Below are 212,375 nucleotides of genomic sequence, written 5' to 3' on the forward strand. Positions count from 1 at the left end.
GAAGGAAATGTTTTGTTGAACCACGTCTCCTCAACATCTTCCTACTTCCTTTTTAGGAATCCATATAGCCTTATTGTTATTTTTAACATTGTATCTTAATTTGTTATCAGCACAGTAAACATTTCTTTGCTGTGTGTGTTGAGAAGAAGCTCCGGGTTTCATACCAAGTCAAGAATTTGAAATGGGCTCCGAACCATTCACAGGCTATTATAATTTCTCAGAATCAAGCACACTGGATTGTATTATTTATATAACATGTAGTACTCTGTATTTCATCACTGGGTTTTATTGCGATAAGGATGTCTGGATGTCACCTTTTAGGGCATGTATGCAGATACCAGTTAATTGCAAAGTAAATATTTTTTTAAGTAATGTACATAGTCATAGTTTGTAATGGCTCAGCCTAAACTCAACGACATGAACTGATAAAATCTTAAAGCCAGACAGACTAATTATAAATGCTGTCTCATGGTCCATCTTACAGCCATTTTTGGCACTGTGTGGAAAAAAGGGTATACAAACGAATCAAAAATCTATTGACATGAACAGTAGCAATTCATTAAGTACATATACATGAAAACATGCAAGCAGGCTTTGTTTATCAGCACACGACAAGTGATTTAAAATGTTAGTTGGTTATAGATATATATATATATATATGCGTATATATATTAAGTTTCTTGTACGTGTTACTCTTATGTTTCATATTTAACATTATGACTGAGGTGCTAGTAATAAGTTACATTCAGCATAAGTAAAATAATTCCTCCATTTGGTAGCAATTTAGAAAATAAAATAGATATCTCTGTTTATCCCAGGGCAACTGTGTTTTGAGGATCGTACGAGCGGACACTTTTCATTAATACCTGTGAAGAAAACACAGAGTAATTATATATTATATCACAGTGAAACGTGTCGATGGATCATTTAAGACACACAATTATTGCAAGACCTACCTGTAATAATTTGGTTTGAAGGGGCCATTTTTATTGAGGCCCATGTACTTGGCCTGCTCGTCAGTCAGCTCTGTCAGGTGGGCGTCAAAGTTTGGCAGGTGCAAACTTGCCACATACTCATCTGACAGAGAGAGAGAGAGATTGCAGTCCATATTTTCATAAATAGCTTTGCTAAAATTGTGTAATTCTAAGGTCAAGTCACAAGGTGGCCACAACGAGCATAATACAGGTGACTTGCCTTCATCTTGAACCTATTTAAATCAATCAGATCTTACCCATCTTCTTGGGCAGGAGATACACATCCTGTTTGTAACGACCCTCTGGAGCATTGAATAACTCAATCAGGGCCAGAGCCTACAGAGAGCACACACACACACACACACACTGTAACGCCTGGATATTAGAACTACATTTTACTTCAGAACAGATGGAAAACTGTCCTAAACTACCCGTAAAAGCAGGGTCAGATAGAGGATCTACAGCGGTGACAAATCTACTGACCTGAGTTGTGGCAGTGATGGACAACACAAACGTCGGCACTGTGGAGCAGCTCAAATTTAAAAGCCGACCCTGAGGTGAGAAAAAAAAGAAATACAAGCATAAAAAAATGACACTGTACAAAATTAACATTTAAGATGATGGTAAAATAATGCAGCACAGAGTGTACGGTCACTGTTGCACGAGTCCTTTTAATACTTTGATGTTTACTGAGGTTAAAGTGCTCCAAGCGAGAAATCTTAATATCAGGATTTTACCTGGAGTAAAATGTTCTAACACCACAAATTTCCACGATAGTAAAATATAATAAAAACATTTTTATCCAATACAGCACAATACAACTTTATCAATAAAGCACTTTAAAAACAACACAGTTGGCCAAAGTGCTGTACACAGCAAACAATAAAAGAGAGCAAAACAATATAAAACAGTAAAACCCAACGTCTTAAGCTGAGTTTAAATGCCAAAGAGAAAAAATGTGTTGTAAGAGAGGACTTAAAAACAGGAAGTGAGTCTTCCTGTTCGTGATGAGCAAAGGCAACCCCAGTCCACAGTTTCCACTGAACATGCACGGTCACCTCTGAGTTTCCTCTTAGTCTTAGGGACGACTAACAGTGACTGATCTGCCGACCTGAGCGAGCGTGAGGGAGCGTACGACTGAAGCAGGTCAGGCAGATACTGTGGGGGAAAGACCATGAAGACATTTAGTGTTGGTGGTGTTACTATATTTGGTCTTAGTGAACCTAAGCATCTTAGTAATGCTGCATCCTGGATGTGAAACACACACACCAATTAGTGACAGTGAATTTAACCTCTCCATTTACCCCATCCTTATTAAACACCAGTAGTAAACCCACACATGCCATGACAGCGGAGTTCACTGATACAAACACTTAGTGGGTGCTTCTTAGCGTTTTCAGTCATACTCCAAACTGTTTACAGCTGTCTCACTTCACCAGTACACTGTCGCTCTGTCTGTCTTGACATAAAATGAATTATGTAGTGACGAATCAGTCCAAACTCCAGGCAGACTTAATCGCCACTCCTACATGATCAGCAAACCCCATGCAGCTGCACTTACAGAGACTCAGCCACTCCCATACGCCATCACCATACCAAATACAATGACGTGATAATCAGAATTAATGATCAGAATGGCTCCTACCAATAATTTCCTGTGTGCAGCATGGGAATGTCGCCGGGTGACTGGTCTAAAAACAGCGTCACGTGGAGATGATAGTATTAATTAGAGTAAAGGTACAGTACCTCTGCCAACAAGACAACCCTCTTTCCATCAGGCCAGATGATGTGGTCAACCTGAGAGCGAACCCTCTCCCAGGTCAGTTCAGGGCTGCGCAGACTCGCCTGCAGACAAAAACAGTCAGTCCTACACTTTGAATGTGAGAGGAGTGACTTTGTTCAACAGAGGTGGTCATATATGTCCATTCAAAAACAATGACAAAGCATAAAGTGATATTAAGATGAACGGCATGACTCTCTCGATCTATAGTAGCAGCACATTTCAGTTTATTCATTTGAATAAAGGGATCACCCTTAGTAAATTGCCATGGGAATAATGTTGTCGAGTCAAAGTTATGATTCGTTTTTTAGTAGTGATATAAAGTAGCTGTGCAGAAGTCACAAAATAGACCTTTTCTTTTTGCTCATAAAAACGAGCCAAGCGAACTTTAAACTAAGTATTTCCAAATGTCACAAATTCAATCCGATTTTAAACATTTTGAGTGCTTTTTGCTCATATGTGTTTATATAATCGGTGAAAATGACATTTTTTTTATCAGATTGTCTAGGTTGTGCTGAAAAAAAGGATATAAGACACTCTTACAGCCTGTATATGCTGTACGTTTAAACATAGTAATGCAAAAAGCAGCCTAAATGCTCTGAGTTCTAAGGGTTAATTAAGAGAATGTTAAATAAAAGAATATGTCAATTGAAAGGCTTTATGATTTTTTCTGATACTGGTCTGCTCCTCAGCTGCAGAATTTAATAAAGCATTTCCATGTGCACATACTGCATATCTAAAATGCTCACACGTATACAGTTACATAGATTTATTACCACATCAATCTCAGTATTGGAATGTCCCATATTGCAGACAATGCAGCCATTCTTCATTCGGTCAAGTTGTTCTCTGGTAACAACATTCTTGTTGCCTGTATTTGGAAGGAAAAAAAAAGAAAAGAAATGCTGAGTCACTGAAGAGGGAGAAATCCAGAGCATAAAAATCATCTCTGTTACAACAAAGAATGAAAAGTTAGGCTGTGAGCCTGAGTGCTCAAATGGGCAACTTAAATGAGATGTGCATATGCATGCTGGAAGAAATTGCAATGGTCACAGCAGAAGTAATAGCAGTCACTGCAAGGTGCAGCATACCAGTGCAAGTTATCACCACGTCCATCTGCCGAATGACCTCACTAAGCTTGACCACTCTGAAGCCGTCCATGCTGTGTGGACACACAAGAAAAAAAGCCTTTTTTGTTTTAGTTGCACCAGCACAAACAAAGTGTAAACACATGGTTTTGGTCACCTACAACGCAGCTTATCGAACGCACAGCACAGTGACAGACATGCAACAGTGATGGAGTCGTGTCAGGTTATGGTTAGTGACTCACCAGGCCTGCAGGGCACAGATGGGGTCAATTTCAGTGATGCACACAATGGCTCCAAGGGCTTTTAGAGCAGTGCAGCAGCCCTTCCCAACCTACAGCAAACACAATGACACAGTCGTTGTTAACATAATACACACACACAAAAAAAAGAGACAATACAATCAATTTATTTAAAGTATTATATCAAACAATTCTTCACCTCTCCATAACCACAAACAACGACTTGCTTGCCTCCAAACATTATATCTGTGGTCCTCTTCAAGCTGACAGACACAAGCAAAATGACTCTTTAATTAAATACAAATCAAATACATACTGAATATATAAACAAATGCAGTATGATTGCAAAATGGCCTCGCTCTTTGCTCACCCATCCAGGATGGATTCGCGGCAGCAGTAAAGGTTGTCAAATTTCTGCTTGGTGACTGAGTCGTTCACATTCATGGCAGGGACACACAGCTTTCCTGCCTTTGACAATTGGTACAACCTGGGAGGACACACCGGGAAACATGTTCAGGCAGATATGCACGCACACATAACACCCAGACGTCCACACACAGACTTGTGTGTGATCTTTCCAGAGCGCCTGGTTAATTGATTCCACCGAGAGCTGAACATGCACCGCTGCTGTGAGCTGTGGTCCAGCTCTGTCATGTTTCTCAAATAGTCTCCAGCCAAATCAGGCCAGTGACCTTTTTAATATGTAGAGTCGGAGAGTGTATTCATACTAACGTGATTCAAACAACTGCCTTTGATACATATTGTGCTCACACAGTATTTATTTTTCCTTGGAAACTGCTTTGTTGCTGCTCGGGTCTATTTAGAGGATAGAATAATGCAAACACTTCAAAAGCGTTGGTATTTATTTTTTATAAGAAGCTGCTTTCATTGGGAACGGTGTTGCTTGATGCTCAAGTCTATTTAGAGGACAACAAAAAATGCAAACAATTCAAAAGCATTGTAAAAGCACCTTAGTGTTTCAAGAGTGTGCTTTTGCTGAGGATAAAAATAAAAGCTGCAAAAATGTTAATATGTCAAGTGGAAAAATAGAAACACTATGTAAACAAACTGCAAAATGATGTAAAACCTAATGTAATGATGGAAGAGTTGCATTATTTTGGCCATGTTATGTAGTTGAATTAAATTATTCCCACAGCACAAAATGACTATCATTAAATTAAGGGGTTTGATCAATACTACTAAATTATGATGAAATACTGCTACAATCTATATATTACTGTCCATTATTGCTACCACAAGCTTTGGCACAAAAGGGAAAATAATGAATGCAGCATCCGAACTTTAATAAAGTACTAGTGGCCAAAAATCCTTCCTTCCCTCCTTCAAAACCCCCAGACTCATCAAATTTAAGCACCGTCTCACCTGTGCACCCCGGTGACACTCTCCTCTACTATGCCTCGCACTTTCTTGAAGACGCTGGGATACTTCTTGTACACCCAGTGGGTTAAGTCTCCGCCATCGTCCAGGATCTACGTGAAGTGAAATAAAAATGATCATCAGTTACAGCTTAAAATGTGCAAACCTTCACAACTGAACACTCGCTCTGTGAGGAAAAGAAGAGAAAGATTTGCAAATCACGGCATTAACAGAATGTTACCATATTGGCCTGCCAGCCCTCAGTGTTGACACAACGATCGATGCACCACCAGAAGTCGTCCTCTGACTCACCCTTCCATGCAAACACAGGAACTCCTGTGAGGAACAAAACACACACCTAATGGATAAGATGGGCAGCAGAGAGGAAGACTGGCACAGTGGAAATTGGTTGCCGTTTAGTCTTAAATTGCATTAGGTTCCAAAAATCTAAAATACATGCAAAAACACATTCTTTATGACACTGTAGACAGACATTATTACGGCTGAAGTATTGAACATGAAAATGCTCATTTTTTTAGATTAGATTAAAGATTACACAGGACTGTCAGAAATATTTTTCTAATAATCTGATTCAGAAATACAATATGTATTTTATAATCATTATTATTATAATAATAATAATAATAAGAAGAAGAAGAAGAATGATGTATAATCCACAAACAAATGACAAAAACATAATCATACTTGATAGTGGTTATTTCAGCGTTTCGGACAAAAAAACAGTCAAACTAAATCACAGGGAAATTCCAAACCTTACCAATTTCTGCAAGAGCAGCAGCCACCTCGTTCTGAGTGGAGTAGATGTTACAGGCAGTCCAGCGACACTGGGCCCCGAGGGCCACCAGGGTTTCAAGCAGGACCTACAAGGGAACCACAGAATATACTCTCCTTATACACTTATATACAAAGTCACAGTGGGGACACAGAGAACCGTTTAGAACAGGAGAAGAGGACTTACTGCTGTCTGAGCAGTGATATGGGTACAGCCTACTATCTTTGCACCAGCTAGTGGCTTCTCTCCCTGGGCTCGCTTCCTCAATGAGATCAGGGCAGACATATCTGGGGAGGAAGACATTTAAGCACAAGTTAGGGGAAGTTGAAAGAACATAAAGGTCACCATTTGTTTTGGCAGAGAGAGAGAACAGAGTGAGGGACCACCTCTGAAAACAAAAAACCCAAACACCTAGACGGAAGATGATACATTAAGAGGAGTAAATAAGTAACAAGGGATGAATAGAGGTGAGACAAAGAACTCCGATCATGTTTCCCAAATAATACTGTTCCAGCATGGGGTCATAAACTGCTATGAAATCAGGATGCACAGACCTTTTATCAAATAGTGTCTGAGCAGCAAAATAGATGCGATATGTGATACATATAAGTCAAAGTCAGTGCTGATGGCACACAGCTCTCTGTATAGAAAAAGTGACTCCCCGAGAGACTACACTTGGCTCCATTAAAAGCCCACTGTGATCAAAGTGACCGGATCGTCAACGGCTCCCTTCCATTTCAATTCAGAGAAATGGAGAATTCTTTGCAATATCCAAGAATTCTACTACGCACCACAGAGTCCAGATATACCTTGTTCTGCTATCTCTATTTCCCGGCGGCCAAATTCAGCCTGCTTAATGTTCTTCACACAGAAGTCACTGCTGCCCAGAGTGTTGACCTGGGCTTTGTCCCGGGGGGAGGTCTCATCGTCGGAGCTGTCAGTGTAGGATGCAGCTGGGGAAGGGAGAACACAAGAGGTCACTATGGTGGAGAGGCATACAGAACAGCTCGTTATGAAATGTATACTTCAAAATCACGATATCTCGTATCAACCTGTATGCATGTTTTTGCACACAGTGTGTGTTAATTGTGCAATTGTGTACACGTGTACAGTATGTGCCGCATTTCTGAACCTGTGTACATACTTCATTTTCGGAGGTACTTTCAGGTGTGCAGTACCTGAGCTATAGCTGTCTGTGGAGGACTGTGACATGGACCGTGAGAGCGAGCGGCGGCCTGCCTTGGTGGGGTACTTGCTGAATTCCTGTTTGTCCTCTGCATTTGCAAACTGGATCTAGAGACAAACAGAAGAAAAGTGGTGCACAATGTAATATAATATGATTTGGGGGGTGAATAAGATGCACTACTGATACAAGTTTTAAACCTACTATAAAAACAGAGTTTTTAAATTGTTTTATAATTATATTGAGTGTTTTATTGCAGTTGGCATCCACAGTGTTGAATTACTGTCTTTCTTACGCCTCTTTTTCCCCCCTCTTCCTCCTAGTTCTCTACTTGTTCTGTGGCAGTTCTCTCGTGTGAACACGGAGCATTCATGTTGCTGCCTTTATTGTGCACACGCCAGATCCAAGGCAGATGAGATTACCCTCCCTGGTTGCCGTGGTTACTTGTATAGATCAAAGGTTAGTGGTTGTTAGTGGTGGTTTTAAATGGCAAATCCGACATCAAAACATGTGGTTCAACCAGGGATTGTGTGCTGTGACGTCTCGTGTAACCATGGCAAAGAAAACATACCTATAGGAATGAATAGGGAGCACAAAACAAAGGCACGTGAAATTCCCTGCTATGATTGACACTAGAGAGGAACAATTCATTTGAAAATCAGAATCACAAAAACTCCAATTTGCTAATACACTATATGTTGTGCCCCAGTGCACAAAGCAAGGACTAGACATGGTTTGACAAGTTTATTGTGAAAGAACTCGAATGGCCTGCACAGAGGCCTGACCTCAACCCCGTCGAGCACCTTTGGTGTGAACTGGAACACAGATTGTGAGCCAGGCCTTCTCATCCAACATCAGTGCCTGACCTCATAAATGCTCTACAGGATAAATGAGCACAAATGAACATAGATTACCTTTGTCCATGTAGTGGAGCAAAGGCTGGCATTTATTTTATTTTTGACTCTTCTATGCAAATTTCAAAAATGGAGCTCATTACTCTGAAAACAGTTCTTATCTTTCTCATCCTTGCAAGTAAGAGCACATGGTTAATTAAGGCCAGTTCTGCTATTTATTTTTATTATCATATCAGAATGTAGTTGTTATGGGTTGGGACAGGTGCAATATACTGCAATATTCCATTTCTTTTTGCTATGTGCTCTTGTTGTTTTTTGTACTGTATGTCCTTATGTGCTGTTGTTTTTTGCTGTCTTGTATTCTGAGCAGCTGTTGTAGCACTTTTGTCCCTTTGGGGACAATAAAGTATATTTGATTTGATCTGACTGACTTGAATAGAATACACAATAGTCAATGTTACAATGGCCACATGTGTTAATGGTCTATCACATCCCAAAATTGAACTGTACCTGTAATTGTACTGTAATTATTATATTTTCCCCGATATGCTCAAATCCTAGTTGCCACGGTGAGGACGGCATCTGCTCCATCGTTTAAAATTTGATGAAAAAGTGTTTTGACAACTTGATGTAAACCTCTTGTCCTCTTTTACCAGGTAACACAACATGAATATCAAGGCAGATCAATACAGGTAAAGGTCTCAACATGAAGACTTCGTCAACACCATTGTTACGCAAGTACAGATACAAGAAGGAGCCACTAATGATAAAATGTAATATTTAGGTATATTACCCGAGTCACTTACAGTCAATCACATGTTGTTTAGGGGGGAAAAAAAGCAGAGGAGCTATTTTTAGATGGCTGATGCTCTGTGATTAACGCTTTGTGTAAATACACAGGCTTCAGGTGGTGGTGGAGTGGTTCATCATGTCAACTTACCACTTCAAAGAACCCAAGACAAAAAAAAGTAAACATGGCTTGACTATTGTCAGGACAACTAAGATGAAAAAGATAAAAGAATTGGGATCCAGAAGGACGGAGTGCTGCAGAATTACAGGATCTAACGTCCAAGGTTAACTCTCTATAACTCCTCTACTGACTCATGTCACAACCACAAGTCGTGTTATTCAGATGCTGAATAAAGGGCAGGGAAACTTGGGATCATCTGACACAGCCACGGAGGATAGTTTGAACACCCTGTAGTAAACCAAGTGCTCCTGCAATAGACGGCAGTCAAGTGTAGTGGAGCAGTGTTTCAACATCTGCAAATGTAGAGAAGTCAGAAACACTCAGATTTCGGTTACACCTGCCCATGTGAATAAGTGGGACTATGAGAAAGTGACTTTACTGAGAATTTTGGATGAGGTTATCAGGTCTGAAATTTATGATGCCCATAACATTTAATGTGGAACCTTGGTGTTGCAAAAAAAAAAAAAAGGCCTAATGTGATTAAGATGTTGAACAGAGGTCTCCCTCTCTCCGTCTGCTTTTTCATGAAAACATGTGGGTGTTGGCGACTTAGTGGCAAATGTGCTGGATCAAATACAAACTCAATTTGATATTGTGTCTCTTTCTCACAACAGTGTGTCATGTCACAACACAGTAAGTCACGAAAGCACGAGTGGTGAACTTTCAAAGTGCTTCTAGTTCATGTGGGAAGAATATGACCCATGTTCCTCTCTTCATCTGCACCTTTGCTCCTCATCACAGCCGCGATGTGATGTTTTACATTATATTATTGGTGTTTAGATTTTGTAATTCTCAACAATTGGACTTACTTAGTGTGGTACACACAACTCTCTGCAGTAAGGAAGTGTGTAATCCTTAAATTTCAACAGTGATTGTTTACCTGATTAAAACACTGACACCCTTTCAGATGTCTTCATTCATTGTGACATTGACACGGGATTTCCTCATTCTCTTATTTTAGATGTCCATACGATGTGTTTGCAGTAATAACTAATGTGCAGGACAGCAGAGTTGACACAACACACAGATGATAAACCCAGGGAAAACACGATTGCCAGACTTAGAGTGTAATTGTATATGCACTGTCAGGGCAGATGTCGGCCTAATGATTATAATACTAAAGAGTAATGACACATATTACATTTATAGATGATTTCCATGGCCAAATGTGCTTAGAAGATATATTCTGGGTGCAGGGTTACAGCAACGCATCCTTTAGTTACCTGGTATTCATCACACACGACAACAGAAGCTGAAACAAATTTAATGTGTGGAGTTACACCCAACACAAAGATGATCTCTTCTCCGTCACATTAGCCATAGTCACATTTTTTATAGTTATAGTTTTCAGGCATAGTCGGCTGCAATGCCATAACCACAGTAACTTTTTCAGTAACTATTATTCAGTATTCGTACCCTGATTCCCTCTCTCCATGAGCAGTGACACCTGGGCTTCAACAATCTACTTACAGTCAGTCAAAAGAAACTCAAGAAGCTTGTGAGATAGTGTGAACTGAGGAGATCTCCACATGTCTCTGTTTTCACAATGTGCAGTGTCTTCTAGCTCATGCACTTGCAAAATAGTACTTTTATGTTTACTTTGCATCAGTTTGGACTCCAGAGGATTCAGCAGAGGTTCGGCACAATCCTTTCTGCATTGTTTCTACACCAGAGACTTTTTTCAAGGTAAGAGAAAGATGAATCTCCTTATTCAGACTGCATTCAGTTTGTGCTACTCGTAAACACAATAAACCCACAATCAGGCGAGCTGTGTGACCAAACCTGATATGAGATCTTCACAATAAGAAATTTCAGTGGCTGTGTTTTGTTATAATGCAAAGAAACAGTCTTTATTTAACCATCTACAATCTAAAAGAAACTTGTGTCATATACCAACGGTAACTCCAACGAAACACAGTGTGTGTGAGATATATAGCAGGTATCTTTTAAAAATAAGTGTGTTGGATGAGCTCCCAGTGGTGCATTAGACGAGAGGCGACTCACCCGGTCTCTCCCGTGCCCATGTTTGTGTGCCATAGCTGCCTGGTCTCTGCAGTTTTCCAGCCTACTTCCCTGTGCCTGTGTCCTCTGTGTGATGGTACTAGGTGTCTCTGATGCTATTATCCCAGAACACTCCCACCTATTATCTAGGTTTGTAATGGCCGGCCGGGAGAGAGAGAGTGAAAGACACCAAAACTCTCTTGCTCTCTCTGTCTCTCACACACACACACCACTCACTCACTCACTCTCTCTCTCTCTCACACACACACCACTCTCTCTCTCTAGCTCGCGCAGACACTCTGATTCTGCCCTTGACAACCAGCTGCTAAAGTCTATGTGTTTTAAACACAACTAGATCTATTCATTTATTCAACATAAAATAAATACATGTATTTAAGTGCTGAGAGAGCAAATTGCCAACACCAACTAAAAAGGGAAGTGACAGGAGGAATTAAACCCTGCTTCCATTAGCCTCCTGCTGCATCAATAAGCGGCCATCAAGTCCCATCTTACTGCTAAAAATATCCTTTCTCTCTTAGTTAGCGGGCCAGGTCACAGACTTAAGCTGCGGAGTGTTGGTCAGCCAGCAGTGTTAAAGGGCTCAAAGGGGACCTGGCAACAAGACAACACTGATTACTTACCAGAAACCACTGGAGCTCAACAGCGCCACCTTGCATCCAACATATTGGTGTCATATTGATATTGGTCACATTCAACAAGTCAAAGACAGAAACGGAAAAATTATCTAAAATATATTTGGATACTAATTCAATAATGAAAAGGTCAAAAAGCCAATGTGATACACAGGCCTGGCTCTGTTATCATTTTACTTCCTGTGGTTTGCAAAGGATCAGCACAAACGTGCCAGCTTTAGGTGTTGTGACAGAAAACACACATTGTGCTAATCCATTGCCCAGAGCCACTGTACATGACCTTTAACAGAATATATACATTCTACATATTATCACAAAGCAAAACCATAGCTGAGAGTAAAACACACAGGTATACGACCTGTCTATCTACGGTATCAGCATTAATATCATTTAAGGTAAATATTAAGGTCAGAATGCCAATAACAAACACACCATACTCAAACTACGCTCATCCTTTTTAAATACCACATTGGCACAACTCAAAGAAACAGCTGCAAAATGATCCTACTAGTCAGTGTGGATGTGTTATATTTCACAGTCTATGGTGACTTTACCCCCAAGTTAATATGGGTCATACCGTGAGGCAAACACACTACTCCGATTGTGTGTAGACTATGTTCAGACTTTAATAAACACGATAAAGAGTCATTTCTAAAAGGAGAGCATAAAAACCCACAGAAAAACACTGCATCGCGATTATTTTGTCCACATAGTTTTGAAAATATGTTGAATCAACATTTAAATGAACTAGAAATACTAGATCTTGATTCTGTTTGGAAAATGATACTCAGCTTCTCCAGGTCAGAGAATACGAGGAGTCACCAAGGTCACACATCCCCATACCCTACACATACTTTGGTAAAGGCTATGATTTACAAGGAAGACGTTCTTATCGTATAAGCTTGCAAACCTTTATCTAAATTTGTCATGAAGTTCTGCCACAATATGAACAAACAAAATGAGATAAAGATGAAAATAAGGACGGAGTAGATTCAATGTAAAGAGGCCAGTGGGATCAAATAAAAAAAAAGATGAATGCATGAACACTTTGCTGTGTGTGAGTCTCACTCGCAGGGGGCGTGTTGTGTAACCGCTGGATGGGTTCAAAGAGAGAGGAGGCTTAGTAGTTGTGTTCTTCGACTCAGTCGCCCACACACACATTTAATATTCACATTTCATTTTGTTGCATTGATTGCTTTTGCTCCCCACACCTCTGCACTGATTATGTGACAATGCAGTGTCCCCCAGACGCCCAGCTCTAAATTTTCATGTATGAACAGTTCAGTTAAATCTTTAATTTGCAAGTGTTTTTGTTTTACTCATTAATGTCCTTCATGCAAACAGGTGGCTCAGCTTGACACCGGGCTCTCACATTTATTCATAACATACTGCTTTGTTTTCATACACACAGTGAAAAATCCTACCTTCCAATACGTTTTCAATCAGGCTCCCTGCGGCTGCTCACAGGCCGCACATTATTGCCTTGGCAGACAGGGGGTCTGAGATAATGTTCTCAAGACCGTGAGCCCTGCTGCTGGGAAAATAAATATTTCTGTTATCCTCAATATTCTGTCTCGTTCTTTTGGACATACCTTTGTATTAAAAAACAACAACTTTGCAGCAATATCAAAGCTGGCTACCTGGGGACACAGACATATGACTGTGTCTTACATAATTACATATGACTAAAACAGACCACACAGATAAACGTAGGTGCATTTACTGAAGCATATTTTCAGCCTCTGTAGTTGTGTTACTCATCGGTCACAGAAATAGTGTGTGTGCTGGTGATTCATTATCTTCTTTTCACAACTCTTTTGACCAAAACTTCATACAACTATTGTGATTCACAGTGGGCAGCTGTGTCCTTAGATTAGCAGGTGTATCAGTGCAGTATTTACTGCAGCATAAACTATGAACCCAACTGATACTGAAATAGTGGATCTGGTTTAAAGATTACATCAGTAGTACATTTAATAAAATGATAAAATATCTATAATTTTAAGACGCAACACATTGAAGGTCCAGTGCATAAGAATTAGTGACATCTAATGGTGAAACTGCAGAATGCAACGGGCTGAGGACTCTTCTGCTCACCCTTCCTTTTCATAAACACTATGATGGCCTCATATTCCGAAAGTATCGTGTAAACATCCTTCCACAACTCTCACCACTCTCTCTGACATTTCCAACAATTCATATCTGTTCAGGCTGCTGTAGAAACATGGCAGTGGTCCTTATAAACCAAAGCCCTCACAGAGCGTACATATAAAAAGTTTATTCTAACAAACATACTTAGGGGTAGTATATTCAAGTTCTACCACTAAACCCTCATAAATGCAAGACACTGGAAAAAATCATGATGACATGTGGTGAACACAGACAAAGTGCATCTTGAGGGTTACCTTACCTAAATTTGACATAAAACTTGAAAATCATCACCTCTATAACTGTCTTCACCATGAGATTAAAAGAATTCAGATGAGGCAGAACGATAAAGACAAATGAAAGTGACGTTTTCCTTCAGCACCTGAGCACATTAGTTCTGCGGAATAAAGAAACCTTTGACTAACCGTCTGCATCGGACAGCACGTTCCCAGCTGTTACACACAGTGTTGGAGCTGTAATGATATGAGCAGCCATCTCAAGGGAGTCTTTCAGTTGGATGATAGATCTCTGCTGTTGTTGAACAGCCAAGAAATGTGTCTGTTAAACCTTTCTACTCCAGGTGCACCTTGGGCTGCCAAAATGTTTCTCATGCTGTTCGTATTAGTAACAATAATGATGGCCACACACACAGTCGTGAACAGATTAATAAGTGACATCATGAAAACAACCGTAAGACCACTCGCTGCTGGCATGGTTAAGTGTTACAGATTACATTTCCACAACTAAAATATCCTCAAAGAATTTGTAGCTTTGACAGCAATTGAAATTCTTCAGACGGCAAACACATAATTAAATACTTAGTGTGCAGTCCTGATCCTAAGCTCGGGGTTGTTAGTCCATTAATGTCACCACTTTGCAGAGATCTTGATCCAAAGTTTTAAGAGCTCAACACGACTCTCTGTTAGGACTTGCCTACAGAATGTTGGCATGAAATAGATGTACTGATTAATTTAGCCAATTTAATGATCACATTGACTGATAGTTATGTAACTAATTGGCCATTTATTACTTATTGGCACATGTTGTGTCTCAGAAACATGATAAAGGCTTTTAAGTGCACAAAGACTTTTTTTTTGTTCATTTTATTTGACAATGTTAGAGAGACAGACCACTCATGTCATCCCTGCTCCTCTTGTTGGGGTCCCTGCTCAAAAATGATATGCCCAACATAAATGTGAGTATATCTGTGCAATTACAAGCTCAATGTGAATTATCTTGGTATCTAAAGAAAGACAACACTTGTGAGATTCCATCAGAAGAGTAAGCATCACTGTAGACGCCACAGTAAACGCAGAAGGAACAACATGTGGACATTAACTATGCAAAGATTGATGCTGCTGAAGCGAAATTACAGAAGTTTTAGAGATGCCTAGGGCGTTCTCCAATTTGTGGCACTGTTCGGCACCATCTGTGCCATTTGAGATTTTTTAGGTGCCAAAGCAATTCTGTGTATCATTTGTTGCAATTAAAAAAAGAAAACTGGACAAATAAATAAATTGTCATCATATGTCGGCCATGGATAGCCTTGATTTCAAAGATCAGGATCAGCCATAGATGAACCCATATCTGTAACGCTCTACTATGAAGTATGCATTATGACTTAATAAGGATCACGGCCATGAATCACAAAATAAAAGCTATGATTCAAATATCACATGGTGTTAGTCTTCTAACTCGACAGAGTATTTGACTGACACAGCACATATATGGTTTTACACTTAGCAGCTTGGTTTAGGATGGAATGAACCCTCAGCAGGATGCCTGTAATACAGTAATAGACACACTGCAGCATCTCATCACACAACAGTGTGCACTACAGCTCTCATGTGTGTTCCTGCTTTAACCTTGGGCTGGATGAAACAGTGGTCCTTATGAATATGTGATTACTAAACACTGCATACCAGCATGGATTTGTCCTCATCACATGTGGCTGCCCACACACACACACACACACACACACACACGTCACCTCTCTCTATACTTGTGAGGACACTGATAGATGTGACGTATCCCCTAGTGGCTGGGGAATGAATTACGTATAAGAATGTCCTACAAGTAAGAGGACGGGGGCCTAGCTCCTACGTCTAACTATAACCATCACAACTAAATGCCCAACTCCAACCCTATAACCAAGTCCTGACCCTCAAAAAGCTCCTAAAATGTCCTCACAACGTGAAGACAAACTTAAAATTGTGTTTTTTCAGCCAAATAAACAAACATTAAGGTTCTCACAACTATTCTTGTTATGACTCTGCACTGACTTCTATTCGTTTGGACAGCATTAACCAAAACCAGTTAATGTCTAACCCTAACCTCAACCTAACCACACGTCACATGTTACCACTAACCTTCACCTCAGAATTAGGTTCATCACCTTATTGGGAGGCGTTCGCCCACTTGTCATGATATATAGTGTTTAGAATGGGAAAATGTCCCATAGAGTGTATACACACACACACACACACGCAGAGGCCGAGTGATGGCTGGCATCACCATGGTTCTTACCTTCTTGACGGTTTTCAGAGTGGGCACTGCGGTGAACGCTGCGGAAGGCATTTCCCCGACGTTCATATTTACATCGCTGCTGTTTTTGCTCACTGTCAACGCGGAATATTTCTCCGCGACGTTTTCTGTCTCTTTGACATATTTGGTGGCTTGTTTAACCTCCGTCTTGCCGTCCACAACCGAGTCGGTCATTGCATCCAGGTGATGATGCCTGTACAGTCGCCGAGCCGAGCCGCCGGTTGCGAGTGGACTTCACACTAGCTTGTTTCAGTCACCTTCGCGACTTAAAACGACGACACGGCACTTCCGCTCGATCTTGAAGTGGGGGGCACAAAAATGAGCCGCTATCCACAGAGATGGAGGTGTGTTGGTGTCCTCGTCCTCACTGTCAGAAGAGCAGTTAGAGCACTTGTTTCGATGCTCCGGCTCTTCTGTCATCCACAGCCAGCAACATCCACAGGAGGCGGAGCGATCACTTGACGCTGTCACCTGAAAAGTGTGCGGGGGGGGCGGCCACTGATCGTCCACTCAGAGCCGGTGGTGGAGAGGAAAACAGACAACGAGTCATTTTACTTGTTGTTTAATATTGCAAACGTGTATTACTTGCTTACTTACTGTTTTGTCAGAGAACTAACTTGGACCTGTCGTTTTAACTGTTGTCCTTGTTCACAGTAACCTCCTCGCAGGCTGCGTTTAAGTCCCGCCTTCTTCGCTGTGAGTGGCTGATCTGTGCACGGACGTCAGAATCCGCAGCGTCTGATTGGTGGAACTTGCTGGGACAGTATTTAAGCTGGGGGAGGTTATATTCAAAGCAAAGGCTCCATTTTGTCCTAGAGCATAAACAAAATTAAGTTAATTCATTATTATATATATGTACACATATACGAATATATGTATATGTACATGTATATATACACATATGTATATGTAGAGTAACTACACCTGTTGGACATGATGAAGTCCAAGACCTTGGCTTGAGGAAATTTTCTATATCTGGACTTCTGGGGATTTTAATTTACTATATCCTCACCGACCACCTGTTCCACTGCTTGTTTACAAAAAAAATATTGAATCATTATGGGGTGGAGGCATAGTCATCAGATGTGAAGTGATTTTAATTGTTTGAACTCAGACAGGCTGATCTGAGTTGCAGACACTGCTGATCTACAAGCACAACCATATCAAGGGTTTACAGTGAAAAGTATCCAGAGCCAGTTCTAAGCAAAAATGCCTGGTTGATTCCATAGGTAAGAAGAGAATAGCCTCAGAATGCACAATGCATCCAAACATATGTCTCTTCTGCTGGAATAATGACCTTTTCATAAAGTTTAAATTGTTTTCAAATGAATGTGGATGAAATGCTTTAAGAATGCTAGTAAAATAGTGATTTCTTCAACGAAATAAAACGGTCTGAGTTGAACAAAACTATAAATGACCACAAATCTTGAGTGAAATGATCAAATTTAATTGACATAGGATTCACGAATTGTGTCCACTCTTTTTTTCATTATATAAAAAAATTCCAAGACTGCCCTGATGGGTAAAAAATCTATTATCTACAATGAAAAAAACCACTGGTGGACTTACCAATGAAGGAGTAACTTGGATGTATATGTAATGTGATGCAACACAGCAATCTTTTTCCCAACAAACAAATCTGACTACATGTATAAACTGCATCCACATAATTGAGCAAATTAGTAAGTACATCCAAAACACAATTTGGAAGAGGGGAATTCCTGTACATCAATTTTTACATTAGTATCACATTTCAGTTTTTGCTCAGCAGACACATGTTGCCATTAAGATGCCAAGTCCATACCCCACAGAACATGGGTTGGAAAAAAACAAAAAGAAATGTCAAAAATATGAGGCATCACATAAAAGTGGAAGGACACCAACATCTGTACCATTTACAAAAAAATAATATTTTAACAAAAATGTACTTAATACAAATACAAATACTTTTACCAGACCAGAGTCTACCAGAGTATGGCATTACAGCTTTCCTTTTTCCTCTATGCAACAGACACTGGTTACCCACAACTTAATGTTTCTTGACTGTCCAAACAAATGCAAATTAAAATAAGCTGGTCGCAAGTGCTTGACCAGTAAAGCTGAGCACGGAAGCGTCCTCCATTTCAGGAAACAAGACCAGTTCAAAGGCTCAGCGGCTCACGGTCAGCTCCCTGGAAGACCAGTGAAGAGGTGGAGAGAAAAATAGAGAAACCCAGTGGAGGAGCTGGTTTATTATCACTGGGCAGGAGGGGTAAACATTGAGAGGCGGAGGTGCAGCAGATGTTTGTGCTACGAGACTCGTATCATCTGAGCCACAGTCTCATCTGCTGCTGCCTGGGCTGCTTCCTGCTGTTGCTGCACAAGAGGAGCAGAAAAGAATAAATGAGGAAGCAGTTTAAAGTGCTAAGTTGACCATTTACAATAAAAAAAAATGCTTGAATCAGTGAATCTTCTTCTATTACTGAGTGATTATACAGCTTCTTGTCACACCTGTGCCAGGGCCAATGCCATTTCCTCCTTTTCCTTGGGGGAGAAGAAACGTCCTCCGTCTCCTCGTTTACGCTGCATGGCATGGCGGTGGCGAGACTCGTGTAGGTATTTCTGTCCAAGAGAAAGTGGGTATATAAGATCACATGCTTATTTTGTTACCTCTGTACCAGCTGTGGCTGAAATAAAAAAAAAAAACACTTCACGTATCCCTTCTATGTGTATAGCCATGCAAATACATTTAACAGGTATTAGGGTATCAAAAGGTAACATTAAATTCAATAAACTATTAAGTAACCACTAAACAAAATGTCTGACCCCAAAAGAAGATATACAGAAACAAGAGGTAAATATGAGAAAGTAACTTCCAAACGTGCCCATGTTTATGCATCTTACAGAAATGAAGAAAAAAGCTTTACCCTTCTCTCTTTGGGGATCTTGCCCTCAGCCTCCAGCTTGGCCCGGGCCTGTCGTCGTTTCAGAATTCGATGGTACTGTTTGGCGTTGACATAGAGAGGCTCCTCCTCAAGCATCTCAGCCCCTGGCAGGGGGATACGTTGCATTGTGGGAACTCCACCACCTCCAGGGACCATCTGATTGGAAGTAAACAGGCACAGCGTGATTAGAACCATTAACATGGGAAATATATAACAGAACATATGGACACACACACACAAGTGCATACTGTGCAAATGGTAAAATAAATCACGTAATACGGCCTTTATTCCAAGCTGCTGTTTAGTACAACGCTGTAGCACATTTATAGACTAATGTTACAGGCCCTACAAACAATAGGCTTCTTTACCAGGTGATATGTTGAGGACAACAGGCCAACAAATGATCTAATAGAATTCACAGACAGCCAAATTGTCATAATTTTATCGGTACAATTAATTGTAAATGAGTAAGGGAGATCTTACAGAGCCAAAACAAAGTTCAGAACAGACAATGTTGATAGCTATTGTGATGAATTTCAGATAATTACAGATTGACATTTGCTCCATGGACACAGATCAACATACGTTTTTAAAAAAGCATTTCGCAAATCTAGGGTAAAATATTAAAAACATTATCTGTTATACCTCAACCATGTTTGTGCAGTGCACAAACAATACATTGATTCATTATATTGCTAGTTAAAAAATACTGCTATAATTTGTTTGGATTGAATTAAACAATAATTATATAGCAGCCCTATGTTAAATAAATAAAAAGTCTGTACATGCTTACTTGGCTGCAGAGGTCTACTCAAACAAAATGAAAACACATGTAGATGGTTATTACTATTATTATTATTACTATTACTATTGTTATTGGCAGTAGTAGTCGTACTAAGGATTTAAAAAAAATATTCACTACATTTAGCTTCCATTTAGTTTCAAATAGCGTTACAAAAAAATGTATAATCAAATCATCAAATTTTCAATGTTTCATTGTTCAGTGTTTACACTTTCATATTATGCAGAAAATGGCAGCTATGACAAGAAAAAATAAAAACAGATATAGTAGTATCTGGATTATTAAAGACATTCAAATGTTCTGTGACGTTCACCACACCGCACACCCTCTTGTGAGTCTAGATTTTAAAAAATAAAAAAGGAAATAAGATGTTGAGTACCTCTGCACAGGGTCTTACCATGACCATTCCACCTGCATTGACCATGTTGCCAGAAACGGGCAGGGTGACGGTCACAGTGCCTTGGCCGCTGTTAGTGGTGTTGGTATTGGCACCCCCTGCCTGAACAATCTGGGCACCTGCCAAGCTGGCAGCTGGAATCGTGATCATACCTGTGAAGAGAACATCATCTCGATTCATATGCAAAAGGACAACTCAGCAGTGTAGCTGTTTATAGAATATCACAAGGCAAACACGAGAGAAAGGAGAAAACAATTTACCCTGCTGCAGGACAGTGCCCTCTGCATTGACAGGCTGGTAGACGATGGTCTGCCCATCAGCCGTCTGTGCCACCTGCTGACCCTGCACACTGATCTGCTGCCCCTGTGAAGCCACAAGTAAGACGATAAGTAGTCTGTAGTGTTTTTATATTATTATCATTATTATTATTATTATTTGGATTTGCTGTTCTACTGGTCAGAATTCAGCACCTGGTTCTGTCCAGCAGTGAGTGCTGCCTGTGGCTGCTGGATGATGATCTGCTGGGGTTGACCCTGCTGGCCCTGAAGCTGGAGAGTCTGGCCGCCTTGCAACTGGATCTGACCTGGCTGGACCAGCTGGATCTGCAGACACAATTAGATCCAAAGATTGGAACTGTAGTCTTTTAAGACTGTAACGCTGTTCTATCATTCATATTTACCAGTGCTACTTTACAAAGAATATTATTTTCCTGTGCACAATAATGTGAGGAATCTTGAATACATATTTTAATGAATGAACCCTTACCTGCTGTAGGCCCTGAGCTCCAGATACTGGGACCTGCATTATAGTTTGTCCCTGACCCCCTGACATGGCCTGTACCATGATAGGTTGCCCTGACGATGTGATGAGCTGCCCGCCGCTCACCTGCACCATGAGAGGTTGCCCCTGGACCTACAGGGAGATACACAAGACTGTTACACAGCAGCACTGACAGTGTTTGTTTGCATGTGTCATTTATAGGACGAGCAAGCAATGTGAACTCAAACATCCAGGATACCAAACCATGGACAAAAGGGTTGTTGTCACTCATTCTGTTTTAGGGTACACCAACATGAATCAATCCAACTCCATAGTGGGCCCAAATTGCAGCCTACTGTATGTCAAAGGAGGATCCGTTACAACAACAGACAAAACCTCTGCGTTCAGTGGTTTTGTATCAACTGGATTTTTGCTGCTGAATAAAGTGGTTACATGGAGTTCATCTCAGTCTACTTTGATTAAAAACAAACCAAAAGACTGGGTGGAATGCTGCCACCACATTGATTTGCATTCACATTCACTGAAAAGCACTGATGGCTCAACTAACATCCATAAATGAGTGAGTGACCACAATGAACAATTGAATGCGTGCAGCGTTTGTGCCACAGAGAAATGCTGGGGAAAAGAAACCGAAGGCCATTCAATAAGAAAAATACATTCAAATGAGAAGTGACAGTCTGTGATGATTTGACAATGCTAAACGTTGAAAAGTTAATCTGCTTAGTGCAGACACATACTTGTGACTGATTTAATTAAGGAAGTCAGGAAAAATATCTGACTTGTACATTTTACAAACAATAAACAAACACAATACAAACAACAGCTCGTTTGTTTTGTTGTTTGTTAACATTGACAAGATCAGAGAAAACCTGATGCTGACACACAACACACTGTGCTGAGGTACATGCAGTTCAGGCAGCTGTAGGACATGCTAGAACGGAAAGGGGAGATGAACTAAACAGCACAAAGACGAGTCTTAATAGACAGCCCTGGTTGTAGCATGCAGACTAGCAGGCTGCAACATGGTCATGACACTGACACAGGGCGGCGGTGACACCACTACCTGGAGTGTATGCACCTGCTGGCCCGAGGCCGTCACCACTGGCGCCTCTGTTTGCAGCTGCACAGCGGTCACTGTGCCCTGTGTCTGCAGACAAGGCAGGACATTATAATCTCAGACAAGTGATTATCAGGAAAAGAGACTGGACCTGAAACCCACTGCAACGCAGAGCTCACTGCTGGTACCTGTGACTTCTGGTCCTGCAGCAAAGGGTCTAATTGTTGATTAGGGGTGTCTTGATATCATCACAATATCACAACCGTGAGCAGCTAGTGATACTAGTCCCATGCAGTAGTTTATATCTGTTAAAACTTCTAAGCTGTCAGTAACACATCAGTGCTAATACACCAATGACCTAGTCATAGCAAGTCATTTTGGAAACACAATTTTTTGAAAAGGTCAAGACATTGTGCACCTCTCACTTACATACATTACATTTATCTTAAGAGTTTATATCATTATGGGATTTACCATTTTTCTTTTTTGACTCTGATCAGTATCAGTATCTGACCAATACAGACACTGGGCATTGTACCTGCATTCTATTGTTACTGATCAGGAAAACCTTCTGTCATAAGCACATTTATTAAACTTTTCGACAAGCTCACCTGCTGCTGGATCTGTCCATTGGTAGTCTGCACAACTATCTGTTCCCCAGTGGTAGTGGTGGCAGTGGTGTACTGCTCCATGGCTTATTATTGTCACAATCCTCTTCCCTTGAGACAGAAAACAACACACGGTTAACTTTTACATGTAGAACTAGAATCAAATGTATTTTACACAACAAAACACTTGATTCTATTTTCCGTCCTTGACATGAGGTCAAATCATTATTAACATTTGAAATGATTACCTCCGCCAAGAAAGTATGTCTTGTAAGTTTGTCTTTTGAATCTTTGTATAAGTATTGTGTTGATTTTCTACTTGTTATTTTCTGTACTCAAGTCCATCATAAAGATAACATACACCAGCCACTATTAGGCATGCCTGTTTTACAGCTTGTTAATGGAAACATATTCAGCAAACCACACATTGAGGCATATAGATGGTTAAGACGACCCTCTTAGCTTCAAGCTCAGGTGATTTAAGTGATGGAACCAGTGGAATGAAGCATTTATATGGTTGTTGGTGGCAGAGAGATTGGTCTGAGTATTTCAGAAACGGTTGAAACTGATTTTCACTCACAACCACCTCTAGGGTTAACCCAAAACAAGATAACCTATCCAGCCATCCCTGAGCAGCAGTTTTTAGAAAATGTGTTGTTGATGAAAATGGTCACAGAACGGTCAGAAATTCAAATATATAGATGCAACAATAACAAGCAAGGCGTGGAGAAGACCATCTAAAAAAACTAAAATCGTCAAGCCTTGAGGAAGTTCGGTTACAGCTGCAGAAAACCCCACCAGGTACAACTGCTGCCACTCAGTGAAGTGTATTTTGTACCTAATGAAATGATCAATGGGTGTACATCTAGTATTTGAATACGGACACACAGGCAGCCTACATAATTAAACTAAATGAGCGTCCACACACCATGTTGAGTGGTATTTAGTGTCTTAAATAAAGGAGTAACGAACCTCATATTGGGGTGAAGACCGCTAGTGTTGATATTCTCGCAGGATATATGCATGAGAGCTAACACGGATAGCGCCAATTAGCTGCGTAAAAGCGAGGTGAAATAAGGAACGGCACTGGAAAGCAGAGAAGTGGGGATAGTGAAGAAACAAAACGTTAACACCAAACCCGTGAGTGGGTTGTTGCTCATGATACTGTGCTTTACTGGCGAGTGCCCGCTGACATTACCAACAACCCCTTTGTTTCAGGTTAAGCTAACAAGCTAACATTAGCCGAGGCTTGCGGACCAACACGCATCATGTTTCCTCACATTAACGGACACACACCGGGGACAAGAAGACATTTGAAGCCCGAGACACCGCGGTCGAAATCAAGCTGCCATTACGCTTCTTGTCTTTTTTGCATTTAGCAGGGTTAGTCATTTGGTTGGTCCATGACAAACCAATCCGTGCTGACAACTACCAATGCCTTCAATCGGGTTTCCCTTACCGTATCTTCACTGTCCGGTTTCCCTCTGATTGGCTCCAGTACAGCTCGCTAAAGCCCAATCAACAAAGTGAGCGGACAAAATGGCGCAAATGAAACAACGGCGCCGAGGGAGGAGGAGGTGCGCAGCTGCGTGACACATGAGCACGGGGAGAGAGAGGGGGGGAGAGAGAGAGTAGAGAGAGCAGACTGAGCAGAATGCAGTAACTAATGATGACCACCAGATGTCATCGTTTTACCATTATATTATCATTGCTGCTGTTAATTATTCCAATACTCTAATGGTGGCTGGCTAAAACATATTACCAAAGTAAGATCGTTGCAAATGTTTTGTATTGTGTGCTTTATTTATTTATTTATTTGTATTATTGAATTATGATGTTTATAATATCTCTTTCTGTGAATGGTACCGTTCTTGTCTGCTTAACACAACCCCTCCCCTTGGTGTAGTATTCTCTTTCTTTCTTTTACCCCCAGGCGAGTGTATACCACATTTAGGTGGTTGGGTTAGTGTACACCTATATGTTTACACCTAGTTTGGTTTTTATCTGCTTGACACGAATTCAAGCTAAACATTTAAACAATAAGCATGACCTTTCACCTCCGCACCGGTAGGTGGCAGTGTTGCGCCTCGATCACGTTGCAGTGTTTGCGGAAGTAAATACACGCTGTTCTCTAACGTGCTTGCGGTATTGTTGATAAAGGTCCGCACTGTTTTGTATTGATATATTGATCACGATTTGCGTTACTCCGGTCAGTCATTATTCGGTCCAAACCACGTCTCTTAAGGACAGTTTGGCTGCTAATGTTGTCCTGTAGCTTAACTCCTCAGAGAAAGCACCTGGTTCTGGCTCCAGGAAGCAGGACACACAGTCTGTGAACATGTCCCGACCTCTGCGGGTCCTCTCACTCCTGTTCTCCAGGCCCGGTGCTCTGTCTTTTGCTCCCATAAACAGCTGTCGTTCTGTAAGCAGGGATGGCAGACAGTGGATGGGACAGAACCGTGTGCACGGAGACCGAAACAGAGACAGATTATCACACAGAGCTTCAGGACACAGCGACGACGTGTGTGATGAGGACATTGAGGACGTAGAGGATGTAGAAGACAAGCTCCAAGCCTTGGTTGGGTAAGAGTCAACAGTAGTTTTTGATTTAAATTGCACAATATAAAAACACAAACAAATAAAAAAAAACATATATAGAAAGAGAGCATTGCATTGACCATTTTAGTCAGGAAAAAAATGCAATATGTAATATAATATATTGAGATAAAAAAAAGTGTGTTCGACTGGGTGATATAGCCAAAAATGCTATTGCAATCGATAATTTGAAACCTGTATGGACAGAAAACAACAAACATTTCACACATCAGAGGTAAAAACATTTAAAAGCAACTTTGTCTCAAAATGTGCATAAGCATATCTATAAAATCATATCAAATATTTGGCCCAGACCTGTGAAGGTGTAAAATGTATGTATTTGTGTACACAGTAATGTATTTGAAAATGAGTTTATTTTCTTTAAAATAACACATGAGCTACTAGGAATATCCTGAGTGGCTCATGTGTTGTTAAAACAAAACTTTATTTATAAGCTCATTTATTGTGTCTGCTGTCTGTGCACTGTGTGAAACCACATCTATTGTATTTTTCAGTGAAGAGAGGAAGAAGTCGAATACCCTGAAATATCACATACTTAAGAGGAAGATGACTCCATCAGGAGCTCCACAGAGGAAACTAACCTGGGATGCTATGGAGCAGATCAGGTGAGGATCAATCCAGCCACTTAATCAGAGAGTAACATTTACTCACAGGCCTGGTTTGTAACAGTTATTGGCAAACATTGAACATACTACCCCTTATTATGTTTGTATAAGAGTGTTATATTTTTTTTTATTTGAAAAATATTGGTTTTCATAGCCCTAGAAGCATTTTATGAACTTCAGGTTAGAGCCTTTCTTTATAGAGGCCACCACCTGGTGACACTATGTATCTACAGCAGCCTGAACAGACAAACCAGAGCATGTATTTTGCATTTTTTGAAGCTGAAGCTTACTACACAAACAAAGAACAACAACATCCTTTCTGCTATGCAAAGGCCACCATAGTTCCCTCATGTACATGGGAAAGGGAAGTCCCTCGTCTGATAAAATCTGCAGTTTCATCATTAGGCAAGGCAAGGCAAGTTTATTTGTATAGCGCCATTCTTACACAAGGCAATTCATAGTGCTTTACAGAAGCAAGTAAATACATTGGAAATGAAAACAAAATCAATTTTAAAAACAGTTTAAAACAATAACAAATTTTAATTCAAGCAGACAAGAATTTTTCATCTGTTCTGTGTTTGCCCTCTCTTATTTGTCCTCGATGTGAAAATGAAATAAGTCACAGGGCTTGCACTCCCACTTAGCTCAAGTCTCCCTAAGACTCGACAAGTGCTCTTTACCTGTTCTTCCCATTTCATCTAATCAGTCCCCCTTTAACTAAAGAAACACCGAACAGACAAATCATCTGTTAACTTAAAATTAATAAAACTTTGGAATGTAATTTAAACATTAAACATCATTAAACAAGCAGATGTGAAAGTTAAAGTGGTTAAAATTGGCAGTATCAGAAAGCTGCAGTAAACAATAATGTTTTCAACCCTGATTTAAACAAGCTGATAGTTTGTGCACACCTCAGCTGTTCAGGGAGCTTGTTCCACAGGTGAGGACCATAGAAGCTAAATGCAGCTTCGCCCTGCTTGGTTCTGACCCTGGGGACGCTGAGTAAAAATTAGATGAGATAATGGCGATAATTTGACATAGGACTGTCACATAGAACTGGTCTGTTAAATATCATTCATGCTTTACATCATTATTTACTGGAAATCCCATTAAAGAGAAATTCTGGGTTTTTTTTCAACCTGGTTCTTTATTTATAATGTTATGTTTTTATTTAACCATGCAGGACAGATTAAGGACAAATTCTTATTTACAACTGTGCCCTGGCATATAGGTGTGTGAGTAATACTCACAAACATTTTTAAAACTGGTCCATTAGGTATGCAAACATCTTCAAAAAAATACTGCACCCATTACATTTGATATTCTTCCACCTCGTCAAGTAGCCTCTATGTTAATTGTTCAAACACAGCTAGCTAGCTAGCCCATAGAGGTATGCCACAGAGCTAATGCTAATGCAGAGAAGGCAGCTCCATTCTTTAATAGTTTTCAGCCCAGCATAAAAACATTCTTCTCCAGTCAGCAAGTGGGAGACTCAAGTTGCCTTGTACAGAAAATGAACCCAAAATGAACAAGCTGGGACTGAGGGATATATATACATATATGCCAATCAATCAATTTTACAATGCTGCTATGTATAGAAGACCAAAACCTTTGCACAGCTCCAGAGAATATGTGCCAAACAGCCACGTCTGTCATGACACTTCCAGGACTTTTACACATTAGTTTCAGTGATGAAAATGTTTTCATTTTTTTAGATATCTGAAGCAAGAGCAACCAGAGGAGTGGACAGTAGAGCGTCTGGCTGAGGGTTTCTCTGTCACCCCTGATGTCATCCTGAGAGTCCTCAGAAGCAAGTTTGTCTCCTCTCCCAAAAGAAAATCCAAGCAGGATGCTAAAGTAATGGCTGGACTAAGCCAACAAGTGCTGCTTTCAGGTGTCAGAGCCAGCCAGGATAGACTGAAGCTACCTGGGAACAACACAGAAGCAACACTGCTACCTGGAGGTAGACAAGGGGCTTTAATCTCTGCAGCTGACCAGGCTCTGATGAGCCAAGGAGAACCCTCAGGGTCACTGGACAAGAGTCCTGTCCCTGTTACTGTCCTGCCCACACATTTCACAACTGGTATTAGTAAAGACGCAACAGTGACACAGTCGACTGAAGAAAATAATCCCACCAAAACAAATTCAGAGGACAACCATGAGGATGAGGACTGGGATGGACAGGTGTTTACTGAAGAACAAATTGAAGAGTATTTGCAAAAAGAGAAACCTGCCCCTGTGGTACAAGTTGGGAATGAGTTCTTTGATGCAGATGGAAACTTCATGTATAGAATCTAACATGTCTGCTGACTTACGTATGTATGTACATATATATATATATATATATATATATATATATATAAAAATTAAAAAGGCTGAAGTGAATTCTCAGTTTATGATTTTGCTCATTTTCCAAATAACTACTCTTGAAAATCAAGGTTAATACATGAGAGGGTGAGTGGAATTCATTTTATTTATATTGTACGGGTCTTTGGCTGAGAAACAATTGAGAAAATGAGAACTGTGCTATTGCTTTTTTTTTTATTGCTAGCTATTTGGATTCTTGGGATTTCATTATTATTTTATATTAAATAAGACAGGGAATTACTTTAGAAGCCACACATAGGCAAAACAAGTATAACAAAGTAAGAATATTCTATTTGTAGCAATCAAACCTGTAGAAATTGTAAGTTTTTTACTTAAAAAACAAGTTATTTGTGTGTTTATACCCAAGGAATAGTGGCTGCAGCCATTCTACAAAACAAAATGTTTTAGTTACTGATTCTTTTGTAAACCTTATAAATGTCAATTGACCATAGGCTAAAACCACTGTTAGTTGTCAGTTTCAGAAAGTGCTCATAGCTCCTTTTCTACACTATTTATTTTTCTACACTGCTGTCAGCATTAAATAAGAACGGGCCTACAAAGACAGAGCAACATAAGAATTTAATGGCAAACCCAAACATAATTGCCTCAAATATAAAGAGAAAATCATAGCAGATACAAAGATGTAACCTCTTCTATTTACAGAAACATCACAATGACTTGCTGTACAGTCGTTCTTACTGTAACAAAAATGTCATACCCTCCATTAATGCAATCCACCCTTATTTAAGAACTGGGTAAGTCTCTCCCAGCGTATAGCAGCTGAATAGTAATGCTGTATTCATTCTGTTTTATTTGGACTGACTCAAAAGTATCACAGTCAGAATATAGTCTCACACCAAGTGAAGTAGGAGAATATCCAGGTTACTGTGGCTACTTTCTTTTACAGAGCTCAGGAAATATAAATAATATTAAGAATTAACATGCAGTTCAAGGAAAACACTAGGATTCATCTTGGAAACAAGTGCAGTCTAGGGTTGACACTAACATACTGGAGTGGATCCAAATTGTTACACATTAGTCATTATAAATATTTATCAGTAAACAGATGCTGGCCACATATTGGGGAGGGCCTCACATCATATCCTCACACCAGGCACTTGCATAACCACATCCATTTTACTGCATTCTCAACTTGCTAGTCACAAATAAATAAAATCAGCTTAAACGATACATTTAGAACAAGACAAATGATTGTGCAAGGAAAAAAAAATAAATCATCCTAAAAGATGTGACACGTTAAGACGGGTCCGTTTGGTCAATCAATCATGTTAAGCATAAAAAAACCCAGTGTCATGCTGATTTAAAAAAAAAACAGATCTTAAACAATCTTCCAATATCCCTGTTAGATTTGAGAGCGTTTCACATCAGATGCAAAAATAAAAGAAACCAACTCTTGTGGTGTTACAGCTTATACAACTATGTCTGATAATGAGTTCACTACAGTGTTTATTATGCTGTACAGTGTAAATAACTGAACCGTTTCCCCTTCACACTCACACATTTCTTCTGTTTGTCACCAAATTATAGCCACGTGTTGCATCATCCGAATGCGTCGTAAAAATATTTGTTAATGTACTATCAAACTAGAAATATTTTTCCTTTATGGTTTCAACATCTTTTGTCATTTGCCATGCAAATTCAAAAGTTAGTACAAAAACTGCTGAGTGATTATAAACATACTATTATTACAGTATTATCACATTAGGTCACATTTAAGAAAAAATGGTCAACTACAAACTCTTATAATATAAAGGACCTTGTGCTTTGGGCAGCTAAAACTGCATTATTATTATTATTATTATTATTGTTATTAAATCCTGTCTTGAAACAGACACACATTACCACCCTATACACTGATGCAAAAATGTCTCCATTCAATTAATGAAGCAACTGGAAACCTTTATAGAGATATTGTACCAATGGGATTACAGAATGTGCACAGAGAGTAAACTGGACTTATCATGTTATTGCTAGCAAATATAATGCAAAAGGAAGTTCCCACTTGCCTCTTTTTACTTTAACCATGGATCTCAGTGTCACAGCGTACCAAAAGTGTTCAGGCTTGTATTCCAAGTACAGACTGTGACAAGAGATTTTACAAATTATTGCCAAAAATGTATATACTTTGAGCTGTCCAGGGCATGCTTTGACCAACAAATACTTCATCAAAATTAGTGTCTTGAGAGGGAGTGTGTTTTGTTTTACCTTCTTCCACCAGGGATCTTTTTTAACACCTTTAAGTCGATACCACATCAAAAATGGCAAAAAAAACAAAAAAACAAAGGTTTATATACAAGTGCATGAAGAAAAAGGATACAGGTCTTTAGCAGTAGTGAAAAGTATGATTTCCAGGGAGCACTCCCAGGTGATGAGGAGGCACTACCCATAATGCAACTGTGGTGGATTTCTACAACTATGTTTCAAAACTGGCTGTCGGCAGTTCAGATTACTGCGTGACTCCTTCATTTGACCTGTAGACTCAAACCCAATCATTAGAATTAAAACCAAAGCACAACACTACAAGGTCTCCTTAGTTCTCAACTGAGCATTAGTCCCACGGTGCCTCTGTACGTTCATTAACCTTCACAGATGTGTGTCACAGACCTTTCCTCTGGTAGCTGAGGCCAATGTCCATACTAGAAGCTAAAAGGAAGAAGTATCTGGAGACGAAAAGAGAGACAGGAACAGCAGCCAGCCACAAGGTGGCTTGGAAACCTGTCACATCAGGACTGGTTGTGCCTGCTATTCAAGCAGGTCCTGTGCAAAGAGAGGAAACAACATACCAATGAAGTCAGAAACAACACACACGAGCAAACAAAAACCATTATTGCCATGTGTGCACACACCTAACTCAGGTGACCTAGTCATGAGGCATTTTATGTCAACACTAGAACACTGTATCTCCAAGCACAATTCAAGTATTGGCTTATAAGCCAGCTGGCAAAAAAATGCCAAGCTATAGTATGTTTGAGGTCATTTAAAATTCATTTAACCTGCTTGAACCTGTTTTATTATCTGTATGTGTATCAGAGAAAGAAAAGAATAAGCACTCTACCTCATCGGAGTCATCATGAAACTCTATCTTGCCATTTTGAACGTGGTTGGTCTCCAGCGGTTCGTCTATCTCCTCAGCACCGTTGTCCTCAACATGCTGCTGCAGCACAGAGTATCTGTGAACCAAGAACCTGAAGGGCACATTGCAAACACATTCAGGACACAGCCAATACACAAAACAAGCTCGGTTAAAAACTAAGATGCACTAACCTGCCACCACAGACATATTTCTTCACAAAAAGGACTCCCGCTGCAATGCTCAGCAGAAGGACGATGACAACTGTTATCACAATGGGGACAGACCTGGAGGAGTGACCGTCTGCCTGTGAAAACAAACGCAGACAAACACGAGTGAAATAATGTAAAACCACGAACTACACTGTATGCCAACACATAACATGAATACATCTGAATCATCAAGAAGCAGAGGAACTAACCAGAAGTTCACGGCTGACCAGGTCACTCACACACCTCTGACTGAGGTCAATCTCTTTTCTCTCGGGCATCTTTCCTCCCACACACTTGTCTCCAGGGATCTTCCTGTAGCTGAGAGCACAATGGTCATATTAATATTTCTCAGTCAAGCATTCACAATTCTGTAAGGTGAACACAAACTGTTTGTTTGTTTAAAAAAAATAAATAAATAAAAATATTAGGGTTTTTTAACAAAGAAATTCTACAGATGTTCTGTTTTTCTGACCTGAAACAGCATTTTATTACACTCTGAGAGACACTCACTCTGAGCCTGTGGCTCCTCTGACTGCTCGCAGCATGACAGATACTTCCTACTTCCTCATCGATTGTCAACATGGAAGTGCTCGTCCAAAATATACACTTACGTTTCTTTCGTAAATGCATCTGTTCCAATATTGTACATAAATAAATGTATAGCAAAGAATAAAAAACTATCAATACTGTTAAGCAAAATCAACATTTTACTGTTCAAATGAGAGATAATTAGCAAGCAAACAAAGTTCAAATAAGTCACTGATATATGGTGGTATTATTTGATAACCAACAATAAACCAGTAAAAGTAACACAGTAAAGACATATTGGAGACAATAGGAGCTGAAGCTTGAACCTTACCCACTCGTCAGCAGTTGCTCCTCTTTGCCGTGCAGACAGAACTCCAGCACTTTTCCTGTCAAGTCTGGTTGCTCCACGCATTCTGAGCTGTTCTCCTTACGATAGTATCCAAAGTCACTGCAGCGAGCAAAAATAGAATGGCCATTTACACTTGTACTTCAAGATGTGTTTGAAGACACACTGCTACCTTTGCGTCCACCTCATCCAGTAAGAGAGTTTGACACACTAATGAATTGTGTTCAGTTATTCTGTAGTTAATAGCAACTTGTACTTCTACTGCAGGTCAAAGCCTTACCACAGGAAGTCATCCAAGGTGCACGGACACGGGGTTGGCTGGGTGTTGACCACATAATCTCGTCCGTTCCAACAAAGGGAGTCCTTTCTGAGACGCAGGAACTTCTCTTTGTATCCCAGCATGCAACCATCTTTGGGGTCGCTGATGTCGTCCGAGTGAGCCAACCACGGCACATAGTCCTTGTCTGTGCCTAAAAACATCAGCATTTGGGACTCTGTTAACAGATCATCTTTAAAATGTCGCTGTTTCGTTTTTTTTTAAATCATGTCACTCACAGTCTCTGGTGAGAAGATCCCTAAAGTCAATGGTGATGGAAATCCAGTACTGGCTGATGAAGGTGTCTCTGTAGCCCCAGATACTGACATTCATAGAACGAGCTCCCGGCTCTGATGCCAGACCAGTAAAGTAGATGGGGTCATCCGTGAAGTTGTACACACCCCAACACTGTCCTTCATCGGTAGAAAACCTATCAAGACATTAAAAAATGGTCATAAAGCATCATCTCCATGGGAATTGTGTTTATTTAAACAGGTATTCTAAATAAATATGGAGGATTAAGGTTTTTCCTACTGTCTGATTTCTTTGCAAAAGTGAGCTACACTGTAATTGAAAAGTAACACTTTCACTGACCATCCTCTCAGACTCATCTGGAGACACAGCATCACTAATGCCCTCATTGCCCTGTGTTACACTTTACAAGAAGGCAACTAGTCTTCATCTTCTTATATGGATAGGCTGTAATTGTGAGGTTTTATTTCTTTGTCATTGATTGGAAAGTCCCTGATCTCTGATGACCAGTCCACGTGTGTCTTCCTGCCAGTCAAGTGAAATGAATGGTTTCTGTGATCAGCTTCAGGACAAATTGGGAGCGGTCAGGCTTGTGTTTAGTGCAATCTGCCTGTGACTGAATCCCTCAGGACAGATGTTAATGCTGTATGTAATTTGCCTCTCTCTCTCTCCCCCTCTCTCTCCTCTGTCAAACAATAACAATGACCTAGTTTGATGACACCAGAGAACAGTGTGGGATCATGTTTGATTCCTCCTGATCCTCTCTTGTCTTTTTCCCAAAATTGCTTTGCATATTAGTTTTTTTTTTTTACGCCGCATACACCACTCTTTCTAACCATGCTTCACCTCAGCTGTGACTGCTCTGAACAGCTCATCAACGCCTTTATTTGTCACATGTTTCACTAACACAACACACCCTGTTACTGTACTGGTTTCAGAGCAAAAGCAAAAGCACAGAGGAGCATTTAAAATTATAATCATCTGTAAAACATTGCAGCAGCTGTTCTGCAAAGCCGTTGACGCCATAAATGAAGCAATAAATGAAGTAATAAATGAAAGGATCTACCATCAATAGCAATACAGATTTCTCTGTTTTTGTTCAATGGACTGGAGTGTGGGAAATATTTTGGCAAATGTAAGTACACTACTCAAAAATATAGAACTGCCACTGCAGAAATGCTAACATATAAATCTTTAATACAGGTCAAAACCTGTGACTCACTTGACCGTGTTGATAGGTTGCTTGGGGTTGTGCTCTACAGCCACCAGGAGCCCTCCAGAGTCCAAAATGGCGTAGTGATGAGGTCCATTGAGGGCCTTCATCCAAGTGTACCCTCCATCATCAGACACGTACACATCAGGGTTAATCACTGAGATGGCGTCACCAACACTCCCTGATGAAACACGTTTATAAATATGAATGAGTCCAGAAGGTCGCGGGCAAAACCTACATTCATATTGGTACAAACTTATTTGTTTACCATGAGCTAAGACAAGACCAACAGCATTCGGTTCACTCAGAGGCAGCACAGGGACGTTCAGCTTCATCGCAACACTGTAGGCTGCATGGATGTGGAGACTGCACTGTAAGGAAACAACACAATCAGCTTTTGTCACCTGCGTGCTTTTAGTACCAAAACAGTCAATCAACAAGATCTTTTACAGTAATTAAAGCTGCAGTGGCTAACTCTTAGTGATTTTTGTTGCTGTTTAGTGTTTGTGAACAGAAACAATGGAACATTTCGACCCCCTTTACACCTGGCATTAGAATGTGTTTTGAGTAACTTTAAATTTTTTTGTCGTTTTCTCTTTTTTTTTTATCTTACCTTCTCTGGATCTTTGGCAGTAGCACTACACTTGGTGTTGGCAGGTTTCCTCAAGGGAACCCACTCCCCTCCCTGATCAAAGGAAATCACAGACTGCACAGAGTCACCTGGAACAACAAGACAGGCACACTGAAATGAACATATACATATACACACACACACACACATACATATATATATATGAACATATAGTTCATATATAGAGATATAGATATAGATAGTAAATCATGTCAAAATAAAGTAAGCAATTCAAACCCATACTATCCATGCAAAAACCATGTATGACCATGTAGAAGAGTGGAAATTATGAGCAGGAATAACAGCAAACAGGAAGGCGTTAAGATGTAGCAGATGACGGCAGATATTTCTGCTCAAGTGTCACCCAGCTGCTTCAATCACATCTAACACTGAACAGCTAATTAAATATTTACCAAACACCCTCACTCCACTGTGTAATGGAGAACTCATATGTGTGTGTTTCTAGGGGAATCTGAGTGCCCACACGTGCTGCTATTCCTTTAACCAAGCACACACACTGAGGTACCTTCAGCCAGGACACTGGTGACGAAAACCCCTCGCAGTGAGGTGATGTTGGTGAAGTCGGTATCGCCGCCTTTGGTGGTGTAAAGGTGCCGCTCCAGTGACTTGGAGTACACAGTGCCCCTGTCATCGGATACGTAAATGGTACCAAAGCCTGTATCTGTACACAGATTTACAGAAGGAACAAACACATTCATCAAATCAAAGATTCATTCAAATTTAAGGTCAGCTGGTGACGGGAAAATAAGCAGGAACTTCAGTCTATTTGGTACACGTAGCCAAAAATATGTGGACATGCAAGCAAAATACACATGACAAATGAATATGTCATTACAAAATCGTGAACATCAGTATGTTGCTGTGACAGCCTCCACTGCTGCAGGCTGCAGGGATATATCTCTCTCTCTCTCTCTCTCTCTCTCTCTCTCTCTCTCTCTCTCTCTCTCTCTCTCTCTCTCTCTCTCTCTCTCTCTCTCTCTCTCTCTCTCTCTCTCTCTCTCTCTCTCTGCTGAAGTTAACGAGGCTGACCATTAATGATGGACAACAGGATCTGGCTCACAGTCACTGCCCTAGTTCTTTATTGGTAAAGAGTGGCCTTGTCACGACACGGCTCTTTCTGTGTTTGTGGGTGTGTGTGTGTGTGTGTGTGTGTGTGTGTGTGTGTGTGTGTGTGTGTGTGTGTGTGTGTGTGTTTGGACTGGGTTATTCTCAAACTTTCTTAATTCTTAATAAAAATATTTTACATTTCACAGATTCACAGCCCTGGTAAAGTGCAGGTCACAAATTCATGATTTATGTTCTTATTAAAATGCCTGTGTTTAATGTAAGATTATTACATTTTATGAGAATTAGGACTATTATTGTTGAAATAAATATGTTGTTACAGACATGCAATTACAATTTTTTTGGAACTACTTGTCTCCTACTCCGTAAACATTATCACTCCTTGTGATACAAGAGATGAACTGACCTCCTGGCTCGTCAACATGCATGAAAACCATTTCATCGTTGGCCGCCAGAATGGAGTAAAACTGCTCGTGACCGACAGGAGGCAGCTGGGCCATGTTCCAAGTCTCACCCTGGTCCACTGATACATGGATCATCCTCAGTGAGCCCTGCAGACAGCGATGGTAAATTAAGAGAACGACGGACACCAGGGAAACAGAAACAGTTTGGAGTGATATTAATTCATACAAATAAATTTACAAAAATTATCTATACTGGGTGTAACAGTACATTTAACAAACCCCTTAGAAGAATTGCAGTGCATATGGTCACTTTAAAGGAGAAGTATGAATACAAATTTATTTCCGTTCTGTTATGACTTCTGTTATCAGTTGTAATGTGTAATGCCTTTTCTTTCAAACAACACATAGAGAAGGAAAAATTACAAATATCAGACACTTTTCTGACAAACACAAACTTTACACTTCAAACAATAAATACTTTGCATTTGAAAACATGAACTTGTGTTTACTGTGGTTTGGTGTTTACTGTGGTTTATACTGACCTTCCCTGTCATCACAGACGCAAAGAGGAAGCGTCCACCCAGGCCAAAAGAGAAGATCTTACTGGCGACAGTCTTGATGGTTTTGCCATAGTCTGTTGTCCTCTTAAGTTCCAGCATTCCCCATTCATCTGACGAAATAAAATACGAAACACAGAAATGAAGGTCTGGGTTCAAGTGTCTGGTGGTCATTTTTAATCACAGGTCATATTTCTTCATTTAAGAAGGGATTACTTACTGCAGGATCCATTATGGCTGGCTGTAAAAAATATGCTATTTTTCCTTCCCCTATAATCAGAGTGGAAAAAACAGAAGATTTCAGTTGAGCAGGTGAACATTTGAGTCCATGGAGTCAAAAATAAACAAGCAAATATGAAAGTCAAAGTTTGATTACATCTCAATAAACAAAAAAAAGTCTGGCAGGGAAATGCTGAGGAACATTCCTGAAATCTGGTCTAAAGCAGGACATCACACATTCTTCATCTACTCCCATAATGAGTGTTGCTTTGTTATGAAAGTAAGAAGCACACGGCATGCGTTATTAAATATAACCACTATACAAATATGACCTTCTCTACTGTGTGCTTTCTTATGAGAATTATGTTTTGACATCAGAAAACTCCTGTCAATATTTTTCTAAAGCCTCGTCAGATTAGCCTCATTTGAGATAGCGATAAAGGGTTTTCAGGAAGTCTGCTTTGTACATACAGTTTTCACAGACACTGTGACTTTGCAAGTTCAGCTTTAAAAATGAAACCAACAAGATAGTTTGAGCTCTCAAGTTTAGTGGGCGATAAATACAAGGAAGTGCCACCAAAGGGGCTTGGCTTTAAGTGCAATAAAGTTTTATAGTATAATTAACATTTCATTTTTGCAGGTGTAGTGAGAATAAAATTCTTGTACGTAACACTGTAAACATTTCTTTAATAAATAAATAAATTAGTAGAGGGAACACAAACTGGGAAGAATTGTATCCAGATCAAGAGACTTGTAGATTCAATGTCAGGGTTCACTGAACCTGATGCTGGTTTTATTTTAATTTGTCACCAGTCTGTGGCTTATTGAAGGAATTTCAACAGATAGAATATCAATATAGTGACCTCTTTGTTGCCTAACCCCAATGACTTCTCTGTTTATGGACTACGGTTCTTACCATTTCATCAGACACACCGCGTCATGAACCTTTTTCCAGTTGCTTCCAAAATCTTCAGACAGCCACATCTCATTCTGAGGATGAAAGAAACACAGTCTTAAGTGATAAATCCACAGTTCACCTGCAGTGACATTGTTTACACAGGTTTGTCAGACCTTGATATACTCTGCCTGGTGGTCATAAACACCACAGCCATGTTAATAAATGTACAATGTGTAAACAGATACAAAGAATGACTGACCAATAGTAGTCCCTTTGCTACAGGTAAGCGAGTTGGTGGACCTTTGTTCCAGGGTTTTTATAACTGGCCATGAAAGTTTTTCTATTAAATTAAAGACCACAACTAATGGCAACTTTGGGCTGGGGTACCTTGCAACCCTTGCACTGCTCAGGGGCTGCTCACTGCTCCTAATTCTAGGAAAGTTTCTCCTAGAGGGTGGGTTAAATGCAGAGAAAGAATTTCCCCTGTTGGACTGATATAAAGGACTAATCTTTTATTTATTAACCTGACCCCCACAAAGAACTGACGATTCTAATGCTCATCTTTCTGCAAAGTTAACTGATATCCAAACAGGATACCCTACGAACGACACACAGTGCTTACATCATTCACCACTTACATTGGTGCTGTGAACCAGCAGCACGTTGGAATTTTCAGGGTTGTACATGATCTGCATTTGGGGCATAAAGGGCAGATCCCTGCGGATGAAACTTTTTCCAAAGTCATCAGAGACAAAGATTTCAGACTCGTGACTTCCAGACGTGTCGCCCATCAGGATCACCTTTAAAACAGAGACCAGAGTTTAGACTGATGAAGATGATAAAATGTTAAAGCTTCTTCCCAGTAGGCGGACATTATCACCTCACCATATTTGTGAAAACTCTAATGATAATGTGTCATTAGAGGACGTGACTCACTTTGCCTGAGTTCTCAGGGCCGATAGCAATTCCAAACTCTGATCTGATGAAGGTGTCGTTGATGAGATTGGTGACATCCTGGAATGACTTCCCATAGTTCTCACTGGCAGAATAATGGTTGCAGGCAAATGAAATGCAAATAAACACTAATTAAACACATACAATATGCCTTTAAAAAAAAGAAAAAGAGGTGAGGACATATGACTTACCTTCGATACAGTTTGGACTGCCCAAATTTCAACATGAACAGGGGCACCTGAAAGGTTGTTAGTGCCAGAATGACCTGCAAAGAAAGAAAGTTCAGCTTGAGAAAAAAGGAGCATCGATCATGTATTGGGTGCATGAAACTATTCTTAATGTCAATGTCATCAAGTTCACTTATACACCTGTTTGCCACACTAATGTCTCAATGGAACAACACTCACCCCTGTGCCATCTCCAACCCAGGCCAGGGACACTGAACCACTGAGGTCATTGAAAGTATACTGTGGAAACATGAAAATGTGAAAAATAAACATGTTAATAATCACAGCAACCACTGAGGAGTGCGAATAATACACTACATTGCAATAACAGCTGAAAAAAAGAGGACAACCTGACCTAAAAGTGAAGCACCATGTAATGGCACTTATGGACACAACAACTACCGTAATATTGTGCATCAACTTGATTTAAATGGTTTATATAGCACTTTTCTGGTCTTGATGACCACTCAAAGCTCACTCATACCCATTCACCCATTCACTCATACAAATATACAGCACAACCATTCACACGCTGCCTGCACAGCAGTCAGGAGCAATGTGCACAAGGACACATCGGCATGTAGACTAGCTGAACCGGAACTCGAACCCACAACCTTCAAGTTGAAGCTACCGTCGCCCCCATTTAGTGGATTTAGCCCTGTAGCTCTATAAGGTGGTTGACCTTTGTATCAGTGTCTGAGAAAGTCTTGCTGCCTGAAATAAAACATCTGGACTCACATTAGGACTCATAAAGACTACGATGCAAAGTTGATCACATGGCAGCAAGGAGCTAGGCAAATTAACAGCAGAGGCTTTCTATTTGTTTGAAAGGAGAGCTGGGCATCATTGCTTTCTCTTCCTGGTCATATTATGAGATAACTGTGATCACACCTGACCAGGATTACAGTGCAAATAAAAACGAATTACAGCTGTATCATTTCCTGATAGATGTGCTTTTTACAAACTGCCTTCCCAAGCCATGCAAACACGGCTCTAATTTACAAAATAACTACCACGCAGCCAGTCACATGGATTCCCCTGAGTCAATTTTCCTGTAAACACTCGGGCACATTCAGTCTCTGTCAAGCAGAGAAAGGTGCGAGTTCCATGTCTGACAAGAAATAGATATAGGTCAAAGTTACAGAGCGAGGTTAGGGAGTGACCATGTCCTTCAGTAGAGCCTAAACTGGTCCATAAGTATGAGGAAACAAGGCATTGTAGAGTTTCACTTCACTGTAGGATCTGTTTTTGCATCAAATATTAAAGAACAACAATCTGGGCAGTCATAACCCTGAGAAAGATGTGAATGGATCTGAGCTTAGAGAAAAGAGTAGGACATTACACCAACATGCAAAGGACAATATAACAAAGGTTAGCTGTTTATTAACCTTTGTGCAAACAATTGCTATGAAAGTTTACCTCAAATGTGTGAAATGCTTTTCTGACTGACAAGTGTTTATCATTGTGTCCACAAAAAATACCTACTTTAGTGGTTTCTTTAACTTTTTTGTCTGACATTTATTGTTTATCGGTATCGATTTGAGAATTATGTATGAATCGTTTTATACCGTCCCTATAAAAACATAACACTTGTGAGTATTTTACTGCATTTTCATATTATATGCACATAAATCTATTGACAAAAGCTGGGAAATAACCTCAAAGACCTAACTCAGTGGTTCCTGACACAGTCTCCAGGAGTGACTGACCTACATGATGTTTAAAACATGATAGTATGCAGCAATAATTCTGTAGCAGTTATCCTGAGGCTTACAGTTGAAATCAGTAGTCTGGCCCCTGATGAGGCCTACAGTACTGTATTTGTGCACCTGGTTCACACCTGCGCATAATCTGCATTCACTGTCAGACGTGCTAAGTGAAACAGGACCTGGTGCCGGTGACTTACACGGTGGGTGTTGGCTGCCAACTTGGCGTCATGTCCTTGGAGAGCTTTACAGGAGTCGCCGTCCTCTGTGCTTCTTCGTCTAATCTTGTGGTCTGGTGATGCAGCGGCAGCAGCCAGCCATGTCAGCAGAGACCTCTTCGCGATTCTCGCAGCTTGCACCTCGGTGTTTGAACGCCTCACGAACGCTGGCTGTCGGTTACCTTTGGGTCCCAACTGAAAGTCTAAACCGGCTATTAAAGTGGAAACCGATAACAGGAGCAGGGCACAGTGCAGCAAAAGTCCCATCCTCGTTGCTCGTGCTACCAGCGAAGGAAACAAACAAAGCAAGGACCCGAGTCTATATTTATTTGCCTAGAAATTGAAGGAGGCTACAGCTCTGCCGCGAATGACATCAACAAAACAGCGTAGTCCTCTCCTGACACCGACTGTTTCTGCCTTTGAAAACACGCAGCGCCCTCGAGGCTCCCACCGTCCACGCGCGCAGGAGCGAGAAATATCCAAATGGTGAAAAGAAAATGTCAATTTAGCAAATGTACCGAGGTGCTCGATGCCGATTTATCGCGCTCTAACTCCGTTGCCAACATGATATATTCTAACGATCAACTCAAATTGTCTGCGGATCAGTAATGCTCTATGCAGACAGGGGGCGCTGTGATTGGCTGGCCTCAATTGTGGTCCACCTATCAGCTTTTCTGATTGGTTCAACTCTGAAAGGGCGGGACCAAAACAGAGGGACCTGCATAATTAGCTGTCAGTGCCTGTCAGGATAGGTTGAGTAATACTATTATTTTCCTTTATGAACACACAGGCATTTAAAATAGTATTTATTCATGTATATATGTAAGAAATGACAAATAATTTAACAATTTACAATATAAATTGTGACAAAAGCAAATAGTATAATGGCATAGTATAATGATTCTGATTATTATTGCTGCCACTTATTATTGTTTTGAATAGGTCAGTTAGACATTTCTGAGAGATATATTTTGTTAAACGAATCACAACATTATTTCAAGCATGTATTATTTAATAAATCTTTAGGAAAAAAGGCTAGTAAATATATACAAATGTATTAATCCATAGAATTTCCTCTGTGACCCATGTATGGATCTTTTTGTTTGAGGTCTTCGTAGTAGTTCATCCTCAATTCTCAGTGTCTGCTGTTGTAAAAAGCTGGGCAAGTGATAGCTCTGTGAGCTAGAAGAAAGGGGTCAAACAGGAAACGAGCCTTTCTCTCATGTGATTTTCTATAAATTAATTACAGGGGATGTTTTTGTACAGCCCCACTGCATTCTTAAAATGATTTTGTTGCAGTGAATCATCATATTGTATTCATTATGTGATGCTAATAACAAACTCATGACTACTCAGAAAAGAAAAATCTTACACCCAGTGCTGCTACAGGTCTGACTAAACTGATTCAAACCAAACAACACAGATCATGTAGCTTTAGATTTCTATCAAAAATCCCCCTGTTGAGCAGGGTGGGATTGTTGCTGTAATTACAGGCCAATTGAAAGAGTTGGTAAAAGATGAGAGGATGAGATCAGAAAGTCAAACAACCTTATTAGTCTCTTGTTTAGCCTTCGGGCAGAGCGAAACCTGTCTGACAGGTTTGAAAGAGTGCAACGATAAATTAGGTGTCATGTCAACGCAGCCAAAAATGAAAGCCTGTTGGCCAAGTTTCTCCCGTTTCAACAACCCTGAGTCTTGTATTTGAATGCACCCTTCACACAACTTTGCTATGCCCATGTCTTCATTGAGACACAGAGTGTATGCTGTGTGTGTGTGTGTGTTGCTTTAGTATTTCTTGCAGATGCACTCAGAAAGCCGAACAATCTGATCTGTAGAGCAGCAATCCTTCACAAAGGGACTGTACAATTGAGCGGCAGCCCCTCCCCCACAGCAGTCCAGTGCACGATTAAAAGGTGGGGAACAAGGCCACTTTTATTCCTTCGAGATGTGCCCTCTTAGAATAAGAGCTGCTCCACAAAGAAAATTCTTAGCTGAACAAGTGTTCTGGGGAAAGATAGATAAATTACAATTACAAAATGGACGTTTACTCAAATTTCCCTGCCCACAGAGCCAAAAAGATATTTTAATTTATAAAAACCAAACAACTAAACCAAACTGGAAGACTGTCGGAGTGCTAATTAGTTCAGCAAATGCTGATGGGAGTCATGGGTATCACATGGCTGTCTTTGGATGCATATATCAGTTTCATGATACCCAATTATTTCTTTGTATAAATGGTGACCTCTAGTGAAAAGTAATTATCATTGCTATATGCGCTACTCTGCAAACATAGGCCCATGTTGTGTCTTACAATTCTATTTAGTTAGTGATCTATGTACAGATGTATTCAACCCATTCAACCTTTGCTGACATTAAAGTTTCTATATGTAAGATATTTATTATATTAAGATATGAAATGACCATGATGTGTCATCAGAGAGAAACATGTTAAACAAATGCTGGTTTGGTGCTGGTAGAATTCTCACAAAATACATTTTAATTTATAATATGGAAGGATATTAAACCGGAAAAAGCCTCAATACCCCTCACTAAGAATGTTTAAAAAAACGGGGTCTGCAGTAAGAATAGGACGATACCACTTTTATACCCTGATAGTCATTTTAGACCATTTATGAACTATACGAAGCTGTTAACAACACATTTGTGCTGAGTCATTTCAAAGACACAATTCTCCAACTGTGTAACAAATATTGCTCTCCCAAAAAGAAGAAATAAACAGCCCAAACATGACTCAGCCAAAATGCTTTTTCCTGATTTTTATTTACATTTTTACAGTCTGTGCATAGTGAAGTGTGCAATGTATAGGATTTCTAGACTGATTTTGACCAGTATCAGACCAATACAGATACTGACTGACAATGATTCTCATCCCTCGTCTGCAGTGGAGTTACGTTAAATATATACTGTATAGGCAGCTGAAAGTGGCGAGGAGGTTGATGACAGACATGCCATGCGTGGATGCTTTTTTCTCAGAGGTTAGCTGAGATCCTCCTTCTCTCTTTCAATTAGTCAGTGGATATTTAAACAATATAATGTTTTTACTGTGCACTATTATCACCTTTTCTCCTCTCATCATGTGGTAATTCTCTGCCGCTGCTCTAAAGCAGATGCACTTCAATCTCTGCCTCCTCCTGGAATGTTAAAATTAACCAATTCAGTTTCAGTCATGAGGAAACTGGTCTGACTGAGGGCCTTTCTTTTTGGAGTTTGCATGTTCTCTCCCAATGTGAGCGTGGATTCCTCCCACAGTTCAAAAACATGCAGGTTAGTTGGACACTCTAAATTGGCTGTAGGTGTGAATGGTTGTTCGCATAATTTTTTATCCCCAAAAATCAACTCTTCTGTTAAAAGCCTTGGCGTCCATTTTGCGTTTGTATTTGATAAGCAAATCTCTGCAGTTGTTAAGGCCAACTTCTTTCAACTAAGGCTCCTTGACAAGGTGAAGGCCTAGCTCCCTCTCAAAGTTTTGGAGACACTGATCCATGCTTTTATAACATCTCAGCTGGATTATTGTAATTCTCTGTATGAGGGCTCCCAGTCATCTATCCAATGACTGCAGCTCAAAAAAAGAAAGAGACCCTATCATGGAAAAATAACATTTTTTCTAACACTGCTTAATTTACTTATTCTGATGATCCTGACTTACTTTCTGTTTGATACTTGGACTTCTCTGGGCCCCACTGATTTACTCCCTGTTTGGAACCTGGACTTTTCAAGGCCCCATGTCTCTGCCTCCCTAGAAAACAATGTGCTCTGTTTACTTGGTACCTGCTCTTCTAAGATAAGCAATGAGGTGCTGTTCATTCTGACTGTCTCTTTGCAAAGAATTTCCTTGGTCAGCCCTCCCAATCTCTGAATCAGCGAGGCTGGAGGTTGAGATGAATTTGGTCTTAACCATCCTTTCCGTCTCAGACGATATCTCTAGGGATCCCACTGCTGAAGTTGTTGTTTGATGGTTGATGAAGAAATAAAGCTTGAATGGCAAATGTTTATTCTTTGCAAAGAGAGAGTCTGAGGCACCAAGAAAGTTGCATATAGTGTATATAGCACATTGCTTATCTTAATAAAAAGAAGGTGCCATGTAAACAGAGCACACAGAGCACATTGTTTTCTTGAGAGGCAGAGACATGAGGGCAAATCAATTATGCCCAGAGAAATCAAAGTATCAAACAGAAAGTCAGGATCATGAGAATAAGTAAATGGAGCAGTGTTAGAATAAATGTTGTTTTTCCATTACAGACCACATCACACCTGTGTTGTGCTCCCTGCACTTGCTTCCTATTTGTTTTAGGATTAATTAAAAAATATAATTCATGGTTTGGCACCATCTTTCCTCTCTGAACTCCTCCATCTTCACACCCCATCCCGAGCTCTGAGGTCTAATAACAGGTTGCTTTTAGATTTGCCTAAAACCCATTGTAATCAAATCTTTCCCCACAATTGAACATTTTTAGTCACTTTGAATGAGGAGAGATGAGAGAGTTGACTTCTTGTCTCATACTGGAAAGACTGACTTATACAACCAGAAGAAGAGCAGTCGAGTTTGGAAAGCTGTGGAAATGTCTTCTGGATTTTCTTAAAGGTCAGGATGTACAGTCACATCTCAAGTGTTGAGGTCGGATATAAAGTAAAGCTATGCTGCTGGGATGCTGTGCTGTGTGAGTGTGTGTATAGGTCTTTATTTATTTAGAGAAAAAAGTATTTTTGATGTGTAATGTGTATTTTTATTGTTGTTTGTGATGTTTTGTCCTTTTTGGTTTATGTATACATATTTGTAAAAAAAAAAGCTTTAATAAACAAATTGTTTTAACCTAAGTCTAAAAACTACATCTTGACATCATATTTGCAGTGACTTTGATGACACAGTAAATCTGAGGTTTTGGGGACCTGTGTGTGATTGTGGCCCCAATGCTCTTTCTGCTTTGCCCATGTGGTAATCCATCCCTGTATAGTTTGCTGTAATCATGGATTATGATATTAAAATAATCCAATATGTGTTATAGGCGCTGTGTATCATCTTATTCATACAGGTTATTGAAATAATCTGAATCTAAATTAAATGTATGGGCAAATGCTTTATACAAATATAGATGTACATTTCTGTGGCACAAAAATGAATTAAAGTTACATTATAGTGTCTGTATTATAGTGGTATGTATATATACAGTGCTTTATAAATTAAACCACCTGCTGTAAAAACAAGAAAACATTTAGAAATCTTTCAAAAAGTTATTTAACACTAAAATGTTATTGTTATTTATTTGGCAAATAAAAAACTGAATTCACTTTTTTATACACACATTTGGCTCGGTTAACTTCTCTGAGAAGTCAGAAATGAATCAAGCATAACATTCGACCACTATAACTAATTGTTCTGTTTAGGAATGTGAGTACATATCTATAATTTGACAACTTAATCAAGAAATGGTAGTGTAATAGCTTTCACCACATGACCATTATTATCACTTTTTTACAACATGTTGTAAAAGGCAGTCTGTGGATAATAGTTGAATAAACACAATCAGCCATAAAAAAAACAACATTAACTACAAACATGTTCCATCAGAATCACACTGTCTGTCTTCCTTACGTTCCTTCCTTGTGTTACACTCTGTCCAGTAGCGCCCCCTTTGGTGCCTTCACGTAAATGGTCACGTGTTTCCTACTACGATTCGTTGAAGTTGGTGAAAGTTTGACAAGCCCGAGGAGCCTCATTGCCGAGCTGCACAAGATTGAGGAGAAGACGGAAACATAACGGGGCTAACGTTCATTCAGACTAACGGTCTTTATCTCCATAGAAACCATGGAATCTGTCGCCCAGGTAACGGAGCAGACAGTAATAATGAGTTAGAGTGATGTTGCAAATACCTCCCGGTTCGTTTGGGACAGCTTGAGCAGAGAACGGTGTCTTTTTTTTCTTCCAACTCGATGTCTGTTTTTATCTCTCACCCAGAAAGTGCTCACTTCCGGATTCACTCTGGATTTTGGACCTCTGAGAGAACCACTGGCGTTTATCCGTTTGTTAGAATGGGTAAGATTTGTTTTTCTTTACCAGAACTTTGGTTTTTCCTCATGTCTTCTGAACATATGGCCTGTGGTCAGGGTGTGTTTGACGTGGCGAAACAACACAAATTAATTATGTTGGTTGTCTTGTGACCGACTGCACGCCCAGGCACGGAACTTATGCACATCATCATGTTTTAGCGGCAATTAAGTGTTTCAGAGGGGTTTTGGCTTCTTTATATCAGACCTGGTTATGGATCAAATCTGTTCATAAGAGATCCGTTTATATCAGAAATTGGGTTGATATGATCAGAACGATGGTTAATGGTGTTTACATCACAGAATAAATGACCAAATAAGCTACTACTACTACTCATAATAATAAGAAGAATGTAGACGATGAAATAACAAATAGACAATTAAAAAAATAGATAAATACGAGATAAAAGGTAATGCATGTAAGTTCAAATGCAATATAATGCAAGTACAATATACATATGCATTCATTTAGTCATTTCTGGTTGTATCCCACTAAATGTCTTCTCCACATACATGTTTTTGTTTTTTACACGTAGGCTATCACTACAGTGACATTAATAAAAGCTCGGCCAAGTTCATGTCAGTCACATAGAGTCAACAAACACCCTGAAACTCCACAAACAGGCTAATGGCAGTCAGACATGACTGATTTGATTATTCACACGGTCTGTGTGACCTGTTTTAAAATGTCTGCTCTGGATAAATGTCCCACCGTCAGGACTGTAGTCTCAGCTGCTTCTGTGTGGTTTTAAAGGTTATGTGTCACACTCGCACCAGGATCTTAGACCAGGATCCTAGACCAGGATCGGCAACACCTTCCCACTGTGTTCACGTTGTCAGCAACATGTTGCCAGTATGTAAAGTCTGTGGGTGATGCAAATGGACACAATGGAAATAAATACCCAGCCCAGAAGATAAGTGAAGAAAAGAGTGTAGGTGGTCTACCAAGGTTAGTATAGATGCACTGGTGTTTTGCCCCTCCTGGGCAAGGGCATAAATCCCAGGGGGGGACAGGGGGGCATCCCCTCCCTCCCAAAAATAACATTCAAATCAATAATTTAAATAATTTTAAATGGTATAGACATCACAGCATTTTTATGCCCCCGGGAGTTACTCTCAGAGATTTGACTGTTTATTGCCCCCAAAAACAATGAAATAGGATTTTTCACCCCTGCTCCTGTGTGTAGCTCATACACTGCATACAAATGAAGCATAAGTATTTGGGTTTATTAACAGAAGGAGTGTGAGTTCATTCTTTGCCCAGTGTACCATTGGGGCAACAGTGCTAGCTGTTGACTAGACACATTTTGGCTTAAGCTTCTTGTTGTTAAAATGTTTTGCACAGTATAATGACAACAGAGAATCAGCACAGTTATTCACTTGGCTGCCAGGCTGCGATTCTTCCAGAAACACTGTGTTAAATCTGTGTTTGTCCATTATCAAACATGTGAAAACAGAGTAGCATAAGTGCCTCTACCTGCATATGTTGGTCCCTGCTGCATCTTTGCAGCAGGGACCAACAGGGACTGCTTCTTAATTAATATTAAGTTTTTCCCATTTACACACTCTATTTCAAACTGTGCACTGGGCTTTTACTGTGATGCACCCTGTGGACCCCTCAAACGTGTGTTGTGTAAAAAAAATTAAAGGAAGTGTGTGTTTGTGACTAATAACTTTCAGTCCAGAACATCCTCTTATGGTAGAGTGTCGAATATATTTTTGTCTTCTAGCTGTTCTCCATATTTGCATTTGCTACAATTGGAGGTTACAGTGGCACAACCAGCGTAAACATCCAGTGCCACGGGAGCGCCATTCAAGAAATACATGCCGACTTTAACTACCCTTTCAGGTCAGTGTGTGATTAGCCTTTGGTAAGGGGAGGGACTGACTTACTGTAAAGTATTCCTTTTTATATCTATTATATTTGTGTGTACACAGGTTGATGCAGCATCCCTATAATGTTCCTGAGTGTAAAATCAATCAGACGACCACCACTGAGAGCTACCTGACAGGAGACCACGCTTCCTCGGCACAGTTTTTTGTCTGTATTGGAGTGTTCGCCTTTCTTTACAGCACTGCCACTCTGGTTCTCTACCTGGGCTACCACCATTTGTATCGGGAATCTAGTCGTGGTCCTCTCGTGGTATGATTTCTCCATATCTCTGTTGTTTTTGGGGAAATGTTTGTGTTTAGTCAGACCCTCGAGTTGTGTGATTCACACGGTTGTATTATTGTGTGCAGGAAAGTATTTTCTAAATGGACAGAGTTTAGTTTTTATCAAAGCAGGCTATGTTTGTATTGTGGTCCTTATGTGTAAGAATCTGGCATGAGCTGCTGGATTTCAAGGATTCTACTTCATGCTGGATTGCGACAGGAGGTCAGAGAAAGTGCATTCCACAGAGCTGTGTAAATGAAACAGGGTGTGGTGTCCATCTGAGAATACTCCTTGAGTTAAGATCCTTGCCGTTTCCTCTGAGATCTCAAAAAAGCCTGATATTTATATCTGATATTTATCAGGACCTGTTGGTGACTGCAGCCTTTGCCTTCCTGTGGCTGGCATCGTCCTCTGCTTGGGCTAAAGGCTTGTCAGATGTGAAGTTTGCCACCAGTCCTTCAACCATTGTCACTCTCCTTGATGTTTGCAAAGATACCAACAACAAGTGCACTCCAGGTGCGGTGCCTCACATGGGCAGACTCAACAGCTCAGTGGTGAGTTTTTTTCCACCCCACACACACACACACAAATGAGCTTAAAGTTGTGCATAAACCTAAAGCCTTTTGACTCGTGTGTTTTCTTTGGCAGATTTTTGGTTTCCTTAAACTCGTCCTGTGGGGAGGCAACTGCTGGTTCATTTATAAGGAAACAGATTTCCACAAAACGGCCAACCAGCCTGCAGGTGTGGAGGGGGGCGCTAGGCCAACGTAACTGCTGTGGATCCTCATCTCATAAGTCTCAAAAGTAGTGTTCTTGAATCTTGAGTCATTTTGGTACTAATTGTTAATAATAATTGAAAAACTTTGGAATACATGGTACACATTTCTAAAAAAAATTACTACTCATATGAACTACTCATTTTTGTACGTAAGTATTATGTCATATTTACAGACAAATGGCCACAGTAACTTGAAGTATATTATGTGTACATGGTTTTGAATCATTTATAGCAAATGGTCCTTGTTTCATATGGTAATACAGATTTGTCTGAACGATGTGTTGCATCACATTTCTGTTACTTCTTTCTTTAACAAAAAAGACAAAAAAACAACCTCAGGGTTATTCAGTGTCAGATCTAATGAATGTGAATTAATGTAAGTGAGATTACTCTTAATACAAACGTTAGTATAATCCTTACATATAAAATAGGCGTAAATAATTAAAGTTGTCTTTATATTAAAAAATAAATCCTGTTGCCGATATGAGATTTTTTGTAATGGGTCAAGGTAGTTAATTTTTTTTCTTAAGTCATTATAGTAAAGTGGTAAAGTAATGAGATTACCTTGAACAGCTGAGTGCTTATGTTGATTGTCATATATCCCTTTAGAGCATGTGTGCTCTTTTTTTTATTTTTACATTTAAAATTGTTACACTTACTAGGTACAATGTGTGACTCTTTTTTTTGTTTAAAGAAAAAAATGCATAAGAAACGTTACTTGTAGCTTTTCCTTAATAAATTAGTTGGGTACCATTAGCAGATTAACTGCCTGTTTTCTTAATCTTTAACTTGCCTGGCTCCTGCTTCTACATTGTTACAAGGGAAGGAAAGCTGTTTTTCATTGTGACTGTCATATTGTATTTTTATCTTTGATACAGCCTTGTTGCAGTTTTTGCTCCTTGCCCTTTTGTTATAATATTAAAAAATAAATGAGACAGAAGTTTGTATCAAAATCAGTGAATCTACTGTGTGGACATATAGCAAGAACTGGATTTATTGTTTTGTGTCTATTTTGGTTTTTACCAGATTGCCAGATGTTTCTCTGGTATCACACACACACTCATACACACTGGAGCCAACAGCTCTCCATATATCAGCCATACACTCTGTGCTAAATATTTACAAAGTGGATTTGTTTTTTTTTTCACATTGAAGACCTGATGTACTGTAAAAGGTTCATTATGTGTGCCATGGCTTTCAGATAGCAAGGTCAGGTCAAATGCAATGCTGTTGGACTCTCACTAGATGGCACACATTGCACCTCTGCCTGATATTAGCTGCATATATGAAAACCACAAACCATCATTTCGATTTCTTTTGAGAGTGACACAAATAATCTATTGACCTTGTTCTGAATATGACATCATTTTAGTTATTTATAACTCATGTCGGCTTCACATCCACTGCTGTGAAAACCCCAATAGGACATGACTATCTGACTAAGGTGTATACATGTCTACATAAGATTATAATCCTCCTTGTCTTAATGTATTTATTCATCATCACACCAACTGGCTCCCCCATAAGAGAACCACATATATACAAAACATATTAAGGGCCTAATTTTGTCAAACAAGTCAAGCCACTGGTCGATAAATGCAAGAACATAAAAATAAACCCACATACACAGCTTTTCATATGCAAATCTACTGCACATATTCATTTCTTATCTTAAATAAGGTTCCATCAACATGTAAAAATGCAGCTGTTGTTTTCTCTGTCGCTGATGTTGAGGGGGATTCTATATGTTGAAAAGTATTGCCAATGATGTCTCCAACAATCAAATGATATAATTATATACATTAATAAGTAAAAGTGAATATACAATAACATATAAAATATGTTTGACTATCAAATATACAGTGCACATACATACACACGTTGTGTTGTATGCAGCCTCCATGTGCGGCCTATGGTCCAGGGATGTGTGTGCACAACACCGCCACCACGCGGCCGCGAGCTTCCTGGCACGAGGGAGTGCTGCGCGTGAACTGAGGCCGTGTCCTCGTGAACGCGGCAGAGGAGCAATGGCCGCGTTGAATCGGCGAAATCCCAATCTCGACGATTTTGTCGGATTAAACTGGAGTTGTTGGATTGAACGGGTGGACATTCTACCATCTGAAGGTGAGAGTCACTCCCTCCCCGCTGCTGTAACGTACATCATGTCTTTATGTCCGTGTCCCGCGGTTTATTTGTCATTAGACGGACATCGAGAGCGACTTAAAGCGTAACCCAAACAAAAGACCCGCTGGGTCCTAGCGCAGGGTGGCTTGTCCAACTGTCCACACTGTCACTAAAGTTAACTTAACACACGTTTAAGTTATTGTTTCTTTGACATGTTTTATTATGTTAGTGTTGGTAAAACATTAGCTAGGCAAATACGTCGGTGGCGGCTCACATGTGTTCAGTAATTCATCTTTAGCATCTTTAACCCTCAGCTACTGTCAGGGACACAAAACACTTTGGTCAGGGGAGGAATTGTTCACCGTTCCACAAAACCTAAATAATAGACTGAACCTGGATTTGTCCACTTGTCCTGGCTGATTTAAGTCCAGACTCAGTTGCTGATATGTATATGTATTCTGTGGAGTTGTACTTTGGTTTAATCTTTCTAGAAGATATCTCAGAAAGAGGAAAATCAGCAAATCACATTACCTCCTTTAATGTCTCCAAATGACAGTAACTCCTTGATGATGAAGGGATATAGCATTATGTTCTGATATTAAAAGCTGTGTTTGAATTGCTTTAATATGACTTGACCAAATTGAACCTCCTAATCCAGGCTTGGTTTGTGTGGAATAGAAAACCAGGATGAACTAATCTCAAAAGGTCATTTTGGTAATCCTGGATTTTCTAATTTTAACAAGATGCCCCATCTTTACATCTAATACTGATGGGTTTTGTCTTACATGCAGCTGGGTCTGATCCTGAAGACGGCAGCAAATATGGGAAGAGCCTATGTGAGACCATGGCCCTCAGGAAAGAAGGTGAACACGTCATCATTTTGTTGTTTTCAATATTTTTCTGTAGATTCACAAAGCTCAAACCTATATTTATTTTCTGTTTTTCTCTACAGATATGCACATATACGGCCACTGTCCTGCACAGGATGATATTTATTTGGTGGTGTGCAGTCACTGTGGCCAGGTGGTGAAGCCAGAAGCCTTTGAGAAACACTGTGAGCGGCGACATGGTCCGCTCATAAAGATGTGCAGCCAGCAACCGACCGTGGCTCCTCAGCAGCGACCTCGTCCTGGTCAGCCTCCTTCGAATGTTTCCCTCCCGAGAGAAAGGCAGAAGGACGGCAGACATCATGAGGATGGTGCTACATCCACAGCAACAGCATCTGTCCACCAGCACAGGCCTAGTAAGGCCCAGAGGTACTGTTTAAGATTGTTCACAACATAGCAACATGGGAACCATGAAGTATGATTAATGCAATGCTGAATTTGATCTCTGATTTGTGTGTTTTGGTATTCTGTGCAATCTCTTCCAAGTTAAACAGTTTTACTTCACACCTGAATTTAATTGCTTACTGTTATGAGACTCTTAAAGGTAAAGTATGTGCAGTGGTGACCTTTTGGGTCTTTCTTGGTTACTGCAATCCCAGTTCAAAATACTACAGCAGTGTGTTATTCCATTACATAAACAAATTGATATTTATTTCATGAATGTACTGGCTGCACAATTATTATCAATTAACTTGTTTCCTTAATCTCTGATGACACATCATTGTCATTTTATGTCTTATATGATACATGTATATATATAACGCCTTTAACAGTTGATATGTGTGGACTAGAACTCAGTAAGTATGCTGTCCAGTCTCATCCAAGTTAAAAGTTATGTTTTTATGCTTACTGCATCTCGTCTCTTAAGTCAATTCTGGTTCTCCAACCACCTCTTCAGTTTGCCTTCAGAGGAGAAGTTCCCCCAGGAGAAACCTCCCCTCCTACAACACTCTGCATCGATGCCTCATCCCAGAGTTCCTGCATGTCACTCAGGACAGACAAATGAGTCTCACACTCCTCCTTGTGGAACAAGAACCTATAGCCGAACACATAAAAACACAGAAAGTAAGTTTTTAGTTTATACCTCCTCTATTGTATTTCTCCCCTTGCTTGTTTTTTGCCAAGCTTCTTATCAATTTCAGTTCATAGCAGTATTTTCATAGAGTGTATTATTACTGTAGATAGCAGAATCATTGCCTTTGTTGGGGAAAAATAGGTCTATTCAGCTCTATAACCTCTCTACTATCATGGATCATGTTGACTGACTTTGTTCTGCTGTTACCCGCTGACTACTGTGTTTGCTTTCTTCCCATAGAGAAAGAATGTGACCTGAATAAACACAGCACAATTCTGAATCCAAAAAGGAAGCCCAGCAGCCGAGGCCTCCTATGCAATGTAAACTGTTATTATTTTATTTACTTTTATTACTGCTGTTACCAGTGTCTTGCTCCATTTTAACAGCGATATCATAATTAAGCGTATATTTTTCTTCTATTTCATGCACTAACATGGAAGGTTTAATCATTTGGGATGTTCTTTCTAAACAGACTGATGCCATCCACCAGCAACAGAAAACACTGGGAACGAATAAGACTCTTAATCACTTGGCAGTGGAGCAGAGAATAGCCTCCGTGGGTCAAGATGTGAACCTCTTTGACAATTTAGAAGACAAAGAGAAACATTTGGAAGCTTTTGAAGAGAACGTAACTCAGCACACTAGATACAACTGCCACATTATTGGGTAACAAGAACAATTTTAACAAAGTTAATGTTATTTACCTCATGAGGGGAAGTTTTCATTGTTTCTATTGTTTTATTTTAAAGCACGTCAAGAGATCCAGCTGAAAACCTTCCAGAAGAGGAAGGTGACAGCACTGTGAAAGTGGAAATACAGCCTCCCTATCCCTTCAACCAGAGCCTACTGTCAAGTGAAGAAAGTGAAAATGATGAGCAAGAGGAAACCACAGACCTGCCTACCTCACCCTGGCACCCTAAACCTCTCGGGGTGAGTGGAGAAGCATACGGAGCATACAGAAGCATAAAAGCAACCTTTAGACTGACATCATTAGCCAAATAAAAAAATCTGTTTGTCCTGGAGTGTGTGTGTACTCAACAAAATGTCTCTGTTGTGCAGGTGTGCACTTTCGGATGTCGTACACTGGGTTGCAGCATCGTCACCTTTGACCGCCGCTTGCATCACCTCCGGTTTGCCCTCAGTACTATGTTGGAGCACCATCTCAACACACACTTGTGGAAGTTAGTATCATCACTTAATAACCTGTAGATCTGGCACCTGTTTGTATTTGGCAAGCTGAATGTTTAGAAAATGCGTCAAATAATGTTTTTTCACCTTCTCAGTGGTGAATTGTGTGATCAGAAATTAAATATCAGTGTTTTTTTTGCTAGGTGCTGTCTATGCCTGTGGTAAAATATGGAAATATGCTGCTTTGTGATTCCTCGCCTTTATTAATTGGTTTTAGTTATCTGTTGATAAAGAATGGCCAGACTTGATCTCACCCTTAAAGAATAAAGCCATTTGAAATAGTAAGGATTGATTGCATTGCCAAATAAAAGTGTATTTAATTGGGCTGCATGCACAAAATAATGTGGCTACAGCAGATCTATGATGATTCCTTATTTCTTAAATATGAAATACTAGAATGTACTAATCCTTTTATTAATTTTCAGGAAAATGCCTCAAGCTTCATCCGGTCTCAGGTCTTGTCATGTCACACCACCAACTGTCAGAAAGTCAGCGAGACCCTTCCAGTCCGTTGGCTACCTCATGTGTGAGTCTACCTCACTGGGGCCTCAACTGGAAACCAAAAACAGTAAGCACAACTCTCAGTCTATCAAACCACCTTCCACCTCCTCTTCAAGCCTTAAGCATGGTCGATGTCGCAACAACATCAGACGACCCAGCAAAGCTCAGCTGAAGGAGGTAGTTGTTATGCAAGATCAAAGTGCCACCAAGCTTCCACTCAACGCTGAGGAGAAATCCTCCAGATTCATCAGGGATTCCCCTCTTCATGAGAAGGGACAACAACAAACCCCCTCCTGTCAAGGACCAGCCAGTGGTGCATTCTCACGCAGCAAGAAGCCATGTCCTCCTCTGCCACTTCAGCCTTCAGAGAGACGCCTGTCACTTTTGGAGAAGCGTTCCCCTTCACATGCAATAAAGGAACACTCCTCCTGCCCGAGAGTGAGGTCCCGTCCTCAAAAGCACAAAGGAAGCAACGAGTCTCTGGCTGTCAGCACCTCATTACCCAGAACCTCCAAGTGTAAGCGCTTGTCTTCTCCATCTCGCCCCAGCCTCCACACCTAGAAGGGAGAAAATACTGGACATGTGCTTTCTTGGGATCTGGACCAAGGTTCCATTTCCTAAAGAGTGAATGTACTCACTTGCGTTTACCAGTCCAGTAGTATTATAATGGTATTTGTTCAGTTCTTGTCCTTTTAAGCCTGAAAAGTTTTTGAATGTGTGGAAGTGTATCAATCTGTTTGTCCACGTTTATTTATGTCTTCACATTTGAATGCACAGATATCAGGGAGTGTTGTTCTGAATATTACACTGTTTCATTTTGCAGGATCATTTTCTATGTGACAATACAGTATGCCTCAGTTAATTGTCTGTGTAAGATGTCAGTCATCCAGGTCGTAGTATCTGTTGGGGATTAGCTATAAACAACCCCCTAATTACACACAATGCAACCCAATTCAATTAAAGCATGTCTTTTTGCCTATAGCTAACCCCCGCAGATATGTTTAAGAGCATAAAATACCTCAAAATATGCTGCTAAAATAGAATTTCTTAAAGCCTCATGGTCCCGTCTTCTGTCATTGTGCTGTGGTTTTGTTGAGTTTACTAACCACTCATACCCAAACTGTAAAACTTAGATCTGCTACTAAATGTAAATTTTTAATTAAAACAACAAACATTTCAGGGATTTTTTTTTTTTGTTAAATTCTTGACAGTTTGAGCAGATTTATTTTTATTTTGATGTGCCAAGTTCTTCCATTTGTTTTAAAATGTAATAAAATGTGTTTCAAATTTAGATTTCTACAGAAGTTTCATTTAGGCTTTTAAAGAAAAACAAACCTTGCTGGAAAACTTCAGTTTACACTTCTAAATGATTCACACTAACCGGTTTTAGTCACACGTGACATGGTCTGTACAAAAAAGGAGTGCACTACATCATTTTGACCAGTAGATGGTGTTGAGTCACCAGTGTTAGCAGCATACTAAACCTGAAGCCTTTTCCACCATGTTACATGAGCACTATGCAAAAGTCACCATTGGATTTGTTGTTTTAGGAATGCTAAAATGTTTATGTCTCAATCACTTTAGTGGAACGCATCCATCCATGAAGTTTCAGACATCTGTAAGACCTCAGGAACAACAGGAATATTTGAATTATTATTTCCTGGAAGGTGTGAAACAGCAGCAAAAATTAAGGCAACACAAAGTTCAAATCTTGATCGTTTATTGAGCCAACTGAAATGTCATTATTCTTACATTTCTACTAGGTTGCACCTATTCTGAATTCAGAGAAGCTCTTAAATGTACCATGCAAAGCCATTCCATTAGCTGTGAGGCCTTTCAAGATTTAATGGCGGTGACCAACCAGCTCATCCCCGAAGCAGTGGTCAATAAACTCCATGCTTTTAATGGTGTTAAAAGCTCCGTTCTCATCCCATGGACATTTGTAGTAGCACGTTGTGAAGGCAGAGAGCTTTTAGCTCTGCTATCTTAAGGATGTTCCTGTAATTGCTACTACATATGTGGATGAATGGAGATCGATGTGTGTCGGGCAGTGAGGGGCCACTCCCTTCTCTCACTGACAATAAAGTGCTATAACTGCAAATATGATCTGCACTGATGTCCATTATCAAACATTATTGTTGCTGCAAATATGAAAACGTTTAGAATTTTTATATTTGAACTTTAAAATGAGATAGTCCTGAGAAGATTTATTCACCCTCGAAATCCATGTTTCAAGACTTCATCCTTGTGCGTTGGCAGATCTCTTAATCCTTATTATATGTTTTTTTTTTTTATTTATCTAATAATTTGTTGTTACAGAAAAAACGTATCCGCTAGAATAGAAGTATGTCCACCTGAAAACTCGTATCATGTCTCTACATCAGGCGCTCTCCTTGAATTTGTTATGGCTTTTACAACCTAAGTCAAACACTGACTGAACATCCCACGGCCTCATACTCACTGCCCATTGGGACGGACCACGACCACTGATTTCACAACCGGCAACCGTCAAATGCATTTTCAGACCAACCTTATTCTTCAGCTGAGTTAAGTGTAAAATAATCCTCTTTCGTTAAAAAACTAAACCCCACCCTACATAAAAAATAAACATTTATGTCAAGACTTGAATGTTGAAACAGCGAACAGTAGCAGACAAAAATGCAAAGTGATCAACAACATCAGATTACACAAGAATACAGTCAGTACACTGGTAGAACATAGCAGTACACGGGTAATCAATACTGAGCACAGAAAAGTGAGTCTTAATACATATATACTGTATATATAGAGAGATAAATAGGTAGGCAGAATTGTTTTGGAGGGAACAAACCACTCTTTTTCCTTCTCTATCGTCAACAGCAGTAGCTCTGTTTTTCTCTGTACATAAATGCAACTTGTAATTTCACTGACAATCCACAGAAGACCACCTATTACCCATGGCAAATTTAACTGGATTGACACTGGGTTACTTTGGGGCAAACACATGATATGATGGTCTGGCGGTTGAATGTGTGCTATTCAGCAGCCATAATATCTGTATACACGTTTGGCTTCAAGCTCAGATTCTGCGAATTGAACATTTACCAGCTTCTAAGGCCCTGAAATCAAGAGCAAACTGATCCCACTGAACAACGACAGGGCACAGAGGCTTGTTCAAATCCAGAAGAGCATAACATGGAGCCTGGTTCATTTAAAATGGGGCACGCCGGTCCGCAGTGTAGTGCTAAACCTCTCTCACTCCGTCTGTCTCTGTGTGTTTTAAGTGCATCCTGTGGTATTTTTTGCTGCTCTATATTTCTCCACCTGGTATTCCTGTGTGTGAGCGAGTGGAATGATTCACACACACACACCGAGTGTGACTTCCTTTTCTCACCCACACAGGAGACGCTGTGGTGCACACTGCAACCGTAAATATTCCGCCAAATTTCATCCATTGCTCCAAAAGAACATTTACATCCCTCACCATTTCAGAGCTTAATTGTTATTTCTGTGCAACGTGTGTGTGTGTGTGTGTGGTTTACACACTTGCAGTATATTGTGGTTTCTGGAAAACTAATTTGACACTTTCCAACCATACGATTTGATGGGAGAGCAAATGCTGAATGGGAGCACCAGGTGTTTCCCCCCCGATAAACAAAAACTACGTACTTCTTAAATGGCATCACATTCATTGCCGAGGTGAATGTTTGCTTTTGAACTTACATAAGGGCAGCCCCATAATGAGAAAGGTACACAAACACAGCAAACATGACTGAGCACAGGGAGCCAGAGAGAATGGCTTTGAGTTGCTGCGACTCGCGATAACACACCTATCCTCTAATGCTCAAAGAGACAAAGACATAGAAATAAGAGGGAAGCCGCCGCCCATCTAAGGATGCAATTAGCATTTACATGGGGGCTTGCCTTGTTGTACTCTGACACAAACGCCAAACATTTAAATCCAAACACTCGCTCTTGTATACGCCAAAACACAGGCTCCTTTTGAAAAAAGCGTGTTAATGAAATATGCACAGCATACAACACAATAGATATATTCATAACCATTAAGAGGAAGGAATCTCTGAGGAGAGTCTCCTGTGATGCAGAAGGTTTCCTGCAGTCGGCTACAAACTGTCAAATTATTGTTGCTTCTGAAGCTTCCTCCTCAAAAGGAACCCCACTGGTTTTATTAAATGGCTCTAATGTTGCCTGCTAATACTACAAACATCATTTCCTACCAACCACGCTACATTTGAAATCAGTGTAAATTGTTCATTTCAGCAAAACGCAATCAAATCTACAACATAATCCATTTGACATAATGATTGAATACACAGAGGCTCATGTTTTTTTTAGTTTTTTCTTTAGCAATGTACATTAAAACAAATCAGGATATTATATAAGGTGCATAATTTACACCAAGAAAAGTATTAAATGAACTAAGGCTGGCAGCGTTTAGCGTGGGCTTGGTTTTTAACTTGCTAATGTGACAGAGAGACATAAATGCTATAACTTGGGACTAAGAGGAGGAGTCTGTCTGTCCTTGTAAGGACCATGGAACCTGTGTGTATGCAGAATTGAAACAATGTGCTATGTGAGGCTTCAGTAGTTCGTTCGGGATTATATCATAGATATTCAGTCACTAAGAGGCTATTATTATGATTACACAGTTATTTTTATAAACAATGATCTATCTCAAGCCGGTTAATGATTTTATACTATTCATACATATAAACAAATTCTTAATATAGCGATGGAAAAGTATATTCCTCTATCAATTTCCATATGAATACTAATAAGGATCAGTCTGGATTAAGATGACAATGACCTCTTAATATAGTTGTGTCATCGCTTCTTCAATAGATTAAATGTTGAATACTGATGTCCTAGATCTCACTCATGGTCTGATCGTCTCATATACAGTTGGTTTATGACATGCTGTTTCTATGTAGATGTCCCAAGGTTAATTACGCGTGTAACCATAGCCCAGTGACAGCACTTTGTCTGTCAAAGGCCCGGGTCATACTTTCTGTGTCCACATGTGTGCAAAGGTCATCCTCCTATTCCTGCGTTGGCCCTTTCGAACCCTACGCGGATGAATCCATGTACACCTCCAGTTGAATTCTGCACGGTAGAACACGGTAAGTATGACCTGGAAGTGTCTCCCTGTGTTGATAGAGAAATGTTTACATAAGATGTGGTCTCTTCTTCAACAGTACTTCCTGTTTAAACTATAACTATGAGCCAGCCATGGTTTCAATTTCTATTTTATGTGAGTGATTTTGTTTATTCAAATCAATCTGTGCATGTGTCATATGCCCCCCCCCCCTTTGTTATGTAATCTATCACTTCCTGAGTGCTAATATCAACAATATACTGTATCCATCCTCCGTCCTTAAGACTTCAGTAGTTTCTGTGTCCGTGCACACTGCCATTCATTCACAGTATGTTAAGTGCTACAGATTGAACTGCTGGAAAAAAGTCTGGCTTATTGTCAACATCAATAAGTCAGTTTTTTATTTTTTACTCCCTTTGAGATCCTTATTTTTCTTTTGCCAGCAACTGCAGGCGAACATCCTTTGTCCGTGTTGTCCCACAAGGTCACTCACAGTTTACATTAACTAAAACATGGCTCACATTGTACCAGTGTGCATCCAGTCTTGTGATATCCATTGTATCATCTCAGACCACCATGGGAGTGTCTGAAAAGACTGAGCTAATGGACTCTGCTACTGACTTCTTCCTCTTCCCCTTCATTAGAGAGCCAGCCTCTGCATCCAGATCATCGTCATCATTCTCGTTCCCGTTGGGGTTCAGCTTTCCATTTTGGCCCTGCAAGTCCTTTGAATCTATGAATGCCACATGCTTGTTCAGCTCAGCTTTGAGTGCTGGGTCCTCATGGGTTGGGGTCACACTGAGCATAGAGGAGTGGATGCTGTCCTCTCCACGAGTCTTACCCTTGCTGGGGCAGCAGAAACAGCGGCATGGTGTCAAGTAAAGGTACATTAACACCAGCACTACGCTGGCCAGGCAGCCAACTAAGGTGGTGTATGCCGTGTTCAAGGTCTCGCCGCTCCCATGCATGGTGAGGTTGTGAACCTTCAGAACCACATAGATCGTCTCATTTATGGCCTCGCTCATCGCAAAGCAAGTGTAAGTCCCAGAGTCGTCAGACCTCACTGAACTTATCTGCAAACTTCCGTCCGGCAGGACTTTGGCAGTCTGGTTGCTTCCAGGTATCACTGGCACATTGCCAGGCAGGGTCCAGGTCTTTGACATGTCTCTGTGTTTGGTGTCACAGCTCAGTGTAAGTATTTGCTCCAGAAAAGCCTCTTCACCTGCCTCCTTGAATGTGCTGCAGTTCATCGTTTCACCACTGAGATCAAAAACAGCTACTTGTTTTTTTTGCAGACCAGGCAGAATACATGTGTAGTCATCTTTGAAGTCCACCGCAGAGTTGAGTTTTCGAAGGTACCAGTGGGCTAAGAGCGTGTAGAGATCACAGTGACAGGGCAGAGGGTTATTGTGGAAGTAGAGGCCATTTTTTAACCAAGCAGGCAGTGCCTTAAGCTCCTCAATGGGCAACAACTTGATCTTGTTGGAGGACACATCCAGGAGGCTAAGTCTCTCCAGACGGGACTTTTCCTTAACCAGCTCCAGTGGAAATCGAGAGATTTGGTTCTGACTAAGGTAGAGCTTCTGGAGGTTGATCACGCCAACAAAGGCTGAGCGGTCAATCTGTGAAATTAGGTTGTTGTAGAGCAGGAGAACCTCCAGGTTGGCCAAAGGCTCAAAGATGAACTCATCCAACTGCCGCAAGCTGTTGGAGGACAGGTCCAAGTAGCGTAGGTTCTTCACCTTTATGAATGCCTCTGAAGACAAGAAGAAGAGACCATTGTGACTGAGGAGGAGATTATGGAGCTTTGGGAGAACAATCGGGGTCCACTCAGACAGCAGCTTTGTTATCTCATTATAGCTGAGATCCAGCACGCCAGTGTAGTTCGGTATGAGAGTGGGGACAGTGGTCAGGTTCATCTTTGAGCAGCTCACTATGTTTGAGGCGCAGATGCATGTCTTATGGCAGTTTAAGGTAGTTGCTGCTGCCCCTGGAAGACAGAGGACAGCTACGCACACGGTGAGGAAGAGGACCCATTTCGGATGCTTACTCTGGTGAGGTAATGTTTCCAACAGGCAGTCACCTGTTCTGGTGGAAGGCTGCAACATGCTAGCAGTTTATCTAAATCCTTCAGAGGTTTACTACAGCTCCATTCTCAGAAAACAGCATTGAAGAGTAACCGGTGGCCTCCTAGGCATTGCTCATTGAAAGCTAGAAAAAAAGCAGAGACAAGAGAGGTAAGGACAATTATAATTGCTACATAACAAAATGGAAGAAAATGCATTGAATGCAGATGCTCACAAAAGAGCTGCCTTACAACCACAATCAGAAGTACTTTGAGATCCAGATTCTGAGCCCTGAGACTCTGAAACTCCCTGCCAGTAAAAATACAACAGGTGGAGTCAGTTCACTCTGCATTTCCAGATTTGACCCAACTTTAGTTCTTATTTGTTTATGGTTTATTGTGCTCATGTTGTTTTTGTTGTTATCATCTTATTAAATTGTCACCATGTCTATATATATTGTTTTTATTTTAGGTCTTTTAACTTGTGTTTTTATCTGGGAAGCACTAAGCAACTCTGATTTGAGAAGTATAAAGATTATTATCCTATTTAAATACATGAGCAACACTTCATGCTGATAGCTTGCACAAATACAGTAGAGTCGATATGAGTTAGTTTTTTACTAAGAATACTTGTTCATAGTGAATAATGTTCTCATTCATGGACTATGACTGTTCATATCAGACAAAGCACTTGTATTGTGCATCCAGGACAGTACTCTCGCTCTCTCTCTCACTCTCACCTCTGCACCCATGAGAACATGCAGCATCACACACTTCCTTACATTTATACTGTAGGCACATACTCCTCTGCTGCTTGGCACCATGCGCATCATCCTATAAAGCACATACGCATGCACACAACTCATGTGCATCATTCTCACGCCTGGAAAGCACGCATTGATTCTCCTCTTTCTCTTTCTCTTTCTCTGACACACACACACACGCACACACACTCAGATTCAAATGGATGAACACAACGACAAAAAAAAAAAAAAAAACAACAACAAAAAAACACGGACCATATCATTCAAAGCGTGAAACCATGAAAACATATCCTGTCCTGTCCCCCTTCTGACATGTCCTTGTCCATTTGTGGAAGAGCTGAGCAAACGCTGTTGCACTGCACCATTCTGCTGGAGAACAAACGTGCACGAGGTGGAAGCGTGATCCGAGACATGGAGAGACACAAACCACCTACCTTCCACTGCGTCTTTTAAAAAAAACAACAACCCAAAAACAGTCCCTCGTCTGTTTACAGTGTTGCTGTATACAGATGGTGTCCGTCTGACCGAGTGTGTCTGCTGCTGCTGATGATGACGAGGAAGAGGAGGACAACAACAACAGCAGCAGCAGCAGGGTGGAGGGAGCGCACTGGAGAGATCCTCGTCAAATCCAACACCCGGTGCAAATAATAATACACACCAAATCACACGTATTAACTAGCGAGAACGTCTATTTTAAGCAGCTCTGTCGGATTTCATGTTGCTCTGTATACAGACGAACAGGCGTCCGATTTTTGCAGATAATATTTGGCGCATTCTGAGCATCTTCAGCTCCTGCCGGATCTCATCAGCAGCCATGGAGATAATTAAGAATGAGGCAGTCGGTGGCTGGAGGCCTGCTGCTGTCTTCGTGCTGTGCTGCTGATGCTTAAGATGATGATGATGCTGCTGCTGCTGCTGTAGCGCGTGTCGTTTTAGGAAGCGTTACTGCGCTCTGATCCAGAAGGCGGTGTTTTGCCGAGAACAGCCGCAGCAAAGATGCGCAGCGGAGACGCACTGAAAAGCCATGAGCGGGATGAACTGTTGTAGTGAAATATTATTCCAGCTTTACACCATTTTACATCATTATTATTCTGTAATCAACTCACACTGGGGAAACAAAGACCTTAGAAATGAAGTCTGACTTTTCCCTGGGTAACATCATTACTGTAGGTCAAATTACAAATCCTCATCCACCCTCACACACACAACATTTTTTGTGTGCACCTGCTTCAAATCTAAAAGCTGCATCTTCTTTTACCTTCTGCTCACATGTTTTTTTTTTTACAGTCTCACAGCATTTATGGATGTTGTGTGCTTCTCTCTTAAAATAAGTCTAAACGAAGGACATAACAAATTAGTTATTGAAATCTTTTTTGTGTCCGATACCGATACCGCAAACCTGAGGATCTACTGGTACCGATATTAGTCCGATACAGTCATTTAGACCATTTATGAATTATGAAGCAACACATTTGTGCTGAGTCATTTCAAAGACGTAATCCTCCAACCGTGTAACAAATATCTCCCAAAAAGAAGAAATAAAAAGCCCAAACATGACTCAGCTAAAATGTTTTACCTTATTAACTGCACATGCAAGTAATGGTGACAAAATATAATAATGTCACATCAGTCTTCCCTCATCACTTAACACATGACAGCTGAGGGTGTTAAGTGCCAACTCAGTCAAGAGTCAAGATAATATTATTATCAAAACCCATGTGCACTGGTTAAAATGGTACAAAACAACTACTAATTATTATAAAAACAGATAAAACAAATATAAATAACATCTCACACACACTAAATAAATGAGATATATATAAAAAATATAATAAAATAATTGCACATAATGTTCATTAAATTATTGCATGTGTTATGAGCTGTGTTCTTAGTATGTAGAGTTCAGTGTGTGGATGGCTTTGATGTATATTGTGCCTTTAAAAAAAAAAGCCAACCAGCAAATTTAAGAATACATGAAATTGGAAACGGTGATTATTTTGGTTCAACAAAATACAATGTTTCCTACCATGCCTCATTGCTGCAGTAACATCTCTGAGCCATGAGTCATCGTGTTGTCTGTGTACGTCCAACTGTCTCATCTCAGCAGTGATTGGCTGCTGGGTTGTCATTTAAAAGGTGAAGAGACATAAATGTGTCTGTAAATTGCATCGTTACTCACTGATTAGCTCTTGTTGTCATGTCCAGGTTTTAATATTTACATCAAGGCATTATTTTTTTGTGGATGAGTGCTTCAGTCTGGCGGCTGCCAAACTGTGCTGCTCTCCAACAATTCTTCCCTCTCATATCGCCGTCTTTGCTCACTGGGCAGACTCTTGTTTATGATTTTGAATAGGTCTCTCTGCGAGTACCCACTGAGCAGGGAAAACCTTGTCCTTTTTTTCCACTCATGTGAATCCACCCACATGGTTTGAAAAATGTTCAAGTTTTCCTCTAATCACAGATCTGCGAGCCCTTTGGCAAAGCTGTGAGAGGCTGTGCACTGCCAGTAACACGCTCCACCACTAAAGCCAAACGTCCCACTCAGAATCATTTATTATCAGAGAGCATGACACGGAATCATTTCAAATTGCAAATGGAGAACAAAGCACTTTACAATAGGAGTCACATTTACCCATTCACACATACAGTATTTATACAGTGACTCTACATTGCATGTGTCAAACTCTAGGCCTGTGGGGCCACATCCGGCCCGCTAGATAATATGTCTTTCCTGACACACATCTTAGTACCACACATCAAGTTACCTCACCTGTATGAGAAATAAATACATTAAATGTGCTTCCTCCCTATCTTTTAGCTTTTAACGTGTAGTGAAACGCATTGAGTACAGCAAATTATTGGCTAAGATGTACATGTGACTTCAGGCCTGCATGAGCTCTTCTAAATGCGGCAGAGGAAAACAGGTACGACGGATGGAAATTGCATGAAATTGTTGATTTCAGTGGGGGAATCGTTCATAAATGTCAACAATATTTATGCCCAATGGCAAAAAAAAGTCTTTTAATACCACTAATATTTTAATCATACACGTGGCTTCTTCTTCTTTAATCTGGACTATCTGATTATAGTGCCTACAATGAATAACAAGACACATCTTTCATTTCGAATTTGATCCCTGATTTCTTTCTTTCTTTTAATCTATAAGCTTGCTTTGTTCTGAATGTTATATTATTTGCGCTCATCGACCCTCAACCAGTTTTTAATTTCAAACCCCTCTGTCATTGAGTAAGACACCCCTGCTCTACATTTATCTGTTCCCATAGTCATTTATTTAATCACACTGAGACTAAAATCTATTTTAAAATTGAGACTGATAGGGTCAGTTAGCATTATCATACATGCAAGTGCACAGTAGACACTAGAATACAAAATAGATGAAGAACAAAGCACAAGGCAGCATTAATTTGGTATTCATTTATCGGTTAATTAAAGTAGCTGCATCATAGTATTTTCTATGTACGTCTTACTTCACACTCTGTGGAGAAAACTCCAAATGATTATCTCCATCCTGAAACTAAAAGTATTACATTATTGGTGCAACACTGGTAAGTTCAACTGTAGTCAGTCAAGTCCGAAAAAGCAAAGCCAGCGTGGAAACTATAGCCTTTGTTGACTTACTGCTCGCTGAGAGTTTACCCATTTAGCAGACACTGGGCATGACAAGCATGGCAGAGTATTAACTCAGTTGGAGCTGGAGTTGTTTTGAAAAGACGTGCTTGGACTGGCAAAACACATAATTGAAACAGAATGAACAGCAGGCAAAAATCCCTCAAAATCAGCTACATACAGCTGAAGTTTTTTTTTTTGTAAGCACAAGTCCTTTGAAATACATTAACCAAGCCAAATGAAGTGGCTTCGACTAAAAAAAACAACTCGTCATACACAGTACTGCAGTAGCTCAGACATAGCATGTAACAGGGGACAAAAAATGACACATAATATGACATTAATTCTCAGAAATGTGTTCCTTGAAACACATGCATGCACCTGGAGATGTTTCTGTCTAACTAGGCCATGAGTCAAATCCCAGGATATCAAGGTATGAATCAGTGTGACTGAACATCGTGTGAAACCTCTGTCTGACCAGAGCATTGTGGCACATTGACTCTTGTGGGATTGAGCTGAAAGTGATTTATGTGCTATTTGACTCCACTTCCTGCTGTGATAGGGATAGCGTTGCCTGGCAACTGCCTGCGGCCTTTCGTTGACTGTTTTGTCTACGTGGTAAATGTGAGGTGGCCTTGCCATCTCTTCTTATCCATGCACCTGATAAGAAGGGGGTTTCTAGATTGATGTCTCTGGGTAAAAAAAGAATGTTTACATAACCTAAAATATTTATTTGTTAAACGTGACAGAACCTTTTTTTTCCAGTCAAAAGCAGACATAAATCCTGACACCCTGACCGTGATCATGTTTTTTCACAAATGACAACGTATAGAGTTACAACACACTCAGCACTTTGAAAGCCACTAACCTCAGCTTATAAACACTATCAGTCAGATCTGCAGTGACGTCTTTATGGTGCCCAATCACAACAAATGTAAATGATGTTTACATACAGACACACTCTCTCTTTGCTCCACCTGGCGTCTCTGTTGGCACAGTAAACACACTTTTCTCTAGGCTGACTGGTTTGCACAACATACACAGGTTTGTTTTTGCCTGATTATTCTTAACAGTTTTTGTTTCATCCTGAAATGATTGTTCGGCCAAACAGTGGTTCATTTACATGTCGAGTAGTTCAGGGACATCATTAACATTCACCTGCAGCTAGAGCCATGTCTGTGTCCACCAATTCCAATATCCACTCTGAAGACTCTGAACAACGAGCTGAAACTCACTTTTAAACTCTTAATGCAGCTTGATAGACATCAGTATAGTTCATATATTGTTTATAGGCAACTCCAGTTGTTTTTCTACACACGCCTAGATATATTCATCAAAGCTTTCCTCATGTAAATGGACTCCACGGAGTGTGTATGCGTGTGTGTGTGTTTTACATCTTATCATGCAGATAAACATCAGGACAGCTTACACAACACATCTGACAGCATGTCTGACACAAGTAACCACAAGTTAGTGAGTCAAGTTTCTGCTCTCACAGTGTCACTTGCCCCTGGCTTGAAAAAAAAAACAAAAACAAAACCTGGAGACATGCAGTAGCAATCTCAAGAGAAAAGAAGACAAAAAAAAAAATCCATAAACCATAATCTTTGTTTAGCCCATGTCTGGACTATTCTTGGTTTCCATGGCAACACATTTGGTTGTGTGTGTGATTTGAAGTGTGGGGATGAAACGAGGTCACGGAGCTTAAATAATCTCGTGGCAAAATGCCCACACGGCTGGCACATGCCTCGATAATCTGGAAACGTCTTGTTCATCCATCACCGAGCAACAGGCCGCGCTTCAGCCATGTGCCCCGTGATGACAGAGACCACTGCTCTAAATCATGGGTAAAGGGCTGCAGGTGTCAGCCCACACTGAGGCACGGAGAGCGTTAACAATGGATGTAATCAGGAGGCTGAGCACACATTGTTTTCTCTCACTAATTAAAGCTGTCACTAATGCACTTACAAGCTTTGCTGGAATAAATGGGCATAATTAACCCTGTCAGGTGAAACTGCCAAGACAAGGACCCATTACTGATGTTTACAAAGCGTCACCTAGGAAATATGAAATCTGCAAACAAATGTACCACACACACACACACACATGAAGGATATAGTTTGGTGTTGTTGTTATTGATAGAGAGAATGAGAGAGGGAGACAATATGCCAATGGAAGACGAGGCATTTTCCACTCAGTACCAGTAATTCCTTTTAATCCACTCCTTAGGGTAAAGATGCATTGTGGTTGTTGACAAGGGGAAGAGATGATGCTCGACTAATTAACTATGTGGGAAAACAACGATAATCCCCTGTCTTTTCAGTAAGAGCTGTGCTCCTGCACAAGGTGAGGTCACCTAGAGAAGGCAGAGGAGAAAAACACCAAACTGTCACTGCCTTTAAAATGTTTGGCTTCCTCTGTCAGACAACATTAAAACATGCCTCGTTGGACATGAGGATTCACGCGCTGCTGCTGAGAAATTACAGCTGCAGTTTTAGCCCAAAGTGCATCGTGCTTATCAGCTGCCAGCCCACATGTGCATCTGTGTTTTCTCCGCATGTGCAATTTTCACTCAGTGTCTCTCATAAGTCCCTGAAAGAGGTGCAGCAGGTGAGGCAGCAGCAGTCAGCCCATTACGTGGCAAAGAGGACTTCCTTTCTATGCACAACTTGGACTCCGTCCTGTTATTATTGCTAAGAGCCCATCGAGCCAAAGCGGGCAGCTTAAAGTACTGACCTGCAGGGCGTGTGTCCTGAGAAGCTCACTTTTCACTTTTAAGTGCCTTTGTCTGTGGCCAGTGTCACAAGGTCATCTCCACAACTCTCCAGTCAAATGGCAGTGATTGTGCCCCAGAGGGAAAAAAATTAAAAGGAATCAGCATTTTTGGATGTGGTGTACTGCAATGAGCCTGAGAGAAAAGCATGCAGAGAAGAATATATATATTTAGTTCATTTAAAAACTACCTCAGCAGACCAAAGTGCTGACAAACAATACAATACATATAAAAAGCGGTTAAATCAGAAAAAAAATATATGCTGAAATCAAAACATTGAGATACGTGATTTTAAAATAAGCCACACAATAAGGCATGAAAAAGAACACACAGAGCAATAACAACATGGCAACAGTGTGGTAATCATTTTGTAAAACAAAGTGATATTATGGTAATATCATTGTATTAATTATTAATCCACCTACATGTTGTTCTGCTGTGGCCTTTTTTAAAATTGGCCCGTTAACTAGTTCAAGATGCTCAAAGTATTCAAACTTGAAAGTGTTGAGCTCAATTTGAGATTATTGCTTGTATTTTTCTTTTATTCTGGGTTTTAAATGAATTGAAAACCTATTCAAAGACACAAATGTTCTACTACTTACTGGTTTCCACATACGTCAACACAGAAACTTCATCAAACGTCAACACGTTCATAAAAAGTGAAAGTTTCATCACTCAATTCGGCTCTTTAATGACCTTTGCAGATTGTTCACACTTACATGGACATTTCAGCCTATTCCAGAATTTTACATTGGAGTGTACTGTGGATGATTCACTTTTAGAGTGGATGACATGACACCCTAGAGTGGAGAGTTTGTTCAACTCTTTATAAAGTGTCTCTTCAACTTGCTCTCCATTTGTCTACGTTCATTAAATGTGACTGCAAAAGCACACTGGCTTACAGAAATTGAAGTGCATCTCCCCGAGTGAGAGGAGAACCATCCAACCTCTCCAGAGCAACATATAAACGGACTTCTCCTACTCTTGGGCAAAAACACAAAGGTCCCCAATTTGAACAACAATTTCTTAGCCATTTTTGACTCTATTTTTGACTCTAAACCTGCACCAGGGTCCTCAGGCCAAGCTTTGTGACTCACACTGAAGACATTTCACTCCGGTCTTTGGTTTACAATGAGTAGTTTGGAAGCTGTGTCAGTGGTGCTCTCTGAGTAGTTTTTAATGGACCTGCTTTATTATATTTATTACATTATGGACGTTAGGCCTGTCATGGTAATGGATCTTTCACTGCGGTAAATCGAAGTGGCTTAACACTGCCGCATTCAAAAATAATATGATACTACCAAAATAATCAACCTATTACAAAAGTATTATACTATTTACTCAAGTGTTAGCAAAAAAATTATTCATTCCTAAAAGATACAGCACTACACAACACTACAACAGCAGCAGCAAGAAAATTGTGCCTAACGTGCAATCATTTTTCTTCAAAAACTATGAGGAGCTAAATATAGAAACATAGCATTACACTGGGCTGAGGGCTATGTATATATATATATATATACATATATATATATATATACATATATACACAGGAGAGGGCAGTAATTGAGAGAGTGAGTGGCTATTTCTCAGAGAGACGGAGGAACCTGAACAGACAAATCTGCTGCACCTTCACATAAAATGCTAATGAAATGTCCTCCAAACCATAAAGTAGGCAAACTGAATCATGAGCAGGGGGCAGAGAAAGAGAGGAGACGCAGAGCTGAAAGGGGAGATCAGTGATTGTAGGAGAAGGGGAGGGTGGCACAGTGAGTGTGAGAGAGAGTTGGGCAGAGTGTCCTCCTTTAAGACAAGTGTCTAGTTGCATCATTAGATCAGCGGTGTTTACTCTCCGTGTCTTTATTTATTCAGTCTTAGGCTGTGAATAATGGAGTGGAGGATTCCTACTAACAGCAGGTGAAAACACAGTCTATTTCTCCACAAGTGCAGTGTGTTTGGGACGGATGGTATACACCTATATGCCTCTAAAGATTGACCTTTTACTGCAAATTCAAGCGTTGCTATTTTCAATTGCTGAACTCTGGGCCTTCACCGCGGCAGCCAAAACAAAACGTGACTGGTTGCATAAGGCGCACACCACACATATGAATGCACTGCAGTGACTCCAGTATTAGTGAGATAATAAATCCTCATTCTCACGCTGTCAGCATGTTGTTTGCACCATAGAATGATGCACTGCAGACAAAAAAAAAATCCACTGCAACAGCAGCTCCAGACTCGGACGGTGTTTGTGGTCATTATATAACGGCTGTTGATGCGGATGGCAGAGATGAACGAGCGTGTTTCTTTGGTGCTGGAAGATTCATCTATTATTCAGGAGCGGGTATGTGGGCTGCTCTGCTGCAGGACTCTCACCTCTGTGCACTGGACACTGCACTGAGATATAATCTGGGGTTGAGCACACGAAGAGAGAGAGAGAGCGTGTCAGCTTCAATGATTCAAACAACATAGCAACTCTCAACCGTCAAAAGATTCTGGCCAAATTGTGGTCAGGATGTCATTTGCTTGACATCCAACAATTACATCCAAACGTGTTTTGGCTGCGCATCAAATACTAAAGACACCAACAACTGAACAGCTGGCCAATCACCGTGTGAAGTGGGTGTGAGTGTCTGTCAGTTTCACAACATTCCAGGAATAACACTAATACTACGTTGTTGAGGCTAGTAGCTGCTGCTTTATTCCACCAGACTGGTCAGAGTAAACATTTTTACCAAGCAGTCGCTTATGTACACATCCAGCTAAACTAAAGCAACACTTCTTGGGAAACATGATTTCTACAGTACAAATAAAGTCTGTATGTATGTATGTATACCTGGACTCTCAGATACTCACATTTCTCAAACTGTCACTAAGTCACCACAGAGTTGAGCAACACAACAGTATAAAAACTGTAATATTATAAGTTTTGAATACAGGACTTCAATGTTGCTTCCTTTACTTGCATCTACATATCTAACTGCAGTACTTATTCCACCGCTTACAGTACTATTATTTTCTCCACTTATTAAATTCACTTTGCTTTCATGTTGTGATTCACTGGATGACTCACACACAAAGCCACACTGCTGCTGCTACTGGTGACATTACATTTCGTGCCCGTCCCTCTGTGTCATTAAAATGGCTGTGCATGGTCCAGGGGGAGTCCCACACACGACAACCAAAAAAAACCCCAGAATGAAGAGAAAGCGCCTGGTATCATCAGTGGATCATGGGAGGGAGAGGAGAGGAGAGTGCTGCTGTAAATTAAACAGATTTGTTTGGTGTCTGTAATAATCTGCCGCTTTGGGGAAAAGCCTTGTGTCGAGCTTGTGTCGGGATTTAAATGGCTCTGCTTCTCTTGCCGTTGTCTCTATTAATCACAGCCCTCTGCGGTGTCTAGTGAGCGGACATTTTCTGCGAAACTGGCTTTAATGCCAGGTCATTAAGATGATTCCATCGTGTTTCGGTGTCACAGTGGTGTGTGCAGCAAACACACTTCGCTTATGCTGTCAGAAGTAGATGTGTATTTTTCCCTTCTCAATAATGTGCACAATGTTACTTTACGGCTTCCAAATATTGTAGAACCGTTGCTTCATTTGTTCATTGTAATTTGTACAGACTTTAATCCCATTTGACAGGCTTTGTGTTGAGGTTCCTTTAATACGCCAGTGGATATTTTTGCAATGGAGACACATGCATGAATGATTACTGTCAAATGTGAAGAAAACAGTAATTCTCATTGTGGTGATTGACAAGGGCGATGACTGTTTTCCTAATTATTAAGTTATTATTGGAATTATTATGTCTGTAGAATAAAAGAGGGCAGATGAGTGTGAGTATAATTGTGCACACACATCTGTGACATTCTGGCATTCTGGAGTTTGATGAGAAAATTAATATCACACTGATATTTTCATGACATTCATTTTACAATCCATTTTAAAATCCTGCTTTTTATGTACAAAGCCATCAATGGTCTTACCCGATCTTACCTCAGTGATCTTTGACATGCATATTAACCGTCACAATCACTGAGGTCTGCAGGAAAATCCCTTCTTGTGGTACCTGGATTTACCTGTTTTATATTTTTATTGTTCTCTGTGTTTCATATTCTGTTTTTATTGTTGTATTGCTTTTATCCTGTCTATTTTATGTATTTTTGCAACATGCAGCACTTTGGTCAACTCTGTTTTTAAATGTGCTATGGAAATACATTTGGGTTGGACTGGAACAGACATCAGAGGAGCATTGATTGAACATTTTGAAAGAAAGCTGTCAAAGTAAATTTAAAGGTTTCTAGGTCACTAACCCACTCACTAAGTAAACTGGCGCATGTGCTGCTGTGGCATAACTTAAAACAAGTTTTAGTTTGTTGAAGTGTGGTTTTTGAGTGAGCTTGAAGGATAACTTGGCTGATTCAGGAGAGTTTTGTCACTCACCTGAATGCTGACAGCTGCTTTACATTATTAACTGAACAGCATCTGTCTTGATTTCACAACGTCCCCCGCTCCTCTGCTCTCTTTGGCTATAATGAGGACAGAAGATGTGCACGTGGAGAGAAAGCACAGAGGTAAGGGTTAGAAGCAAAAAAGGAATGACTATATTTCTGCCAGCAGCAGCACTTTGTGTCCTGAGCCTCTGACAGAATCACATTTGAATCTTGTGCCTGAACGAGAAACAGACAAACTGCAATAAAAAAAAGGAAAGTTGCTGCATCAATATTTCACTTTACCAGACCTCTGGCATTTGTAATGTTCTCATGAATATGTATGCCATGACTACTTCTGTCACCCCGTGTTCATTTGGGCAGTTACAGTGAGTAATGTCCTTTCGCCAGCTGTCAAACCACAGAGAACTACGTGGCCTTTTATATATTTTAACGGCCTTGTATGTAAAGAAGTCACACCATTTTTTTTTTAAACAATTGTTTTTAAATCAAAAGAAGTGGAAATTAGGTTAATTCAAGTTGTTCACAGATGTGTACGAGGAAAAGTAGTTGAAAGGAAACATTAATGTGTTGAAGTTCCTTTTTGGGCCATAATCATGAGAATCACAAGCTCATTGATGCACAGACAAAAATGAAAATATCTGTTTGTGAATTCATGATAAAGCTGTAGTTATATTATTTTAGAAGTAACATGACATATTCTGCAGTTCATTACATTATATTACATGTCATTTAGCAGACGCTTTTATCCAAAGCGACTTACAAAAGTGCATTTAAACATTTGGGTACAAAGTTCAGGCAGACAGGTGGAGGTGCTGGACACTCACAAATAACGTGCTCACTTCACAGCAGCATATATTCAGTCCACACAGGATTCTCTGAGGTTAATTTAAGATGGAGGTTCGAGAGTTGTCATCGGTCACGAGTAACCACGCCCAGCTGTGATGTCACACGAACAGGTCATCACTGACACTTTCCACTGGAGGTCAGCAGAAACAAGATTTTAAGGGGACGTAAAGTTTGGGATCTTTCCTCTGCTTTGACGCTGCCGTTTGGAAATGCTACGGTAACCCTGCGATGCAACTGCTGCTGGTTTACTAAACATGTAGAAAATGTGAGCTCTGCTGCCTTTAAGGCCTCATGTTTGAAAAACACTACGATCTCTGCAGGCTGAGCCTTAACAAGGTCAGAGTCCAGACTCAAAACATCAACTCTGTACATTCTGTTCACATGATTGTGGGTGAAAACCTTTTTCTTTTCTTTTCTTTGTTTATATACATATACATTTTTTTTTTACACATTTCAGTAAAATAAGTTAAATCAAGGGACAGGATTTATTGGGATTATGTAAATTGGACACTAAAGGGATGGAAGGGAATACAGATTACACTCACTCCTGTAATATCGTAAATAACACTCATAAAAGAAAAAATCTAAAGGATGAGCTGAAGAATATGTTAGCAGAGAGGAGTGCAACCCAGCGAGCGGAGGGAACGTGACGGCCTTATCCTTGGTCCTGCCTGGATGATTCAGAGATTAATCGACTGACTGCCTGCACTGTTTGGTATGACACTGCCACTATAAAGGCATCCTTTGAATTCACCATGTATATTTCTTATTTATTTCTATGAATGGTTTCACAAGGGGCTGTTATAAGTGGAGAGTGCCACGAGCTACATACTGAACTTTTGCCCCTGCATGAAGATTAGTCATGTGTGACGCTTTCACAGCAACTGATCTACAGAATACATTGATACAGATACGGAAGTAAATGAGATAACATCTTGGATTTCCCATAAAATAAGGACTTCTTCTAGAACAATATTAATGTGTGCAGTCACTGCAGCCAGTGAACACAAACGCTAAAACATAGTCCCGACCCCATGATAGTATATCCAGCTGCTCTGTTTGGACAGTTGTCTTTGGACTTTTTGTTTCCTTGTTTCCCATTTTATTTTTGAAGTTTTTCCTCGTGTGTAGTGTACCATGTCAGGTTTCTTTTCGGTCCATGTCTTACTTTTCTTACGTTAGTTTGCATTATTAAACCTTCTTCGCCAACAAACACACAATACTTGTTTTCTTTATTAATTTAAAGGTTCAGCTGTGTTTATTGGCAGAAAAATAATATGCGTATGTTTGTATCACTTATATAATAAAAAATTGTTTGGTTTCTAAGCTTTAAAATAAATAATAATTGTATTTGTACTTTAGCCATGTTGTGCCTCTGTGTTTCTACAGAAGCCTGAATAGAAAAACCAGCAGCAGAACAACATCTGCTGCAGGGAGGGGTCAGTGACGAGAGATGTCTCTAAATCTTACACACTAGAACTTAGAAAGCTTAGTCTTTAAAAGCACAAAAGTCATTCACCTGGTGTATGTTGCGGGATGGATAACATAACATTAAAGGGATACTTCACCCAAAAAACACTACATGAAGTGAACCGAGCAGACTTTCAGTAGAGAATGATCCCACATATCAGATGGAAGTTTTAACAGTGTTGTTTGATATCAAGTGTTCCTGTATTTCTTGGCAAATACAGTCCATCCATCTTTAAAGAGAACGGTTTGTCCTTCTAACAGATGGAGGTCATTTGCTGCAGCAAATCCCCTGTAGGCTATTTGTGACTCAACCGCAAGGACATCTCACTTCACTGCTCCAACAACCAGGTACTAAAAAAAAATAAATCAGCTGAATATTCTTATTCATGAACACTGTCTTCTTTCTGAAAAGTCTTTTAAAGAGAGTTTTACTTTTACTTATAGGCTGATTTCAGAAGCAAGGTCTTTATGTTTAAAAGGCATTCAATGAGACATTTCACTGATGACTCACAGTTGGTGAGTGAATAAAAAAACACTAAGTTAAAGGGAAGGCGAGAAATTCTCACAATAAAAAGTGTGAAAGTCATCAAGCATCTGTGGGCTACAGGCACTGTGTTGCATTCTCCCAGCCAGTGATTTAGAATTTTAAAAAGTGTACATCGATTATGAGCATGCTAAAAAAGAAACAAATACAATATGCTTTAACATATTACAGCAGGGCCATAGGAACCACAACATGAGGACATTTTATCTTCTTTTATAATTGGTTTTAGTTAAGTCTTGGCTCATGTTCTGAGGGTCAGTGTGATGACACCTCTGACCAGAATGCTGCTACTCACCAGTGACTACGCAGCGAGTGCAGAGGAAGACAATGCCAGTCTAGAACAGACAGAGAGTGTTAAAATGTGTCTCAAAAGGCACACACCAGTCACCATGACAGGTTTTCTCTGGCTGTGCACAAAGATTAGGTTGTCTCAGGACTTTCAGCAAACTGTACCAAACTGCATCCATCCTTTTTATTGTTTAAAGATAGAATATGTCATCATTTCTGCATTAAAATATCTAAAAAACAATCAGATTATTGTTATACAAACTGTGGATTAGTCTACTTGCAATAGCCAAAACATTTCTTGTTATCATGGAGGTAATGGAGGAATGTTTTATTTTGGTCACATTTAAATGACATTGTTTATTTTACTGCCCCTGCTATAAGTTCCAGAGTCAACCCATATGAAATATGAGGGCGGTATATTAAAAAAACCTCAGGGAAGCCAATCAGGAAGTAAAAATATATTGGTTGACTCCACTAGCTGCAAAAAGAATTGACATCTATTGGAACATCACTATACATTTTCCTGAGGAGTTGATGGTGTCAATCACTAGTTTTAGCTCTTCTTCAATGGCACACAATGTCAATTTTGTAAATGACGTTCCCATTTAGAGGAAAACAAATGATTACATACATGATTGGACACCAGTGTGAGTGACAGCTTGTGTCGTCATATTCAGAAAGCTTTTATTGTGTGTATTATCATAAATGGATGAGGACTACTTACTGCCATTTGCTGTGTGCAAATGCACAGGGGAACCAAACAAGGGAACGATTACCGTAATTCAACACTTCCTGACATTATCAAACTAGGTCTTTTTTTTTTATTGTTTTGATTAGGGTGGACGTTGTTCTCTGGGGAAGTGTGGGAGGACACTCAACTAAAGCAGAGCTGATTCATCTCCTACCCTGGGCTACCCTTATGTTGACTGCAGTAATGTTGTCACCATACGTTTGTTTATCAGCAGGACTATGCAAAAAGCACTTAATTCATTTGGACACACAAAATGACATTATATTTTGCGGCTGATCCATATTTCTTTCTCCTGGGTTTGATTTATGTTGTTTTACACTTTGGCATAGGTTTGTTCTTTTCTGGTTTATAAATGTACTCACAACTAGGCACCACAGGGGTGAAATATAATGATCTACACTAGCGGTTCTTAAAAAATGTTTTCATACCAAGTATCACCAAGGAAAATATTGAGCTCTCCAAGTACCACCGTGATGACTGATATTAAAATAAATTGGCGTAAATAGGCCTGCCAAATTCAGCTACGGACATTTCACAGGAGGCACATTTATTACTAATAAAATAATTAATTGTGAACAGTTTTCAGTCACAGTCACACTTTAGAGCTATCACTAAAACTGTCTGCAAACAGTACAGTTCATTGATTTAACCACAAAAAGGCAACAGAACATTGGACTTCTGTTTCACCATTAAACATTTCTATTGAAGTACCACTTATTATTGTTATTGTATATAATTTACGAGAACACTTTGGTTAATTTGGTGTACGTGTCACGTGGGTTACACACTTTGAGAGCATAGATTTAAATGTTAAAATAATGTGAACAACAGTCATCAGTGTTCCTGTTGTATGAAGTCACAGGAGGTTCCTTTATGTCACTGATGACACCAGTGAAGCCCCGCGTAAAACAATTCAGCTCTGTATGAAATAAAGCTGAAGGAATTTGCAGATCATGTTATCCCTGAGGGTTTGACGTCAACCCGAACATTATGTGCTGGGACAGTGAATTTGTGTGTCTGTCTGAGTGTGCAAGCACACTGCTTCACTGCATCCTACATCAAACCATCAGACTCAAATGCACTGATGGAGTTTGTTCTTTGCCCCATTTTCTAATCCAACTTATTTGGACAAAATGTAGAGATACAATCTGAATTTAAATCTAAAATAATCAGCGCGTGGACATCATAACAGCAGCTTTGAAGTCCACCGCTGAGATTTCAGGTGTTGCAGTCACTTGTTAGATGTGAGAGCTCCCCCTACTGATTCTATACGAGATCACAACAGAAAACCATAATAAGTCAGCAGCCGCATTAGAGCGTGAACCAGCTCACCTGTGCTCAGTTAAACAAGTGAGAAAAAAAAACAAAAAAACAACGCCAACCAAAACGTGGTTGCAAAACACATTAAAATGCCACTTCAAATGGCTGGTAATGTATCATGGTGTGTGTGAGAGTATGTGTGTTTCTGTGTTTGTTTTTTTCTTTTTTTAGTTGGGGGATTGAGTGATGAGGATGGAGGAGGTGCAGGGGGTGGGGAAGACCCATGCAAGCAGGGAGGCTGAAGTCAGGGTTGCTAGGGAAACCATTGTATTCCCCTACACTGTGAATGGTGTTGCGGGTATGAGCAAGTATCTGCTATTTCTGTCATTATTCAACACCTAAGACATGAGCACAGTCACAGAGCACAGTCTCTCTCTCTCTCTCATATATGTGTATATATATATATATATATATATATATATATGTTTACATATATATACATACATATATATATATATACATATATATATATATATATATATATATATATACATATATACATATGTATTTATACACATGCATATGTAGACACACACACACACACCTTGAACACAGTTGAAATCTTACCCCTAAACTTAACTAGTTCCTCAAAAATTAGGTTCTGCTGCCTCATCGGGACCTTGTTTTGGGCCCCATGAGGACTACTGGCCCAGACACTCAGTGTTTATGTCAGAAAAGGCCCTAGAGAGGTAGCAAATACAAGTACACACACACAAACAAACAAAGACCCTTTTATATTCAGTGTCAGTCTTTAAAACTCCTTTGTAGTGTCCTTATCTTCACATCAGCTGTTGTACCTAAAAACTGGGAAGCTTGGTTATTATTTTGTGGTTCATTCACCTTATTTTCAACATGAATATCTGATACCGCCTTCATTCCTCATCATATGAGTGACCACAGCTTCTGCCTTTGTAGATACTAACAGTACTACAGTATCTGGCTCAATAAAAGAACACATGTTCAATGTATCCATTGATTTATTAGTGAACAGAAGCAATGACTCATGAACTAATCAGTGTGTGTGTGTGTGTGTGTGGGGAGGTGCACTTCCACTGATGAATGAATTCCTCAGGAAATACACAGCATGAAAGAGGTCACACACTGGTGTGTGGAGCAGCTTCTGAGGGACCAACACTAATTTTCAGATGATCAGACATGTTAAAAATAAAATTGGTTTCTAAACTAGACTTTTAGTAACTAAACTGTTACTAAAAGTCTAAGGATTGTGGGCAAATGACCAGAAACTCAAAAATAAAAAAATTAGAAAAACAAAATCATTCTTCATTTTTTCCCCTGCTTTTCTATTCTTAAAGATCTACTGTAAACACTTTTGAATTCATAGTGTACTCTAATATCCAAAAACCAAGTTACTTAAAACAAAAGCACTGTTTTATCCATGATTTGTCCAAAACCCAATAATTTAGTACTTCTGTGATAAACAACTGCAATAATTCTGATCAATTTTCAGTCATCGGTTCAATCTTCTTCTCCAGTGTTACACTTCATGTTATGACTTCATAATAGTAGTCAGCTACTTGTGTGTTGTTCAGGTCTCAGAAAAAACAAAAACATTTAATGCAATAAACCCTGATTGACAAATAATCAAAATAATATGCAAATATCAAGTGGATACTGTATATACTCTGATAAAATTGTATTTTTACCTTTTATAGTCTTTTTTACCTTTATCTTTACAGTCTATGCTGCAGTGACACTGTAAATGTCCCCATTGTGGGACTAATAAAGGACTTCTTATCTTTTCATTTAGATCCTGTGTGACCTGATGCAGACTGATGAGTCAAACCGCCTTGGTTCTTAAGATACACACACTGTTATTAAGGATTTTTACATTATTCTACATCCGAGTGCCTCTGGGACCTTTCCTTTTGACTGCCACTTATGCATAATAAGTACTTAACAATATCTGAATTGCATAATACGTTGGATCCTTCATCTCCCACACTCCTGTTGTAAACAATCTCATTCTTAAGGGTGAGAAACAGTTGTTATACGATGTGTGGACCAGGCTTTTGTACATGTTAATCTCAGCTCATTAACATTAACCACTAAGGTTCTTTTCTTCTCCTTAAATCAATAATCCATCCTCGTGAGAGGGTTTTTCACCAGATTGAGCAACGACAAGCGAGGTCCTGGCGAGCTGAGAACAAGGAGACAGGGAACTGGACCAATGCTCTGGGACCTGATGTGACAGTAGATTTTTGCAGGTGAAAAGCAGAACAGGCTTTTCATATGGAGCACACATGCAGGCTGTGAAGCACTAAGACCCAGTGGAGAGTGAGGGAGACGAGGAGCAGTCTGTGTCCACTTGCCGCCTGCCTGTCTGCTCTACACAGAACTGCAGTTGCCCTGGGCTCAGGCTGGATGATTGTATGTGCGTGTATGCGCGTGCCTGTGTGTGTGTCTCCAACCCTTTGCACATCACAAGCTGGAGGACAGAACCCCTGCTCCTCTTCATATAATCTGTTCTCTCCTGTTCCTGCTCCACCTCTAACACCACCTGGATCGAAGACCCGAGAGAGAGAGAGCAGTGAAAGAGGGAGGGTGTGTGTTGTGTTTTTGAAGGGGCGGGAGGTGGTGGTGGGGGGGTGGGGAGGTGGTCAACGTGATGACGAGATGAAAAGAGCCAGGTGAGGAGACACAGGCACATCCCTCTACTCTCTTTCCCCTCCCCTCCCTCTTTCTCTCTCTCTGTGACGTGGTATGTGTGCGTGTGGTGTGTCAGTGTGTGTTTGCTGTGTGTGTGAACGGGAGAGAGAGAGAGAGAGACAGAGAGAGAGAGAGAGACACACAGAGAGAGAGAGACAGAGAGAGAAACAGGGCGGCTTTCCTTCAGCATACTGTGAACCTGCAGAGGAGGCAGCAGCGCTCTCCAGACTGAGGTATGTCACCGACTTATCATCACACATCTCCACACACACACCTGCCCGGTTAGAGAGCATGTGTGTGTGTGTGTGTGTTTGACGGATGCGTGCGCTGTTTGTTTTGTTGTTTTTTGTTGTATTTTTTATGCGGGGGAGTGGAAGTTAAGATGCTGGGAGGGTAAAAAAAAAATCTGCTTCAAGAGGCAGATTCTTTTTTCCATGTTATCACACATCACAGTGTCTTCCACAGTGTCCATGTGTGAGGACAAGATTACTGCAAACAGATGCCTCCTGTTAGGTTCCTCTTTTCCAACTCCTGGTTGTCACTTGCATGTTGTTGAGGTGGAGTGAAAGTGCTTTGTAATGAAAGGGACACTTGAACAACAACAGGCTAGTTTTCTCCATGCAGTAAACACCATATAGGGCAGGGGTGTCAAACATACGGCCCGGGGGCCAGATCCGGCCCGCCAGAAGGTCCAATCCGGCCCACAGGATGAATTTGTTAAAATTTCACACTACGATTACAATCTAAACGTAATGTCGAATACAATATTTTTCTCTTCCAGATATCTGTGACTAAATGTTTGTGCCATTTTAGATCCAGTGTGATGTGTAAATAGTACATTTAGGCACGATATTGTTGAAATTGCACTTATATTTCTCAAGAAATGTCATGTTTTGTAAAAATATCCTTCATTAAATGTAAACCAAAATAGGAAAAAAAGCAAGCAATTCTTGTTGTTCATAGGTTATTATGCTATTATTTTACTATTTTTACTGGTCCGGCCCACTTGAGATAAAATTGTGCTGTATGTGGCCCCTGAACAAAAATGAGTTTGACACCCCTGATATAGGGTCATATGTTTTCCAGTCAGCAGATAAAGACATTCTGCCACAACATTATATTCTCTGTGTGAATTCTTTGGCAGCTTCTGAGGCAGAATGCGAATATAATCTACTACTTTCACTGATTTGGCAACACCAAATGGGAGCATGTTTTTGCTATTTAAATGGTTATTTTGGTATTCTACACCATCTTAGTGTGGGTACTGCAAAACGGGATTTTGTGTGATTAAAAAGCCCTTGAGACTAAACCACTTCACTTCAGAGAATAGTGGTCATAATGTTTAGGTGGTCCTTAGAGTGTTTTCTGGACACCAGAGAGCAATAAAACAGTCCATGTTGAATGAGAGTCAGAATCTACAGAGTGCCATGCCACAGTTGTTGTTTTTACTTCACAGCTCAAATGTCGTTTGCAGATTATTTAATTGGGGTGAAGGTGACTGTAACCCTTTGACCTATTTGGCAAAGGCCACCTACATACGCCTGTGCCTGTGTCTGTCATGTGACGGTCATGCTTGCTGTGCGTACACGGGCAGGAAAAGCACAGGCGCGTTGCAGTGGTGAAGCCAGTCACACTTGTGAAATGGAAAACTTGCACATGCAGGTGTGTAGCATATGGAAATGTACCAAAGGCTTCCTGCTCGCTCCACAGCTTTAACGGTGTGCGGGGTTGAGTCCAGGTGAGATTATGACAGTAAACAGGAGCTCTCGACTAGACTTTTTTTTAACTCTGCTGAAGTTGCTCTGCCACCACTTCTTTGGATTTTATTTATAATCTGTATCTATATTGCACTTTTCTTAATAAATTAGAACGTCATAGGAAAGCAGATTCACAGGAATAATTAGCAAAATGGAGCTATGTAGTAATGTGTTTCTCAGTTAGTTCACACTTCCAGCTCGCTTCTTGACTCTGTTAAAGAGGACATATGGTCCACTCTGTGCTTTCAGCTTGTCCCTGGGGCTGCGGCTGCCCTGAAAACACAAAACTGAAGATGCAGATGTCAAACATGTAGTAAATTATGACCCTGGCTACAAGTGAGTGCAGACTGCATCGAGTCTGGCAGCAGCAAAGCAAAGAGTGCCACATCTCACATCTGTATATGGGTGAAAAGTAGTGTTTTCAAACTAGTGTTTCTCATCATTTAATGGCATTAATATAATATTCTTTTTTCTTTCTTTTTCTCTTTTAATAAGTTTGTTTTAAACGAATCATCTGTTTTTCAACAGGATTATCTCTTTTTTCCCCCAGATACTTTCAAGTGAAGGTCGAACTGGAGAGACGCCGTCACGAAAAGTTTCTGCATCTCTTCGGATTCAGTGAATTGTGTGCAGGACATCTACTGAGGGCAGAGCCTTTGCAGCTCCAGCAACAATGAAAGACACCAACGCCTGAGCTTCTCAGCGACACCGTACGACAGGGGAGGATGGGTGATGGGCCCATGAAATTCAGCAGACTCTCTCCTCCTCCTTATGCCATCCTCTCATGGAGAATTCTGTCACACCAAGCCCCTCCTGGAACACTTCTCTCTCCGGGCTCCACACATTTCCAGCCTTACTGTATCCAAACAATTCTAACGTGACCTTGCCCATCAGAAGCATCCAGGGTAGGATAAATCTGAACCAGTCCTTGGCACTATGTGCTATGCTCATTATGGATGTGCTGGCAGTGGTAGGGAACTTGGCCGTGATAATTGTCATCACCAAAACTCCACAGCTACGTAAATTTGCTTTCGTGTTCCACCTCTGTGTGGTGGACCTGCTGGCAGCGCTGGTGTTGATGCCTCTGGGGATGGTATCAGACCGACTCCTGGTGGATGAGGTGCTGTGCCGGAGCTACCTCTGCTTGAGTGTGTGTCTAGTAAGTGCTGCCATCCTCACCATCTGTGCCATAAACGTGGAGCGCTACTACTACATTGTCCATCCCATGCGTCATGAGGTGAAGATGACAGTGGCGGTGGTGGTAGCAGTAGTGGTGGGAATCTGGATTAAAGCCATAGTCATGTCCTTGATACCTCTTGTGGGATGGCTGCTCCAAGGGAACCAGAGTCTGGGGTCTCCTTCCCTCCTCATTCCCGGGCAGAGACACTGCTCCCTCCACTGGACGGGAGGCAGGACCACACGCTTGCTTTTCATGGTCTTTTTTACATTTATTTATTTTCTAGGCCCCATGATGATCATTCTAGTGGTCTACTGTAACATGTTCAAGGTGGCACGAGTAGCAGCCATGCAGCACGGTCCCCTTCCCACCTGGATGGACATGCCGCGACAACGATCTGAGTCCAACAGCAGCTACTCCACCATGGAAGCCAGCCTCGGAGGAAGTTGTGCCCGTGCCACGCCTCAAAGGACCTTTAGTGGTGGGAAAGCTGCAGCTGTTTTGGTGGCAGTGGGAGGCCAGTTCCTCTGCTGTTGGCTGCCATATTTCTCCTTCCATCTCTATTCAGCAGTGGTTTCAACATCTCCGACCTCATTAGCCCAAATGGAGGATGTGGTCACATGGATTGGCTACTTCTGCTTCACCTCCAACCCCTTCTTCTATGGCTGCCTGAACCGGCAGATTCGCGAAGAGCTGACCCGCCACCTAGCCTGTTTCTTCAAGCGGGCTGGGCCGATTGAAGGGGAGCAGCTGCCCAGCCGCGAGGCCTCTATTGAGGAGAACTTTTTGCAGTTCCTTCAGGGCACCGCATGCAATCTGGAGCCCTGCAACTCTAACAGCAGAGACAGCCCAGAGGAGCCAGAGACTGAGGCCATTTATGACTCAGCTGTTCAGCAGAACATGCCAGCTGACTTCCATATCCCGGGACAGATCCTTGAGGAAACCTCAGAATTCATTCAACAGCAACATCTGAACAATGATCTACATGGTTCAGAGAATGAGAACTGCTGCAAAACTGTACCAGAGGTGTAGCTCCCTCATATGTACCATCTCCTCTGCCATTCAGTAATCAAAGAAATATATTTATTTTTATTCATATTTTCCATAATGTGCTGAATAACACATGTTTGTTCATACTAAAACAGCGCTTTTAACCACAAAATACTGTATCTTCTCTGAAGAAAATGGAAGTTATATAAAGTTACATGTATAGCTTATATGAAAGCTATGAGTCCGGAGGCTTTTCGGAGAAGGACACAGCTGGATATATTGTGTGCATAATCTCCTTCAAATCCCTGTGACCAAGATGCAGCAGCATTACAATACATTACATGTTTCCTAGAGCTATACAGTGTGAGGCTGTTTTCTGTGTAATGTCATCAGATGGATACTAAACCCTTGTGTTAACCACAGTGCAGTTAAGTGACAAAGAGCTAATAGATATAACAAAGTGCTGGGACTCCACGAGAGCAAATCCTTAGGGGCAACACAGTTTTCACAGTTTATGTAAAACTATGAGCCATTAAAAGGTGTTGAAGCAAATGTCATTGCAACGTCCAGTTTAGTTTTTAATATGTCTACATGTGTTAAATCACTCATTCAATAATATACGTGTTCTTTATCAGACATAAGGCAATAATGAACACTATACAGTGTGTCATGGCACATCAAACATGTATGCCCTTGTGCATTTTTAGTTTCCCCTCAATTCAATTCAAGTGCTAAATATGCCCTGACTGACACCCCTTGACAATCAGATTTTCATTCATTGACTCTTGAAACACAGTATGTTATTACTTCACTTATTACTTCACTTCCCATTTAACCATAAAAAAGGATTCATTATAAAAAAAATCAGAAGGTACTGGAAATTGTCATTGCCAGTCTGTTTAAATAGTTTTTGTTTGTTCTGTTCTCATCATGTTTGTGATCCTCATGCCACAAAGAAAACAATGCAAAAATATTCATAGGTCCAATTGTCTCTTCAAGTGAAATATTCATTGAATAGAAGCAGAATCACCTCCCAGCTGGTGTTGTTGGTGGTATTGCCAATAAACAGACTGACACATCAGTGTATTTTTAACATTTTCCGGGAATATCATTATCACATTTATCTGTCTTGTGTCTTGTAGTCTTGTGATTATCACTTCCTCACCGAAATCACCTCACAGCTCAACTTGTGATTCAACCCCGTTCGCTGAAAGAAGAGCATTGAGACTAGTTCATTGTCTGTGCCATTAAACCAGTGAGTGTAAAGGTTACAGCTACAGGACATTAAAACTGTCATTTGTCGAAACGAGGCTCGATGCAGATTGTTTCCAGACCAGCCCCCTTAACCCCCGTGATGTCTGTGCAGTTTACAGGTAAACAAAGGAGCAGTGCGAGTGCTCCTGAGTTTGTGCTATAAACAACCAGGCTTGTTGTGACCACACAGCACACAGGTGTGACAGTGCTTACACATGGCAAGATTTTGCCTTTGGCCTCCTTTAGCCACATATGGAAGGCAATTGTCGACACTTTCTCTGATCTCAGGTGGAATACAGTTTGCACAAGTCGCACAGGCAGTGACAAATACGTTCCAAAGAAAATTGCAGGGCACAGATCTCGTACAAAATGCTTATTTGTCTCTTGTTTTACTCTTGCTCTTTCTCGCCTTCATCTATTTTGGACTGCCTCATACAAGACTGTTGATATGATCACAAGACACTCAACACAAGGCAACCAGGCAAGGTTCATGTTTTGCTGGGAGTCAGAACAAAAAAAAGGTCTCTTTGTTGGAGAGGCATAATGTTGACTGTTTTTTGTTTATAGATGGATTTGTCATGTCATCCTGCTTAAAGTGTATCTTCTGTGTGCAGTGATGTTGGATCCAAATATACTTAAATGTTTAACAAGGAGCACAAAACAAAATCACTGCCATAATCCCCAATTTTCTACAGGACCTATGTTTCTTTAGCAGTAGCTAGAAAGTATTCCCCATTGAACAATAATGACCACCTATTCTTTGTGTTAGAATGTTTTAATAAATTCTGTGATATTTCACACAATCAGGGGGTCATTACAAAACCCTTTACATTAAGTGTATTATTCAATCCGTTGAATTTCCATTACCATGGCAGCAAATGTGCTCTGACCCATCGGATTACATGCTGTAAAATCTACTTCTGCTATCGTCGGGTGATGACGATGACAGAGAGATGAGCTACCCTGAAGGTACATTCAGGGACATTCATGAAAATATAGTTTTGTGCACCGGCCATTATTAATACAATCACTATGTTAATTGTCTTTGCTGTATCTCTTTTTGTACCTATGCTGAAAAGACTGTGTGGATTCTTTGTTATTATTGCCCTGTGTATTGGTTATCTATCTGTTGAAATTATTTAAAAACAGCAAGGAGATTAACTCCAGTGTGTGGTGGTTGTTGTCTGTTGTAGTTTCATACCAATAACTGCATCTATCACATGATGAAGCACACAAACCTTTCTCTCTCTCTCTCTCTTTCTCTCTCTCCCTCCCTCACTCCTATCTGCTGGCTGCCACCTCCTCTTTTCTGCCTTTGTGTGTGTGTGTATTTATTACTTCTTTAGTCTTTAGGATCCTTTCTGGCATAAACACTGACCTTATCAGGCCCAGCTGTGCTCACGGACACCAAAATGTGGTCCTTAAGTGTATGGCATACTGTATAATTGTGGTTAGGTTACAGTTAGGGTTAGGCAAAAAGCTGTGTTTAGGCCAATGCAGAGTCCTACTAAACCTGTGTGTGTGCGTGTGTGTGCCACCAGGGGGTGCAGCATCACAGGGGTGCAGTGAAGCACTATGAACAGAATGAAAGAGAAATGACATTTGGAGTAAGACAGGATGTTGGAGCCTGTGTGTGTGTGTGTGTGTGTGTGTGTGTGTGTGAATTACACTGCTGTAATAAAACTAAATCGACCCACTGACACTGACAAAACCTGTTATTACAGCAATAATAATAATGATCCAATATGTGCAAAGATGAACCAAATCTAAGCCATTTTCTAAGCCAACAACACAAACATCTCATTAATATTTTACATATTCAGTATTTCTGGGCTGAAATATTACTGGAAGTAAAGTTTCCCTAACCATAACCCAGTTAGGGTTAGGTTGTTTCTTTACCGGCAACAACCAAACAACCAAGCCTGCATAACGCGAGGCCCAGCATCACTTTTCTGATTATCCTAATTTTCTTATGCTCTCCTGCACTGCTCCCCATCCAACAGAGTGACTCATAGCTTTCATGTCTAGCGGGGAGATCGCCTCCCGCAGTGCACACAAGCGCTTCAAACAGCCTGACCTTTGTGCTTGGCATCAACACACCCAGTGAAAAGTGCTCAAGGACAGAGGCCACCATCACGTTACCCAGCCTGGAGGGTCAGTAGGTGCATGGTGCATTCATTCAGTGGGCAAGTTGTGTTCATATTGTCTCTTATCAACTAAAACGATAAATTGTCTCAGAGGCCACTTTCAGCAGCAACCAGAGCAGCGACAAAAACAAAAGCATGTTTACCTTGAGACCGTCTGCACTGAAAAGCCTCTATCCCTGGATCACACATGAACACAATAATGTGAAAATCTCACTCACTTCCAAATCCTGGCTTCTCTGAAATCAGCTGTTGCCTTGGTAACCTGAGCTGATGACAGTGTGGAGGGGGGTTTGGCAGGAGAAGCAGCAGTGTGGATCTGTTTGGGAAACGGAGTTATAAAGTTATAAATGACTGTTGATGTGTGTACATGGTATGTGGACTTCAATTTCTAAATCTCCAGCTAAGATATGAAGTTCTTTCTCATATACATTTACCATAGGTAATATATATATATCACCACTAACTAATAAGGTACCTATCAGAGAGATAGTTGTAGGACACTTATATAACAGTCATGTAAATTCTATTAATAATAATTGTAATAATAATCTTTATCGTCCAAAAGTGGAAATGTTGATGGTTAAAAAGACAAACAATACACAATAGACAAAATTAAATAAAATCAGATACACACACACACACACACACACACACGGGCCAGTAATTATGAGCGAGGTATTGAATTCATAATTAAAAACTCAAAAAACGTTATTGCATTTGGTACAAAAGACTTCTTATAAAAAGGGAAGGGGATTTGTAGAATCAGACACAATTCTTTGTATTTTCAGTTTAACTTACTTTCAACAAATGCATCCCAATTGCTTATGTTCTTTCCCTGTAAAATTACTGGCCCTGTTGGGAATTCTAAACAGTCTGGTTTTGCTCTTTGATCTCAGGCGATGATCTTACTGTGATCTTACAGCTATAAAAATATAGCTGTAAATGTCCCTAAATATTCAAATTCTAATACTACCTTTACCAACCTTTGCAAATGTCACTCATATTTAACTAAAAAGCTGGACCAGCTGGATCAATAAGACTTAAACCTTTCAAATGTCTGTAGTGTTCAGGTGCATGATGTACAAATGACAAAAACAATGCACTCATTTAAAAGACTACACTGTAAATATCTGCTGACGTGAACTGACCTGAAGCCTGAAATCATTTAGTCCATCAAGACACAAACGATCCATGTGTGTGTGCTGACAATTACTTATTTGAAAATGTTAATACAAAAGCAAAACATTTGAATGTATATTCAGCATCTTGAGTGGAAATGTAATAAAGGAACAAAAGCCATTTTGGGTCTGGAGTTTGAAATTCCACATTTTTCACTTGGTAAATTAAATAAAACCTGTTGTATTAAAGCGGTTAGATGATGACTGACTGACTGACTGTTGTATTAATGCGTTTATAAATATTATTGATAGTTGCTCCCCTGGTTTTAAACCTGTTAAGTTGTAGAAGAGAGAGCAGTAGGTACGACAATATTAATGACAGCAAAAGTAAGACCCTAAAGTCCAGTTTAACATTCACGTCACTGAGTTTGTTTATGTTGCTCGACATTAGCATCACAATGCTAACTCACCTGGGCGTAGTTTGGCCTCGTGGCCGACGAAAAGTGCAACTCCAGCATGATGTCACGTGGCAGTGGTGTGGCCCTGATAGCTTTATCAACTCAGTGCCTGCAGTGCAGTACGCGTGTACACCCATTGGGGGCGCTCTCACACCATACAACACAGCTGCTTGAGTGTGACATAGAGGTGAAGGACTGAAGTACAGAGAGAGAAAATGCGCAGATTCTCTTTAAACCACTGCTTGAGTCGTTGCTGAGACAACAAGGCCTTTGCTTGGCATCAGTTGTAGGATCACAGGTGTGACTAATCAAATTAATGAGCATGACTGTGTTTGATTGAGCTTTCTCTGTTTCAGGGTCACACTGACCTGACTCACATGAGACATTATTGTTAATGTGAATAGTGACACCTGACAGTCGTACAAATGTGCAGTTGGTGTGGCCTGGGTGATTACTGTGATACTACACAGAATATACCACTCACGAGTCGAAAACAACTAAATAAAACGCCTCATATTAGTCCATGTTTATTGGTGCTTTGACCTGTTCTATAAGCTCTTATTCATTTATTATTTTTTTTACCTCACTTGTTGTGTATTATTTGTTATTGAGCGCATCACACTGGCTTTCAGGTAGTTTAAACGGGACTGCATTTCCCATCAGCCCCTGCTGCTGCTGTGCGCAGGAGTTTCCCCCTCTGTGCAGTTTTCTTGGCACGGCGCTGGATCAGCTGGGTGAATACGCGACTGTGCTACGCCTTTCAGTCTTCAGGGGAAAACCTGTGGATTGTGGTCTGCTCTGAAAACTCTGAAGCAACTAGCAACTAGTTGCTACTAAGTTTCCTCCATTTTAGTTCGTTTTTAACATTTTCCGTGCGTAAAAACTCTGGATAAGTCGCGCAACAGGATTTAAAAAAAAAGTCAATTCGTGTTAGGTTTTTTTTTCTCGCTTAAAACTTGGAGTTAAATCACTAGTGGAGTGACAGACAACCGGGTGTGCGGACTGAAGCTGCGTGACCGTGGACTGACGAGCCTCCACTCACACTCATTCACTCACCCACTCGCGCATTTTCACTGCGTATCTGCTGGGAAACGTTTTCCCTTCTCAACACATGAACTGCTGCGAGCAAAAACCCTGACAAGAAGAAGAAGAAGAAGAAGAAGTGTGAGAGCAAACATGGGCTGCACCATCAGCGCCGAGGACAAGGCTGCAGTGGAGAGGAGTAAAATGATTGACAAAAACCTGCGGGAGGACAGAGATAAAACCTCCAGAGAAGTCAAGCTGCTTCTGCTCGGTAGGAACTCTGACACTTGCACTCTTTTTTTTTTTTTTGATTTACTGTTCTCACTGTGTTGTGTCATGACGTGACTCTTCAGCTGCACTTTCCTTCACTTTAAACACTCTTCTTCAATCAGTCAGACTTAAACTTTATAGCACTTTGCATACAAATGTAACTCAAACGTGTTTCAAGAAAACAAGATACAGAACTCTGTCAACAAAAGAAACCAATGGACATAACTAAACTAAAACTAAATAAATAAATGGTGGTAATACAGTCAATAAATACAAGGTTGCACCAATGATGTAAAACAAACTGAAATATATACAATTCAAATTCAAATTAAGAATAAGACAGAAGTATACACTAAAAAGTGTATCTTTCAAATGAAAGAGGGAATAAAACAACTGCAAGGATATTTGTAAAAGCAAATTCAGTTCAAAGTGATGTGTCAAATTTGAAAACAAACCTAAAATGTAAATAAATTAAACCTCAGTTCAAATCCAGGATAAAAAGATGAATCTTTCATTTTAAAAATATGGATACTCTATCTATGCCACCCTCGGCTGTTCTTGGTTTAAGACAGATGTGGCTCATCTTTTCTCCACTGCCACATACTGTAGGGAAGTAAACCAGATGTTGGTGGTGAGAGGCAGAGGCCAACTGCACCATTACTTTGCTGCCGTTGCTTTTCTTTCTATTGGTATTGTTGAAATGTAGATCCGGTGTGAATGTTTGTTGACGTGTATTAATCACCTAACTGCCACAAAGCACACTCTGTCACTCATGCAGGCACTTTTTTTGTACTTCAGCAGCAGCAAAACACTGACTGTTAACCAACACTATGAAGGACTTAACCACCAGGAAATTATGAGTCAAAGCTTTTTTTCTCTCAGTTGTGACACAGAAGCCAGGCTAAGTACATGGATACATACACAGATCAGACCCAAGATTAACATTTTTGAGCTGTTTGTTAAGGGTTTGTGGCCCAAAACTTCACTGTCTTACTTCTCTGTCCTTTCTCTGTCCTTTGCTTAAAAAAATCAAACCAAGAGGAAATATTAGTGATCAGTAGGATCTCACAGCAACACGTCCATTTTACTCAGAAGATGTCAATAAAAAAGTGGAGCTAAAAGAGAGAAAATGTATGTTGTTGTTTTTGCCAGAAAAGACTCAAATTCCAGCAACAACAAATCCAGCAGATTTTGTCAAATGTACTTATTTCATCACACACTGAAGCATAATGGCCTCTTAGCACAACAGTGGGCGTAGCAGTCTTTCATCTCCTTAGTCTGTAACAGGTAAATATTTGTTTGCTTAATATTTAGTGTGTGACAATGTTTCCATGTGATACTTGTGCTAAATATGTTTCCCCACAAAGGGGCTTGAGAAAGATCCAAAGGGTCATTGTGTCATCAAGTGGGTCGAGAAATGAGAAAACACATTTGCAAATGCTTATTTTTCTCAAGTCCTTCACACAGTGAAAAGACAGCAGTGCTGCTCAAACACCATGACCACAAAATGGTCACAAGGGCTTGTAAACTAAAACAGCTGGGTACTAGCTGTAGACTGGATGTACAGATACATTTGCAGCTATAGAAAATTGTGTTATATTAAAGTATTTTATGAAAACTGGCCAGGGAGCAATAACGATTTTAAGTGCTACAAAACTGGGGGCATTTTGTGAAGCAGGGTGTTGATGTGTGGTCACTAATATCAGTGCATCTTTAGTCAGTGGTCAGTAGTGGATGCTGGACATAAATCATGATACTGAAGCTAAAGACATGTATCAACGGCTCAGTAATAAAGAAACCCTACGTTTCACAGCAAACCAGAGAACTCAAATCAACTCAAACAGGCAATGAACTTCCTGACTGACTAGACAGTGAAATAGAGATTGTGCTGCTATATTGAGTATTGATTTATACCGATTACCCACAACATTAAATCTGGTAACTGGTTCAATGGTAGGGCTGTTATCTTTTTTTTTTTTTTATTTATGAAAATCCTAATTCTAGTTCTTATTCAAAAAAATGTAACATACATGTTGGGAACAGTTGATATATTTAAGTTCTCCTTTTTGTGATATAACACAGAGAAGTTCATGTTAGACAGTGTTATGTTGCCATAACGCTAACACTTTTTAATTTAACAGTGAATATTTAAATGAGCCTTTTTGCACTTGTTGTACTTGACACTTGTCTGACACTCCCCTGCTGTGGTAACAAGTGAATTTCCCCAATGTGGGACCAAGAAGAGTGTAATCTACACTAATCTTATTTGAGCTAATGTAATCTGATCTTTCAAAACACTCATGTTTGACACAGACGTTCAAACATGAGCCACAGCATTGACATGAAAATGTTGAGAAATGTCGACCAGTGTTTTTCAAACCTGGAAATTATGTTCTCAAATCCTAAATGCTTCACTTTTAATGATTTCTTTGTTAAATGGAGCAAATAAACCAGAAAATATTCACATTAAATAAGGTGAAACAATCAAAAATCTTGTTTTTAATAATGATTAATTTAGTCATCAATGAATAATCGATTAATTGAATAATTGTTTCAGCCCTAGATGAGTCTATACTTTTTATTTTAGCCTCTAATTAAATATGTTATACAAACAGCCCCATTAGGGATTACCTGAAATATGTCAATGTATTTAATTTGAGCAGTGAACATTTAATCAAAGAGAGGATTCTGAGTACAGGTGCAGCCATTACATGAAAGGGCAGCGTCATTACATTAATCTGTTACAAGATAACACACTGATGGCTGAGCCTCGACAGGTATCGTCGTTTCATTGAACTCGTTGTGAATAACTTCCACATTTTGCCTCACACTGTTTCCTCACACTGGAAGAATCAGTCACTGTGTGTAAAACAGACAAATGAATGTGCCTGCATGACTGAGAGAGTATCTGTGGTTTGTTGTTGGAGGCATGCAATTTTAAAAAAAAAGTGAGGTTCATAATTATTCTTTAGAATTGATACTACAGATTATTTGTTTACTCTTTCGCATAATTGATCTTGAGGATATGGCCGAAAAGCAAAATCTCACTAGTAAATCTACTAAATCTGCACCATTGTAGTATCACCAATATCCCCAGCTCTAGTTAAGGTGATTTTTTTATTAAACAAATGTTCACAGTTTTGTTGGTATGTTAGAGCAGAATTGCATTGTTTTGCTGTTTGGGAGATGAATTAAACTGTAATTTACAAAGTTCAGCCGCGGGTGCACCGTCAGAAGTGAAACCTATAGTCATGTCATTGTTGTTGTAGGATCATGTTAGTATGCAGTACATGGGCCACGGTACAGCGATCGTGTGATAATCAATGTATTGCAAGACAATCGTATCATGATGTCTGTCAAAGTGAAAGAGCATAGAATGCCCTTCAAATGTTAAGTGCAGGTTTTGGAGAAGTTCTTTTCACTGCTGTCTGCCATTATCCCACTGTCAACGTGCTTCCACCACAGGGAGTCTTGAAGTAGTGAGTCAAATTGGCAGGGAATTCTGTTAAGAGCATCATATTTTCTAAATAATTAGAATAAAGCACATCAATGAAATACTGCTCCATCTACATTTTCCCCACCACGCACAGTCAGTGAGGTTTGAGATAAACCCTGATCTGTGAGGAGTTAATTCACTCACACATCATAATGCAGGCCATAATCTCATTGTTCATGGAAACATTCATTTTCAAGTCTTGACCACAGAGTTAAGGGGAGGGGGGGGGGGCGGCATTTTTCCAGTCAGTGCACACCACTCCCTGTCTGTGCTGGAGTGAGAGAGTTGTGGGGAAAAACAAAAAAAAAAAGAGTTCAGCTGCTGTTCTTTATGCGGAACCACAAAGCCTGAGACCTAACCCTCCCTCCCAGTGAAAACAGTCTTCAGTTTAACCACAAACAGTGTTTCATTAAACCAAAAACTGAACTTGAGATTCCTGTAAAATGAAGCTTGGTTTGGAGTCTGACTCCTGTGTAAAGTTGCTTTGTGAACTGGCAGCAGGACAAAGCGTGCTAATGAGCCAAGAAAAATGCCCTGACTGAATGAGAGAACTGAGAAAAAGGGGATCTGCACAACGTATCCTCTACTCCCCGTCTGTGTGAGCAGGCGTAACAATCTATTTCTGCTGCTGACGGCTTAACCTAAAAATGCATGGAATTAATTCTTTTTGGGCTGACCATCTGAGAACATTACTTCACTTTGAGCTTCCTTGGCAAAATTCATCTGCTATGGATTCTTCACTGGCAGTGTGAATGTGTCCCATCACCTTATGTGGGGAATCACAGGATATTGAATGCCCTTTATTTGAAATATTGCAGTGAGACTATAGTTCCTGGATAAAAGAAAAAAAGCAGGTATCCATATTTCAAATTGCAGGCCAGGAAAAGTCTTCATTGTGCAGTTCTTCATAATTACTGTTGTATGCTGATGTATTTGGCAAAAAGAAGGCTCTACTGCCAGTGTCAATGCAACCAGGCCGTTTATGGAATCAAATACTCACATTTGACTGCACTTGACATCCAATGCACATACATGTTTTAATACCTCTTTGATCAAACCACAGCTCTGAAAGTCTGCTGATTTTAGTGAGTCAGGGGTGAAACTGTGTCAAAGTACTTGTCCCCACCACAGAAAATGAATCCTGTGGCCAATGTGCCCTTTTTTTCTTTGTGAACTCATATACTGTGTCTGCAAAACGGTTGACTTTAGGCCTCAAACAATGCTGTTGCTTTTTTTTTTTTTAAACCAATAAGACTAAAAGAAAGTCCACTTATCCGCACTTTGCTCAGACCCACATAAGAAGTATGAAGCGATGGTTCTTCTGTCCAAAGTCAACAAAACGTACTTACCAGCATCCATGAAGCTCACTTATTAAAACATGACGCTGTATCTGTATGATAGTGATTGGAATGTTATTTGTAACTCTTGCCAAAAAAAATGTTAGTGTGTATTTCTTTACATTTCAAACTAGTCCCTGAGTATTTATACATCTTCCCCTGAGCTTTGATATTTTTAAGTGCCAATGTCGTCTCAATGCAACAGAGATGACATTATGGAGACACAGGCCAAGGAATTAGTAAATCTATGACTTTAATTTTGTTTATGTTGCATAACATGCACTGACTCGGCTTCTTTTCTCACACTTTTCTGTTCATGGACTGTTTCATTTTTAGACTGTTTCAATAGACTGCAGTAGGTCATGTTTAGTCACTTAGAGTTTGAGAAGCTGGTGGAGGGATCACATATGTGTTACAGCTGTCTGTCATAAATCTTAATGATTGTCCAAGATATTTATTTAAAAGAGATGACAAAGCTTTCTGTGAGGAATCCTCCTGAAAGTGTTGGTTCCTGTGTACAGATCCACAGACGTGTGGGTGAATGTAGTCACAAGATCCTCGTCACTGCACAGTTAAGTTTAAGTCAGATAGAAAATCAATCATTGTCATTTTAACGGCGTGATGTCTGGGTTTGCCTCTACTGTGGAAAAACAGACTGAGCCAGAAGCTTGAAAACTGTTTCCTGTTTGGTTGATGCTCTCATAGAAATACTGTAAAGGTCAGGGACAGGATGCTGGTGCAATTTTCACAAATAATAAAACTGATAGACGTTATCGCAGAAAGGTCAAACCTGATAAAGTCTGAATATTTAACAAAAAAGACGCAATGAAATTGTGGTCTGCGCTAACACAGGTTGATCTTCTCCATATCTGATCTTTCTCTGGCACATCAAATGAGTGCTCTCCCTCTTTATTTCTGATTGTGCATTTGCTTGAAATAAAGTTTTTATTCACAACCAAGGAAAATAAATAGACGGCAGCGGCCTCACAGCAACTCATCACTAACTATCTCAGTCTGAGATAAAATGCCAGCATGTTATGTGACACTTTTAAATGTGTCAAGCAACAAAAATCCCTGTCATGTCATGTTATGTTATGCCATGTAATGCACCAGTAGAGTTTTCTTGTGTCAAGGTCATCATCATATTTGTCTCACAAAACGACTGAGAGTCTAACTTAACTGTTGAGAGCGAAACGTCTTCCCCCTGTGTGTGTTGATTGTTTCAGCTGATGCTTTGACCACCACTGTTTCTTGTGCTACCAAAAAAAAAAAAACAAATAAGAGAAAGAATCATAGCTATAAATAAATAAATAAACAAGCTAACTGTTCCGAGGCAACATGACGAGGCAACTGAAGTGGAGATGTGCACATAAATGGACATGAAATATTTAGCTGGAACTTACATGTTGCATGTCTGGTTAAGTGAATGTAGTCTTGTGGATTGTTGGTTGAGAACAACAAAGAAATAAGAAAATATTGAATGGCCACCAGGGGGCAAAAAGTCTGTTTGAATGGGAAAACTTGATTTATGAAGTCGGTCATGAGAAGTTGATCGTCTCCATCACTAGTTACAGGTCTTCTTCAATAAAAACACAATGTTGATTTTGTAAATTATGTTCCCAATCAGAGGAAATTAGATTTTGAGTGTGAAGTGCCAAACAAAGAACAACGGTACAATTTACTATGTCCTGTTCATAAAACAATCCTATGCCACATCACACTTCTACCCAAGGAAGTACCTCATGACTGTATATGCTCCTCAGGCTCCACTTAAATGTCAGTTCTTGAAATTCAGCACAAGGCAGTTGTTTTGTGGAGTGTTTTCATATAAACATAGAGCACACTCTATGATTAAATGAGATTATGTTCAAGCATTATAAAAAAAAAAAGAAGCTGACCCACTGTTCGTGTAAGAGGAGAAACTGTGGCGTGATGTGGTTGTGTTTTAGTTGGTGCTGTATATTGTACTGTATGATGCCTCATATAACTAAAGTGTCCGCCTTTTTCAGGAGCTGGGGAATCTGGGAAAAGCACAATCGTAAAGCAGATGAAGTAAGTTATAGACCTTGTAACGTGGTCATAAAAACGTGCACGCAACAATAAATCACATTTTTTTTGTTGTTGGGTTTTTTTTTCTGATCAAAGACAGGCTCACTGTCGCCCTGTTTTCAGTTGCATCCCTGTTGTCTGGGTTCAACAATGTGCCAGGAGTTGTGATTACAAACAGGGTTTATCGTTGTGTAAATGCTGTAGAAGCAGAGCTGGAGCCTCGTTTTGCTTCGCTCAGGCAGAGGAGGAAGCTCCCTTTTTCATAACATGTGAAACAATGACCACAGAGGCCAGCTGGAGCCTGGCAGGACCTGAATAGATTCCCCTGGTTCCCACATTCTGCATGCTCATTGAAGCTCAAATTCCTGCACTAATAGCAGAGAAACGTTTCTGTAATTTGTCCCACATTTGTTAAAGCACATTTCCACACACTGTCAAATATTTATCTGGAGTGTAAACACTTATTTGGACTGTGTTTGTGTGTCAGAATCATTCATGAGGATGGCTACTCAGAAGAGGAGTGCAAGCAGTACAGAGTGGTGGTGTACAGTAACACCATCCAGTCCATCATGGCCATCATCAGGGCGATGGGCCGGTTAAAGATAGATTTTAGAGAAGCCGCACGGGGGGTAAGTCAGCTTCATTAAGTTTACATTAAAAGCCTCACCCCGTTGGTCAACACACAAAACAGAGGTACGATGAAATCACTTGTGGTCTTTGTTTTTCAGGACGATGCCCGTCAACTGTTTGCCCTGGCGAGCTCAGCGGAGGAAGGAGTGATGTCAGCAGAGCTGACCGGAGTAATTCGGAGGCTGTGGACAGACAGTGGCGTTCAGGCCTGCTTTGATCGCTCCCGAGAGTATCAGCTCAACGATTCTGCTGCATAGTGAGCACTTCACGTCTCTACACGCAGACCTTTACACAAAGGCTTCACAGCCACAGGCTAATTAAATGAGTCAGTTTACAGATGACAGAGTTGAAGGAAAGGCATCAGCACATTTAATAGGGTGGTTTATTTTGACTTGAATTGGAGCTCAGAGTCTGTTTACAGGTGCTCCACATTCAGCACAGGCAAAAAAGAACGCTGTCGTTACTGTGCTCAAGTGACATAACTTCTTTTAGTGTGTGTGTTTGGGCTGATGGTTTGAAACTGTATGTTACGGATGTCAGTTCACCAGAGCTCACTTAAAGGTCCAGTGTGTTACATTTAGGAGGGTTGATTTATAGAAATTGAATATTATGCCATTAATTATGCTTGTCTTTTATATGTACGTAGGCGATAGGTTTGTACTGTAGCAGATACAGTGAAAGTAGAGAGAGTGGAGAGCATGGTGAAAGAGTGTTTGTATCCTTTCTGGTATGTGTAGGCCACTGTAGTTTTGGGACACTTTTGGGAAAGGGAGGAGTGAGCAGAGGAGTCATCCAGTAAATTTCAGTAAGTATTACCCTCATGGACTTGTTTAGCAGGTTTTTGGGCAATGTAGAAATTAATTGAACTGATATTTCTGGTGACCATTTCATGATTTTGTTTGAGATAATTTCACCGACTCATTCAAAGTATGTTTTCTTGATCAATCATGTGACGTTTTATGGCAGAAAATAATTTGAACTTTCAAAAAAAATTCCAAATGGAAATGAAACTCTCTTTGATATTTGGTGAAGTTTGAAATTGTGTCATCCCTCTTCAAGTTTCTTGTAATAGTGTGTCTTTTGTTGTCATAAGGAGGTGACATAGCACGGTTCCTCCATCCTGTCTGTAATTTCTCCCCTAGAACGAAAAAGGAGGAAATACTTGGCATGCCTTTCGTCGCCCTGTGTCAGCTTGTTGTGCTGTTCATGGGGTTTTTCTTTGGAACAAAAAAAGAAACAGAAAGACAAAAGTTAAAATTGGAAAGTGTTTTGGTCACTGCTATTTAGACGTCACTTTAGTATATGTCTCAAAGTAGTCCGTGTAGTCTAATCTGCAAAAACCAATTAGACGTGGATAAAGTCCAAGGTTTTCTGTTTCTGCGGTGTTGATATTAGTGTGAAGGACAAATTCTTTGTTTTGACAACAGCTAAGCTGTCGTGGCTCTCGGTGCACTTTGTTCATACTATGAGACGAGAGAAACCAGTGGAGTTAGCCTGTTTTTACTCAACTCAGAAGCAGCCAGTGTTTATCATCCACCAAAATATCAGCCCATATTTAGTATCATTTTGTGGAGTCCTGGGATATGCATCTGCAGGAACAAGCCCTCCACGTCACCAGTCACAAGTGTCTAAATGCATTTCGTCTCTTTGCAATACCTCATCACTTCTGGAAATCCCCTGGATATTTTCACTCTGTGCTGTTAACAACACTGCTCATTGTGCAGAGACTAGTTTACACAATCTGTAAAGTTTGTGCATTTGCTCTGGGATCAACCGAGTATATATTCTCTGTCTTTCAGCTACCTGAATGACTTGGACAGAATCTCTGAGCCGGACTACGTCCCCACTCAGCAGGACGTGTTGCGCACTCGTGTGAAGACCACTGGCATCGTGGAAACTCACTTCACCTTCAAAGATCTCTACTTCAAGTTAGTACGGCTGCAGTTTTTCTGCCCGGGCCTCCTCTGCTCCTGTGTGTTTGTGTTGGTGCCATTAAAATAACTTATTACGCTTTATAAGCGGTGAGAGCCGGAGCTGTTTTGTGTGTGTGGTCAGCATTTAATATCATTATAAAATGAACACAGTGATAGAAATTGTTTACATGATAACATCAAACCCCACCTCCACCCTCCCATCGCAGCCCCACACCCTCGTAGACACAGACATGGTCTGTCAACTAAAAGCTGCCTCACCGTGAGTCACAGGCAAGTGTCTGAAACACTATCATTAATAATGAGGGAACACTGAGCTTGGATGAAAGTAAATGTGACAACACTGTGAACTCTGGACAGCTAAGATTGTTTCAGCATAATTATTCCTATTTTTTGTACATGTTTTCCTGTGATTGTTTGTTTAAATGACCAAACAGCTTGTAAATTATGACAGGTTTATTATGACAAGTCCGACATGATATAAAAACCTTCAACGGAAAATGATTTAAAAGTGATTAAATCTCTATTGGAAGTCACAGAGGCAGGTCATATAAAGCAACATGGTTATTATCTCAGTGCCGGTAAATGGTAAATATGTTGTCACTGTAGACGATAACAAAAATATCTTCTTCTTTTAGCATGAACAGAATGTTGATATCACATAACACCGATAACTTCAGTGCACATCATGTAACTACATTGTACTGTAATTAACTGTTGTTTGTTATTGTAGCATTTTTTTGTTTATCTAAATTACCTCAACCTTTCCATCACCACATCAGTTAATTGCGTAGTATTTCTTGATTGTGTTACTGTTACTTATCTCACATTTGATTTAATAATTCTGATTGTCTGCTGCTCTCTAATATAATGCACCTTTGCAGCAGCTAATGTAATTACACTACTTCAGCCCTCTTGCATTATTTTGTTTAGCTCCTGTACTTATAAATATTGGTGAAACATTAACTATAATAGCCTCCCTGTGCCTGACTTTGACAGACCCATATAAAACAGCTTAGGAGGATCCAGGATCTGGAAATGTGTAATCACTGAAGTGGTGTTGAATCCTCACAGAGCTGTGTGTGTGTGTGTGTGTGTGTGTGTGTGTGTGTGTGTGTGTGTGTGTGTGTGTGTGTGTGTGTGTGTGTGTGTGTGTGTGTGTGTGTGTGTGTGTGTGTGTGTGTGTGTGTGTGTGTGTGTGTGTGTGTGTGTGTGTGTGTGTGTGTGTGTGTGTGTGTGTGTGTGTGTGTGTGTGTGTGTGTGTGTGTGTGTGTGTGTGTGTGTGTGTGTGTGTGTGTGTGTGTGTGTGTGTGTGTGTGTGTGTGTGTGTGTGTGTGTGTGTGTGTGTGTGTGTGTGTGTGTGTGTGTGTGTGTGTGTGTGTGTCGGTCAAAAGTTCCATTTAGATTTAGTTCACCTGAGGGCCTCAGCAGATGCTAACATGAGATTACAGAGTGAGGTCATCAGCATGCTGTTTGTGTGTGCACTCTCGCCCTAGATTTGCACACTCATTCTCATAAAAACACTGAAATTTAAATGAGATTAAAATGAAAATGCACATTCCCTATTACGTGTGTGTGTGTGCTTTCAGGATGTTTGATGTTGGAGGTCAGCGCTCGGAGAGGAAGAAGTGGATCCATTGTTTTGAGGGAGTCACTTCAATCATTTTCTGTGTAGCGCTCAGCGACTACGACCTCGTCTTGGCTGAGGATGAGGAAATGGTAAACGATGGATTCACGGTCACCACAGTTCACTTCTCTGTGTCATTTAATACAAAACTGAATTTTTTTAGGTTTTCTTCTGAAAAGTATAGTGGACGGTGGGTCGTTTTTTGTTTTTTTTGGACCACAGACATTTTTATATTTATTTATAGTTTTTGTTTTTTAGAAGGGACAGTGCATGTGAATGAACATTACAAAAAATATAAACACACCAGATTACAGCCAAAGGCTAGTTTCCATCTGTTGTCCCCAAAGATGTTTACAGAGGCAAAGATTAAAAACAAAAAACACAGATAAAAAAAACACAGTACGGACCCCATACAGTACGTCCATGTACACAGATCAGCTCGGTCCATCCACAATGACTGGGAATAGAGTGTTTTAGCTAAACTTTCCTAAAGACATCAACAACCAGGTGATAAGAATCATCTTCCATTAGTTTTAACCAAAACATTAGTGTAAATGGTACAGGAAACTTTTGGGTACAAAGGGGAAAAAAGAACAAATGTTCCAACTTTATTGATGTATTTTAGTTTTTATTTGATAGGGACAGATACAGTTACACACTGGCAGCTGCACAGTTATTAACAGATGTGCATATATTTACAATAAAGAAGGATCTTTGTCGTTCGAGTGTCTCAGTAAAATATGACAGCGTGAGAGTGCCAGCTTGTAAGTGGCAACGACATGTTCTCCTTTTTTTTCAACACCAAGAAATGAAGAACATATTCACATTTAAGAAGCTTAAACAATCGGAAATCTTGTTTTAATCATGAAAAAAGCTTCAAACCGATTATCAAAATAGTTGTCGATTAATTTAGTAATCGATTAATCGTTTCAGCTCTATGTTATTTAATTTAACCTTTATTTAAACAGGCAAGTCATTAAGAGCAATTTCTTATTTACAAAGGCAGCCTGGCAAAAGGAATATGCAAAGAACAGAACAGTTAAAACAAACAACAGTCCATTTACAACACATTCACCATTGATATACAAGCATAGATATATTGAACATGGACAACAAATATTAGCAGCTGACAAACAGGGGTGAAGGTATTTAGTGTGTCAGGAAACGGTCGCATGTGTCAGCAAAGATTTCCATAAGAGAGTTATTAAATGCTAACCTTGGGGAAGGATGACAGACCAAGTGCAGTATTTTGTTTTGGGTGCTTTCCGCAGAACATGGTGAGCAGAACAGCTGAGTTGTATAGTTTCACACTGTCACACAGGTGACAGACCAAGAAGAGGTTTGTAGAGGAGCATTAACCAGTGAATATTATGGCAGGTGTGTAAGGATGACACTACAGTCGATATAGTTTAGTTACTGTGTTGTAATTAGTGCACAGTACTGATGAGAGTGTTTTATTGTTTGTGCCACACAGAGCCTTTCTATGCACTCCTTGACTTGTAAACCACAGCAGCCAAATTGAATTTAGTTGTTCATACATCATTGACTTGTGTTATTGTCATAATGTTGTCTGTAAAAATAAATGAATACATAAATAAATAAAAGGCCTGTGATGGTTAAGTTCACATCTGCTCTTCTTCCTCAGAACCGGATGCACGAGAGCATGAAGCTTTTTGACTCCATCTGCAACAACAAGTGGTTCACACGCACCTCCATCATCCTCTTCCTCAACAAGAAGGACTTGTTTGAAGAGAAGATCGGCAGGAGTCCGCTCACGATCTGCTACCCCGAGTACTCTGGTAAAAAAATAAAAATAATATTTTTTTTTGTGTGATGTTGTCAGGCTTTCTGTAGTGGCTTGTTGGATGTTTAGTTAACAGAGAGTAACTCTGGAACTCTGGGATTTCTGCATCAAAGTGAGTTTTAAAACCTTTTTTTTTTCCAGTTGGACAAAGGCTTATTGTTTTCCTGTAGCTGTTCTATCACATGTGAATGCATCACCACACAGTCCACATTCACTGCAAAGTAAACGCGATGTAGCTCAGCATGCCATCGTTTTAACTGCTTGTTGAATATATTAACCTGGCTGTAATCCATGCTGAAGTTTGACAGTTGTATAAATCCTGAACAGACTTTTAACGGGATGTTTTCACACAATGGACGCTCACAGAATTTCCCCATTTTTGAACAGAAAAGGAGCCTGAAGCAACACCATGTGTTTCACAGTAAAAGCCTGTGTAAAAACAAACAAACAAACAAAAAAACAAACCCAGAAACCATTGATATAAAGATAACCAGCTGTGTTTAAGTGAGATCATTTTTGTAGCAGTTGGAAACGAGCCACAGCTGATCACAGATACATTCCCGTGTGTTCAAACCGTACAGTTAAAAAATAAGATGTTTATCGAGACACTCAGTCATGACCGACTTCTTTTCCTCTGTAGGTGGGCAGTCGTATGATGATACAGCATCTTACATCCAGTGCCAGTTTGAAGACTTAAATAAACGAAAGGACACAAAGGAGATCTACACACACTTCACTTGTGCCACAGACACCAAGAATGTGCAGTTTGTGTTTGACGCAGTGACTGACGTCATCATCAAGATTAACCTGAGGGAGATTGGGCTCTACTGAGGCTTCAGCCCCTGCAGGTCAGCACCCTCTCAGTTTACCTGCAGCCCTGGAGAAATGAGGCAATAGTAAAAAAAAAAAAAAATAATCTGTTAGTTACATCAGAGAGACAAGGGTCATTTTTGTAAAATGATCTTTCTCATGGGATGACTTTGGCCCTCGCATCCAATTATTATTGCAATAAAAATAACACTTACAATAACAATGGTTATATAATAAAAACACAGAAGAAGACAAACTACATCATTTGATGCGTGACAACTCATGTGATCCTACGATCCCTCTGCGTCGAGCAGCAGCATTATCTCAGCCGTGTCACTGGACGGTCACAATACTGTTCCTAGCGTAATATGATCAAGTTCATGAGTGTCATCGCACACCCTGTGCACAGGGTGAAGTAGCTCAGGAAGTGCTGAAGAAATTGTGCAAGAAACATACGACATGGCTCAAATTGCTTAACGTTGTGTTCAAGAAAGTACAACATTATGGGAAGTACAAGGAAAAATAACCTATGCAGACACAAGTGTTAACAAGCAGCTTGTATGCTTCTATTCACACTTAAATTCACACCAAACAAACAACCTCAATGAGTTAGAGAAGCAAATGTTGCTGTTACTCGTGTAACAGCTCAGTACCAAGTGAAAGTGGGAAGTATCACACCTGTCAGGAGTTCCCTTTAATATTTAACAACATGTTTTCTTGATATCTATAGAAAATTCTTTCATTTTAAACATGTTTGTAATTTGAACTGAAACATGGTAGAGATACGTGTCAGTGAATATATAACTGTCTCCAACTTCTTCTTTTTTTGGATCGTAGTACAATATGATGACATTGCAAGTTTTCTTGTGAACCCCAGGAAGAAAAGCTGTTAATTCAGTAGCTAATGCCGGATCCTGATAAACTAAACTCAAGTTAGCTCTCATTACTTTGATTTGAGTTTCCTGCAACACATAGTTTAGCATGTGTGAACTAAGCCTGATTTAATAACTAGAAAGCATGTCATTTTAGGGCCACTTTATTTACACTGATGGAACATGTGATAATGATAGTAATTCCTCTTTTTCTTCCTGCAGGTGTCAGGAGAACTGTCGGCACGTCGGGGGTTTCTGGTTTGTCCTGATTGCAGGGAGCGAATAGGAAAGTAGGTGTTACTACAGACAGAGTTGATGGTCATGCAGCCCACGCTGACGTAATTTCAACCATATAGGGACATGCTACTGTGATCACTTTTGACTTCATATATTTTACAACGCAGAGCATACGAGGAGGACTTGATAAGTCACGGAGGATTGGGAAATGAATCTCTGTAGGGCTGGCAGGTAAAGCCCCACTGATGCATTTCTATATTATTGTGTCTGTTGTCAGTACATGGACCAAGAGAGACTGTGTTTATCAAACGTCTTTCATAGCTGATATGAAAATTTCAATTGACTTTTTTGTGTTTCATCTTCTCTTAGCTCTAATTTGTTTCACCTGGCTAATATTGAACAGTTACGTTTGATATAGTTTTTTTTATTATTATTTTTAGCTGCAATCATAGTGTTTTTCACTTTTTAATGTGTGAATGCCATAACTTGAAGAGTTTTTTTTTTGAGCAGTTTTCATGTATTTAACATATCATTTTGGGTCTGGGTGTAGTTAGCGAGAGGCTAATGAACTCAGTAGCAGCATTGCTGTCTGCTTAGGTAATTTAATTTGTAATTAAACCACATGCTGTTTGACCCTATTTTTTTATTATTATGCTTTATCACTGCAAATCCGTTTTCTTCTTTTTTTCACTAACTTGCTTCACTCACTGGAGGGAATCATTTACTCCTGTGGTGCTGTCAGCAAAGAAATATAAACACCTAAAACGTAAAAAAAAGAAAAGTGTTACAGCGTGATGTGGTTAGCGGCTGTATTTGTGTTTTCATGCTGTAGCTCTCGCAAAATACTACAATCTGCTGCTGATGTTGATGATATGCTGGAGCGGAGCATAATTTGGGTTTCGCCCCCTGGTCGCCATACATATGGCTCACTTTGAATTTCTACAGTTGTATCGGTTTATTTAAACATTATTAAATGATGGCACAAAGCTGTCTCGCCTGTGTTCTCTTTGAAAGATGAAATCAATAACAAAATCCCAGTCCAGCGACACTACAGACTAAAGCAGCACATCTGGAGCTGAGAACGTTCCAGCTTCCAGTTTTACTGTATGTCGTCTCAGTCGTATAAAACTCCACACATGTTGATTAATTATTCAAGTGGTTATAAAAATACATTCAAATGAATGACTCTGATGTACGTGATGCATGTCGGGACATCTTAGTGCAGGTGAAATGATATTGCAGGTGATTCTGTTCATTTGCTGCTTTTACTAATTTCTTGAAAAGACCAAAACCAACTGTGTCATTCTGCACTAAAAACTGACTCCCACATGTTTCATTCCTTTTCTTGGTTGTATGTGTTCCCCCTGAAGCAGAAATAGTACATGAACTCCACTTACTAAACATTTTAAAAGCATCTCTCAAATGTAAAAGTTCCATTTTTGAAAGAGGCATTTCCAGATTGGCTTTGTTCACCGTAGTTTATAGCAAATGTATCTCAGGAGTAAAATGTTCTTATTTTATTTGTTTTTTTGCTTCAGGGAGTGTTAGTGGAAGCAGAGCAGTTCTGTGTCTGTGCTCACATTCACCACAACAAAGGAGGTGACTCGGTGCAGCAATGTGGCTCACTGGTGTCTTTGTAATAATGACAACAATGACACAGAGCAATAATCTAAACCAGGCTTTGTGTGTTCAGGGAGAAGCTGAATCAATTTTGTTGTCGTTGTTCATGTTGGGGTGGGCACATGGCGGGCTGTGACTAGCACTGTTGCCTCACAGCAAGAAGGTGTACGTTCACGACTCAGTTTGACTGAGCGCCTTCCTGTGTGGAGTTTGTGTGTGGGTTTTTCTCGGGTTCCCCGGTTTCCTCCCACAGTCCAAAAACATGCAGATTAGGCCAATTTGACACTCTAAATTGACTGTGGGTGTGAGAGTGTGAGTGGATGGTTGTTTGTCTCCATCTGGCCCTGTGATGGACTGGCGAACTGTCTAGGGTGTACCCTGCCTTTCGCCCTATATCAGCTGGGATTCGCTGCAGCTCCCCACAACCCTCATGTGGAGGTTAAAGCAGTAGGAGAAGAAGAAGAATATGCAGCTTTAACTTGGACAAAAACTTACATGATATCATGTCAGCTCCACTCTCATTCTCAAAACAATTTGACAGGAATTCTCAACATGCATATGAATCGCTGCTTTTATTTGTTTTGCTCCCTCAGTCGGTTTGTTGCTAATGAATTTCCACAGGCTGGTTTCCCCTCTGACCACAACAGGGAAATTATGTAACTGCAGCATTGTTCCAAGTGAGTCACAGCTGAGGGCAGTGAGTCAGTTGATGCTGACTGGCCTGTTTCTCTAATTTAATATGCATTACTTTCTGAATGACAGAGACACAGAGAAGTGAAGTTGATGCATCTTTATTTCATGCTTCTACTTTTCATAAGAAAGGACAAACTCGGTAGATTTCCATTCCATTGTCATAATAAAGCATCTTCCCACTAGTCTTTCTTTTATGTATTTAATCATAGCTTTATCATTCAAAATAGAAGGAATTATCTACTCTTATATACAAAGTTCCTCTACCATGTTTGACCTTCTGAAAGTAATTCATCACATTTAAATGTTGAGTGAATTTAATAAATTAACACTATTTAAAGTAGATACATGTACAATTTTGTTTGTCATCTTGATATTTTGCAAGTGCTGGGGAAAATACCTTAATACTTTTTACACTTGCACAACATCACAAGACCACAGAGACTAGTGTACTCAAAAACAAAAACAAGGTTGCATGTTGCTATTCACAATATTAATATTTCCCCCCCTTTTTTATTGTTTTATTCATTTTACGGCTTGGATTTTCATAATAAATATTAACTCACGAAACAGTAGTCAAAGGGAAGCAATGAGGATCAAACAAGCAACTATTTCATCTGGATTCTTTCAAACCAGCAGCTTCTGCTGTTGCATAAATACTGTACTTCTTGTAGAAAGCGGTCTGTCCACAGCAACGATACAGTGACTTCATAGTTGTTTCAGCCCAGCTGGACATGCACTGTGTTGTAGGGAGGAGCTGGTGATGGAGATGGTGAGGAGCAGTCGAGGACGTGGCGTGAGAGTGATGGCATAAATGCAGCAAATGGAGGATCCTCTATGCTCCATCAGTACACTTCTCAGTCGATGCCGATATTTGAGGGGTTAAGGTAGGAAAGGACGTTCTGCAGCAAAAACAAGAAATCAGACATTCAGTGATCGCTTTACATCATGCACAAATGAATATACAGCACCCTGTTAAAGAGTAAATCGTGGCTTCAGGTTTAGTGACATCTAATGTCTATGTCATTTAAGAGGTTTATTCTAAGGCTTGAAAAACCAAACAATAGACATTTTAAAGCAATGAAGCACTTATAGAGGCATACTAATCCATTTCTGCCAGTAAACCCTCCTACTGGTTAAACAGTAAAATGACACAGCAACTCATTCCGCAGCTTTTTGAGTAACTTATTTGATTCTGCAGTCATCAGCTGTCTTAGTTAGTTAGTGTTCACTTATGTTATGGCCATATATCTCATTTAGGAAAGGAAAAAGGGAAATTTATTTTCAGTAAACAACCTAAATTGCACTGCAAAACTGCAAGGTCGGATGAAGCGAGACCGTATTACTGTGCTGATGGCGTGATCACTGCTCACCTCTTTTCATCGTGCTGCTGCTTAGAAAAGACCGCAATCTTTAAGGTTTTCTTTGATGATGATGTCTGTCACAGCGTTGAACACGATCTCAACGTTCTTTGTGTCCGTGGCACAGGTCAAGTGGGAGTAGATTTCTTTCACGCCCTTCTTCATGTTCAGCTCCAGGAACTGTGCCTTGATGTAGTTGCTGGCATCCTCATACGTGTTGGAACCTTAAAGAAATCAAACCAAAACCCTTGTCATTAAATTGACATGACTTAAGTTTGATTAAATCACTTAATTTACATAAAGCAAGCAATTCACTCCTGCTGCTTCATGGATCTGCTCTGGTTGATCTTACCATCGTAATCTGGGAAGCAGATGCTCAGATGGACTTTTTTGATCTTCTCCTCAAACAGATCCTTCTTGTTGAGGAAAAGCACGATGGAGGTCAGTGCAAAGAATCTGTGGTTGCAGATACTGTTGAATAGATGGAGGGACTCGTGCATGCGGTTCTGTAAGGTCAGAATTGAACCGGGTGAGCTTCCAGGTGACATTATAAGTCAGTCTTAAATAGATGGCAGATAGTTGGCTCCCAACTCACCACTTCATCGTCCTCTACTAGCACCATGTCATATGCACTGAGAGCTCCACAGAAAATGATGCAGGTCACACCCTCAAAACAATGGATCCACTTCTTTCTCTCTGATCTCTGTCCACCCACGTCAAACATCCTGTTCACCACAGAAGGTCAGAGAGAACAAACTCAGTGCGATAGCCTCTCCTGGACGTCACAGTGCCATAAAAGGCTAGGTTAGTATTTGCTTTTGTCAGACTTTTGTTCAGGTGCCTCCTGTGTCTTACCTGAAGTGCAACTCTTTGCAGGAGAACTGTTCTTCGATGATACCAGTTGTTTTGACTCGAGATCGCAGCACGTCCTGCTCAGTGGGCAGGTAATCTGGCTTGCAGATTCGGTCCATTTCATTGAGGTAGCTGGTGATGGCAGAGCAAACAGTCAAACAGGCTTTACCTATGAACACTTGGCTGACTCATTAGTTTGACATGTAACCCCACTATGACACCAGTTCTAGTATGGACTCACTATCCAGCCGAGTCGTTGAGCTGGTACTCAGCAGCTCTATCGAAGGCGGCCTGCACGCCAGAGTCTTTCCACAGCTTCTGGATAACATCAGCCAGCTCAGTTGGCATTGAGCCCTCCTCGATGGAGTCTGACAAGTTCTGCAACTTCTGTGCGTCTTCCTATGGTTGCATGCAAGCAGAGCAAAGATCCGTCAGCACCAACAATAACAGAGCTGTTGATATAATACATCATGTCTGTATTTGTTGTTTTAGACCTGTGCTGAGGAAGCGCCAAAACCAATGCCCAGCATCTCCATGCCTCTGATGATGGCCAGAGCAGACTGTAGGATGTTGCCATAGATGATCGCTCTAAATTCCAGTTGTTCCTCTTTTGTGTAACCACCTTGATGCAGAATCCTGTGTGAAAATGGACGAATAGAAGGTGTTTGTCAAATTTTGCTGTAATAACTACCTAGAAGTACTGGAATATTGTAGTATTTATGCTCTGTTTGGATTCTCCATCATGTCAAAATGTGTCACAGTGCCACCATGTGGTGAGTTTCCTAATTGAGCTGTAACAATGTAAAAGTGCTGACATGAGATGGTGTTTGCACTGTTGACCTTCACAGGCTTCACCACAAGTGCGACGCACAGAGATGAGCGAGGCTTTGGCCTGCAGGCTTTGGGCTTGACCATTGAGATTAAATGAAGTCTAATCTGCTCTCTGATTCCTCACCAGTGACGAGGAGTCATATACAAGTATTTAACCAATATATTTTACGGTAACATATTGTGCAACTTACTTCATTTGTTTTACAATGGTGCTTTTCCCTGATTCACCAGCGCCTGAAAGAGAACACAACAAGTTTAGCTCCAACATCGTCACTGCTGTGTTTCTCTCTGACATCTAACTGAGCAGAAAGTCTGTAGGAGCCGTTACACAATGTGCTGTGTGATGATACAATATTTTAAAAAGTTTCATATCTTCACCTCATGGACAGAGGCATTATCACAGTCAAGTCTTGATGACAAACTCAATCTAATTAGACATAACAAATATGTACAGTATATGTTCATGAAACGCAAATAGACTGTAAACACAGAAAATTATACAAGATATGCATGTGAAACAACCATCCAGAGAGTTGCAGCTGAAGTTAGCATAGAGAGCATAAAGAGGGCAGATTATAATGTTCACATTCATTTGTGTTCATGAGCCAAAGATTCAGCTGGTCTGTGAAATGATGGTAGATCATAAAGTTCTGTGAAGTTGTCTTATGACAGTAAAACTGGCTCGAGGCTCCACTAAGAGGAAAAACACAGTCTCCTGGCAACATAACAACAAAACTCTCCCTTTTCTTGCTTCACTATAAAGCTGTGGGTGTTATAGAAGTGATTCATGTCAGATTATCTGCAGGTTGAATACACCGTGCCATAACAAATGACACTGAGATCCAGGTTTTTTTGTTTGACGTCGCTGACCTCTTCACGAAACACCAGTTTATGGATGTTAGAGTTAGGAGGAGAATTATTTCTTACTTTTAAAAAAACTGATTTGCCACAGTACACAGTGATGTACATTCAGTACAATTTAAGTGACATCATTGAATGTGGTGGCTAACGAAACGCTTGCAGGCTGATCAGGCTCTTTCTCCGCAGCACTGTAAGCTTTCTCAGGCCGAGGGATTCATTTATCATGTCATAACCACAGCTGCTCGTTCCACCTACAGATTCACCGCTGACCATTCAAAGACTTCACTCATATGTGGCCTCGTTCGACCTTTTCAAGGGGAAACTGCTGGTTTTCCCCCTGTTAGCAGACATTAGTAAGATATTAATCAGTTTGCTTTGCTCTTTTGAAAGGCACTAATAAAGGTGGTACTGTGACGGTATTAAAATTGGTTTTCATTAAGTGACCAAGAGATAATTACCTCCTGTGAGTTATTCGTTCACCTTGTGAGTGCTTAGGCCGTGGCAGTGACATTAAATCTGGGATTTAAACGGGGCTTCTATGTTTGTCCTGCAGGTGATACAACGGACACTTAGGATCCTTTTGCTGTTTTTCAGTATCAAGTTTAATGCAAACCTAAGCTTTATAGGTTTGCATGTAATAAACACTTAATAAACCATCTCAGTTAATATGATCACAGTTGAGGACTAACTCAACTTTTGCAGAGTAGTCAATTTCTACCAAACTATATTTAAGGCTTTAACTACGTACAAGGAGATAAATCTTCAAATCAGCTGCAAACCAGCAAACATGTCAATTTAAAAAATAACCCTTTTAGTATTTAGGCTCACTACAAATGTTCTATCTTCTTTCATAAGAACAAACAGGAACAGCAAGCTACTTATTTGTTTACTGATTCTTAGGAGAAACTAATCTGTAAATCCGTTTGAGGCCGGTATCAGCATGTGAAAGTCAAAATCTGCACAATCCTTTACCACGGTAATAATAATAGCCATTTATATGTTAACTATGAATTGCAAGCATCACTAGTTCAAAAGAACAAATGACCTTTTCCTTCCTTTAAGCATGCCTCCATTTGATAACATGGTTCTTTTTGTTTGTTTTTGTCACTTATCTAACTAAAGTCAGCAATAACCTCATCAAAATAAAAACTTTTTACTGTATGTGCTTGTTGAGGGATCAACTGAGATCCTGCCAGGTGGATCTGCACTAAACCCGTTAGCTAATTGGATTGACACAGCGCTTCTGTGCTGTGATTCATTTAGACCAAAGACTATGAGCTTTTAAGCGCCAGTGTCCTTCCATTAGAGTGGAAAAGTCACTCTTAATTTTAACATGTAGAACATGTTGGTGCTGTGGTTCAAGCTCACTACATTTGACTATGTGTTTGCAGCTACTGAAAGATCAGTACTTTAGAAAAATATCATCACAACGGTAAAAAAAAGCAACAAGCTCAAGTCTGCAGTATTTACGTTATGCACAAGTTAACTATTCTAATCTAGTACTTGAGTTAAAATTATTATTCAATTATTATTTAATGTTATAAACTGTAATAAAAGTCTTGGAATAGTTAGTGATATTTTGATCCTCGATCCTTAAATGATCTCTCTTGTTTGCTGCTGCACTTACTTCACCCTGACTCATGTCCTTTGAGTTTAGCACAAGCTTAGACTGTCCTCCAGTCTTATAATATAATAAACTAATGTACGGGATTTATCCTCTCCACACTCTGTATCTTGAATCTCACAGAGAGGTGAACGTCACTTCAGATGGTCCATGTCCAAGATTGAAGGAATATGTAGCAAACAAGTCAACAAACTCAAACTGAGACATCCATTTCCATGTTCTGATGGTTATGAGGCTACGAATGTTTACATTGATCTGTCAAATGTTCATCAAAACCAGTTACTTACATTTCAATAACCAATGAAAAGTGAATAAAACTCTTAGAACTGAGTCATGTTTTTCCACCATGTGAATCTTAATCAGAATCAGAATCAGAATACTTTATTCTGATTCTGATCAGTAAGTGTGTAACCATCACTTTCGCCTGTTGACTGTTTGCAGATAGAAACGTAAACATCAGAGTTTGTACATCACTGAATAATTAATGATTATATAATAGATTAAACCTTTCTGAAGTATTAAACTATTAGACTAAATGGAAAAAACGTTGTGCAACAACTACTTAGTACACTTACCAAGCAGTAATAGCTTGACAGTTTTAGAGTCCTTATCAGCATCTTCCTGGAGTTGTTTTTCCAACTCCTTGGACTTTTTGTCCTCTGCACTTGCTCCGGCACCCATCTCTGCCTCCGCAAACTCAAGATCCTCGATGATGGAAATTTTGACGGCTGTCTGTGAGTAGCTGCAGAGAAACTGGGTGCAGTACTAATCGTACTGAAAGGCGATTTCCGAGCGGAAGGGGATTGGGAGGGAGGTGCTTGAGCTTCCCTGGGTTTGCTGCCTTCCTTCTGGATGAGGTGATCAGAAAGACCCTCTGAAGGATCAAATCAAATTTGTAGACTCTACTGGGCAAAGTTCCATACTTAAATCCTCAGCTTAAGCCCCTGACTTAGGAGTCACCTCTTCCTGATTGGCCAGTCAATCCAATTAGTCTAAAAAGGGCAATAGCAAGTGAGGTAACAAAAAAAAAAAAAAGAGGAGAAAATAGTGCACTCACACACTTGGGCACAGTGAGAGTCATTTCTTTTTTAGCAACTCTTACACCCTTGCTCTGCAGTTTCTCCAGCTGTTTTATATATCATGAAAACTGTATTTTGTCATCAAAAAAACAACCTGTTGGTTTATGGGGTTTTTTTTGCCTCAGATTTTAGTTGATCTAAAATTTAAAAAACTAAAACCATGATAAAACAGTTCCAGTTTACACACTGGACACTGCAGTCACAGAACATAAGACAATATTGTCAAAAACAGTCAACTGTTCCTGCTATGATCTGCTCAGGATCACATCTGATGATCTGTATTCAGACAACGTCCGTAGACCTGAGAGCGGCATCAGTTAATCCTGCTCTTCTGAGGCCCTTTTCTTCCTCCTCTTCACTCAGACTCTAATCACAATATTCACCTTCACTGTGGTCTTCAACACTCTTTGTCTGTGGTGAGCATTTTGGCCTCATGAAGATCTGGGATCTGCCATTTATTCCATTCAGATTCTATTCTTAACAGCATAAATACATTTGAATGAAATAAAAAAAGGATGTTTATTAGGATAAATTGTTTTAGTGCAGGTGTTTATCTGGACTGTGTAGGTCTCTCTGTCCAGTGTCCACTGCTCCTGCTCTACTGTCCCCATGTCTGCTGGACTCTTGACTTCAGTGTCAGTCACATAGATGAAGCGTGGAGGGAGGCATTAAGGTCTCATAAACGTCTTATAGTTAAGACGTTTAAATCCAAGGTGGTGTGGTGTCTGCTAAATAAAGCTACTGTCACTGCACTGCAGTGTTTGACGGGGTCTTGTCACACATGACCTAAATGTGTTTTCTCAGGTCACATTATCTGTATAATCTTGAATGGCAGACAACACAGTGGAATCGTGGATGTACAGTATAAGCACAGGAGGTTACGTACAGGAAATGTGCTTGGGTGGAGTTTGTTTCACCACTCCTGCATGTTGGTGGACTACAACTAAGAGATACTGTATTTTAATTTATTGATTCAGTCAGAATTGTTTCATATTGTTTTGATCCAGTGAATTTGTCCAAAAGAAACCCAGTGTTTACAAAATGTACGTTTGTTTCAAAACCTTGATCTGCATGAGCTACCTTTTTTTTTTTTTTGGTGTTTAACTTTTTGTTCAGTTGTTTATTATAGTCATTTAAAAACAATATGTACTGTTTGTTTATGTATGTTTATAAGTTTATAACTTGAGTATGTTTTACGTGGTACAGGTCGATTAGGACTTGGGGAAAGGGGGGTATCCAACTAGCCAGACAGTCTGAGATCAAGTCCTGAGATATGAACTGAAGTCTCTCTACTCTAAGCATGCAGTGCTAATGGCCTGGGGCAGAGTGCTTTCTCGGGTTCTAAATCCTAGTATGTTTCCAAGCAGGCTAATAGTGATGGCCGACCAATCCCATTAGTGGTGGATGGTGCAGTTCCACTCTGTGCTCAGTCCTCACGTCTCCGATCTGTTGACAAGATTAACTGCAGAGCCTCAGATCAACCCAAGAGGCATGGGCTTAACACTTCATCTTTTTTGTTTTGGTGAAGGATGAGCATGAAAACATGTGGGAATACATTTTTGAAGCTCACTATTATACCCCAGTGTGCAGAAAGTGTGCACTTTACTTCTACTACACTATTTTATCAGGAGAGGTCAAGATGAGGCTCACTGATGCTTCAGCAGCAACATCAGTTTTTCAGTCTGTGAGCTGGTGCTGTTTTTATGCACTACAAAAATATGAATGCACTCCCATTTTCCATGAATGATTTCTTACATGGTTTATTTTCTCTTAAATTAGGATCACCAATTTGTTAATATCTGTGCTTTGAGCACTACACATTTACAACAGTAGTCCTTCCACCTGGCAGATGAGACGTACCCAGATTAAAGTGTGTGATTATTGCACGGGTGTCTTGGACTGAGGCCACTCTGAAATGTGCAGTTTTGTCTTATAAACACACTCCTTAGGCACTGAACTATAGTTTATATATAGAGAACTAGAGGCTCTCTCTCTATATATAGAGACCCATCTCCTTCATATAGACTTAATCAGATTAATGTGGAATATTGGTAAACTGGAACCCTCTGTTGTACTCGTCGAGATGGTGAGTGGCCTTTTACTGTGACTAGTCTGAGGAACACCCGTGCAATAATCATGCTCTTTAATCTTCAATCAGCATATTGAACAGAGTTGTGTTTATATTAGTGTACATAAAGTTTTCATAAAAACACTTTTAAAACATCCAAACAAGTAAATCTGCAGATCAGTAATCAAATACCACTGTTACATCAATTCAATTCAAACAGAACCGTAAGGTCATTTCTGTTTGACGCAGGTGAGTGTGTGAGTATGTGAGGTGTCGCAGTGTGTGTCGCTTTCTAAATCCTCTGGAAGCTCAGTTATAAGACTGTCCCCTCCCACTGATGAGCTCATGTGGTTTAGTCTACAAGCTTTTCCACAAGTCTGCAAAATAAATAAGTGAACTCCCCCAGATGACGCAAGGAGAAACCGTGGTGACACCACAGCTACTGTTGCATTTGCACACAGTGTCGTAATACTGACGCTAATCCTATTACGCAAAACAGCTTCTAATACCATCGGGCTAACGTTAACCATTTTTGTTGAACTGAACATCGTCCGTATTTCTGACTGAAGATTTGTGAAAAATTGATATAAGCATAGATTGCGAATGCAAAGCTAATTTTGATATATTAAAAAGCCAGACAATTAACCACAAAGAGAACGTTTTTAACGTCAAATGCATTTTTTATTTTTTTTGCTTTAATCAAATATCTGAAAGGCAGAGCATGTAAACCAAATTCTCTTTTCACAGTACATGTAGTTCTGCTATAGGAGGAAGTAATGTGTCCAAGGTCATAAATTGTCCTGTAGCTGAAGAGGGATTAACCACAGACAGATTACGTTTACAGGTAATGAGTGAAAAGAAGTCAGAGGAAACCAGAGTGGACCTCAGATGAATTTCTTCATGGATTCAGTACATGAGACATTTCCACTCATTACAAGTGTAATACAGCACAAGCTTTTTTTCCACGTCTGTGGCTTTTAATCAGCATGAAACAACTAAGCAATTAAACACACAACACATTTGTGTGTTTAATTGCAGTTGTAAATTGGCCCCACTCACTCTCTCTGTCATTAGACTGGTGTATACTGACAAACAGACTGGATCAGTATTGTCCTTTTGATGGACATTCTATTATTTGCTTATCGTATCTAATTTATATATGATGGAAGTCCCATATTGTTTGTCCATCCGAGTCTCAGAGCAAACCATATATGTAAATCTACAAATATTTACAAGTTTACTCAACAAAATCCTCGGAAAAATCCTTGTACACTCTTTTAAATATCTGGATGAAACATATTTTTTCAGCTGCACAGGAAAGCAAAACTGAGCCTGGACACTTTGGGCCAGTTTTATAATAACAGCAGCAGTTTCTTTCAGGTGTAGTATGCAACATCTATGGAGCCCCACATGGGACATTGAGGAAAAACAACACATAAATAATTTTTTATTTGAAAAAGAGAAAATTGTTTATTGTCTATCGCTTTCTGACTATTAACTATAAGGACTCGAGTCTTAGTTACATTTTGTGTGACCTTATCTCACTGAAGATTTATAGAGCTTTAAAATCTATTGATCCAAATCATTTTTTTTTTTTGCCAGGACCAGACATCTTGGATTCTTGCAGCTGAGTGTGATTGAACTTCTACTGCTCATTTTTTTAATCACTATGCCTCCAGCCCCCAAAATCTGAACAAAAACATATATCATCCTGTCAGAGTTTTTATTTCATCACATAAAAACATCAGTTCTGCTCTAGCAGATCACTGTTTATTATACGTTAGAATTTCTCCTGCCTTTACTCATTATGTCCTTGTGAAACATTTAAGTTGAGTTAAGTTTAACCTTTTTGGTTTTAAGTTCACTGCCATTTGCCAGTTTGGATGGGCTATGAATATGTGGTGTCTGAAATATGGTTTCTGGATGAATTTACTTCTCACAAAATGTAAATCATCATTAATACATATGGATATTTATAAAATAAGTGGGAATGTGTTTTTTCCTTTTTTTTTAATGGTTGTGTTTATGAAATGATGTCTGTTTTTGCCCCTAACATTTTAATCATGTCTGCAGTGACAGTCAGGCTCACTACTTCCTCCTAAGTACCACAAGAGGGCAATGGTAACATGTGCAGTGCACAGACCACAGTCAGGCTACACTTCATTAGAAAGCATCTGTTCACAGTCAGTTTAGCATTATTCCTAATGCTAAACTGACAGGCTCCTTTTCTGTCCCTCTGAAATGACCTGCAGAGACAACGAAAAACCTTGAAACTGAATATTTGAATCAACATCTTCCAAATGTGCTTTAACATTTAGAGTTTGATCATGACCTGTTGTCCAGTTTGCCTGAATAAAAAAACAATTCAATGTCCATTTCTGTAATTACTATTGTATTAAAGTCATTTTATTATGGGATCACTGTAGGTTTAACAATCTTTGGTATCATTTAGGTATAGTGGTTTTTCAGGACCTGTATTGCATGGCAAAGATAGGCTCATAGCCTTTGCATTTCAAATTTAATTAAAATATCTTTGAATCTGCTTACAACTACATTATTGTCTGTAAAACACTGTGTTTACATACTGCTAATAAAAACTAAATGTGAGCATTTTACAAAAGTGTCACATATTTAGTGGACAATTAGGTTTTTAAGTATTCTAAACATTTGGCATTTCATTTTGTGGTTTAATTTCTGCTGTAACTTTTCTGCTTGATTTTCCCCCTCTCAGATTTGTGGTTGTCATGGCAACAGCAGAACTGTGTGTCGCTCTCTGTTCTGTACCCTGTGTTTGTGTGTGGGTTAGTGTGTAGCAGGGGAAAGCCGAGCCTCTCCATCACGCCCCCCGCCCCCCCCTCCCTCAGCCTCCATCACCGCTGCAGCTCAAGCACTACAGTCTTTGGGAGGGGGCGGGGCTTGTTTAGCTGCAGAGGGATGCTCTGCAGCCCCACGCTCGACCAACCAGTCTGGAAACCCCTACTCACAGGCACGTAGCACACACATACTCACACACTCATGCTGACTGCAGTCAAAAAAAACCTCAGCATCCATATCTGTCCCCTTCTTTTTGTCAACCTTTGTCTCTTTTGTCCTCCTTTTTGTCCTCCTCTCTGACACTCTGTGTTTTGCAGGTCTGACTCACTCAGCTTTCCTTTTCCCACACAAGCTAAGCTGAACCACACAACCTGGAAACATGTCCTCCAACCTGCCCTCTGGGACCACAGCAGCCGGAGCAGCCGGAGCAGCCGGGGCCACCGGGGCCAAAAACAAGTCCCCCTTTAGGAAGCGAGGCAGTCTGCAGTACACAGCCAGCAACACAGGTCAGTGAGGCTGAACAGCCAGGGTTGGCAAGTGTTTGACTCAGCGTGAAATGTGTGGACAATCTTATATTTGAACGAGAAGAGAAGACAAATGTTCCATCACTTTCAGTCTGCAAGTAGTTTGAGTAAATGTGAACCTGTTGATTAAGGAGATGCAGCAGAGGAAGCTCTCTGTGGATCATTTCAGTTAAAAAAAACTAAAACTAAAAATAATGCACACCTTCTCTGTAATTAGTCACAAGTTAAAGGATCTGCCAGCATCATGTGCACGTATGTTCATGCTCCTCAAATGCTGCAGAACCCCTGTTTCATACGTTCACATGTTTTATTTAAAGGATTATTTGCGCTTCCGTGAGTTTCTGCAGTTCCACCTGAAATACCACATTTTATGACCATACAGTGTTCATTTTTATTTCCTTGCAAACAGTGACGTGTGGCTGAGATCAATGTTGTGCTGATGATTTCGATGCTAAGCCTGCATGGCTGCATGTATCCTGTAGAGAATATGTATGTTGGTAGCTCAGCAACTTGATCCCCTGCTGAATGGAAACAGAGGATCAGCCTCCCCTCTGATGTATGTACACACTGACCAGCCTTTCATCACAACTACAAAGACTGTAGACCGACCTAAATTCCCTTCTCTCTGTTCACTCACTGTCATCTCTCATGTCTCTGTCTCTCAACACACTTTCATTCAGATGTACATAGATTAATATTATGCAAGCTGTGAGGCATTTATACGGCAACACAATGATTTTCACAGTGTGCTGTTGGGTGTCATTTAGTGTCATTTTCCATCCATATCATTTTATTATTATTATTATTATTATTATTATTATTATTATTGTTATTATTATTATTTGTTATTCAATTCAATTCATCTCTATTTATCAGGCATATAGCGTATATAGTAATGTGCTAGTTTGTAACTCCTGTCCCTGGCTGGACTTTTCAGAAATAAAAAAAAAGTATCACATATACAGTAAAAACTCCAATAATATAAGACACCATAAACGCCAATATATAAGACTATATATCTGTCATTGAGCAAGAAAGAAATGATATTACTCTTCCAAGATTTCCCAGACTTAAGTGTTGATATAATGAAATGTATCAAATATATTCATAAGACTATAATTGACATACTTTCTTATAAAGGAACGTGACACGGTTGTTTGCATCATCTCGAACCATGATGCGTTACATAATGCATGCATATTTTCTCATGCATTATTTTACATAATGTCTCATGTGTCGGACACAACAGTGACACACTGTGACAGTAGAATGAGCGCGGAGGTCGTCTGAGACTGTAGTGACAAACAGCTGGAGGTCTGATGCTTCTGTGTGCTGTGTGATCGGAGCTGACACTTGTTGTTACAGAAATTGCTCTTGGAACCTCACACTGGTATTAGCACATAACGAGGCTTTCATAGGCTTCTATTTTTTGCAGTGAGAGTATTATTCTTTGCTGTAGCGTATAAGAAACTGCACTGCAGCTTCTGCTCGGATGTCTCCATGATTTGATTTCTAAGGTCTGTGCAGAAGCACTCGCATTTAATGCTGTTAAAGCATCTGAGGAAACATCTGACTAAGCTAAGATGACATTTATGTGACTCATCTTCTGTTCTTTTTTTCAAAAGGGCCCTTAGTCTAGTTTGGTATGGTAATATAACGTGAAAACAGTTTGCAGACACAGTATATGATCACTGGAGTTACTGAATTATTGATGATGATGACGATGGTGGTGATAATTCAATAAATCGTTTTCTACCGCTTGGTCCTCCACATGAGTGTCGCAGGGAGCTGGAGACTATCCCAGCTGACACAGGGCAAGAGTAGATACCACCTTTGTTTGTGTCCAATATCATAAACTCTATATTAGTCCGATACAATCATTTTATGAATTATGAAGCTGTTAACAACACATTTGTGCCAAGTCACTTCCAAGACATTATTCTCCAACTGTGTAGCAAATATTGTTCTCCCAAAAAAGAAGAAATAAACAGCCCAATCATGACTCAGCTAAAATGCTTTTGTTGATTTTTATTAGCATTTTTACAGTCTGTGCATAGTGAAGTGTGCGATGTATAGGATTTTTGGATTGTGTCGGATTTTACATTTGTGTCTGTCCAATATCCGATGCAGTGATATTGATTGTCAACCCTAGTAGATGCAAACTGACAACATACAGAAAGGCCCTGGGTCTGACCAGGTAAACCCTGGTCTGCACCACTCTGCTGTGTGGGCCTCCATTTGAATAATTGCCAGTTTAATACTTAATGCATCTTTAATAAAGTGACAACTATTCCTGCTGCTCATAACAGGATCATAAATTATACACAGTCTCACATTATCAGTCTGCTTAACCATTTTTTTTTTATTGACACTCAGCATGCTGGAGGAGCTTTAGCGTATTGATTCCTTAGAATAATAATCCTGATTCACTGCTATGCTTTCTGTACTGTAGAGGTTATGGATCATCACACACGTGCACATAATATTGTATCGTCACATACTGTATAGTCAAAGTGCTGCGTGTGTGTGTGTGTGTGTCACACTGCCTTTTGCTCTCCTGTGCAGTTACTGTGTGAAGAGCTGAGACATGGTGTTGTCCATATTTAGCACATTGTTGCAGTGAGTGTGGAGTTTACTCGACAGAAAATGGCCGTGGGTGAATCACTTCACCTATGAAAGCACAATTCTCAGATTAAAGCACCACCCCCTCACCAGTTAACCTATGCTGTGCTGTGTTGTGCTTGTTGAGTCACTTAAATGAGGTTCCTTTTTTTCCCCCCCGATAAAATGTTTGTGCTTTGAATATTCAGGATTATATTTTAGAAACAGAAACAAATCAAATATAGAAACAATGAGCAGGTAAATACTCGACAGGCACAATTTTATTTAATATATACAGAATCACTTAAATATACAATATCACAAGAAGTAATAAATATAATGAATAAAAACACATAATAAATCCAAAAATCAAAGTATTAGTACACTATTATACACATTATTTCCATCATTTTATAGTTTATATTGGAATCCATGTCAGGTACAGAAACCTCCTCCACTGTGTTACTTTCCATCAGAGCACAGTGTTCAGTCGCCTGCAGAGGCATCACTCTGCAGATCTTTTTTTTTCACTCTCTTACGTTTAGTGCTGTGGACTGAGTTATGACTTATGATTCCTCTGTTGTTTGCTTCACTGGCTATGGGGCGGTTTGTGTGCACAGTGTTTGTTTTTTAGGTCTATGTACAACAAAATCCACAGTCTGAAATATTGATATGTTGTTTTGCAATGGCTTATATTATTCAATGATGGAAACTAAGGGCCACATGGTTGGTGTGTAGTGGTTAGCACTCTTGCCTTTGACACAGGTTCGCAACCCGGTCAAAACAAGGGCCTTTCTTCATGTTCTCCCCGTGTGTGAGTGTGTTTTCTGCGGGTTCTCCAGTTTCCTCCCACAGTCCAAAAACATGCACATTTGGGGATTAGGCAAACTGGACACAGAGTGTGAGAGTGAATGATTGTTTGTCTCTATGTGGCTCTATGATTTATTGGCGACATGTCCAGGGTGTATCCTGCCTTTCACCCTATTTCCACTGGGATTGGCACCGGCAACATTCATGTGGAGAATAAAGCGGTATAAAAATGAAGTTTACATTTGCTCAAGTTATAATTCCAAGTCCATTTGACTAAAATTTCATGTGGGGTTGTTACTTTTACTGAAGTAAACGTGGCTGCTTATATTTAGTTTAACTCAGTCCTTAACAGAGGCTTTGTATTCATGCTTACATCATGATAAGTGTGTGTTCATTTGAGTGTGATGCTGCATTTGCCCATCAGATGGAGCCATGGCCTGGATGAATGAGTGAACATATTATGTTTGCTGTGTTCCTCTCAGGGCCAGAACATTTTGATTGCTCCTCCTGAAAGCAATTTTCGTTCGAGTGCTTTGAAAAAAGAAAGAAAAAGTGGTGATTTGCTTGTAGTCAAATTACATTTAACTCTGCAGTGCTGCGTGTGCTTATCCAGTTTTTAACCACAGCAATCCAATTTCAAAGCCTCTATTTCCATTAGTGTGGCAAGAGGCGGAAACACTTCCACACAGAAGATTATATTGTTATGTTCAGGATGTTTTCAGCTCATGGTTTCATTTTGATGATTAAATGATTAATCTGATCTGCACCAAGTGATAAGACAGAATAGCTGATGGACGGTAACATTATGTACAAAATATGTAAATCCTGAAATAATTAGATACAATGTTCTGTGTCTCAGTTGCTAGATATAAATCTCACCAAAATATCAACAATGTAAAAAGCCAGACGAAGACATCAACATCAGTCGGCAAAATAAATAAAGATTCAATTCAATTACATTCTTTTGCAAATAAAATGAAAATAATATTCTAACAAACTCTACAAATGCACAATTTACAATTACTGCTCTGCTAAAATCTTGTTTTACATAATTATTATATTTAGTTATTTAAAAAAAATACAACAATAAAGACAGTGTTGGTTGCAAGAAAGACTGAAATAAGATTCAGTATCTCATGGTGAGGAAAGGATAGGTTTCTTTTTTCATTTTTTTTTAGACAGCTGCTCTTGGTGTTGAGCAAGAGCAGATAAGATAGACTGTGTAAACAATTCACACAAAGGTAGAATTGAGAAAGAAACGACTTGTTTGCAAATGGTGTGATACTGTATTAACATATAGTCTTTAATCAGCATCATTTGTTGCATAACAAAAGCTCATTTGGATTACGTTTTATATAAAGACAGACATAGAAGGAAAGATATGACTTCACAATGTACCATAGATTACACACAGTGGAAATGTTGCATCAGTGCACACGCACACACACGCACGTGTGTGTGTCACACACGCACACACACACACACTTGCGCTTAATTCATAATGAGAACACTCGTAGACATAATACATTCCCAACTAAGTGCCTAACCCTAAGTGTTTTGGTCCTCACAAAGATACCCATACAACAACACACACACATACACACACACCTCTGTGTTTATTGCTGCATCCATATCCATAATAGGCTCAATGTGCTGGGCCTTTAATTTCATTCATGTGAGAGAAGACGGAGACACCGTCTTATTTATTAGACAGCTCCATCAGACTGCCACTGTTCAGCTGGCAAAGCAAAAACCACAACATGACCAACCTGATCACTGAGACACCATTTTATTCCCTCACACACACATGACACAAACATCCTGAACACATGGTCCCCGCAGCAAAAACACAGCACAGATGATAACGCGGTCGAAGAGAGGGGTGATGTCAGAGAAACTCAGCAGCAGGAGGACGCACATCTGCCGGCGACACACGTGGCCTCCCCCCCTGCCTCCTCTCTCTCCTGTGGTACATTCCAGATGGATGTCAGAGGCATTTAAATGAGGAGGATCAGCTCCAGAGGCTGCTTGTGCAGCGACAGCTGGCCTGATCCAGGAGGCAGACAGAGCAGAGGGGGTCACACACTGCGAAGTGAGGGCGAGTTCATGGATCTGCTGGACCAGCTCTTTGTATGTATGACAGGGACAGATTATGATTTGATAGAGGAGATGACTGTTTGGCTGATGTGAGAGTGTTTCTGACAGTATTTCTTGTTTGACAGAACGCTTGAAGTGTCTTTTTCTTGTTTCTCTCCCATCTTGTTTTACATCATCTTGAGAGGATAGCAGACTCTATCCTGGGCCATTTGGCAACTCTCTCTCCTCTCTCAGCCCTGCTGGAGCTGCTGGTTAACGCAGGCTCTGAGGAGACAGGTACGCTCCACTACCCCCATCCCGTCAGAAAAAAAAGCACAAACAATCGTCAGCCTTTAACCTCCCTCCCCCTTTTCTTCCTCCCCCTCCTCCACACCCACTGGCCCACTATTCTGTTTGTCCATTGATGGCTTTGTGTAACAGCCCTGAGCTGAGCTGTCTGTACTGTGCTGAGGGGAATGCGTGTTGATTGACTGACCCACAAAACAAGCTTTCTCAGGGGTTTTTTGAGGATAGAGTAAAGGAGCAACTGCACAAAGAAGCCAAGCAGATTGATACCATTTGTGCTCACCTGTAATTGTTGGGTCTAATTGTTTGCAAGCTGGCTTTTTACTATTTTTTTACTATTTCTTTTCTCAATTGGTGCAACTGACAAGACTGAGAGCTGCACAAGGAACAAAGGAACGTAGTTCCTCACTGGAAGACCAAAACTTGCTGACAGTCGTTCAGTAGCAGCAGCTGCAAAGAATGAACCAAAGACTCTGATTAGACTTTGTGAGTGACTTCAGCTGTTTGATGCAGAGCCAGCACGAGATCCTGGAGGATGAAGCATCCTTTAGAGGAGGAGAGGAAATTTAGAGACAGACCCAGCTCATTTCTCCCTGCTGTGCTTGTGAGTTTCTGTGTGATTGCAAACAGCCACATTTAATTTTGGTTATGCGTATGTGTCTGTAACATTTTCTCCTTAAAGAATGGAGCATGACAGAACTGGCCTTTTGCATCAGCTCAGTAACGTGGATCTCTTACTTGAGGAGACTAGACTTTTTCAATCAGCCTATTCTGACACACAAATCTGGGGCTGAATATCCATCCTTGTATCTGGAGCACACACGATTGAAAACTGTCACACTAGTATTCATTTAGATGATTATGATTTTGTGGCCTTATTCTTTGCTCAGTCTCTAAATTGAATTAAAACAAAGCATCACCTTCATACCAATGTTTGTACACAATTCTTGTATACAGCTGCTTGTGCTTTCACAAAGTTCACATTATGCGTGAACTTTGGCTTCTTTTGTTTAATTTACAGCATGAATGATATGTGTGGTTCCCTGAGCAAATCTGCGTAGTCTGTGGACAGGAGTAGATTCCCAGACTGGTGGCTGAAACAAGAGAGAAGAGAAGAGGGGATAAAAGATTGGGGGGAAATAGTTTATAGTAATTAATCACTTAGAGCAGTGGTTCTCAAACATTTTGTACCACCTGAGAAAATATTGAACTCTTGAAGTAAAACCATTATCACCAACATTGAAATACAGTGGTGTAAACAGGCCAAGCAAAGTCCGCGAGATACTTTTCACAATAACTCCCAATAAGATCCTCATCCTCCTCACATATACTTCACACACGGGTACAGCGAAGTGGTAATGTGATTATAATAATTATTATTATTTTATCTTTTTGTCACTGAGAGGTTGTGGCATAGGTGAGAGAAGGAGCAGAAGTTGTACAGCAGTCAGTCTCCTGACCTCTGTTTCGGTGAGACTGGGGCGAGGACTCTCCGTGTGCTCTGTTGCTGCTGAAATATGCATGCGGTTACAGTCCCTTGGCAAGCTGATACTTTTTGGCCCCATTTTGAGGCTCAGTGGAAATATGGAGTGCATGGCTATGCAGGGTATTGTGTGTCATCTGGTGTAGAGTGTGGAGAAATATCTCGTGCACATGTTTATATAAACTCCTCATGTTGTTGTTTTCCTGCTGCTGTTGTTCACTTCATAAAAGCTTTAAGTGACATGGTTGACTCTGCTCTCCAACTGCAGGGGGATGAGTTGTTACGTAATCATAGATGCTACTGATCCAAATATAGCAGCCATTAGAGGATTAGCGCGAGGTCCAGTGGGCTGGACTCGACTCTGGTTTACTCTGGCCAGCATGATGTCTGTGCTGCTTGTTGGCACTTGCCCTTCATGTCAGTGTCCACAGTTATCACGACAAATATGCCCCAATTGTCCTGAACCTCTTAGCTTACCATAGTTAGTTTAGTTTACACAGACACGTCCTTACAATCATAAAAGGAGAGATTACAGAGTTATTTATCAAACAAACAAACCGATCCTGGTTTAACCCTGTTTTGCTAAAGGGTTAAAGGTCCAGTGTGTATAGTATTTCCATTGATTATAACTAAAGGCAACTTAATGAGATAAGGGATGGGTGAAGTGAGAGATGCAACATGCAACTTCACCAAACTTCACCAGATGTTGCTAAATCCTAAACACTGTGTCTCTACATTGGCCTCATTTTGTGTGGCAGATGAATAAGAAGTAATTGTCAAAATAACTTTAGATTCTTGTGTATGTTTTGATATTGCTATCTTGCAGTGCAAGCATTTTTCCCCCCTGTGTGTGGAGTGGGATGTGTTGATCTGAAAGTGTTAAGCAGAAGGTGTTAAACATGGTATGAGTTTTGGCCGTGCAGATAGTTACACAATCGCTTAGTTTTTTCTGTGTGCTTTTATAACATTTAATGAAGCGTTTTGTCATAATTGGCCCAGTTAATCAGACCTCAATGTTTCACTTTCAGACTGCAGGTGCCATTCAGAACACCTGCGAGCTTATGTATCTATCAGTGTAGGTGGTCTATAAATACTGATAGACCACATTGACACTCAAGCGCACACAAGATGAAATATTTAGCAGGATAATGAATAATAATGAATAATTCAGTAGCAGGTGCGTATATTGATATCATTGCAGACAGACTTAATATAAACAACACAGCAGTGAAGTCTCTCCTCGCTGGTTCTGTTTCTCACTGACAAATGTTTTGTTTTCAACTTTCTCTCCCAGCATTCACTCTCAGTCATCTTTATCCCAAGGACCATTCCCCTTTGTTTTCCCTGCTTTATCATTCTCTCTTTTTATGTTTTTTAGGGGTTTTCTTTTGTTTTGTTTGTTTTTTTATTTAAATAAAACTAGAGTATTGCAGTATAGCAACGATGGAGCGCAGTAGCCAGTGTACATGATTATGGTTTATTGTGTCTCAAGGCACAAACAGCCACTGAGCTCAGGAACAACAAACTTCAGCAGAATGTTTTGGTCTCTGTCAAATGTATTTATGTAGAACATGATGGAGTAAAAATACTCTCTTCAGACTGACTGAGCTGCAGTTTATCTCATGAAAAGTGAGTCATGAGTTGTAGTGTGTCTTTTATCATTTTCTAATTTGCAGATATCCATGGTCTTTTTTTCTGGTCTTCAGTTATAAGGCTTGAAACACTCTAAAGAAGGGAAAACGCGCTAAAGAAGGGGCATATTTTCCATCCTGACTTAATGTTTTCTTCCCTCTTTTTCCTGCTCTTTATCCACAGTTGATCTCCGCGGTCCACGCCACCTCCTCACTTCCCAGCATTCCTTGCCTGGCATCCCTGTGGCCTTGAAACAGTCCATTGACCTGCGTACATCCATGGACGGAAAGTACAAGGAGATTGCTGAGGTCGGTACTTTACCCAAAAAAGAGACCCTATCTTTAAACCAGTGTGTGTAGCTTTATTCATGTTGTTTGCTGTTTGTGTGTTTCTGTGAAGGAGCTGTTCACTCGCAGCCTGGCAGAGAGTGAGATGCGCAGCGCCCCCTATGAATTCCCCGAGGATAGCCCCATTGAACAGCTGGAGGAGAAGCGTCATCGCCTTGAGAGACAGATTAGCCAGGATATCAAGTAAGTGAGAGAAAGGAACGAGATAGGTGGTCAACATACAAACCCATGTGACTGTGTTTGTGGTCAGACTCGGTTCTGATGATCCTAAAATAAGCTCTGTCTTCAGGTTTGAGCCTGACATCCTCCTGCGAGCCAAGCAGGACTTCATGAAGACTGACAGTGCCACTGACCTCGAGTGAGTTTTTCCCCTGGTTACAGTCAACACTTATCATCATCTCATTGCTAGAGAAAGCACCCAGAGAGTGCGAACCTCCACCAAGGCCTCTCAGTTTCATGTCAATACAATTCAAGATCTTTATTTCGACAAAACCATACCGTAATATAATATATATCTACATGAGTGAGGACACTGGACTTCAGAATTCAGAATTGAAGAAGCCTCTTGGATGAGAGGTGAAGCATCTTCAACAAAACTCAAGCAAATCTACTTACTCTTCAAAATACAATGACCTGTAGCCTCTTACAGAGAAACAGACGGAAAAAAACTCCCCAAACTCATACAAAAAATACTGAATCTGGATCTGTACACCAAAAACCAAATTCCTTTTTTAAATGATGCTTCCCACAAACAGAAAAATACAGCGAAAAATATAATGTATTCTTTGTGGAGGTAATAAATGTTAAACTACCAGAGCACAGTAGAAAAGTTATTTCTGTATTTGTTGTTCTGTCATTAGGTTTATGAAGGAGCAGATCCAATCTCCTGAGCTTCAGGAGCGAGAGCTGGTCCCAGAGAGAGAGTACCAGAGGGTCTCTATCTCAGGAGAGGAGAAATGTGGGGTAAGTCAGATTGGTCACTGCATTAGTTTGACAGAGGTAGAGTCAGTATATCTCTGTCTTATTGTTCTTCCTTTTGCTCTTGTCTTCAATCATTTTCATTCCGTTGCTCTTCCATCAAGGTTCCTTTCACAGATCTGCTGGACGCGGCCAAATGTGTGGTGAAAGCTCTGTTCATCAGACAGAAGTACATGGGTCTGTCGCTGCAGACCTTATACAGAACCACCGCTCACTACTTGCAAGATCTGAGTGAGAGACCCTTATACCTGGATACGTACAAGGAGGAGATCCCAGAGAACACAGTCACACCAGGTAGTGCATACTAAAAACATTCAACCAATAAATGGGAGGTAGTGATTTGTCCTGAAATAATTGTCAACTGTTGTATCAACATATCAATTAATGATACACTGCTTATTTTGTTTTTTTACAATTGTAAATTGAAAATCTTTATTTGAAAACATCACCTTGTTATTCTGGAATTTTTTGATGAATTTGTGACAACAAAAATCACACATTTCCCTCAAAAAACTTCTTAGTCTATATAGCAGGGGTGTCGAAGAGTTTTTATTATTTCTCAATAAAATAAATACAATTTTAAATCATTTTTATTAACATCACCTTAAAGCCAAATGACAATATTTCAAATATGAAAAAACTGGTGTTTACTTCAGGAAAAAAAATGCAAAAATAAATGCATAAAATAAGTACTGACCACTCTCACTGTCATTAGAGAAATGGGGGAGGGGGGTTGGTGCTCACAGATCTAGACCAATGCATTGTGGGATTATGGGAGTATGCATTGTATGTGTGCTATTTACCACCAGGCCATTAAAAATAGACATATCAAAGGATTTTGTGGGCCAGTTATAATTGTATCTCTGGCCAGATGTTTGACATGTCTGCTGTATAGTGTTTGACATCAGTTTAGATCAACAAAACTTCCCAAAAAGGAAAGAAACCTCAGGCAGAGAACAGTAGATACATGTTTTATGTGTAAAAAGAGGGTGACAATAAATCAGAATAATCAAAAATAACCACCGCCATATTAACTTGTAATGTAAAACTGGCTTCCCCCGCTAAGATGTTTCCCACAAGACCAAGTCATGTCCAGTGTCATGTGCAGTATTTTCACATCAAGACGTGAAACACCCACATATTTCACAATCCATCTGCTGCACACCCGTGAACATGCTGTCAAAACGTAGAGGCTGTTAGAACCAGACTGTCAATGCATGAGCATTTCTTCACCTCATTTAGAGCCGTGACACAGTGCAACATTCTGTCCCCGCTCAGGTGTCACAATGCACCCACCTGTCTCTGAAATACACCCGTACGACAACCAGGATCCCTCCAGCATGCCGCCTGACATTGGTTACGGCTGCAAGATGGTGGACGGTGTCATGCATGTGTACACAACAAGGAGCACCATGGAAAAGTGAGATATTTGTGATGAATCATTCGTTCCACACATGCTTTGTGTTGTAGTCCTCAGTTTGGAAGGAGCTCACACACTTTGTAGGCGTCCGATTTTTCAGCTTCCAAGTTTGTTTGTTTTTATGCTGCCAACAGGCGCACAGAGCTGGACCTGCCATATCCAGACCTGCACGAGTACATCGCTGACATGAACGTCATGATGGCCCTCATTATCAACGGCCCAGTGTGAGTTTATGTTTATACACGCATGCACTCTCTCACTTCCCTGGTCCTTCCCTGAAGTAGATATAAAAGGCTTAAAGTTATTTGTGTGTAGTATGTTCAAAAGATCATATTTGGCATAGAAAGTTAAGATGCCAGTAAGAAAACACAAAACAAACCATTCATTTTGTTTCCTGCTGCTACAGAAAATCCTTCTGCTACCGTCGCCTGCAGTATCTGAGCTCCAAGTTCCAGATGCACATCCTGCTGAATGAGATGAAAGAGCTGGCGGCACAGAAGAAAGTCCCACACCGAGACTTTTACAATATCCGTAAGGTGAACCTGATAGCTGTTCCTACCTTTACCGATCACACTTACTCGCTGTAATCCAGAACCAGGCTCCAAATGTTTGTGTTTTGTAACCGTTGGACTGCACAGGTTGACACACATATCCACGCCTCGTCCTGCATGAATCAGAAGCACCTTCTGCGCTTCATCAAAAGAGCCATGAAGAAGTATCCTAAAGAGATAGTTCACGTGGAGAGAGGGAAAGGCCAGACGCTCATGGAGGTGTTTGAATCCATGAACCTGACGGCATTTGACCTGAGTGTGGACACACTGGACATGCATGCAGTGAGTTGACGCCCATAGACTTGAGCTTTGTGTTAAAATGACAGGATAACGGTGATTCAAATAGAAAAGCAAATGAAAAACGTGACATAACGTTTCAACCTTTATTGCAGGACAGAAACACTTTCCATCGCTTTGATAAGTTCAACGCTAAATATAATCCCATTGGTGAGTCCATCCTGAGAGAGATCTTCATCAAGACAGACAACTACATTGAAGGGAAATACTTTGGTCACATTGTTAAGGTGAACGTATATTACCATTTGACTGTGCCACTGTAGAGTGACTGTTACATACATGTGTAAGTAAGTAAGTGGTACTGATGCCCTCTGCTGACTGTCTGTGTCACTGCTTCTCAGGAGGTAATGGCTGACCTGGAGGAGAGCAAGTACCAGAACGTGGAGCTCAGGCTGTCGATATACGGACGCTCCAGGGACGAGTGGGACAAACTGGCCACGTGGGCCGTCACGCATCAGGTCTACTCCAATAATGTGCGCTGGCTTATACAAGTGCCACGACTCTTGTAAGTAATTAAATGGTTCCATTATAGCTGCTCTGCATACTGGTTTATGTGGTGGACTGATTTCTATTCCAGCACAAGGAAATATCCTCCTGTGGTCCAAAGAACATGAAAGCTAGAAAAGTTTCAAGTCTTTCTTGAATTCCAAAATGTTAGTATTTAAATGTTCTGATCAATTAGATCAATCAGTTAAAGTGATTCATTAAATCAATTTTAGTGATCCTGCTTAATATAGTTTAATAAAGCATCTACTTGAGAATTTCTCTTTCTCTTTATGAAAAATATTTATTTTAAAATATTAATTTCAATGCATTACATGCAAGCAGTTTATGAAATGATGAAATTTAAATTGGATTTTCTTCCTCCATTGAAATGAATAAATAACATTCACAACAAATGTAATGTTCAGTCATTGCGTCCATTATTAAGGACCAGATTACTGTCTTGATCCACATTCTTTGTGTCTTTAAAGTGACGTCTACCACACAAAGAACCAACTGTGTAACTTCCAAGAGATGCTGGAGAACATCTTCATGCCTCTGTTTGAGGTCACAGTCAATCCGGGCAGCCACCCACATCTACACCTCTTCCTCCAGCATGTATGAAGCCCGTCCTTTCTCTTTCATTTAGATTAATTGTAGTCAATCGTCTTGAGGGATCATTGGGCTTGTTCTGCGTCCCTCATACAGGTGGTGGGTTTCGACAGTGTGGATGATGAGTCAAAACCAGAGCAACATATCTTCAACCTGGACAGTCCGCTGCCAGTCAACTGGAGAGAAGAGGACAACCCACCGTATTCCTACTACCTCTACTATATGTATGCAAACATGACTGTGCTGAATCACCTGCGCAGGTATGTAACCACATTCCTGTTCAGCTGACCTCTAATATCTGATTTCTATTTTAATGCCAATTGTCCCTGATTTTATTTTGTTGGTACAAAAAGATAAAATATAATAAGTCAATTAATTTTTTTTCATCCAGGTTCCAGATTATAATCCAAAACATTACAACCATTAGAGAATCTGTGATTTTATGCTAAATGCATGGGATGAAAAATGACTTAATTACATATGCAGGGTAATTATATGACCCAATCTCTTTAACCCTTACTGCTTACACGGCACAGAGCTGTGCCGCAGATGCACCTTTGGGAAATTGTAGCGGGAATAATACACAACTCCTCATATGGACTTCCTCAGGCTTTACAAAATGCATTTTTCTGAGTCAAAGTTATGATTATTTTTTGTTTAAAAAACAGGAGTAGCGATCATTTTCTAAAAGTCAGTTTATTTTTGTTCCTAAAAACGAGTCAAGCAAACTTTGTACTGTGACGTATTTCCAAATTTCCAAATCATCAGATTTTGTCCCAGTCCTGTCCTGTCAAAATAAGAAAACAGAAGCCTCCAAAACAGGCATTTGCATGTGTGTGCCTACAGACTTGCACCTCTAATTTACACAAGCTTCTAAATGAGCTAAAGTCACCTTAAGCATGTGTCTTTTCTTACCAGGCAGCGGGGGTTTAACACATTTGTCCTGCGTCCTCACTGTGGAGAGGCTGGGCCGATCCATCACCTGGTGTCTGGGTTCATGCTGTCAGAGAGCATCTCCCATGGACTGCTGCTCAGGAAGGTGGGACCTTACTATCACAACATGTGCTTAATTTCTCACACCCATCAGACAGTGTGTCCTTCCAAATGTTTGTGAAGAAACAATACATTTAAGAAAAGAACCAGATTCATGCAGAGCACCTGCCTTGTTGTCATAATGACACTTCTTTAAGTGCTTTACATGTCATTTTGGTGTATTGCTTATTTACAATCTTACGCCTTATGTTTCCTCCAGGCTCCAGTGCTGCAGTACCTGTACTACTTAGCTCAGATCGGCATCGCCATGTCTCCTCTCAGTAACAACAGCCTGTTCCTCAGCTACCACCGTAACCCTCTGCCAGAGTATCTGTCCAGAGGCCTCATGGTGTCTCTGTCCACAGACGACCCTCTGCAGTTTCACTTCACCAAGGTCAGTGTAGATGATTTTGTAAACAAGAATGTTATATAATGGCACACAAAAACTACATATAACTTATATGTAGTTTTTGTGAAATGAGAACATTTTCAGATGTTGGCTCAATTATTTTTATGATTTAATAAGCTTAATTCACTTAAATTGTACACCTGGTCCTTTCCTAAGTTATGAATTTACCATACTCTAAGATGAGTGGTGGCCTATGCATACCAGAAAGGATATAAACACACTCTTTCACAACTCTCCCATTTTCTCCCACTTTGCCACTTCCTCCTCCTTTTTTAATTTTTGCTTAGGTTTATGTGGGCGGAGCAATTCTTCCATTGTAAAGTAAAACTTTCAAAGGCTACAAAAACCAAACCATTTTTATCATACCTCTAAAGACATACTTATGGGTAGTATATTCAATGTCTGCTTATACACCCACTGGACACACAGTGGACCTTAAAAAGTCTTTCCATAATGAGTCTAAATCAGCAGTTTTGCTTGGTGTAGGAGCCCCTGATGGAGGAGTACAGCATTGCTGCACAGGTGTGGAAGCTGAGCTCATGTGACATGTGTGAACTGGCCAGAAACAGTGTGCTAATGAGCGGATTCTCTCATGAGGTATCAGTTATATCATTTATTTCCAGCACATTGCACATTATCTACTTGTACTGTCTTGCCCTTCCTTACTCACAGTGTAATTTCACTCCGACTCCTCCTCTTTAAGGCAAAGAGCTACTGGCTTGGCCCGAAGTACTTCATGGAGGGACAGGAGGGTAACGACATCAGACAAACCAACGTTCCCGACATCCGCGTGGCATACCGTTACGAGACTATGTGTGAGGAGTTGAATTTGATCACACAGGCCATCCGCACTGATGAGCTGGAGACCATCGTGGAGGAAGGCAGCCTGTGTATGGGAGCTGTGCAGAGCGCAGGGCAGTGAACGTACAGCAACACAAGCAACAAACATCTCATCACATTCCCCGTTTTCACATCAAGACTTTGTACAGATCTGCATATAAACATATCACCCGTTGAAAAGAGAAAAGCTTTGTCATGAGACTGTGTGAGTTGCTACTGAAGCAATAAGGGACATGACCTACAATCTGTGTGCCCAAGGTGTCGGATCCCTTTAGTTTCTTTGAGTCATTCTTTGTTGAATTTGGTGATTTCGCAATGTTTCTTCTCCTATTTAATTTAAAGTTAACACTTTCATAGTCACTCTCATCTACATTTCTTAAAAAAAACAAACATTGGATCCACTGACTGAAGAAAAAAGTCAAATGGAAACGACTATTTTGAAGGTAAAATGCCTTATTATAACGTTCAGGGCTGTAGCAAACACTGGAAACACTGAGGCCATATTTGTGCTGTCTTTACTGAGACATCTAGTGACTGCAGGGAGTTTATATCCTTCACAGAGGATTGAAGATGTGGTGAGTACTTTGTTTTAACCCAACAAAATAAACATACTTATGGTGTGGGGGAGGCTTTAAAACAACATTTAGACCCTTATGTTGGAAAATAAATCACTAATTTTAAAAGATGAAACTGTACAACTTTGCGTAATTTCCTGACATATTTCCTCGAACTTTTCTTTGATCCTGGTAATAGATTGAATAAATGAATATAAACTATGGAAAGGTTACATTTATTTAGATCTGTGTTGTTTACATTCTGCTGAAGTCTTCAGTGCATTTATGTTGAAACTTTACTTTCAGCTCTCAAAAGTAATTTAGTAGTTAATAATAATATTGTAACCTGAAGAAATTTCTAAATTTAAACTTGCAAATTACTTGAGTTGGGTAGTGAAGACTTTATCATGTGATCTCAGTATTTATACAGTCCTGGGTTTACATCTGTCTAGTTACTAAGTAAGGCACCTGATTTACTAACTAAACACACTTGAAACATTATGTATTTGTTTTGATGCTGTAATTATTCACATGACAAATACCTCATGAAGTATTTATTACTGGTAGAAAACCCCACATCTTCATTATCTCTGATACTGGCTGTGGTTTTAACAACGTTCCAAAGGTCCTTCTCCCTGTGATATTCTTGCTGTCCTTTTGTTTTTTTTCACAGTAATTGTGGGTGTTGCATGAAAGCACGTCAATATCTGTTTCTGGTGTGCAGTGAGGCTGTAAGCATCTGATTATACTTCTGTGACATCGTCTCTGTAACTGCTCACTGAGTGATACCGTACATGACGATCTGTGCTCTCAGTTCTTCCTACTTGCACAAGCTCAGCGTGTGCCAAAGCCATGAACAAAGAACTGAGAGAGGATCAACTTTAAAAAGCACTTTATATACTCTTATAACAATGGAGAATGCAGAGCTTATGCTTTGATTTGCTCTGTAAATGCATCACCGCACACACAGTTAGTGATGGAGTTTCTGCGCTACTAAACAATAAGACTTTCTTATAAAGTGGGCCAACCACAGTTGGTGTCACTGCAGCATGATCTTACATCAACATGTGTAAACTGGCACCATAAGGACAAACAACAGCAGAAACTTTAAAAACATGCTTAAGGATTGAGCTAGTAAGTATTAGATATAGCTTTTTGTCATCAGTCTCTTCATTCCTGTCACTTTACAAAGAAAGTGTGAGCTTCTAGACTCATCCATCATCTTTTATCAACGTGAGCCTCGTGCACACACTTGTCCCAATGTTTGTGCAACACCCACGCAGGAAAAGTACACACTGTTTGCATGTATGTGCTGTTTGTGAAATATTATTTATTGACATTTGTGTCTATGATGGGAAAAATGTTGTTGGAGCACTTGCCTCCCTTCAGTTTGCACGTCTCAGAAAGAGAATAAATGTCTTGTGTAACTGAAAACCTACAAAGTGATATCTACTGTGTGTGTGTGTGTGTGTACTCATTATTACTAAAGCAATATACAATACTTGAATTTGTCTTTTTATTAGCTTTTAATTATTATGTATGAATCATATCATGGCTTATAATCACATTACACTTTAAAAAATATATACATGAATCACAGTTGTAATTATAAAAATAAAAGCAGAATTTGACATTTCATTTAAAATACTTAATTACTTGATTACGTTTGACGCAGATCAAGTCATTACAGCTCAAGAAATCCTGATTAAAATGAAATGAAACTGTAGTATGGGTATAAGTTAAAGCAGCTGAAAGTTCTTAAATGTTTTTCTAAAAACACACAGTTAAGTTATATAAAGAGAGCAACAGTATTTAGTGAAAATGAAATAACTAAATGCAAAAGTATTATCTCACACTCACATTTAATTAACTGTAGCAGAACCTACATGTTACAACACATAAAATATAACACATGGAGGTTTCATTCATTAAAAGCACTTTTACTTCACTTAGATAAATGTTTGATGTAGTGTTTAATTCATGCTGAGTAGCCCTCCAGAGAGAATTTACGAAATCGGGACAAAATTTGTTCAAGACATTGATCTGCACTTGGAAATTCAGGAGAGAGAAGCAGTGAGGTTGGGCTGTTAGTAGTGGGTATTATATATGTTCGACGGTTCACTGGCCAGCTGTAGAAGACAAGATGAAACAATATTGATGTGTTACAGTGGGTTATATACATATACATATATACTGTATACTGTATGCACTTATATCTTTTTGAAGACCAAAAAACGTACAAACCTATATTTGGGAGGACAATTTGACCTTGTGGGGACAACTTTAAAGAGCGTTTTCAGGGTTAAGACTTAGTTTTAGGGTGAAGGTTAACCTTAGAATTAGGTTTAAGTTAGGGTTGTGATGGTTAAGGTTAGGTAAAGGGATTGAGGATCACAGCCGAGGCACAGGCCAGCGCATGTCACTCAAAGTCTCACAGGCATTGCAACTTTATCAAATAAAAATAAAACAGAAGATATTAGACAATAAAAAAGATTGTAATATGATATAATATCATATTGAATATTAATTAATTTAAATTCTATGAATAACATTCACTGCGTTTCGCTGCTTTTTTTCCCTCAAGGACACTGATATATGTCATCACTCACAAACAAAAATTATATATATATTTTTTTATTTATTATTAATTGCTCTTGGGGGCCCCTGGTGGTCACGGGGCACTAAGCAGCCGCTTAGTTCGCTTATGCCTTGGGCCGGCTCTGTTTAGGCAGCTTTTATAAGATGACTGGGATAGGATATCCAGTCCAGCAGGTGGCAGCATTTCCTACAGGTGGTGTTTTTTTTTTCTCTGTTTTAGCAAAAATGTTTTGAAATAACAACCATTTCAGCTGCCATTTTTCTTTTATTTGTCCAGCGAGGACTTGAACATTGATTAATTACATGTGGAGCTACTCCTGCACAAAGACACACTGATTTAAAAGTCTTTCCATGACTTGGTACATTCCACTCCTCCCCTCTGAGTCGATCTATTTGGAATGTTCAACTTCCTTTGTCGGAGGCGGAGCTTCTTCTACGCAGAGAGAAACGGGATGAGGACGAGGAACAGCGGGAACAAACATGCGGAGAAACGTAACTGCTGCTTAAAAATGACCCACACATTTCTTAGATTCTCTGTTGACGCTCTGTTCACACCTGCCGTTCACATCTGACCACAGGTGTTCAGATTACACTTGCTAATGCTAACGTGACGTCAGTGCTCCACAACAAACAAACACACGATCAAATATGAACTTTCCTACTATGTCATCAAAAACGTTAAAATATAAATTCTCTACATGTCCAAAACGTCAGAGAATGTCCTCAACAAAAAATGTCAATAGACCATTAAAACTGTTCAGAATAACTATAGTCTGGCCAGTAGCAGGTTAGCTGCTGCTAACGTGGCGTCACTGCTCCATAGCAAACGTGTGTGTTTTCAACGCATCTGTTTTCAAAAAAACTGACTTAGTGTCAAATATATAATTATATAGTGTGACATCAACTGCCTTTATAGTGTAAAAAAGTGTCCTAGTACAGTATGTCGTAAAAAAAACAACGTATATTATTTACTAAACTATCCAATTATAAACTGTCAAGAATGTCACTATACCATTAAAACTGTTAAGAATGAGTATGTAATCTGGCAGGTTAAGTAAAAAAAAACTGTTGAGGAGCAGTGGTTTAGTAGAATTTCAAAATAAAAGTGTCTGTGTTGATATGGACCAATATAATTGACTTTAAAAAGGTTTTCATGTATTTTCCTCACATTTCTTCACTCATTTACTGCAGTGAGCACATTTGAACACATTGAAGTGGACACTGCTTTTTCTTATCATGTCCTCTGACATCAGAATTTAGGGCAATAAGAAAAAAAAACAAGCCATGACTTTACAGTGAAGAGCAAAAAGAGGCTTTCGGCAGTGCTGTCACTAAATACATCAGAATCCCCTGTTAAATGTTGAGATTTTACAAATGTTTACATGATTTTTAAAGTCTTTGTAACTGATCTACAGCTTTGTTTGGACCAGGACCAGGAGCCAGGACCAGGGGCCAGGACCAGGACCAGGAGGAGCTGGAGGAGGACGAGGAGCAGAGGGGGACAGCTGTGTGGTAACTGCTGCTTAAAAATGATCCGCACATTTCTTAGATATTCTGTTGACGCTCTGTTCACACCTGCTGTTAACGTCCGACCTGAGGGATCCGATCACAGGTGTTCAGATTACACCTGCTAATGCTAATGTGACATCACTGCTCCACATGTAAACACACACACACACACCTTTCATTTCTCTTCACTTACAAATGACGTTGTTTTCTGATTGTTACAGAAAAACAAAAGAATCCAGGAAATGTCAATGTTATTATTTTCTCCATTAGTCGAGTATTTGTTTGGGCCAGAAAATGTTTGAAAAATGTTGATCAGTGTTTCTCAAACCTGGAAATGATGATTCTCAAATGTCATTTTTTTATCCACCAATGAAAAAATATAATAGTTATAATAATAACAATAAGCCCATATATCAGAGTGCAGTCATTGGTCATTTCGGCCGACCTCGCACATATCCCATGAAACTTTTCAAAGCCAATATCTGCCCATGACGATAATATCGTGCATCCCGACACATTTCCATGTCAGGTGTAAACTAACAACATACTATTGTTTTTTAAAGAATGAAATTAAGCTTTCTGATTTTACAGCTTCTTAAATGGCAACATTTTCTGTTTTCTTTGCTCCATAAAAACAAAGAAATCATTCAAACTCAATCATTTTTGCTTTGTGAACAAAAACAACACGTTTGACAACATCAGCATTTCCACCTTTAAAAAACAATCATCAACATTTTAGCACATTTTATGGACCAAACCATCACTCTTTCACCTGTGATTTCATCACCTCACACGGACGTTAACAGCACTTGTCAACAGAGCCTCTGTTTAATGTGTTCACATCATTTTTATGTTGTTAACAGGTGAAAACTGTGGACGAGTCAAAGTGGCAACATTCAATCAGTAAATACACCGTTAAATAATGTCTCAAATGTGTCTCACATTCATTCACAATGGAATTAAATACATACACATCTTATTAAATGTGTCATTCATTCACATACCAAATTCATTTAAATCATTAAAAAAACAAACATATAGAATTACTTAAATACTATTTAATGAATTATTTCATGATTTACTGCAACACAGGACCATAAAATATTTCATTAAATAGTGAAGAAATTATATATATATATTTTTTTTTTTACATCAAATGAATTTGGTATTTTAATGAATGAATGTCACATTTAATAATGAGACATTTATGTATTTAATTCCAATGTGAATGAATGACTGTGAGACACATTTGAGGCATTATTTAATGGTGTATTTATCGATTGAATGTTGCCACTTTGTCCGTAGTTTTCACTTGTTAACAATGTAAAAATGATGTGAACACATTAATCACACAGAAGTCTAATTCATGTGCTCATCATTTTTAAGCAGTAGTTACTGGACACCTGGACCCAACTGTGTGGTCAACAGTCTAGGGAGTGAACCCCTATCAATTTTTGTTGTCTTTTTATGGCTTTTTTAAGGATTTTTTTGGGGAAAAAAAATATAAAATAAAATGGTATAACCCCCTTCTGTTATCTTTGTGGGAGGCCGGGGGAGCCCAGCCCAGCCCCAACCCCCCGCCACTACAATCGCAGCGAGGGCGCGCGTAGCTTGGCCCCGGCGCCGGGGCCAGGTATTCGGAGCGTGCTGGATTTGAACCAGCCACAGCCGGACTGGCACAACCTTGCGGTTGCGAACAATTCCAGCACGCCACGAACCCTTCTGACAATTGGGAGAAGCTCTTGGTATCTTTCACTCTTCACTTTGGCTGTGGAACCTCAAAACCTTCAAGTATAAAGGAATTGAACCGCCAACGTCAGGACTGAAAGGCAGCTCTCTAACCAGCTGAGCTAACTGTCCACACTCTTCCTTGGGTTTTCTTAGACCAATCTACTCTCTGTGTTGAATATTGTGCTTAAAAAGTTGCTTCATCCAAGATTTGAACCCTTGACCTCAGGAACACTAGTCTTTAACTAAACCACGTGAGCTATTTGTCCTTTGCTTAGAAGCTCTTAAACGTTGGACGTCTTTCAATAACAGATGACCCAAAAACGCCAAAAAAAAACGTCACACTGATGAAGTATTTAAGAATGTCTGTGCGGGATACTGGGCTACACGGCTGGTGTAGTGGTTATCGCTCTTGCCTTTGAAACAAGAAGACCTGGGTTCGAGACCCAGTCGGAACCAGGATCTTTCGGCATGGAGTTTTTCATGTTCTCATGTGCCAAGCTCAGCTGTCATAGGATGATAGGCGGGGTACACCCTGCACTGTCCACCAGTCCATTCAAAACATGCAATAGGGGGATAAGGCACATTTCCACACTGTTCTACTTAAACATTCGCTTTGTGTAAGATTCGAACCCCTGACCATAGGAACTCCAGTCCTCCACTTAACCACATGAGCTATATGTCCTTGTATGCTTTCTTGCACAATTTGGAAGTCTTTCAATAATAGAACCCACGACTTCAAAAAAAACGTCAGACTAATGAAATATTAAAGAATGTCTGTCCCCTAACATGGGCAACATGGTTGGTGTAGTGGTTAGGGCTCCAGCCTTTGCAGCTAGAGGACCTGGGTTCGAGACCCGCTTTGAACACGATTCTTGTGCATGGAGTTTTAGACACGAACAACCATTCAACACATTCACTCTGACACCTTTAGAAGGCTTTCAATAGTAGATTAACCATGACTTCACAGACCTCAGCCTCATTGACCAGGTCAGTTGGTCAATTTAGAGTGACCAATTAACCTAATCCTAATACCCATATTGCATGTTCTTGGACTGTGGGAGGAAGCAGGAGAAAACCCACACATACACGGGGCGAACATGAAAAACTCCATGCACAAGAATCGTGTTCAAAGCGGGTCTCGAACCCAGGTCCTCTAGCTGCAAAGGCTGGAGCCCTAACCACTACACCAACCATGTTGCCCATGTTAGGGGACAGACATTCTTTAATATTTCATTAGTCTGACGTTTTTTTTGAAGTCGTGGGTTCTATTATTGAAAGACTTCCAAATTGTGCAAGAAAGCATACAAGGACATATAGCTCATGTGGTTAAGTGGAGGACTGGAGTTCCTATGGTCAGGGGTTCGAATCTTACACAAAGCGAATGTTTAAGTAGAACAGTGTGGAAATGTGCCTTATCCCCCTATTGCATGTTTTGAATGGACTGGTGGACAGTGCAGGGTGTACCCCGCCTATCATCCTATGACAGCTGAGCTTGGCACATGAGAACATGAAAAACTCCATGCCGAAAGATCCTGGTTCCGACTGGGTCTCGAACCCAGGTCTTCTTGTTTCAAAGGCAAGAGCGATAACCACTACACCAGCCGTGTAGCCCAGTATCCCGCACAGACATTCTTAAATACTTCATCAGTGTGACGTTTTTTTTTGGCGTTTTTGGGTCATCTGTTATTGAAAGACGTCCAACGTTTAAGAGCTTCTAAGCAAAGGACAAATAGCTCACGTGGTTTAGTTAAAGACTAGTGTTCCTGAGGTCAAGGGTTCAAATCTTGGATGAAGCAACTTTTTAAGCACAATATTCAACACAGAGAGTAGATTGGTCTAAGAAAACCCAAGGAAGAGTGTGGACAGTTAGCTCAGCTGGTTAGAGAGCTGCCTTTCAGTCCTGACGTTGGCGGTTCAATTCCTTTATACTTGAAGGTTTTGAGGTTCCACAGCCAAAGTGAAGAGTGAAAGATACCAAGAGCTTCTCCCAATTGTCAGAAGGGTTCGTGGCGTGCTGGAATTGTTCGCAACCGCAAGGTTGTGCCAGTCCGGCTGTGGCTGGTTCAAATCCAGCACGCTCCGAATACCTGGCCCCGGCGCCGGGGCCAAGCTACGCGCGCCCTCGCTGCGATTGTAGTGGCGGGGGGTTGGGGCTGGGCTGGGCTCCCCCGGCCTCCCACAAAGATAACAGAAGGGGGTTATACCATTTTATTTTATATTTTTTTTCCCCAAAAAAATCCTTAAAAAAGCCATAAAAAGACAACAAAAATTGATAGGGGTTCACTCCCTAGACTGTTGACCACACAGTTGGGTCCAGGTGTCCAGTAACTACTGCTTAAAAATGATGAGCACATGAATTAGACTTCTGTGTGATTAATGTGTTCACATCATTTTTACATTGTTAACAAGTGAAAACTACGGACAAAGTGGCAACATTCAATCGATAAATACACCATTAAATAATGCCTCAAATGTGTCTCACAGTCATTCATTCACATTGGAATTAAATACATAAATGTCTCATTATTAAATGTGACATTCATTCATTAAAATACCAAATTCATTTGATGTAAAAAAAAAAATATATATATATAATTTCTTCACTATTTAATGAAATATTTTATGGTCCTGTGTTGCAGTAAATCATGAAATAATTCATTAAATAGTATTTAAGTAATTCTATATGTTTGTTTTTTTAATGATTTAAATGAATTTGGTATGTGAATGAATGACACATTTAATAAGATGTGTATGTATTTAATTCCATTGTGAATGAATGTGAGACACATTTGAGACATTATTTAACGGTGTATTTACTGATTGAATGTTGCCACTTTGACTCGTCCACAGTTTTCACCTGTTAACAACATAAAAATGATGTGAACACATTAAACAGAGGCTCTGTTGACAAGTGCTGTTAACGTCCGTGTGAGGTGATGAAATCACAGGTGAAAGAGTGATGGTTTGGTCCATAAAATGTGCTAAAATGTTGATGATTGTTTTTTAAAGGTGGAAATGCTGATGTTGTCAAACGTGTTGTTTTTGTTCACAAAGCAAAAATGATTGAGTTTGAATGATTTCTTTGTTTTTATGGAGCAAAGAAAACAGAAAATGTTGCCATTTAAGAAGCTGTAAAATCAGAAAGCTTAATTTCATTCTTTAAAAAACAATAGTATGTTGTTAGTTTACACCTGACATGGAAATGTGTCGGGATGCACGATATTATCGTCATGGGCAGATATTGGCTTTGAAAAGTTTCATGGGATATGTGCGAGGTCGGCCGAAATGACCAATGACTGCACTCTGATATATGGGCTTATTGTTATTATTATAACTATTATATTTTTTCATTGGTGGATAAAAAAATGACATTTGAGAATCATCATTTCCAGGTTTGAGAAACACTGATCAACATTTTTCAAACATTTTCTGGCCCAAACAAATACTCGACTAATGGAGAAAATAATAACATTGACATTTCCTGGATTCTTTTGTTTTTCTGTAACAATCAGAAAACAACGTCATTTGTAAGTGAAGAGAAATGAAAGGTGTGTGTGTGTGTGTTTACATGTGGAGCAGTGATGTCACATTAGCATTAGCAGGTGTAATCTGAACACCTGTGATCGGATCCCTCAGGTCGGACGTTAACAGCAGGTGTGAACAGAGCGTCAACAGAATATCTAAGAAATGTGCGGATCATTTTTAAGCAGCAGTTACCACACAGCTGTCCCCCTCTGCTCCTCGTCCTCCTCCAGCTCCTCCTGGTCCTGGTCCTGGCCCCTGGTCCTGGCTCCTGGTCCTGGTCCAAACAAAGCTGTAGATCAGTTACAAAGACTTTAAAAATCATGTAAACATTTGTAAAATCTCAACATTTAACAGGGGATTCTGATGTATTTAGTGACAGCACTGCCGAAAGCCTCTTTTTGCTCTTCACTGTAAAGTCATGGCTTGTTTTTTTTTCTTATTGCCCTAAATTCTGATGTCAGAGGACATGATAAGAAAAAGCAGTGTCCACTTCAATGTGTTCAAATGTGCTCACTGCAGTAAATGAGTGAAGAAATGTGAGGAAAATACATGAAAACCTTTTTAAAGTCAATTATATTGGTCCATATCAACACAGACACTTTTATTTTGAAATTCTACTAAACCACTGCTCCTCAACAGTTTTTTTTTACTTAACCTGCCAGATTACATACTCATTCTTAACAGTTTTAATGGTATAGTGACATTCTTGACAGTTTATAATTGGATAGTTTAGTAAATAATATACGTTGTTTTTTTTTACGACATACTGTACTAGGACACTTTTTTACACTATAAAGGCAGTTGATGTCACACTATATAATTATATATTTGACACTAAGTCAGTTTTTTTGAAAACAGATGCGTTGAAAACACACACGTTTGCTATGGAGCAGTGACGCCACGTTAGCAGCAGCTAACCTGCTACTGGCCAGACTATAGTTATTCTGAACAGTTTTAATGGTCTATTGACATTTTTTGTTGAGGACATTCTCTGACGTTTTGGACATGTAGAGAATTTATATTTTAACGTTTTTGATGACATAGTAGGAAAGTTCATATTTGATCGTGTGTTTGTTTGTTGTGGAGCACTGACGTCACGTTAGCATTAGCAAGTGTAATCTGAACACCTGTGGTCAGATGTGAACGGCAGGTGTGAACAGAGCGTCAACAGAGAATCTAAGAAATGTGTGGGTCATTTTTAAGCAGCAGTTACGTTTCTCCGCATGTTTGTTCCCGCTGTTCCTCGTCCTCATCCCGTTTCTCTCTGCGTAGAAGAAGCTCCGCCTCCGACAAAGGAAGTTGAACATTCCAAATAGATCGACTCAGAGGGGAGGAGTGGAATGTACCAAGTCATGGAAAGACTTTTAAATCAGTGTGTCTTTGTGCAGGAGTAGCTCCACATGTAATTAATCAATGTTCAAGTCCTCGCTGGACAAATAAAAGAAAAATGGCAGCTGAAATGGTTGTTATTTCAAAACATTTTTGCTAAAACAGAGAAAAAAAAAACACCACCTGTAGGAAATGCTGCCACCTGCTGGACTGGATGTCAAATCAAATCAAAAGGGTGTTTATCGTCCTGGTAACTTGCATCTTACATTGCCAAAGCATATATTTATCAACATTGTTCATACACTCTTATTTACACTATATACAATATGTACAATATCTGTATAAACACACATATTATGAGTAGCATATACAGAGAGTAGCTGTTCAGTAGGTTAGCTGCTCTTCTCTCTTGTCCACTGGCTGTCCTTCAGTCGCAGGCAGCTTGACACATATTGTGCTGCTAGCATGATGCATTTACTTTTCTCTCCCAGGACAAGCTCTAATGCTACTTTGTCTGGGATGCTTTCAAATTTGATGTATTGTTGGCAGATTTTGGGGAAAAACAAGTCTCTCAAGTCTTTGTATGTGTGGCAGTGTAGTAAGAAGTGCACCTCGGTCTCCACCTCCCCTTGGGAGCAGAGTGAGCACTGTCTGTCCTCTCTTGGTTGCCAGGTCTGTCTGTGTTGGCCTGTTTCTAGTGCTAGCCTGTGGTCACTTGTCCTGTATCGAGTCAGGGTCTTCCTCAGTCTGGGGTCTTTAACTGTGGTCAGATATTCTGCTAATGTGTAGTCACGGTTTAATGCCAAGTAACATTCTAGTTTGCTTTGAGTTCTTGTTGTGTTTTCCCAGTAGGTGATATAATTTTCCTCTTGTTTGGTTATCATTTGGTTGGGCCGGATAGTTTTGTAGTGTGTGTGTGTGTGACAGATTACTTACTGCAACAGCTGATTTGACTCCCTGAAGTTGGAAGAAGACCTTTCCTCCTTCCTCTGGACACACGGTCCTAATCTCCTCCTTGGTCATTCCCAGAAGCAGTTTACCATTTAGCACCCCGAGGCTGGACACAGTGCTGTTCATGTAAAAGCATAAAAGATGTCAAATATCACATTAAAATATGAAATATTACGTCATTCATTCAGGGCCTTATTTACAGTGAATTGCTCACTCCTGCTGTGGATCATGTCACTCACATTTTTGAGAAACCTTTGTGCTGCAGCCAGGCTCTCACTTCTGAAGCTGATGAGGACATGTCCAGAGTCACTGGACCACGTGTATCCTGTTGTGTGCGTAAAGGGAATTAAAAAGTTATTTCTACAAAAATGTCTATCTAAATACACACGTTACCCAGTAAAGCACCCTGTACTTAGCTCACCAACATGTCTGCAGTGAGCCTGGTGTCCCTCATCGGCTCCAAAACATTCTGAGGAACGCTCCCTTCTTGTCCCTGGTTGTTTCGAACAAGCCACCACTGCTTGGATTTCTGAATCACCTGTAAAAAAAAAACCAAATACATAAAAAAATGTTTGTTTATTTTCCATTGCCTTTGAATGAACTACTCTACTACTTCTCTTACTGGGAAGAAATGCACATTTCATATCCTGACAAGACTTCATTTACTCTAAAATCTGTGTTGTTAGTTGTTTCACTCTGCTGGAGGAATTAAGTCTCTGTTTTGTTTCTGTTATACATGTTTAGGTTTTCTTAAAAACCTATAACCAATAATCTTATAAAAAATGAATCCCAAACCCAGTGTTTTTAAATTTTTATCTCACCTGAACCACGTCATCCTTCATAACACTCAGCTCTTGGTTGTTTCTGGCCATGAAGGTGTAAATGACGCGCATTAACAGAGGTGACTCACTGACACTGAAACGACAGCAGACACATATACACTTACATACATATGAACACAACAATACCCACTGAGCAGGAATTCAAGAAATAATAATCCAGAAGAAAAGGTTTGTGTAAATGACAACACTGACCTTGTTGGGGAATTCCGTGCACTGTTGCTCACCGACTGTAACAGTAATAAAACACACTGCGTTTGAAACTGAATGAATATAAGATAATTAATATAACTTGAAAACAGAAATTAATTCATTTGAAGTGGTAATATTAACGAATACTTGCAAAATCTCAAGCAGGGTAACAATGCTCGTACAGTAATCAATCAAATGAGAAACCAATCTCAAAAGCAAGAGGCTGTGTAATTATGACAACAGTACAGCACCAAACATATTTCTAAAGATGAAACCCCTAAAAATAGGGCATCATTTTACTTTTATATTTCTGTTTGGTCCATCAGATGGATAACGCTGGCTGTTGCTCCTGCTCTTTGGGGGTACGTGTGAGGGGGGAGGCGGCTGCCAGCCATCATAGAACTGAGGAATGTAAAGTGGAACATCATTGCGCGCCCATCTAGACCTGTGAAAATACAAGAGGGCAGGAAACTATTAGGCAAATACAATCTTACAACCATATGTAACAATATCTATGACAATAATTTGACCTCCTTCAATGTCTCTTTTGAATTTGGGCTAAAAACATGAAAGACATAACGTATTTAAAATACGTTTTGTCATCTTTAAAATATTGTTTAAATTAAATTATTAGAATACAAAATATTATCTCACGTCCAAGAGATAAATAAACATTACCACTCATGTCTGCTTCCCTGTATAACACTAAAGCTATACAGCCTGCAGCTAAATTAGCTTAGCTTAACAAAAGAAAGTTACAGGGGGAAACAGATTCTTGTTTAATATTATTATTTAATATTATTATTATAATTATTATGATAGTTGTTATTATTAATAATAATAATAACAACAATAATAATAACGATAAGTATTATTATTATATTTATAATAATAAGAAGAAAAAGAATACATAATCTAGCCATTAAGCCATTAATTAAGAAATGTCTTTAAAAAAATAATGGATTAATCGACCTGGCAATCTGGCGCTGTTCTTTGAATTGCTTTATGGGTTTTATTAGTTGATTATAGATCAGCAAAGTATGACAGATTTAATGATTCATTAATTCAAGTGACATATCCACTGCAGTATGTCATAGCTGTGCTTTAACAAAAAAATAGCTGAAAATGAAATGAAACAGTGGCATTTTCCATACAGGGGACATGTCTGCCACATTAACTCTGATCTGAGTGTTAGGCCAGGTTTACCAGGTTTACATGGACTATCATCAGAGGGTTTTATACAAGCGAGAGAAACAAGCTGTGCACAAGTGGGTGAGGCTATAAAGGCCGTCCTACCTGGGAACATTCCACGCCTCTCCCAGGGACTTCCACAGTTGGTCCTCCTCCGGGGTGACAACATCACTGAGCAGCCACATGGCTGACTCTGACAGCTGCGGTGAGATCACAGTGGATGGCAGGTCTGCAGGATACCGAGGCACCAACTGTGGAAAAATGGAGCGAGAGACTGTCATGTTGTGAGGAAGAGGAATATGAGCGAGCACACTAACCACAACAGAAATAACTGCAGCCTGATGCTGAAAAAGCTCACCATGGCTAAACAGGAGAAGAAGATGTGGACAAAGTCCTGAGCAGTTGGGTTGTTCAGTGCCCCATCCAGCTGACCCTGTATAATATAAGGAAGTGCGTATGCAATCACATATTTCCCTACAAACACTACAGTAAATCTGTGTTGACATATATAAACATAAGAAGAAGAGTTCACCAGCAGATTGAATCCATATTTGATTTTCTGGAGACAGGACATATATTCCTGCCAGGGTGGCAGATTATCAGCTGATGCTGTAGGAGAGATCACACCATCATAAATATTCTTTATTAGCTATACATAAGGTATTGTCCCGTTACATTGAGGTTAATCAGTCTATATTAATGAGATAAATGACATTGCATGTACCATTTTTTTTAAACATGTTTCTCTTCTTCTCCTTTTGTGACGGAAGCGCTTTTCCTACAGAAGAAACTTTGCCCATGAAGATCTCAATATCTCCTATGACATGGTTTAAAACATCCTGTGGATGGGAATGAAATCAGGAAATAAAGCCTTTGCAATAATGACCACATGTGTGTTATCCTTCACAGGAAAAGTGGGAATAGATGGAGTTCATGATTATTCACTATTATAATCCATATGGATTTTAGCATCACTGACCGTGTTACTCTGCAACTCAGTTTGCAGAAGGGAAAGTGCTGGGCTACTCTGTGATTCACGAGGATCAGGATGGCGCAGCATTTCATCCGCTGAAGAGTAGACGGGGAGAGGCATGCTCTCTAATTGAAATTTTAAAAAAAGAAGGTATTTGTGGGTAAATATTGATGTGACTGCTTTGCATGTGAGCGTTGAAACAATGCTGACTAATGGTGGGTAGAGTTTGTTTAATGACATCTATAAAAATGTTGCTTTTCTATGATATACATAGCTCTCTGTTACCCCAGTGTGATCGTGTTAAGTGGTCCGATGGTGGAAGGATCAACTCTCGATGAGCAGGGCGAGGCTCAGCCTGCTGGAAACCTCCTGGAGAATGTCTTCCGATGATATTTTCACGATTACTCCTGAAACAATCAATGTGTAGCAGCTCACCAATATAGCCCTTTGATTTCTACACATGCTCTAAAAGTGCAGTCAGAGACATGACGGAATCCTGGCTCAGAATGTATTCATGTGAGACCTGGTGGTACCTGACGTCCAATTGATCCAAGTTAGGTTCCACTTCAGCACCTCTCTTCGGGATCACTTTATCCAGATCACTCTTGAGGACATCGGCCTGGTAAGAGACCAGATAAGAATCAAACTCAAAAGCAGCTGCATCCAAGGTGTTATGACATACTGATAGTGGCACCAGAGAATGACTGTTAATGATTTCAGAGGTTGTATAGCATGACTATTGCGTCCGCCCTCCTCCCTCTGCTGACTCACCTTGATCTCCTCACACTGGAACATGTAGACCTGGGGGAACCGTTTTCTGTGTTCCTGCACTGTTATTATCAGCAGAGAGTTGTAGGAGCAGCTGTCCAACATTGCCTTGGTTTGTGTGATGTTACTCAAAGGCAGTGACTCCAGCTCGATCTTTACATTTCCAATTGATAGAAGAAACAGTTATGAAAAGGGAATATGGCAAAAGACACAGCTGAAGATTGATGAAACCATTGACACACAGAAACAAATGGAGTAAAGTTTTGTTGTTTCAATCCAAACTGAAAGTCATACGAAAGCACAATGTTATAAGAAATAATGTAATGAAGACATTCCTTACAGAACACGTTTACCTGTATTGAAAAATTTCAGATATATAGTAATTTTGAATGATAGTGAACCATAATTAGAAAGGTTTTGCATGTGTAACTTAATTCATCACTCACAGCCTTGGCCTGCTGCTGTTTCCTTAATCAGAGCCTAATTCAACTTCTAGTATTATTCTTTAATCTATTTCCTGTCCTGTCTCAACAAGACAAGGCCCCAGAAGGAAAGTCAGTGAAGAGATTGTTAGTGTGACATGAAAAAACCTGTCAGATCCCTGACCACAAACTCTTTTGGGATGGACTTGAAGGAGTGAGGCGTTATTGCCCATCAACAACAGAGAATGGAGCAAATCCCTACAGCGAAGCTCTTCAGAGGATTGGAGGTTGTTATCGCAGCAAATTAATGTTACCAGCTTTATAACAGCTGCACATTCTGGGACCAGCTGTCCACGTTATAAAGTACCTGTTTTCACTCAAACTTTTTATTATATATTACAAATAAGGCTCTTCAGCGAAAATCATTATTCTTTTTCCAACCTTGGATTCAATGTCGCTGAGCAGTACATATCCTCCCTGAACCTCCATGATCATCTCCTGTGGCCACAGACGACCTTTAGTGTCCAGCCTCTTGAGCTTGGCCACACAGTCCTCCAATCTCTTCATCGCCTGGCCGTCAATCTCACAAGTGAATAGATGCTGCAGAGTAAGAGTCATGAAGGTTAACAGCTGTGTTGTAGACATTTTTATATCTCATGCTAGTGCGTAGATTCCTCATTTACCTCCACTCTGACGTGTAAGTTGTCTGATTGTCTGTTCAGCGTCTCAGAGTACTCTTTTCTCTGCCCTGATGTAAAGAATGGTTTCATTAAAACAAAATTTTAATGAATTTTCTTCATACAAAAGCTAAAATAATAATACGGATGGGGAGGGCAAGGTGTTCTTATATCTTAGCATACTGTATATGAATTTTCCACTGGGTCTGGACAGGCCGTTTCTCTGCAGTTGTGGAGCTTTCAAGTCATCTTGATGGAAAGCACGCCTCTGCTGAGGGAAGTCCTCCGGTGAAAACCCCCTGAAGAACAACAAAACATAACTCGTTAGACTGGACATGTGGACATAGGGCCCATCTACACTGTGGTATTCACAGCTAGCTCAAGTGGACAACTCCAAATGCATCAGTTGATGCATGGTAAGAGAAAGAGTTTGCACTCGTCTACTGTGGGGATTGGTCCAAATGAGAACATTTTGCTCTGTCCCCACATCCTCATAGGGGTGTTTGATTAGAATTTAGATTGGTAGGCACTTCAATAATCCTGCAGGAAATTCAAGCATCCAGTAGCATAGATCAATGTTAGACATGTAGGACATATGTAGGACATGGAAGAAAAGGAATAAAAAGCAGCAGACATTGTGCAAGTTAAGGAGTTATGGATAATATTAGATTTAGGGCTGGGGTTAAGCATTTAGAAAAGGAATGCCTTTTTCCAATTAGTGTCCTCATGAAGGTAGAAGTTCAAATTTGTATGGTTGTGCGTGTTTGAGAGACAGTGAGACAAGAGATTAAACTATATGTGTCACCACCAGCAAACCTGATAAACCATTCCCAGTCCATAAATGAAACAAGTATAAGTTTCCACACCACAGTGGTGTTTTATTATAAAAGGGTGTGAACAGATGAGTGTTGTAAATATCTAAATATAGCTCTAAAATGTAGAGCTGAAACGATTCATTTTTAATTGTTTAAACTTCTCAGATATGAATATTTTCTTCATTTCTTTGCTCTGGATAACAAAGAAATCATTAAAAGCCAATCATTTTGGTTTGTGGACAAAACAAGACAGAACAACGAGAACATCATCCTTTCGAGGTTTGACAAACACCAATCAACATTTTTTAAAGTTTTCTGATATTTTATGGACGAAACGATTAACTGAGAAAATAATCGATAGATTAATGGATTATGAAAATAATCGCTAGCTGCAGCTCTACTAAAATTAATTTTGTGCTACATTTATTAGCAAACCTGAAAGTGAAAAATGAAGTGTTGCTGACCTTGGGGAGTAGGAGAAGGGAGCGGCGTTTCCAAACATTTTCAAACCAGTCTTTTTCAGGTGAGTTAAATCTTCAGATTGCTCACACCAGCTGAGACAGAACGTTGTTTTCCACCTGACAGTGTGGCAGAAAAATGTACTCGTTTTCACTTGAAGCAGGTTATATCATTGCATCGACACACACAGAGAATATTGACATTTGCATGCAGGCCACATGCCTGTGTCTCTTGAAATAAAACAAGTTTTCCTTTTACAAATACAATTAATCATTTCAGTATTCTACAATCTCAGGTATTATCTGCTTCAGTCGGACAGTTTGGTTGTTGCCAGTAGGGTGGTTCAAGATAGCAAAATTAAGATAGATGTTACGCAATCCAAATACGAGTAGGTGAGTTGCCTACCTCTGTTAGTTACACATGTTCTTGTTATTTAAGGTTACATTAGACTACTATAATAGCATTATTTGATAGAGTTCATATAATTGAACTTCATAACAGATTTGTTGCTAATAAATTAGGGTACATGGAGCATAATACCAATAAGGTGCGATAATGTAATTAGAAATGTATTTAAAATCAAGCTTTAACACATTTTCAATAACCATCATGATTATTTTCCCTCCTGAATGCAATTTCATAAATATTTTTAGCTGATCCTTCATGTATTAAGAGGTTTTTTAAACTGTCCCAGTTCCCCAAATGTTATGTTCAGTATTTAACATAAAAACTGCCAGAATAAATTCTTAATTAAATTATGTCCATGTCAACCCATGTTAATCCCTGTCAACATTTTAATCAAATCACATTAATCATCACAACAGCTATTACCTTTCAGTGTCAGTTCTGCTCCAATGTCATAGTTCCTTTCCCTCAAACTGCTTTTCTACCAACACCTCATGATAGAAAACGCTTGCTCTTGACTTCCTGCTCAAAGGAGTAAGGTTCAAAGAGCAACAACTTGATCCATCGCATGGGTGTGACGGATAAAGAGGGCCGGGCTGATTTGACATTTAAAAGAAACACTGAAACTGTTGTGGGAGGCAACAAATCTGTGGCTCATTATGAGTCCAAAGGTTTTAAAAATGCTTCACAACATTCAAAGGTCTCAAGTGCCAAAGAACATCTACTTCAATCTAACATAACTGTTACATAACTGAGAAATCATAATAGCAAATGTGTTGAATGTACAAAAGAAAAAGAAAAACACAAGTGGAAAAAACAAACTTCCAGAGTAAGCCGAGTAAGAGAACCATTTATTTTATGATCAGATGACGTGTAAATACTGTACACACCCATTTTATTGACAGAGATCATCTTAAAGAGAAATAGTTTATATTGTAAAGAAAAGTGAATGTCTCTTCTTGGGACAATGAGTTGGGGATTTAAACAGCCTTCTCTGAAGACTGGATAGTTTATACTGCAGCCTTGGCCTGAGTGGCCTTCGCCAGAGCCTTCAGGTCTGTGATGCACTTGGCGATGCTCTCTTTCTCCTGGAAAAGAAAAAGAAGAGTCACCCGCAGAAGCATGAGCAAAACAGGTAGAATAACATGGGATTGAAGGGCAATAAAAAGTGAAGTTTATACTATAAAAGGACATTTAATCATGAATCTCACTATTTATTAAATAAGTACCACATACAAAACTTCCAATTTGAAAAAGTGTCAGATTCTGCATTATGGGTTGTACACAGTCCTGTTGCCAGGCTCTGTTTATAGCGCCAGTGTTAAGGCTAGTAAGTACATTTACTCTGCACATGGATGAACACATTTGATTTTATTATGTTATTTTCCTCGTATGTTTTTTATTGCTTGTATGGAAAGTATAGTGTTTTATCTGCAATTGCAATAAAGTATCTTATCTTAGATTGGCATTTCAAAACCTGGACTAAAATTGTGTGAAGAAAAGATCATAATGCGACTTTATAGAAGGTATAGAAGCTACAACTAGACTGACCTGCTGTGGAGTAATGCTACCGACGACGTTCTTCTCCACCCAGCTGACCATGTGCTCCTGCTCCATACGACGGTGGAGGTGCTGCAGAGCAATCTGGTAGTCCAAGCGTCTCTTCACCTCATTGGTCACCATGTGTATCCGCTCTCTGTAGTTGGTCTCCAACAGCATAGCCACATTGTTCTGAAAAGTGGAGTTAATTCCGTCTTCAACTAAATACTTATTTTATTAAATTATTAAATTCCTTCTTTGTTGGGTTGTAATTTAAGTGTATATATTAAGTGAGAAATATATACACACATATATATATAAAAATTCAATTATATGAATAATTCATAACAATAAATTAACTTTTTTTCCACCTTCCAAAATAAACAATAAAAGGAACATGGCAAAATTCAGACTGTAACAAAATTGTTTTCATTATTGGGTTACAATGGATGTGTTGGTGAAAGGATGGGTGTCAAAAAGTGGGAAACAAATAACGGCTTAACACACCAAACTGAACTAAACTGTACCATTTGGTGGAAACAGGGCTTTGTCTTATGTAAATATGAAGAACTGCATTGTGAAAAGTGGAGATGTTGTACAATAAGAAATGCAAACACCACTGCTGCTCACCCTCTTAGCATCGAAGAGCACTGATCTTCCCTCTACTCTCCACTGTTCCTTCTTCTCATCCTCAATGGCCTGAGTCAGGCTGGACATAGCAAGGTCCTTCACCTCCTGAGCCTTGGCCACTTTTTCCTGATTACACAAACACACATTAGGATTACAGAGTGCTTGCAAAGATGCACAAAAACCAATAATATTTGGCTGAGACTCAGTGATTATCTGGTAACAGTAATTCACTATTAAGAGACAGCAAAATAAATTCACAAACTCTAATATGTTAAATCTTGTTAAAGCACCCATTACCAGCCAGAAAGAGTTGTTGTAACCCTACCTCATTGAGTTTGTCAGCAAAAGCTGCAACACTTGGACCAAATTTCTTGATACCATAGACAGCGATAGCACCTATTGAGGCGACAACAAGGGTCTCATGGTTGATGACATAGATTTCCTTGGAAAGCAGGTAGACAAGGAGGCCAGTGCCCAGCATGTAAGGTCCTGGTGAAAAAGGGAGAGTGTGGACTTTTGAGTTAATAAAATTAAAACATTAAATTACTACATGCATTAATATGCCCAGTAGACATTCTGGTGTGTCATGAGTAACCTGGCATTATTTACACTACACATCAACACACAAAGCTGCAGGGCCATTATTCTTGGAAGCTACTAATACTAAAATTGCTACATATAACCACGACTTTTATGTGACCAATGGAATGCAGAGGTATTTAAATTCACAGCAATTTGTAGCCGAAATTAAATAACTGACAGTTGAGTTACTTTGTGGTTCAGGTAGGGTCAGACATTATAGACAGAAATGTTATAAATATATGAATAAAACTTTTTTATTACTCAGCCTTAGACTCTTTCTGTCTTTATCAGCACTGGTCACTATAATTTGTTATTGTTCATGTCAAGTCATTATCATTTCAAATAATTTCTACTGTTTGTGACTCAAGTCTATATTTAATCAATAACAACCAGCCATGGAAATTTTCATTATGATGAATGGGCCTTTTTCATCATTATCATCAATATGTTTAAGACAATTAGAGATTATTTCAGTGCCCTACAGTGGTTGGAAGACAACAGACCTGTGACTCCAGTTTTGGGGTACAGGAGCTGGAAGAGCTCCTCTGGGATGATGCCATGGCGGACTTTGCCTCCCTTCTCTGGCAAAGGAGGCACTGGGGCCAAACTTTGGGATGATGTGTGCAGGGAGCGAGATGCCTGGACAAGGCTGTGAGGGACAACACATTTGTTTTCAAAAATACAGTGCCCACTGAATTTCTTTTCCAATATTAAATGTTTATCATCATGCTGAACACATACCCAGCTCCAAGGGGGCCACTGCTTTTCAGGGCACTTGCTGCAAACAACAAAACAAAAAATGCCAAGTTGATTAATGTTTAATTTGTTGCACATCGTCTTCATAATCAACATGTCCTGTGATTTGATGTGTTTTATTCTGAACACTTTAAAACAAAAACACAAAATGCATATATAAATATTATCTTATGTCTGAGAGGGAGTTGGAATTAGTCAAAAATTCTGACAAATCTATCGCAATTTAGTAAAAACATCAGTTTTTACACAGGCAAATGTTTGCATATCAAAATATCAAGAACATGTTGACGGAGAATGTTCTTATTATCTGAGTACGTATTACAAACAAGTTAAAAAAAAACGTTATCAGGCAACCAGTTATAACTTTACTCGTGATTGCAGACTCACTATAACAGGGTAGTGTAATACCGACAAGACGACGGTGAATGAATGTCGAGTTTAAAACGCATTTCTTGAGAAAACACTAAATAAAAAACACGTTTAAGTGTAATTCTGAAGTCACTGTCAGAAGAGACGTGAAGCAGTCCTTAGCTGTCAATGAGGTCACATTAGCAAGCGTGTAGTGCTAACGTTAGCCAACGTACCTTCTGTTTGCTACCTTTACCAACCTCAAGCAATATAAGCTTGACTGGTCGTGATGTCAGCTGATAAAATTACAAAAAAAAGGCAGCTCGGTCTTTAAAACGGCTGCAGTTTTAGAACACAGCACTTAAACACACAACTAGCATTAGCATTCCCCTCATTCATTGTGCGGCCTTCACTATACCCTTCACATTCACTTTAATGTTTGACTTTTACCTCTCACACTGTTTGACTATTTCAGAGCTGAATGGGCTCCTGCATTATACTAAGAGCTGAATGAGCGCATACCTGAAACAAAAACGAGCCTGGACAGCATGTTTGAAGGACGATAGTGCCAAGTTCCTGCTCCACCGGGCTGCCTTGATTCGGCCTCTCTGTGCCCTTCTGCAAAAAGCCGTGAGGATGGCGGACACAAGAGAAGTCCCTCAGAATATCGCGAGAGTACAGAGGAGCTCCTGTTTTTACAGTTAAAGGAAGCGACCGCGAGTGGGCGCTGCAACTGAGTTAATTAAGATGATTTGATCTACCTATCTATCTATCTATCTATCTATCTATCTATCTATCTATCTATCTATCTATCTATCTATCTATCTATCTAAACTGGTTAAATACCAATCAGAGAGAGAGGGGGAGAGACTTGATTTTTAACTGAGTTAATTAAGATGATTTGATCTACCTATCTATCTATCTATCTATCTATCTATCTATCTATCTATCTATCTATCTATCTATCTATCTATCTATCTATCTATCTATCTAAACTGGTTAAATACCAATCAGAGAGAGAGAGAGGGAGAGACTTGATTTTTAACTGAGTTAATTAAGATGATTTGATCTACCTATCTATCTATCTATCTATCTATCTATCTATCTATCTATCTATCTATCTATCTATCTATCTATCTATCTAAACTGGTTAAATACCAATCAGAGAGAGAGGGGGAGAGACTTGATTTTTAACACAACTTTAATTTCTCCCATTTCACAAATCCATTGTTTAGTCACTTAAACAATTAGTCACTTGTATATGTGTTTCTGAATATAAATAGATAAAAATGTACATATATATTTATATAGATAGATAGATAGATAGATAGATAGATAGATAGATAGATAGATAGATAGATGGATAGATAGATAGATAGATAGATAGATAGATAGATAGATAGATAGATAGATAGGTAGATCAAATCATCTTAATTAACTCAGTTAAAAATCAAGTCTCTCCCCCTCTCTCTCTGATTGGTATTTAACCAGTTTAGATAGATAGATAGATAGATAGATAGATAGATAGATAGATAGATAGATAGATAGATAGATAGATAGATAGGTAGATCAAATCATCTTAATTAACTCAGTTAAAAATCAAGTCTCTCCCTCTCTCTCTCTCTGATTGGTATTTAACCAGTTTAGATAGATAGATAGATAGATAGATAGATAGATAGACAGATAGACAGATAGAAAGAAAGATATAGATAAAATAATTAAACTAACAGGCATACACCATAAATAATTTACATAATCAGACCCAGAAATTCCTGTTACACACACAAGCACCCACACATATGCACACACACACACACACACACACACAATCACACATACGTGCACTTATGCATACACACACACAGGGAGAGCCAGTGTCATGGTGTATGTGTGTGTGTGTGTGTGTGTGTCTCAGGTGCTGAGTTCCATCCCATCCAGAATACATGCAGGAGGGACACACTGGGTCTGTCTGCTGTAATCTTGGGGCCCAGTCATGCGTGGCATCAGTTTGGTGTGAGTGGCTGCTGAGATAGAGGAACATATGACGCTGTGGTTCTCTTCACTTCCTGTAAAATTATGGTCTACAGAAACAGCAGCTACATGTGAAATGCAGACAAAGCCCCGGGACATTATTTCTTTCAGAAGAGTGACAAAATGGATAACTAACTCTTTCACCTCATGATGAGTTTGAAGAACAGAATGACATGGCGTAGTGGGTAAGATTTTCCATGTCTTCTTATTAAGTAGTTTTTGTTGGGTTTTTTTTGCTTGCATTATCAACATTTTCCCTCCACTGCCTCCATCGACTGTTGTCAGGGCCTCTGTCTTTGATATGGCACCCTGATAAAATCTTTCTAAAAAGGAAAAAGACAACAGAAAAAACAGCCACCATTGCAGGGTTGACCTTTTACTATAATGTTTTATTTTTACTTTACTCCAGCTACGACTTCTACTTTAGTAGTTCTACTTTTATAACTTGGTTTTTAGAGTCAATACTGCAATTGCTTCAACTTCAACACACCCACATGGGTCACAGAGACTTGCTGAGCTACCTGTCCTTTACTTCACTTTTTATTTTATGCATATACACATTTCAAGAGCAACCGATGACACAGGTGCAGGCCATTCCAAACTCTGTCAGTGTTGTCTCTGAACAAGCATCAGTTTTTTTAAAAAAGGTCTGAGAGGGTACTGCATACATCAAAATGTTTGGCTCATTCTGGATTTTTTATATATTTAACATTTCTGCACTCTTTTTTTTTTTAGAACAGAATACAATGGAAAAGAAAGTTTTATTTCTCATTGTTTAATACAACAAGATAATGTTATTCCCATCTCACATGGGAAATAAACTGAGAGGGCAGTTCAAAGGCAGGCAAAGCTGATGGAACACATGCATCTAAGGCAACAACATGAGCACTCATTATTACTTTTTCATTGCTTTCTGTTTTCTTCTCTTTCAGCTCCGACCTCTTTCACCACAAGTATTACACACAATTCAGAGCTCAAAATGTCCACACAGTGTCCTTTTTGTTGCTGTCAGACATTCCATTTCTCACAATGCCACCTGTCAGCCTTTCTTCCTCATAGACTGCCATGTTAATTTTGCTCACTTTGAGTCAGAAAGACCTGAGCGAAGGTACATTTTTAAACCGGCTTTGTCACGCATTCATATTAAAAGTTTTGTTTAAATGTTGATTGTTTGAAGGGGACTTTCCAGTGCATTTTTTTGTGGGACATTAGTTAATAATAATATTAACTAGTATTATTATTATTATTATTCTCTCTCCTACTACATTGGCAGACACACAAAAGCAACCTGTCTTAGCATGCACAACTGCATTCTCTGGGAAAGTGCTCATGCTCTAGTTTTTTCAGATGTGACCACAAAAAATAAATAAATACACATTTTCAGCTATAATTATATATGATTATCATTAATATCATAATGATAATCAAGGTTTTGCTCTGCTGTCCTTGAAGGCTCGAGGCACTGTAACCTGAGAAGCTGTGATGGACACCCTGACTGGGGTCCAGCTCTGCCCAGTGAAAGACTTTGACCAAAGAGTGGAGATGAGAGCAGAGAAACGTGAACACATGCGAGGACGTAACAATGTGACCTCGTGTCGCAGCCCCAGGGTAGAGTTTGACACAAAACTGATCCAAAATGAACAGAAAGACAAACGGCAGCTGGAATATCTGAGGAGGAGATCACTGAGCCCAGAGCTGTGCGGCTTGAAGTCTACAAGGACGAATACTTCACCAAAGACAATGAAACAGCATAGTTTAAAGTATCAGAATACAAACATCCACAAAATTCCCTCTAATGTTCATAAAAAGACGATTGTATCATCTAACAGCAGCATAACTGATGGTCCAAGTACCAGTACATGGGTAAATAAAAGATCCCTTGACATTATTTTTAATGTATCACCAGATGTTCCCTCTGTCCCTCTAACACCTGCATCTTCCCTCCATCTCCTCTCCTCACTTCCTCAGGCCTCATTATGGTCAGAGCCAGTAACACTGGTGAGGCAAGACAAAGATTGTTCAAAGAAACAAGCATCTACCTCCACACCAGAGATAAAGGAATCAAGCCAGCACACGAAGAAAAGAGAGAATAGTGTTAAAGGTAAAAGTCTTGGAATTACAATGCATTTTATCCAGTGACTGTATACCACTATCTTTAATCTTTCACCAGCTGTTCTTTCTGATTCTTCTCTTTCAAGTTCAAAAGTCCTCCATCAAAACAATATTTCAAACAGAAAGCCTTCACCAAAAGTTTGCAACTCAAGCCAAATATGTCCCACCAAAAAACCCTGTTCGGGAGGCGGGTGTGCAGACAGTGTGAGTGGGACTTAAACATTTCCCTGAAACTTCCATATAATTCTATGTCAAAAATAGCAGGGATCTGTGTTTTAAATTCCCATGGCATGATCTTTTCTTCTGCACAGGTCTGGCCTCGTCACTGTTAAGGAATCGGTGAGTTTAAAACTGTTGCTGTATTCACTGGGGTTGTTGATATAAACTGCAGACTCTGGTTTTCTATAACTATTTCTGTCTTCTTCTTTTTAGGATGTTCAGCAGCTAGCTGAGTACTTGCAGGTAAATCAAATATTTTCCAACATCATCCCAAGCTGTTTATCAGTGAAGTGAGACAATGTGGCTTTCAAACAAAGAAAATGAAAACAATAGATTTAATATTTAAAAAAGGTGAAGCCATAAGGAAATAAAGGTTCTCAGTTTAACACAGTCACGAGATTTCTAAAACTGCAAGGTCTTTTATTTGGCTCTTCAAATTTAGATTGAATCAAATATAAGACAATCTTAGATTTAGTAATTGAGATTATTTAAGTAAGGCTCTTGTCTTATTGAGTCATGGCTCAACAGCATTCATCATTTTGCTTTTAGCGTTTTAGCTACAGTAGCTGTTTTATTTTTCATCAGTTGATAGCCGTTTTAGGGGCATCATTTGTTCAATCGCGAGCATCGCTGAGCGACATACAGTATTCATGCAGCATTGTTGTTGTGCGTGTTCTTCTATCAGGAGGCCCTGTGGAGAGAGGAGGCCATGAAGAAGAAGCTGGTTGGTCTACAGGAGAGCATGTCAGACCTCGTGAACTCCTCCAACAAAATATGGACTGTAAGACTCTCTGTAGAATCAAACATACCCCCACACACCATTCACTGCACTTATCTATGTGACAGTCGTGTAGAGAGCCTCAGGAAGACATATGCAGCCTGTGGTTTGGAGCTTCCTGCTTCCGCTCAAGTCTATTCTGTGTAGGTGTAGTGTAAGCTGTAAGTGTAAGTATAAGTCATTCTTATACAGGAAGGATGTGACAGTCTGTTGCTGTTATATATGATTATAGCCTTTTTTTTAGGCTTATCTAGCTCTAACGAATGAAAGGATAATGTTAGAATGTTTTTCTAATGTTAATTAGAAAAACATTGTTCTAATTAAAGAACAATGTTTTTCTGTACTTTAATTAGGATTTGAAACACCAAAAATCTAATTTTGTTAAAAAAAAAAACTTTGTCATCTGTAAAAAAAAATTTACTCAGGTATTTTGTTAGTACTTTGTAAAAATGTACACATTATGACCCTGCCTGTGGCTCACTGATGCTGCAAGCTTTCATGCACGAGTGAGTGCAGGCAATACAAGAACATGCAAAAACACATTCATCTTCTATCTGCAGGTTCCAGTGCAAAAGTCAGTCATTTCCTCTCTAACCCACACAGGCTCGCTGCAGTGAAGACCTGCTGAGAAACAAGATCGGGGCTCTGGAGGCACAGCTGCATGTCTGTCTGAAGGTAAGAACAGCAGCTGGTGAAGAAGAAACCCACTCAGTGCAGCGGTTTAATCAGGCACTCGCTGTTTTCTTTTCTGCCCTCTGTTAATCAGCCAGTCTGACTGCATTTTTACTCTCTCACATACTGGTCTCATCTAGTCGTATTGTGTCCTTGCATAAGTTTCCGAAAGATGGAGTGAAGAAACTGATGGTGCAGATGGAGAAGCAGAAACTGATATACGAAGAGAAAGCACTAGTTGCTCTTCAGAGGGCCACGCAGGAGAAAACTGAGGCACTCAGCAAGGCTGAGACACTGCAGGTTACTGAGTTTGTATGGTGACATTTGCTCTGCTCATCTATAAAAAGAACTATTCTAAGTTTTGCAGTTGAATATTGAATATACTTTTTATCATTTTTTTCACCAGGAATCACTTATTTCAGCAAAGGCAGCGGCACTAAAGTGGCAGAGCTTGTACGAGGAGCTGAAGTTGAGCTGTGACCAACTCAGGGAGAACCAGCGCCTCAGCAATGAACAGCTGCAACAGCTACTCAGCCAAGTGGAGGTAGGGTACAGTAACATGGCAGTGTGCAAGGTGAGAAGTTTGAAGGACAGTTGTGGTAAAAAATGTGTGTGTCTCTGTTGTGCAGCTGTTCAGAGCCAGAGAGGATGAGCTGAGGGATGAAGTGGTGTCACTGAGGCAAGTGAACACAGAGCTGCAGTACAACATGTGTGTGCTGGAGGAGGATAACCTTCTCTCAAAGGAGGAAATCCAGAATCTTAGAGGTGAGACACTCAGAGCTATGTCTTTGTGTTCTGGGTAAATTTTTCTGAGGCTCAAAAGACAACATGTTGCCTCTTTCCTAGACGGTGACTGTAAGAGCCAGGAAATTCAGGATCGTCTGACATCACAGGAAACAGAGACGCAACTGAGAAAAAACTCTCAGATGGAAGAACAGCTTCGTCACACTCAGGAGAAACTACGCCTCAAGGAGAGCGAGGTCAGGTTGGGACATCACAGTATACTCAACCAAACCTATTTGTTAGGTTCAGGGCTGCCACATTGAAAAGTGTATTAAGCCACCTACAGCCAAATTTAATTTACATGTGTGTGTGTGCAGTGTGAAGAGCTGCAGACAGAACTGCATGCAGTAGAGCAGGAGTGTCAGTCCAGCCAGGCCCGGCTGTCACAGTGCAGGGAAGAACTCCGGCAAATCAGCCACCGCCGCAAGAGACTGGTAAGTGTGTGTGTAATTACTTATTTATTTGTTTCCTCTTGAGAAGCTTTTCTGGCCTTTTCAGGGCCTTTTCAGTAGTCTCCATGAAGACCAAAACCTGGTCCCAATGAGACAGAGACATAATAATCAGTCATCATCAACAATATAATTATAAATCCCTGTCGTTCCTGTCTGTTCAGATGCCATGTGGCTCCTGGAGGAAAGTCTGTGTGTTCCTCCTTCTCCTCGTCGCTGTGGCAGGGGTCATCATGATGTGGATGTGGCATCCTCCCTTCAGGGAGCAAGTGGAAGACCTGTACTCTGATATAGAGACACGCATCCAGGACTATCTCTTGGAAATGGCCACTCCTGAACACTCAGGCTGTTTTAGACCAATATGATGATGTTATTATAATTGAGCTGTAGTTGTTGTTGTTGTTGATGTTGTTTTTAAAATAGGATTTTAATTGGATGTCGTATTTTGCATAATGCATATGCCATGACATTTCCCATTTGTATTTTTCATATTTAAAAATGTTGACTTCTGTGTCATGTCTGTCATACACTATGTAAAATAAATAGTGCCATTTTTACCGTATGTACGGTAAGCATAATTTTGTGTATTATTTTTTTATTATTAGGAATATTATTTCAGGGGGGAGGGTTCCATAAGATAAATAATGTGATGTATTGTGCATTGTGTAGGCTGTTCAGACAGAGATGCAGTATTAAAAGGGCAACAGTGTTTGTAGTGTTGGAAAACAACCAAAATGCAATCTATGTTTACAAGTTGGCTGCTGCAGAATAGTTAGGGGTGGAAGAAAATACTACATATTTGCAGTGGCAAATATTAATATAAACATACAAATGAGACAAGTAAATGATGAGGTACTGAGGAGACAATGAAAGAGTTGCTTTTTTATAATAAGAAAAATACTCTCAGAAATGTAACTCACATTTTCTAAATGCACTCAGTTGCCACATTTGATTGGGAAATTAGACATTTGCCTTGACAAGCAGTGGAACAGGTGGTTTTTTTTTATAAAGCAGCTGGTGAATGTCAGTTGTTGACATCAGAGTGTGTAACTGGTAGACATTTAGAGTTAGTTGTTAGCTGTTAAAGGAAGTCATGGGGGAAATTCACTTAAAACACACCTGTGCTTTCTAAGTGATGAAACTGCACTATGTGGTATACCAACTGTCCATGCTTGTGCTAAATGATATGTGGTATATTCTACCAAAATGTGCATTGAACTAACAGGCATGACACACAGACCCATCTATTGTCTGATTACACTCAAACATATGGAGACAAAACACACCCAGAGCTCTGGATGGACCTATTGTGAATTGTGCTGCCGTTTTAACTGTTCCAGATAAAGTGCCATTCTCAACAGGCACTGACACAGCACATCGACCATAGCATGTTCCCCAAAATACAACACTGCTCACTGAAGAGATGGATCTTTGCCGGACTGAGGTCAATCATCTGGTGTAACCGGGACTGAAGGTTAGAGGCTGTGGTGGACACACATGTGGCTTAAACTTCTTCACATTTCACAATGTGACAAAGGGGGATCTTGCTAAACTCTCTTTTACTTGCAGAGTGATCATCCTCAAGATGAGGACTGATGTTCTGCAGCTGGTTGTGGGCTTGTGTGTGTTGACCGTGACGTCTTCATTCAAAATCTGCGCTTTCAACATTCAGAGCTTTGGAGAGGCAAAGGCAAACAACAAGAAGGTTATGGGGATTTTACTGAAGGTATTGTACTTTGCGTGCACAACCAACTAGAGCAGCAATCGAACAAACCTATAACAATGAAGTAATTTTTTTCCTCCCAAGACCCTGTCTCGGTGTGACTTGTGTCTTATTCAGGAGGTTCGAGATTCCAAAGGAGAAGCTATACAAACTTTGGTTAAAGATCTTAACAGGTACTTTTACGGGTTTAATATTAAGAAAAGGAAAGTTTAGATAATCTGGTGAACCGTCTTTAATGTCATGGCATTCATGTTGCTGTCTACAGATTTGACAAATCCAACTCATACTCTTATGTAGAGAGTGAAAGGCTGGGGAAGAAAACCTATAAGGAACAGTACGTCTACGTTTACAGGTAACTGTTTAATAAGAAGCTTCATTACTGTTAATGGTCAGTTGAATGTGACATCCTTACAGTCTGCCTTTTCTCCTCCTTTCATCCACAGGAACAACATGTTGAAGGTCAAAGAGCATTATCAGTATCCTAAACTGGACAAAGGGACAAATGAAACTGATATTTTCTCTCGTGAGCCTTTCATTGTTCGCTTTCACTCTCCCACAACATGTAAGAATGAAAGAAACATGTTTTCAGTTGTACAGGAAAATTCTATTCAAAAATTCAATTTTATTTTATGCTGACAGTAAGAAAGAAATGTAAGCAGGGATGAATATGCAGGAGTAACAATGACCATGCATTTCTTTAAATGTCATCCCATACTCAATGTAGATGTATTTTCTTTATTTCCAGTGGTGAAGGATTTTGTCTTGATTGGCCAGCACACCAGTCCAAAAACTGCCATGAAGGAGATGGATGAGCTGTACACGGTCTTTAAAGAAGTTTACAAGAAGTGGAAGACAGATGTAAGTCATCTAATGTTTTCTTTTAAATCTGTATCTGAATCCCTTGGCTAAAGTACAAAATAGATGAGTTGTTTAAATCTGAAAATTAAAAAAAAAATGTTCGCATTGCCTCCATCACACCAGAATGTGATGATCCTGGGGGACCTCAACGCTGGCTGCAACTACGTCACCATCCGGGGCTGGAGAGACATACGTTTGAGGAGTGACCCCAGGTTTCTGTGGCTAATTGGAGATGAACATGACACAACTGTCCGGAGGAAGACACACTGTGCCTATGACAGGTCAGACAGTGACTGCCGAAAATCAAACTACACAAAGGTAAAACTATTGGTGTTGGTGAACGTTATTTCTCACAGTGGTCTTTCCACATTTTCCAAAAGGATTATTGTCCACGGACGTGAAATTATTTCCAGCATAGTGCCAGGTTCAGCTCAGCCGTTCAACTTTAAAGAGAGTTTCCATCTCACAGAGGAGGAGGTAAACCTGTTGCCGTGTGAATTTGCATTTTATCAGTTCAGTTTTAGACTTTACATGAACATCTATCCTCCACAGGCTCTTGAGGTGAGTGACCACTTTCCAGTAGAAGTGGACCTGAAGCCCAACCATCGCTACCTCCTCCGCCATGAGCTCTGAACCACTTAGGACAACTATTTACAATCCAATTCAATTATGAATGTTATGAATAAATTATTAAATGATGTAGTTTTACTTGGTTTTAACTGACAATAAAGCAAAGTGGCACACAACATATTCACTGTACAATTCCTTTATGATGGCTGACAAATAGACACCCAAACATGAGCTGTTTCAGTGTGACGGAACTGCGTGTTTGGCTGCTGGAGTTCACATTTTGCAGATGAAACCAAAACCACATCAAAGGAAACATCATTTTGTGAGCTCCTGAAGGTAAGACCGTGCTCTAAGACAAAACAACCCTTTTGTTACTTGATTTTCAGAGAGAAGTCATTCTCTCGCCTCATATTTATTGTCGTTTTACATTAACATTGATATATTGTCTTACTGTCCATTTAACCAAATGGTTTTAGTTTTAATGTGTGATATATATGCACCAGCTGTCTGACAGGAAGCCACTTGCAGCAACAGCAGATGAGGTTTTGTTTTGCGCTCTCTCGCTTTCTGAGAGAAGAGGATTCTAGTGTTGATATTACTCATTAATCATCTGATTTGTTTATTTGCAAAGATGGAAACAAGTCTGTCTGATCTACTCAGTGATGCGTTGGGTAAGAAACAACAGTTTTTTACAACTGCAGCATTTATTTATGTGTATATTTTTGACAATTTATAAATGGGTAATGATGAAATGATGATGTCATTGCAGAGACATCTTTTCCAGAATTAGACTTTGAGAATTTCAATTTTGATGGAAAGTGTGAGGAAGATGAGACAGACATCTCTTGTGAAAATGTACCAAGTAAGGAACTCAAAGCCGTAAACCAGGAAGGAATGGCTGAGACTGCTGTTCTGTGCAGCATGGAAACTAAAGATACATACATGACTGCAAATGTTGCTGAAGACCAGCCTGATGAAGAAAGTGATAAAGAGGATTTTCAGGGCGTCAGACGCAAACAAACAGGAGAGGAGGACTACACAAGCTCAGATGGAGATTCAGAGCAAGAAGGTTCTGTCTCTGGAGAAGACGAAGTCGACGACGAAGAGGACATGGGCACAGCAGAGAAACCTGGGGAATTGTGGATGTCTGAGTCTTTTGACACTGAGTACTGCTCTGGCAATAAAAAGGACGGGATCCCTGCTGAGGGACAACCCCTGGCACCAGAGGATGTTGAAAACACTCAAATTAGAAACAAGGAACAAAGGGAGAACGTGAGCATTGAGGAGGAGTCCTGTTTTGAAAGAGTCCCTGAACACAGCAACAAGATGATGATAAATATTGATGGGATCGAAGAGGGTGAGCAAGAGAGGGAAGAAGACAAGCAAGAGGACACATCTGGTCCTGTGTGTGAGAGCATGAAAGTTGAACAAGACCAAAATATTCTTGCTCAGGTTGAAATTCTTTACGGAGGCGAGTCAGTGACAGAAAGTTTGGAGTTTGCAGCAATATCAGAGCACGGTCTGCAGGATCTCATTGTTGACGCTGACAGTGAGCAATATGTAGAGAAAATAAAGGAATTCTCTGGCGAGGAGCATGAAGAGGCCGGTGAAAGTTTTGCAGATTATCCCTCAGACTTCTCTTCGTGTGAATATGTAGAAGACGGACTCAAAAATGAAGAAAGCAATTCCCAGTCAAGTGCTTTGCCTCGTACATCTGGCAGGAGTTCAAACACAGTGGATGTAACATGGGTGGGAACAGATGAGGACACTGACGAGCAGGAAGATGGGTATCTGTACAGCAGAGATTTGGAGAGGGACACTGATGCATTAGTGAGTTTCCATGTGGCAGTCGAAGAAAATGAAGGGAGAAAAACAGAGATTGTTCAGAATGTGTTGGCCGATGCATTTGTGAATGGGTGTGAGGATGCAGGTGAAACTGGTGAGGCAGACTCCGACAGCTCTACTGATGATGAGGAATTGTTAGATGATATCTATCCACAAAATCTTGAAAACGACGAGACCCCTGCATTTTCCATGTGGAGCATTTCTAATGACAGTAACACCAAAAACAACAGAGAGGACTCAGTTGACTTCAGCGGTGACTGGGATTTTGATGCGTCAAAAACTACTTCTGTCCTGTCTGACAACCTGTTAACCACAGAAGACACAGATGAAGCAGAAACTACTTATTCAGATCCATGTCCTGCAGAAGACATCGACAGCTACTCGGTGGTACAGAAAGGTGATAACAAAGCCATAAGCCCTTCTTACCATGGATCCTTGGATGATAGCTTCTTCTTCAACAGTGAACTTGCAATCTCTGACCTGGGACCATTGGGAAATGATGGAATCATGAATCATGGAAATGATAGACGTGAAGAGAAGAGAAGTTGGGAACAAGAACAGGAGATAATCAACACTTTCTTCCAATCTGAGGATGACAGTGAAGAGGAGAATGCAAGAGAAGGTGAGTGTAGATGAGATGGATACCAAGACTTTTCTTTTTACGGAATAATATTTAAAAGTGTTCCACAGTTCATCAGTTTCCATTTTTTTCATGTTTTAGTGAGGCAGATAAAAGTCCACTTTTGTACAGAGTCACTGTCTCAAGTCATCCACTATGAAATTGACAGGTGAGCAGAATGTCATGTTGGCATGAAACGTTGTTTCTAGAACACTCATTTGGCAGAAACAATCAAGAACTGTGTTTTCCTTGTCTTTGTTTAGCAGTGATGTAGATTCACTCAGCAGCTCCACAGACAGGGAGGAGGACCAAAGCTATACAGAAACATCTGACGTGAGCATACGATCATTAATTTATGGTCTTAAATTAGAACACACTGAAATGTGCAGATGTGATCAGTGTTTATATTCTTTGTCTGTGCAGGAAGTTGAGGCGCCCGACAAAACCCTACAAATAATGCCTGGTTGTGATCTTCCAAATACACCAGAGAACTTGCCAGAGAACAGCACACAAATCTGTAGCAGAAAACAAAAGGTGTGTACTGTTCATGAACATTTACTTTGTGCATTTATTGTTGTCAATTGTTTGTGCCTTTTTCCTACAGTGTCTTAGCATGCTGAAGTTGATGCTGAAGATGGTTGTGGTGATAGCCATGGGACTGCTGATGTTCTGGTTGACCGCTGACCAACTAGACTGGCTCAGCCAAGCTTCTTTCTATAAGCAGTAAAACCAGTGTTTTGCCATTGAAACAAGTTTTGTTTTATTACTTTATATGCTTGCAAATGCTAAAAGAAAAAGAAAAAGAATGCAGTGTAAAATGCTAGCTATTAGGAACTGTGATATACAATGTTGTTGTTTTTTAAATAAACATTTTTGCTTTAACATGTTTACACTCATGTATTTGTATGAATTGTGCTGTTGCAGGTTTAGTTCCCATTACATCGAGGCTCATTGGGCTTGAATCTAGGGCCTCCGTTTTTACTGAACTTTGGGTGAATGAGTGCTAAACTTACATATTACGGTATTAGTAACTGCTTTTACATACAAGTGATCACATCACTTTGAGTGGTAAAAAGATGACACAATATGGTTAAATATTAAAGCTATTCCTCAATCACAGGCACATAGCACACTACTTACTGTATGCACTGTGCATTCATCCATCACATGACATCACAGATGATTGAGGCCACACATTTTAACCCAAAGACTAAATAAAGTCAAGTAAGTTGTAAAGATATTATGAGGTAGATATTTGAATGAAAGAAGGAAAGAAAGAGGGTTTCTGACGTCTATATTAATATTGGCCTGCTAGTGGCGCTGCTCCATTTCTCTAAAGGAAAAAGAATTCAGGAATAAACTGGAAATGACGTCAGCTTGAGGGAAGGTACGAGTCTATTTAACACTTGTCTCAACAAAAGAGGGCGGAGATTAAGCCCCTCTGCGTTGGAAAACCAGGAGATCCCGTACACTGGTCTGGTCCGGGCTACGCGCTCGCACAAAACGAGCTGCAGCTGATTTTTCTGTGGGCGGAGTCATGGTCGTTGTCTGTATTTGGTAACAGAAAGCATAGCTCCGTTGAAACGATTGAAAAAGTACCCAAACCCCGCAGTTGAAGTTAGTAACGCGAGTATAAACAATGGCTTTATTAAGTAGGAAAACCGCGCAGGAAATTAGCGAGCTGTTGGATGAATATGGGATAAAGCACGGACCTGTGGTCGGTGAGTAGCTCTGATTGTTTACTCAATGTCGTTTTTTTAATAGACCTTAATCCCAGTAAAGTGCACAGGCCTCTTCCTGCCTGTGTGACTTCATTCCTTCTACACTGTTCATCACTTTTCTCCCCAGACTCCACCAGAGGTCTGTACGAGAAGAAGATTAAAGAGGCCATGGGCAAAGGGAAAAGAACAAAGTATGAGCCACTACCTGACAAGACCTTCTACAGAGAAGAAGGTAACTGTCAAGGCATTTATCATCTAATATTGTCTTTCATCCACATTCTGGAGCTCACGAATCTTTATGAGGAAGTGAATATGCTTCAGAAGCAGGGCTGGATCTGTTAACTGGTTGTTAGTTATTAATAACTGAATTGCTGACATTTTAATCGTTGAATAATTGGTTTGAATTTATTTAAGGTTCTTAAATGTGAAAATGTTTTTGTTTTTTGCTCTTTGATAAGGAAGAAACACTTACATAAACAATAAAAACACAAAATAAATACCAATGTACCCATACACTGTGTAAACTGATACAAGGACATTAATCAGGGATTGACTTCTAATTGGACCCAACTTAATTATATTAATGAAGATTTGCTTGAACCTGGAATTTCAAGCAGCAGTTAGTGATCAAATGAATTGTAACTGTGCAGAAACAGTGTATATAATATGTACAAAGCCTTGATATATAGCATGACATTTGTTGTGTTTTCTGTTCTAGAGGATGAAGTCACCTATGTTTACAGGACACCGGTAAGTGTCTCAGTCCACACGGTGTTATTATGTTTTTGCTTACATACATGTGAATAAACACAAGTGTACTCATGTCACTGGAAGACAGATGTTTGAATGTGCATGTCAGTTACTGTTGGTTACAGAAAAGTGAAGTACATTCCATGTTGGCTGTACTAAACATATAGTGTAGTATGTTTAGTTTGTGTACCTCATGCCATGCAGGGGTTTATTATATATTATATTATAAAGTTATGTAAGGGTGCTTTCATACATTCATAAAGTGTTGTTTCTGAAACCAATTTATATTAACATAAACCAGATGAGCCTAATTACATATTTGTATTTAAGGGAACAAGGTTTAATCTGATTGATGACTGCATCTATCATTGGAGCCAGAGATGCAGATTATCAGTGCATGTGAATTAATTGCAACATTAAAGCTGTTGTGTTTGTAAGCTCTGTCAATATTCTACATCAATACAGTTCATAAATCTGTGATTCCATTTTTGCAGGTCAGAAGTGAAGGTGCAGGAGATTATAGAGACAGGTCAGTACTTATACTTTTGCTATTGTGTTATGTTTTAACACTGACTGTCCTTCTATTTTTATCATGTTTTCAAGTATGCAAAAACAAATAAAGCTAAATAAATGTCTTTCTCATATTTGTGTAGTGGATCTTACATGAGCTCACGACCAAATTGGAATGAGAGGGAATTTCAACAGGAGTAAGTTAGTTATACTGAAAGTGTTTGTTAATCCAGTTGATGAGGGGTTTATGTCATGTTTACTTTTTTTTTCTCTCTACAGGATGTCATACTCAACCTACGCAAGGCCGAGATCTGAATACAGAGGAAGGGAATATGTTGAAGAGTAAGTGTTTTCATACAAAGTTAGTTTGTGTTGTTGCCATGTAGGTTCAAATTTTGTTCACGTTGTTCAGATCACAGATTTAACATTTATGACATTAATAAAAATGATTATGTATCTCATAAAATATGGTTTTCCTCTTGATCTGGCCATAATTTTGGTTGTGTTAGTGTCAAATATTGTATTAAAATCCTGATAATTATTCCTGATTTGATAGTTTTGAATAGCACTAAATGTATTATATACAAAACAATATTTTGAATATTCTTTGACATATTTAAAAAAAAAAATATATATATATATTTTTTTTATATGGAAAATAATACTTCATTTTATATATGACAGTGACATCAAGTAATCAAACTGGTATTTACAGGATTAAAATCCTCCAAATGATTTAGATTTTTGGTCATTTTGAGCAGGGCTGAAGTTTTTGCTGAAGAGATTTATGCAAAAGAAAAAATGCAGAATAAAATATGAATCTGTAATGTTTTTATAACACTTTTTGGAAGTAGACATTTTTGTCCTCTGACTTAAGAGGGTAGTAAAGTAATTGAAGCCTGAAGGTTTATGCACTGGTAAGTATTATTCAGTGACATAATAGAAACATTGACTATTCTAACATTTTCATATTTTAAATGCAGAAATCTTACCTAAATCCTTTATATACTACAGTATTAGTACTACAAGGAGATCACTACTTCTACCACTGATTTACATTTAAGCCTTTTAAAAAGTCCTTTATTAAAGTTAAACAGTTGTTCATACAAGTGTATAAAAGGGGGAACGAGAAAAAGTTTGTCCCTTTTTACTTGGAAAAACAACCAACTTGTAGATTTAAATTTAAGTACTTAGTTGTATTGTTAATGATTGTAATTGATACTGAATGGTAAGCAAATATTGGACTTGTTTTTAACCCCACCATGGAGTTTTACACCAAACAAAACTGGTTGTCATTTAGTAAATGTTTAGTTTTTTTAATTAAGCACAATTCCTCTGTCTCCTGTCCAGGCCCTACTTGTATGACAAGACGTCCTCTTACAGAAACTCCTCCTTGACGTCAACGCCCATTAAATCTGGTCAAGATGCTCCAAAGGCACCACAGTCAAAGTCTCGCCTCATCCCACTGTGGGTTCAGTTTATGTTCTTCTTGGCTGTGGCAGTCTTCCTATACATTGTTTTTTCCAGCATGGAGACAAATGAATCCCTCGAAGGGATTGAATGAGTCATTCTTTTATTCAAAGCCCCATTTACAGGGCTGTAAACACTTTGTGTATTTTATTTCAAAGAATGTATTTTGGTTAATGCCTTTATTTTAGACATTGCTGAAATTGTGTTTTATGCAATATCTGTGTTTTCAATGCGGTTTATTAGCTTGCTTGTGCTTCAAGGTAAAATAATCTATTTGAGTCAGTATAGAAACGACCAGACTAAATAACACAAAAAAACAAAATCCTTTCTCATACACTAACCATCAGCTGCCAGTCTACCAGGTGGATGCAGTTGATTATCCAAAACTCACAGCAGGGGGTGATATTTTGATCTTGATGTGTTTTAAAAATTTAGTGTTGATGTAATTTAGGGTCACTGAGTCAATAAGGTGAATTTTGGGAAAGCTTCATTTTGTCTTTATACAGGTCTAAAAGGCACATATGCAATTATCAAATTTCTCATGAAGGGACCATTGTATCAATTTTAGATTTTGGGTTTAAAAAAATCAATTATTTCTGTTTATGTTTATAGAAACATATGTTGTGCCATAGTTTGTATTAAAGGAATACTTCACCGATTTGCATTTAGCTTTGTATTACTAGAGTAGGGGTAGCATTTTTGAAACATTGTGCTTCCCAACCTCAGTTTCCCCTGAGTTGAGCAATATCTTCATTCTTTTTTTTGTTACGTGCTCACCAGTGACATTTGGTCCTGTTAGCAAAGATGGCGGACACTGTTTACATTCTGGGAATGAGGTCCCGCCCCCCTACGAGTGGGTCTAAAAAGTGCGGAATTAACGTTGCAGTGGGTGGGCTTGAACACAAAAATGAATGAAGATATTCCTCAACTTTGAAATTGGGGATATTTTAATAGTTAGATATGCATATTAACTGATAATATATGATTATAACTGTGTGACTAAACCCTGGTTATCATATTCTCTTAGGGTGCTTACTTTTGTGGGTTTTCAGTAAAAGAAAAACACAGTTTGGACACTTTTCAGACTGGCTGTATTTCAAGTGCCTCAGCTTTATTGGAATAACTGGGATAAGTTCAATGTTTCATTGATTGGGGAATAATATTGTATTGTTTATTGGGAGTGGTTTATATCTATATCTTCATGTTTATGCTTCGTTTCACTCGAAAGTGATTCTGATATTGCACTTTTGTACGAAATAACCCAGCATTAACAGCCAGTGGTTGGATTATATGGTTTTTTTGTGTCTCATAATTCAAAACACAAAAGGAGCTTGTACACAGTAAGTAAACAAGTGTCATTTATTCAGGAACAAAAACAAAATTGAAATGTTTAGATCACAGATGGTATAAAAAATAAAGTATAATGCATTTTTGATTAAAGCTGTTGCCTTTTATGTAGTTTGATCTGATGTTGTATTATATAGGACATGCAGTAATAGCTACTAAAAAACTATCTGTGGAAAAGAAAAAGCTTCAACAGCAGTATTTTAAGAGACTAGCTTCTATGTTCACTCTAAAAGAGCCGAAATGTGTATGTTAATGATATAAGACGAATAGTAGGTTTAGAGTTAAAATACCAAAACATTTTCTAATCCTTAAGGATCATTGATCTGTGGAAGCAAATACATAGTAACCTAGCCGAGTATGTCATTAGTGCTATCTGGTAATAAATACAAAATGTTATGCACAGACCTGAGGAACCTATGTCACAGTTTCCCCCGATTAAGCTCTAAGTGGCAGTTTTCCACTCATCACATCTGAGGTTGTGGCAGTAGCCAAGTCTGAGTGACAGTGAAACCCTGACCTGAACCTTTATACTGATTTACACTCTTTGTCAGTCTTTTGTGGCCTTTAATTTACATCTCACTGTAGCACAATCCTTGAGAATCACATGCATTTGAACACTAGCCTGACATTTGGCATGAAAGAAAATGGTTGTACAGTCATAGGTCTATGTTGGTGTGAAGTGAAAACTACCTCATCTGGACTGTACTGAACTGGGTCCGTGTCATTCCTTTGTCAAAAGTGCAGTGCACGACCGGCCAAGCTGTTGGTTTCTTGGTTACATGCTGTCCAAATCAACGTAGGACTCAATGTTTGACCCTCCTGACTTTCCTTTTGCCAATGATTCTGTTTCAAAAAGAGAAACACAAAATGATCCAAAATTAACAACATGCACACAGAAAATGGAAGTAAAATATTGAGCCTATAATAAGCTAATATGAGTGTAATCGTCTAGTGTGTAGATCATGGATTATAAATATATGTTCATTAACAACAACAACTAACAACTATGAATTGCATTTTTGTACAGAGCCAAGGAGGAGACATCTTAGAGACATTTTAGAGACATTACACTTAATTATGGTGCAGATAGTGAACATTTGTTGGTGTCTGCGCACTGTTATCACAGCCAGCTGTTCATACAGGACAGCCTGTTTAGATGAAAACGAGGTTGTAGCTGATGGTCTACCTTACTTCCATCCCTAAATCCTCAGTGTTAATAATGCTTGATTGCACGTTCCTCTTTGGGAGTGAGACCTCTTTCAAGATGCCATCTTAAACCACCTAGTTTCTGCAGTACTTTAAAGACCACTATTGGTTGTACATGCATGAAGGGAGTGATGGGAGTTCAGAGGGTTGTGGTGTAGAATCTCACCACCAGATGCCACTTTATCCCTAACACTGAACTTGTAAGTACACAAAACTGGACAGTTTAAATTTTCTTTTAGTTAGCATCTCATGTTCACAGTAAAAGAAGTATGAGCTTAAGTACCTCAAGTTGTTCGCATGTACATGTTCCCCATCATAGCTTGTTAATTGATAAGGCAACATAAGTGTTGTCCACACCTGTAAAAAAAGAAGCACAGCTTTAACTTTATGTACACAAACAGGATGTTTTGTGGGAATCATATCCTCATAAGTATATCAGCCTCATTCAGATAAAGGAACTTACAGGTTCTGGTCTCTCGCTCAAGCTCAGACGGATTCTTCTCCTTGTTACATAGTACCTTCGCCACAATGATTATCACAATGACAGCTACAACAAATGTCAGGCCAGACACAAGCCAGCTGATCACCATTGGACTCAGTAGTGGATCTGGATCTGAGGGTCAGAAGAGTCACCAGTAAGTTATATTCAACATATGTTTTCATATGAGGCTCAGTCTATTTCAAGCTGAAAGACACTTACAAAAAAGAGGAAACAAAACCTGTGCTTTAAATCATTCAGTTTTTAAAAGCACTCAGACTTCCAGCACACCATACAGAATACTTTATTTCACTGTAATATTATCAGTTTCACCTCTGATGGCTATAGGCAGCGGTTGGCTTTCTCTGGAGACAAAAGTGCGTCCACCCATTTGGACCCGATACAAACAGTAGTAGTAGCCCTCATTGGAGCTCTGTGCGTTGGGAAAGGTGAAAGTGACAGACGGGGTTAGAGCAGGCAGTGACTGGCGCACTGTGCCATTGGGCTGAATTAGCCGCAGCTGAAAGGACCCTCCGGGATACTGTTGCTGGGTGGAACAGGTGATGTTAAAACCATGGCCTTTCATGACAGAACCAGCCGGAGCATCTGATGACGTGTTGTACCAGTGTTGGGGAGTCAAGAGTTCCACTGTGATCAGACAAAAATACAATTTAATAACCCATAATTGCAGTGTCAATATGTGTTAAAAACATTTTCAGCCTTGCATTAGAGCACAGGACTTAATTTATTTATTTAGATGAGATCTCATGTAGAGCTGCTCTCTTGTTTTTACACAATAACAGTGAACTGAAACTTAAAAAAAAAGTACAATGCAATTCAAATTGTCAAAATATAGGTCATTGTTCAGCCCAAGCATGGACACAACAAAATAAATACATACAAGACTTAAATGTCCCATGTCTAAAATTATCTGTATTTGGCAGAAATTTTAATTTTAATTATTATTTGAATTGTTGTTTTCCATTACCCCAAAATGAGCCAAGCTGAGCACTCTACGGAGTGCTGAACCACCATGTTTTCATAATAACCCACAACAATAACTAAACATTTGAATTTTGATGCTAACTAAGGGCTACATAGAGAAGGGGGAGGTGAGGGATATTCAGCTGCAACTTCACCAATAAATTACACACTGTACTTTTAAAGAGACAACAGAAAACTTCACAGTCATAAAGATGCAGTAGAAGCAAAACACTGATGAGGACATGAGTAGTTTCCCTCACCACAGGTGTCATATTTAACACCCCTTCATTGTTGTGAATACTGAATACTGCAGTCATACATTTATCTGCAGGTTTGCCACAAAAGGCCCGTCCCGGTGGCCCAGAGAAAAACATAGTGACATACAATCATAAAGTTTAAGTCAAATGCCGTCTATTTCAGCCTTAAGGGGAGTTCAAATAAATTGTGTAGAACTAGAGAGCAGTGTAACTGCAGTTACACTGTAAAATCCTCAAATATCTAATACAAGTTGCGCAAAAGCAAAATATGCAGTGGTTAGACTATGTGGTTGTTACTCACCCACTGTGATGTTGATGGAGTTGCTGGGTGGAGAGCTGAGCAGCTCAGAAGAGAAGCCACCTTTGATCCTGTAACGACAGTTGTAGCTGCCCTGGTGAAAAGTCTCTACGTCGGACAGTGTGAGCTCCACTCTGCTTTGGGTGTGGTCTGCCCTCTGTGTAACCAGTGGCGTGGACACTCCGTGCTTGTACAGGTGGAAGTCACTCAGATGGTGACCCAGCTGAACACTGCAGCCAAATCGAACAGCCTCCCCAGGTGAGAACACAGTGTGAGGCGACAGCAGGGTGAGGATGGGTGTCAGAAGAGCACCTGTGAGTGAAAAAGTTTTTTCCAAAACTGTGACCTTGCACACTATTCTAAATACTTTCCCAATATTGCAGTTACACTGTAAAACCCTTTTATTAGTGTAAAACAAACAATGACTCACCCAATGTGATGTTGATGGAGTTGCTGGGTGGAGAGCTGAGCAGCTGAAAAGGGAAGCGACCTTTGATCCTGTAACGACAGCTGTAGCTGCCCTGGTGGAATATCTCTATGTCGGGCAGTGTGAGTTCCACACTGGTCTGGCTCTGCTCTGCCCTCTGTGTAACCAGGGGCGTGGACACTCCGTGCTTGTATAGGTGGAAGTCACTGAAGTGATGACCCAGCAGAACACTGCAGCCAAAGCGAACAGTCTCCCCAGGTGAGAACTCAGTGTGAGGCGACAGCAGGGTGAGAGAGGGTCTTAAAAGAGTACCTGGGAGTGTGAGATAGGTTCATCATCAAAAATGAGCAACACACTCCAGAGTAGAGCTGTAATCAAGGCCTGACAGATCTCGGCTCAAGCCCAACAAGTACATTTTGATTGACAGCTTTTTAAAAGCCAGAACCCATTTACAGCCCGACATTATTCAAAATTTGAATAATGTCGGGCAGAAAATGTGCGCAGGCACACAGCTCTTTTTGCATACATTTATCATACTAGAGTCTCTCACCTGAGCATTTCACTCCTGCATCATTCTCATGGGTGCAGTACGAATTACTGTGAAGGGCAATAGCACAGCGTGTCAAACTGGACTCTTGTCCAGTGCACTGGACATGGTGCAACCAGATCTCTCCTTTGCCAACACCAAATGCTGCGCCATTAAAGGCAGTTTCAGCTAAGCCACATCCCAGCTGTAAGCACACCACATCAGCATCCCGTAGGTCCCAGCCATGGTCGCAAACTGTCCCCCACTCGTCACGGTGGAGAACCTCAACTCTCCCAGAACACTTGTTCTCCCCATCTACTAGTCTGATCCCACCTGTGAATCAGTGGGAAAGTTACTTCAGGACAAGAAGAGTGTAACAGGCTGATGCTGCAGGTTTACATTAATCCCACACTTACCAAAGGCATGAGCTCCATCCCATAATACACCTAACAGGCCTGTGTGGGAGATATAACAAATATGGATTTATTATTTAGTAAAAACGAATTCATAGGCATTAAAATGTCAGATGCCACTGTTATATATTTGGCTGTTATATATCTGTTGAGTAGACCTAACAGTAGCCAGATAAATCCTATCTAACACTACAATGCAACAGTGAATGTCTCATTCTCACAGTTGGTTAAAACTGATATAAACAGTGCTGACTCAGTGTTATAGTCTCACAATAAGATGGCACTTTACAGTGGTCTGTTCAGATTATTGTATGAATACATCATAGCATAGGATGAGGAACAAACAGTCCTATCCCTATACTCTTCTTTTTCTCCATAAATTTAATGAGGTCAATAGGATTTTTTTGCAAAACAAAACTAAACAGTACTGGACCATACTGTAACATATGACTATATAAACTCAAAACCTCCTCGTTCATCTTCTCTACATCTTAATAATATAGTAGTTTTAAACATTTCATTTTCTTAAACTGTATAATAGCGCTGGTTCTTTTGATTTCATTATCCAAACTGTTCCGCAAAGTCTTCCCACAAAATGAAATGCACATGCTCTTCAAATCATTACGGACATAGCGTAAATTAAACTTTTATTTATACGTTAAGTTATACCATCTTCTCTGTCAATGAATACATTTAGATTGTCAGGAAGTTCATGATTACTTGCTTTGTACACTATTTGGGCAGTACTAAACTTAAACAAATCCACAAACTTGAGAACTTGGGAGGTCTTCAGAAAGGGTTCCTTATACCCAACATTAATATTTTTTTTTAAAAAAAGAAAAAGATATCGTAATTACAACTTAATTAGAGGTTTTGAGACTGACTGACACTATTTTGAGGTGAATGTGATGTAGTTATTTATCCTGTTGCATAATCACACATGCTACAGTACCTAGCAGCTCCTGCCTCACACCGTTGCTAGCTGCTATTAGCTCACCTGTGAAGAGGACGCGGAGGAATGTGAGCATCATTCCCCTCAGCCTTCCATCAGACGGCCGGGGGGAAGATGCCCGTGGTCCCGTTGATGGAGTTGACAGCCGTTCAAAGGCGAGACATTAGCTGGAAGACTCGGTTTCGCTAAGTGAACTATGAGCTAACAGGCTAAGTGCACACACACACACACACCAGTACTTAACAGTGCGGCTGGTAACTTTTTGAATTACTTGTCGATAACCGAGCAATAACGAACTGGTCAAAAAAATAATGAGTTTTGCCTCGAAAATTAGATAAGTTACAGGTGAGTATCACGACAACGAGATGTCCAGAGAACCCCCAGGATAAGCTACATGATGCCAGGCCCCCGGAATCACGTCAACACCGTCTCTGCTGTGAGCTCTTCATCCTGCGGCAGACAGGTGGCGCTGCACCGCCGCAGTGCTGCTCTTTAGCACAGGGGAACAGAGGTCTCAAACTTGCAAGCCCACAGTCTATATCCTATGACCCTACACTTACTTTGAAGTATTCTATCAACAATATTTTCTATAATAAAAATACATTAGGTTACATTAATCACATTATTAAATGTATTAAATGCAACATTCAATAACATAAGCTTGTCTAGTGTTTTAATTTAAATTGTCTACATGGTATTTGAAGAGAAGTGGATGAAAATCCATAATGTGTGCAAAATTGGTACCAAATCTTCAAAGTAGAGCACACAATGGAATGAGTGAAAACGAGCAGGAAAACTGGAGAGGGGAGCAAAGCAGTGCAGGGAGTGAGGTGTAAGTGATTATATGTATGAACAACTCTTTTCTCCCCCACCAATAAAAATCTTCTGGAGCCACAAAACACATTTGACCCTTACAATTAAAATGTTTTAACAGAAAACTGTTGAGATTTCATGGCTTGTATGTGTTACAACATAATAAAACACCATACACTTGTGGAGAAAAAAAAACATACATGTAAACTATTTCAGTTCTGGACTTACAATTCCAGTTGCCTACCTGGAGATGGTTATAACCTGGATGTCTGAGAACCTTCACAGACAGCCATGTATCAGCCTACCTTGAAATAAACCTGCTTGCTTAAGTATGTGGATCCAAAGATGTTCAGGACACCAAATGTAAATGTCAACACCTGTTCACACAGGTGTTGGAATAGCATTTTTTCAAACAGGTTTGTCGAGTTAGGGGAGGTTGTCTTTTGTTTTTGTAATATCGCTTCATTTGACACAGATAGGATGTGACAACTTGTGGGCTGACAAAATATTAAAACACTTTAATCGCCATAGTAAGAGTTGTTGCCCATTGTTCTACATTCTTAAAAGTTACTGAAAGGTGGCATGCATACTTCCTGTCCAGAGTGCAAAAATATGTGGCCATAGTTTATCTTTAAAAAGTAAGTCCCTACAAAAAAATAATTTGGGTAAGACTGTCATATATTTGGGTAAGACTGTTATATATGAAAGGTGTTTTGACAATGTGAGCTGAACAGAGTACGTTTTTAATATGTCACTTTTTTGTGGAGAAACATCATCACCCAAACATTGCTCTAAGCAAAGTATTTTAATTCACAGGTGCTTTGGTGCATTCTACTGATGATACATGGTTAAAGCTCATCTGAAAAAACATTTGAAAAAAAACCGTTCACCAGCCACCACATGTATTAAATTCCAAATGTAATAACCAGTCAGCTAAACTAAATATGTCACTTAGCAAAACATAGTAATGCAAAGTACAACAAATTGGTGGTAATCTAAGCCAGTGTTTCCCAACCCTGGTCCTCAGGGAACACTGTCCTGAATCTTTTACATGTCGCCCTGCTCCAACACACCTGATTCAGATGAACAGCTCGTTATCAGGCTTCTGCAGAGCTTGGTGACGAGCTGACCATTTGAATCAGGTGTGTTGGAGCAGGGCGACATCTAAAACATGCAGGGCAGTGTTCCTTGAGGACCAGGGAATTGTAGCATACATTTCAGGTACTTGTTTTATAATCAAGCAAGTCAGTGGAAAAGGTTGTGTGCAGCTGATGAGATGGTTACCTTTCAGTACTGATAGCAAAATTATGTTTTGGTGTTTTAATTAAACAAAAATAATACTTCTCAAATCCATCAGTGTCCTTTTATCTGATTTTCCAGCCAGCACCCTAATCAAATGTCTGAGTATTGTTCCAGTTAGTGAATGAGAACAGAGCAGGAGAAACTGATAATTCACAGCAAATTAATTCATGACAGGTGCCATGACCCCTCCTGGATCAACTACACAGAATCTCCAGTTGCTGTGAATCTGTCTGAAACGAAGATGTCCACTGCTCTCATCATATTTGAATGACAGGACCAGATTCTCTGGACATTATTCACGACTAGTTCATGTGTGGGAACGACTAAGCTGAAGCACCTATAACAGATGAATAGTCTGATAGTTTAAATTACACAAATGTACATTATCAGGTCTGAGCAGTTCCATATTCACAGGTCAATAGTTCCTCTCACTTTGAACTTTTTGGCTGAGCGCTCACTCGCCCGCTGTTCAAACTTGCTTCCATAAATGTGAGAGATAAAGCCATTGATCTCCACTCCAAACACACTGTTCCTCTTTGGGATCACTTTCAGTTTGTTCTCCTTGGTAATGATTTTGAAGACATGTTTGAACTCTTGGACTAAGATCCCTGTGGTGCCCACATATGACGGACATTTAGAGCAGACGACTGTGATGATGGCACCGTGGAAATCGGCCTTCAGAAGCTTCTGTTGCACAGACTGTGGGTTGCTCGTTGGTTTCAACCCACCGCAAAGGTCAACGATGTACTGTCTCCAGAGTTCATGCAGAGGTAGGAAAAGCTCATATCGCTGATGCTCGGGCTTGATCTGAAAGATCTTCATCGCCCGTTTCTGACGAGCGTTCAGTCCTTTGGCTTTCTTGCTGTTCCTCTTCTGATTGTCCTTCTTGGGCCTGGAGGAGCCCAGAACCACGGCTTTGTAGCTCAACATGTCGCTCACTCCACGATGAGCCTGATGCTGAATGCTGTTTTTTAAGAACGCCTCTGTGAATGTCCTGGCTTTTGCTGCGCTCTGAGACTCAACACCAAGAAACTTCACCAAGTCCCGGGGAATCTTGTTTTGAACGTTTACTTCGTCCATTTCAGGGTTGTTCTGCTAATTTCCCGGTGAAACTCAAAAAGAAACGTGTGTAGAGTTGTAGCAATCTTTCTATGCGTTGCCGAAAATGAACCGGAAGTAGTATGGCAACACTACTTGGACAAGAGTGGTTGGCCAACAGGCTATGGGAGCATTACCGCCACCTTTCGGACTGGAGTGTAAAACCGCTCTCAGTTCAAAATAGCCCGTTTGTGACGACGGTCTCTTCATCAATAAATAAATATATTATTTAAACAATTTATGGATTTGTTTAAAAGAGACGTTACATTCAATCATTGTACATTGTTAACAAAATGAAACCGTTGTTGAGTATTTTAGCTTTAGCTCCTTAGGCTGGTAAATAATTACATATAAATAATAAATAAATGAAAAAAAATGTTCACTTAACTTTGAAGAAAACGTATGACCAATAATAACTCGTGATCATCCCACTTTCTGTTTGATTACCATTGAGAAAGGGTTGTGGAGGTGAAACTAAGGGTTTCATTAATGGAAAATTAATAGTTTGATTGATCCCTCAAAACTCTTTTTTAGAGGCAGTGGGTAAAACTGTAAAACCCCAAGATTTTTAGAAAAAGGCACATTGACACTGCTTCCACATGGCCCAAGGTGATTTCTCCATCTCAGAAATGTTCTGCTAATATTGATACATGATATATTTCGCTACTTTTCTAGGCTCTTTCCAGCTTAGGAAGGTTTTGTCTTTGCTGCATCTTGTAGCCACAATGTTGAACAACATAGAGATCTTGCTTTGAGCAGTGAAGTTAGCTTCACTTAACTTAATGTTTATAAGAAATATTAATGTTGAAGCAATATTCATAATCAAAATATATTTTTAATAGCTTCCATGTCATGTGACCCACACACATAAAATGTATCCAAACTGTATTTGTTCCACAGACAAACATAGAGACCCTTTTTATTGAATTTTACTGCCACTTGTGACTACCTTTTTTAAGTTATATATTAATGTTTTAAAAAAATAATTCAATATGTTTATATATTGAACACTATTTTAACTTTAATGCCTGTTTACATTTGACAGAGAGTCGGACAAACAAGCATCCTTTGTTCCATAGCTTGTGTAGCCATAGTTGTTCTTCCTGGTTAAGGGCAACCAGGGAATTAATCTAAACCCCAACAGGAAGACATTTTTACTGAATCATGCCTGACTTATCAAATGGTCTCAAACATCAAGTGTCCTACTCTTGAGATGGTCTAAAGCATGTTATGTTCCTGATAGAGATGACAGGGAGTTTGTTTGTTTTTTGACATAAAGCCAAAGCTACAAAATGTCCAAATTAGACTTCCTTTTACAAGCATCCAATCCCTAAGATTGTAATATGACATGTCCACACTCCCCAAGCAGTTTGATAAAGCAGGTTTCCAATTACGGTACTAAATATAGAATTCAAATGTGCAAACTGATTATGTCAGAAAGTGGGATATGGATTTTATATTTATACCATTTGTACTACATTTAAGTCTCTAACCAGGGATCAGGGTCATAAAAAACATGGTGTAAAGCATGAACACATTCATAAGTCATTTTACAGGCATGACACACAGAGATAGTGGCAGCCTTGTTTCCACTTCTGTGAGACTGAGATAAGTTAGTAGGAGCAGCAACAAACTCACAGCATGAAAGTATGTTTGTGTTATAAAGGTGGGGAGCAGAAGGGAGGCTTTACTATGCTGTAAGCATAGTGTCATTGATTTAAACTTATTAATATGACTGAGCATACTCTTTAACCCAAGTTGGGTTACCCTGTGTGTTTTTGGATTTCAGAAAAGCCAGGCAAATAAAACATTTGTGGTTAAGGCAGCATAAGAGACAACCACAAATGTACCTTTGTAATGATAATGTAGTAGTAATGTACTTTCTTGATGCAATTTATTGAACCACTGGTCAAATAAGCATCCAAGTTTTCATTATGTAGGAAAAGCTGTCCATTTCTTTCATAAAGAAAAAAATACAGATAAAGCCCGTTTACAGTATACACACACAAACACACACTCATATATATATATGTATATATATGAATGAAAAATATTATAAATTTATCTGTAAATCAAAACCAACACATTGCATTTGTCAAACATAAATCTTCTTGTGATGGGACATTTACCAGTAATAAAAGGAAACAAACACTGTCATAAAATAACAAAAGCTAAAATAACTTAATTAACTTAAGGGCTAGTCCTCAAAGTAGATGACCTTTTTTCACAGGTTTGGAGCTTCAGTAAGTACCACAGCTTCTAGAACTTTTTTTTTTTCATAAACTTTCATAAATTCTTTGGATAACAGTCCAACCTGCTTCAGTTCCACCATAAAAAGTCTCTGTAGCGCCACATCAAAATATGTACAGTTTGTGCTACATTGTTTAAAAGTCTGTTGCTCAGTGTGTAAGAAAGATGCAAACTTTCAAACATGGCCTCATTTGGAATCTCCCAGCAGATGGACAATGAGTTCATAAGAGGAGAGGACGATGGCTGTGTTAGGAATTTGTCTAATTAACTGTGGAATGAGTCCTCTGTAAAAAGCTGCATAGCCCTCCTCCACTGCTATTAACCTCCCCGTCTGGAAGAAATACTTGTACTTGCTGCCTTCCTCACGAAGCCTTGTGCGTATGACCTCTGTAGAGACAACAAAAAATAAAACATTTCATTTACGTGGACAAACATGCATTTCCTGGACATTAGACAAAGCAAAAACCAAAAACAATGAGTAAAAAAAAAAAGCATTTACCATGTGGATAGGCGATGCAGGACGCACAACCCTTTGAAAAAGCAGCTGCCATCATTAAACCAAGGAAATCTGATGCTCCTTTCTCATTTTCGCCATTCGGGGAGGCAAACTTGCTCTTGGCGAGGTATTTCTTCAATGACTCGTAAATGAGGAAGCAGATCATGGTCTCCGAGATGCCAGCGTACGAAGCAGTGAGGCCTCGGTAGAAACCCCGGACTCCCTCCATTTTGTATACATAGCGGGCGCACTGCAGTGCATTCATCTTTTTCTCTCCTCTGGCTCTGAAAGATAAAATAAGTCAAACTCACTGTAGCTAAAAAAGCTAGCATTTTCTACTTTGCAGATGATGTAAAAATAAGAAACTGCTTCTGTTGATCTACAAAAATGTAAAAATTAAAATTTCAACTAGGGCTGCACAATTAATCACAAAATAATCAAAATGGCAAAATGGTGCAATATCCAAATCAAATGACACTGATTATTCAAAACAAAATGTGTGAAAAGGTGTTTTCAAACATGATTAAAATATATTAAGAATTTTGAATCATATTACAGGCACAATACCTTTTTTTCCAACCCAAATCCTTCTTTAGTTGCATTATTGACTAATCTATGAATTTAGTTCAAAATGTTTTTTGCCCTTTCATTAATTTAGTGTCACAGGACAAGTGCTCTTCAAAGTTGTTCCATGATACTACTACTACGTGCTAATGTAAATATAGACTCCTCTCCTGCGTGCAGGGCAGTGCGTCAGCACTGTGTATTTATGGTAGCATGTCACAAGATCAGTGCCATACACTATGAAACCCAAGGCCAGTGTCATGCAGGTGGGCCCTTGTGAAAGGTCACTATGTGTGAACCACCTTCTCCACCCAAAATAAATCCTTTAATAAATCTGAATGTTTTTCACTACAATCTCTACAGATTAAAAAGGTACACATACAGTACAGTGCAAATTCTAAGGGCACCACCAGCTTTGGTGTTTTTATGTCTGTCAAATCCTGTGATCATTGGCATTTGTGACTGAAAGTTGGTCTTATATATTAGCAACCTGAGCTTCCAGTGAGCTTTTTAGTGAGTGAGACTTATTATGTTCAAGCATGTCATGAATACATCTGGAGTAATAGACCTTTCTTACATTGACATAAAAAGTAGAACAAACACAGATTTTCACCAATAACATTAATTAGGGCTCCACTCCAGTTTTCATGCTATTTTTCAAGTGATAAGGTCACACTAAATACTTGTACATGTTTCCTGTATTTTCTGGATGTGTTCCAATAAAGTTCTTGAGTATTATACCGTATGGTCATTATTGTTAATACAACAAATCTAACGGTGGCCTAAGACTTTACTAGTACTGTAGAACAGGTATAATAATGAGTGTACACACTTTTTTTCCAGCTGCATCCTAGTCTTGACCATCCAGATGGGATTCATCAGAGAGTTTGTAACAAAAGCTAAGGAAAAGGGACAAAAGAATATAGAGTTTTACACAATAAAGAGATAATATGATCATACCATCAAGGTTCCTATTAAGTGCAAAAACACAGTAAGCTGTAACTGTAAAATATACAGATTATATATACTGTATATTCATGAACAATTAACATCTCATCCTACTTAACAGACATTTAACATTTTCCAAATACTGTTCATACTGTTAATTTAGAGGCTTCAAAAGGGCTCATTGTGACATCATTGGCACAGTGTCATGTAACACAGTGAACCGTGCAGAAGCTCACCTGCAACACCCGCAGAGGACATGTGCACCAGTCCACTGTTTGGCACAAACAGTCCATTGAACATTTCTTTAGCTTTCGAGTATGCAGCAAAGTAAATGGCTCTGAAACACAGAACAACCTGGTAAGAACCTCACACAGCAGGATGGATTAACACACAGACATTTACTTTTTTGTATACAGTGTGGGTGTTATTTTGTGACAGTTGTACAATCGTGTATGATTCAGTTTGGGCTGCTCTTTCAGTGCATCCAGAGCAGTCCGTTTCCCAGAGTCTGCTCTCTCAGCTTGGTTTCTAGAATAAGCTCTCACTGCACTGAAATGAGCTGAATAAGCACAGAACACCGCAGATGCCCTCAGACATGCTCAGTTGGCCAGAGGAAGGGAGAGACAGTGGAGTAACTGGGCAACGGGTCGAGCTGTGGCTACTCATTAACCATACCTTTTCAGTGTAACAAAGTTTCAAAGTCTGATCGACATTCTGTGGCAGTGTATTTGAGCAGCTCATTTCACCGATAAATTGTGATTTGACATTTACTTCCAAGGTTTTCACCCCTGTGCAAACAGGGCAGAGGTCTGGCTATTTTTTGACACCAACAATACAACAAAGGTGTCAGTAACTGGTATGCACACACATAATTCCCTTGAAAAGTATCCGACAAACTTCAAAGTAGATCCCATATCATCCACTTTGTTTCATTACTGAAACGTTTTTCTTTTATGTTCTTAATCTACATTTATTTCAAAAAATAAATACAGGGATGCAGTAAAGTTGATAGTTGGTATAAATTACAGCATCTCAGTATGTGGCTACATCCACACCAGTATGTTCTTTTTGTAAAACAAAAATGACCAATGGAACAGCTCTTTATCAGAAATAATCTCACTCCACCCACTGGATGATGTATATAAAAATCATCACAAGGCAAATACAAAAATCCATATCACGGTCTCAGTAAGTCTCAGTTTCTGCTTGTTCAGACAAAATGCAGTCATGTGAACACCATGCATAAATGTAGCAAGTCATTTCAAAATCCAAACTCAAATGTTATCCTTAAGAACGGGCCATCCAGTTAATGTTTTATTACAATTCAAGAGAAAAATATAAACGCAGCTTCCTCCTTTGTTTGCTTTTGTTTGCAGCCATTGTATAGCGAAATCTATGGTACCCTGACACAAGGAAATAAGACTGAGAAATTTCCATTGGTTTAACTCTCTAACCCTCTTTTTTTTTTTTTTACATTTTCAAATACAAGGGCAGTTCCTTGTGTTTTATCATTAACCTGGATTGCAATAGATATAAATCATGTACTTTGACACAGTGGGCAAGGATGTTTAAGGACACGGACAACCCTGATGTATAGTGTTTGTACAACTAAAATGTGTGCTTTAGATGCTGTTTTCATTGTACCTTGAGGGGGCCACACCAACCAGGTTCGGCCCCAGACCACGGAAAAGTGATCTTGGTCCCTCTTTTTCAAGAATCGATCTGAAATAAGAGCAGAAATACATAAACTATCAAACAATGTTGTTCTTGTATTCATATGCAAAACTGTCCATAATAAACTGTCTTTACATTTGCTACAGTACATGTCAGCGTGTTATATCAGACTCTATGAACTCAAGTATGACAGGTCACTCCTGCAATCGTCCAGACTGTTACATCAGTCAAGTTCATTTGAGCTGTATTTGCATCAGGTTCGACATTTAACCCAGTTCTATCTGCAGCTCTCAGCTTGTCACGTCTGCCACATCCCCCTAGAGATTTTTGTCTGTTTTGTAGATAGCAAGCTTCAATCTCATTTTTAGTGAACACACAAGCAGTATGTGTATTCTATCCTTTTTCTTTTCTTTCCAACACATGTGGGGAAAGGTCCATAATGGTTTTCTTAAACATTCTATGCTCATGAATGCAAAGAAAAAGCTTTAAAAGTTTAAAAAACTACTAAAAATCTACATTACACAAAGCAAGGAGCCGAGCTGAGAAGGAAATATTTGCTCTTGAAACACTAAACTTTTGTCCTTAGGCATTGTAGTTTTATAGCCTCAGCAAAAACAGACACCAGTCCAGACTGGTTCAGTGTGTGTGGCTTCTGTCCTTTGAGGGTAATGTAACACCAACAGGGTCCTGCTTAAATCCTTCTTTCTTTTCTATTAGCTGTACTCCACAGCCTAGGTGGATTCATGAAAGGACTGTTTTAATGAACATTTTGTCCCAAACATCCGGTTGAGGACATTATATAAAAACAGGACATGTCTGCAGGTTAGACTATATTAGACAGTACATTGCATCTACAAACACCAACAGCTTACAGTTGTCCAGATCCCAACAAAACAGGTATAAACTCATAAAGTACACCCGCAGTGAGTACATTTATCTCTGTTTGTAGATTCTAAAATACCACTGCTCCAAGGTAGAGCACATACAACATGGTGCAGCACTATTTGGCTAACAATACAAGCATCCATCTCACCGTAAGACCTGTAGCAGCCCAGGCGTGACAGTCCCTGGTCGGATAACCCCAGTGCCACTTAGTGTGCCTAATTGGACCTGGAAGACAGGCCGGAGGGTGAGGCCGGAGGACTGCAAGCGTGTCTTCAATACCTCCAGTGGACAGGTCACGATGGCCCCCACCGTACCACTACACCTGCAAAAATGATTACACTAGAATTATGATGACAGTTGAGGGGGGATATTTAAAAGTTTGCTAAAAAAAAACTAAGTAACTTCCTACTGGTCTGGTAAAATGCAATTGGAATCTGCTTAGAATAGCTATTTTTTTTGCAGGATTTTAAACTTGACTGAGGACCTGTAGTGCAGTTACCAGCACATCTGATGAAGATGTCTTCCAGTGCATATGTTCTAACACTCGAAAATAATGGTTGTAAATAGCGCATTAACAATGTCAGCAAAATCTTTCAAGTTATTTGGTTCTTAATGTGTCTCACAAGTACATCCTTATTAACTAGGTATACCCTTGTCAGTGAGGCTTAGTCTAATCTGTCTTATGTCTGCAGGACAGAGTCAAACATCTTAGCAAAAGTAGCATCTGACCCAATTATCCATTCACTAATTTATTTGATTGTTAGACAACAGAAATTAGACTTCCACGCCCCAAAGCGTAATCTGACACATCCATGTCACTGTGATAAAATAATGGGCTGAGGAGTTGTGATAATAACCACAGTTCACAATGATTAAATGGAATAAAATGGCTGCTATGGTGAAAAAAAATACTTAACATTAAGAATGGCTGTATCAACATTGTTTGTGACCCCTTTCATGTTTTAAATGATTCAAAACACAGATACTGGGTCCCCTGATTGAGTAGGATCAAATTAAGGCATTATTGGATGCACCTATTCATCACAACTTAATGTAGAACTCAGATCAAGCTCTATAGGATTTTTTCACATTTGTATACTGTGTTGGTTAGTGTATTATCATTGTAACTGCATTACTGTATGTTGTCTATTGTATTATGATATTAACTGAAGTTTGATGATTACACTTAAGTTACATTACAAATATGTTTACCTGACAAAATTATTTATCTACCCATCTATATCTGATGATCCAGAAATAGGACAAAGGTTGTCAAACAAGCTCAACTAGTTCTTTAAATAAATGTTTACTCTAGTGAGACAGGTGATCAAGACAAAATTAAAGACAGCAACACTTCCACCACATTACATTACCTTTTACTTTATTCCCATTTCACACGAGGATAACTTTGGGCTCGTCATAGGAGTTTCAAGGGTAATATGGGGTCATTTAAAGTAAATGTTTAAATGTGGCCTCAAAAGCCCCTTCAACCTGTCCTCTTTATCATTTTAGTTCTGATTCGTGGTTAACATACAGTATCATTCAACCAGGTAGCGGTCAGGACATGGAGCTGACAATTGGCACAATATCAAGTTATCAACATGGGAGGACGCCGCATAGCTTAAGGCTAGCTGCTGTGCCAGCCACAAGATTGAGATACTTAGCTAACCGCTAACGAAGTATTGAGTTACACATCGTGACACAGAATATCACACAACATATTTATCTAAACCACGTGGTGTTCAACATAGTTTATACATGCCGTTTTCCCCACACAAAACTTACATATAACTTGAAAATGGTCATTAGTTACGAGGAATTAGCCGACTGATGTAATGCTAGTTAGCCGACCCATTGAAATGATATGGTGCTGCCCGGTGGTTCATTAAATGTCCTAGACTCAGGTGTCCGTTTATGGCATTGTAAAAAAAAGGTTGACACGTGCGATTTTACGTCATGAAGATTATATTCACATTTTACGGACAGTAAACCAAAATGTATGTCTTCAGTACAGACGCCGCGCTATGCTAACACGAGCTAGCTCACTTTTATATACGTTAGCTTGGCGTCTAGTGGCACCGCAACGAATAGATTGTCTGCGCAAAAAACGCACAGCGAAAGACTGTGTTCACCCGTTTATGTCATTTTGACCCCTGTATTATTGAACAGTGTTAGTCCGGTTTGAAGCGGTTTCGTCAATGTGCCTTACCCGCCGGCAAAGAGATGAAGCAGCGTGTCTTTCTGTGCCATCGTTGTCCTTTCAAACAGCCACCATAATGTCAGTATTCTTCTATTTAAATATCCACGAATGAAAGATTACACGGACAGTGTGGTATGTCCCCGATGTGCTGCCGCTAGTACTCCTTGTCTCTGTACCGTCTCTGTGGAGCTGTCATTACCACGGGCCGTTTAGTCACGCGATGGTCTGATGTGTTCTTCACAGTGACGCCAGTGGGCCGGGCGGGGGTGTTGTCCGTGACGTAGGTCCACGTGCCTCCCATCTTATGTCTTGTCCTTTTACAAGTTATTATTACACAACAGCACCCACAACAAACAGACGTCCCGCAAAACAACACTGTCAAGTGCCCCTTGACATTGACCAGTTTATAGTTCATTTTAAAGTAATTAAAAAATATATTGATAATTATTAATAATTTTAATAAGCAAAGCTATGTTGTGTCAATATGAACTTTGAGTTGTAGTCAGTGTTGTAATTCAGTCCTCAGTTCCAGTCATAAAGGTAAAGTCTGTGGCTGCACTGCTCCACTCTGGCAAAATTAAATGGCTGATATAGAAATAAAAACAACTATGTTAAACAAAAATGACACAGCTGTGACCATACCAAAAGGTATTTATTAACACAATAGTAATACAAATGCACTCACAAGTATACGCACTCAACAACAAACATCTTGGCCTGTAACCCCATGAGGTGCAACGGTACCTCAAGTTGTCTTTCAACTTGAAGGCTGAAAGACAATCAGGCTCCACTAGTCTACATGTCGATGTGTCCTTGGGCAAAACACTTCAACGCATTTTGCTCCTGACAGCTGTGTTGGCAGCATGTGGGTATGAAAGGTGAGTGATAGAAAAGCTGCACAGTATGGGCAAATGGCAAAACTGTAGAGTAAAGCTGCTATATAAAAACATACCATTTACCTTGACTCACTTTCAGGTAACTGGTGATGGTTTCTGATTAATGAACCCTGGAAGGGGTGATTTATATAATGAGTTCTATGTAGGATCTTGTAGTAAAAATACAGATTGTGTGAAATACTAAAATAATTCAAATCATCTGCACGTGGTTGTTCTGTGGCCACCACAGCAGTTGAGCTGTATCTTGTCTTCCTCTACGATAGTCTTGTTGATACCGCAGTATTTTATTGAGTCAATTTTAACTTTTGCAATATGTTGTTTTGGAAACCTCAGCATTTTGAACAAGAACAGACAATGACATATGTTTACTTCACCCCACGGAGTGGGAGTGAAGTATTGTTTTTGGTGGCTCTGTGTGTGTGTGTGTGTGTGTGTGTGTGTGGTTCCGCATTTGCTTCAACTCATTTCTAAACATTCAGGCATTCATCATTTCACCTTCTCAGTGATATCCATTCAATGCAGCATGCCAGACTGGCTTCAGCTCGGGCAGAATGCAGCAATCCCACTGCAATTTCTTTTGAAAAATGTACAATAGTACACCTGGATTTACACGCTTATCTAAAACCAGTTGTTTACTTTTTCTCACCTGCTGCTGCTACATCTCTTAGCAACCTGTTTGCCTCCCTATAATTAGCCTGGTTCAGTTGTGAGACACAGAACTATGTCGAGGTAAACAACGCCCTCCTCTTCAGCAGGAAGATCACAGAACAACAAAGGCCGTGCTTTTATGATTTTAAAATTGAGACAAAATGTGATCCCAAAAGAATGAACTGGACTATAATGAACATGTTATGGTTTGTGCTGTCTAACAATCAGTCGAGTCGATCACAGCCTGTGATCAAAGTTGAAAAGTAACTTGTGTTGTCTCCCAGAGAGTAAACTGCAGAAAAATAAGTTACGCAATCACCTTGATAACAGGCTGTTAGTCTTTGTGTCTGCACAATAACACCTGCGTCTGTGTGTCAAAACACTTTCACGAAACCTGTTGTGCTTCATTTGTTTGACCTATTTGCAATCATAACATGTTTGACATGGACCACTTTTTTTTATATTTTCCGACAGATTGGAACTTGAATGTAGAGGATTTTGTATTTATTATGTCCAGTATTTTAAAGTTTTTATTTCTATTTTATATAGTTAACTTTATCCAGTTTTGTTGAACATGTATAAAATGTGATACCTATCCTTTCTGTTTTGTGAGAAGTTAAAAAGAATCCGGATTCAACATACTGTGTGATGTCCCTTGAGATAATGTACAGTATTTTTCTTATTGCACTATACAAATACAATGTAATTGTCACGTACTGTGGATGTAATGTGTTCTTTGACCTTCCAACAAGGAAGGATTTACCTTCTTAGGTTTTGAGACGGGTTTCAAATTGGTCAAAAATAAATGTATTTATTCTAAATTCCACAAAATAAACTAGAGTTCAGTGTAAAGTCCAAAAGTTTGGTTTGCGTAGTGGAACTCTGCCCCACCAATCATCACACAATCTACCCACTCACCCCACTTTGTAGGCAGTAAAGACAGTATATGACATTTATTTCTACATTATTAAAGTTTTTCTTTTGATTCAATTTGTAATAAGTACTTGAAATGGAGTACTATACTGCATTGGCCATTGACTTTATTATTGGGTCCAATTGCAGTGGATGATTTCCGCTGGTCTTCAACACAAAGTCTCTGAAATACTGACACCAAGTGAGCAAATATGAAACTAGCAGCTCGAGGAGCAACTATTTCCTCATACCTATCCTGATAAATTCTCTTTGTTTTCTTTTTCTTTTTGTGTCTAATAACTGCATTCAGTTTTGTTTTGTTTTTGGTTTGAGTTCATCATCATTGCTGTTGAACACAACATTTGTGTATATGTTGTGTTTCTGGGTGTGCACAAGAGTTAAGCCTGTGCCTTAGGTAAAAAGAAAAACCTAAACCACAATGACAGGGATGAAACTGTAGTTTCTGTGTCAGTGAAACTGTCACAGTAGTTGAAAGCTCTCAGCCATCCCACCCTCACTCTCAGCAACTTTTAAACACTGGTTTCCCTCAGGCACACTAATAGAGTGTGTTGTATAGAGTTCTTCATTCACTCAGGTGGCCACAAAGTAGACAACACTGTGTGTACAAACATAAACTCTTTGAGTTTGATGTTCCAAGTTACATTTCTCACTGTTTTTGGAAGCGTAACATTTCCCAGCATCTCAAAATGTGTGGACTCACACCTCACTGACATTCCAGAAGGAGTCAGTTACATTTGAAGAGCATTACAATGAGACCCTGTGCACAAAATAAGAACAAACTGTAAGAAGAATCAGTTTCTAAAAAATGTACGTCCCCAAGATTTCAATATGCTGTGGCTGAAACACACTTTTGCATGTTGAATAATTTGTGTGAAGCCTTTGTCTTGTATTGCACGAGAAGAATTTGGGGCATTGCAGCATTGGGAGACTGATGCAGCAAGAACACAGAGAGTCAACTTTACATCCATCTCACTGTTGGTACATTCCTGTTGTTACCACTGAGCTGATATAGAGACTAATTTAAGTCTGATTTGCCCTGTACTGTTGACTTTGGCTGTGTTAGGTGTTTATTATTTAATAATTAACCCTCATGTAGTGTTTTAAACTGATGTTTAAAAATGATGTGCACCCCATTTGTATGGAGGCCTGTGTGGGGGATTATATCAAATTCACCATGTGAACTCTAAAAGGAAATTATTCCAGTGAATGTGTGATATGATCAAAACTTAAAACGAGAACACATTTGCCCAATTTGCATCTTCACATGCCTAAACAAGCATTTTATGTCCATAATCCAATGAAAAGTATTGAATTTTTCAGTGGTGTCCTGCTGTGAAATGGACAATATTCACATGTTGATTCACATTTGAAGTGCTCAGTGCAAACTAATAAACATTGCCCAATGTTTCCTTAAAGTCAAGATTTATTTCTCTCTCAGCATTTCTCCTGCTCCACAGTGGACAATATTTAAGTGACACAATGTCACCAGTGTTACTTTCATACACAGCATCAGTCCAGCGATTCGGTGTCGAAATGGAGATTAAATCATTTCCAGTTCAGTTAGGATGTCAATGATTCTATAATGGTAGGACTGATGGTTTAGCAGTACTCAGGAGTGTAACAAGCACCACTGCAATTCCCGATTGCCAAATATTGCAACAACTCTGTGCTTTTCAGGATTTTTCCTGCTCCCAGGATTCCGTAGTTTCTTTGAGAAATACCTTACCATCAGTTTTGATGGTGATTTACTGTGCCCAGGCTTACAGAGACCAACTGACTAAACTAAAACTAAATTGAGGACCCGCTAATGATATCACTGGCAAACTCCATTTACTTTTTGACACCAAAGAAATACACATATGCCTAAATCTGCAAATGATGTCCATCCCTCAGAGAAATGTTTTTATCCCTTGGTAAAAAATAGACTCTTGGACAATGCAAAACATACAATTAGAAATCATCTTTAATAGATACTTACAAACAAATCTACAAGGAATACAAATTAACAGGGATCTGCAAGCAAGGAAAAGTATTGTGTGGTACAATCTGTCCACATACAGCTGAGTGCCGATTGTGTACATCTGCACATTTAAAAATACTAAAATGTCGAAAGGTCTATGATATGGCATTTGATATGTTGGCCTTCACATTTGTGCAGCAGTTTGTGGATTGTCTTTTCTGTTGAAATGTCTTAATTCTAACGAGTTTGCCGATTCAGATACAAAGCTGTTCATCCAGTCCGTTTCACCCCAACCCCCTCTAAAAACACTAACACTACCATCAATGGCTTTCAGCGATGCAATAGTGAGGCCCAAGAGTAGCAGGTCGTCATCTCTCCCAACAGTTGCACAACAGAAGCAGTTTCACGAGGTGATTTCTATTCTCTGGCTTAACGTGCAACCCAGTATAAAAAAAAAAAAGAAACCCATCCATCTGATGACACAATTGAATGAATAAGAACAGCACTCTGGGCCTTGACAACATGTACTCAAAATTATTTTACTACAAAAAGCAGGAGTAACAGAAAAGATTAAAAAAAAAGACACTGATCGTACAGAGAAAAAAATCCTGCAGATGTTTGCTACAAATAATCACAGTGACAAAATTCTTCTGTTACAATTTCTTCTGTTTTTGTTTCTGTATGACGCTTGATGGTAAGCATTGAGGCATATCCATCCATATTGCAGACGGAGTGGTCAGAGATTATGCCTCAGCATTTTTTAAAATTTTATTATCCATTTTAAAACCACATTTTCTAAAATCAATTAGGATTTCACGTTACAATTCTAAAAGTGTTTTCATGAGTATGTGGTGCCAACATGTGGTCAGATACTGACAGTGCACCTCTGCACAAAGTTCAGTTGACATCACATATGTGTCACTGCACTATAGCATTTGAATTTAAAAGGCTACAAGATAGAAATTAATAATCATAAAGCCCCAGAGGTCGCAGCAGAGGTACTGACTACTTATGCCACATCAACTTTCAAACTGGAAGAGGTACACCAACATGGTGACTGTCATGGCATGGTCTGGATCTGCATGTGCATAGTGCTCAGTGATTCCTGATCTTATAAAGTTAGATAATACAGTTACAAAGAGTCATTAAAAACCAGGTAAGAAACTCAGAAATGAGTCGAGTCACCGACACAGAAGCATACTTGTTGAGTCAGTCCTGGAAGTTTGCGCAATGCTGTCAAACGGGTTCAACCCAAGAAGAATCCCAGAGAAGCTTGAGAAAGAGGGCGTGTGCGGTGTGTGTGCTGTGACTTTCATCAACGTCATTGGTAGAGCAGGTAGTTCTTGAGAGAGGCCGGCAGGGGCAGTCTATGGATTTCATTCAGACGGTCTCGTCCTAAAGCCACTCTCACTGAACGCCTACACAGGTCCATCAGCGAGAGAGGTTCAGCTGAAGAGAGACAAGGAAGGAGAGAGATCAGAGAGGGCATTTTTTTTGTGTTTGCAACTGTCATTTCAGGTGCGTCTATGCTTGAATGCGTTACCCATAATCACTTTTCATTGATATGAAATCATTTGTCTCTATTCATGTTCCCATTAGCACAGAATAAGCAGACATGTACACTGGAATAACAAAATAAAACAAATATAAATCTGTTTGTTTATAAAGATATTAGATTAAATCAGTCAACTCGATACAAAATATCTGTTGTTTGACCACTTGTTAGAAATACTAGTTGTTAGAGTTAAGAGTTTTAATGTGGACATTCAGGGAGAAGCATCTTGAACATTTCTATTATTAGTGTCAAGACACAGACCTTTCTTGAAAATTTAAATAACAAAAATAAAGGAAATATCTGGTAAATATCTGAGAAAACAAGATTAAGAGTGTGATAAAACATTCCAAGGCAAATACTGGTTCTTCACAATTGTCGATAACTATATTTTAAATACACATTTTGCTCCGTTTCCAAAAAGTGCTAATGTATAGCTACGACTAAAAAGACACAACATCACCAACACATTTTGAGTTTTAACTTATTTTGATGGCGTGTGCATGATTGGGGACTTCCCGGCTCCTCACCCAACAGCAAGAGCAAAGTCTTATCAAATTGAAACTGGTTTCATGCAGATCTATCACTGCTTGTGCTTCAGACTTAAACTAGGTCAAGTGATCTAAGCTGAACATAAAAATCTAAGCTGAACATAAAAATCTAATGAGCACAGAGCAGTTGGGACATGACAATAGCGCAACATGTTTCGTTTTTTTCTGTGGAACAATTGAGATTAAGCCAAATTAAATTAATTCACATTCATCAAGGGAAAAAACCCAAAACAAGCAGCCTTCTTGTGTGCGTCAACATGGAGAAACACTGGCTGAATATCACAGCCCAAATATCACAGCCCACTTCTTAAAAAGTTCAGGTGTTGACAGAAGCTACAGCATGTCATTACACTTGCATGAGAAAAAGTGAGTCAGAGACAAAGTTACGTATTGATTCAAATTCTTTGAGTGGCAAAGCAAGATTATAAATTAGTCAAGTTATCACATGTACTGCTTTTATGCAACAGCCAAGAAGGGGTTGATTGCCAGAGACAACAATGCTGCTCTACAGTAACCCCATACGTAATATGTTCTTTACAGTATAATAAATGCTGAAGGGTCACACCCTAGTTTACTGCAACAATGAATGTCATCTCTGGTTACACAAGATGTCACAACACTGATTCTTATGAGGAAAATAAAACGACTAAGAACGTTCTTTTTAATATTAAAAGTTTGTACTTACGATCAAGACCATTTATGTACCGGATTCGTATTTCACAGTGTCCCCACACGGCACTCACCACCGGGTACAGCTTCCTGCCCTTAAGTCCTCTGAAAGCCACCCCTAGATAATGCCCATCAACTATGTAACCTAGAGTTCCCTCGTCCATGTCCAAGACTACTAAGAGGGAGTCTGGGATGATGAAGGTGTCGTCTGGCTCGAGGAAGGCTGGGTAGGATTTTCCTGGGTGGTTCTTGCCATCGTGGTAGAGTTTACTCCTGCATAGGTCCCAGCCCCAAGACTCAGCATTGCTTCCTACCAAAGCTGTGTAGCCCACTGAGTGTAGTGGAGCGTCACTTGTCGCTACTCCTACCACAGCATGTGTGCCGCGCTGGCGCATGGCCCAGCTTATCTCCCACACATGCAAACCCCTCGTGTAGCCAATACGGCCCCGGATGGCATCTGTGCTCTGCGCCACTGGGTGCCTGTGAAACACCAGCTTGTTGTCATCCTTGACGAAGATGTTAAGGGAGCGGTCATCGTTGTTCCATGAGTGCTGGACCTGGATGTCCACGCTGGCAGGTGGCATGTCCAGCAGTAGATCCAATCGAGACGGCTTGGTGTGACTCAGGGCCTGTAGCTCCAGCTTCAGGGGACTGAAGGCCGGATCCCGCATATCAATGGTTTTGATGCCACCTGGGACTTTTTGCCCCATGCTCAGGGTCGTTATAGTGGCTCCCTCTTCCTCTTCCTTCTCCCCCCTCCTCAAAGACTAATGGGGGGAGAAATCAGCCTCAGACCCTCTCCTCCACTGTGCTCATTCAACCCAAGAAACAGGTTGGTACTCCTCTGCCACCAGATGTACACAGCCAAGGTCAAACTGGGTGGTGAATGAAGCCTCTGTACAAAGAGTAAAAGAGATGGGGGGGAAAAGGCCATTATTCTCTGGTAGCCATTTGTGTATTTGCATCATGAAATGTTAGCATCAGTTCCTAAAAAGATTCCTTAAAAACAAAAGCATACTCTTTTTAGATTGTACAGACTTTGTAGCACATGCAACAGTTCATGTTTACATGGTAAATTCACTAATGTATTAAATGACTGCATTTGGTTCCAGTGAACAACTTCTGACATAAGCTGCAAAGCTGTTCATCAAAGGTGGCTTTGTTATCATGTGATGCTTCATGTGTGAAAACATAAAGACACTGTCCCCCACAGGCAATCTGATACGTAAAGCTAAATACAGAAAACAGTGTTCACACACACACACACACACACACACACTCAACCATTCCATTTAGCTGTGATAAAGATTGTCTCGTTTTAGTCCGTTCTGTTCCACTATATTGTTGAGTCAACCAAGACAGACAAGACCAACAAGTTTCTGCTACTCAACAGTCAATGCATTTTCTAGAATGAATGGATTATGTATAACGGATGGCCCATTAACTGTAAAAAGACTGGCCTAGTTACAATGTCAGACTGAAAAGCTGCACTTCAACTATAATAACAGACATGTTTTAGGTGCTGAATGCATATAGTCAATAATCAAATAGTATGTATGTAGAGTAGATGTGTTCATGATGAGATTGTATGGATTTGCCATATCAAATTCAAACACTGTACTTAAATTAGGACTGCAACCAACTACTATGTTCATGGGGTAAAGAATGTCAATAGGTGTTTCTGAACTTTGAAATTATGACATGTTTTGTTTAGCTTATTCACATAGCGAAGCAAAGACGCCAAATAGCTGAAATGAAATAAAAAAGAAATAAATCAAAAAAGAAAAAAGTGGAAACACAAATATTACATATGATAAAAACAAAAATAATTGTTGCTTCTTTACGGCAAATGGTCAGTTTTTACTACAGCCGAAGCCAGTATCTCAAATCTTTTCTCCAGTAAATTAACCAAATCATTGCTACATTAAATCACATCCAGTATACCTTGATAGGAGGACAGTAGTCTCACTATTTAAGATTTAGTTAAGGGGTACAGCAAACACATCCTATATTTGTGGAACTGAGACGGTTTGACCTGCAGTATAGACGAGTTATACAACACAGGACACAAGTTGCACTTCAATCAGGCAGGTTGTGTGTCACAGTATAGCATTTGGATTATTTCTCTTTCTGATAAGTTCATGTTATTGGAATTCCGAATGTTCAATATTCTATCTTGATTCAGATCTCCTCACAGGTTCAGCTTTTCAAATCACACCCAGAGCAACACAGTGAGCAGAGATCTGTTTATCTAGCATTATTTGATTAGCTGTTCAATTTTGCTCCATACAAAACAGCATAAAATAAAACCTGTAATGTCACTATATTGCCATTTTTCCCCTACATATCACAGGCACACTAGAACATGCATGGAAAAACAATATGGTGGAAGAGAAAAAAATTAATACAATATTGTTTTTCCGGTTATAGAAAAGCCAACACAAAAGAATTGCTAGGAAGCAAAAATGTATATTCCACCCTAATCCTCAGTGGACAAACCTTACTCTATTCTGTAAGTGAAATATTCCCACTAACTCCAAAAATAGATAAAGGGGGAAAACTCCAGCCATTTCCTATTAAATGGTTGTCTAGTCAGAGGGCAACAGGAAAACGGTAATAAAATGTCTGGCTTAAAAAAAAAAAGGAGAAAAAAAGATGTTCTGTTGTCTTTGAGGGACACAGCTCTTTTGAGACAGAGTTCCAAGCATGCAGAAACTTGACAATAAAAGCCTGAAGAGTACCTGCTGTGCTTTACTTCACCTACTCCATTACAACAGAACAAAGCTGTAGTTTTTTTAGTCAAGTAAAAAACCTGAATCAAACAATAATAAATTACAGCAAGACTTCAAGCCACTCGTCTATTTTATAAAGCAAAAACTATACTCACTATTATTTACCCTGATGTGTCATGCTTCACATTAGTCATCAAGATCCCAAAGACGCGATGCTACTTTTTGTGGGTGCATGTGTGACAACGGCTGCGCTTCTAAGTTCAGCCTGTGTTGCAGTGAGGCGGTAGAACGCATTGTGTAATGCAGAAAACTGTGCTTCTGGGAAGGACACTAATTGAATTGTAGACAAGAGTTCATTGAGAAGTGCTTTGGCTCTTCTTCTAATGCAAGTAAACAACCATTTAAATGGGTCATGCCTCTCCAGTGATTTAAAAACAGGAGGGAAGAAAGAGCGCATAAGCCAGTGGCCACAATCTGAATGTAAACATCTCCTTTTCACTGCCTGTCCAACATTCAGGTGGACCAAAACGTTTTAATAAGCACGAAATGGGGAGAGTTTACCAATTCCTCTTCCAGTGGCAAAAGTATTATGCACACAAATTCTACAATTAAACTCAAAACAGAACAGGATTCTTTAATGTCAAACCAATGTTCACACTTAATTTCCAATCATTGAAAAAAGAGTTCAATTATGTCGTCAGAATCGCCTATGTCCTGACCTCTGTATACCAAACCTGCTCATGCTAACCTGCCATATCCACAGCTGACTGACACATACCATCATGAGGTTTCATAACGATTACGAGTCATCAGTCTCTCCTGTTCTTTCTCCCTCAGCAATAATGCTGCCAAAACTGCTCTTACAATAAGGATCAATAAGACCAAAGATCCTGTGATTTCCCGCTTTTAAAATATTCATCAGTTATCTGCTCGTAGTAACCATCACAATTCAGCTCTTTCAATGACTCAGACAAAAACAATCTTTACCATTTTAGGGCACAAGTGTAACAAAACTGCTTTTTAAACACGGCGGTCATAGTTCATGGGAGCACCTCTAATCCTAACATCACTAGCACACTGACACGACCATCTAAAATTTTAAGTACACATTTAGGCTGAGCCCCTGTATGTCATCTTATTGAGCAGATTAAGCAGTTTTTTTTATCCCAACTTTTCTCCCGTTTTAAAACTTTTGGCACATAAAAGGTCACAGCATTTTTTTTTTTTTACCTGCACATGATAAACAAAAAGACACAAATTATAAAGATGGGGGTCAGACGGTAATTTTCATTCAAAAATTTGTTGGTTTAACACAAATTTACCAAACAATAAAGAGGGTCTTCACCCATTTACCCTGGACTTCAAGATAAGTATGTCCAGTAGAGTAAAAGGTGACTTGTGGGGGGAATTTGTTTGAGCTGGGATCCAGGAATAGGAAGCTTCTGGGCAACCAAGTTGGTTTGGAGCTGATTAAAATTCAAGAGGTCTCACTGCATTTGCTGGGCCAAGACAACACTTGCCTCTATTGGAAGGCTCAATTTAGACCAGGCATACCTGAACCTAAATCATAGCCCATAGCTGAGAACAAAAACAAATACATTAAATTTATGGACACTAGAGCTGCAATCAAATTCGTAATCAAATAATCTGACGATTATTTTTTCAATTAATCGAGTAATTGTTTGGTCCATAAAATGTCAGAAAACGTTACAAAACGTATATATCAGTATATGTTAAACCTAGAAATTATGATGTTCCTTAATATCTTGTTTTGTCCATAAACCAAGATTATTCAGTTTTAAGGATTTATTTGTTTATGCACAAAATATGCACATTTAAGAAGTTAAAACAATCAGAAATTGTGTTTTAATAATGATTTATCGATTATCAAAATAGTTGACAATTAATTTAGTAATCGATTAATCGAGTACCTGTTTCAGCTCTAAAAGGACATCATTGCTTATTATACAGGGTGTCTCTTTACAATGTAAGATAAAATATCTTAACCAGATTTGTTTTATTGTAATCAGTGGTAGTACCATTTTTTTTTTTTTTTTTTTAAATTGTAAAGAGACTTAATGGACACCCTATATGTTTGAACATAATACAGCCTATGATTATCTTGTTGTGAAATGACAGAATGTTTTAGCTTTGAAGAAATATTTTAATTTTCCAATTAAACATATTTACTGTACTTTAATTTGTTCGATGACCTTTTCTTTGTGCATTCTGTTCCATGACATTAACAGACACACCTTATTAAATTGAACTAACAAAAGCTCTCCAACAAAAACTACCTTCATATGGTTTTGAGTTTGGTAGTTGCTTTTTAAAAGACATTATTACAGGGGTTAGGGTTTGTGATGCAGGCTAAGGTTTGAGCCATTTCTTTCATTTGATCCAGTTTCATTGGCATAAACGTAGTAGACAAGATATTAACACATCTCAGCACACCTTTTTTATTGAATAGGGTGAATGACAAAATGTGTCTCAGACTCAGTATAGGCAATAGTCCACTAACTACACTCTCCAGAAAGACAAACATTCATCAACAACTGTATTAAAGTAAAATGTATCAACATGTGATTGGTTGCTTAAACTGGAGATGTTAATGGTTGACTGGCGTTAAGAATCTAACCAATCAAAAATGTATTAAAGGGATAATGTCAATGTCCTTTTATTATACAATGTCCTTATTGCTCTATTGCTAGATGTAAATGGTTGAAAGCAAATGTCTTACAAGGTTGCCCGGGTGACGCAAGTGTTCTCAGGAGGTTGACTTAATGACACAGCTTTTTCAAGCATCACCCCAATAGTTTTATTGGTCTATTATTGTTTATTTATGTTCAACAAATAACCAACAATAGTTTATTACATTTACAACCCCTGTTTATACCCATTATCTCTAATAAAGTTGCAACTAATTTGAGGATGCAAAATAATAATCAGGGCCAATAGGTTATCAGTGAATAGTGGGGAAAGTGTATCATGTTTAGTTATTCCACTAAAAATCCCATTAATTGAGACAGTAAATGCAAAAACATTACCACAGTCTGGCTGTATTCCACTGTGATTCAGAGCGGAGGGAAAACACAAGTCATCTGAAAGGCTGTGATTTAAAAAGTGCAAGAAGCAATCAGAAGTGTAGCATTGAAGATAAACTAAATATGCAATTAAAGCCGGCCCCACTGGAGAGGATAATTTGCCAGATTTTGGATGTGATCTGTCCATTCCAATAATCGTGTGTGTGTGTGTTCTGATTTTAGGCTGATTTGAACAGATCTGGACAAATTATCCTGGAGTGTGAGGGGTTGATGTGATATCAACTTCATTGGATACATCAGAGTCTTCCCGATTTCAAATTGTAAGTATTAAGCATATTTGATATTTGCGACTGAACAGCAATTGGGGCGTGAGCAGAACAATAACCTATGATGCATGTTAACGGGTAAACGGATGTTGCATACTTTAGTTTAGAAATCATAAATTGTACAAGCCAAGTTGATTCTGTCCAGTTTTTTTGCATCTCAACACATGAGTTTCTGTGAGATCCCAAATCCCTGGAATCGTTTTGAAAATCCCCTAGTGTGGATCAGGCTTGATATACACTGCTGCTGAATATGTCTTCCAGTTTCTCTTGTCAATTAGATTTCAATGACGTTTGTCCCGTTTTTTTCCCCTTTACAAAAGGTTTTTGTGGAGTTTTTCCTCAATGTGTGGGTCTAAGGATAGAGTGTGTCACTGTTGTGCGGACTGTAAAGCCCTCCAAGGCAAATTGTGTTTCGATGTTGGGCTATATAAACTAAATTGATGTGACTTGGTATACTGACAACTGCCACCTGCTTTAAGGAAATGAATTTCCTCTCACACAAATGCAAAACATGAATGCTGGTTACTTGTAGGCTGTAGCGGATGCCCCGCCACATCACAGTTGGTGGAAACCATTCTCATCTTCAACAGACTATCAGGAATTATCATTTTATATACACTAAAATGTGAAATTATCAGTTTGTGTAATCATTAGTTATCAATATAGGTTGAAAATCCACATCTTTGTTTACAGTAAGTGTAAACATCTCAGGACAGACAGTAGTCCACTATAGAACGCAGGAAAGTATTTCCTAAGGTAAAATACATCGATTGTTGAAGGCCTGCTTTTGTTTAAACAGGTTGTCTCTAATAAAGTGGCAACTAAGTGTGTAAGGGCCCTCCTCACCCATAATAGCTTGTAATGCTAGCTAATGCACAGGTAGCCCAATCTTCATGTCAGCTGTCGTGGGTCAGGGAAGCCGAGGAAAGTCCACGGAGCTCGTGAATCGACGTGTTGACGCGAAACCACTGTTTACCTGCGCTCGATACAACTGTGTGTTACACAACAACAAGCACTGAGCGTACATGTTAGCATGAACAACAACAGCAGCAGCAGCAGCAACAGCAGCAGCACATCCGTGGCTCATACGTGCTAACGACGGGCGAGGACATAAACAGCTCAACGCTGCTTCATGTACAAAGCGGACGTTTAACCGTCTTCGATGTCAAACATGTAAATATGATGTGAAGAGAAGCAGTGGAACCGAAAACAGGCGCCACATGAGCAGAAAGCAGGGGAAGGGGAACAGAGAGGTGGAAGAAAAGCTCACAGGAGCCACCAGACCTTTGAGAGGCGGTTCCGAACAGCACAGTGGAGGGACGACACCGGCTAAAACACTTCAGAGACTCCACGCCATCGTACTTTTCTGATTCCTCGTCGCGACAGCTTCTACCAATGCAGGCTGGACATGAATTAGGTGAAAATGATGATGGCTTCTCTTCCTAACATCGCTCGCATCACGTGGTAAAATGCTCCCAGCTGCTATGCAAGATTAGCACCTCCCTCCTTACTGACCGTCTGTCAGCGTCACAGCGAAGTTAGCTTCGCGTTGGTGTAGCGGCTGCATTTAAGAGCAAGTCATTTAATAATACGTATGTATAGTTAGTTAGTTAATTTTTATTAATCCCCTTAGGGAAAGTATTCCTCTGCATTTTGACCCATCCTAGAATTAGGAGCAGTGGGCTGCCACACTGAGTGGCGCCCGGGGAGCATTGGGGGGATGGGTACCTTGCTCAGGGGTACCCCAGCCCTTTTTGGCCGGGTGGGGATTTGAACCGGTATTCATTTATTAATAGCCAGTCT

At 39.7% G+C, this 212,375-nt stretch overlaps 20 protein-coding genes across 42 annotated transcripts; 9 read left to right on the forward strand and 11 right to left on the reverse strand.

The window, feature by feature from the left end:
* Positions 1-439: 439 nt before the first annotated feature.
* Positions 440-17,118, reverse strand: ahcyl1 (adenosylhomocysteinase-like 1). 3 transcript variants are annotated; one of them, XM_044038880.1, is made up of 17 exons: positions 16,587-17,117; positions 7,430-7,544; positions 7,061-7,204; positions 6,438-6,538; positions 6,237-6,339; positions 5,700-5,794; positions 5,465-5,571; positions 4,452-4,568; positions 4,281-4,344; positions 4,085-4,173; positions 3,846-3,916; positions 3,531-3,625; positions 2,721-2,819; positions 1,458-1,526; positions 1,232-1,310; positions 957-1,077; positions 440-866 (listed from the first exon to the last, which is right to left on the reverse strand). In XM_044038880.1, the coding sequence occupies exons 1-17, from the start codon at positions 16,776-16,778 to the stop codon at positions 860-862; spliced, it is 1,668 nt and encodes a 555-aa protein (XP_043894815.1). In that variant the 5' UTR covers positions 16,779-17,117; the 3' UTR covers positions 440-859. The 3 variants fall into 3 exon arrangements, with proteins under 3 accessions (XP_043894815.1, XP_043894817.1, XP_043894816.1); XM_044038882.1 differs by lacking the exon at positions 16,587-17,117 and adding an exon at positions 11,263-11,416; XM_044038881.1 differs by lacking the exon at positions 440-866 and having other exon boundaries at positions 953-1,077; positions 16,587-17,118.
* Positions 17,119-18,030: 912 nt separating this feature from the next.
* On the reverse strand, positions 18,031-24,747 carry nfyal (nuclear transcription factor Y, alpha, like). Of its 10 annotated transcripts, XM_044039116.1 has the most exons (11): positions 24,469-24,625; positions 24,145-24,258; positions 23,176-23,283; positions 22,568-22,654; positions 21,493-21,639; positions 21,198-21,329; positions 20,988-21,090; positions 20,710-20,879; positions 19,511-19,684; positions 19,095-19,205; positions 18,031-18,959 (listed from the first exon to the last, which is right to left on the reverse strand). In XM_044039116.1, the coding sequence occupies exons 3-11, from the start codon at positions 23,254-23,256 to the stop codon at positions 18,894-18,896; spliced, it is 1,071 nt and encodes a 356-aa protein (XP_043895051.1). In that variant the 5' UTR covers positions 23,257-23,283; positions 24,145-24,258; positions 24,469-24,625; the 3' UTR covers positions 18,031-18,893. The 10 variants fall into 10 exon arrangements, with proteins under 10 accessions (XP_043895051.1, XP_043895056.1, XP_043895055.1 ...); XM_044039121.1 differs by lacking the exons at positions 24,145-24,258; positions 24,469-24,625 and adding an exon at positions 24,632-24,747 and having other exon boundaries at positions 20,728-20,879; positions 22,571-22,654; XM_044039120.1 differs by lacking the exons at positions 24,145-24,258; positions 24,469-24,625 and adding an exon at positions 24,632-24,747 and having other exon boundaries at positions 20,728-20,879.
* Positions 24,748-25,275: 528 nt separating this feature from the next.
* ngrn (neugrin, neurite outgrowth associated) lies at positions 25,276-28,739 on the forward strand. Its single transcript, XM_044037865.1, has 3 exons — positions 25,276-25,755; positions 26,283-26,393; positions 28,109-28,739. The coding sequence occupies exons 1-3, from the start codon at positions 25,511-25,513 to the stop codon at positions 28,689-28,691; spliced, it is 939 nt and encodes a 312-aa protein (XP_043893800.1). The 5' UTR covers positions 25,276-25,510; the 3' UTR covers positions 28,692-28,739.
* A 581-nt stretch (positions 28,740-29,320) lies between these two features.
* On the reverse strand, positions 29,321-42,229 carry sort1b (sortilin 1b). Its single transcript, XM_044037864.1, has 20 exons — positions 41,601-42,229; positions 39,875-39,934; positions 39,659-39,732; positions 39,450-39,552; positions 39,152-39,313; positions 38,532-38,605; positions 37,617-37,666; positions 37,382-37,509; positions 36,842-36,986; positions 35,876-36,031; positions 35,332-35,438; positions 34,987-35,089; positions 34,728-34,899; positions 33,493-33,683; positions 33,218-33,407; positions 32,923-33,039; positions 32,273-32,381; positions 32,046-32,158; positions 31,837-31,966; positions 29,321-31,538 (listed from the first exon to the last, which is right to left on the reverse strand). Exons 1-20 carry the CDS (start codon positions 41,883-41,885, stop codon positions 31,524-31,526), a joined length of 2,484 nt encoding a protein of 827 aa, XP_043893799.1. The 5' UTR covers positions 41,886-42,229; the 3' UTR covers positions 29,321-31,523.
* Positions 42,230-47,306: 5,077 nt separating this feature from the next.
* On the forward strand, positions 47,307-51,570 carry sypl2b (synaptophysin-like 2b). Its single transcript, XM_044039381.1, has 6 exons — positions 47,307-47,460; positions 47,593-47,670; positions 49,412-49,530; positions 49,620-49,824; positions 50,199-50,390; positions 50,485-51,570. Exons 1-6 carry the CDS (start codon positions 47,443-47,445, stop codon positions 50,605-50,607), a joined length of 735 nt encoding a protein of 244 aa, XP_043895316.1. The 5' UTR covers positions 47,307-47,442; the 3' UTR covers positions 50,608-51,570.
* A 1,041-nt stretch (positions 51,571-52,611) lies between these two features.
* atxn7l2b (ataxin 7-like 2b) lies at positions 52,612-57,447 on the forward strand. Its single transcript, XM_044037229.1, has 9 exons — positions 52,612-52,738; positions 53,530-53,601; positions 53,691-53,994; positions 54,524-54,690; positions 54,941-55,020; positions 55,173-55,366; positions 55,450-55,630; positions 55,760-55,881; positions 56,314-57,447. The coding sequence occupies exons 1-9, from the start codon at positions 52,642-52,644 to the stop codon at positions 56,948-56,950; spliced, it is 1,854 nt and encodes a 617-aa protein (XP_043893164.1). The 5' UTR covers positions 52,612-52,641; the 3' UTR covers positions 56,951-57,447.
* A 645-nt stretch (positions 57,448-58,092) lies between these two features.
* amigo1 (adhesion molecule with Ig-like domain 1) lies at positions 58,093-65,228 on the reverse strand. 2 transcript variants are annotated; one of them, XM_044038917.1, is made up of 2 exons: positions 64,748-65,228; positions 58,093-63,695 (listed from the first exon to the last, which is right to left on the reverse strand). In XM_044038917.1, exon 2 carries the CDS (start codon positions 63,590-63,592, stop codon positions 62,051-62,053), a length of 1,542 nt encoding a protein of 513 aa, XP_043894852.1. In that variant the 5' UTR covers positions 63,593-63,695; positions 64,748-65,228; the 3' UTR covers positions 58,093-62,050. The 2 variants fall into 2 exon arrangements, with proteins under 2 accessions (XP_043894852.1, XP_043894853.1); XM_044038918.1 differs by having other exon boundaries at positions 64,569-65,228.
* Positions 65,229-83,187: 17,959 nt separating this feature from the next.
* On the forward strand, positions 83,188-89,391 carry gpr61 (G protein-coupled receptor 61). Of its 2 annotated transcripts, none has more exons than XM_044037282.1 (2): positions 83,188-83,285; positions 85,360-89,391. In XM_044037282.1, the coding sequence occupies exon 2, from the start codon at positions 85,594-85,596 to the stop codon at positions 87,016-87,018; it is 1,425 nt and encodes a 474-aa protein (XP_043893217.1). In that variant the 5' UTR covers positions 83,188-83,285; positions 85,360-85,593; the 3' UTR covers positions 87,019-89,391. The 2 variants fall into 2 exon arrangements, with proteins under 2 accessions (XP_043893217.1, XP_043893218.1); XM_044037283.1 differs by lacking the exon at positions 83,188-83,285 and adding an exon at positions 84,985-85,221 and having other exon boundaries at positions 85,338-89,391.
* A 3,279-nt stretch (positions 89,392-92,670) lies between these two features.
* gnai3 (guanine nucleotide binding protein (G protein), alpha inhibiting activity polypeptide 3) lies at positions 92,671-109,375 on the forward strand. The gene is made up of 9 exons (XM_044038889.1): positions 92,671-93,247; positions 100,089-100,131; positions 100,616-100,757; positions 100,857-101,014; positions 102,558-102,686; positions 104,279-104,408; positions 105,962-106,115; positions 106,761-106,968; positions 108,025-109,375. The coding sequence occupies exons 1-8, from the start codon at positions 93,130-93,132 to the stop codon at positions 106,949-106,951; spliced, it is 1,065 nt and encodes a 354-aa protein (XP_043894824.1). The 5' UTR covers positions 92,671-93,129; the 3' UTR covers positions 106,952-106,968; positions 108,025-109,375.
* A 1,059-nt stretch (positions 109,376-110,434) lies between these two features.
* gnat2 (guanine nucleotide binding protein (G protein), alpha transducing activity polypeptide 2) lies at positions 110,435-116,763 on the reverse strand. The gene is made up of 9 exons (XM_044037903.1): positions 116,454-116,763; positions 113,585-113,627; positions 113,057-113,198; positions 112,804-112,961; positions 112,566-112,694; positions 112,306-112,435; positions 112,063-112,216; positions 111,723-111,934; positions 110,435-111,251 (listed from the first exon to the last, which is right to left on the reverse strand). Exons 1-8 carry the CDS (start codon positions 116,557-116,559, stop codon positions 111,744-111,746), a joined length of 1,053 nt encoding a protein of 350 aa, XP_043893838.1. The 5' UTR covers positions 116,560-116,763; the 3' UTR covers positions 110,435-111,251; positions 111,723-111,743.
* Positions 116,764-122,017: 5,254 nt separating this feature from the next.
* ampd2b (adenosine monophosphate deaminase 2b) lies at positions 122,018-140,232 on the forward strand. 4 transcript variants are annotated; one of them, XM_044037892.1, is made up of 20 exons: positions 122,018-122,125; positions 122,157-122,345; positions 128,061-128,147; positions 131,455-131,579; positions 131,671-131,801; positions 131,908-131,976; positions 132,479-132,581; positions 132,701-132,890; positions 133,875-134,016; positions 134,151-134,240; positions 134,423-134,552; positions 134,655-134,849; positions 134,960-135,091; positions 135,206-135,369; positions 135,839-135,965; positions 136,056-136,219; positions 136,878-136,998; positions 137,212-137,385; positions 137,887-137,997; positions 138,104-140,232. In XM_044037892.1, exons 2-20 carry the CDS (start codon positions 122,219-122,221, stop codon positions 138,320-138,322), a joined length of 2,601 nt encoding a protein of 866 aa, XP_043893827.1. In that variant the 5' UTR covers positions 122,018-122,125; positions 122,157-122,218; the 3' UTR covers positions 138,323-140,232. The 4 variants fall into 4 exon arrangements, with proteins under 4 accessions (XP_043893827.1, XP_043893826.1, XP_043893828.1 ...); XM_044037891.1 differs by having other exon boundaries at positions 122,018-122,345; XM_044037893.1 differs by lacking the exon at positions 128,061-128,147 and having other exon boundaries at positions 122,018-122,345.
* Positions 140,233-140,296: 64 nt separating this feature from the next.
* Positions 140,297-157,741, reverse strand: eps8l3b (EPS8-like 3b). Its single transcript, XM_044037899.1, has 20 exons — positions 157,605-157,741; positions 156,779-156,892; positions 155,683-155,798; positions 155,506-155,570; positions 155,264-155,422; positions 154,404-154,553; positions 154,166-154,251; positions 153,918-154,039; positions 153,639-153,757; positions 153,384-153,498; positions 153,192-153,268; positions 153,018-153,092; positions 152,765-152,910; positions 151,769-151,913; positions 151,472-151,506; positions 151,259-151,352; positions 150,859-150,975; positions 150,677-150,762; positions 150,423-150,555; positions 140,297-140,923 (listed from the first exon to the last, which is right to left on the reverse strand). Exons 2-20 carry the CDS (start codon positions 156,814-156,816, stop codon positions 140,882-140,884), a joined length of 1,920 nt encoding a protein of 639 aa, XP_043893834.1. The 5' UTR covers positions 156,817-156,892; positions 157,605-157,741; the 3' UTR covers positions 140,297-140,881.
* Positions 157,742-158,012: 271 nt separating this feature from the next.
* atp5pb (ATP synthase peripheral stalk-membrane subunit b) lies at positions 158,013-161,676 on the reverse strand. The gene is made up of 7 exons (XM_044037907.1): positions 161,556-161,676; positions 160,671-160,707; positions 160,433-160,578; positions 159,673-159,836; positions 159,348-159,473; positions 158,730-158,909; positions 158,013-158,266 (listed from the first exon to the last, which is right to left on the reverse strand). The coding sequence occupies exons 1-7, from the start codon at positions 161,581-161,583 to the stop codon at positions 158,189-158,191; spliced, it is 759 nt and encodes a 252-aa protein (XP_043893842.1). The 5' UTR covers positions 161,584-161,676; the 3' UTR covers positions 158,013-158,188.
* Positions 161,677-163,059: 1,383 nt separating this feature from the next.
* On the forward strand, positions 163,060-168,655 carry LOC122777013 (TRAF3-interacting JNK-activating modulator). Of its 3 annotated transcripts, XM_044037901.1 has the most exons (15): positions 163,061-163,249; positions 163,997-164,172; positions 164,517-164,927; positions 165,033-165,165; positions 165,263-165,380; positions 165,488-165,515; positions 165,609-165,638; positions 166,081-166,176; positions 166,777-166,848; positions 167,008-167,145; positions 167,252-167,389; positions 167,475-167,610; positions 167,692-167,825; positions 167,946-168,062; positions 168,242-168,655. In XM_044037901.1, the coding sequence occupies exons 3-15, from the start codon at positions 164,547-164,549 to the stop codon at positions 168,440-168,442; spliced, it is 1,722 nt and encodes a 573-aa protein (XP_043893836.1). In that variant the 5' UTR covers positions 163,061-163,249; positions 163,997-164,172; positions 164,517-164,546; the 3' UTR covers positions 168,443-168,655. The 3 variants fall into 3 exon arrangements, with proteins under 3 accessions (XP_043893837.1, XP_043893836.1, XP_043893835.1); XM_044037900.1 differs by lacking the exon at positions 163,997-164,172 and having other exon boundaries at positions 163,063-163,249; XM_044037902.1 differs by lacking the exons at positions 163,997-164,172; positions 168,242-168,655 and having other exon boundaries at positions 163,060-163,249; positions 167,692-167,830; positions 167,946-168,052.
* Positions 168,656-169,452: 797 nt separating this feature from the next.
* On the forward strand, positions 169,453-171,408 carry dnase1l1l (deoxyribonuclease I-like 1-like). 3 transcript variants are annotated; one of them, XM_044037906.1, is made up of 9 exons: positions 169,453-169,551; positions 169,647-169,803; positions 169,885-169,973; positions 170,066-170,152; positions 170,244-170,323; positions 170,546-170,658; positions 170,782-170,939; positions 171,039-171,135; positions 171,211-171,408. In XM_044037906.1, exons 2-9 carry the CDS (start codon positions 169,663-169,665, stop codon positions 171,289-171,291), a joined length of 846 nt encoding a protein of 281 aa, XP_043893841.1. In that variant the 5' UTR covers positions 169,453-169,551; positions 169,647-169,662; the 3' UTR covers positions 171,292-171,408. The 3 variants fall into 3 exon arrangements, with proteins under 3 accessions (XP_043893841.1, XP_043893840.1, XP_043893839.1); XM_044037905.1 differs by having other exon boundaries at positions 169,918-169,973; positions 170,244-170,362; XM_044037904.1 differs by having other exon boundaries at positions 169,455-169,551; positions 170,244-170,362.
* Positions 171,409-171,470: 62 nt separating this feature from the next.
* LOC122777011 lies at positions 171,471-174,574 on the forward strand. 3 transcript variants are annotated; one of them, XM_044037895.1, is made up of 7 exons: positions 171,471-171,564; positions 171,860-171,899; positions 171,998-173,695; positions 173,795-173,861; positions 173,956-174,025; positions 174,116-174,226; positions 174,297-174,574. In XM_044037895.1, the coding sequence occupies exons 2-7, from the start codon at positions 171,860-171,862 to the stop codon at positions 174,417-174,419; spliced, it is 2,109 nt and encodes a 702-aa protein (XP_043893830.1). In that variant the 5' UTR covers positions 171,471-171,564; the 3' UTR covers positions 174,420-174,574. The 3 variants fall into 3 exon arrangements, with proteins under 3 accessions (XP_043893830.1, XP_043893833.1, XP_043893831.1); XM_044037898.1 differs by having other exon boundaries at positions 173,959-174,025; XM_044037896.1 differs by lacking the exon at positions 171,471-171,564 and having other exon boundaries at positions 171,571-171,899.
* A 4,914-nt stretch (positions 174,575-179,488) lies between these two features.
* si:ch211-150o23.3 lies at positions 179,489-185,482 on the reverse strand. Its single transcript, XM_044038715.1, has 9 exons — positions 185,077-185,482; positions 184,083-184,121; positions 183,691-183,999; positions 183,144-183,452; positions 182,717-183,025; positions 181,508-181,822; positions 181,160-181,309; positions 180,980-181,053; positions 179,489-180,333 (listed from the first exon to the last, which is right to left on the reverse strand). The coding sequence occupies exons 1-8, from the start codon at positions 185,108-185,110 to the stop codon at positions 181,010-181,012; spliced, it is 1,509 nt and encodes a 502-aa protein (XP_043894650.1). The 5' UTR covers positions 185,111-185,482; the 3' UTR covers positions 179,489-180,333; positions 180,980-181,009.
* A 1,498-nt stretch (positions 185,483-186,980) lies between these two features.
* Positions 186,981-188,339, reverse strand: pop4 (POP4 homolog, ribonuclease P/MRP subunit). Its single transcript, XM_044038785.1, has one exon. The coding sequence runs from the start codon at positions 188,224-188,226 to the stop codon at positions 187,555-187,557; it is 672 nt and encodes a 223-aa protein (XP_043894720.1). The 5' UTR covers positions 188,227-188,339; the 3' UTR covers positions 186,981-187,554.
* Positions 188,340-190,121: 1,782 nt separating this feature from the next.
* Positions 190,122-197,498, reverse strand: slc25a33 (solute carrier family 25 member 33). Its single transcript, XM_044039091.1, has 7 exons — positions 197,271-197,498; positions 195,210-195,383; positions 194,147-194,224; positions 192,739-192,839; positions 192,387-192,453; positions 190,994-191,274; positions 190,122-190,881 (listed from the first exon to the last, which is right to left on the reverse strand). Exons 1-7 carry the CDS (start codon positions 197,309-197,311, stop codon positions 190,682-190,684), a joined length of 942 nt encoding a protein of 313 aa, XP_043895026.1. The 5' UTR covers positions 197,312-197,498; the 3' UTR covers positions 190,122-190,681.
* Positions 197,499-201,683: 4,185 nt separating this feature from the next.
* On the reverse strand, positions 201,684-212,063 carry spsb1 (splA/ryanodine receptor domain and SOCS box containing 1). Its single transcript, XM_044038807.1, has 3 exons — positions 211,857-212,063; positions 204,487-205,365; positions 201,684-203,147 (listed from the first exon to the last, which is right to left on the reverse strand). Exons 2-3 carry the CDS (start codon positions 205,178-205,180, stop codon positions 203,020-203,022), a joined length of 822 nt encoding a protein of 273 aa, XP_043894742.1. The 5' UTR covers positions 205,181-205,365; positions 211,857-212,063; the 3' UTR covers positions 201,684-203,019.
* Positions 212,064-212,375: the final 312 nt, after the last annotated feature.

This window comes from Solea senegalensis, linkage group LG11 (assembly GCF_019176455.1).
Source record: "Solea senegalensis isolate Sse05_10M linkage group LG11, IFAPA_SoseM_1, whole genome shotgun sequence".
Lineage (NCBI taxonomy): Eukaryota > Metazoa > Chordata > Actinopteri > Pleuronectiformes > Soleidae > Solea > Solea senegalensis.

What these genes read in the sequence shown, in the direction of transcription:
- sypl2b (XM_044039381.1), top strand. An exon ending in GACTTTAACTACCCTTTCAG is followed by an intron (nt 49,531 to 49,619) that starts GTCAGTGTGTGA and finishes GTGTGTACACAG; the next exon opens with GTTGATGCAGCATCCCTATA. An exon ending in GCAGACTCAACAGCTCAGTG is followed by an intron (nt 50,391 to 50,484) that starts GTGAGTTTTTTT and finishes TTTCTTTGGCAG; the next exon opens with ATTTTTGGTTTCCTTAAACT.
- amigo1 (XM_044038917.1), bottom strand. Translation starts at nt 63,592, where the DNA reads ATGTTGCAGCCTTCCACCAGAACAGGTGACTGCCTGTTGGAAACATTA.
- nfyal (XM_044039114.1), bottom strand. Translation starts at nt 23,256, where the DNA reads ATGGAGCAGTACACCACTGCCACCACTACCACTGGGGAACAGATAGTT. An exon ending in TCACTGCTGGACAGAACCAG is followed by an intron (nt 21,091 to 21,197) that starts GTGCTGAATTCT and finishes GTGGCTTCACAG; the next exon opens with GGGCAGCAGATCAGTGTGCA. An exon ending in TGGTAAGACCCTGTGCAGAG is followed by an intron (nt 19,685 to 20,709) that starts GTACTCAACATC and finishes ACTTCCAATCAG; the next exon opens with ATGGTCCCTGGAGGTGGTGG.
- ampd2b (XM_044037891.1), top strand. Translation starts at nt 122,219, where the DNA reads ATGTCCTCCAACCTGCCCTCTGGGACCACAGCAGCCGGAGCAGCCGGA. An exon ending in CAGATTAGCCAGGATATCAA is followed by an intron (nt 131,802 to 131,907) that starts GTAAGTGAGAGA and finishes CTCTGTCTTCAG; the next exon opens with GTTTGAGCCTGACATCCTCC. An exon ending in GTGCTGAATCACCTGCGCAG is followed by an intron (nt 136,220 to 136,877) that starts GTATGTAACCAC and finishes TTTTCTTACCAG; the next exon opens with GCAGCGGGGGTTTAACACAT.
- atp5pb (XM_044037907.1), bottom strand. Translation starts at nt 161,583, where the DNA reads ATGCTGTCCAGGCTCGTTTTTGTTTCAG. An exon ending in CAGGCTCGTTTTTGTTTCAG is followed by an intron (nt 160,708 to 161,555) that starts GTATGCGCTCAT and finishes TGTTGTTTGCAG; the next exon opens with CAAGTGCCCTGAAAAGCAGT. An exon ending in GTAGCATTACTCCACAGCAG is followed by an intron (nt 158,267 to 158,729) that starts GTCAGTCTAGTT and finishes TTTCTTTTCCAG; the next exon opens with GAGAAAGAGAGCATCGCCAA.
- eps8l3b (XM_044037899.1), bottom strand. Translation starts at nt 156,816, where the DNA reads ATGTTTGGAAACGCCGCTCCCTTCTCCTACTCCCCAAG. An exon ending in CCCTTCTCCTACTCCCCAAG is followed by an intron (nt 155,799 to 156,778) that starts GTCAGCAACACT and finishes GTTGTTCTTCAG; the next exon opens with GGGGTTTTCACCGGAGGACT. An exon ending in CACAAAGGTTTCTCAAAAAT is followed by an intron (nt 150,556 to 150,676) that starts GTGAGTGACATG and finishes TTACATGAACAG; the next exon opens with CACTGTGTCCAGCCTCGGGG.
- LOC122777013 (XM_044037901.1), top strand. Translation starts at nt 164,547, where the DNA reads ATGGACACCCTGACTGGGGTCCAGCTCTGCCCAGTGAAAGACTTTGAC. An exon ending in GAGGCGGGTGTGCAGACAGT is followed by an intron (nt 165,381 to 165,487) that starts GTGAGTGGGACT and finishes TCTTCTGCACAG; the next exon opens with GTCTGGCCTCGTCACTGTTA. An exon ending in AGCTGCATGTCTGTCTGAAG is followed by an intron (nt 166,849 to 167,007) that starts GTAAGAACAGCA and finishes TCCTTGCATAAG; the next exon opens with TTTCCGAAAGATGGAGTGAA.
- spsb1 (XM_044038807.1), bottom strand. Translation starts at nt 205,180, where the DNA reads ATGGGGCAAAAAGTCCCAGGTGGCATCAAAACCATTGATATGCGGGAT. An exon ending in GTACATAAATGGTCTTGATC is followed by an intron (nt 203,148 to 204,486) that starts GTAAGTACAAAC and finishes GTCTCTCTTCAG; the next exon opens with CTGAACCTCTCTCGCTGATG.
- sort1b (XM_044037864.1), bottom strand. Translation starts at nt 41,885, where the DNA reads ATGGGACTTTTGCTGCACTGTGCCCTGCTCCTGTTATCGGTTTCCACT. An exon ending in TGCTGGTTCACAGCACCAAT is followed by an intron (nt 38,606 to 39,151) that starts GTAAGTGGTGAA and finishes TTTCATCCTCAG; the next exon opens with AATGAGATGTGGCTGTCTGA. An exon ending in CTGCCAAAGATCCAGAGAAG is followed by an intron (nt 35,090 to 35,331) that starts GTAAGATAAAAA and finishes GTTTCCTTACAG; the next exon opens with TGCAGTCTCCACATCCATGC.
- si:ch211-150o23.3 (XM_044038715.1), bottom strand. Translation starts at nt 185,110, where the DNA reads ATGATGCTCACATTCCTCCGCGTCCTCTTCACAG. An exon ending in CCTCCGCGTCCTCTTCACAG is followed by an intron (nt 184,122 to 185,076) that starts GTGAGCTAATAG and finishes TCTCCCACACAG; the next exon opens with GCCTGTTAGGTGTATTATGG. An exon ending in TGCAGGAGTGAAATGCTCAG is followed by an intron (nt 183,453 to 183,690) that starts GTGAGAGACTCT and finishes TCACACTCCCAG; the next exon opens with GTACTCTTTTAAGACCCTCT.
- ngrn (XM_044037865.1), top strand. Translation starts at nt 25,511, where the DNA reads ATGTCCCGACCTCTGCGGGTCCTCTCACTCCTGTTCTCCAGGCCCGGT. An exon ending in AAGCTCCAAGCCTTGGTTGG is followed by an intron (nt 25,756 to 26,282) that starts GTAAGAGTCAAC and finishes TGTATTTTTCAG; the next exon opens with TGAAGAGAGGAAGAAGTCGA. An exon ending in GATGCTATGGAGCAGATCAG is followed by an intron (nt 26,394 to 28,108) that starts GTGAGGATCAAT and finishes TCATTTTTTTAG; the next exon opens with ATATCTGAAGCAAGAGCAAC.
- ahcyl1 (XM_044038880.1), bottom strand. Translation starts at nt 16,778, where the DNA reads ATGACCGACTCGGTTGTGGACGGCAAGACGGAGGTTAAACAAGCCACC. An exon ending in TTGTTTGTGGTTATGGAGAG is followed by an intron (nt 4,174 to 4,280) that starts GTGAAGAATTGT and finishes TGTTTGCTGTAG; the next exon opens with GTTGGGAAGGGCTGCTGCAC. An exon ending in CCAATACTGAGATTGATGTG is followed by an intron (nt 2,820 to 3,530) that starts GTAATAAATCTA and finishes TTTTGTCTGCAG; the next exon opens with GCGAGTCTGCGCAGCCCTGA.
- slc25a33 (XM_044039091.1), bottom strand. Translation starts at nt 197,311, where the DNA reads ATGGCACAGAAAGACACGCTGCTTCATCTCTTTGCCGGCGG. An exon ending in CTTCATCTCTTTGCCGGCGG is followed by an intron (nt 195,384 to 197,270) that starts GTAAGGCACATT and finishes TCATTTTTGCAG; the next exon opens with GTGTAGTGGTACGGTGGGGG. An exon ending in GTCCTCTGCGGGTGTTGCAG is followed by an intron (nt 192,454 to 192,738) that starts GTGAGCTTCTGC and finishes CCTTTTCCTTAG; the next exon opens with CTTTTGTTACAAACTCTCTG.
- gnat2 (XM_044037903.1), bottom strand. Translation starts at nt 116,559, where the DNA reads ATGGGTGCCGGAGCAAGTGCAGAGGACAAAAAGTCCAAGGAGTTGGAA. An exon ending in TGTCAAGCTATTACTGCTTG is followed by an intron (nt 113,628 to 116,453) that starts GTAAGTGTACTA and finishes GTTCTCTTTCAG; the next exon opens with GCGCTGGTGAATCAGGGAAA. An exon ending in CTGCTTCCCAGATTACGATG is followed by an intron (nt 111,935 to 112,062) that starts GTAAGATCAACC and finishes GATTTCTTTAAG; the next exon opens with GTTCCAACACGTATGAGGAT.
- gnai3 (XM_044038889.1), top strand. Translation starts at nt 93,130, where the DNA reads ATGGGCTGCACCATCAGCGCCGAGGACAAGGCTGCAGTGGAGAGGAGT. An exon ending in CTCAACGATTCTGCTGCATA is followed by an intron (nt 101,015 to 102,557) that starts GTGAGCACTTCA and finishes TCTGTCTTTCAG; the next exon opens with CTACCTGAATGACTTGGACA. An exon ending in CTGCTACCCCGAGTACTCTG is followed by an intron (nt 106,116 to 106,760) that starts GTAAAAAAATAA and finishes TTTCCTCTGTAG; the next exon opens with GTGGGCAGTCGTATGATGAT.
- LOC122777011 (XM_044037895.1), top strand. Translation starts at nt 171,860, where the DNA reads ATGGAAACAAGTCTGTCTGATCTACTCAGTGATGCGTTGG. An exon ending in AGAGGAGAATGCAAGAGAAG is followed by an intron (nt 173,696 to 173,794) that starts GTGAGTGTAGAT and finishes TTCATGTTTTAG; the next exon opens with TGAGGCAGATAAAAGTCCAC. An exon ending in TCTGTAGCAGAAAACAAAAG is followed by an intron (nt 174,227 to 174,296) that starts GTGTGTACTGTT and finishes TTTTTCCTACAG; the next exon opens with TGTCTTAGCATGCTGAAGTT.
- atxn7l2b (XM_044037229.1), top strand. Translation starts at nt 52,642, where the DNA reads ATGGCCGCGTTGAATCGGCGAAATCCCAATCTCGACGATTTTGTCGGA. An exon ending in GGCACCCTAAACCTCTCGGG is followed by an intron (nt 55,631 to 55,759) that starts GTGAGTGGAGAA and finishes TCTGTTGTGCAG; the next exon opens with GTGTGCACTTTCGGATGTCG. An exon ending in CTCAACACACACTTGTGGAA is followed by an intron (nt 55,882 to 56,313) that starts GTTAGTATCATC and finishes ATTAATTTTCAG; the next exon opens with GAAAATGCCTCAAGCTTCAT.
- gpr61 (XM_044037282.1), top strand. Translation starts at nt 85,594, where the DNA reads ATGGAGAATTCTGTCACACCAAGCCCCTCCTGGAACACTTCTCTCTCC.
- dnase1l1l (XM_044037904.1), top strand. Translation starts at nt 169,663, where the DNA reads ATGAGGACTGATGTTCTGCAGCTGGTTGTGGGCTTGTGTGTGTTGACC. An exon ending in TTGGTTAAAGATCTTAACAG is followed by an intron (nt 169,974 to 170,065) that starts GTACTTTTACGG and finishes TGCTGTCTACAG; the next exon opens with ATTTGACAAATCCAACTCAT. An exon ending in ACACACTGTGCCTATGACAG is followed by an intron (nt 170,940 to 171,038) that starts GTCAGACAGTGA and finishes ATTTTCCAAAAG; the next exon opens with GATTATTGTCCACGGACGTG.
- pop4 (XM_044038785.1), bottom strand. Translation starts at nt 188,226, where the DNA reads ATGGACGAAGTAAACGTTCAAAACAAGATTCCCCGGGACTTGGTGAAG.